The sequence below is a fragment of the Styela clava genome, chromosome 8 (assembly GCF_964204865.1).
Source record: "Styela clava chromosome 8, kaStyClav1.hap1.2, whole genome shotgun sequence".
NCBI classification, from domain to species: domain Eukaryota; kingdom Metazoa; phylum Chordata; class Ascidiacea; order Stolidobranchia; family Styelidae; genus Styela; species Styela clava.
The window spans coordinates 9409521-9675739 of record NC_135257.1 but is presented as its reverse complement, the minus strand read 5'-3'; the positions used below and the strand labels follow the sequence as shown (position 1 = coordinate 9675739).

General features: G+C 34.4%; 15 protein-coding genes, 1 long non-coding RNA gene and 1 pseudogene across 21 annotated transcripts; 11 read left to right on the top strand and 6 right to left on the bottom strand.

Moving 5' to 3' along the window:
* Positions 1-3106: 3106 nt before the first annotated feature.
* Positions 3107-8968, top strand: LOC120345762 (uncharacterized). Its single transcript, XM_078115470.1, has 5 exons — positions 3107-5106; positions 5506-5584; positions 5867-6104; positions 6992-7143; positions 7542-8968. Exons 2-5 carry the CDS (start codon positions 5568-5570, stop codon positions 8506-8508), a joined length of 1374 nt encoding a protein of 457 aa, XP_077971596.1. The 5' UTR covers positions 3107-5106; positions 5506-5567; the 3' UTR covers positions 8509-8968.
* A 10373-nt stretch (positions 8969-19341) lies between these two features.
* Positions 19342-23896, top strand: LOC120345981 (sulfotransferase 6B1-like). Its single transcript, XM_039415603.2, has 7 exons — positions 19342-19601; positions 19869-19964; positions 20278-20387; positions 21238-21370; positions 21581-21696; positions 22788-22938; positions 23166-23896. Exons 1-7 carry the CDS (start codon positions 19379-19381, stop codon positions 23276-23278), a joined length of 942 nt encoding a protein of 313 aa, XP_039271537.2. The 5' UTR covers positions 19342-19378; the 3' UTR covers positions 23279-23896.
* Positions 23897-25978: 2082 nt separating this feature from the next.
* On the top strand, positions 25979-29913 carry LOC120346495 (sulfotransferase 6B1-like). Its single transcript, XM_039416261.2, has 7 exons — positions 25979-26223; positions 26524-26619; positions 27255-27364; positions 28061-28193; positions 28497-28612; positions 28862-29012; positions 29233-29913. The coding sequence occupies exons 1-7, from the start codon at positions 26001-26003 to the stop codon at positions 29343-29345; spliced, it is 942 nt and encodes a 313-aa protein (XP_039272195.1). The 5' UTR covers positions 25979-26000; the 3' UTR covers positions 29346-29913.
* A 4184-nt stretch (positions 29914-34097) lies between these two features.
* On the top strand, positions 34098-40778 carry LOC120345957 (sulfotransferase 6B1-like). 2 transcript variants are annotated; one of them, XR_005569937.2, is made up of 7 exons: positions 34098-34511; positions 34737-34832; positions 38046-38155; positions 38673-38808; positions 39626-39779; positions 40020-40170; positions 40480-40778. XR_005569937.2 is itself a non-coding variant. In XM_039415570.2 (7 exons), exons 1-7 carry the CDS (start codon positions 34289-34291, stop codon positions 40593-40595), a joined length of 948 nt encoding a protein of 315 aa, XP_039271504.2. In that variant the 5' UTR covers positions 34103-34288; the 3' UTR covers positions 40596-40778. The 2 variants fall into 2 exon arrangements, 1 of the variants encoding a protein (XP_039271504.2); XM_039415570.2 differs by having other exon boundaries at positions 34103-34511; positions 39626-39741.
* A 5951-nt stretch (positions 40779-46729) lies between these two features.
* Positions 46730-48005, top strand: LOC120345860 (glyceraldehyde-3-phosphate dehydrogenase-like). Its single transcript, XM_039415437.2, has one exon. It carries the CDS (start codon positions 46802-46804, stop codon positions 47807-47809), a length of 1008 nt encoding a protein of 335 aa, XP_039271371.1. The 5' UTR covers positions 46730-46801; the 3' UTR covers positions 47810-48005.
* Positions 48006-52944: 4939 nt separating this feature from the next.
* Positions 52945-55507, top strand: LOC120345386 (uncharacterized). The gene is made up of 6 exons (XM_039414817.2): positions 52945-53105; positions 53452-53576; positions 53647-53723; positions 54205-54270; positions 54412-54495; positions 54582-55507. The coding sequence occupies exons 1-6, from the start codon at positions 53001-53003 to the stop codon at positions 54737-54739; spliced, it is 615 nt and encodes a 204-aa protein (XP_039270751.2). The 5' UTR covers positions 52945-53000; the 3' UTR covers positions 54740-55507.
* Positions 55508-56686: 1179 nt separating this feature from the next.
* Positions 56687-67302, bottom strand: LOC120345385 (branched-chain-amino-acid aminotransferase, cytosolic-like). 2 transcript variants are annotated; one of them, XM_039414815.2, is made up of 10 exons: positions 67176-67302; positions 65990-66019; positions 65552-65755; positions 65117-65227; positions 63493-63612; positions 63188-63351; positions 62574-62716; positions 60643-60800; positions 59844-59990; positions 56687-57823 (listed from the first exon to the last, which is right to left on the bottom strand). In XM_039414815.2, exons 1-10 carry the CDS (start codon positions 67236-67238, stop codon positions 57749-57751), a joined length of 1215 nt encoding a protein of 404 aa, XP_039270749.1. In that variant the 5' UTR covers positions 67239-67302; the 3' UTR covers positions 56687-57748. The 2 variants fall into 2 exon arrangements, with proteins under 2 accessions (XP_039270749.1, XP_039270750.1); XM_039414816.2 differs by having other exon boundaries at positions 65552-65723; positions 67176-67284.
* A 4085-nt stretch (positions 67303-71387) lies between these two features.
* LOC120346179 (stearoyl-CoA desaturase 5-like) lies at positions 71388-75357 on the top strand. Its single transcript, XM_039415847.2, has 7 exons — positions 71388-71680; positions 72491-72687; positions 72998-73123; positions 73856-73986; positions 74072-74277; positions 74500-74729; positions 74898-75357. The coding sequence occupies exons 2-7, from the start codon at positions 72510-72512 to the stop codon at positions 75104-75106; spliced, it is 1080 nt and encodes a 359-aa protein (XP_039271781.2). The 5' UTR covers positions 71388-71680; positions 72491-72509; the 3' UTR covers positions 75107-75357.
* A 2854-nt stretch (positions 75358-78211) lies between these two features.
* LOC120346039 (BTB/POZ domain-containing protein 1-like) lies at positions 78212-84353 on the top strand. The gene is made up of 9 exons (XM_039415671.2): positions 78212-78756; positions 78839-79011; positions 79228-79415; positions 79864-79957; positions 80339-80543; positions 80989-81068; positions 81760-81880; positions 82146-82292; positions 82942-84353. Exons 1-9 carry the CDS (start codon positions 78301-78303, stop codon positions 83098-83100), a joined length of 1623 nt encoding a protein of 540 aa, XP_039271605.1. The 5' UTR covers positions 78212-78300; the 3' UTR covers positions 83101-84353.
* Positions 84354-96378: 12025 nt separating this feature from the next.
* Positions 96379-101659, bottom strand: LOC120345323 (cytoplasmic FMR1-interacting protein 2-like). The gene has a single exon (XM_039414727.2). It carries the CDS (start codon positions 101581-101583, stop codon positions 97810-97812), a length of 3774 nt encoding a protein of 1257 aa, XP_039270661.1. The 5' UTR covers positions 101584-101659; the 3' UTR covers positions 96379-97809.
* A 2263-nt stretch (positions 101660-103922) lies between these two features.
* Positions 103923-106330, bottom strand: LOC144425706 (uncharacterized). Its single transcript, XR_013477597.1, has 3 exons — positions 106058-106330; positions 105656-105772; positions 103923-105229 (listed from the first exon to the last, which is right to left on the bottom strand). It is a non-coding gene; the product is annotated as an uncharacterized LOC144425706 (long non-coding RNA).
* A 4352-nt stretch (positions 106331-110682) lies between these two features.
* LOC120345499 (dynein heavy chain domain-containing protein 1-like) lies at positions 110683-188295 on the top strand. Its single transcript, XM_039414965.2, has 102 exons — positions 110683-110959; positions 111497-111650; positions 112005-112187; positions 112395-112530; positions 113034-113175; positions 113300-113437; positions 113961-114149; positions 115879-116085; positions 116970-117176; positions 117788-117899; positions 118529-118713; positions 119161-119291; positions 119895-120009; positions 121055-121323; positions 122354-122553; positions 122798-123004; positions 123443-123562; positions 123929-123991; positions 124582-124691; positions 125201-125303; positions 126309-126461; positions 126950-127164; positions 127916-128027; positions 128680-128862; positions 129651-129783; positions 130551-130642; positions 131373-131525; positions 132865-133058; positions 133643-133780; positions 134450-134635; positions 135382-135545; positions 136052-136142; positions 136464-136616; positions 137250-137423; positions 138168-138362; positions 138816-138983; positions 139318-139437; positions 139540-139612; positions 140111-140364; positions 140740-140824; positions 141195-141335; positions 141874-142142; positions 142558-142655; positions 143503-143650; positions 144434-144530; positions 144874-144928; positions 145514-145642; positions 145898-146027; positions 146577-146762; positions 147369-147576; positions 148403-148524; positions 149044-149164; positions 149569-149681; positions 150248-150392; positions 151291-151438; positions 152092-152315; positions 152787-152966; positions 153784-153885; positions 153962-154075; positions 154778-154919; positions 155442-155603; positions 156379-156563; positions 157183-157455; positions 157930-157993; positions 158444-158525; positions 158943-159082; positions 159748-159888; positions 160360-160523; positions 161349-161493; positions 162111-162239; positions 162776-162893; positions 163593-163714; positions 164195-164380; positions 165968-166061; positions 166520-166650; positions 166944-167054; positions 167664-167781; positions 168383-168635; positions 168981-169165; positions 169719-169812; positions 169910-170082; positions 170531-170645; positions 171035-171226; positions 171594-171842; positions 172402-172649; positions 173445-173594; positions 174447-174926; positions 175818-176061; positions 176488-176619; positions 177385-177591; positions 178408-178590; positions 179151-179367; positions 180240-180428; positions 180859-180928; positions 181578-182375; positions 182783-182945; positions 183496-183717; positions 184017-184187; positions 184537-184752; positions 185317-185472; positions 186209-186396; positions 187720-188295. The coding sequence occupies exons 1-102, from the start codon at positions 110853-110855 to the stop codon at positions 187892-187894; spliced, it is 16821 nt and encodes a 5606-aa protein (XP_039270899.2). The 5' UTR covers positions 110683-110852; the 3' UTR covers positions 187895-188295.
* A 2304-nt stretch (positions 188296-190599) lies between these two features.
* On the top strand, positions 190600-192343 carry LOC120346121 (poly(U)-binding-splicing factor PUF60 pseudogene; annotated as a pseudogene).
* Positions 192344-196551: 4208 nt separating this feature from the next.
* On the bottom strand, positions 196552-209852 carry LOC120345866 (chitinase-3-like protein 1). Of its 2 annotated transcripts, none has more exons than XM_039415447.2 (15): positions 209774-209851; positions 209321-209379; positions 209004-209155; positions 208734-208889; positions 207941-208069; positions 205886-206010; positions 205587-205716; positions 204905-204981; positions 204358-204466; positions 204157-204267; positions 203749-203855; positions 203214-203461; positions 202105-202217; positions 201521-201635; positions 196552-199598 (listed from the first exon to the last, which is right to left on the bottom strand). In XM_039415447.2, exons 2-15 carry the CDS (start codon positions 209376-209378, stop codon positions 199348-199350), a joined length of 1881 nt encoding a protein of 626 aa, XP_039271381.2. In that variant the 5' UTR covers position 209379; positions 209774-209851; the 3' UTR covers positions 196552-199347. The 2 variants fall into 2 exon arrangements, with proteins under 2 accessions (XP_039271381.2, XP_039271380.2); XM_039415446.2 differs by having other exon boundaries at positions 199456-201080; positions 209774-209852.
* Positions 209853-214521: 4669 nt separating this feature from the next.
* Positions 214522-226265, bottom strand: LOC120345426 (uncharacterized). 2 transcript variants are annotated; one of them, XM_039414868.2, is made up of 18 exons: positions 226119-226265; positions 225779-225860; positions 225298-225430; positions 224774-224853; positions 224021-224105; positions 223515-223597; positions 223374-223429; positions 222457-223112; positions 221843-221955; positions 221384-221428; positions 220282-220399; positions 219595-219723; positions 219172-219294; positions 218497-218718; positions 217599-217730; positions 216208-216352; positions 215410-215557; positions 214522-215011 (listed from the first exon to the last, which is right to left on the bottom strand). In XM_039414868.2, exons 1-18 carry the CDS (start codon positions 226205-226207, stop codon positions 214715-214717), a joined length of 2736 nt encoding a protein of 911 aa, XP_039270802.2. In that variant the 5' UTR covers positions 226208-226265; the 3' UTR covers positions 214522-214714. The 2 variants fall into 2 exon arrangements, with proteins under 2 accessions (XP_039270802.2, XP_039270803.2); XM_039414869.2 differs by having other exon boundaries at positions 223515-223594.
* A 145-nt stretch (positions 226266-226410) lies between these two features.
* On the bottom strand, positions 226411-228254 carry LOC120345427 (leucine-rich repeat-containing protein 57-like). Its single transcript, XM_039414870.2, has one exon. It carries the CDS (start codon positions 228066-228068, stop codon positions 227349-227351), a length of 720 nt encoding a protein of 239 aa, XP_039270804.1. The 5' UTR covers positions 228069-228254; the 3' UTR covers positions 226411-227348.
* Positions 228255-230544: 2290 nt separating this feature from the next.
* LOC120345327 (uncharacterized) lies at positions 230545-258373 on the top strand. 2 transcript variants are annotated; one of them, XM_039414737.2, is made up of 14 exons: positions 230545-230831; positions 231102-231190; positions 231409-231550; positions 248548-248697; positions 249239-249382; positions 250011-250200; positions 250668-250788; positions 251284-251385; positions 252121-252250; positions 252712-252821; positions 253294-253428; positions 254208-254365; positions 254775-255043; positions 255720-258373. In XM_039414737.2, exons 1-14 carry the CDS (start codon positions 230751-230753, stop codon positions 255807-255809), a joined length of 1911 nt encoding a protein of 636 aa, XP_039270671.2. In that variant the 5' UTR covers positions 230545-230750; the 3' UTR covers positions 255810-258373. The 2 variants fall into 2 exon arrangements, with proteins under 2 accessions (XP_039270671.2, XP_039270670.2); XM_039414736.2 differs by having other exon boundaries at positions 250629-250788.
* Positions 258374-266219: the final 7846 nt, after the last annotated feature.

Below are 266219 nucleotides of genomic sequence, written 5' to 3'. Positions count from 1 at the left end.
TGTGCTAAGCTTTATACCGTGTGACGAAGCTTCGCAAAGGAATTTTGACAAAAGAATTTTCAGAGAGATTGTCAAAAGTGTAAGGTCGGAAGGAGTGAAGTAATAAATTGGCATAAGTTCTGATTTATTTTCAGACATAAACGAAGGAAAATTAATCAGCTATAAAGCGCACGCCTATGACCAGGTTTCAAACGAATTGAAAGAAAAAAAATTCGGGCGAATTTGGTGGTCACTTTATTACATAAAAATCTCTCAATACACAGCTGGTGTTTATGTTAAGTAGCCTACATATTTTAGGGTTTGCCGTGTGTATAGCAGCGACGCACAACTCAAATGAGGATACGTGCCAACGTTTTCAAGATAATAATATAATCGCGTGCCACTCGACGTTCGAATAATACCCTGGTATTGTGAACGAACTCTTCCTCTCCCCCGGGACGAATAAGTAGGCGAAGGTTGGGACTCTTTTTTTTTCTATTGCATATTTTGAGCCCTATATTCTGCACGTTCATTTCACTTTACGGGGCTAATGCAGAGAAGGGTAAGTGTAGTTTTTATTCAGCGACTTAGCGCGACACACATCTTACCACCAAAATGCTTCGAAAAAACGTTTGTCAAGTGTCCCACTGTATCCCATTATCATTTTGGGCCATTTGTATCTAAAGATTCTGCATTTTAGACTTACTTGTTAAATATTTTAGATATATATCAGTTATTAAATCTGAAATAAATTCATTGTTTTAGTTTTGGATTATGCCTAATTTCAATCAATTGAATTGAAATGAGTTCTGAAACTGCTATTCTCGACGATGACAGTTCTTTGATAAATAGGCCACACGGGTTTTGGGTGCTGTTCAAAAAGAACAAAAAACGATGATGTGATTTTTTCATCCACCAAACTGTTCAGGTCACTCTGTCCACCCACTAAGACAAAACCAACAGTTAAATATTAACAAGTAAAATTTCTAATTCCGACAAAACGCAAATTATTTACTTTTTCGAATCTAAATCTAAAAAATATTTTCGAATCTAGAACATGTTCCATATTGGGCCATGGGTCAAAAGATACCCCAATATTACACAAAACATAACGCATCCATATTCTCTAGGCTTCTAAGCACTTAATGGATCAAACACTGTCGCATTTTGCCCAGCGGACCATGTCCCAGTGAACCCCGGTCCCTTGTTTCCCCACAGAGAACAAATATTTTCAGACTGTCCCACGTCGAGATTAGGAAGGCACACCCACTCGCCAACGTCATGAATATTTAGCAGTTGCGTCGCTCTACTCGGTCGTTGTCCGTTTGCAGGGACGTTGTAACTCACCGAAGGGGGATTCAAACATCGAACTGCATACATGATTCCGGATAATGTATGAGTGTGAGAACTGATTATCCACTGTGCCCAGTGGCCCACCTTTCCCTAGGTCTTAACTTCCGTAACACGCATAACAACAAACTTCACTTAGCATATATAAATACGGGCCACGAACTAGCAATGTGTGAATTAACATGGCGATTTAAATTTATTTCGATGTGAACATGAGTTACTAGGATTTGTTATAAATACAAGAAATACATTTGCCATTTGGACACGCGCGCCCTGTGTTGCGCACCCCTCGTCGATAGCAGATCGCAATAAACTACACAAGAATATCAATGTTCCATATATATTTACTCATTAAGGTTTAAATACCGGTAGTTCCATATTGCTTCTTTTATTGAAAATAAGCTGAAGCATTTTAATTACCAAGGGGAAGTTGTTGTCATGCCCTCTAAAATGGTCTGCCCTGATTTGTGATATAGTTCTATGGACTATCACAATTCATAGGAAAATTGAATAAATTATACATTGCTATACAAAAAAACTAGACTACGAAAACAGCAGCTCTTGTACTAAACACGGAGCGATAATTAGAATTCATCAGTCCTCCTGAGAATATGCTTCGATATGGGTCATGCGGATTTCTTCAGTCGAAACGCCAACGCTCGACTAAAAATGAACACTTGTACTGCCACCGAGCATTTACATATATATATATATATGAACTAAGTCACAGTACTAACTTTAAACACCACAAATTAAGTGCATATATATATAAATATATTTAAAATAATTAATACATTGCACTTTTTCTCGCGTCTTCTGCTAATACTAGTGCATCAATATATCTGAAGGATTTCCAGATCAGATTCTTTTATTGGAAACGCACGCGATACAATTATGGAGAAGGGAGTTTTCAAATATTGACGAGAGGACGTAAATTTACCAAGAAATCATTTTTACTTTTGCTTCATTTGTATACTATGGGTCAGATCAGGATGATGGTGCTCTTGAAGTATGCGCACCAAGATGTCGCATAACCTGAACCCTAACCTGGTACACAACCTGAGTTCAGGTTGTGTGCCATCTTGGTGCGCATATCTCAGGAGGACCAGGATGATGGTACTTTTGTAGCATATATTATTATCAATTGTGAAAGAATGGAAAAACAGCAACGACAGGCTAAAACAACCTCACGCCCTACAAATGTGTATTTTTCAAGTTTATTTCCAACCTACTTAACTTTCAGGCCTCACGACCCCCCGCGACTCTTTTGTAATTCAAACACTTTCTCTCAAACACGGAAGAACCAGTTTCAGTATATCTTCAAAATCGATCATGTATGTTTTCCATCCTATCATCCTTACCCTTTGTTAAGTTTGAGCCAATTGCATAATTTAATACTACTATAAATTCTGTTTTGATTTTTCATTCGAGGGCAATTCATATATATTACGCTTGATCAAGTGACTTTTGCAGTCATAACACCTATTTGAAGAGTCTACGTGCGGGTGGTTAACGTTTCGTATTGTGTAAATCTTGTTTACAAAGGGACTTATTTCAGGGGGAACGAGAGGTGAAAGGACCGAATTTCTATTATAACATAGCAGTTTAGGGATATTCAGTTCACCCACCAGGGGTAAACAACTATACAGGCTTCATTTGTGATATGCTTTGAGTTTTGTGAAAACACCATTTTAGTTCCGGGGTTCATTGATTATATAATTAGCAATGAGTGTTTAAATATCTAAAGATAACTATTGTGTTCGCAGAATAAACGTTGGAGGATAATAGTGAAATATTAGTGTGAAAATGTATTATTATTAAAATTATTATATAAATAATACATGGTCTGACAATATACCCTTAGTCTTGCTTATAATAACTGGACGCTGACACGTTAAAAAAATACACAACTTGCAATTATTCCAGTCACGGGCACCCGACCACCAAGTGCAGTCACGGCATCTCGATATAGTATGTGCTAATTCGTCACGCTATTGGGCATTTGAAGTGTAGTAGACGACATTATGCGACATGGAATTCTGTACTTGTACAAAAAACAGTGAGCCAAAAAATACAACCTTAAAATACTTCTTCGTAATATTTTCTTTGTTATTTTTCAGCTGGGGAAATTTTTGCGCATTGTAAGATACCTTATCAAAACTATCTGCTGGTTTATATTCACGCACAGCATGGGTGGTACACGATGGAAAAATTCTCAAGAATAGCAATATATAGCCGTTAAGTGAAGTATTTGTCGAAGACCTGAATTGCTTCACCCGTCGTGTATTTTAATGAGTCATTTGCACTGAATGAAAGTAGTAAATTTAGGAAATCTATCGTATATAGGTAAAACACACCACTATGTTTGAACACGCAGCATTCATGAGCCCAAAATGAGAACCAGTCTCCAGGAAGTAAATTGGATTCGGTCACGATTCTTTATTTTACTATTATCAATCTGATTTGATGTTAATGTTCTAGGTATTTCTAAAAGTACGGAAATGAGCAACGTTCTTTGAAAAGTTACTTTATTGATATAACTGTGTATCAATCAAGTACAAAACTGTTTTGACGTGAAACTGTGCAGGGTTAGATTGTACTCTTGGTATGTTGGTTCGGCTTACTTCGTTTCGAACAATAAATACCCCTGTGCAAGGAGAATATAGTTTAACAAAAGTTAACGGGGCAAGATAATCTTTTGAATTAGTTTCCGCATTCCATTGCAATTGGTGCTATCCAATATTATATAACATTATTATCATCGCTGACAATGAATAGATTATGTCTGGCAGGCACACTGCGTATATGCTCCATATTTGATAAACATAAATTTTTAACCATTTCGAATCGTCGGGATTGGAAAATCGTTTTATTTTAACGATTCAGACTGAGAATCTAATACTAGTTGTTTGTACAGTACGATGGGCCGTGATAAGGCACAGTGACTTTTTTAATTCGGTATTTTTTTAACTTGCCTCAGAAAAATATAAATAATATATATATTATATATGAATCCTTGTGCGCTGTTTTGTATCACCTATAGATTTTTGTGTGTGCTTGGACTTTTGTATTTACTTTTTGTCTTCTTTAATACTTTCAACCACTAATTCTCGCGATTCATGTTAAGCATAGCAAGATTAAAACTTTCATCGTCCGTGACATTTTACTATATTAAAGGCTTATGATATAGGCTACCAGTCAAAATGGATTTCAGAATTTTATTACTTCAAAATCGCAAATTTTTGATGGTGACAACAGTATGTTTACTTCAACAACGTCGTGTAATAAAATAAATTTTGAATATAAAGAAAGATTCGCAATGTTTTTGTAACTCAAGCAGGTCATTCAAATTCAATGAAGAGTTTCCATCTTTGATATAATAGACAATAAAATAATTCCTGATATCGTTTTATGAATAAGAGTATATAAATTTACCCTTTGAGAACAAAGAATATAAAACCGATGGATTACACAAGTCAACCAATATTTTCTTTCTATTGGATTTTAAAGTTAAAAACGTGTGCTGATAAAATCATTTTAAAAATCAATCACTCTCAAAAGAGGTGCTATTTTAAATAAGGGGAAGTATAATATTTGCTCCCAAATGTTTTCTCTCCTTTTATATTTCTCCATTTTGCTATTGTTAAATATATAACAATAATAAACAATTTGTTCAAATTCGATTTATATGCTTGAACATTGGGAAATCTATATAAATCAGAGATCTCAAATGCTAGTGGCCAGTATAAATCTGATAGTACAGATACATCAGCACAAGTAAGTAAGTGTCGGTCGATAGCAATATTGATATTAGATAAAATTTGTCTTTGCAACACTAGGTGATTGTAATATGTTATATCTTTAAAACAACTACTAAGGGTACTAATAATTGGCTTCATGTCGCGAATTCGAAAATTGGTTTTGCTCAAGGAAAACCTTTCTGAGGGCTTTGATTGTATAATTATTTTTTGAAAAATTATTCTGACCCCCTTATGTTATTACGAAAAATTGAATTAAAGTCTTCTTTTGACTTTACAAAGAATTTATATGGCACTTCACTATTTTAACAATATTATCCACTATAGCATATTTATACTGTATATGAAACTGTTCAAAGTCGAATGACGTGGTATATATTTTTATAAAAATGTATTGAAATGTAATTTATGATTTTAGGATCTAATATATTCTATATTACATTCTATGTAATAATAAATTCACGACATTAGAATTTGAAAATGACAAAGAGATACAAGTGAGTAAACCTCTTATACTGTGTAAGATAAAGTTTACTGTAATGGCACAATTTAATAAAGTAATAGTAAATATTGGTTGTGCACTTTTAAGTCAAACATTATTTTAGCATGTTACGATACAATGTAGTTTTTAACATTATGCATGTGTGTATTGACTTTTTTGTATATATTTTCATAAACACTGGTATTGTCCTCCAGCGTGGGGGAGGCCAGGGTTAATGGCGAATGTGCATAACTAATATTAAAAGACACACATGTACATGTATATTTGTTATAAATAGATGGCAGATGGATGTCGCCGATTCAGAGGAAGATTGGTTAAAGGCGAAAAAGGTTTTGGTAAAGTCATTCCAAAAATATCCTCTGTATGCTCATTTGGAACCGAACGAGGGGAAAAGACCAGAATTCATGCGACGGTATTTGGAAGCAAACTATGACGTAGCAGTCCGTCACGGGAAGGGAATCCTGATGGTTCTAAGATGTCAAGATACTGAAATCAAAACTCAAGAAGGACGAAAGGTAAAAAACAACAATGAAATAAGTCACCGTTAGCGCCATCGTCACATCCTTATTCGCCCAATTTCCTAAATTAAATTATCTGTCAGGCATCCGTAATCGATAAGGTTTTAGAGTGAAATGAAATATTTGTAACTTTTTCTGATGTAGGTATATATATCTATTGTATGTGTTAAAAATAATTGGTATTTTACTTAACGTTTACTGTTATTACATAAAAGACATTTTTTGCCAAGCCTAATCTAAAATTGTTCGCGACTCGACCATTTGCACTAAGTCCAGATCAAGCTTGGTCGAGGGATAATAGAAATAAATAAGGCACAGGAGTACGTAAGTAATAAAATAATAAATCTGATTTTAATACTAAAATCTCAAATTGACCCTTAACAGTGGCAAAGAGTTTTACACAGTCCATATAAAAATATTCTACTCACATCTAGACGGTGTATTTATTTAACCTCCAGATTTTACAATATTTCGAATGACTCTTTCGATTTGAGTTTGCGACAAATAGAACGCCATATCGAATTTGGAGTTAAACAAAGTTACCACAATTTCAACCACCAGCATAATTTTCGGCATTTTCTTTTCATTTTAAATTGCTCTAATTTGGTAAAAGGAAATGAGTTATCAGTCACATTGACTTTAACTGTATATCGCTTGAACTGACGAAAAGTCATTTTAAATAATCGCTTTGGGGGATAAAACAAGTCTGAGTCGAAGTTTGTTTATCAAAGTTACGGTTTATATAAAGAAACAGTGTTATTTAGCTAGAATTATTATTATCGTTTCAAATTTCTGAAAAGTAATATCGGTCACGTGATGCGATAGCATAAAATTACCAATTTTGAGATTATGTTATTAAAAATCCTTTTTTCTTTATTTTTCAGGAGGCGCTGGATATCAGAGGTGCGTTATTATTTGTTCCCCCGGCAGATGATGGGATAGCTTGGGCACTGCAGGACGACAACTTGTATTGGGAAGCTTACAAAAAGTATAAGCTGGCGGAAGTTAGTCAGGATTGTTTGCAACGCGTAATAGAGTGAGCATCGTTTAATATGATTTTTTAACGATTCAGGGATGGTTTCTATCTGGTGATTTCTATCGGTGATAGGATAGTATCGTTTCCGCGTTTTCATGAAAAAGCATATTGGTCGATGCATGAGACATTTTGTGGTGACTGGTTAAATCTAACTTTATGAGTACAGTTTTAAACATAGCATAGGTTCATAGAACGAGTGGGTTTTAGTCATCAATTAAAGCTTTTTTTGAAGACCTTATATTTACATACAAGTCAGATCTGGGTGTGCTGTTTGTCGATAAGATCTCTTTTTTTCGAGTAGAACGTTAAAAAATTCTGTTTGAAATTTTTAAATAGACTTCTTCTTCGTTTTTATTTTAGAATGTTATTGTACGAAAATATCTTGTTTTTAAAATCAGGTACGAATTGTGGGAACAAGAGACCGTCACAAAATTACTACGAAAGGCTCGTGCTCCTATGTGGAATGGTTTATTTTGTGCAATCGATCCCGATCTGTGCTTGCATGGACTAGGTAGTGTAGTTTTTCGAAAAACTGTCGAAATCATGCTTCGATATCAAACGGCAAACGACCAGCACCAGAAGGAAATTTTAATTGAAATGTCAAAGCTACAAAATGGCGAAGCTTGCAATGGCCAAAATTCACTTGTTGATATTCACCGGGATGTCGAAGAAAATCACCCGCAGTCAAATGATGTTGGAATTTTAACGCGTTTGTGGAATATTTTTTCCAGCCATTCACATGAAGATAATGATTCATCAAATATAAAACCGACATGCTCTAAAGAGTTGAAACAAACTCCACAAATAGAGAATTCTCATCGTGAATATTGGATGAAGTTTCTTCATGGACTTGCGCTACTACATCATATGCCAGTTCCAAGCCCTACAACATTACCAAAGCACGAATCGAATGGAAAATGTAGCGATACACCAAATAAAAAACAATTTCGCAGAAAAGTAAGTAATCGGAAAAAAGATATAAAAGAAGACGACGTTCTGTCACCCGAAAATCAAGCGACATCCGGCTCTTTATCAAATAAAGCAGATTGCGATGCTCAAGCAAACAGAAATAATTGCCCAGTGATAGCTGCAATCAGCCACAGTTCGGTAACCTCACATTTTTATGCCAAAAATGGATTTCATCACGTGACAGAAATTCCATATCAACCAGAAAGTTCTAGAGACGATCCCGTTCCTTTTAATGCACACGTACTCTTGATGGACCCATTAAAAACAGGCAAAATTGAAATAATATCGAGTGTTTTTTGCGAAGGTGAAACTGTTGCATTATCGAATACTCAGAATCCCCCATCTGCTTCGATGTGCTCAAGCGATGAGGTAGTGAAAAAGACAATTTCGCCATGATACCTTGTTATTCTGTTTGATTTTAACATTTAGACCTGTTTTAGCCGCGAGAGAATTATTATATATATTTTAATTGCGAATTATTGTAGTATGTGAAACGTAATTGTTATACTTCATTTTACGAACGGTCGTTGCCAAATTCATATTTTTTTTTACATATAATGATGATTATTTGTTTTCATTGGCTTTGCATCCTAACTCGGTATCAGGAAATGTGTAAAATATTGCCAAATTTTATTCACAATATGTGTAAATTCAAATTGCTTATGTTAATATTCTTTCAAATGCAGCTTTTTACTTTTCATTCATTATATTATGTTATGTTCCTAGTATATAAAGTATTCAATTCTTGATTAGGAGTAAACAGCCTGCTGCAATAATGTTGCGACCGCTAACGCGACGAAGGCTGTTTTACTTTTTACGTAACGAGGTTTTAATAAAATCAATTTATTTAGTATAATGAGCCATTAAAATAATATGCTGTATGATAGGAAGGTATGGAAGACAGAAATGTACAATTCTTAGAAAGGGGTCTGCTTCGATACAAATAAAAAACACGCACTTGTCCTTTGCCAAGTGTACCGACAATTTTAGTATCCCTTTCCTCCATTTTGCTAGGTTATAGGCAGGGTCAAAGCATTGACACGAGTTCGAAGTGTGGGGTAAACAATCACTTTGTCACGCAATGTAGTTTTTAAGAAAATCTATAATAAATATTGTCTACTTCAAGATGAAGATCTAAAGAGAGCACTCTCTTTCTGATAATAATTGTTTTGATCACGTATCTAAGTGAGTAATCGTTTGAATATGATTATTCAGAGTCAAGGCGTGAAGGGGCGTATATCGTAAACCCCCGAATGACGTCGGAATTTGTCTATTTTTCGTCTGCTTGGACTCTTGTTTTGAATTTCCAAGTCGCGATAGTTGTACAATGTTCTGGGTTCGCCTGTTTAAAATTGTGGAAGAAAGCATGCTCTATAAGTAAATACAAACAGTTTTTATAATTGTTATTTGCTTAAATACCAATTTGCAATGGCTTCAAAACTTCATGCGCAACAAATATTGCCTTCTAGTCATTATCTGCAAATCTGCATAGTTAGTTCCCTCACGATCTTCTTACCTTATTCATTATGACGCGCAAAATGATAGACGAATTTTGTCTAGTTTCATATGGAACGATCAATCAAATGTTGAATTGTTGACCGGGAACAAGGTGATAAAGAGGACAGGCATTGTTGTTATTAACGGCTCATTTTCAATTGCCATGAAATACCGCTATTCAAAACACCTTCTCCCAATAGCTTGATAACAAGCTAATACATACAACTCGAACATTCGTCTAGATAACTTCGGCATTGAAATAGTGTATCATAAAAAAATAAAATCTTGTTTGTCCATATAACTATGACTTGAAATAAAATATTAATTAATATGAACGAGAAACAAGGGTTATATTGGAAGAAAATATACTGCTCTTGCATTCAAGTACACGCTTGCTTTCAAATTCACCCTAAAAGAATTGTTAAAGATTGGCGATCATAAAGCCGTGACGCTTAGGAATGCAAGAATGCCTCATCTTTGCTCAACCACAGTATATTATTGAAAGTTAAGTATAGTAGGTCGTTGTCTTTGAAAAAATATTGAAATCAATAAGAAAATATACAAAAAAAGCAGTTTAAAAATATTGAAAATTTCTCTTTTTATCAAATATGCGTAGGAAAATTATTTTGTAATTATCATCTCCTTTCAAAAAATAGTATTAAGTGTGAGCCATGGATTGGCGCGTATTAAGGTATTTTTTGAATAAAATGGCCATATTGAAATTACCTTAATTCTTACTTGACCTGATCGTTGATAGCATTGGCCTGTTTTGACTTGTATAAATGAGGTCACAAAACGAGGAAGAAAGGCTAATAATTGTCTATCCCAGCATATAAAATGACTCACGAAGAAAATTTGATATCATTAACCTCCCGTAGATTATCTTATTACCCGGGTTGAAAGCGGTGTCGGCATTTCTATAGCTATTAGAGCTCTAATTTTATCTCTGCTATTAGGTTACAAAGGGACGACCAAATGTGCCAACCAAATCTACATACAAATATTTTATCAACAATAGAAAACTAATGGATCGATTCAATTTGCCAAAATAATTGCATCAGAACAATTTACGTATTGAAAGCTGCTTAACGTGATATTTTTATTTCCGTAAGATAATGATCGATTACAAATAAGATTAAGCACGAATGGGATAGATAGACCCTCAATGATATTTAACACTAATCTACTTGCATGATTGCGATATTAAAGCTTTATTTCACGGCAATTTGGTCCGCCGATACTATAATATAGCACAGAATTTGAATATATATTAATATTATTATTAGTTTTCTCGCGGTAAAAGTATACTATTACGGTTTATCGGAATATTGCATCGGCCCATTTCGTCACCGCATTTGGTTGTGTGGCAAAAAAATGTCCAATTTTAGTTGGAATGGAACATAATTTGAAGGGTTATAAAATGGTGACTTATGAATTCTACTTATATACGCGTTTTCACAGTTAAGGTGTCTACCACATAAAAACTAAAAAAATTAACTTTGGCGGTGTATACAGTAATTGTTGTATTCGCGGAGGACATGAGCGCAAGACGACACGCAAATATTTTCGATCATGCGTGAAACATATCGTGCGAACATTTTTGTTTATTCTGATTGGACATTGCGAAGCTGATAACATTCTCAGGGTAAGGGACACGAGTAAAAAAGTGAAGCGGGATGCGATTATCCCTGGCTGATTATACCCTCTTGGCGCAATCGTATCAGTTGAGATGGTAATTACCGGTGAAGTTTTCGAATTATAAAATAGGAGATGGGTGAATTTTAGTTTTGACTCAGTCCAATGTGTTTTCATAAATATATATGTTAAAATCACTATGACAATGTAATGTTAATGACCAACGTTTGTCTGATGACAAAAGTAAAATAAGGTATGAACCATATATTGATTTCCAAATTTTATGGGCCATGGGTACCATTTTTTATACGATTGCAACCCATGTGCACCCGTAAACCGCATTCAGGACATTTGCAATTGCACACTTTTGCAGTCATCGACATTTGCTACCACAGATTGCAGCATCCGCATATAGATTGCATATTAGAAATAAAAACAGATTACAAATTGTAAGTGTAATCTTGATCACCATCGTAACGTTCTTACATTCATTGGAAGTCATATAATACTATACCACTTTGCCCTTGTCGGTCATGTTCTTTCAAAGAAATACCGCAAACGTAGTACAATCATAAATGGCTCATCGAATTTACGGTGATGTTTGGCAAAGTGACTACAAACCAAGTGGAGACACCGAGTGCAATGATGCATATCGGACGTCATTTAGTGTTTGGCGAATCGTGGGAACGCGACAGCATCACCAATGTGAAGCTAGTAGACATTGACCTCTGTGTGCGTCGAAGCGAAACGGTTGAAATACTTGGCAGAATTGTAGGCGTGTCATTATTTACTCCTGAAAAAAATGTAGACAGGTAAAATTGACATGACAAACCAGGAAAGATATTTATCAAATAAAACTAAAATTAACATTTACAAAGCGCAGGCATGAATTGCTTGGTAGAAAAAGCATAACAAATAATTTGCAATAAATTGAATATAAATATCCCCTGTTGAATATGCCCCTATTTATGAAAACTACGTATACCGATAAACGGTTAAATTTTGCATTTTTCAAATAATATTAGCATGTCCTTTGCATAATATTTCATATCAAAGTGGAATATATGAAGTTTATCACAGCCATTGAACCAAAACTACTCGAACTCAGAAAATGAAGTTTTACCCTGTTAAAGATACACCTCCCTATTCATCAAAATTACGTAAAACGAAAAAGTGGTAAGTTTTACAATTTTCAAATATTAATTACATGTCCTTCCGCAATAGAGGCACGCGATTTTATAATTTAATATCAAAGTGCAATACATAAAGTTTGTCACACACATTGAACCTAAAAATACTCGAACTTAGAAAAGGGGGTACTCCCCTGTTGAATATGTTGAAAGTCTTGCACACGGACTAGTTTTGTGCGTATTCATTGAGGCGAATATATGACATGTTAGACAACGTACTTTGACAAATCAGTAAATAGAACCTTAGTGTAAAAATAACTGCTGTTGTGCTATCGATTCAGATTCCAAACTGCACTTGAATTTACCGCTTATTTTGATATTTCTTCCATATCTATAATCGAGAGAAATTTTGCCGTGTGGAAGTTAGAAATCGCCTACGTTTTACTCCATCATCCTTCAATAAGCACAAAACTGTAATATCACCCTTCAATGAGCACAAAAAAGATATTTAACGCATCGCTGCTCAAAATTAGAAGAACGTTTGCTACTAGCTTCACAGCGGTGGCAGCAGGGTTACCACTCTAGATGTTTTATAGCTTGATCTAGATGTTTTATCAAGATCTAGATGTAAAATGTATGAGCCGAAATAAATCTATTCTATCTAAGTCAGGTGTATGTTGAACCGTAGTAGTATATATTTACGGTTGAACTTGAAAGCTTAAAGAAATGGTCATCGTGAATCTGCGACACCAAAATTTAGTACGAGTCAAAATTTAAAAGAAAATATGCTCTAGACACAAAAAAAACTTCCAAAAAATTTAACAACAAAAAGGGAATAATATAAATTTTTACATAGGATTTGAATATGAGAAAATAACTTCGAGGGAAAGACAATTAGGACACAGTATTTTAAAAAAATGTTTCATTATATTATTCAGCTGTACTTCTGTACGATTACAGAGCTTAAATTTTTAATTCATTGACACATGCAACATCAAAATGCACAATCATTTTTATTCGAGATAAATAATACCGGTACATATGTACGTATTTACAATAGAACTGTGTGGTGGATTTTAGTCAATCAGCACAATCTTGTGAAATCGGTTCTCTGAAATTAGCAGTAACTATCCAGTTAACCGGATAGTTAAAATACGAAATACCCGGATATATCCGTTATCCGAATAGTATAAATTATAGGTATCCGAACTAACCCTACGTTTAATAGAAAGGACGACGTTGGTCCGATGAGCCAGTGTATTATTGTGCCTATTGTATCGTTGCCTATTGTATCGTTGCCAAGCGGCAGATGGGTGACAATAACTTGTGTTGTTCAAGTTGCTATTGAATTTGTTTCTTCATAAACATCAACCTTTCGAAATGCCAAAGTTTAAACACTACCAGCAAAAATTTAGAAAAAATTGGCCTACGCCTCTCTAAGGAATGGATTGCTCCTTCAGATGATAAAAACAAAGTTCTGCAGGTGGTAATTGAATTCCATGTTATGATGTTTGCTTCTTCGACATCTAATATTACTGTATTATGCAATATAATAAACTTTGTATGTTCTTGTTTGTTGTTTCGTTAATTTTTATTATATACAATGACTTCATATCTAGATGCATTTTCTAGATGTTTTGTTTTTCAATCTAGATGTGTTTTTTGAGGTTAATCTAGATATTTTTAGGCAGGCAAAAGTGGCAGCCCTGGATGACAGCTTCGGTTTGTTTCAGCTTCGTCAGTCTGCTGATAAGGTTTCGTTCGTCAAATTTTTTGGAGATTTGTTACTGTTTTGCATTTTATCCGAGTAAGTTCAGTATGTTTATTTTGCTATTTGCTATTTCTCACCATCCCGTGTGAGTAATGCAACTTCAAAACCTCATATCTCACGAACCTTACATTATATTCAGACAAGTTTTTTATATTGCTTGGAAGACAATCTAGGAGACTAATTATGAGACGGAGATAAAATATCGCGATTATCAAACAAAAATCGTCAAAATTGAAAAGCGTGGATTTTTTTGAAAAGCTTTTGAATTAAATAATAATAAAAACTACGATTTTTTCTTGTTTTATTCTAACATGATATCGACATATTTGTAGAGGTTAAAGATAGCTTCCGATTGGTATCATTAGATTGAATTTATCGTGCACCAGTAAAATTGCGTAAGCTTTTTTATTCAATGTTGTAAAATTTTCACCATGTTCACCAGTAAAATTGCATTATAAGCTATTTTATTCAATGTTCTCCAATTCTTCACATGTCCGCTGCGACAACTTGAGTTCAACAGCGACGTTCTCTAATTACTTCATTAGATTGAATTTATCGTGCACCAATAAAATTGCGTAAGCTATTTTATTCAATGTTGTAAAATTTTCACCATGTTCACCAGTAAAATTGCACAATACCCATTCACATGTCCGCTGCGCCAACTTGAGTTCAACAGCGACGTTCCGTAATTACTTCGTTACGCATTTTCGTTGCAACGTAGCGGCTCTGCGTTCCTTATGAAAAACACATACCGCTTTCCCTCGCAAGTGTGAAACGTCAAGCATGCGTTTGGAGCAAGTATTTTTTGAACTGGTATTGTGATACCTGTTCACAGTCACACCATGTCAAAACGTTTAAAGCCTGCGTTTTACATTAATCATTCCAGAAGCTGATGAAATGCCCGAATTTTATCGGGAAAATTTTCTTGATTTTAACGAGCTGTTGCAACAGTTAGTTGCTCCGAAAATTATAGAATGTAAACGATCTCATGGCTAGCAAATTTTGCGCCCTAATGAATTTCATCGAAGCGTACAAGTTGTACATTATAACGTACAAAATTTACAGACAGCTCTTAACAATTTATTGGCAGGATATTTTGATTCTTTTGCGTCGGAGAATGTAAAATATTTACTAGGTGATCTAGCAACGCCATAATGTCTTCTACGTTCTAGTTGATAAAACTTAATTGTAATTGCAATGATATTCAACAGTGAAAAATTAGCCATGATGTTTCGGGCGGAACCCTATAAAGACGCGGGGTTCAAATTGTTTGTTTGTTTCAATATAAAGTGTCAATCCCGATGAATGCCCACATTCTTTACTAACTCTATTTCGGTCTTACACACATGATAAAAATTCCAAAATTGATAATTTTACCCAATATTTATGCCACCCATCCAAAAAGAGCAATCCTATATTTCGCGCCAATAATAATGCCTTTTATAATTTATGTTCGCCAGTTACTTTTCTGACAGATAAAGTTGACTGCTTGAAATATAATTTCCCATCTTGCCACAATGTCGCTTTCAAAATTTCGAAGCATTTTCTCAATATAAGGTTAAATATTCACTCAAAAGAGGAGATCAAGTCAAATAGATAATATATTGTGTTATACACTCCAGGTTATTAGATGTTCTTGTAACCTTGATATATACCGTTATCCTTCATTCCATGCATGTAGTTTATTTTTCAATATATTTTGGCAATGTACACCTTGTTGAAAATTTGCGATACGCATATTTTAATAACATGACATGTACCGTACTAATAGTTGCAAGTTTCTGTAGTATAGTTTGTATTGTAGTTCTGCCAGTTTGTTAAAATAAGTTCTGTGTAAGTAGCAATACTTACATCAGGAATTTTTACAATAAAATGTGTATCTCTTTGTTTAATATTTTTGGGCTTATTGGGTGTTAATTTATCGAGTGAAGTTGGATGACTTTAACCCTAACTTCGTATCTGCTGACCATATTGCCGAGCCGAGTCATTTGAAAAACATCTGCGGAAAATTAATTTTTCGGAAAAATGTTTATTCGTTTTGCCGCTGCGAAAGTTTAGTCCGAATTGTTAAGCATTGTTTTTTTTTATTCAATTGTTCAACGATCGCAGGTGTAAATCACTTAGTTAGGATCATACAGCGATAGAACTCTGGACACAAAATAGCGGGTGTGACGTCGCAAAAGCGCTTATAACGTTACCAATGCGTGTCCTCACCCAATACGGTTTATAGTCACTTTGGGGTTTGGAGGCTGACATGCTATAAATTACACTTTTGAAAACTGGCAATGCATTGATTCATCGAGTTACAGTTAACTGCGCCAATAATTAAACGTGTAGAAGAGTAAACAGGGAACGAGAAACGGATCTCGATTTGTTGGAAGCAAGATTGTTTACGACACTTTTCCTTATTGTTCCCACTCGATATTTTACGTATCTGCCGTTACATGCTATTTTTACCTGTTTCGGGGTTTTTCCTAAACTAGGTTTATGAAAGGAAATCCAAATGCACTGGGGGCAAATGTCCGTGGGTGCAAATGTCTGTATGTGCGAATAATATGCGTGTGTGAATGCACGTGGGTTTAAAGATAATGGAATCTATGCATACATATAATTATTTTTTGCTCGCCCCTCCCACAGTGGGTGAACTTAAGTCCCGTTCAAATATTAATCTATTCACAAGTTGGTAATTTGGCTTCAAACTGCCACGATGTGTCGAAAGCCTTACAACACCGCGGGTTGAAAGAAAATTTTATTACACAGGTACTTCTAGCAACCAATCCGACATTGTGTTGACGAAATTCCAACGTTTACCCCATCTACCGAGCTCAAAACGTTTTGAATCCGTGTATATTCGGCTTCGGATAACAAAATTTTGGCCTTACTGAAACTGGGGTGTTGACCAAATTCTGTACGAGTCCTAGCAATGCTCAAAGGCCAAAATAAGGTAGTACCAAATATTAACAATACCGGTAGTTTATCTTCAAAAAATTCTCGACCTCGCTGAACTCCGCGTAATTTTTAATTGATCTCGTAATTAAAGAAAAGGCTATTTTTTTACAACACAAAAATAAGAATACCAGCAACAACAATTTAACAAAACGATACATAGGTCCATTCCGTGTCCAATACCATATTGTCGTTTTTGAGCCCCCAAAGTTAGTTGACAAAATCTGGGAAAAGAAGTGTTGAAAATCCCTCTGTGGACCCATGGATTGAAAATTGCGCACCTTGTGGCGGTTCCGCTTTCGCTGCTGGTACTCATGCGAAAATGTGAAGACTTAGGTACTGCTATTCTACTGTGAAAGATTGAACACCCGTACTAATTCGTCTTGGCTTTTGTGTCCATATATTCGAGCATTTCTCTCATGTTCTTGGAGTGCTAACATAGCAATTTGGTGGAACTATGTAATTCGTTTAGCACCGTGACATAGTACCATGAATCATCTTATAAATAAATAGCGTGACATGCATTTTTAAAGTGCATAAGAATGCAAAACTTCAAACGTTTTAAGAAAGTTTTTCTGATTAGGTGGTTAACTAATTTGGCAGGTATATTATTCAACAATAAAGAAGATCGTGCCTGAATTATGAATGCTAAATATATTTGTGACGGGAATCTTCTTTGAATAGTTATTCATTACGCCATTACACAAAGACCACAATTCAGGCAAAATATAATGCGGTCAAAACTACTCTGCCAGCGAGAACGGAAGTTGTGTCGGCATTGAATTTAGGTGCACTAGATAAAAATAAACAGTCGTCGTTAGGGGTCGCTCAAGAAGCGATATCAATATCAAAATACCAAGAAACTTTAAATACTAGAATTCGGTTGGAAACCGAAGACTTATCGATTGAAGGTTAGGGGATCCCCCCAAGACAGTGGCCTCACTCCATAGTGACACCGTGTGTCCCATCCCTAATTAATTAATAACTCGCTAATTATACGACATAATTCATCGAAAATCAATAGGCTTCTGATCCGAGCTATGATGATTGCACATGCAAAATTTGGAGTAGATTGAACCTCGCTTTCGTGAACAGACAAACAAACAAATACCTATCAACGATCGATAAGTAATATCACTGGAGTTTTACCTGACGATTGGTTAAACAATATTTGAAACTGTATTGATTTTAGTGTATTAAGTGACCCTGATAAGAATGTATCTCATTTTCTTTCTGAAACATTTGAAACAGAAAAAGCAAATAAAAGTATCAACGAGAATATCGGTCGGAGACCAAAGACTTATCGATCGGAGGTTAGGGGATCCACCAAAACAGCGCTCTTACTCCATAGTGACAGCGTGTGTCCCATCACTAATTAATTAATAACTCGCTAATTATACGACATAATTCATCGAAAATCAATAGGCTTCTGTTCCGAACTATGATGAATGCACATGTACATTTGGAGCAGATTCAATCTCGCTTTCGTGAGATATCGCGTGTATCTAACAGACAAACAAACAAACAGACAAATACCTATCAACATACTTACCGATCTTAAGATCGATAGTAATGAAAGGTTGAACCTGATCAAATTTATATCCCCTGATCAATGGGCAGACCCTTTTTTTAGAGAGTGATTTTAATTGGGTTATAAATTGTATATGGATATCTTTTATTGTACTATTGAAACCAAATTGCAATCTTTTCATGTAAAAATGTTCCATGGTGCCATAGTACTAAACGATAGATTGTATAAATTCACACTTGTTCATCAGAGTCATGTGATTTCTGTCATTCTAATGTTAAAACTACCAGCCACCTTTTCTGTGATTGTATAGTTGTTGCAAATTGCAAAAAAAAAAAAGAAACTTTAAATAAGTTCGATCAAATTTCAAATGCCGATTCAGGTGATCGGCCCCTTATTAGCAAATTTGAAAATTGTGGAAGTTTATATTGAAGCTGTTAAATTGAGGTTGACTATCCTTTATAAAAACTCATTTCTAATTTTTATAATTTTACGTGACATTTAGCAAATTAATATTTTAAATTTTATGTCACATATCATAATATTATTCCTTTACAAACAAGTCGTGATTTCCTGCAATAGTAGGACTTCATATTTTTGAGAAAGCGTTGTTAATCTCCTCTTATTTGATTGATGAAAGTTAGTAATCACACTAGTCAATAGAAGAGTATTTTACAAAGTAGGTACGATTAAATTGATAAAAGTTTTCTACCCACAGCATAGAAATTATTCCTATTTTTCCAATTATTCCTCTTTGAAATGGATGCCTTTATTTCTGCGATCCCGAATGAAAAACGAGGAATTTTCGAACAAACTAAGAAATATGTCAACGATCATTTTGACGGAGTTCCCAGGTGCAAAGAAACTGAATGGAAGGGACATCGTTTTCCTCCCGGGTTTGAAGCAGAAACTGCAAAATATGCATACGAAGAACTGGGAGTGGAACAAAATACAGTATTTCTAGCATCTTACCCCAAAACTGGTAATCCTTCATTTGAATATATATATATAGGCAGATTATAATGGTATATTTTATGATTTCAGACACCTGAGTTAGTAGCGCATAATTGGCAATGAAAATTTTTCCTTTCTGTTCGAAATGAATATCCAGTTCACGAAATGTTCATATATTTAACATTCTAAATTGTTCTAATACAAACCTTTCGTTAAGTTTTTTTATGTACCGTGCATTTTAGTCGAGTAGTATAATATATATATACAGGATATAACATACCGATATTTTTCATAGGCGTAAATTGGACATCAGGGATTGTAAGTCAATTATTATATGGACCGAATGGATTGAGGATGTTTCCACCTTTACAAAAGATGGAAATAGCCGAAGGTACATCAGGCCGTAACAGATTTTCCATCCTGTCACAAAATATGAAATACCACGTTTTGTTTCTATATTTAGAATCAAAAATATAAATTATTATTTATCAATACAATCAATCCTGCAAAGAAAATTGACATAGGCGTCATGAACTTTATATTCGCCAAAGCATATAAAGTTATAAACGATATGACATTGTTCTTAATTATTTTCTAATTTTAGGCTAGAAATATTAAAATTTACACATATAAATATGCCATCGATGCAAAATAACATGGTATGTTTTATGCTCAGAAAACCAATATTTTCATTTATCTTTCAGCATCGAAATTTCAGCTACTGGAATATTTGCCAGTTCATCCTAAATGTTTCGAAACTCATTTACCGGAAAATCTGGTGAACTTAAAAAAAATAAAAAAAAGTGGTGGGAAGGTGACTACATTTTATCTTTATTTCAATTATGAAAACCTGTTGCATAGACCTATTGCGATCTGAATAAATAACGATTTGAGTGAAATTTTTTTGCGCGAACAGCTGATTTGAAGCATAGTGATTCTTTTTCAATTTAGTTTTTCGACGTTCTGGGTTTCGGAATGTATACAACATCAGGCAAAAAAAATAGTAAGCTTTGGAAGTCATATTAATGGAAAAATACTTGGTTCGAAAAAGGTTCCATTGTTACGGAATTATTCTGGATTGCAAAAATATTCTTGTTTTATTTTATCACTTTTCATAACTGTATTAATTGTCATTGCTCTCATCGTCATTGTCACGACAGTCGCTGCTCATGCTTGAGTTGAATTGCCTTCGTTCTTGTTACCATTTTCAGATAATATTCATAAAAAAAAGTTTGTCTTTTGTTTGATTGATGCGTACTTAATCTTTGCCCAATACGAAGAAATGAAGCACACCAAAACGGATCGATCAGTTCCGAAAGCAAAAATAATAAATATGTTGTTTTAAAGCTTGGAAACCTAATTTGTATCCAAGGCTACGTTAAAACTTTATATATATAGTTGTTATGCCGCATAACATTCATCGACTGAAATTGACATTTAACGATGCTCAAAGTTGTTGACAAGGTATTTATTATAAAAAGTAAGTCTCAATTAATCTTCGAGTTTACAGAGAAACGTTGAAATACTTAATGGGTTTTCAGTTTTCCTTGGCATTTTATCCAAATATATCATACGACTTTTTGGCGTGGTATACAACGATAACGTTTGTCAAGCAATGACTAAGTATGTGTTTTCAACAACCAGTTTATTTCTATATTCTGCAGATTATTGTCATTCTACGCAATCCTAAAGATCAAGTTGTTTCCTGGTATCACTTTTGCAAGAATGCACCCTTCAACAGCGCCCGATACGCCTTCAGTCTGGATTGGCCACAATTTTTCTCGGACTACGTGCAGGGTTTGTCCATTTGTTGAATAACAATTGAAATTTATGAGCTAACAGGTTCGAGGAGACAGAAGAGCCAACCTCTCTGATAACATTTCTATTTTCGTCTGAATAAAAACGCGACATTATTTTAAAAAATAATCTATAGTGCGTGAAATTCATTCGAACATCGTACATTTTCCCTTCGACTCAAACCTAATTATTTCAAATGTTTTGTGGCAGGAAAGCAAATAACCTTCATGAAAGATGGAGAATGGTATCCTGATCATATACTGGGATGGTATAAACACAAGGATGAAGATAATGTCATGTTCATTTATTATGAAGATCTGAAAAGAGTAAGATTTTTACACATTCTGACACACATGAGTCAATTACAATTATTTTAAATTTAAAATACTTCATTAATAATCCACCAATCACGAGGTGTACAATTGGAAAACTTACAAGGTGTTAGACAGTGGTTCTCAACTGGGGGCCACGAAGCAGTTTAAGAGGGGCCACGGCACATGGCTAATAATTGATCATAAAAGGACTTCGATTGCATATTTTCCAGTTAAAATAAAATTCTCCATTCAAGCGTTTACCGCACTTTAATTGCCCTTAAGAGGTTATTTGCGATCGCAGGGTGTATTCGCTTTCTTGTACGTGAATTGTTTGATCATAATGGAATTTGGAATGTAACAGTCAAAATAGTTCGCCGTTAGGGCGTCTCACCTGTAGACGGGCAATTTCACTAGACCGCAAGATAACCTTAGCCATCGTATTATAGACGTGAAAACGTCTTTGTAAATACCCAATATCCTAAATACGAAAGCGGAACGACGGTTACGTTGGCTTTGGTTTTACCAAAGTAAATCGAGACGACAAAGAACGTGCTCAATGCTTGCATTGCTCGCATGTAATGAGCAATAAAACATTACGTACATCTAAACTCCAAAACCACTGCGACAAAAATCATCCCCAGGTAAAACCATCTTGGTGTTGACAGTGACATTTGTCTAGCCATATCAAAGACGGCGTCCAACATAAAGAAATCTTGTTAGACAGTACCAAGCGCAAGATTCCCATTGGTTGTATACAAAAAATCTTTTGGTTTCTTGTCTGGGGTTTGCTTTTGCCTTCTATACAAGGTAGTAAAAACATAATACAATCCAGCACGTTTAGTTTTTTTGGAATAGCGAACAGGGGGGGCCACGAGTGCAAAAAGGCGTCAGAAGGGGGCCACGAGCCATAAACGGTTGGGAACCACTGGTGTAAGAGAAGAGAACAGAGTAGTAAAGAATAATAATCAACAGGCTCTATCTTTCGTTGTACAGAATACTGATTCGGAATGGCGTTTTTGAAAAAAATTTTGTATTGTGAACACCAGACTGGATCTAAACACAAGCAATCCTGATGCAATTTTATCACCATATATGTTTCACAGAACATGAAACAAGAAATTAGGCGTTTGGCAAAGTTCTTAAACATTGAAGTTGATGATAAGAGAGTGGAGGAAATAGAAAATGCGACTACGTTTAGTGTCATGAAACAGACATCTCATTCAAATCTTTTGAAATTGAATCTATTCAGAAAAGGTAACGTGATACATTTATCGAATCGGAATAATACATACCGAAAGCCACATAATGCGCTGATCATGCCATCACAGCAAGTGGTGATACTTATCGGATCATTTTACTAAAATATTTCATTATGCAGCCTAGAGCTATGAAATAAATTACAATGATTAGCGTTGTATATTAGAATACTAGGCTCCGTACGAAGTAACTAAATACTATAAATCAAAAGATGTTTTATATAGGAGAAATCGGAAACTGGAAGGAGCTGATGACTGTTGCACAGTCGGAATTGATGGACAAATTGATTGCAGATAAATTGGGGCATACTGACATCAAATTTATTTACGAAATATAGTAACATTGTCACACTTTTATTCATAAATTGATTAATGATTTTACTAAACCTTTCATACAACATTGCAGAAAACTAAACTGCCAATACATGTTTTACGGTAGTCAAGATTAAGTTTACTAGCCCTCAGGTCGTATTACAATGACCGGCCAGTTTCAATAAAATTTATTTCAGTGTCACATTGATTGAAATCTTTTTATTCGTTTTTACTTTATTATATATATAAACCGTTTTTGCTGTTTGAAAGGCAACCACGCATATAAAGCTGTTGTTATTAAAGCATTGACATAGCGGCATCACCGTCACCTAGCACTCAAACTGTATCACTGAAGAATGTGACATAGGATTGGGGATAGGCGTTAAGGCGCTGCCGAAAAGAACCATTTTCGTTGATACAACTATACAAACAATATCAGAAGAAAAATATTGCTCAGACACTTTCTCACATTTGAAAATATCTCTCTATATATATCTTAACAGTACTGCCATTTAGTTAATTCCCAAACATTTAACCCCATACCTCTGTAATCAGCTATTCATCTCATATTATTTAGCTTTATTGTTATATCATTCAAAAATTATAACATGTACATATTTATCAATACAGAATACTATAAAGTGTGAACTGTTTTATTTTGTGTAACTAGTGGTCAACTGCCGCAAAAACAGGTGATTGGTTCATAGCGTTTGTTATATTTGATCACATTAACCAGAGGGGTTAATTGAGTAAGCTATTGGGCAGGACCCAGTGGTTTAGCAAAATACAACATACATTGCTTGATTGGATATGCCAGCTATTATCTCCCCTTATGCGAAGTCACCATTATCTGCATTTTGGACATTCATAACATTAACGATTCAATTTTGGGAAAATGCAGACTCGTTCTTACTGAGTAGCCTATGGGTCACGAGTGAGGCTGCGGATTTTTGAATACCCGATAATTTCAGAATCGAATTTAATAATCTTTTCGAATGAAATCTAGAATCCACGGGAGATAAGTAATTGTTTGTGACTCACCACATGAATTACTAAAAAATAGAACCCATCACTCAGACACATTGTCGAGCGTTCACCCACAATAAACATGTTTTTTGTCAATAACTCATTAAGAGGAAAAAGGTCATATATATGTCAAAATTGCATTGAAAAAACAGGGCTTCGATAAAAAAAAATTTGGGGAATCTGGACCTTTCGCTCTATGAAAGAACAAAATATGGGCTATTCGAAATATTTGTCTGAAGATTAATTCCGGAGTTAGCAATCGCACCATTTTGTCAATAGGACTGTCCAAAATCTTTGTGCACCTAAAATACAGGTTACCATCCGCAGGGATGTAGGGTCTTATTCGATGGTATTTTAACAGGTGTAGTGGGAGTTAGAAAATCAAAACTAATCCGTATATATGGAGTTGAATAACGGCAAAAATGACGATGTCAAGATATATCTCTTTTGTTATTCTAGTTTTTTAGAATTTAACTTTTCATTCCGATCCAAAAAAGCATTCTTTCATCTTCAAGATGAATGTTTTCCAAATATTGCTTCTCAACACTTCGAAACTTCTAATACGTCAATATCGATCAGAATATTCTCGACGTAAATGCCTATTGCGGGCGCGGATTACGTCCTGTCGATGATAACCTACTTTTTTCACATCAAATTTAAAGGAGAGAAATATATATATATATATGATACCGAATTGAGGGCGGTACAAGTTTAGTCGATTCGATTTTTGATTGAGAGGCTAACTTTAGTCAAGTATTTAGGTTGAAACGAGTGTTTTCTCTCTAATGGTAGCCCGATGTACAATAACAATCTCAATGCAAAAAGTTCAAATATAAATAAGGACAGTTACAAATCTTTTTGGGAAATTCTTCCTGTCAAATGATTTGGCAGGCGTGCAGGTTTATTATCAATAAATAAAGCTTCTTTTTACGAACGTTGCTCAAACATAGGTCACAGGAACGAGAAATAATCGAGAATGATCTATGAGCAAAGCTATGGGCGCAGTATATAAGTATTTTATACTACGCCATTCGCAATTCGTGTAAATACGAGAAGGAAAACAGCTATGAGGTATAGTGAATTCCACATTATGTTCCTGGAAAAAACTTTGGACATAGAATATTTTACGTCTGGCAGGTGAACTAAGTGAAAGTTCACAGCTAACCGAGTTTAACGGGGAACCTTTTTTTGTTTAGAGGATCAAGTTCCTACAGCATTTGTAAATTAAGCAGTATGTGAATTATAACTGTTAAATGCATTTGTGTCAAAAACATCGAATTTATCATGAGCACTCGTTACAAGTGAACAGTTGACGTTAGGGGGCACTCAAGCAGCGACATTTATCTCAAAATACAAAATTGCAATAATTTTCATCCAAGTTCCTGAAACGCCGCTTCAGGTCATTAGATAAGTCGGTCAGTTCAGGAATATGAATAGAAAAGTGCTGGTTTGGCAAAACAATAACGATTATTTGCAAAATTGATATAGTTGGTAGTTTATATTGAAGCTTGTTATAATTAAAGTTTCTAATTTTTAGTTAGTTATATTTAGCAATTGTTATATTACATTTTACATCATATAATATAATATTTTGCTCTAGCAACGAATCGTGTTATTCTGCGGAAAATATAAACCCCCTTCAGTAAGTAGCATTGAATTGATAAAAATATTTTATCCACAGCATAGAAATTATTCCTGTTTTTTCAACCCTACTTATTTAAAATGGAAGCCTTCATTTCTGCGATCCCGAATGAAAAGAGAGCAATTTTCGAACAAACTGTAAAAGATGTCAACGAATTTTTTGACGGAGTTCTCAGGTTCAAAGAAACTGAATGGAAAGGACATCGTTTTCTCCCTGGTTTTGAAGCAGAAACTGCAAAATACGCATACGAAAAACTGGAACTGGAACAAAATTCGGTCTTTCTAGTATCTTACCCCAAAACCGGTAAAGTTGGTTTTACAAAATAGGCTGATTTAGATCTAGACACTACAGTCCATGATGAATTCAGACACCACAGTTGGTAGTGCATAATAGTAATAAAAGTATTTCATTTCACTATTGAAATGCCTTTTCAGTTCGCTAATTGTTCAGATAAATCACCTGTATAAAATGCCATGAATGATCACTATTCAAAATTGCTATAAAATAACCGCTAATTCTTCTAAAGTTCTGGTAACGTTTTTCTGCATCGTGTATTTAGTTCGAAAAGTACAGGATATTATAACATGTCATTATCTTTCATAGGCGTTAATTGGACATCGGCGGTCGTAAGTGAAATATTATATGGACTGAATGGATTGAGGATGTTTCCACCATTGCAAAAGATGGATGTAGCCAAAGGTAAATTATATAACGCAACCAAGTTGTTTTCTTTATTGGCGCTACATGACAAAGGTAGGAATATACAGAACATTTTTTTTATAATGAATTATGTGAATTGTTATACCGGACCAGACTTATATTATGATGCCCTCACTGATGATCATAGTATCTTTCTTGTAATTGATAATTCAGTCATATAATTTACAGTTTCCTCGTCGATAAGTTCACACTATCAGCAGACCATCTTTTCTTTTCGTTATCACGCCATATTGGTCAAAGTCATTTTTAACTATATTTGTACCACATGTTACAAGAGCTGTAACTCATTTTTCATTGTTTCGCGGAAAATCAAGTCTAAAATGTATATTTAGAATTAGCTGCAAAATGACAAATTATGATTTATCAATACAATCAATACTGCAAAGAAAACTGGCATAAACATCACTATGAAAAGGTCACCTCTCAGACGAATCTGTTTCAACACCATTTCTTGCAAATACCTTATAATATTAAGATAAAAATATTCATGTTCACCCCTAAGGGCAATTGGCGTAGAATAATGCAGAGACGTTGGTCAGGTACGTTTTTGCTCATGGTACAACCACAAAATAGCGTTTGAAGTATTACAAACAATATCTTGGTGTTTCTTTCAGAATCAAAATTTCAGCTGTTGGAATATCTGCCCGTTCATCCGAAATGTTTTCAGACTCATTTACCAGAAAATTTGTTGAACGTCGAAAAAATAAAAAAGAATGACGGAAAGGTGACGACTACATTTTATCATGTATTTCAAATATCGTTGCAGAGAACCAATGTGATAGGCTGATTTGAAGCATGGTGTTTTTATTTACATTATATTGTACGACATTTATAGGGTTCGGATGGGCACATAAATCCCGGAAAATGGTTGTAACTCTTGAAATCATATTAATGAAAAAATGGTGAATTGCACAAAGACTTTGTTCGAAAAACGTTTTATTTTACACGCAAATAATTTAGATTGCAAGATTATTACTGTAATATTTCATAAAGTTTCATCACTTTTAAATATATATGTCAATTGTTACGCCAGTGGCCACCTGTGAGTGAGTTTACTTCATTTCCGTTCGTGTTACCATATTTTCAAATAATATTCATAAAAAATTCTTTCGCTTAATTGCTATGCACTTACCATTGCTCAGCGGAAAGAATACAGTATACCAAAACGGACCGATCAAGTTCAAATTCAAATATACCGTTAAAGCAAAAACCTTGAAACTCAATCAAACTGACATCGAAATTTAACCTAATGCCTGAGGTTGTTTATTGAGCAATACATTTATTATAAAAATCTCGATACTCTTTCGAGTTGACACAGAAACATTGAAATACCAATAGGCTGTTTATTTTCTTCCGCATTTATCCGAAAATGGCATATGAATTATTTTTTCATAATAACTGGTTTGTTGCGATTTTGCAGATAATTGTTATTCTACGCAATCCTAAAGATCAAGTTGTTTCCTGGTATCACTTTTGCAAGAATGCACCCTTCGACAACGCCCGATACGCCTTCAGTCTTGATTGGCCACAATTTTTTTCGGACTATGTGCAGGGTTTGTCCATTTGTTATATAACAATTGAAATTAATGAGCTTACGTGTCGGAGGATACATATAAGACAATTTTTTGATACCATTTTTATTTATTTCCCAATACAAACGAAACTATTCTTGTATAGAATGATCTATAGCGCGTGGCTCATTGAAGCTGACAATCTTTTGATAACAGCGCAAAAACAATTATGATTAGATATATTGGATCGTGAAGTTATGCAAACTCTGAGACCTTAAGTATCTTCAATATCGTACATTTTACCTGCGGCTCAAACCAAATTATTTTAAATGTTTTTGATGGCAGGGAAGCAAATAACATTCATGAAAGATGGAGAATGGTATCCTGATCATATACTGGGATGGTATAAACACAAGGATGAAGATAATGTCATGTTCATTCATTATGAAGATCTGAAAAGAGTAAGATTATGATGTGATCAAGACATACACACCTGAGTCAATTATATTTATTTTAAATTTAAAATACACTATTAATAATCCATCATCCACAAGGTTTACCATTAAAAAACTTAAAAAGTGTAAGAGAAGAGAATAGAGTAGTAAAAAATATTAATCAACATGTTCTATCTTTCGTTGTACAAAATACTGATTCGAAATGGCGTTTTTGACAAACTATTCGCATAATGTTTGTCCCTATATATTTTACAGGATACAAAACAAGAAATTAGACGTTTGGCAAAGTTTTTGAACACTGAAGTTGATGATAAGAGAGTGGAGGAAATAGAAAATGCGACTACGTTTAGTGTCATGAAACAGACATCTCATCCAAATCTTTTGAAATTGAATCTATTCAGAAAAGGTAACGTGATAGATTTAACGAATCGGAATAACCTATGTATACCGAAAGCCACATAATGCACTGATCATGCCATCACAGCAAGTGGTGATCATTTTACTAAAATATTTCATTATGCAGACCAGAGGGATGAAATAAATTACAAAAAATAGCGTTGTTTATCAGAATACTATGCTCCGTTCTGAGTAACTAAATACAATAGACCAAAAGATGTTTTATTTAGGGGAAGTCGGAAACTGGAAGCAGCTGATGACTGTTGCACAATCGGAATTGATGGACAAATTGATTGCAGATAAATTGGGGCATACTGACATCAAATTTATTTACGATATATAATAACATTGTCACACTTTTATTCATAAATTGATCATTTTATCAATATGTTTACTAAACCTTTCATACAACATTGCAGAAAACTAAACTGCCAATATAAATAAATGTTCAACGGTGGTCAAAATTAGGTTTAATAACCCCAGGCCGTATTACCATAACTGGCCTGATTTAATAAAATTCATTCCAGGGATAATTTTATGACTTTTATTTATTATATAAATCGTTGTTTTTTTGCTATTTGGAAGAGAATCAAGGCTCTATAGCTGTTGTCAAAAAGAAGTGACATAGCGATATCAGATCGCATAAACTGTTCCATCGAAGTATCTGACAAAAGATTGCGAATAAGTGCAGTTAGGGCGCTGCAAAACAGCACTATTTTAGGTAAAGCAACTGTACGAACAATAACAGAAGAAAACTATTGCCTATAGACACTTTCTTCTATTTAAGAATATCATAACAATACTACCATTTAGTTCCCCAAACATTCAACGCCATTATATCTCTGTAATCAGTTATTCATTTCATATTATTGAGCTTTATTGTTATATCACTCAAAAATTAAAATATGTATATATATTACAGAAAAATATCTACAATAAAGTATTCTGTATTCTTTCGTGTAACTAGCGGTCAACGACCACAAAAACACGTGATTAGGTCACACCTTTTGATATATTTGGTCGCAGTAAGCCAGAAGGGTTGATTGAGAATTTTCGTGTACGTGGGCCCAGCGGTACAGGGTAAGCCGAAAAGTTTTAAAAAGATAAAAAGCCAATGAGTGATATATATGAGTTTTCAGCAATAACCGGAATATTTGCAAAACACACCCTTGTCTGAAATTTCCAGAATACCACGTTTTGAAAACAAGAGAGCGGTGCTATAGTATAGGAACACGGAAGCTAAACGAAGCAGTAGTCTACCTTACTTTATACAGTATACGTATACCTTACCTAGCCTAATGTACGGTACGGTCGACAAATTTCGGACTTTCGCGTAGCACGAGAGAGGTTGCAAAAGAGCTACAAATAGTTTTTTATCAATTTCAAAGAAGTATCACACAAAATTTCGAAGTGAAAAACGAATCACATAGAGCACAAAGAAACTTTCGTTACAATCTTTAACCACTAAAAATGTTAAAGCAATTGGTCCAGTAGTTAATGAGTAGCGATTTTTTCATAACAATGAGAAGAAAAATACCAGCAAGAAAAACAACTTAACTAAACAACAATCGGAGACCGCAGACTTGTCGATCTGCGGTTTCGATTCCTTCGCTCTGACTCAATAGCGACACCGCGTGTCACATTCCTAATTAATTAATAACTCGTTAATTATACGACATAATTCACCCAAGATCAATAGGCTCCTGGTCCGAGATATGATGAATGCACATGTAAAATTTGGAGCAGATTCAATTTCGTGAGATATCGCGTAACGTACGAAGGTGAAACAAACAAACAGACAAATACCTATCAACATACTTACCGATCGAGATCGATGAGTAATAACACAAGAGAGCTATGCTAAAATATATTGACGCGGAGGGGGAACCGAAATATTCTATCATCAATTCCCCGAACATCATATGCGGTGACTACCGTAACTTGCTAGTATGACACCTGTATCAGGGTTACGGTAACGGTACAGGGACTGTATCAGCTTTCCCAGGTCCTGTGACCATGATCCATTCTTCATAATTCAGTTTCAACGTGAATTGAAATACCAACTGACCACTTCTGTACCGTACTGCAGGTACCGTACTGGGGTCTACCGTCCCCCATAAAAAAACTTCCCACTTTCGCTAAGCACGAAATCCGCCGACGTACGCTGAGCACGAAACCCGCTGATATGTATTCGCTGAACCGCCACAAGGTGAGCAAAATTTTGATGACGTCGTAGTTCACCGAAATATTCAAAATAAATAAAAGTACTAGCTTTCTAGCGAAAAATACAATCTTTAAACACTGAAAATCTATAGCAAATGATTCAGTAAATAATTAAAGAGAAATGCGATTTTTATAATAACGATGAGAAGAAAAATACAAACAAGAAGGATGAGAAAAAGAACAAAAACATAAGAACAAACCCATCCATAGGTCCACTCCGTGTCTAAAAACGATCCATATATATATATGTACACCTCGTGTCCAATAAAATGTCTTTACTTTGGGCACGCCACTATGCCAATATGTGCATTACCTTTTCTTTAGTAGACACTGCTTGGAAGTATAGAAGAGATTCAAATCCTGTATTATTCATCATAGAAACGTTTTATTTTAATCTACATGTATTTTAACAAACTCCGTTTTCTTCGGGTTTCACTTCTCAAACTGCCTTACTAAAGTTGCGTCTTGCATGGAAATATGTCGTTTTACCTGTTCACAATAATTTCCAAACAAGCACAAACTGTAATTTATTTAACCGCACATGGAACACAAAAAATGAGATCTTAATGCTGTCTAATAGTTTAAGATTTGCTGAGACAGCTGATAAATGGTTCAACTAATAAAATACCACGAAAATGTTTTAGGACTTACATCATGTGAATTCAGAGTGAGCTAGTTGTTGAATTAAGGAGCATGTATCTTCTATTCTGAAAATAGCAAAGATGCAGGCCATCTCAATTCCTAGCAGCTTAATTTAAGAATTTTTCAAAACAATATTTTCAAATAATTATTTTACTTTAAAGGCATGTAGATGTATAACAATTTCTCTCTAACTACTGTCCGGCGACAATATATATTTCTTGTTTTTTCGTTGACGGTAATTCAGATATGGCACATGATAATGTTACAATTTTTTACCGGTTTTGTCTTCAATTTGTAGGTGATACGGACTCGTTCTTGTTAAGTATGGATCATGACCAAATATGTCCGAATACGATCTGTTTCAACCAGATTTATATCGTATATAGTTAATAATCGGGCCAACATGTCAGTCAGATTGTCTGAAATCTCCATGTACCGTAAACAAAAGTTATGATCGGTATGTCTTTGGGGTATAAATCGGTGGTATTGGATCGGTGTAAGGGATGTAGCGGGAGTTTTAGTCAATCCAAACTAATCAGAATAATGAGTTGATGACGGCAAGAATGCCAATGCCTAGAAAAATTTAGCCTAGATAAAAAAGATTTATGTTTTCATACAAAAAAATAAATATATGTAACTGATTAAAATATTATAGCCGTGGGCGATTACGCCCATGCAGTTGGTGATAACGGAATAAAAAAACGCAAATCGTTTTTATTTTTAGACCGATGCACATCACTAATTCGACATCAAGTTTGGAAAAAGAAAGAAAGATTTATTTTATATATCGAATTAACCGGCGTTTCAACTTTAGCTGATAGACTGCTTAGGAAGTTCTCCAATTCGCAGAACGTAGTGGCCGTGGTTTTAGGATTGAATTGAGAGGCTTACAGGTCGTAAGGTTCAGGTTAAAAAGTGTTTTCATTGTAATGTGATTCCGATGTTTTTTAAATAACAATCTCCATTTTACAGAAGTCTTATTGATTACCTGGTCAAATTATTTCGCAGGCAGATCTATTATCAGAAAAAGAAAGCTCATATTTGAATTATAAATTCCAAATGTATTTTGTCAATAATCCCCGATGTATGTTTAGTAAATACGCAATTAGCACATTTAAGAAAAAATCCTTATTACGCAATTAGCACTACTAATAATTAATATTATAACTAATAATTATTCACAACCGTGGCATTGAAAGTTATGCTACTTTGATTTAATGACTAATGTAGGTACATAAATTTTTTTAGTCTATTCGCAAGCAAAATTCACTTCTAACAAGTGCAAATATCACTCCTAACAAATAATGCAAGTAATATGTGCCACCACTGTACAATTTTTTTTTATCAAGCTTTATTTATTTTCTCTTATTGGACACGTTTAGTGGACATAACGATCGTTTTGTTGTTATGTTGTTCTTTGACACCTTTTGGACACCTAGTGGAAATATTAAAAAACCATTTTTCTCTTTGATCACTGGACCAATTGCTTTGAAATTTTTAGTGGTTAAAGATGAAATTTTTCTCCAGAAGGCTATTACTTTTATTTATTTCAAATATTTCTGTTAGCTCTGTGAGATTTGTTTTTGGAGGTTACCGGTGAATGGCGGTGATGCTGAAGGTACTGTACTGCTTCGCTTGGTGTGAATATATTTGTAGACTGTGGTATCTGCTGTTATAATACCGTGATAAATTGAATAAGCTAGTTTTGCAAAGAACAGGTAGGGGGAGGAATAGGGGGGTGCGCACTTCCAATACGTCGATAATATCTTTGTCAACCAATTTGCGACCACCGTATTTTTTTGTCCGTTTGATTGCTGTGATGTGGTGCTTTGTTTATGATTTGACGAGTTTTGTTCGAAATAACCGTGTTCTTAAAATATATGACAGTCAGAAATGCAATCCGAAGCCCAATGTTTTTAAAGATAGGGAAGTTCTGGTTCCGTAACACAGCGCGGTGGCACTGAACTAACTCGTAGCTGTCAAAAGCTTGAAAATCCATAAAATATGAGAGATAAAAAGATGAAACTTGGCAGGTGGGTAAGGTTGTGTTTCTTTTAACCATCTTTGAAGCTTTCGCATTTTAACAATTAAAGGAGGGGGAATGGGGGAGGGGGGTGCGCATTTCCAATACGTCGATAATATCTTTGTCAACCAATTTGCGACCATCGTTTTTTTTTGTTTTTGTCTGTTTAGTTGCTGTGATGTGGTGCTTTGTTTATACAGGTACTGGTAAGTCAACGCCTGTGATTTTTTAGGAATTGTTCTGCGTGTCCATATATTTGAGCATTGCTCTCTTGTTTGATTGATGAAAGTATTTGGGGGAGGAACAGAGGTGCTGTTTACTGAGTTGGGGGGATTGAATCGATAAAAATATTTTATCCACTGCGTAGAAATTATTCCTACCATTATTCATTTTTTAAAATGGAAGCTTTCATTTCTGCAATCCCGAATGAAAAGCGATGGATTTTTGAACAAACTATGAATGATATCAACGATCATTTTGACGGAGTTCTCAGGTTCAAAGAAACGGAATGGAAGGGACATCGTTTTCTTCCTGGATTTGAAGCAGAAACTGCAAAATATGCATACGAAAAACTGGAAGTTGAACAAAATTCAGTTTTCCTCGCATCTTTCCCAAAGACGGGTAAATTCCGTTTGTAAACTTATTCAAATTCTAATAGAAAAGCACAGAAGAAATAAAAGTATTTCACTCTATTGCATTACATTTTCAGCCCACCATTTGCTCATATAAATCACCTATTCAACATGCTTTAAATGGGTAATACTTGAATTAACTTATATATAGTATCGTATTATATAGTATAAGTGTTGTATAGCATGAGATGTACGATACCATTATCTTTCATAGGCGTAAATTGGACATCGGCGATCGTAAGTCAATTATTATATGGACCGAATGGACTAGGGATGTTTCCACCATTGGAAAAAATGGAATTAGTCAAAGGTAAATTAGTTTAGTTTGCTTTCTGTGTTCTGTAGACTTACGGATTAACAAGTGAACTGAGATTAGAGATGATTCTTATTCTGCTTGATCTCGCAAACGATTGCACACTCACGTTTGTCAGTGAACATTTTCATCCGTATCACGATAGCATTGAAGTTGTGCAATTCGCTTACGATAAATCAGGAAGATATACATGCGGGCCCTTACAGTTACGCATTATACACACAATAATTTAGCAACACCTGCAATTTAAAAAAATGAAGAACAAATTTAGATTAATTTTTGAAGCTGTCACAGCTACAAAAATTATCCGCCGCAACCGAAAAGTTTCTCGTCAAATAAAATTTAACGCATGAGGGGTGAAATTTAACACTTGCAGCAACGTTTCCCATATATTACTAATATTATTATTATAATACTTAGTCACGAACATAAAAAAAATGCAAAAAAATACTTGATAGGGTTAAAAGGAAATATGTAAATTCAGCAAAAAACTACAACAAGGAAGTCTTAATCAACTGCAGATCAGCTGTTCCTCCTCTCATTAATTAACGGCACCGAAATTATACACTCATATAAAGACAGAGCGGAAATGTTCCTCAAATTATTTTCAACACAGTGCAGTCTTGATAAAAATTCAGACTGCTGGCAATTGCCTACCATTGTCGCTTTTGAAATGATCAGTGGTCGGACCTGGTAAATATCGTTCAATTATTCTTTTTGTCAGTCATAAAGTTTTTTTTGCGTAACAGTCACTACTGGCCACCTAGAATAACGAGGTCATTTAATTGACAAATTATATGGTTTTCGTTGAGAATGTTCTACCGCCAATTTGGTATCAGTTATAACTAAAGTATATACCGCACATTGAATTGAAGTGGTGAAGTTAAATCGATTGCTTCGGCTAAATGTTGATTGCCAGCGCTCCCGGACACACACAACCTCGCCTCCTCTGAAGTTCCTAAGGTCTCAAATCCTGGATCTGCATCGTTTGTGAAATTCATCAGTCATCTTATAGATTTATTTAGATCAGCGTTTCCTAAACTTTTTCAGCCACGGAACACTTGCACTTTTTCTCTCGCCTCGCGGAACACGAAAAAATAAAAGGGTAAAATTGATAAAGAAAACGATGTAATGTGGTGGGTTTGTCGTGACTAGTTGCCAAATGCGCCGCGAATACTAACATAATTGCGTTTAACATATATAAAATATGATTGAATATTTCACATATTTCATTTATTATAAATGTTTTAATGTTTCTTAATTTGAATGCTGTGTATGTCTATTCTATGTCGTTTACTTCCCATTACGCAGTGTTTGCCTCTAATGGAGAAATGCTAATGCTGAAGTTTAGCGACTATGAGTAATTTTTTCAGCATTTCAAAGTAAAACCGGGCAGAGATGGCGGAAGAAAAGTTAACCATCTGCCTTCCTTCTTTAGACCTACTTGTTTGCCCATAGCAAAACCAAAAGGATTGCTGCAAACTTGATAGTGAACTTAAAAGTCAAAAAGCTAGGCCGACGGTTAACGAAAATGCCACTCCCCTACCTTGGTTAGTCCGCTATAAGCCGACGGTGATGCGATATTGAACGGTTAGTTGGGCGACAACTTCACAATCCCTAGATTGCCAAGGTGACCCATATAGACATATTTTTGATTTATTCCACGGAACACTCGGAAGACGCTCGCGGAACACAGTTTGGGAAACGCTGATCTAGATAATCTCCGTAGCAATTGCTGACGTGTCTTTATCCTTGTCTTGATGTGGAGCCCAATAAACAACACCGTTTGGAATATGCTAAATCTTTGGAAACGAACTTCAGGTTTCCGAACGGATGAATCAGTGGCAGACCTCTCTAGACGCAAAAAAGTCTTGTCAATCAATATTCTTATTAATCCAATTTCCAGGTCGGAAGAAATTCTAGATAAATCATTCAAAGTTCGTCTGGTTGGGCTCACTCACTATGAGGATATGGAATGAATATTTAGCGTCTGTGACTCAAAACGTGTCAACGAAAGTTAGTTATCTTTAGTGTGTTCGGTGATATTAGTCCCGTAAGTGCACACTTCACTTTCACAAATACGTTCAGGTTTAGGGGTAAGAAGGTAGATATATATTTTGACTTGTTGTTGGTTTTGTGATAGACGACAGATTAGCATCTGTCGTTAAACGACGAACCGCAGCGGTAGTAGCTTAATGCCTAAATTTCACCAATCTCCCAAGCCTGTCATACACTTTAACGAGGCAATATCTTTATTGTCAAACCCAACATACCATCACAGTACCTCTTTGATCGCAGTACAATACGATAAAAGTACGATACGATCGCAATACGATAATCAAACAGTGAATAATGAGTAGTTTATATAGTAAATTAGCTGGCACGAAAGTGTCTCAATCAAGCGTGTAACTGAGATAAATTATATTAAAACTGATTCGTCATTGTGATATGACCTGGGGCTATTTAAATCGATTATATCTAGTGAAAAAAAAAGTTATGACGGTTTATAATTCTGAGAAAGTCTAAATTGACTTGTTTTAGTCCGCTTGATATTATTAATCTGAAAAACAACAGTAATATCTTACTAAAATGACAACATTAACCCTATAGAAGTACGAGGTATTAATATCTTATTTGGGCTAGTGCTCCTATACACGTACTAAATATCCTGGACCGGATTCAAACGAATATCACATATAATTGATTTTCAGTTGGCGACCTAACTGCAAATTCTTTCCAATCGACGAAATATTCTGATAATGTGCTTATTTTACAGATGAAGTGTCCAATCTACTTAATTTCTGAAATAATGCCTTTGCTTCGAGTGAATTTCCTAAAATTCAAGTCATTTAAAAATATTGAATGTTGCAGTCGCCGTAGGTCATTTTTATCCAGTCACAAAAATCATCATTGATTTATTTCCCTAAAGATAAATTGGCATTTATCAATACAATCAATGCTGCGAATAAAACTAGCAAAGAAGTCATTATGCATGCATGACACAAGAGCACCCCTTTCTAATATATTTATTAGTATTTTCTAATATTAGGCTAAACATATTATTCACATCCCCTGTGGTGGATTGGTATAGTATAGAATAATATTGGAACGTTAATCATGCACGATTTACGCTCAAAAACACAATTTAACAAAACATAGCGAAAGAAGTATAAGCGTAGAGAATAATATATATCTTAATTTTTCTTTCAGCGTCGAAATTTCAGTTATTGGAATATCTTCCCGTTCATCCTAAATGTTTTCAAACTCATTTACCAGAAAATTTGGTGAACGTCGAAAAAATAAAAAAGAGTGGTGGGAAGGTGACATACATTATATTCCAAATATAAAATTCACTGTATAGAATCATAGCGATTGGCTAATCTCAATATAAATAACTATGTGGGGGACAATAATTTTGTGCAAAAAATATGAGAGGGGAGCTGATTTTAATAGTAGTAATTTTATGCAGATTGGAATTAACGACATGTTTGAGTACATGCATGTATATATATATATATATATATAGATTTAAGCAAATGGTTTGGGTAAGCTTTGGCGGTCATAATAATGGGGATTAGTTAGAGAATATTTTCGAAGAAGTAATAAATAAATAATTTTATTTGCATGAATATAATTGTAACGTTTCAGTTTCAAAGTCAAAATGATAAATATGTTGCTTTAACTAAGAACTCAGAAACCCAATTTGTACGAACGGACTGAATTATTCGTCGATGCCCAATGTTGCTTACTGCATCAAGGCGGGTCTTAATACTAATAATACACATCAAGCAACTACTAAGTGTATTTTCTTGACAACCCGTTATTGGTAATTTGCAGATCATTGTCATTCTACGCAATCCTAAAGATCAAGCTGTTTCCTGGTATCATTTTTGCAGCAAAAGTGGACCTTTCGACAACGCCCGATACGCATTCAGTCTGGATTGGCCACAATTTTTCTCGGACTATATTCAGGGTTTGTCTATTTGTTAAATTTAATAGGAGCTATAAGATTGTATGGTGCAGAAGAAATAAATTGTACGTCATCCTCTCCAATATTAGCTTCTTCACCTGGGCCAACATTTTATTCCAATAAAAGCAACAATTTTTTCCGCCCGCGCGGAACAAGCAGATTTTGCACGGAACTGGCGCTTGCTTCGCATTACTTTTTGTATTCCGTGTAAAAGACAATGGAATGGGTGAATTGACAAATTTACGGCAATTCCGTAAATAATGTGTCGATAGTTGTCGTCCGGTGAATCAATTTTCTGGTCATATTAAAATAGGCATTAATGGCTGTTACCTTCGATGGCTATTTTTTACTGTTGAAGTTTGCTTGGTTGTGGAGCCTCTATAATAACTGAGTTTTCTTTATAAAGTATAGGCAACACCAAAGCAAGACTATTTCAACTTGACATTTACCATGTACCTATATACTATAAGTACAGGCCAAAATGAAACAGGCCAAAGTGATAACAAAGAAATTTTTGACCTCGTTAGCTTGTATATTGGCGAATGTCAATTTCTTGAGACCATGCGAGAAGAGTGTACTTTGCGAGACATCTCGAATATTTACGATATTTGGTGAATGCCGATTTCTCGTGGAAGTTGGTGCTTTAATAACGCGTTGAATAGTAACTATAGTATGGCGAATGAACCTCCCGATCGTGAATTTATTTGAAATTTTCACAAACTTGGATATTAGAATCACTTTCCCGCATACATCCTCATCCTTGCACGATTTTTCATGTGTCACAATAATACATGTTCAAATATGTTTTTGATGTCAACAGGAAAACAATTAACATTCATGAAAGATGGAGATTGTTATGCTGAACACATACTGGGATGGTATAAACATAAGGACGAAGATAATGTCATGTTCATTTATTATGAAGATATGAAACGAGTAAGCGTGTTATCATCAACACACAACGACATACATGAGTAAATTTGAATTAGCTCAAATTTTTTAATACTTTATCCTCAAGACCATCGTCCAGAAGGTGTACCATTAATAACTTACAGGTTGTACGACAATAGAATATTAACGTATATAGATCAACAGTCTCCCTCTTTCGTCGTAGAAAATGCTGATTTAGAATGTTTCCAAATATATTTCGCAATATGATCATCAGTCTGATCACCACTCACCGCGATTACAACTTTGCCACTATATTTTTGCAGGACACGAAACAAGAAATTAGACGTTTGGCAAAATTTTTGAACGTTGAAGTTGATGATAAGAGAGTGGAGGAAATAGAAAATGCGACTACGTTTAGTGTCATGAAACAGACATCTCATCCAAATCTTTCAAAAATAAATCTATTCAGAAAAGGTAACATGATGGGTTTCTCGAATTGGGAAAACCCATAACTAAAGCAACATAATATGCTGCGCATAACATCACAGCATTATGTGATACTTATCGGATAATCTTACTAATTTCATACTACGGCCTAAGAGGGTCAAATAAATTAAAATATATAGCGTTCCACGCCAGAATATGATGTTCGGCGCTTTCAAATAATTTTAGATATTCCCAATTTTAGTAGTAGCACATTTATATTCTGTTCGTTTTCTTGGTCTAGTCTAGCATATAACGTAAAAGACTTTAAGTGACTCGATCTAAAGATATTTTATTTAGGGGAGGTCGGAAACTGGAAGCAGCTGATGACTGTCGCACAATCGGAATTGATGGACAAATTGATTGAGTATAAATTGGGGCATACTGACATCAAATTTGTTTACGAGCTAAAATAATAACTTCGCACTTTCTAAAATTTGCGAATATCTCTATGTATCTTAACATTACTATCATTCTATTATTTACAAAATATTAAACGCTTTTGTGTATCCATAATCATCTAAAATTATTTAGATTTATTCTTTCATCAATTAATATAATGTATATATTTATTAATATGAATTGCTATCTACAATGAATTGTGAAATGTCCTATAAGTGCACATAATACTATTGCGGTTAGGGCCACAAGAAGGGAAGAGCAGAATAAGGGCGATGCATTGAAAGGGTTGATTGAGCGTAACAGCTTTGAATTTTTATTTGCGTCGGTCAGACACACCAAATTATTGAATGATAAATGCGATAGAGTATGTAAAAACAGTGCATTTAAATAATCCAAAGAATTATATAGAAGTTTTCATCAATGTTTAGAATATTAGGTAACCAAAGCACACACGCTTTCGTCTGATGTATTCAAAACCTTTTAATTACCACTTTCTACAAATAACGAAATTTTAATATCATAAGCACGCCACTATGCCAATTTTTGCGATACTTCTTAGTCAACTTGCTTGGAATATAGATTGAAATTTTCTCGGTCGGCCTTATCAAAGAAAAACTTTCAGATTCTGTTCACTCCAGGTTTCCCTCATCAAACTTCTTTAGCTCGCAATGCTTCTCGCGTGACAAGTGACCGTTTTACGCGTTCGACATAACTTTAATCAAGTCAAAACATCGTGGGTAATCAAAAATTTATTCTTCAACATGAAACTATTTATCTCAGCTGATTCAGCACTCTCTAACAAAATACAACATACACTGTTTAATCGGTCGGCCAGATTTTAAATTTGAACCTTGCATAAATTCGAATCTTCATTCCAGAATCGATTCTAATTTTAGAAAATATACGACTAAACACAAAAATGAATACATTCGATCGTGCATTACTTTCAAAATAAGTGCAGAAATCACGAATGTCTGTGATATTTGAGGCTGAATTTTAAGAGGAAGGTCGAATAATAGCCATCACCATACATTCTAGCGGAGTCTAAGAGGGAGATATATTTGGCGCCTTTTCTGAAATAATGGGACACAATGGTTTTAATATGAGCTTCCATGTTGTTCAATTGGGTTTGGGCAATTGGCAAACTTTATTGTACTTGCTAACTTCTTCTTACTCCCCCATTTATCCGCAATAGATGTACTTAAGTTTGGTCTTTTATATTTTATACTTAGTTCTTGAACTTGTGATATTTAATGTGCAGAGCAAATGCGTCGTTATTCATTCATTTTGGCGTTTTGCTTTAATTCCGCTTTTGCCACTTTTTGGTGACCGTACATTTGAACCCATACATTTGCACCCGTATATCCGCGGGTTCAATCTATATGAGGGTGCTAAAATCTATGAGTTAGGGTTAGTATGGGTTCAAATATCAGTAAAATCCCATAGGTGCAATAGTCGTGAGTTCAAATTACGGGTTCAAATGTAATGTTTCATTTTTCACAAATCAAAAATAATGACGCGAGCAATAAGCTGCTACTTGTGCACCTCTGCATTGGTTTTCTAGGATGTTTTGATGCTTCGTTTTTTTTTTAATCATCACTTAGCTTTTACATTAGGTCTTATACGAGCTCGTTTGCGGGGGTGTCAAACCTGCGAGCCCTCCAATACGGTTCTCGAGCATCCATAAGTAATTGTCATATATTGTAAGTTTTACCTACAAGTAATATATTATACCTCTTTCAGACGTGTGATCAAAATTTTATTAACCCAACCAAAAGAGTTGGTGAATAAATTATCAAAACAATATTGCATAGTTTTTTTTTAGTAAAGACACAGTTTAATATTTGAGCGTTATACACTACATCAGCGGTTCCTAAACTTCTAGTTCGTGTGGCGCAAAATTATCAGGGAAAAAACTCGGCGGCGACGGCGCACTTACACACTAAAACAAAATTGCCGCCTCCAAATAGAACTCAATTTTGTGATCGTTAATGTGTACTTTATGCCTTTCGAAGTTTGTAAGACCTGAAGAATAAAGGCGAAACGTCAATTCCTATTCCTCATTTCTGCTTGATTTTCCTACTAAATACTAAAAACTCGGTTAAGCCGTAAATGAATACTAATACGGTTAATCAAATAAATAAACTGCAGAGAGTAGTGGCCACCTTCATTGTTACATAGCAATAGGGACAGCCATAAGCAAGAGAAAGTAAACGACATAGCATGGTAAAATGAATTTATTGGTTCCATTACTTTTGAACCCATGTACATTTGGACCCACGTACATTTGAACCCACGACAATTGCACGTATGGAATTTTTTTGTTTTACGGATATTTGAACCCATACCAACCCTAACCCATGGGTTTTAGCACCCGAATATAGATTGAACCCGCGGATATACACATGGGTTCAAATGTACGCGGGTTCAAATGTTCGTGGGTTCAAATGTACATGGGTTCAAATGTCCACGGGTTCAATCTATATGCGGATGCTAAAATCCATGGGTGGAAATGTATGGGTTCAAATGTCCGAAGGTGCAGATGTCGGTGGGTGCAAACATATGGAGGTTCAAATGTCTTGGGTACAATTTACGGGTGTAAATGTATGGGTTCAAATTTAAGTTCAAAGGTTCAAATGTGCTGTCACCGTGATAACGTATTCTTTTACCGTTTGTCAACTGTGACAGAACTGTAGTGTTGTTATCAAAAATTTTCAAAAAGGCATGCCATGGTGTTTGTTTTTAAAGTATTTGAATGTAAATATAACGGTGACCGTACATTTGAAACCAAGTACATTTGAACCCATGTGTATATCCGCGGGTTCAATCTATATGCGGGTTAGGTTAGTATAGGTTCAAATATCCGTAAAACAAAAAAAAATTCTGTAGGTGCAATAGTATGCAGATGCAATCGTCGTGAGTTCAAATGTACGTAGGTTCAAATGTAATGGAACCAAATATAACAAAAGTAAACATGAAAATGGCGACAAGGATGGGAAAAAACAGTCCGTAAGTGACTGTGTGTAAGACGCATTTGAATAGGGAAAATCGGCGTTCCGATCCGCCCGCTGTTAGAAAATATGCTCACGTCGTGTTTGTACACGTGCGCTCAGTGGCATTGAATTATGCTGGTCGGTTCACCGGACTTGTAGGAACGTTCGAGCTACACGGTGGAGTCACACGTACGAGGTTGAATTCGGGATAATATAACTCAAGTATAGTATATGGTCACTGGTCAGTCTGTTTAACAGAACAGTCGCGACAACTGGGAAACAATTACAACTAAAAACTCACAGTATCCATGCGTCTTATAGCTATACATCGCAAAGAGTTAGTGGCGGTGTCTGGGCTTCGCATCATTCGGTCAAAAAATAAAGAGTGTCTGGTTTGCAACATGTTTGATTCAAAATGTTACATAATAGTATCGTCTGCGAGTAACTACGACGATGAGTAGATTCGAAATGTCGGGTACTGTTGCGAAAAATGAAAAGCCTCGGTAGATAATGTTATCTGCAAGCATTTCCTAAATATTCACATGTCGTTTTTGTTGTTATCACAGTTGCACAACGTGAATGATTAATTCGCACAGTGATACAGCCGGCACGTCATCCTTTTCATAGCGAAATGAAACTCGAAGAGTATCTGTGGGCAAGAACGCGAGGAACGACATCAGTTGCTATCTCGGGAGATAACACATGAGTAGAACTTATTGATCCAGTTACTAATGGTCCATAGGCCTCAACGAACAGGAGATGCAACTTTTGAATGGTTGTTGCTGTTGAAAGGTTTAACGGTAATAGGAAATGACGACAAGAACAGGCACGAAGTCAAGAGTATACTTCCCTGTCGCAGTAACATATTGCAGCTGCGCCGACTTCACTCCGCGCCCTCCACCGATACGTGTGATTGTGCGGAAAGTCGTGGTGGATTCACGTGCAAATTCGACGCCTCATTGGCACAAGTGAACGTGTGTGTGCGCGACGAGACTGTGAAATCCGCAACCTTCTCGACAATCGGCACGTTCCTGAGGTCACGTATCGCCATAAAACAACCGGCATCTTCGTGTATAACGCACGTACCAGTCTGATGCGAAGGTTGAAGATGGTCTTCCTATTAGATCCCCAGGTATTTGAAAATGTTTAAACCTATATTGGTGAAAGCTGAATGTGTGTTTGAATGTCTGAATGTTGAAATACGAACGATTAAATGATTTAGGACCAGTCTGACCCGCAAGTTCAGTTGAAGAGTTAACTTAACTGCATTGGTGGTAAAAGCGTTACCGACTGATAGTTTAGCCCTGGAATCCAGGTTTGCCGCAATATGATAAGAAGGAATTTATTACAACATAGGGGCATGTGCAATTAATGCAAGTTAGCAGTTTTGACCGCGTGGGCGGTTTTGGTGTAGGTAATGGATAGCCAATCGCCGAAAGAAATTCAAGGCCATAAGAAAGGGGCGTGTCAAATTAAACCGTCACTTTTTCATGTGATTAAAAGACATTATATCGTTACTTCAAACTGTCGTGTATATTTCGAATTGGCATTGCAGAACAGTTTGTAGTGTTTATTTTCCCACTAGGACTTTTTATATAAAAATTGTACAACAAGTGAAGTTGGCAGACTATATCAAAACTTTAAATTATTGAAAGTACTTGTAGATATAGTTTAGACTGTTTTCACATGTACTTTGAATATCAGTTAGCACAATATTCTATAGCTAGTTTAGATTGCTTAATTCTGCCAGAATCACTGAAAATGTTTGTGTGCCAGATGAACTTTCTTGTTAAAATAAATAATTCCCGATTAAAGTGCTTCCCTTGCAATCTATTACAGTGTTGTCGATGTATTTATACTGACGTTGCGTGCACCAAATTTGTTATACTGTGATACTTACTCCAGTTTTTAATGCTGATAGTTTGTGGATGTTTTTAAGTATGGATATTCCATACCATCTTGAACCCATTTCCTCCTTATTACTGTATTTAGTAAACATAGCTATAAGATAAGGCATTTGAAGCAATATAATCAATGGGAAGATATTTATTCCATGACTAGCTGTTTCGATGCTCAAAACCTTAACATTGTTTATATATACATCAATGTTTCAAAGACAAATAGATTGAGTTATTTTAATTAAACTTCTTGGTACATTATTTTTCAATAGCTTTCCTGTCCTTTCTTTTCGGCCCACCAAGTGTAATCAAATGATGATTACTGAATATAACTGAATCATGGCTGCCTACTGATTGCGATATTTTGTTTAGTGTCTCAACATTCATTTCGTTTAAGTATCACTGAGTACTAGTATAATGGTTGTGATCTATTCAGACTGGAATTGTCACTAAAAGGTACATAACACATAAACAACTTATGGCCTCTTGCAGTGGAATTTCAATTCATGCAGGTGGACACATTGACTTTGTTTCGAGTGTAGGAAAATCATAGTTACTTACTGCAACCATAAATCTTAGTATAATATGTTTTCCATATTCCCAATACTTTGTAGCCAGGAATATCAGTGAACATGAATGACTGTATTTTGAGCGCTCGCGAAGTATGTGCACCAAGATGGCGCACAACCTGAACCCTAACCTGGTACACAAACTATGTTCAGGTTGTGCGCCATCTTGGTGCACATACTTCTGGAGTTCCGAATTTTGTGTTCCATTCCCCAAAAGTGAATAATGAAAGCTTAAGGTTCCTTTCCTACTTTTCCTCCATACTATTTTTAGGAAATGTTTGTATAGTGCATCACTCAAAGCACTCCAGTAGTAGGTTTATGCTGAAAATTTGCCTTTTTAAAAGGCAACCAGGAAATTGCTAGCATATTTCCTCAAAATACGCCAGTGGCTATGAGTCATCATGCGCAAAGAACGTGCACCTCGAAACGTAAATGAACGATTTATGTGTGCTCTTGCGCCTGCTAGTAAACAGAGGCGTGGTATATTGACCAATGAAAACAATTAAAATCGATCGGCGATCTGCACAGAATGCTGGAGTAGAAAACAGAGGTCGTAGAATATGACACCTTATATTTTGTGCGCATTTTCATTAAAGAGTTATTGTTATCGCAGCAAAAGCGAGATTTCTATTATCTTGTGTCAATCAGATCATGTACATGTATGTATCAAATACTTACTTTTTATGTCTTGTATCAGTCAGTTTGTCGCATTTTCAGTTTTGTTACCTAATCACATTTATTCTAAATCACAAACTCAAATATGGTCATCAATATTGGCATCAATGGATTCGGTCGTATTGGACGTCTGGTAACGAGAGCGGCCCTCGGACATGATGGCGTGAAAATTGTTGCAATCAACGATCCATTCATTGATCTTGAATATATGGTTTATATGTTCAGATACGATTCAACCCACGGTCCCTTTAAAGGAGATATCAAGGTTGAGGGTGGGAAATTGATCATCAATGGAAACGCCATAAACGTATACGCCGAAAAAGATCCATCAAAAATTCCATGGGGTACAGCAGGAGCTGATTTCGTAGTCGAGTCAACTGGAGTATTCACAACTTTAGAGAAAGCCGGTATGCATTTGAAGGGTGGTGCAAAACGTGTCGTCATCTCTGCTCCATCTGCCGATGCTCCCATGTTTGTAATGGGTGTTAATGAAGAAAAATATGACTGTGCCACCATGAACATAGTGAGTAACGCGTCTTGCACAACCAATTGCTTGGCCCCTCTTGCGAAAGTCATTAACGACAACTTTGGAATAGAAGAAGGTCTCATGACCACTGTGCATTCATACACAGCAACGCAGAAAACTGTGGATGGGCCGAGTGGAAAGTCATGGCGGGACGGTCGAGGCGCAGCGCAGAATATCATCCCTGCATCCACGGGAGCGGCCAAGGCCGTAGGAAAAGTTATTCCGGAGTTGAATGGGAAATTAACTGGTATGGCGTTCCGAGTACCAACTCCAAATGTTTCGGTTGTCGATCTTACCTGTCGACTTAAGAAGGGAGCAAGCTATGATAAGATCAAAGCAGCCGTCAAAAGTGCGTCGGAATCTGGGCGTTTGAAAGGATATCTTGGATACACCGAAGACAAGGTTGTCTCTACCGATTTTAACGGCGATACTCGCAGCAGTATATTTGATGCTGGTGCTGGAATCGCTCTCAACGATAATTTCGTGAAGCTTGTTTCTTGGTATGACAACGAGTTCGGTTACAGCAACCGCGTGGTAGATCTCATCAAATACATGGCGAGCAAGTAATTTTGATTCATGGTTGAATTTATTGAAGTCATTAATCGCAGCAACATTTTCAATGTTTTTGATCTGAAAGCAAGTATTTTTGATTTCTGTACTGCAGTTCCGTTCTCCCAATATAAGTTCAGTCTTTTTTCTCGTTTAAGACCTATATTTAATTAGCGTGTTCGTATTAGCTGAAATAAACAATATTATTATTGTCTGTTGTGTTGCATAGAATGTTGTTGTTAAATATCACTGCTAGAGTAAAATATGTGTCCACAAACATACAAATTTTATTTCATCGATTTCGATCGTTGGTTTGGTCATCGAACGAAATACGTTTGGTAAAGAAGCTGTGCTATAAAAGTTGTTGGCAGGTTGAGAGCGAGGTTTTAACATTAATGCCGAACGGTGGAGAAAATAAAAAGCGAGGAAGGATCCCGACAGGGCAAATGTAGGATTTATGTGAAGCAAGTTGTATTGAGCCATAATGGTGCCCGTATATGCGTTTTATTTCTCGCCTGTTTCGAGTTTTCTTTTGATCGAAATTAATCATGAAGATCTAAATTAATCGCGTACGGCAGGGGTCTGGTCCGGCCCGCGGAGTAACATAATCCGGCCCGCGGCGGTTCACTGAATTATAGTCACAAAACAGCTGTTTTAACGATTATATTTTCACGTTACACAATTTATTGTGAGACGCGTGTAGACTAAATTATATTATGATCTAACAAGTATGAAATTCACAATTACTCGTTTAATGAGCCTATAATTTAATTATAATTAGACAAAGGGCAACAAAACGCAGAAAAGTTGATGCTAAGTGCAAAGGGTTCAATGGCGCCGAAAATGCGATGCAATGAGGTAATAAATCTATATTCTATTCGAGAGATGTATTACTGCTTCATTTTTATTATAAAAAGAATCATCCGTTGGGTTTTGAACTTTCTAAAAATATGTGCGGCCCGCCAATGACTTGCAACCCTTATTTTGGCCCGCGAGCGACAAAAGGTTGCCGACCCCTGGCGTACGTGTTTGCAGTGAGTTCGTTTTTATTTCTAACATTAGGATGGTGTAACCTGGTTGCTGAAATCTGCGGATGCAATCTGTATCTGGGTGATAAAATCTGCGGGTGTGATTGTCTATTGGTGCGTGTATAAGTATACAGGTGCACATATCCTGGGTGCAAAATGAATTTTAACCTATCGAATGTGACAATAATTTTTAGAGCTTACATGAAACTCGGCTTCCTTGAAGACGGAAATCTTAAAAATGGATGTATACGACCGATGCTTAATGTTAGTGTAACATCTGGAATGTAGTTCGAATATGGCGACCAAATTCTCCGGCAACCCAGTTTTATTAATTTCATTTTGTCTAACGGCTGGTACGGTGAAAAGTTTTTATTTTCTGTAGTTGTAGCCATGATTTTTATGCTTGTCGCTAGTTCTGTAAGTGCCATACGTGCTAACAGCATTATGTCATTGGTGAATTCTTATTATATATACCTCATTACATCCAGGGGAGATATGAATGGTTTATCTGTTCATACCGGTGAAATCGCATTTACTCTTGGAACCATACAAGTTGTAGAGAATACCTTATTTCGGACGTTGTTTTCCCCCTCCTTGTAGATCACACAAGAGACTCCAGTAAATAGACTTGTGATGCTTTGTTGGGCGTGCAGCATTCCCTTGATAATCCGCCCATTATGTCGGTGTCGGTTGCCTTTATTGTATTCAAGAATAGCCGTGTTTTCATTCGAAGATTGAATGATATTCAAGTAGTTATATAAATGTCAGTATCGCGGTGTAAATTCTATGAACTGTGCTCCCAGTCTTTATTGTTCCCGTCGAAAAAACCGTCCAACGTTCGTTGAAAACAAGGAACTGATGTGGAAGGAACCAATTTCTTAGCACAGTCGTTTGAAACCCATCCCACGAGGGAAAACTCAAAGTGGCACAAACAAAACAATTTTAATCTCAGCTTTTTGGGCAATGTGGTCATCAGATGCATTCATGTAGTTTTCTGGTTGATGTAAACGTGACCATTTTTAACGACAGGAATTTTGTTGGTGCTTTTATTTTTCACATAATAAACACAAGTTTTTTAATAATTGTTTGTTGAAACTTTAATGGGCATGGTGTTTTCATTTGTGTCTTTTTCTCTAAGTCACCTTTTCCCCCTTCTCCTTTCTAAAAGCCTGTAGTTACTTGAAGAGAGCAATGGTCTCGATATACGGACACGAAAGTTCAGTGACTAACCGCACTACTAGTATATATAGCCTATTCGACCTACACCCAAACCATAAATTTAAACCCTTATTTATTCATTGAAAAGATTAGTTTGATTCAAAATTAAGTACAACCGCCGGAGCTATTGATATGAGTACTATTGGATCCGAGCGAAAAGATGACTGATTGTTTTGAATTAATGGCGCAATATTTGTGGAGATATGAAATTTGGGGTGAAATACAAAACATTATCCAAATTTGACGTATGAAAAATTTAACAATTCTCGTTTTACATATATATATATATATATCAATTTACATTTTTACCGGCTTTTATTCCCAAAAATTCGTGAAATCACTGAACTCTTTAATATTTTGTTTCCTGTGGACGTAAAACACTGATTGGCCCGAAAATAAAAGATGGGATTGATACGTTAAGCATATCATTATTTCTCGAAAACTGAAATGATTGTATCACCTCATTGATCAGTCGAAAGAGAGCAATTGAAAGACCATTGAACGTTATTATTTACGAGACATAGAACTGCATTATTCATTGAAAGGAAACTTTGGTTTAATTCTCGATTCATAGAAAATCTTCTTTATAAAAGCTTGTAGTCTGTGAATTACATCATTTGGTGAACAGAAAGCCTCTTATTTTCAACTGATAAAACATTTCGGTGTATAGAATAAAGTGCAAATGAGTATTTGGACTACTATAGATTAATTGGCTGCAAAATGTTGGATTATATTAAGAAGTCTAGAGATTTTAATTGTTTGCACAATATGAACATTGGTTTTTGATTTTCATGATTTTTTATTCAGTACATTGTGTGAAGATACGTGCCGCTTATCGTATAAATATATATAATAGAAAATAAATTTATTGTCTGAAAAAACAACAGAGGTTTTGGAAAAAAATAAAATAAATTTACCTAATGACTTTAATTGACTGCCATAATTTTCAAATACGGTAATTATTTTTCAACTATTGAAACTAGACTGAGATCTTTTTAAATAAAATATTTTCTTGAAGTCATTGTTCTAAATAACATTTTATATGAATTTAACTTGTGGAATTCAAATCTGTGTGGATTTTGTGAAAATGTAATTGAAGACCAATTTCATTTATTTTTTGATTGTTCAATCACCCAAGATTTTTGGACACGAGTTAATAAATACGGTATATATATATATATATATATATATATACGTTATTACTGACAATTCGGCATTTACTGTGAGCAAAAAAGGGTACTCCCGTAAGGCCGTAATATGTGTACCAGGTTAGGGTTAGGCCATAATTTTATTCCGATTTTTCATATTTTAGTTCGATTACGAGTTCGGGGACTGTCTGTGTTAGCCAAATTAGCTTCACATAATAAAGAGTGGAATTTTATGTTACATTTAAAAGAGTGAAATTATGTTACGTGAATAACATACATTTGTAATTTCAATTGATTTGCTTGCCTTGGATTTTATTTTTATTTAACGAAAAAATAATATCGCGCAAGTTGGTCTACTCTAGACTAAGACCACGGGTCCAGAATTAGGAATTTGGAATAAAGTAATAGTTGTCTAACTTCTTCAACTAATGGAAATGTAAGCGATTAATTATTTCATTCTGGAAAATAGCAATTTTTCTCAGCATCGACTGCTGAAATTAGTAAAACGATCCATATATACGCTTCATGTCCAATAAATAATGTGCAACCAAGATTATTAGTGGATGATTTAGTTCGATGCTCCCAACCCGTTTCAGTCCTAACCCACTCTTATTGCCCTTTTTCTGTGCGACCCACAATCAAATGTTAATAAATGAGAAAAGAGATAATCCACATGTAGTGTACTAATGAAAAATTTGAGCTTGCATATTGTGTATTTTCAGATCAAGTCGTGGCTTGATAGGAGACAAGCTCACGCGCAACGAAGCATTGACACTCAACACATTGTGCTATTGGCTCAAAGTCATTTCCTGCCTCCATGAAACCACAGTTAATGTAATCAGGATTATATTTTCTGTTACCTTTTCTTTTTGAAAGATTATTCATTTTGTGGCTTACAAGAATCAGCACCACTATCAGCGACTCGACATTTGACGTGACAACAGGTAACTGGGCCGTACATGAGAATCGAGCTTTAAAATTTGAAGGAGCTCGGACTCACGGGGACTTGTACCAGAACTGTCTCACGCTTCTTTGTTTCGTCTCGTGCCAAATGAATCATGTATCGACAGCGAATAACAGACCCTAAAACACCATGGAAAATTACATATATATAAATATCGATAATAGTATAATATTTAAAACAGTTTCAGGAAAATAAAACGAAAGATTACGCAAATCTCAGAGACACGCTCATGAGATTAGTACCATTTCCGTAAACACCATACGTGTGTATGAACCAGATTGTGTGTTTTTTATGACTAAACTTTTCTGATATTCTTTATATATATATCCTATACATCAGTACATCATATAATATCATACTCTTGAATGTAGAGTCAGATATAATAATCTTGTGCCTGATTGATTACATGTCACGTATTGATACTAAATATTATGCAATTCTAAAACTATATCTCACCCAATATTTTAAACATTTTTTATTCCGAACAGCTTTAATATCCCTGTTTTCTATCGTAAACTCACGCAAATAACATATTGAAGTTTTCGTGAGATTATGGTAGGTCCTAGTCATTTCCGTAAACATATACATGCTTCTACTCAATATGACTATGACCCATATAAAACAGATGGCACACTACTTAAAAAAACATTGGATTAGTCTGCGATTCCAGCAATATTTTTACAAGTGTGTGGCTACTATCAGTCGTCTAAATGTCACGCAAAGGCAATTGCTTTTTACTTGCATTTTTTCATAGTAATATTTTAATGATAAAGTGTCTTTGGTATAATTATCGTCGATAGTTAATATTTGAACATTTTAGGATTGTCTGGCGGACCGAAAACATCTAAAAAATGTTGAAGTTGCTAATTTTCATTGCTGTAATTGTCCAAATATCCAATTGGGGGGTTTTGGCCTGCGAGAAGTTGAAAAAGACGGCAGCTATTGATTTCAAGCAGGTAAGGAACATAATTCCTGAATATCTATGCACAATTAAACTTACTGTATGCATTTATGATATCACATCTACCTAAAACCTTATTTAAATACACTAACTGTAAAATAAATCAGAATTTTATGTATTTATTGCATTCATATATTTGGACTTGCTACTAAAAAGCTTGTATAAGTAGGACTTATCTTGAAATATATACGCCAACGTTATGAAAATTAATAATTATCGCTGTTTCTCTTGCTCAGAATTTTTGCGCTATCGTGCTAAATGTTCGGTTATTTTACTCAAATATTCTGAAAATTTTTGATATAACTTTCAAATATTGTACTATTTATATATTCTAAATTCAGTATTCCGGAGGTTGGAATTGGGCAATGAACAGTAAGGATGAATTTACTGACTTGTATAAATGCAGTCGTTTTAGTGTTGTGCAAAGAGGAAAGAAATCTGCGATCAAAATCAGCTTAAAATACGGGTGAGAAAAAACAAAAATATGACTATTTTTATGGAAAACCTAACATAGTAAAACTATTTTTGAATTGCAGACCTAATCCACATCAAGTATATCAGATCGATGCCAAGCATATCAGTGGAAACGTATATGATCTGTCAAAAGATTTCAGTGAGTATACCATTTATTTCTGCTCTGCATGGAAATTATATCACTTTTTCTTGCAAAAATAAAATATTGCAATATGACAGTCAGTCGAAGCATAAAAATACACCTTTTTCAATTGTATCTGTCTCCTCTAGATTACGAATAATTTGCATATTCAGTTCTCGAAATTTCATGGCTTTTTTATCACTGCAAAATTATGACTTTGCGACGAGAGTAATCATACAACGCTTTTCACTCTAAATAGGGCTATGTATGAGCAGTCACTGACCTGTAATGAGCAAATAATTTCTACTATGAGATCTATATATGAAATAAGTTAGTATTCTAACATTGTCTTGCTAACGCCATTCATTTTAGTTATCTACATGTAGGCGAACTCACACTCACTCATATTAAAATATCATTGCAACTATCAAGTCCGTATTCCAAAATGTTAGGACCCTAACAACGTCTTGATGACGCCGTTTATTCTACTATATTACAGCTGCTTCCTGGAGAAACATCATACGATACAACTATCCCAAAACCAGCAAGTCAATTCTGTCAAAGGGTGAGTTGAAATTTGCATTAAAATTGCGCAAAGACATTGTTAGCACGAAGAATAAGAAACGGCGAAATTTATAATCAATTCAAATCTAACTCTCCCCATAACTGAATACTTTCACTGATTTCTTTTTCATTTTTATTACAGAGGTTAAAGGTCACCGCAACCTTGTCTCTTTTTACGCTGATAGACGACGTCGCTTTCTCATCGCTTCACTTTGCCTCCCAAATAGTAAGTGTAAATTCTTCTCGACAAATTTATTCTTCTTCTCGACAGGTAGTTTCATAAATATTTATTATATTATATCCCACGTTAAGACGAGCGAGCTGTATGGGTTTTGACCAAACTCAGGCGCAACACGCCAACATTGAGAAAGCTCATCCAGAGACAACTAAAAAAAGCAGGAATCAAGACTCATGTCGTCCGAACTTACTGCCCACTTGTGAGAAATGGAAAAGCTGGAAGAAGAGGATAGTTCTAGTTATATGAAATATTTCAAATACTTTACTGTAGGCGACTATAACATTTACTGTGTTCTCTTATTCAGCATAATACATATTAAAATGATATATTTTCGTGGCAATGACGCAACAGGGATACCTGAATCGCCTCACAATGTTTTTTCACCAAAAAAATATTTGGCTGAAATTGTAAATGTATAATTTGGGGGAAGTTTTAAATTGGATAAAAGCATTGTAACATATCTCCATGAATTATCAAATGTTCGATCCAATAATAATGAGTAAAATACACATTTCATGAATGAACAAGCGTCTTTTATTTACCAGCAAGATTACGGAAGCGCCTGTGTACAAATTTAATCTCAAAAAAAAAAATAGTGAATGCACAGAAAATTTTACTTCTCTTTCAATAACCATTATGATTTTTTGGAGGATTGAAAATGTTCTAGATTCCGGATTTTTTAATATTCCATATAATATCGTTATTTTTATTTAATGTACACGAATGAAACGATGAGTGAACATTAACAATAACGATGAAAAAATTTCAATTATATATTATTGACACGTTTTCGAAAAGAATTAGGTCGTTTAACTGAATAATAAAGCGTATTATATTAACTATAATACGCCTTGTCTCTTCACCTGTTGAAGCGGGGTAACCGAACGACAAATTGATATAAATAATCAGACTGATAACATCTTATTGATAAGTTTCGTATGGATTGTTGCCTTCTTTTATTTTTTCGTAGTTATCAATTAATTAAATGTAAGCTCAAATATCTGGTAAATAGTTTAAAAGCGAGAAGACAATGACTGTAGGGGGTGTAGGGAAATCATTGGTGCCGGTTAACACTGAATGAGGCGTGCAGGAAATTACTGGCGATTCATGAGGCGGGCCCTGATAAAAGGTTTAAAAAAACCTGCACATGACAAGCAAAATTTCATTAGGTAATAGGTAGTATAATTCAAACAGTGCAAAACATCTCCTATGTAATGACAATGAACACTGAATGAACATCTTCTCAAATCGTCGCTAGCCATCAAGAAACAGACATCTGGATTTTCGTGAACTTTTATTTTCACAAAACAACAAAATGAAACCTAATCTACATACATATTGATATCTACAAAATTTACAGCAATATCGGCGAACACAGTTTATTTTGGGCAAGGAGAAACATTTACCTTTAAGCAAGAAAACTCGAGTGTTTGCAGTTACAAATTGTAAAATGGGGTACCAAGAAAATGGGTGTTTCTGACAGTTTTAGATTATTCGTTGAAATAAGCAATTTAATTCTATATGAACATAATTTGACACTACTAAACGACATCTATAGTCCAGCTAATATCGAATTCAGTATTCTTGAATGCATATCGCAGATTTTGGAAAAATCCATATACAAAAAATTATTGTCATTTAATGCCATGAAAATACTAGAATTATTGTCTGATTCAACATACATTAACTAGCGAGACAAACAAACAATTATTAACTCTGCGAAAGAAATACAGAAAATCAGTGTCTTAAGTTGACCAGGCGATTACAGTCGAGATTGTACTCGTTTTGTAAATTAAAGAATACTATAATAAATACAAAACGCACTATCAATTATATACAGCAAACACATTATAACATTCAAAGCAAATATAATTAATATTCTTTGTGTATAAACTGGGCTTCTTTATAATAATTTTACCATAGCATAAGAAATAGCACAACGCTAGATGGCGGGCGGGAGCATTAATTTTTTGAAAATATACCAAATAGTCTATATTTTAAACACTCTGAACGCAAAGATTGAAATTTATATGTTGCTTGCGATCAAAAAAGATATACATGAAGTTGTTTGTAAATGGCGCGTCCTCTGTAATATATTCAATGTTTAATACGCTTCATAAAAATGGAACACTCCATATCGGATTTTGCTACATTTGGTGGTTATTTTCGACAGTGTATGATGTTCTTATAGCTGCATGTGTAAATGATAACAAAAGCCTGCGAACATTGATAAGAAATATCAAATGTGACAAGCCTGCGTGGAAATGGATAATCTTATAGCCGGTAAAAATAAAATCCTATGACATCCTTTATGAAGTGAAAAAAAGTATATCATTCAACAGTTGTGGCTTCAACTTTATTTGGCGATAAAGCGGATAGCTAAAACTAAAGCAACAAAATTGTGTATATGAACGTGAAAAGCATAACTTAAAAACTAAATAAATAGGCAAGCATACAAGACTTTGTGTATACGTGAGAAAATCAAATGAAATCTGTGTATATTAAAACAGGTTTAGCTGATTTCGGGACTGAATCATGACAAGCAAGGTCGGTTGAAAATTGAATTAGCTAAACAAGGGCCATTGATAGAAAAGTTTCACGAGACAGATTGACCAAATGTTGAAGAACAAAGAAAAAAGATCAAAAATATCCCACATGGAAAAATTTAGGTGTGTACTCGGTGTGATATCGTATTAGCACGGCAAACATAAGCAATCTAAAAAAATAAAGAACGAAATTTTGTAATTAAAACGAAAAGCAAAAAACAACGGCATCACGAAATCTGCCATAAAAGACAAAATGTGTCATGATGTAAAGATCAAACGCCTGTACTTAGGGAAAAAAACAAAATAAACTGAAAGCTGATAAAATCTTCAAACTTCTGTAGACGCATGAGCCAATAAATAGTGTTGCGTTCATGAGAAAAACGATTGAATTTCAAACAGGTTATGAATTGAAACAATCAGATTCTTCGTCTAGATTTCAAAATTCTAAGCCATTGATCCTGATTTTCAACAATATGTAAATAAGCAGTGAATAATATTAAATTTTCAAATGGAATACGAACACAAAATCTCCGGTGCTGCCTAAAGGCAAACTATATACGTGTTCCACAGACATTGATTTTTATATTTGAAAGCCCTCGTGTATCAAGGTTTGTCTATGTTGACTGGAGGAGGTATGGTCGTCTACAAAACGCTTATTGGTCGATAAGAGTGCCAGGTTTATCTTGTTCTCAAATTCAAATGCTATGAATACGTGCGGCTTCGGAACTATCCATGACAGTATGCGACCAGTCACTCTCCACTCTTCCGTACTGAAAATACAAAGTTGAGTTCCTGAGTAAACGGAAACTTGATATAGCTATGAATATCATATACAGACAGTAAAACAATGGGAGGCTACTCATTGTGAGACAAACGCGGAAATAACGCCATATACATACGCTGTAAAATGGTATAATACAAACTTGCCTCCGATATATATTCATAATTGCACGGTTAAAATGGCTGCGTTCATTTATACTTCACGCAAGGCTTGATGACATGATCCAGTCGCCAATGGGCAAAGATATGATCGTTACAAATAACAAATAATAAAAATATTTGTAAGGCAGCATGACTAAGCAAATTGCTAATCAGGCTGCAGTTTAAACCGGATATCAGTATATTACTACAAGTCGTTAGTCGCATCGCAAATAGCAGAAAAAATGTACTTATCAATATACTTATGAAATGCTACTTCTATCTATGATACATATCTTTATTAGTAAATTATGTTTTGTGACTATGATTATATTTTAATTTGCAAGATGTACAATTTATCCGGGCTGGTAATAAAGATTGTCGTCTGATCAATTCCAATAAAACGTATCCTACGTTTCTAAAATGCAAGTACTGAATTATTTATGGTGAAACGGTTGCTTTTAGCAATATTATTGGGTCTTTGAAAAAACAACCAATCCAACTGTTACAATATTGAACCATTTTTTTCACAAGTCATAAAAATAAAATGGGTAGAAATGAGTCTAATCTAAGACGAAATGGAAGTCTGATTTATAAATCGTTATATGACACGAGTTACTGTAAACTAAGTTACGCGATAAGAATTTGGAGTATATATAATATTACCTATTCCATGCCATGGTAATTGTAAAAAGTGTTCCATATAATTAAAATCGGCTTATCGGCTTGTTTATTTGGTCATAAAATAAGTTAAGTCAGTACATGAAATAATAAATCCACGCGCTTTGGCGCAGCATATGCAAATATCAGTATATATTGATTTTTCAGATTGGGTTAAATGAATAAAACATCATAGCATCAGCATAATGCGCAACGCAGACAATGTTTCATTTTTTTGTCTTTATCCTGATTGGCCTACAAAATGGAGGCGTTGTTAAGATGCCGATCGCTGATAGAGTCACGCCCTTAACGAGAAGAATCAATGATATAGAATCAGACTACCGCTCGCTAAACTCTTTCGCAATCGTATTTTTAGCGACACAGCTTGACAATTCACAGAGTGTGAACGTCAAGTGTGCTCCTGGGTATTATCGAAAAATATAAACATTTTGTATTTATTTTGCATCCTGATTGGTCTACAAAATGGAGGCGTTGTTAAGATGCCGATCGCGGATAAGAGTCACGCTTCCTAACGAGGAGAATCAATTATATAGAATCAGTCCACACTTAAACTCATTTGCAATCCATTTTAGCGACACAACTTGACAATGCTCAGAGTGTGTACGTCAAGTGTGCGCCTGGGTATTATCGAAAAAGATAAACCTTTTGTAGTGAAAATAGGTTTTAGGTACCGATATAAACTATGAATGTTATTCTAACTATTTAACGTCTCAACTTCAATATCCTTCTATGGAGCTATATACCTAGAACCTGCAAAGACTAATAGAAGCCCCCCACAGAGTGTAACAACGTTGGAATTAAATTTAGACTTTCAACCAACACAATCAAACAATTCGTCGAACGGTGGATGACCTAATTTTCACCAGTCATCCGAATATCGCATTTCCAATTGTTCGATTATATAAGAAACAAAACGAGCTATTCCCAACACTGGGAATTCTATACATCTTTAGAATTTCAACATTCTATTCTCGGAACAATTGTTTCGTAGTACAAGGGGGGTCTTCGCATACTGTTGCTGCGGAAGATTTTTGGCGCTCCAGAAGTATGTGCACCAAGATGGCACTCAACCTGATAAGCCTAACCTGGTACACATACTATGTTCAGGTTGTGCGCCATCTTGGTGCACAAACTTCGTTTTTTTTTTGCAATATAAGGAAACTATATCAATTTCATTAATATTCCAGTTACCTGAATATCGGTAAGAACGTTTAAAAATCGTTTTGATAATTCTGCACCGCTGTCCATTGTAGGAATAAGTAATTCTTCATCCATATATAAAATACGATTTATTGGACAAACTACGCAAGCTGTACCAGCGCCAAACATTTCTATCAACTGTAATATAAAAATGAAAACTTCTGTAAAAAAGGAAACATGTTCGACTAGTCTAGTGGAGGTTTTTATATTATCATTCCAAGCTGTGAATGGTTCATCGAATCCTTGCAAAGGCGTAAATATTTGTAACCAAACATATTCAATTCAGTAAGTAAAATTATATGTAAACGCACAGGCCGAAAACGGGTTTCTCTAAAGAACTAGTTAGAAAATTAGCCTCATTATGCTAAAATTAACGGGAGTAAGTTACGTTAGTAGTCATAGACTTTAATTTCGGAAAATAGCGCAAACAAAATAATACCGGGCACCTCTAGCGACCTTCTGATATTAGGTATACTTGAATCCCGAGGGTTACGGAATCAATATGAAGCTACATTAGCATATTGGCATAGGGGCTGATAGGTATTGTAACAATCATGTTGTGCTTTATTGTTCCAAATAAAATAAATTTAAAAAATGGCCACAGCTTCTAGCTTATGGAAAAACTGTTCACATGGACCGTAACTAAACATTATATTGTGAACATTAAATTTGATGCTAAGTGGGATACGTCGACGCCCCCTTTAATCAGGCTGTACAAAGGGTTATTACTGGAAAACTATGCCATTTCGTTTCAAAAAATTTCCACAATATTAAATTAAAAAGGTCTCACCCTGTTTTCTTTGAGAGCTTTCTTCACATCACCCATGTTGAACCTTCTTTCAGTTACTTTGAACTCACCCCAGTCACTCGCGAGTTCGATAAGACTGTTACGTGTCACACCCGGAAGAATAATTCCTGTACTCAGTGGCATGGTGACGAGTTCTTTCTCTAAAATAAAATAGATTTCATTAGTGCATTAAAGTTAGTTTTGCTGACATGCTTGCAGTTAAACTCCACAAGATCATATGGTTTCACTGGGTAAATTTTGGAAAGAAATTTCATTCAAACAAAAATGAAGATATTTAGAGTCTCACTCAAAGCGAATGGTAATCATCAAATCTGAAATTGAAAAACGAGACCATGTGATAAATAGCAATTGGAAATTTTTAATGTGGAATGCAGTCTGCCCTATCGAGGGAGGCTATCATGGCTGATGGTACCTAGCTGAAAAAAAAATAGTCCAAACTAGGTATGGCTTGTCATGTAGTTTTAGCATACCACAATTCATTGAATATATTTATTCAATATATATAATTCAATAGCACTTTGAGTTGTAAACATTATATAAAACTTCTACCGGTTCCTCGAATCACGAAATTTTGTTTGGCTGACAATTTTGGATAATACACGTGACATTACAATTCTCGTATACACGATTCATTTGCAACAATCAGACGGTACTTCATTCTATGACCGGTAATTATAGGTTACATGTGCCGGGTCGTGATGCCTTACAACACCAGTTGTTTTTTGCAGGGCATAATGTTAACGATTGTTGCAATGTGAACGCACATAACTGAATTATCATTCATTGGTCATCATACGGTTAGAAATGCTGCAAATCTGCATGTTGACCATGTAATTACGCTGCCATCCCCGAGGATCAGTTCCAAGAATTATTTAATTACATCGCTAATTTCATGAAGAAGATGTATTTTACTGTCTATTACTCTATTTTATGTCTTTGTCTTATGGCATTGAAATATGAGCATACTGCACTGGCAGCATACATACATTTTTTATGCTTTGAAGGCGAATTGATAGATTCAAATCTCAAAAGCAGATATTGAACACGAGTTTGGGCGCTATGACATAAGATGAAACACGACATGTAGCCAGATGCTTCTCTCGATTTGATTTTTATTCAAATCCAATCATAAACTACAAGTTTTTGTTAAGTTTCGTGGGAAAAAGATTTATTGCATGTACCTGTCATCAAATGTAACGAGACATGTACAATGAATCATGAATCTAATATTAACCAACGAATCATGTAGTCATTAAATCGTGATACAAAATGAATAGTTTTTTAATCTCATAGTGACAAACTAAATGACAAATTGCAGTATTAGCATATGAGTATGGCGCAGAGTACACCAAGCCTAAAATACCTTCAAATCTGTTATTCCATACAAATGGAACATACAATTGAAAGGATGTGATTAGTGGTTAGCCTCAAATACCATAATTGAGGATGTATTGCACAAGGCTCGAATTAAAAATAAATTTTCGCGTTCAGCCGACAAGTCTCGAAGCCACAATTCACCATGTCTTGTTTTAATGATAATGCCGTAAAAATCGAAACTGCAAGACCAATCACCATTCATCAACAGCGAATAGTTTCAAAATTACTAGCTAATTACTAAAACCTAGGCTACTTTTAGATTCAGAAAGTGATCCCCAAAATACAGAAACACTTCTGTAGAGTGAGGAATAAAATCTTAATATTGCGGTAGGCCGCAACGGGTACACAGCAAAGCGTTAAATTTTCACAGAAAGATGATTTTGATTTCTAACCTGATTGTTGATGAGTATTCAGAAATGGGTTTGTCAAGAATTATCCGAATAATAAATAATATTTTTGCCTAAAATATCCAAAGATGGATCACGATTCGATAGGTAATCGTAAGCATAAGCCGTAAGCATCTAAGAAGAACTCACCTCCTTCTTCATTGATCCAGTATACAAAAACATTCATTGTCCCGACTTCTGTTACCTCGTGATCATCACCGTACAACCACAAAACTTGCTGACAACCTCGAGATTGCGCTTCTTGTTGAACCTCTATCGTTGGACCGTAGTTGCTGAAAATAAGGTTGAAAATAACGTGTAATAATACAACACAGCAAGGTCACAGCCGAGTGTCGTAGGCTTTTTAAGTTCATACAATTTCATAGGTAATCACCTGAATTTATCACCATCAGCCGCCCATAAATAACAATATATTTAAATATAAGATTGGTGCGTGATTATTATATCGATTAGAGTCGAAACAAATTGATAGATTAATGGAAAAGTACTGAAAAATAACCTCGGTTTGTAAAATCGAAGATGACGTATGTATTTAAATAAAATAGCATCATAGAGTCGTTCGGGGGCGAGTGAGCTGTTTCTATATTACGCGAGCAATGCATCTAACAGGAAATGATACAGAGTCTGTTAATCCTGAATGAGGGAAATACGAACCGACCATTTGACAAACAGTTCAAGCCAGCGAGCATTTGCGGAGAAATTATAAGTGGAAATATGAAATTCGATAAAAACTACATACATACCTTCCTAATTTGTAAGCTCCAACACCGCCTGGGAAAGCTCTTATATATTTTGGATCTGCCATAAGTGAGACTGGTTCGAATGCTCCTGTTTCGAAGTAGGGGCCGACCGGGCATAAAATGCAGTATAATAAAGCTGAATTTGGTACGTTAACTCCAAGCGTTTGCTGCAAAATAGTGATATGTTTTGATTATCAAATGAAAGTAACAGTTCAGTTGTAAAGAGTGATAACGCCACATAAACCGAATCAAAACTTTAAATCATGCTTGAAGGAGATCAAATTTTAGCAAAGATAAGTGTACTTTACCTCTGTGCTTATGAAGGTTGGTCTTATGTACAGAGAAGCTTTGGTTGAAAATGGGACCCATTCGTTGTCGACTCTAATTAATTCGGAAATGCATTTCAAAAATTCTTCTTTATCAAATTCCTAGAAAAGGAAAAACGAGCATTTAACTAAGAACAAGCCGTCTCGCAACTGAAATTATATTCTGATTAAAGATCATCGAAAAACTACAATATGAACAATACTCAAAACACTGATCATATTTGTGACAACAATAAATTAATTAGTCATTCATAAGTTCCACTGAATTCGTTGCGTTTCTTCAGTATTCCCCGAAAAAGGTACACTTTTGTAAGGAAATAAATAACATTTCAAACAAGCAAATGGAGTTTTCCTATTTCTAATTCCGCTATTTAGCTTTGCCTTCATATATGAAATATACATAGTCATTTTCTCACGAGAGATGATGTACTGCGGGCTTCTAAATGGGATTCATACTTCACAAGAATAATTCAGTCAAAATTTGTTTTTCGCTCATGTACGTAAAACTAATTTCGGAATTGCAGGGTAGCAAATGATTTATTTAGATATAAGTCAACGCAACGGAAATAAATGGAATTAAAAGCTGTGTATATATCGTATTACTACAATGATCGCATACATTAAAGGTTTTCATCCAGTCACGATAGAGGAAAATCAAATATTATAGTCCATCAGAGTTGATAATGCGCTTAGAATGGAAGCAAATGTTTTTCGACCTCTATTTTTGGTGTAATTTATCATCCGAGACTCGTATAACAATATATGACATCATAGACCGATCATCATAGCAAGTTAGTGAGTAATCGTTGCATCATACGCTGGCCTGAAGGCGAAGCTCCATTCCGGTTACGCTTTTGAAAACGCCGGAAGAAAAATACCACTGAATGTGTAAACAACCGAAATATGATGCAACGATGACATAGGATGTACCAATATTGAATGAGTGTTATTTGTGATTTTTATTCTTGTAATATTTTGATAACTTCGTATGGAAAACTAGCTTTTACAAGCCAGTACGAAAATATTACAAACATAATATTGCGAAAGTATACCTTGTCATATGGCAAAGCGAAAAGAACTTTCAATGATGTATTATGTTGCCAGCCTTCATCGTGCGTTGAGTGTCCTTCAAAATTTGACCTAATTCATTCTAAACAAATGTAGCTTTCGCTCAAAGCGGCAATCATTGTTCTCAACTTCTCAAGCTTTTATGAGAACTACTTTTCTGATTTGCAGAAAGACGACATGTCTGTTGCCCGCGCTCATTATGAATTACTGTTTTTGACAAAAATTCAATACAAGTAAATTGGATAAATTTAAACAAGAGTTGACGTCCTAATTCACAGAGTGGATTTGGTCGAAATTAGAAATAGGAAAACAAAGAGCTTAATTCGATTAATTTTGTTGCAACAAAGGTGTTTTGGTTTTGAAATAAAAAATGCACCTGCATATTTGAGCAGCACGAAATGTTACGTATCACGTGGATAAGCAAACGTGCATACATATGCCGATTGGCGGCAATCGATTTCTTCTTATGTCACAATGAAAACTACAAGTTAACGACATCTGGATACATCACTTTCAAATGGTTCAAATTGTCACTTACCGGTAGTGCTGCTCTTTGAGCTGTCCTTAGCATTCTGTCCATATTATGCATGGGGCGAAACATGGCGATTCGATTATCGACCGTGCGATATGCTTTCATACCTTCGAACAGCTGTTTGTTAATTGTATTGAAAATAGGATTAGTAATTATCGAGTGTAATAGGGTAAACACTGAACGGACTTACGAAACAGACCGGTAAAAGCTAAGAAAGAATAGGTATTGATCCACCTTCCAAATCCAATTTTTTTGAATAACAAAAATCACCTGTTACTGTGGCATACCAAGATTGACGCATGAAGAAAATGACGAATTGAGTTAATCCAATAACCTATTGTAAACTAACATCTGTCAATATTTGACAACAAGATCCAGTCTGTAGTCATCGGTCAATATTTGACAACATGACACTCTTATTTGCACATAAAAGTTAACAACCTGGATGGCATAGTGAAGTGCTGAAGTAGCGGGATGCATGCTCAGATTTTGAAGCGGCTTGATCTGTGGAATTCCCCATCCTTTCTTTCTCGTCCATTCAACGGCAAACATGTGATCCGTGAATTGTTTTCCAAAAAGACATTGTTCTGGATTGGTCGGCTTTTCATTCAGCCTGTTGGATAGGTCGACTATCAAATCTGAGGCCTGCGCCGGACGAAAATAGGGCCATAAATTCAGAAAGTGTTCGAAAGGTTTTTCAATTTGAAAATTGTTTCCAAGGGTAATTCAACTTTTTTTTGGTCTATCCAGGCTATGTTTAGCAAAGTATTTAAAACAAATAAAACAAAAAGGTATTAAAAACAATCAATTCTATATGAGTCAAGTCGGGGCAATACAATTACAGCTTTGGGCGGCAAAACAATAAAACATAAGACTCACGTTAAATGAAGCACCGGAAGCACATCTTTTCTGAAACAGAAAAAACAAGGATTAAATACACCAAAACAGAAAACACCAATGGCATCTAACCTCTTTTGCTCACATTGCAAAATATCTGAAACAGATGGTGATGAAGTGACTGAACCCATTTCATAAATATTTTCTTCCAAGCATGGGATTTTTAATTTTCCAAAATTCAATAAAAATGTCAATAAAAATGATATCATTTGATTTGGAGTTGGTTCAAGAGTCTTATGAAACTGGTACAATTTATTGCGCGACATATAATGGAAATTGCTACTAATTGTACTTTGGGTACATACCACAAGTGATTGTTATTAATGAGTAGGAGCATGTTCATAATAATTCTTTCACTTCGGGCAGCATGCGCACGTATTATATCCCACAGGAAAGCAGCACGATACATGCGAACAAAATGTCATTTGAAAGACAACTCGGTTCAATGACCTCGTTCGATTACGCGAAGCTTAGGTTACATTCGGACGGTCAAAAAGCCACGTTTGTATCACGATGAAAGCTAAAAATCGTTTTATGTAAAGCTATCAGGGATCGAGAAGTGAACCAAATTGTGTTTGAATGTGCCGAACCGACTGGCCTGACACCCGACAAATAGCATCATTTCGCGTGGTTGGAGCCTACGCCGTATAAGATGATTATTACTATTTTTCAGATCTCAGGCCAGTCGGTTTGGCACGAATGTACTATTTTATCATTTCATATTTACTTAAAACGGCGTATATTTCAACGACGCGCATGAAGATCGACAAAATGGAGTGCCAATCGTCTACTGGAATAATGAACTATATAACTACGTGGAAAAGTACTGGGAACATTTCCACTGCTAGTGTTGACAAGTTGAATCGATGATAAAATAAGTTTGGGGAGAGTTTTTCGTGATTGAGCTTTGACTGATATTATTTTATCCAAGTATACATGTTTAGGTATACATACGAGCTAACTAAATTAGTGCATTTTTCTTGATGGTATACCAAACTATGAGATCAGGAAAAGAGTTAAGCACAACAAACAAACGAAAAAACGATTGCTCGTCCCATATTCATTTCCGTTAATTTAGTTATAATATTTAGTGCAGTTGCTATATAACAGTATTAGGCTGTAGTATATTGAAAATGCAATAATATAACTATCACTATCGAATACACACCTGTGTTGTACGCAGTATCTCCACGAAACGAGCCCCCAGCTTCGGACGTAACGTTAAAGCCATTTCAGTGTACCGCTGCTAATACCTAAATTATACTACGCTACTGTTTATCAATTATAAAACGAAATTAGTAAAAACGACGGATTGACTAATTAGGTAATTAGTTTTACGCGGTGTTTCGCCGCTCTCAGACGGTCCCTTAAAATCACTTCCATATATAATATATAGCTGCTTGTATAAAAGGAATGGCTATCAATTGCGATAAGCAACAGTAGACTAAAAACGTGAAGTAACCCTACATTGTAAACAATGAATAATGACGTAACAATGACGTAAATTATAGCCGGTACATGGTACATGTGTCTAACTGCTTTCTGTAGTTTTCTCACTATGTGAACTATCTTGAATTTTGTTATAAAAGTACTGAATTCATTCCTTGCGATTCACACTATTAAACATATAGTCAGAACTATATCTCGCACAGAACGAGCGGCCAACATGCGTGAATAAAGGAATGATGACATGCTTGAAATTGTCGCTTTAATAAAGACGTAGGTGTGTTTTCGTTCTCACATGCCATTGGCCAGAATGATTGGCGGCGTGTAAATCATGGCTTTGACCAAATCGTGATTACTCCACATCATCACCTGGCGGTGGTGAAGATTGCTAATCGTGGACAACAACGATATTACTTTTTTTTAAGTTCAACCTAACGTCTGCTGTTCTTTCGTCCTTGTTTTCACAACTATTCAGTCTAAGTTATTAACAGTTACGATTTATTTTAACCGTTAACTGACATCCCAGGTACAAATCATCTTTATAATGTACAGTTTCTTCAAAAATGATTACGTCATCGCAAATTTCTCTCCTGTGTCGTTTAATTCAAAAGAATAGCACCAACTGCATTGGTAAGGACATAATACATGTGTAAAACAATTGAAGTACCAAGATTGCCGATTATGAAGATTTGACAATGATATATTGAGAATCAGTTTACGGTAAGAACTTATTGTTCACGATTTTATTGCAAAATCGTTTATTCAATGTTCGCAGTTGATGTTGTTTTTCTGTATGATATTTCACATATTGAATTGATCATTACTGCAATGGCTTGGGTGTTTCAAAAGTATAACAGCCGGGAAGTTCCTAAACATTTGAGTCTCTTTTATTTATATATTTCTGGCCCAAGCCTTGCGTTTAACTAGGTTTGTGTTTTTTGTATTGTATTGGTGTATGTGTGCTGGTGGGCGAGCACATGATATTTCTCATGTTTTAAACTTTTTTAAAGGTTTTGCTCGCCCTGCAGAATTCTCCATTTTAAATTTGTGTATATTATGGAGTATTCGAATACTATCTATCTAAGTAAAGTGAACTACAACACACTAAAAATATGAAACGAAAAAATTCAGCGTAAAATTTGCTTGAAATTTCCGCAACAGATAAAAATGCTATATTTAGCGCTATTCTCGATAATCTGCATCCCAAAAATTTTGCGTTCTGTTTGGTACCAACGGAAACGATACCGTACGCACTGAAGATGAAAAACACTCCTTTCTCCGCAATGTGCCCTCTGATCCATTGTCCGCTTCAGACGTGTTCTACTCAAAGTGACTATATTCACTTTGATTCTACTAAACGAGAGAGCAATGCTTGAATATATGGACACGACGACCGAAACGAAGTAGTACGGGTATCTGGTCCCCTGCATTACTCGTACAGTTTTCCCGACGTCGACTGACCACCAGTTCGCAACGATTGCGAACGCAGAGCCGCTACAGGGTGCCCAATATTTATTCTGATGGCGTCATCACATACACAAAAATCCCATAGAGGCCACAGAAATTTTCGAAATAGCCCCGTAGGGAAAAGTACAATCTTTAACCACTGCAAATTTCAAAGCAATTAGCCCAGTTGGTAAAAATAAAGGCGATTTTTTTCACAACAACAATAGCAACAACACTATCATAATAACAAAACGATCCATAGGTCTATTTCGTGTCCTATTATCGCTAGGAATTTATTCCGAAGCACGATGAAATAAAATGTTAGGAATGTTCAATAGATTTTGTATTCTACATGAATATATATATTAAAATTCTTCGGGACTGTATTTGGGATGGAAGCGTTATTAATTAATGTAGTCGCTCGTTGAAGTTAAATGCAATGGCTATGGTATTTACTATTTAGCGATTAGATTACCGGACGTGGATTAATCAATACCAGTTGAAAATATCAGCTCTTTTAACAAGGAAATTTTCTACCACCCTCCATTTTGGGTAAGAGCATGAGTGGATTTCGTCAATTGAACTTTCATAATCGAAAGCGAAGTGCGGATGAGTTATCTCCATATTTGGCCATAGTTTGGTGATCCATGGTCTACTCTTTATGGTTATTTGAAACACTTATTATTATCATATTTTGTTGTTCATCATGTCAGTGCGTAGCTATAGGATGTGTGCCACCTGGAAGATCCATGAATTTGAAAAATGGTTCCGATTCAGAAATACTCAGTTGAGCTGCGTTATGCAATAATGCGTGTCAGGGACCCGCCATTTCGGGTTGTAATATTCGAGATTTTAATAGTTGTTGGGAATTTTGAAATGTCTTCTATTCATTGTATTATAAAAATAAGTAGTCAATATGCTAAATAGCCTGTAGGTGTATTTTAATGCAAATTAGGCAAATTTTCAAATGAGACAATTTGTAGTTTTGCAGTTCTTTCGGTACTCCCGAAGTATGTGAACCCGTCCTATATGATGGACACCGGAACGTAGTATGTGTATCAGGTTAGCGTTAGAACATAATTTAATTCCAATTTTCCATATTTTTAGTTCTATTACGAGTTCGGGAACTAGCCAAGTGACTCCCGTAGTATTTGTAACTGAAATTATGGCCTAACCCGAACCTGGTACACATATATACTACGTTCCGGTGTCCGCCACTTTGGTTCACATACTACGGGAGTACCATTGTTTCAATACTTCCATTCCTGCAAGTTTTTCAAAAATTTATCAGCATTATACTGTTCATGCCTTAAGTAATATTGATGATGTGCAGTGGGTTTGGTGGATTTTTAAGGGAAATAAACTGTGTTCAGCCAATTGATTGTAACATTAATTTTCTAATCTACAATTTCTATAACTATTTTCTGTCGATTACCTTTATACGGGTCTATTGCTTCAAAACAATGGGATCACTGACTAATTTTTCCAAGCTTTTTTTCATCAAGCATCGATGCAGGTAAGCAGGTCGAGTAAATTCAATTAGGAAGTCGCAATCTAAAAATAATAATGCCACACAACAGCAGAGCAGATAATCATTTCATGCCATGAGGGATACGATAAAGCAGCAATAATAGTGGAATTCTTTTATGAATAAACTTTTGTTTGTCCATCAGATTAAAGTATAGCGCAAATTCACGTTATACTTTGTATAATTTTTAAAAAGCTTCGCTATCGCCCTGCACAAATAATCTGGTGATAACGTTGGACATTACTAACCTCACTCGTTTAGAATTCAAGTTTTAAGTCTAAGATTCTATACAATATGACTTTTATTCAGGAAACTGAGCCAATAGTCCCCTCTGCACAAATAACCGAAATGTGAGTAAAAAAAGTGCGCCCTATTTTAACTGCGTACAATCATAGTTTCAAAGGCCATTTTGCGTGAGAAAAATCTTAAAAACAGCTAATATTTTCTCCGACGAGCATCAGACATCGCCATTTCTTGCAGTATTTACGGTGCCAAGCAAGACTTAGTTACAGCCCCCTTTTTAACAGCTTTCAAAAACCATATTTTTTAAACGCTTTCCTACATATTTGACGTCAAAATCGAAACAGTATATTGTAATAGTCTATTTCCCGATAATGCATTGATACCACTACATCATTTAAAAAGTCGCGGATTTTACCGATTACTATAAAACGCTTTTTTGAACACTATCCCGAGTCCGAACGCGTGTCCCGAGGTCAGACAAAGCGGGATCACGTGGCCCCCGCTTTCAGATGACGAGTAAATTCTGGTAAATTATTGGTGGACTTTGGTCTAGTCCTCTAGTGACTTGTCGCCTTCGAATAATTTCGATATCACAATTCGCAAGTAACTGTAAATTCAAATGGAATTAAGGAATGGTATATCACCTCATAAAACTCATAAAATGTCACAAAATCACGACGTGTTTACATAGGCTTCAGATGAGAGGGACGTTTTTGATCGTTATATTATAAAGCTAAAATTAGTTTCTGAAATTAATAAATATGTATGTTTTGATTAGTGCTTATAGAATATACTTCCAGAACCGCATCGGAATGATGGATGATTCAGCAATCTCAAATATTCACAGAGTTCAAACGTCTACCCTAACGTTGTGTTTGAAGTTCCTCGAAGCTGATTAACTGGAATCTCTGTGCAATCACCAACGCTTCAGAATTTACTGGAATAGTGACACAACTTCGACTGCAGTTATTGTAATTGTCGTTCGTTACAAGAATTGTGTGTCGTGCAAGGTCGGTTACAGGTCATTACAATTATTACAACGCTATTCTTTTTAAAGTGGTCGAAGTAGCAAAAGAAGGCATGTTCCACTAATTATTTGTTCAAAAATAGTAAAAAGTAAAAAAACTTCTCTCGTTTTTATAGTCTTCTCCATATTCAGGCCACAGATAAGCGGTTACTGACACAAGCAATGTCGTGACAGGCGCGTTGTTTGATAAAATATACTCTCGTATCTTACATGATGAGTTATTAATTTTGTGACCTTGAATCCTCTATAACTGCAAGCATAAAATTTCTCATAATTTCGATATTCGTAATGAACATATAACGTATTGAAAAACAAATAAGTTGGAATCTATAAAACACTGTCTACTTTTCAGATAATCTCTATTTTCACCAAGTAAGCATTTACAGGTGACGCTGGAAAGTTCTAGATAATACAGATAGATCAGTTCATCATCTTATTACCAGAAGATTTTTCGTTGACGCTGAAAAATTTGCGTTGTTACTATCAGCGCCAATTTCAGCGTTAGGCCAAGTTACGGAGCCGCAATTTGCAAACTCAAGTTAAAAATTGGCCGATTACAACTTTTTCAGTACATCATTGCAAATTTTGAGATTGTGGGACTATTACAAAACTTAATATTAATAAATAGGATTTAACGTTTTATATCAAACGTGCCACTCTAGTTTATACACTGACACACTGAAGCAGATAACACTTAAAATTCACAAATGTGAATGTGACCACAATTCACAGTGCCTTTTAGTAGCTTTTAAATTTACTTTTAATATAATTTCGTTCCTGGACCTATTTTTAGAGCTTCTACAGCGCCAAACATGAATATCTTAACTTCTGAACTGTCGAACCAAGCCTGTCAACAGGAGTCGTTCATTGACTTCACGTTTCCGTCATCAAAATGCGAAACATCAGATACTATTGCTAATCAAAGAGAAAAAATTAAGCAAGAACCAGCAACAGAAAATTCTTCTGAAGAAGTACATCAATCGGAAAAAGGTAAAGATATTTGTCCTATAAATGTTGAACTAAAGCAAGATTGATTCTATTTTCATTTAGGATATGTAAATAAATGTGGCGTATTCATGACAAAACATAAACACAATCTCATCTATATAAAAAAGAACATTTCCTATGATACCATTGTTTCAACCGAAATTTTTAATTGGTTACGGGTCATATATCTTAATAGGACCAATAGATTAAAAAGGTTTTGCGTCAGCGGGGAGTTTTAACTTCGTTGTATGGGTTTTCAGCATTTCATTATAGCGGATATGTTTTTATTTAAATTGTTACTATACATCTTCAGCTCCACAGAAGAAATACGTTTGGAAATTTATATTGAAAAACGTAATTCTGATGTCTGGACTTCATATTATCAGCATATATGCGATCTTTCGGCTTCCTCACATGAAAATGTTCACAATCTTAAGTGGTATGTATATCTATTTTTTTTTATTTAGGTTTACGTCACTAAAATGTAAGATGTCACACTAATATTTTTCGGTAAATAAATTATAGCTGAAGGTTGATAAAAAAGATTTTCGACCAAGTTATACTAGAAATTTTTTTGGGAATTTTTCAATTAGTAAATCCAATGGGAAATTACTCTTTCCGATTTGAAAAATACCATATGGTTGCTAATATACTGCGGAGTTCATTGAAGATAATTTTCAAACATAGATATTTCCCGAAAATTGCAAGCTAAAATCTTTTCTTGTCTAATGGTGTTCTTATCTATTATTTTTCTGAAAATTCGTAATACAAATACCAAGAAATTACCAGTAAATTTCACACTTCAGTGGTATTGTGAAAACAAACTTTGGTATCTATTGTGGACTTCCTATAATAATCTTTCGAACCAAGGCTTTCCTATAATTCCAGCGAAACCAAGGTCAGTCGGCATATTGTTTGCATTCTCGTTGATCAAGGGTTCAACATTGATTTATTACTGTAAAACAAACAATGTCGTGGGTTTGTTTGGAGAAGGAAGTGCATTACAATATGTGCAAATATATAGGGAATGTGTTTTCAAACAAGTATTCTTTTAATCCAGAAATTTAATTTAGTGGACTGAAATTTTTTAAATTGCACATATATAATATACGGCAGATATATTGATAATACCACGCGGATAGAAGATCATTTATCGAAATTTCCATTTCAGCCATTGTATCTCATGTACTGGCTCTACTCGGAGTAACTGCGGGAGCACATCGCTTGTGGACGCACAGAGCATACAAAGCAAAACTTCCGCTGCGGATCTTTTTGATGATTTTGGATTGCTTGGCTCTTCAGGTATAATTTGCAAAACAATTTTAAATGCGCTTATATATTATAACCTATGGCCATACAGATCAACACTTCATAACTTTATTTTCAGAATTCATTATTTGATTGGTGCCGAGATCATCGAACTCATCACAAATATTCAGAGACGGACGCAGACCCACATAACGCATGCCGTGGATTTTTCTTCAGTCATATGGGTTGGTTGCTCATTCGAAAACATCCAGACGTTGCAAAGAAAGGACGAACTATTCAAATAGATGATTTGATGAAGGATCCAGTGGTTCGATTTCAACACAGGTGGGATCAATAATAATGTTTATATGAATTTATTCGATCACAAAAAACCGTATTGAGACTCTATATATATATATGTTGCGCACAGCTAAGTTTCATATGACATTTTCGGATAGGTTTCATATTTAGTCCGAGAGAGTGGAAAGGTGACAATTCTGACAAGGTTAGAATTCTGTAATACGAACTACAGTAAAATTAACCTAAAGTTTATATTTTTGTATTCAGATTTTACGTTCCCTTGGCTATCTCGATTTGCTTTGTGTTGCCGTCGGTGATACCGTGGTATTTTGGTGGAGAGACCATTTGGAATGCATATTGTATGGCTGCATTGCGCTACTGCGTTTCATTGCACCTAGCATGGTGCGTTAACAGCGTTGCACATATGTATGGAAATCGTCCTTACGACAGAAGCATACACCCTGTTGAAAATTTATTTTTGACGTGGATCGTGTTAGGTGAGTGGGCATATGCAAGCATCATATACGCTACTTCATTTTATTTTTGACTAACCTCATCTTTGAATTGCATTTGGTTAAATAGTAATAAGCCTATGAGATTCACATTGGAGAATTAAGTGACAAGAAGTACTAGGCCAGGCAGTTCAACTTGATATTTTTTCGCAGGTGAGGGATTTCACAATTATCATCATACATTTCCTCACGACTATGCAGCAAGTGAATACGGAATGAAACTTAATCTGGCAACAATTTTTATCGATTTCATGGCCCTTATTGGTCAAGCTTATGACCGTCGATCGATGAGCAAAGAAGTTATTGAAGCCCGTAAACGAAGAACGGGAATGTATTCTGACGTTCAAGAAATAGGATGGTGAAAAAGACATTTCCTGTCTTTTGGTGATTTTGTACATGCAATAATTTTGTTTAGTAGTTTTACAATGAGAACATTCCTACATATATATATATATATATTGTGATATATTGCGTTGTTAGACTGTTCCAAGGGTGCCGCGCTCGATAACCCGAATTGGTTTTCGGCGTCTCCTTTCATCCTGAAGTGCGATTTTTTATTTTCTCTGAATTTGTGTATGTATAGTTTGTATTTTCAGTATGGTGAAGAAATGAATTAATGAATATCCTACTTATTTCTGCGTCATTTGGTAATAAAGCTTCAGTGAGCACCGGGTCCATTCAGTGAGTTCGTAGATGAGGATACATTTAAAAAAAATCTATCTCGAATACATTGATACCACGTATTGCATCGGTTCTGAACCCTTTTTTGGAGGGGGGTGTTTTTTTAATAACATAATCTACGTGTTTGTTCTATTTATCATACCTATTCAGAGCGTCATGTCAGTTGTATCTACATCCCCTTCCCAGTGTCTGGTCCGGGTAATACATATTGATTTTGGTAGTGACGCAAATACATGGATGTATTACAAAGTCAACAAACTACCGCACATCGATCCATTAAACAGAGCTTTCCCTTAGCTTCCCTGGGCTGCAAGTCACTGTCCTTCACTCAATATTATTGCAACTCCTCACATTGTTGGAGCGCGAGGAGTCATATTAGCTTGCCAAGCATTGAGGTTTACCGTATACACGATAAATATACAATGTTGTCAAGAATAAATCACTATAGGATATTTCCACGACTTTCTTGTTCTCGATGTCATTACGCATTCAACAGTAGCGTAAGATTTTCAAGCATGATTATAACATGGACTCGTTTTTTTGTAGTTTGTTTTCATAATTGAAGATATCAAAAAATTTATATTGACATTTGTTTGAGCATTTGATAAAATGAAAGTTTCCAATATGTGACACCAAAGCCCATATATACCCAAGTTGCGCAACAATGGAAAATGGCCGCCATTTTCGATCAACATCGCCTGCATGGCTACGGCGGTTCTGCGTGATCCGCGGCTAGGCTGGTAGAGGCTGTGTGACACCCCGACACCGACACAGTTTACAAGCGCCATCTAGTGAAAAAGGGAAAGAGATTTGTGATGGTCGAGTGTCAATTACAGGTACCGGTATGCCATTATAGGCCTACATAGAATTTTTACGAAGTTAAGATAGGGGTCAGCGAAACATTAAATGTAACTGATTGTCCTTAGTCCGCTAGTAAAATTGCACTGTCCATAATGGGACCGTTGCCCCCACTGCCCGATGCGATTCCTATCACTGTGTCGGCAATATATTAGTCTATATCAGTAGGAATATATACGGTACTGATATATGCGATGATAGTGATAACCACAACAATACTGCAATAGACCAATGTTACCCCAGCCCACTCTCGGCTCTCGCTCAGCCCACACGCAATAGGCTAACTGTCTTAAATTTTAGAGAGTTCAAAATAGGATAACGATTACAAAATTAGGCTTATATTATGGTATATCTGTAGTCTAAATAATACTGTAATAGTGTAGAGCAGAGGTCGGCAACCTGCGGGCCGGATCCGGCCCGCGGAGGAATATAATCCGGCCCATGACGCTTCACTGAATTATAGTAACAAATTATAGCTGTTTTGTCGATTATATTCTTTACACAAAAATTCTTTTATTACTAAATTATATTATAACCTAAAAAGTAGTCTATATAATTCACAATTACTCGTTTCATGAGCCTATAATTTAATTATAATTTAGACAAATGGCAACAAAACGCAGAAAAGTTGATGCTAAGTGCAGATGGTTTAATGGCGCAAAAAATATTAGAACAGTAAAATGGTCAGTCTTCGCGCACTGCTTAAAATTTTACTTCTGATCTGTGTGATAAAATGTGATTCATCGGTCATCCATTCGATTTTTAACTTTCCAAAAATATGTGCGACCCGCCAATGACTTGCAACCTTTAATTTCGGCCCACGAGCGACAAAAGGTTGCCGACCCCCGGTGTAGAGCATAGGCCATACGGTAGTCTACAAACTCGTGAGTATTATAAAGTTATCATAGAATTCATGAAATTGAAAAAAATTACTTTGCAAGACGCTAGGCAAGAAAAGCAAATGATAAAATAGTCAACTCGATGAGGAGTAACAATACTTCGAAATGTGGAAATAAAATTGAACAACTTACGAAATTTCCTAATTTTGCAAGAGAGCTAAATTTATTGTGTAACTCTGTCTAAAGCCAGTTATCTATATAATATATAGAAGTATGTATCCAAATGTATATATAGGTGTATGTGTATATCGTAATAGGTAGATAAATGTTAATTGGAAAAACTTGTTAATACATGCTTTATCTAAAAATACTACTATTGTAATCATATAAATGATGGTGACCTATGGAAATCATAAAAAAAAGGATAATGACGGTGACGAGTTTTTCCTTGGATTTATAATAACCATGTATATCATATTATTAATGTACTGTTGGTCATATTTTTTGATAATATTTTATTTATGTTTTTTATCATCATTAAAAAAAAAAATTAAAAAAAACTACTAATTTGTACAACAAAATCAACAAATAAAACTAGGAATAACAGGGAAATAATGCCCCTGATAAAAATATTCTGATGTTATTGGCGTATATGATTGTTTACTTTTATGTCTATAATTCTTTATTTAATATTTACTGGTAAATATCTATCCCAGCTCAGTCAGCTATATCTCTATATTGTGATGTCTGGATATGGCATGTTGTGGTGAATTTTTTGACCTAATTTTTAAAAATATTCAAGAAATTATGTTTTTGGCATTGTGCTTGCTAATGATGTTTTTTTTTATTTAGCAAAATATAATATACAATAGAACCTTTCACTTTGCCCAGTACTGTACCAGCTTACTGCATTGTGGTATCCTCGATTCCCACACAGTTATACACTATTACCAGCATACAGTAACTATAATAAATAATGAGTTTATTAGTAAGGTTTAAAACATACAGAATATAGTATGTGTTCACTTCACCTAAAATTAATGAATTATTTCACACACACACACACATACTGTCCGACTGTATAACAATATAACTAAATATTTCTGTATTTAGGTGTTGATACCTGGTACCTATAATGTTTCTATCAATACTGTGGTGATTTGTTATATTAATGAGGCATGGCACAAAATAATGCAGCTCCACAAAATCTGGTTTTGGCTGGGCCAATGCAAATTGAAGAAAATGAACAAAATAATATAAATGATGTTGGTGAAAATGAGATAGAAGGCAATCCAGCGAATGGTAATAATGGTGCAGGAAATGGAAACAATTCAAATCATAGACCACCTGTAGGTGCTGTTGCTGGAATTCCGAATAGAAACCTGATGGCAAATGCTGCTCCTAGGGCGGAGGGTGCTGCTGCCCAAGGAATTATAGTGAGAGATAGAGAGCCACGACCACAGCCAGTGGTTGGTGTGCGCCCGGTGGCATCATCGAGACCACTTTATAACTGGCAAGCTACAAAAGCTACCTTGAAAGAAAGATTCCAATATCTTCATAACAATGAAATCTTATCAGATGTTCGGTTCATTGTTGGAAGAGGAATACAGACACAGCGAATACCAGCTCATAAGGTGGGAAATTTTTGTGATCAGTACACTTTATTTATTTACAAGAAGTTTTTTGGTAACAATATTTGTATGTTTTTTCTTACAGTTTGTGTTGTCTGCTGGAAGTGCAGTTTTTGATGCAATGTTCAATGGAATACTTGCTACACAATCAAATGAGGTTGAATTGCCTGATGTTGAAGCTGCTGCATTTTTAGAATTATTGCGATTTTTATACACCGATGAAGTGAACATTGGGCCTGAAACAGTCATGACAACTTTGTAAGTTACAGTCATATTTTCCGGATTTGATGATGTAACAGTCTATTTGAAGCATGAAGTGTCTTGACCTCCATATTTTGTTCATTTCGAATAACGCTGATAGAACACTTGCTTTATTCCTTATCAAGACCAATATATTATTCCTAATGCTTGATTCACTTGAATACCTCATTATTTTTTCTATTGATTGAGATTAATTAATTTATTTGTTATCAGATATACAGCAAAAAAGTATGCAGTACCTGCGCTTGAATCTCATTGTGTCGATTTTCTGAAGAAAAATCTAGGACCACATAATGCTTTCATGCTCTTGACTCAAGCAAGATTATTTGATGAACCACAACTTGCATCGCTTTGTCTTGAAAGCATCGATCAAAACACTGCTGAAGCATTGAGTGCAGATGGTATTTTATTATATTGCCACTTTATCATTTATAAATTTAAATGGATGAGTATCATCGTTTTGTCCAGTATCCTGTATATAAGCTTGTTATTCAGTAGAATATTTTCATTGTGAATACTTTAATGTCTACGCTAAGTCGCTAAAACAATTTAGTGACTAGCACATACCCGAACAGGATCGTTAACTATATGCTGTACTTTCTATATGATTACATCATCTTTTCCATTTCTCTTTCATCGATAATAGCTATGAAAATTTTTTGAAATATTTCTACATTCAAATATTTTAAGATATTACCAACTTTATTAATTGTAAGGGAAGAAAGATCTATAATTCATAATTGAATAATTCTGACCTTTGTATAAGAACACTTGTTTTGTACACATTTAAAGGCTACCATTGAGGTAATATTAATGCTCTCATCGCTTCATTATTTCTTTGTTTCTCAGGTTTTACTGACATAGACTATGAAACTTTAAAATCAGTGTTGGAGCGGGATACACTCGGAATCCGGGAAAGCAAACTATTTGTTGCAGCTGAAAAGTGAGGGTTTACACACTTTGTTTGCAAGGATAATTCATGAACTTATTATTTACTCACTGTGTTTAATGTTTTTTTTTTCTTAAAGAATTGAGATTCTAACTCTATGACTTGACTCTCAAGTCGTTTTCAAGCGGGGAATTATGGCTATATGACAGACCAACTTTACTTCTAGGTCAAGCTTCAAATGATGCTGCATACTATATGCAATTTCTTACTCAATTATGGTATATCTGTAATATTACTGATAGGCAATATAACTAAGATAAATATGTAATAATAGTCATATAATTTAGGAAGCAGAAACCATTGATTTTAATTTAGACCTGTTTGTTGGCAGTTGCAACATTATTATTCATTATAATATATTTTGTTAATTTGTAGTTGGGCAGAAGCCGAATGTGAGAGGCAAGAACTTGAAGTTACAAAGGACAATAAAAGAAAAGTTTTGGGAAATGCAATCAATTGGATACGATTTCCAATAATGTCAATAGAAGAGTTTGCACAAGGACCTGCACAATCGGGAATATTAACAGAGAGAGAAGTCGTCGAACTCTTTTTGTATTTTCATCTAAATCCTAAACCAAGAGTGAGTTATAATTTTGCATTTGAAACCTGATTCATTCCATGGTTAAACATATTGAAAAATAGGACTAGGACTTGTTATTTTGGTATCTTTGTTATTAACAAGATTTCATTTAAATTTTATCATCAATAAGATTGGAGAAATCCATATAATAGATATAGGAATCAGCTTTTAATTTAGGCAAACTATCTTGTTTGAAACGTTCATTGTATCTATTATTATAATTGTTATTCAAATAGTATGATGGTCTAAAATTTGATAATTACAATATCTTTATTCAACAACAATTTTTTCTTCGCAGAGATGGAATATAAAATAGTAATTTTCACTCTGTGTGAAGTATTGGTAATAAATAAACATTTTTGGTCTATTATTAACTGTAGTATTGCTTGTGTAACTTGCTATGACATGTCTATTTTTAAAAAAATTTCTATTGTGTTATCTCCAGGTCCGTTTCTCGGATCGACCTCGTTGTTGTCTGACAGGAAAGGAACAGTGTGTTCATCGCTTCATGGAGGTTGCGCAGAGGTACAAACTTTAATATTGTATGATTAAAATAAATCAGTTCTTGTTCAGAAAATATTATCGATCTTAGTTGAGCTGGCACATCGAACATTATTTTTTGTTTCTCTTTCCATTTTATTGATCCTGAATTCCTAACTTTTTCAAATCAAAATATTTAGCACAGATTACGGTAAATGTAAACTTGTGTTAAAGTGGCCAGAACACAGAATCAACTTCAAGAATGTGCTGTTGCGCTTATTTAATTCCATTCAAAGGAAAGTAGGATATTGCTGTATATCAGAATATGGATGTCTAAACAAGAATCACATACTTGGATGATCATTTCTTGAATAATCATTTAGAGTGATAAATTTGGCATCAGTCGATGCACCACACAAGATAGCTTTTTTAATGTTATGTGCATTTCAGTATCTATTTCATGAATTTGAAATAACCAAAATATCATGAATTTTATAATGCAAAATCAAAATCATTCAATATGGAAACTCTTTTTACTACAATAGATTGAATTAAAGAACAAGTCTGACTAATGCGACAAATGCATATCCAGTATTGTTCAATATCGCTGAATTTGCTATAATCAGTTGGAATTTAATTATTCTTTCTCAGAATAAAAATCATTTTATTTTGCCTCTCCATGCAAAGCAATAGATTGATAAACTGACAGAACAGTCCAACATTTTTTCGAATATAGATGGGGTTATTCAGGCACCAGTGATCGAATAAGATTTAGAATCAACAGAAAAATATATATTGTTGGTTTTGGTTTATATGGAGCAATACATGGACCTGCTGATTATCAAGTTAATTTACAAGTAAGTAATAGTACTATAACATCATACAAAATTCCTATACATCACGAAATTACCATATCTTTATAGTGATTTCACCAAGGCTCAAGCCCTTCAGGAAAATTCAAATTTGAGGCGAATAGGAAGAAAACCGTTTTCTCATGGTTAAGTATTTACATATAGAATATGTGTTTATGAACAAATATGAAACTTGATGGTCAATAATTCAATAGACTGATGGATTTGCAGTATTCATGATTTCTGCTAATTTTGTATTTATTATATGCAGATTGTTGTCACAGACACTGGTGTTGTTATTGGGCAAAATGATACTGGATTCAGTTCAGATGGTTCAGATAAAAAGTTTCGCGTAATGTTTAAAGAACCTGTCGAGATTTTACCAAATGTAACATATGCTGCTTGTGCTACATTGAATGTGAGTTGCTGCACCATGATATGAATATTTTATTAGTTTCAAATGTCACGGGAGGGTTATCACTGTGAATTTGTGTTTTGCCGTGGAATTTGTTTTTTGCTCTATGTTTTTTGATTGGCAAGTGGGGTTTTGGTTACACTGTACATTAATATCAAAAAAATTATTCTAGTTGAATTAGTCAACTTTGTATGCATGTAAGATGTAATCATAGTTTTTCCAATTTAAGCATTTTTTAATTTCACTCACTTGACATTTCAATCTATAGCTTTGTAGTATGAGGGCTGTGTATGCAAACATGTAATAATGAGATTTTCATAAATTCTGACCTAAACTAAAATGAACTAAAAATTCAAATGCATTGCATATTTTCCACTTTTAATCATAAACCGTAGTCTATTTTGAAGGACATCATCTGGCGTTCAGACATTCAGTGTCTCTCTGCATTTTGTGTGCTCTCTATTAGAGTCAAATTCTTCATGTTGGCAGCACCAAAGTTCACTATTATGGCGGCCTAGTTACATTCTATTATCAAACTTTTCCTTCCTAGCTTGTGCTATTTATTAGGAGTGCCAAACATTTGAATTACATGTTGAATTAGGCAACAATGTTCTTTGTTTCATTTTGTAATACACATCTTTGTTTGTCTTAGGGTCCTGATAGTTACTATGGGACAAGAGGACATCGAAAGGTTACTCATGAATCACCAAATGGAACTAAAACTCAATTTTGCTTCACATATGCGTCTGGAAATAACAATGGTACTTCACCGGATGATGGACAGATTCCTGAAATAATATTTTATACATGACCTATATATTGGGCTTGTTTCATATTTCATACATGAAAGGAAAGGCAATGCTCAAGGGACAACACCACCTGCAATGGCACTTATTCTACTCGTTTTATTATTTTCACCAACTTCCGTATTTCGCAGAAATTCTATATTCTGTAAATTGCTCATCATTCCATTCAAAATAAATCTGTGATTATATAAATCCACAATTTATAGCACGTTGTTTTTTTGCTGGTCTCAACTGAAATCTTTTTCAAAAATTATCGGGTATCTTTTTTGTTTATTATTACTTATACTTATGTATTATTACTTACGCTGTATGAAGCAATACGTATGTTTGGCACGTCACGTTTTTCCTATGTTTGGTTAAAATATTGCATATTCTTTATCAAATAGGGCCAGAAGGTTTGGATTAACCTCTTTATTTTGGCATACATGGCCACATTGTATCATGGTTAAACCAGAACCATGGGCTTATTATTTTCAAGCATATGCAACTTGTTCTACCAGTAAAAAGACACTAGACTATATTGGGGTTACTGGATTTTATCTGTTAAAAGTTCTGATTTATGAACAGCCATGTTCAACTTCTTGCAGAATTATTTTTTAGTCCGATAAGCAACAGTTTTACTGTTGCTTCCTAAGAGTTTCAAATTTAGCTTTATCATAAAGTTCCACATGATTTTGTTGCCAATGCTGAACATGATGTATTTTGTGTTTTCAATTTTTCATCACATGACAGTTACAGCTGATGTAATAGATTAAAAAAAATAAAGCTGACAACTGATCGCAAACCTTTCAATGGTCGCTAACAATGTGAACCTATGAGCCTTTTTGATAGTAATAACTAGTTACTGGAGATGGGACTTTCTAGGAAGCAGATGTAAATCCTATTTGAGTTTCTAATACTTGTCCCAGGTGTATGGGAAATGCAATCATTGCTCATGAGAAAAGTGTGCTATGTCTGTGTAGCCACGTCAAATAAGGCACAGAAAACGGACGTCTCTGCCTACTCGACCGCATTAAATTAAATAAATTGGGTTTTCACTGGTAATATATGATTTGGGTGTAACGACTAGAAGATTTTTTGTCCACCTTTATTCACTACCAAATACTTCAACCCTCCCTTCTTGTTTTTGCATGGTGTATTTTTAATCCTGATTTACTTGTGTACCGTATATAATGTTCTTCCAACCTTATTTGTGTTCACTCTGCTTCGTACAATTATATATATATATATGGCCGAACTGCAGTTCAGCCTTTGTAAATCAATGTGTGATAGATGCTTATTGGTGTTTGTGAGGGACCTTGACTAGTGTTTCATTTTGTCTGATGGGTAATATGCTGTAGAACGCCTTTACAGTATCATGTTTGGCACAATCAACATTTTTGGCATCTACCTCAGATTTCCCATTGTGGTGTTCAGGTTCATCTCCATGAATATGTGCAAAAGTCTGATAAAGAGATGTTTGATTTTCGCAGGATAGTTCAATCACTCATTGTTCATGTACCGTAAAGCCTGTGCGTTTGGATGGAACAGCTGGTTGACCATTTTCATAATCGTTATGTAACTGGAAAAGTGACTGCTTTATTATATGATTTCCGCATCAATTAATGGCTTCTCTGTCCTAGGCGATGATAGGAAAAATCCTAAGTTCGATTGAGTCCAGATTGAGAAACACCGGCATAAAAGTGTTCATATCGTCCATTCAATGACCCAACTAGAATCAATTTCTTGTTAAGATCGTGTTACTACGAAACTAAAATATTGTTATGCAATATGCATCATCACTTATTCTGATATTTCAGAAGCTATATATATATATAGGCTTACCATACGTCCCGGTTTTGACGAGCTGTCCCGGCCGGTCGACTCAAATGTCCCGGTTTGTCAGCACGGCTGTCATGGGTGAAAAATTCATATTCCTTATTGTTACAATTTTTTAACGGTGGCAGCCCATTTACCACTGTTTTGCGACACACTTCGCTAATTCAGAGAGTAAAAAATTGCTCTATTGTTATGTCACAATCGGTATATGTTTTAATGCGTTTTCTGGCGTTAACTACAATGCCGTTAAGTTGTCGAAATGCCATAAGAAAAAGTACAAATTTTCTAATGAGTTGAAAGGAGATTTTCCTTATTTTGCGCAAACTGAAGGAGGAAAGGTCACTGTACGCATTGCAGATCTGTTTTTCTATTAGTCAAGAATAAGATGGTCGTTCTGATGTCAACGATCTTATCCAAAGCAGGAAGCACAAAACATTAATTGAGGCATCGACTCGACTGACCAATTTTTTGCGATAACAAATTCGGATGATTGTTTGTCGTTGGCAGCCGACATTTGCTTATCACACAAAGTTTTGACTGCACCTCTGAATTAATTTTGATTTTTTTAGCCTAAATTTGCATTAACTTGTAAATATACACAGTTAGAATTTCTGATGTCCGCTGTCTGATAAGCGGATTCGCTGATTTTGCACGTTTAGCCAGAAATAAATGAGAGTCGGTGATTTTTAATTGAATTGCTCCGCTGTTCTCCTCTGAACCTAATGATGATTTACTTTAAACCAGTTTCGTATCAGTAACCTTCGATGCATCAAACAGAAAGAATTTAAAGCTTGTTCCAGTTGTGGTTCGTTATTTTTTTACCTGATGTTGGTGTGAAGATAAAACTATTAGAATTCAAATCTTTACCCAGGGAAACCGCCAAAACTTTTACTGAATACTTGCTCTCTTTTCTCGGAAAAGTTGTTGGATTCTGTGCGGATAATTGCAACATCAACTTTGGAGGCGTAAAAAGACGAAAAACAAATAATGCTTTTTTCAAACTAAAAGAAATATAACCGGTATAGATTGTGCATACCATGTAGTTCAACTGTGCACTGCGATGCCATTTTCAACATGTCGTAGATACTTTGCCTGTTTGTGTTGTTGTCAAAATGTATAAATATTATTACATATACACTGTCCGAGTAACAGAGGAGAAATCATTCTGCGATTTTGTTGATAGTATCAACGGCGGTTCCATTATCTTTGAACCCGCGTACATTTGAACCCGTACATCTGAACCCGTAATTTGAACCCAGGACAATTGCACCTGTATACTATTGCACCTATGGACATTTGCACCTACGGACATTTGAACCCATACATTTCCACCCATGGATTTTAGCACCCGCATATAGATTGAACCCGCGGACATTTGAACCCGTGTACGTTTGCACCCGCGTACATTTGAACCCATGTACATTTGCACCCGCGGACATTTGAACCCGTGTACGTTTGCACCCGCGTACATTTGAACCCATGTACATTTGCACCCGCGGACATTTGAACCCACGAACATTTGCACCCGCGGACATTTGAACCCATGTATATTTCCACCCACAGACATTTGAACCCACGTATATTTGAACCCGCGTACATTTGAACCCACGGACATTTGAACCCGGGTATATTTGAACCAACGTATATTATATTTGAACTCGCTTAATTTGAACCCGCGTACATTTGAACACACGTACATTTTCACAAAAAATGTTTGCCCCAACGGCAATTTCCAGTCGCAAATAATTTTCATGTTACAGGCGCAAGCTCAATATTCTAAATTTCAACACTGTTTCACTTGTAGTTAGTTTTGGTGTATATGCATTTATCCGCTTCTACGAAGCAAGCATTTTTGAGTGTCATTGTAGTTCGAGGGATAAACGTCTCTTAACGATATAAACAACATTGTTCTGCCAAAGTCTTTTTTCTTTTGCTGTTTTTTTACATTGACATTTGTAAAACCTTATTTCATTCGTTAGCCGCGATCTCCAAAACAGACGATGACCTAGAAAGCGGTATTTCGTTGAAATACCTGAAACCAGGGCTAATACGGAACAAATATCTCACAGACCAATGAAGTCTTAAATGAGGGTCTTACTAAAACTAGCTTTACAGTAATATTTTTAGTGGTCAACTCCTATAAATTTGTTCTGAAATTATTGCACCGAAAACGCCTACTATGATATCCCGCCCAGCATGAGATTTGGGAGCTCTGTGGCCACTTCATGTTTTCTTGCTAGCATGTTTACAAAATTGTTATATGTATGCATACACGACCACGCTTTACTGTTGAAAATGAGTGTTGTCTCAAATCAGGTTCTGACATTTTTCCTAAAATCAATCTATAAATTGAATACTATTGTCTGTATATAAATAAATAAACTCACAGATTCTTCGTTTCTAAGAAAATATGAAATTAAGATAATGAAACTATGCCATTTTTGTAACAACATGTTCATAGCCAAATGCCAGTTTTATTGAAGTATTGTTTCATTAGAATGTCAGAACAAAACTATACATAGAAATCGTAAGTCATGTAAATATGTTGAATATTCGAAAGTGAAGAAGTTTTAAAATCATTATCGTGGCCAAAAATGTTTTTTGCTGTTTACACTATTTAGAGTGAATCGAACATATTCAGCATATAGGGTCTGTTAAATATGATATTGCAATTTACAAACGACGTCATAGGTTACGGATTACATTTATTTTAATATCTCAATAAAGTTATCACTCACAAATTTGTGTCGAATGGGCGATCAATTTTGAGATAGAGTAGCTATGGACGTTTTACAAAATAGGAATTTATCAATTATGATACAATAGTTAAACAACAAATCAAAGTAATGACGATAAACGAAATTTTACGATATCACGATCAAAATCAAATAGACTGCATTTGAGCTATTGAGTGGAGATACCTCAGCTTGTCGGTTTCAGTTCCATATGAAAAAACTCAACTGTCAACCTAACGGCAAGTTGTACATACTTTGATCTTTGGTGGGCCGTAACTCCTACATGAGCATTTGCCGCAGTCAGTTTGTGGACCGCAATGTCTTTTCGTAGGCCATTCAGCAAACCCCATATATATACTCGGATGTTTGCATCGGAACATTCCTTGTAAGACGTTGTGAAATCCTTCTACAGCGTTTGTTGTTCTTGGGGCCGAAGGCACCATTTCAATCTCTTTGGCATAGTTCCACAATCGAGGGGGAAATCTTGTTTCTCTTGGACGTGAACCCACTTGAGGTCCACGAATGTAGGTAGATTCAAAATATTGCAAAAGTTGATTGCATTCGGGCAAATCTTCAAAGGTGTCGCAAAGCAAGGGGAAGACTTCGGCAACCTCGTTAATGGGAACAAAAGCCAGAGCTGCCAAACTTCTAATTTTCAGATTGAAAGAAGGTAAACATTCAAACTTCTCTTTTAATCCGATAGAACCAACTTTTCGAAATAGCTTGTGACAGGTGAAAATAACATTCTTTAAAATCGGCCAGAGGAAAATGTGCATGGAATGCATTGATAGCTGCTATTTCAAAATCAACAATGATTTTGGTGGGGTTAGCATTTGGGAAAATGATTTTCAACGCTTCCAACATCTGAACGTATGTTTCTTGTCGCTTGTCTCGTAATAGGAAATATACGCATGGTGGATAGGATGCGCCCACTTTACAGTGAATTGTATACAACTGGAAGAAAATATCGGGCACCACATCAAATGTACCGTCGCCAAGATATGGGTCACTATCTAGATGTGCAAGTAGTGATCGATCTCCAATGGCCATTATCCGATGACGATCCTCCGAGCCAGTGTCATGCAAAATGATATCTAAATATTCGCTCGGAATATCAAAGCTTGCACTTGTAGGATTCGTACGTGAACAAATTTTCTGTCGCCTTACTCTGCGTATATTGGCCTCCAGAGTCGACTTGCCTGGCAAGCGCATTACTACATCTGTTGATCTATTATTCAATACTTCACCTAAAATATATCTTGTCGATGTATTTGATGGTGTTGATGCTGCTTCTTTTAATGTTGCACGGATGATCCCAACTTCAGCCTTAATGCTGTCGCCAGAATGACTGTGATATCCTAGTTCTTTTATTACATTTTCACCGATTGTAACAACAGTCGATTTACATCGAAATTTCCTAAACTGACGGCAGCGCCAATGAGTAGCATCTGAAACCCGATCATTTCGCTTACAATATTCGTGGCCTTTGTAAATCAGTAAGTCGTTTCCTCTTGTGGTCTTGGAAAATGTAGGCGCCATGTTTCCAACTTATTTTCGCAAAGGGACTTGTCATCTTCGCAGCTGCAACGTCCTAAAGAAACAGTTTGGAATTGTCTGCGAGGGGAAAAGGGCATTGATGCGAGGAAAAACTTTGCGCGGGATCGAACTAACACATCAATTAAAATCCTTGCTCGCGCTCTTCAAGAGTCGTCGACCGTTCAAAGCACAAATCATACTCCCCAATTTTGGCTCGCATTCTACAGCGGAACATTTTGTCCATTGAGTCTTATGATATCGACAATTGCGATGACAATGACAGACGGAGTATAATATAAATATATAATATAATTTAAATATATAGAAAATAGTTGTAATAAAGCCTTCGAGTATATAATCGAGAATTCCATGGTGTTTTCGCAACGTATGCATTTGGACAAAAAATCCTAAGTGTACCTTCCAATCCTATATACTATAGTATATAGCATGGAAGGATAAGGGTGTATATATAAAGACGCATATATCCGTAAATGCAAATGCCCATGGGTGTAGATGTTCATGGGTGCAAATGTCTGTGGGTACAATTGTACGCGGGTGTAAATGTATGTAGGTTCAAATGTACGCGGGTTCAAATGTACGTGGGTTCAAATGTCCGTGGGTGCAATTGTACATGGGTTCAAATGTCCGCGGGTGCAAATGTTCGTGGGTTCAAATGTACATGGGTTCAAATGTCCGCGGGTGCAAATGTACATGGGTTCAAATGTACGCGGGTGCAAACGTCCACGGGTTCAAATGTCCGCGGGTGCAAATGTACATGGGTTCAAATGTACGCGGGTGCAAACGTACACGGGTTCAAATGTCCGCGGGTTCAATCTATATGCGGGTGCTAAAATCCATGGGTGGAAATGTATGGGTTCAAATGTCCGTAGGTGCAAATGTCCATAGGTGCAATAGTATACAGGTGCAATTGTCCTGGGTTCAAATTACGGGTTCAGATGTACGGGTTCAAATGTACGTAGGTTCAAATGTGCTGTCACCATCAACGGCTATTACAGCATGGCAACACTCGGGTTTTCCCTTTATTACCTGCTTTGCAAAGGATTACGGAACTGTTTGAAAGCTTGATAAGTTATTCAAATTCTCAAGAAGGATGTCCTACTCTTATGCTTAAATGTTCCAGCGTACGAACTTCACTTTAAATTTGTCCTTTGCCAGCTCACCTACTTCAACAAAATTATTTTAATTTTGAAAAAAGATAATACTAATGCCGTAGATCAGGGGTCGGCAACTTACGGTTCCAGGGTCGGATCCGGCCCGCAGAATATTATAATCCGGCTCGTGACGCTTCACTAAATTATAGTAACAAAACAGCCGTTTTGACGATTATATTTTTTAAACTAAATTATATTATAACCTAACAAGTATATAATTCACAACTACTCGTTTAATGAGCCTATAATTTAATTATAATTAGACAAATGGCAACAAAACGCAGAAAAACGAAGTGCAAAGGGTTCAATGGCGCTGAAAATATTCAAATGCAATTTTTTGCGATGCAATGAGGAAATAAATCTATATTCTATTCGAAAGATGTATTACTGCTTGATTTTTATTATAAAAAGTATCATTCGTTCGGTTTCAGCTTTCTAAAAATATGTACGGCCCGCCAATGACTCGCAGCCCTTAATTTTGTCCCGCGAGCGACAAAAGGTTGCCAAGCCCTGCCGTAGATGTCAGAGGTGAAGCTAAATTTGAAGGAAAAAGGGTGAAGACTGTTAATTCCGTCGCAATCACTTGTACTTCTGGAATCCTTGGAACGCTCTGGCGAAATCGATGTAACTGTATTTAAAAAGAATGTTTGCGGTATATAGAGCTGCATGATGAAGCCTAAAATGCTCCCCAGGCCCCACATATGGACAAATTATGGGTGATTTAAACTGGACTAAAGTGTTTGGTTTGCAAAATTGATAAATGATATGTTCGGTTAGCTAGTCAGGTTTTGAATAGAGATGCACTTTTCGACGAATACTGATAAGGAGATATTTATCTGAGCATGGTTCAAATGCAATTTGGCTTACTTTGCGGTTGAATTTAAGTGGACAGAGATGTTTAACGTTTTTTCTAACAGAAATATTAGCATTTCGAATTTGCAGAAACTCGTTGATTTTGTTTGCCGGAACATCGGCATCTGTTGAACAGATTTTTTCTCCATTGTTAAAACTTTCTGGTCTGGAAGCAGGTTCAGAATGCCAGAAGAAAATATAAAAGCACTCGTAACCTGCAAATTTAATGGTGATGTCTCTTGTTATCAGTTTTATGACAAAATCAAAACAAGAATTTTTGAGAAGGGTTCCATCTGCGAACAAATACTTTTGGTCTAAATAAATAATACAAACTATTTTTTTGTGTTTTTTCTAATTCAATGATCAGTATAGAGATTTAGAGCCGTATATACCCGCAATGGCTTGGTAGACGTTTCAATATTACAAAGACTGGCAATCAACCGAATGTTTGCCAAATCGCACCGTCCCGGTTTTTTGTTTCAGATTTATGGTAAGCCTATATATATATAGAATCAGAATTCCAGCAACATGGACATTAAATAATTAACATAGTTGATGTAGCAGCCCTTTTCTTAAAAATCCTCATAATATAAATATAATGTCAACTTATTTCGCTTCGTTGCGGTTTGGTGATTTAACATGTTTCTATGTGTAATTCCTCTACTTTTAACTACAATTGCACACCTGCATACTATTACCGTAGTTTGTGTTTCCACTTTCCCTCCATCAACGTTTTTAGGCAAAACCTAGGAACATTTGAACACATCCCGCAATGGTATACGCCAGGGGTGGCCAACACCACGATCGACCGGTCGATCGCCACGTCTCGAGAAGTCGATCGCGTCTGATGTTAAGTGAATTTAATAAAATACCCCAAAAAATTGCCTTGAACCAGTTGTGTGTTTTAAAGAGGAAGAATACAGTACTATACATGCGCTAAATACAATATACACATACAGTATGCGAGCCCGATGAAGCCTAATACAATATAATAAATACATGTAGTAGGCGAGCCCGATGGAGCCTAGTTACGTAACAAATGCAAGTTTTGTCTCTGTCAAGATTTGAAAATGAATTGCCGAATATATCGTGTCTTGACTAACCAACGATCCTACAATAACTTCTGCAGTATGCGAAAGTTATTGTCTCACTCCAAGAGTAGTGTTATAAATTGTATTCGCAATAATAGCAGTGTCATACAAATGCCCATTTTTTTGCGAGCGAAGAATCGCACTTGGAGGAAATTATAAATTAGATACTGAAGTTTGAGCAGTCATGTAACATTCATGTTTTTAGTATATTTATTTTTCGCTGTTTAAATAAAACATGAATACATAGCAAGGTTTTTTGAAGAATTTTCAACACTCGCCACTGAAAATTAGGCACGCATAATATCTGAATTGACTAAATGTTAGATAAATGTTGAATCATTTACTCCGGGTACAATAGAATAATCAAATCAAGAACCAAAATGGAACATAAAAATATAAATTTTTGTCGATTGTGTTAAGAATCCGCCCACAAAGCCTCCTTATTGGCAGCGGCAGATTTTTTTGTTGAAAGCAGGTTGGTTACGCTAATATGAAATAACATTATGAAATTGGCACAAGTGACGTAAACACATGGTTGTATTTTTAGGTACAACAAATGACTGCTCGACTTAAATTTTGCTTTCCTAAATTTCAGCGCGTTTACGTGTGCAATAAGTAACCCTACGCATGGAGTTGATGTAGTTTTCATAAGGTGCTATTGCTACAGTGTTCCATTAAACAATTTGGTGGAGAGGATATACGATTCAACTTTGTGGTAGAATTTCGTTGTAAAGATGATTGTCACAAAGGTGAATGTGGGATAGGAATTAGGATTATTACTTTTAAGTAGGGTTGCGTTCATTTTAAAGAACAGTCCCTTTAAGCTCTTCTGTCCTTGTGCTTTAATGGAGTTGAATGGACGCAAATTGTTTTTTATGTATAGCATTTGCTACAAAAGATGCAAAACAGTAAATGAAATATTGAATATATATACTAGTTTCGTTTTCTGTTGGCGAGGAGTCAACCAGGACGACAAATCACAAGTTGAAGTTACCATACTCCGGGAGCACCGATTCAGATTCAGATTCAGATTCAGATATTTTATTTCGTCGTGCATGAAACATTGTCAACAAATAATAATAAATTTAAATAAATCAAAAATACACAATGTTTCGCAATTGACGAGGAGTCGCGAAAGACTATTAAGTCATCGTGTCAGCGACACCTATATGCGATAAAGCTCTAGAAGTATGTGCACCAATATGGCGCACATCCTGAACATAGTATGTGCACCAGATTAGGGTTCAGGTTGTGCGCCATCTTGATGCACATACCAAGGGAGCACCGACAGAAGTGCGCGTGCCCGCCGTGTTAAGATGATATGAACTGGAGAATGAAACCTCGGCGCTCCCGAAGTATGTGCATTTGGATATAGTGTACATCAACTTTTTACAAATACCGATAGCCTTATGAGTTGTGAGTCGCGAAACTGACGAATTTAGATCGTTTCTCAATTCAGCAATATATTTGAAAAAAAGTTCGATTGACGAAAATTGGTAATACTATGAAGTCTAAGTATTGCAGGTAAAACTTTTTAAAAATACGAACAATTTGCGTGAATTGTAGAAAAATATAAACTAAACGGCAGACTTGCTTTAAACATGGATGACCTCTTTCATGGAATCCTACAAATCTAAAAAAAATACAGCATGATTTAAAGCGCTTGCAGAATGTAAAACAGCAAGTGGCACACAATCCTAATAAGTTTCAATCATAAGTGCGCTAATATATTCATAATGCTTTCATGCGTCGCAGGAATATTAGAGCATACAAAGCTTGATCAACAGTTGCTGAAGAGGCATAGGAAATAGTTGTTTCATTTTTTGATATTTCGAGCATAACAGTTAATTTATTTAAAACTTATGGACGTGTGACACAATGTTCTTTATTGAAGTACTGATATCTTTGAATGCAAATGTTCACGAGCGTGCGATTGTCCGTGGGTGCAAATGTGCTCTCACCAGGACTGAATGGTTATCAAATGCAACCTTTTGTTTTTTTGACTAAATGTTAGATAAATGTTGAATCATTTACTCCGGGTACAATAGAATAATCAAATCAAGAACCAAAATGGAACATAAAAATATAAATTTTTGTCGATTGTGTTAAGAATCCGCCCACAAAGCCTCCTTATTGGCAGCGGCAGATTTTTTTGTTGAAAGCAGGTTGGTTACGCTAATATGAAATAACATTATGAAATTGGCACAAGTGACGTAAACACATGGTTGTATTTTTAGGTACAACAAATGACTGCTCGACTTAAATTTTGCTTTCCTAAATTTCAGCGCGTTTACGTGTGCAATAAGTAACCCTACGCATGGAGTTGATGTAGTTTTCATAAGGTGCTATTGCTACAGTGTTCCATTAAACAATTTGGTGGAGAGGATATACGATTCAACTTTGTGGTAGAATTTCGTTGTAAAGATGATTGTCACAAAGGTGAATGTGGGATAGGAATTAGGATTATTACTTTTAAGTAGGGTTGCGTTCATTTTAAAGAACAGTCCCTTTAAGCTCTTCTGTCCTTGTGCTTTAATGGAGTTGAATGGACGCAAATTGTTTTTTATGTATAGCATTTGCTACAAAAGATGCAAAACAGTAAATGAAATATTGAATATATATACTAGTTTCGTTTTCTGTTGGCCAGGAGTCAACCAGGACGACAAATCACAAGTTGAAGTTACCATACTCCGGGAGCACCGATAAAGCTCTAGAAGTATGTGCACCAATATGGCGCACATCCTGAACATAGTATGTGCACCAGATTAGGGTTCAGGTTGTGCGCCATCTTGATGCACATACCAAGGGAGCACCGACAGAAGTGCGCGTGCCCGCCGTGTTAAGATGATATGAACTGGAGAATGAAACCTCGGCGCTCCCGAAGTATGTGCATTTGGATATAGTGTACATCAACTTTTTACAAATACCGATAGCCTTATGAGTTGTGAGTCGCGAAACTGACGAATTTAGATCGTTTCTCAATTCAGCAATATATTTGAAAAAAAGTTCGATTGACGAAAATTGGTAATACTATGAAGTCTAAGTATTGCAGGTAAAACTTTTTGAAAATACGAACAATTTGCGTGAATTGTAGAAAAATATAAACTAAACGGCAGACTTGCTTTAAACATGGATGACCTCTTTCATGAAATCCTACAAATCTAAAAAAATACAGCATGTTTTAAAGCGCTTGCAGAATGTAAAACAGCAAGTGGCACACAATCCTAATAAGTTTCAATCATAAGTGCGCTAATATATTCATAATTCTTTCATGCGTCGCAGGAATATTAGAGCATACAAAGCTTGATCAACAGTTGCTGAAGAGGCATAGGAAATAGTTGTTTCATTTTTTGATATTTCGAGCATAACAGTTAATTTATTTAAAACTTATGGACGTGTGACACAATGTTCTTTATTGAAGTACTGATATCTTTGAATGCAAATGTTCACGAGCGTGCGATTGTCCGTGGGTGCAAATGTGCTCTAACCAGGACTGAATGGTTATCAAATGCAACCTTTTGTTTTTTTGGGGCAAACGTTTTTTTCCTTACGACTGGAACATGATATATAGACTCTATAGAGGCTTTCCCAACTATTGAAACGGACTTTGACAAACAACATCTTATTCTGAGCAAAATCCTTTTTTTTTTTCAATTGTTATCAGAATAGCCGATTTCACTAATGATCCAGCTAGGATGGCAAATCCGAATAATTTGACATCTACAAAAATTTATTTCAATACAACGCAGAATTCATTTTAATGGCAGCATTCATTTTGAAAGGCTAAAATTTCTCCATGTGTCAACGAGGCTTAATGTATACATACTATTAAATCAGAACACCTTTGTTTTGAACCCAGTCAGCAATTATGGCATCTCAATTGTGGTGGCACAGAAAGATCAATATTTCCTGTTTGCCACGCAATTCTTCGATTAGACAGGAAGTTGACTATAACATAGAAACACTGGGAGCATCAGGCCTTACACAACTGATGCATAGCATATATTAATAAGCATCATTTTATTGCTATAAAGCTGCTATTGCTTCAAGGTCTCCTTAAATAATCCATTCAAACAATGTAAAAGCAGCAAAATTTAATAACAATGATTATTATTATTATTATCAATAACGTAGTAAGACTGGGCATGGTACAATTCAGTATAAAATAAATACAATAAGAGGAACAAAATTCTCGATTATACAGACAAAAAGTACAGCGTTAAAATAAAACTACAATTTTGGAGCACATGGATTGCTTTGATTCGGGTAGCAGAGTGTAAATAGAGAGTTTAATTTCTCATCCCGCAGCAATTTGAGGTTCGGATAGGCAAATTACTCGTCCAGTTGCGGTTAGAAAATCACAAGTGAATTGCATGAATATAAATATTGAATCTTTTTCCCAATAAATTTGCATCGTGATCTAATAGAATTAAACAATTGAAAAATAGTTCAACAATCAAAGCATGATACATGCACTTAGTAGACAAATGGAAATTCTGGTTGAATAGAAAAACAAATAGTCAGAAAAACATGTAGCAATCACTATAGCAGAAGTTTACATCAAATATTAACTTATTCTACTTGGCCCAAATTGACTATTGTCTAAGTAAATGGGGAAATTTCACATAAAAATGTATTGAAATGACCCCATTTGCAATAACCATAAAATTCAAATATATTCAATCAAAATATTTTTAAACTGAAAAATGAATGATATTAATTATATTGTGATTACAATTGATATCCCAAATTAGGATTTACATGTTTATCTCGGGGGAGAGGAAAACCAATTATGTGGCTTAATCATTTGCCGAACTATGACCTTTTGTGCAGTGACCAGTCCATGCATGTGTGGGATTAGTTAGCAAGTTGTTTGTTTTCAGATGCATTGACTTGAGTTGGTCATAAATAAACTCCTTGATGAAAGTAATTTCAATCATTCTTATGTTATGCAAAACATTTCTTCTTCCTCATAAGCTTTAATATGTATATATTTAGCTTGTGGTAACTTATTCGAAGTATATAAGGGGTACAGCATGAAATATTATGCAGTTGGTTTAATTAGATGCCAGTGAATAATTACAGTATGGTTGTGTGTTTTGGGCCATTCAGTCCAGTTAAGATGTGGTATTTTCAGCACAAATGCGTCAAATATTGAATCCACTTCTGCAGCTGTACACAATTCACTATATTAATACTATGTTACACATTAAGGATATGAACGGTGATTAAACTTTCTTGAATATATATGTACAAATGAGAATGAAATCTCTTTAGTCATAACTGTCTTTACATCAATAATTGCGTGACAATGTCCATCCAACAAAATATATGCACGGAGTGAAATAACTCTTTTTTCAATACTTGAATGTCTTTGAAAACCCTTGACTTTGATCAATCATTGTTCTATGAGCATGCATTTCAGCCATCAGACGAGATATAAACCGTGAGCTTCCTGTTTACTTCAAATTCATACGTCAAACACAGATAGAAAAGGAATTGTTGGAAAATCACTTATGCATAGAGCTATGGATTGGAGGTTGAAAACAGCGTACATTCTCAACTGGTATGTGTCCACTTTGGCCTGATTTCAAATATTTATCCAAGATACCAAATACTTCGTTGTTCAAGATTTGAAATTTTCTCACTCGTTCAACAAATTTTCTCAATGGCACTTGTTTTATTACTTCATCCTTCATGTCATATTTTTGCACCTTCATGATGTGATAGGAAAAATCTAAAACTTCGAATCTCTTGTGTTGACGTAATAATATCAGAATAGCACATGCTGCCCAATGTAAACCATCGCCAAAGAGTTGTTCTGTTGTAAACTCATTCTCTCGAACTGGAATACAATAAACAAACTGTATTGCGCTCCACAATCTATAAAACTCGTCACATTCATCAATGTGCATTACACCGTTCGAAGGAGGTTTACCTTGCCATACAGGATCATCAAGAAATGACTTGATTTTGGTCAATAAAACTTCAAACATAGACAAACCACAGCATAACCTTTCTTGTGCCAGCAAATCACTTTCTCTGGCAATGGCAATTTGTTGTGGTGTTCCAAACTTTTCTATGATTGGAATAAGGTGCAAGGAGTTGTATTTTTTCTCTAACTTTTTGACCTTTTCTTCCAGTTTTTCTCCTTCTTTAGCAAATGGTCGAGGAATTATATTCTGGAATGGAGCTGCATGGAGAAGATCTCTGATTTCCTCTAAATTGAGGTTCTGCTCGATCATTAGGCAGAATAGAATTGCATTTCCAACTTCTCTGAAATTTTGAAATACCAATGTTTTCAATTCGGAATATTCTATGATATCTTTAAGTTGATGCTGATAATACTCCAGCACTCCAGGAGATCCATAATCGTATCTTGGCAACTTCAATATTGGAGGCATAACTCCCATCAAAGTTGTAACATACTGTAATATTGTTCCCTGAAGCAGGCCTTTTACAATTTTCAGCAGCTCTTCAATAACCACTGCAATGCCTTGATATCCCAACAAAACGCACATGGTTGTGAAATGTTCTGCTCCAACATATCCTGTATACAAACCAGCCATTTCACGATAAGCAGCATTCAACTGTTTGCTGCCAAAAAGATAGTGATGCCCAGCATTTGGTGGTCTGTCCCTTTGAAGATCTTGGGAAAATGTAATTGGCGTTCGAACGAATCTGTTAGTAGAACCATTGAAGCAATAATTTGGTAGAAAATCATAGTTGAGTTCCCAGAAGACATGGAGAGTGATGCGTCCATACGGAGCCGAAACATTATGATTCGCTTCTCTCACCATTGCATCAAAGCCATCAAGGGTCAAATGCTTGCTCAGAAGCTTATGGGTATGCCTGTTGACATCCAGCAGCATTCGTAATTCCATAATACCTGTAATATCTCCACTTTCAAACTTACTTATTGCGAGATCAATGGATTTATGCAAAGCCACCTGAACACGCTGAGTTATTAATCGATTCAGGTCAATGGATCGTCCAAGAAGTTGGACATGACGTTGCTTGAGAAGAGTCTCATATCTGTTAGCAGGTGGGTATGGTATTTTAGCAGAGCAGTGATCCCGGAAACCAATATTCAATAATTGTGAAGCAGCCAATTGCTTAAAATAAGTGAAAATTTGATCAGAAAGTTTGTAGACAAATTGATCGAAACATAAATTGACTTCGGCTTCTACCTCATCATACAGAAATTGCTTCTTGAATTTTGTCAAGGCATAATAAGCACTGTCATTGTATAAATCTAAAGAATAGAGGACATATTCCATCATTGAAGGTTCTTTTGTTTCCAATATATGATCAGTCAAGATCCAAGGTAAAGACATTTCAATGGGAAATTGAATTCTTTTTCCCATAGTGAGCTCCAAGAAAAATTCTCTGTACCAAAGCTGAGATAAATCACAACACTCAAGAAGAGTTTCACTCAGCCTAAGCAGAGATGAGAAGAAAAATGATTCTTTGTGAAACTGTTCAATTGCTTCAATAGTATGAGAATCAAGAACGGTTCGCAATGCTTTTTTTGTTCCACTTTTTTCAGCGACTAAGGATTCCAGCATTGTACGAACCATGTATAATTGAGTACTTGAAGGTCCAACATTTCTACGAGGTACATCAATATGAAAACCGGTCTTTGGATCTTTTTCTCCTTTCAGGGCAGGATCATTTGGAGGCTCAAATCCTCTTATCCAATCAGCGCATGTTTCTCTAACAGAGCTTACAATGCTCCGAACATGATTCTTTTTCTTTTTTATAGCTTGCCGTAAACATTCTCTTAATCGAAGCTGAACAAAATCTTGCATTTGCGAATAAATATAACTGCGTATGGCATCTGCGAAAACACTTTCCATTCGAACCATCAATACTTGAAGACCTTTTATCATAGCAATGACTTCAACAAGAGCATATTTCTCTTGGCTTGAATAATTATAACGAGTTGCTCTCTCGTACTCCTCTGCCTCATCTTTACACTCAGGATTGGTGTATTTATCAGTCGGATGTACAAGTTTCCAAGAATAGACTTCCATGACATGAGAGCTCCATTTTGAGAGCAATTGTAAACCTCTGAGCGCTAATTTATACAAAACATAATTTTCTTCATCCGTTCGAGGCTGATCTCTCTGCGTCGTAGTAACGACTTCATTGTTGCTGTATTTAGCAAGTTCGCTTGTATATTTTATATGATCCTCACGAATAGCAACAAGCTGTTCTGCCAAGTTGTATTGCGCACTCGAACTTCCAGTGCTTACTGTTGATGAAGCACAAGACCACTTTGATTTATTATCTTCAAAATCGGACATATTTTGTATGTAGCTCGCTAAAGGTATTTGCATGTCACCATAAAGCGGCACAACTTGAAGCTGTTTAAAAAATTTATCTATTTTGGTGAGGTGAAGTTTCTTTTTGTCCTGTAATTTATATATGTTGACATCTTTATGAATATCCCTGTTATCGAGGAGGCACAATCCAAATCCCATAACTTTAAGCAGCATGTGTTTTTCACTTGGGAGAACATAGCGTTTGTTTTCATAATAATTCATACTTATGTTAATAATATCACACAACAGTTCCTCAGAGTTAGGGATGCCAGACAAAGATAGTTTAAGCGTCCCGGTTATTTTATCATGGTTGGCCAAGAACATGGATAAGTTCTGTGACTCTTGGATTGACTGTGGGTCTGACATTTTTTTCAGAAATTGTGCTGCTCTTCTATAAGAAGAGTAATCATTTTTTACACTGCTTTTCATATTTTTGAGGGCATCAAGAACAGCAAACATATTGATAAATTTACCAAGTGTAAGAAGATATGCCTCGGAAACAAAATCTTTTCTTCTTTCTTGATGGCATAAACGCTTTACTTCTGCACAAAATTTTTCTACAGCTCTTTTTTGAAAGAGCATGAAATTCATCAACTTTCTTACTTCAGGCTCCAAAACCTGAACAGTCTTTTCATAAATTTCTACTCGGTTTGCTTGTTCATTGGACCTTACCTGAGGAATAGCGCGCGAGCAACTACGCCATGTATAAAGCATTACTGCATATGTCTCTCCCTCTTCCAACATGGCATTCATATCTGAATGCACAGTAGCCTCTTCAATATATTTTGCAACACCAGTCACAAATGCATTTCTGTCTTCAAAATTAGTGTCAAAGTTGGCTTGATAAAGTAATGTTGACGGCATCGGCTCGATGCATGGTTGCTGATCAGGAAGCTGAAGATCTTCGAGTAAGTCCACATTGGACAAAGCATCTTCAAGAGACACATTAGCTGTCATTTTGTTATAAAATAGGCCTCGAAATACTTCGAAAATTTTCAACCCATCTGCATTAAATATTATTAATAACCACAAGCAGCCTGTAAATTGAAGATTTTCATATTACTGTATTTTCTACAGTTATCATAAGCCAGGCTTTTTTTAGGCAGATAAATGTAAATGCGCCTGTTCATTTATAAAAATCTAGATGAATTCTATTCAAATGTATCGAATATACGGTATTTGAATTGCGTTGAATCATTCATTCATATTATAAATTACTGACGCATTCACCAAATTCATTCTTTCCACACATTTATACAAAAAAGAATAATTGCAGAAAATTTATCAAACACATATTACTAAATTGGGCAAATATGAATTTTCCTTGCTAAATGCTATATCAGTATTAAATATGGGGTTTTAAGACAAAATGGAAAGTTGAAGTTTTATTTGAAAATATTACAAAGATATACCAAAGTGCATAGTTGAATGAATCAATAGTCAGCAAAATTTTCAATAAAAAGTTACAGAAGTTTAAAAATCAAAAATATATTTTCACTCATTTTTTGCGAAGAAGCTTTTCAAGCTTCGCCTTTTTGGGTTGAAGCCCTCGATTTGCTAATTTTAACAAACGCTTTTAGTGGATACTACTCCAGTAATCTGCAAGTGCAGTTTTAATGGCGACTGACTTTTTAACTGCCACAAACCAATGAGCTGCTATTACCGCGGCAGCAAATTGATAACCAATGGCAGGTAAAATTTTGCTCCCATAACCACGGAAGGTGGGCCGTAACGACAGGGCTGTCCCTTATGGTGATAAATATTGGGTGTGTTGGAACATTTTTCCTATGGATACAGTTTTGATGGATTTGGGGTTAGGGTATAAGTAGATATAATTCCTCATGATAAATTAAAATCTGGTGCATTGTTTTGTGAATATACCGTTAATACTGATTACTGGATAGCGCTATAAAACCATGGCGAGAGCTGCCGCGGTTCGTTCGTGGCAGGAGCTGCCATGAAGTGGTAAGAACTGCGCCTCGTAATCTGGGAATCAGATTGATAAACTATTGAGTTGTGTATTAAATTAGTCTTACAACTAATGAAAAGAGTTAGGTCTCACAAATGGGCGGCAACGAACTTGCTTAATGTTGAAAAAGCCAATGGACACCATGTTGTGGCAACTTTGGATAACAGGAATTTTTTTGTGTTGTTGCACCGGATCAAATAAGTCAGCTGTTATAGGGACTATTAGAATAACAGAATAAAACCAAAGGAAGGAATTTGAATGGCCTACCATACGGCCATATGTCAGTACAGCAGTATGTAGTATAGCGAAAGTAGAATGTAAAACTATCTAATGACTGAATGACATAAATTTGGTTGCAAAGACAACGTTACACCATTTTTCTGTTTTTAGAAGATTTCATAGCAATAATCCGATTCGACGCTGTGCAATGCCGGTGCAACCATTTTCTTCTAGCACAGCTTGGAGCTAAACAGTTGGGCATTATGAAGCTCAACAGTCGAAAAACATCAATTTGAAAAAAGAAAGGGACCTTGAAATGAAGTTGAGTCTGCCCTCAATTTCGTTATGTCAGTGTTAAGATCACTTCCTAGCTGAATATGAGTCAATTACCCATACTATTTGCAATTTACACCATTTCTGTTTTCACCCAAGTGAACTGATAGACTGACGAATTGCTAGATCCAGTAATCTGTATATTGCATAACGATATCACCTGGCAACAGCCGCTCATAATTCGGTTTTGAAGTTATAGATTTCACGTTTAATGGTTTTCCTGGACTCATAAAATACATACGCCTAAAAGTAGGAATTAAATACCTGCACCCTAACAGCGGAAACAGTGATAAATGGGTTAAAATACCTATGTATGGCGCAGCAAATAAACAAGGGGCGTGGCGCCACCAAATCTAGAAACGGCATCGCGGGTTTACCCTTTGCAATCGTTTCGTAATATATGAGGTCACCACCGCATGATGTCACTAGCAAGTCATCATCAAAATCAAAGCCTAGGATCAAAATCAAAGTGAATTTGATCAAAATGATGTGAACATATGCTTTTCTTTTGAATTATTTGACTAAATAATTTTTTTTTTATGAGCTGCTAAATTACTTGTTTTATTTTTTAATTTTATAATCAGTTTTAATTTAATTTCACCAACTATTTCATTGCTCTAATAGTTAAATTCGAAATAAAATTTTCAGTGTACTGGCTAACCAACCCGATACCGATATGGACTGGTGACCGGAGGATAGGCCGTGGTTCGCCACGTTGTTGAACCGCCTTATCGGATTTCCCCATAGGAAGAGATATGTTGATCCTACCCTATTAGGCCGCGAGCCGAGGCCCTGAAAAACGCCTAGAAAGTGAGTTTCGTAGCGCACATCAGGTAACTACCTGAAAATGATTTTAAAATGTTCCTTAAAAATTTAGTAACAAATATTGCCTTGTTCCCACTTCCAAAAGTTGCACGTTTTACGGAAAAGACGCTTTTACTACAAGAAATATGTGCTACGATCTGTCCTATATTCTCTACATTTTCGGCACTGAACAATGACTTCTGCATGACGTAACAATTGAATTAAACCAGCTGTTAGCGAGCGGATGAATATTAGTTATTTCTGCTCGACCTTGCGCTGAGTTGGACAGGCTTTCCATAGCCCTGTTTAGTTATTATTAGTTAAGTTATGCTAAGACGTTGTTGAAAAATGTATAAGTAAATTATTAAACACTTGTAGATCCTTACCACGGATATGGGCCGTGAGACGAAACCATGAAAACGCCCAGAAAATGAGTTTCGTAGCGCACATCTGGTAACTAAATAAATTCTTCAGTTTTGTGTGAAAACGAACATAATGAACGCATTACAGCTTGTTCCACAATCCTGGTGCGAAATTGAATATAAGAGGTTCCCGGAAATTCAATAACCATAAGTTTACAACGCATACATAAGAACTATACAATTCGAGAGCCCTACAGCACACTAACACAAATGTATTCCTGTAATGTTTTGCCTGACCAAAATCGGACTTCCTCAGTCAATCATAATTTATTAGGTAGATTACGAAAAATATGGCATACATGTAACCAACAACAAAAAATACTTTAATTGTGTGACAGGAGTCGGGAGTGACCTCGAAAGCAGCGACACCAACAACGCCGATTCACATTTGAGAATAAATTTTATGTAATAACCACAAGCAGTTTACAACAAGAACAGCATAAAAAGCTACATCCATTTTATGGAAGCTATCAAGTATCAAACGTATTTATTTTTAAGCAATGAAGTCACAAATTAACATCGTGAGCACGAAAACACAAATAAATCAGTTATTTCTCACTTAGAAATTTACCGCAAAAGTCAAGAAAATTAAATGAATGTACAATATGTACATAACACAGTGAACAGAAATATTACAACTTACAATTAATCTTTTTTTAGTTTATGTGGTTATGTATTTGAACAAAGGCAATAATATTTCTAGAAACAGGACTACGACACTAACAAATGTCCGAAAAAAAACAAATGTATGATACTTATTAAATCAACTGTAATATCTAATTCACTTTCTTCTGAATTGTTTTCGAAATCCACTATCTCAAAAATCGACTTTTCCTCTATAGGTGTACTGTGATTTCTGCAGTCAATACAAAAACAAAAATCTGTGCAATTTAAGTTGATTTTGGCACACTTTCATAAATTATTTTGACTATTTTTCTTTGCAGTTTGCCAACTCAAGAACTGATTTGAGGGCCACATGCTTCTTCAGTGAATCATTGTTGGGTGGAGAGTATAATCCTTATGTTTGACAGTGTTAAATAGACGTGCCCTGGTACCGTATCATTTACATTCTTCATATCTTCTTCAAATTCCTCAGCTTTATTTATTAATACCTCGTTAACCTCAAAAGATCTTCATAGTCGAGGGAAAAAAATGAATTGAAAATCTCAATGAAGTCTCCAACATGAATTTGATGGGCAGTTCCAATTGCAGAAAAGTGCTAAAGTATTTCAATATGAATAGCCCATCTAAGCTGTTTGCAACTATTATGATTCTCATATACCTTTAAGCTTCAAGACTTCTTGTTTAATCCATTTTATAGCACTGATAGCAGCAGGGATCAGAGCCTGCGTTAGGTCGGATTGGTGGAACATTGCCGTTTTCTTTTGTAGTACAGTATCTAAAATAAGGAAGAAAATAATATTTGGAGCAGCATGATTTTAAAAATACCCCTAAATACTAACTAATACCTTGAATACATAATGCATTTTATCTGATGTACTAAATGAGCGTATATATGCTCATTGCATGTTCTACAGTCCAGCAGTGTTTGCATACCATTACTAGACTATATCTACACTAAATTTTGATATATCACAGTCTGAAATGTCCTATGACAGTATGAGTATGGACTATAGACTATATTTTGAAACATCAACTGTTTGTCTACAACTTCATTTCTCACCTCTCAATCATTTCCAATGCTACCTTTCTTTCCACTCCGGCATAACTTATCATTGCTTCCCAGGTTCTTGTCGACTCTATGAATTTAGATTTAGACCAACCGACATTAGTAAAATTGATTAATTTCTTCTCTTTCACACAACCATGCATTACAGAAACAGCCATTCATTTCTATTTCCAAATATGCTGTGGCCTATATAGTAGTATAAGTCTGCTGAATAGTCAAGAAGAGTCATTAAATTAATCATAAACATTTCATGCAAGCCAGAAAATATCGTTGTTTGTGACATATTACAGTATTATTCTAGGTCTGTAGGTCTAGCCTTCCTTGGAGTTACCGCACCGTACCTATTTAACAACGTCTTATGAGCTAGTGCTCAACTAAAATTGCTATTTATGGCAAGGATATACAAGTGTTTAATATCTTACCTATACTTTTCAACACCTCCTTAGAATAACTGGACTAATATAACCGGTAACTGAAAAAAACTATGGAAAGGCTACCCAACGCAAAAGCGATCAGTTGAGTACATCTGATATTCATCCGACCACTGGGGATCCACCTACAGCTGACTAACTTGACTGTTACGTCGTGCAGAAGTCTGCGTTCATTGGCCCATGATACCGGAAAAGCAGAGAAAATAGGACAGATGGTAACACATATTTATTGTAGTAAAAGCGTCTTTTCTGTAAAACGTGCAACTTTTGGAAGTGGGAACAAGGCAATATTTGTTACTAAATTTCTAAGGAACATTTTAAAATCATTTTCAGGTAGTTACCTGATGTGCGCTACGAAACTGAAAGATAAATGGCCTCGGCTCGCGGCCTATATGTTTTGAGAGTAGCCTTTGGTTGAAGATAGAGGAAAACACTAAAAGTTTATACTTGTGCTAATAGTTTTAAGTCGGAAATTGACTGATACCATAAGAAAAAATATTTCCACGGTTTCAACAATTTCTCCGTTTGGTCAGTGTTTATAGATTTATATATATATATATATATAACATACAAAGACATCAAATCAGAGTGTACATTTACTGAAATGCCAAAACTGTATTACATTTAATTTTTTTGTTTTTTCAATTTTGTAAATAATTAAATCAATTCTAGGAAGTCTATAGATTATGACTTAAATGTTTGGCTCCAACTTTAATCATCTTGGTCATATCTTCTTTAATATATTTTTTTCTTTTTTGTTCACTCTTGTTTACAAAATTAAATTTGGCAACCCTTATTTTTTCGTTTACTATGGAGTTTTCTTTTAGTCTTTCGCGGTTTTCTTACTTCATTCAATGAGGATATATCCAGTGGTGGGATTCAGCCGGTTTGCACCGGTTCTATAGAACCGTCTCACGGAATTTTATGACATTAGCGAACCGGTTAGCATTACTTTTGACTTTTTGTGACAGAACCGGCTTAAAAATATGGCTTTTGTGATGGAACCGGCTGACAAAAAATTTGAATCCCACCACCGAATATATCTATATTATTATTGCTTTATTGTATTTCTGTGGTCATGTATGTAAACAATAAGGATGTAAACATTCTGATTGATATGAATTAATTTATTACTTTTAGGTTAGTGAACACGTACCACTTCTATTAGAAAACCTTCCAAAATAAACTGTGTACGATATAAAACTTACTTACAATTTTGCTTGCTCTCCTGATTCTATAATTAGTTTTTATTTACTTGTTTTTATCAATAATTTTATCGTTTTATATGCTGATTATGCAGTCGAATGAATTTATACTAAACTTACTTATATATAGATAAATTATACTCATACCTTACGAGCTGAGTTGCTATATTATTCGCTGTATAATTAAGACATTCTGATAAAATATCTTACATGTGACATTCCGTTCCGACCGTCGTCGGGTGCGGACGTGTCAGCTTGAAAAGACTAGTGAATGCTACGCGTTGTATGTTTCGGTATCTGTGATCTGTATCGCGCAATATCAACATGAGCAAAGCCCATCCACTGGAATTAAAGAAGTTATGGATTGGATTGGATTTAAAGTTAAATGGTGGACGATTTGTCACGGGTGTATTGCAAGGTTTCGATCCTTTTATGAATCCAGTCGCGTATGATGGAACAGAGCGTAGAAAAGATGGGATCACTGCACCTGTTGGAATGGCTGAATGGTGGTCGTTCGTGGAAATTCGAAATTAATGTTGGAAGCATTGGAACGGATACAATGATTTTAAAGTGAACAAATCGAAAACGACAAAAGAACCCAATACCCCAATCCATGATTTGTGCATAGACTGCTATGGAACATTCAATCCATTTACCAAGCTTGTTTTTTAGTAAAAAAAAATTTGTCATTATGTTATTTTTGCAATATAATTGAAGTAGGCCCACAACATCACCATTTTTCGTCAGCGAGTGTTTTTTAATCCATATATATGTATATGAAAAGCACATACACGTCTCACATTTTAATTTGAATTATAAGATATTGCCCGATGTCACATCGTGTTTTTGTTTTATTGTGTTTTGCCTGTTTTGGGGGGACGGGCACGTACTTGTACGTATTTAACTTTTTTATTAAGTTATGCCCGTCCTCCAGGTCCTCTGTATTTTGTTTGTCCCTTTGTTGTTGTTTTGTGTTTTGTTTGTATCAGAGTGACCGAATAAAATTGATTGATTGATTGATTGATGTTGTGACCGGGTAAAATACCATAGAAGCGTTTCATTATAAATTTGGATTCGTGGTCCGATATATTCAAACAAGAGAGCAACGCTCAAATATATGGACACGTGGACTAGAGCGAAGCAGGGTTTACCTTTGACGTTACCGGTACCGTACCCTCAGGAAGTTCCGGGTTTTCAGTCGCAAGAATTTTCACAGTCAGCCGTCACGATTGGCGGATTAAAAACCGTGTTCCCATAATTAAAAATTAATACAGCGCAATTTTGGATGAAATATTAGATCTTATAAGATTCATAGAAAATTCACGAATAAATGAAAGTAATAGCCTTCTGGGAAAAAATCAATCTTGAACCACTGAAAATTCCAAAGCAATTGGTCCAGTATTCGAAGAGAAAAGCGATTTTTTAATGATAATAATGACGAAAGAAAATAACATCAAAATTTTGAAACGATCGTTATTGCCACTAAACGTGTCCAATAAATCAAGTGAACCGAATGGAGTAACCATTATGTAGTCGTTAGTCGTTGGGAGTAACGGAATAAATTGAGGAAATTAGAATTTTTTTCGCCAGGCTGCGCCAATGATCACACAGGCACTCAGGCAGTCGTAGCCATAGCGACTAAACACGCGCTGCGCGCTTTACATGCTCAGTAGTTCCCAAAGTGACTATAAAGTTCTATATTTATAGTCACTTTGGTAGTTCCCAGCAGTACGAGGTTCTGGGTTTACAGTAGAACAGTAAGAGTCGCACAATAATTTCGGCCGTCTATACAGGATTTTTTTTTTCAATTCTTTCATTTCCCATTTCATTTTTGCAAAAGTCACCCATCCTGGTGCTTGACTATGTTTGAAGAATGCACATCATCCAGCTTTGCAGCTTTCCTAATTTAGCAATTATAAAATTATTTTTATAGTCCATTAGTTAGTTTATTCTGCAATCACCGAGCACAAAAACTATTTTTCATGAATATGTTAGGGCCAGCTAAGTCAACGCGTACCGTATCTGCTTAAATTCCGCGTGTACGCCAAAGAATGTAATGTGAAACTAAGTGCCGTAAATGATCAAATGAGACCAAACAGAAATGTTGTGAAAATACACTGTCTGTCTCGCATTGAACGCTATCCCATATTTAGCATTGAACATACCTGCTTACTTAGTAAATTGAGTTGATCTAGGTTTGATTTCTGTCAAGAATTTCCTTCCACGTCAAACAGACTTTTTTAGAAAAACATAAAGATTTACATGACCGAGGAAGTCTGACTCTGGTCGGACAAAACGTTACAGGGATACACTTGTGTTAGTCTGCATCTGGACTCTTTAATTGAATAGAACATTTTTGTTTGGCGGTATTTATGCAATTGCCGTACGACGTTCATTCCACACCCCCTTTTTCTATGAATCTCTCGGAATATTTGTATACTTTGATACTGCACTAAGTTGTATCTCAATTTTCAGATTTTAATGTTTATATCTTGCAAGAAACTTAGCCGGGATCAGAGAATCACATAAAGGATTAGAACATAACACAAAGAGTTAAAGGATTTTTTGTTATACCAAATCACTTTAAATTGTGGGTTACTGTCATCAACGTCAAACAAATCAAATGAACTGTATAAGTAATATTCATCATTACAAGTTAGAAATTATTGAGAATATTACTCGTTTGAAAAGTTGTCAAATCATATTTTGTTTGTTCACATTTGAATACATATTACAATTTATTTGTCAAACATAGGTTAGCCCTGAATATATATTTGATATATTTCAAGGAATGTAACCCCAGATTATGTTCAGCTTTGACCAACCATATATTTATTCTAGATGGGACGCTAATCAACGCATTTCGAGATTTATACTTAGCATATCAATCTATACCTTATTGTCTGCTCATTCCAACATGTTTGTTCAAATTGTGTGATAGACATTATGCCCAAAAATGCTTAATTGTGTACAAATTTTATATTTTTCTAGATAATAATTGATATGATATATTTCTCATCTACAGTATTTTATTCATTTGTCAAATAAAACCCACTAAACATGAATTCTATGTTGCTTAACTCAAAGAGAATCGATGGGACAACATAACTTGTAAAGTATGTACTGGATGAACAGGTGACAAGACTCACAACAATGGCTTTTTATCAAGATAATATACCTTTTATTCCATCATCACCGAAGTTACCTGCTATTTCATCTGGTGGACTTGTCACTGGACCTGATAGTTTTGTTTTTAAAAGGTGAAATTTTTTGGAATACAGGGAAGCTTTCTGCTATTCAGGGAACCATATACAATTTTATGCCTATTTCAAGCTATAATTAATGTACATAATAATATTATTTAATTACTAAAATATTGAAATCATTAGATTTGCATATTATCTTTTTTATAGCCTTGTTTAAAAGGAAATATGGAACTCTTTTTATAGGATCAGTTGGTATATTTAGGTAGTTTTTGACTGGCATACAACTTCAGAAAAACATTTATTTTTATAAATATTGGAAAGTATGAATATAGTGAAGTTTGTTTGGTAGTTTTAAGTTTGAATAAATTATTGGTATTCCCGTAGTGTGTGTACCAGGTTAGATTTATTTCGATTTTCCTTATTTTAGGTTGGGGACTTTCTGTGTTAGCCAAGTGAATATACCCTCCCCATAGGTTTCAGTCCCTTTACACATCTTGATGTAAAATAGGCGAACAAAATTTGTTAGGTCCATATTGGTACACACACTTCTGAAGTGCCTTATTTTTTTATATAAAAATATTATTTATACAGGCCTTCACATGATGACTGGACAAGTGCTTTGCGGAGACAAATTGACCATTCAATTCATACATCTGGTCGATCTCATCCAGAAGATATTGCTCAATTACACAAAGAACTTGTCAAACTCATTATTATGGCTTTGCAGCCAAAATCATCGAAAGAGGTAGGCAGTGATAATATTTTATTTATGATTATGATATTCATAGCTGTGTTATATTTAAAGGATAACTTTATTTAGGTAATTCCAAGGAGAGCTTTTAACTTATCTAGAGAATTGAGCAATTTTAGTGCTCTTAGTTCAAATCTTGAAGTTATGATAGTTTGAAAGGAAAAAGTTTCCATAATTATTTTAAAACATATATTCTTGATCTTTGAGCCATGGAGAAATGGTGGCCATATGGATTATTGTGTATTTTGTTGCTTCCTTCAAGAACTTCAAGTATAAATATTCTAATTTTTCTATCAATAATTATTGACATTGCGAGTATGTGTCGTGTATTTATATTTTTTTTATCAGGTTTGGCTTGATCTGAATCATGCATTGGGATTGATCAAACCGTACGCAAACTTTCTATCTTCTGGTCATGGTCGAGTGGGATTGTCATTTCAAACTCAGCATTATGTTGAAAGAGTGTTTGTCGCATATCACAAAGATATAGCAGAATATTATGATATTCCTATATTGGAATCACTGAGGAAGGTTTGCACTTTCTTAATTGTTTCATTCATGTGTTTAGTCTGTGTGCATTATTGTTTGATTGTACTTCCGTTATGGTCTTTTATTTTTTGAATTATTGGCTTTTCTATTAATGTCTTGTCTACAATATTCCTGATGTACCTGACAGCTGTTCGAATATTACTTGACTTCTTTCATCATAATTGTTCTTAATTGATGTTCTTGTTTAAGGTATTTCCAAATGAACTGTCTGCAGTTGAAGCAAAATTTGCTCGAATAACAACAGATGGATCTCCGTCTCCTGATTTTGTAATCAGTGGTGGAGGTTATTTACCAAAAAGAGGAAAAACACCACAGCCAGAAAAAGGTAACAAAGAATATGGAAATATGTATACCTGCTTTTTTTTCTATAAATACCAATTGATGTAACGTTGAGGGATCCAATGAAAAAAGATCAAAATTGACATTGAAATACATTGTAATTTTGATACCTTATGAATATCATTTAAACTATATGATTATCATTGCACTTAATTTTGGATGCTAGCTCTTACAATTATTCCCAATCATTTTTGTAAAATATATGGCTTATATCAAGACGCACGAGGACTTGTTATTGGCTTCCTTCAAAAAGTCATTAGAACACTAATCTGCTCAATAATTTGAAAGTTTTTGTGTAAAGTTTCCTTGTGTCATTCAAATTTTCAAACTATTTATGGATAACTAGTTTACAATGGCATATTATTTCCAAGTAGAGTTAGTTTAATTTCAGTTTTATTGTTTTTATCTGTACAGATATTTTGAGGTGTTTATATAAAATTCATTTTCATCTCCTAATTTATCACCCAATGATTAAACACTTTATTTTAGTTAAACATGAACCTATTACATCTATAAAACGATCTTTAACAATGGATTTACCGGATGGAAGACATCCTTATACTCTTATGCGACGAGGAGATGAACCAGAACTTTACTTCAGACCAAGACCTTTAACATTTGGAGATGTCAAGTAATTGGATAGTTTAATGAATTTTTGAGTTCAGCTGTAATTTTAGTTTGCATGTATTGAATCTCCAGAACGCTATTAATATTTTTTAAGTCCTTCAACTTATCTGTGTGTAATCGTTTTTCAGTCAGTCTATTCATGTTGTAGCTGGTGAAGCAGCTATGAAAGAATCACTGTGGAAAGATAACCAGAGTGCTACAGTTGCTGCTCTTCAAGTTAATCTTCTACCTGCTGGTCCAACAATTCCAATAAAAGACCCTAAAAAGTACAAAATATAGACTATTTTATAATTATTTTATAATGGGATCCTACACAACATTGAATTCTTCCAAATTAGATTTTTATTATTGGTCACAACTTCACTAATATCTCATTCATTTCTTGAACTCAATATCAAGATTTTGTATATTTTGCATAATACATTTTTTGGACTTTTACTGTTTGATAGTCAGATAGGTTTTAGTAAACAATTTTAAATTAATTATTTTAACTTGATAAAATTTTTTACAGTGAAAAAATCATTTATACCCCTCTTAAAAATCCTAATTTTGCAGTTTTTACTAGGAAAGTGAACATTTCACATTTTTCCTGGAAGAGAGGAAGGCTGTTAAAATGGTCAAATCATATGACAAACCACATTCTCATGTTCGTTTGAGAACCTCCAAACGCTGAGTGAAACTATGGTTGTCATGATCAATGATTGGGTTATTCTTATCCAATAAACTTTTACTGTTTAGCCATCAATGGTAATTGTATTTATTTTTGTTACCTCTGCCTGATTTTTTCAGATGGGTCCCTTTGGCCACGAGTAGCTTAGAAGATGATGAACCTGTTAAGTCAGTTCCAACATCACCAAGAAAGCAAAGAGAATTCAAATCAATGACTGGGCGTGAAGCTGTGGAATATTTTATGACTGAAAAACATTTGAACAAAGTCAAATTTATGTATTTTAATATTGCTGGTAGCAGACATTACAGGTTGGATTTTTAACAGTTAGGTCAAGAAAATGTGTTTTTCATGAACGTCTTGCACTTGTTATGTCTGGGATTTTTTTTATTAAGAATCAATTCAATAATATCTGGACATTTTTTCTTAAACCTGATTCGAAATCACAAAACTAACATGATCTGTTCATTCTTTATTATACAGCTGTAAGTGCTGTTAAAATTAGAATTAGAACAAGGTGAAAGCTAGGAATTAATGGATCAACGTATAGGCCAGTGGATCTCAACCGGGGGCCCCCCAAGGGGGCCACAAAGCAGTTCAAGGGGGGCCTTGACACAAGGCTAATAATTGATCATAAAAAGACTTTGTTTGCATACTTTCCTTTTAAAATAAAATTCCATGTCTACCTTAGTTTCATTACCTGAATAGGTTACTAGCGATCACATGGTGTATTCACTTTCTTGAGCGTGAATTGTTTGATTATAATAAAATTTGGACTGTACCAATCAAACTAGTTCGCCGGTAGGCCGCCTTACTTGCAGACGGGCAGTTGCACTCGACTGCGAGATAACCTTCGCTAGCGTATCATAGACGCAAAAACCCATTTGTATATGCCTAAAGCCCAAAATGGAACAACAATTACGTTGGCTTTGACTTCATCAAAGTAAATCGGGATGACGGAGAATGTGATCAATAGTTGCATTGCTCATACGTAATGAGCAATAAATCATCACGTCCATCTAAACTCCAAAACCTCCGTGACAAAATTCATCCCCATGTGAAAGACGTTGACATCAGTTTCTTTGCTGCCAAAGCGAGTTAGATTTGACAAGAAAGCAACATTGTTTGGGCCTCTGTCGAAGCAAAAACCTGGTTCTTCTGATCTTATTACAATCAAAACTAAATCTAGAAACAGTTTTGATGTTGACAGTGGCACTTGTCTGGTTATATCAAAGACAGTCTCTGATAAAATAAACCTTGTCAGACAGTCCCAAGCGCAAGATTTCCATTGATTGTATACTAAAAAGCTTTAACTTTATTACCTGCTGTTTGTTTTTGAATTCCACAAAAGGTCGTAAATACATAATACAATCCAACAAATTTAGTTTTTTTTAAATCTCAAACAGGGGGGCCACGAGTGCAGAAAGGCGCTGGAAGGAGGGCCACGAGCCATAAAAGGTTGAGAACCACTGGTATAGGCTATTTTTAAATGTCTCACTTACTCTCACATTCATTTGTCTTGTTTTCTTACATAGCTGTATACTTGAAGTCAACATATGTGATCTTACTCATTATTAAATAGTTACAATTCATGTCTTGTGCTTTCAATTCTTTTGCCATTTGTTGTATCAACAGATACTTCAATTTGTTTAAAATCTAATTAATTTATTTGTATTTTATTTCCCTCACTAAATTTTTGACTGTAATACTAATAGGTGGTGGCTGGCATTGATGACTTTTGGTTGTACCTCAATCTCATATTTTATGCTGAATCTATCTCATATCGTACTTCATTGTATGGTTAAGTGCAGTGAGTAATTGACTCAACTCGAGTTGGACTCAAGTCACTATTTATCTAATACTTGAAGCAACTCAAGTCATCAGAATAGGATTCTGTCTCATCTTCAACTGTCTCTCCACTTAAGAATTGGGTGACCCATTACTTGACACAGGGTCCATTAAAGACCTTATCCAACACTGCTACATTGTACTACAAAATAACAAACTCTTTAATATACTTTATGAAACAAATCTTTTTAGACCCTATGATTTGATATCCGTACCGGAAGACAAAGTAAAACAAGAACATTACATATTTTCAACATTTGGTGTTCTGCATGTTTATCCTGATGGTTCAACATCTGAAACAATGACTCTGGCAGATTGGAACAGAATGTCAGTTTTGTGGGGAGTGGTTTCAAAGCTTGGGTTTTTCAAGAACTTTCTGCTTTGCAAATCATTACGACAGTAAGTGGGTTTATTTACGTAGATACTATTCACAATTTGTTTTTTGCTGAGCATTATATAGGATAGGGGTACCCAAGCTTGCGACCCCAGGTCAATATATATACTTTTCATGAAACTTTGGAGCTTCTTTCACTGGACTTTTGAGTTTGGTCATGTGGTAGTATTAAGTTAAATAAGCTAAAACCAAACAGTGATGTCACAATAAGCACCTGAACTAAGCATGGGCCTGTTTTACAGTAAGCCATGGTACGAACTGCTGAATTTAACATGGTTTGTCAAATCTTAGATGATTTGTACATCCATCCACTACCATACCTCAGCGACCCCATGACCTGTTTGCGACCCTACCTACTTATCACTCCGCCCCAATTTGGGGTCACTACCCCTGGTTAGGGAACCCCTGATATAGGATTTGGTGAGTATTCAGGAGAGAAGAAATCTAATAAGACAAATATCATTCATGATCTGGCCTGCGACCTATCTCAGTATAATTAATCTAACAATGACAAGATTGTTTTTACCCATGCCAAGAATCAGGCATAAATTTGTTATAGTTTCACAAAGGTCTAAAAAGTAATGCTTGTTCAATTATTATAAAAATTTATTAGTAATAACTCGAATTAGGTCGTTTGATGTTGACGTTGTCAATAAACGAATCTTGGTGTCATCTCACCCATATTTATTTCACTTTTATTTATGAAATTCGCTATGACTCGAATTTAACTAGGGATTTGAGGTTTAGGGACTTGTACCCAACACTTCTGTACTTTACTATGGTGCTAAATCGATACCTTCAATATGAAAATAGTGTTTTTCTGTATTTCTTTTGTTTGTAATAAATGAATATACAGCCATGATTTTTTCAATTATGGGTTCTTTTTCAGCTGGAGAAGAACAGTTCGTCGTCAACGTCTTATAAGAATGAGAACATATCTACAGTTGAATCTTCTTCACACTATACCTGAATTTGGTGCTGCGTTACTTCACATATTTCGATTAGTTGGGGAACTGATGGAAGTAAAAATGCTTCCTAATAAATCCTCTGGAATTAAACAATTACCACTTGTTTCTTTTTCCGCTGATGCTTCTCAGTAAGTATACTAATAGTTCTCAATTGTTTTTTTTTTCTAACTAAAAAGCATAGAAATCTTCTGTCATTAAATTAGTCTGTTTTTGAATAATTTGAGTGAATTTTCACCAATCTTGTTTTTATTGCAAAAATTGCAAATATTTTTAATAAATCAGTTTTATAAGTTATTCTTATTAACTCATCTGGCATTTATAGCTATATTATTTGTTTTTTTTGGATCTTTCATTTTAGAATATCATGCTGTATTCCAAATTGCATTGAATTAATTTTCTGACATTGAAATATTCTGATGTGACTCACAAGATCGATTGAAAATGACAAAAACACATGCTCTACGCACAAATTGCAATGCTTTAGAAATACAGATACAGAAATACACAGTAACATTGTTCGGAACCTAAAACTATATATAATTGTATCACAGAACAAATTTTGATAGCAGATGATTTGCAAATGGTATTATCGAAGATATTCATTGGTAATAGATTCCAAATGATGAAACCATTTTTATAAACTTGCCAGGGCGTATCTTAATTAGTGTTTTTTGTTGCAATATTTGACTTGAGCTTTTGTATTTTTTTTGATAAATATGTGTTCCTTATTGTTTTGTAGAAAAAGAAATGATGTTGAACACATGCTTGATGTTTTCTTCCGTTATTGTAAAAAAGTTGTTGATGTGACGAGACAAGAATGTTTTGATCAGTTGAAACATTATGAATATCAGGTATTCTTTACTAATAGTTATAGTTATATGTAGAATTATTCATCTTCAGAGTAACAGTTGATTGATTGATATTGAAATTCAAGGTTTGAGTTCTGATTTTTTCATCATACAAGTTATTCCTACCATCTCAGCAAGGTGTAAGAAATTAAATGTCATCAACCTGAAGTCCTTTCACATTGGCTTGGATTTATTTCTTATTGACTGACTGCTTGTTTTAAGTATTTAAGCTTATATCTTACTAGTTACATGGAGCATTCTGAATATAACCAAATTCCAATTTCCCCGATGAAACATTAATTTTAATAATCCATTATTTTGAAATAGACTTTTCTGAATATAGAGGAAAATTTATTTAAGATTAATTTTTGGGTTATTTCCATTCGTCCGTTTAGACTGAAAATTTCAAACCGGACATTAATATATTTTTAACTGGCCCAGCCTGGGTAAACAATAAATAACAACTTTTAGGACTGTGTTAATTATTCAGAGCAAACATGAGGCGTTTTAATATGTTGTCTCATCACTTGCTCCTTTTTTAATTCAGAGTTGGTTAATTAGTATTAAGTTGCTTGTTTTTTTATTTTCCAACTATTTCTTAGTTAGTCACTGACAGAAATGTTATTATTTAGGCTCGCCACATGAAGTCACTTTTCAGCAAAGAATCATTATATATTCAACGCAAGAAAAAACAAGCTAGACTAATGAATCTTGAAAAAGCGAGACAAGCAATCAGACAACTTGCAACGTTTATTACTCTCGTCGATCAAGTTATTTCTGTACATCTGCTGCAGGCTTTGAGAACTTCAGTTCAGAGGTTGGTGTGTAATTGTTTTATTTTAAGGGATACTTCAATTTACTTTTCCAATTTTGTAATTTATCATTTCAACAAAGAATGTGCACTCAGGTTGATAAATTAATATAACAATACCATAAAATACAATTTTTCGAGCATAATTGTAAATTAGGGATGATTAAAATAGTGTAGCTCAGCAATCTTAATCAATTCTGAAAAAAAAATTGAATATTGAAATATTTAATTTTTTTAATATTTGCAGCTTCAGGAACACACTCGTGATACCGAAGTGTCTGCATACTCGTTTTCATTTTGTTATCCCAACAAAATTTGAAATAGTTTCATATTGTTGATCTCTGTATCTATATTTAATACGAATTGTGATAATATTATATTTGTTACATCGTCAAAATGTTGTTTAAAACTGTCTCTGCTATTCATATAATTAAAATTTTATATTTCTTAAAGGTTTGTGTACGGGGTTTTGTGTTTCCAAGAGTATGAAAGCGGAGAGAGAGAGGAAGAAGGAATCTTAGATGATTCACATTCAACATCAACAAGCCCATCTAAGGGACTTCCTTCTACATATTCTACCAAAGGTAAATAAGTCAGAAATTTTGATTTTATTAAATTTAATTCATTTGTTTAAGATATTGGTATAGTATGTTGATGAGATGATGTTTGGTTTTTATGGTTTTGGACTAATGGAATAATGATTTAAAGTATTGTGGCATATTTTTTAAATTTTGTCCTGCTTGGTCCACGGGTGCCAGTTCAATACATCGGTTCAGTACTCTCAATCGTCGTTTACCTCAGGCACATCTAGCAACGCACATCTTTTTTTTAACAGAATGCTAGCAAAACATTTTTCCAAATGGTAAACCAGCGTGGCGGTGTGAGTTGTTAAAGCAATAGACTTTTTTATGATGGCAACGCAGGTTAAAATATCGGGTTCAAATTCTATACCCACCACCTCAACCAGTGTGTAATAAAATGGGCGGGCAAAAGATTCAGATCCTCCCGAAAGTGGCTGTTTATGCATGCCTTGTCCGAAACAAAGGGTGTACAATACAAAGAAAATAGCTTCCTGTCTCTTGTATGGTACAATGATATAACACATTTTCGTTGTTTTTTTTCAAACAATTATCCTTATTACTCTAGTATTAGAAATGGAGAAATATTCAGTAACACATTCATTGCAGGGGACTCTACCACTAAAACGAATGAATCCCTCAAGTCAAAAGCATCTGTTTTCATCACAAAACTCGTATTCAATCCAAAGACATGTGAACTGGAGATGCAGCCTTCACCAGCAAAGTATGATATTGAGAAACTAAATTCCTATCTTTTTATCTTTGTGTTAGACCTTTTGTTTTAATTGCAAGTATACTGTAATAAGAATCAAAATGTTTTTTTTTGCGTACAAAGCGTCCTAGATTTCTGAAACTTTTGACCACAATCATACACAAAGTTCAAGTGTTAAAAAATTTTTCATCATTTTCATGAGAGTAATAGAGAAATTTATGGGTTCTGTTTTTGGGGTCACCCAAATTTTTAAACAATTGCAATTTTTTGTTGTTGTATGGCATTCAAAGAAAAACAAAATGTAATTCGACATTGTTTAAGTTTCTATTCAGAAGACTGTGTGACATGAACAATAAAAACATTTTCAATGATGAAATACCCACTCTGTTCCCACCCATACCTATTCATGTTTTAAAAGTGATCACTATGATATTTGTTTTTCCTTTTTGTGATGGTTAACTCAATGAGTATACAACCCTTTGTTTTGCATTTCATTCCAAGGATCATCCTTTGTTTTTTTGACCCATCATGTAAGGTAGATAGCTCTATGGTTATTTAGGTTTTGTCTTTTATGTTTAAATGAAGCTACAAATCGTGCTTTTATAAATTTATTTTCACCGACTATATGCATTCAATATATTTCGTTTATATTTTATGGCATCATTGCCTTCTGATATACATTTGGTGTGTTTAAATTATGTGGGATAAGATGTAATTATTAGGAATATATATGAACCATTGAACATAAAAAATATTAAAGTACCTGGATATTTCCACTACTATCGAAATGTATGATGGGCCTTAGTCTGGTACAGAGTAATTATGATTACCAGTAATAATAATTTATTATTTTCTTTTTCATATTAGAATTTAAAACTTCATTTTTCAACAAATTCGAAAACTTCTTAAAATCCAAAGCAATTTACTTGCATATTCACTGCAATCCATGACATGGTATATAAAAATGTTTTATGACACTCATTTGATACTACTAAGGTATATAAAAACTTCATTTTTTTAAGCTTAATTTAATCATTGATTCATATCTTCTTTTTAGGTTTAAAGAGGGAATTTGTTCATGTATCAGCACCGTTATATCAACAGTTTGTGATGAAGCTCATTCTATGAATATATCTGGTAAACCAAGTAAGAAAGATGTCACTGATCAGCAAGGATCTGATAAAGCATCAGTGGATAGTGCTCCATCCACTAGTTCGGAAAGATCGTCGATTGATTCACTCTCTTCTGATCTTGATGGACAAAATATGTATGACGAGGTGGATCCAGCAGAAGATATGGCAGATTTGAATGAAGATGGAAGTCAAGGTAAAGTTTGATGCTAGACAGGTATAGACAAAATCAAATATTTGACATTACAGAATATCTGAATGCAAGTAATTTTTTGGGTGTGGAATATTGAATTCATTCCAACTGTATTATACAGTCCATGAGGCGCAATATATCTCAAGGCGCACTGTCAATAAACTGGACAAGTTTTTTATTCATTAATAAGGCGCACTGGGTTATAGGACGCAACAGATTTCAAAGCAATACCAGTATTGTTTTTTAGGCAATAAAGCATGAATTGATGATACCTGTTTCATACATTAGGCATGTGCCGGCTTGTAAGGCACACGATCGATTTTTGAGAAAAAGGGATTTAAAGTGCGCCTTATGGTCCCTAAAATACGATGATTTGATCATGCACATGTATAATCAAACAGGTTGAATTTTAAAATACCGGAAGACTGAAATAAATAGTGGTTTTATTAGTTCTCTATTTTTACAGTTTCAGACATTTCGATTTTTACCCAAGTGCCTAATTTGATAATGCTACAACTTGAATTCTACGTTTCTTAGTTATTTCTCAGCTTTGATACTTTATTTCAATTACGAAGTTGATACACATGCATGCTCAAATTTTTTACAAAATCGCCTCTATCATGATATTGTAACCTATTTATCATATAGAAGGATTTTTCATTCTAAAACCTTTAATTATGGGAACCATGGCCTTATGGTTACCATTTTCGCCCAACTATGTTTGCAAAAAGCAAAAAAAAAGGTTCTAACTTCGATTAGACAATGTTATGTTCAACCTATGCTCACCATATCTCTTCCGGTGCAAGGAATGGCTAGCCAATTTTGAAAATAAAATTTTTTCAAACCTCAAGACAGTCAAGTATTTCAAAGTGACTAGACTGTTAAATATTGAAGTATAAAGCACCTTTTCAAAAATGCTTTTCATATGTAATATTGAAAGTTCATTATCAATTATGGAAAATAATTTATATCACTATAAAAATTGTGGTCAAAATATTCTACTGTTCTTGAAGTATTGTCATAATTTATCTAGGATTTGGTGATCCAGATCTTCCTTCAAAGAAAATGCCAACTAAAGCAGAAGATAGCTTGGGAGTTGCTACTCCTAATCTTGTGCTCTCTCCTGAACCTAAAACTAGATTTGGTCTGATGGTCGATGGAGAAGGAGTCATGGGTCAATTCAATCCTCTTGACCAATCAAAATTGAGAAATAAACTAACCAATGACAGTGAGGTAGTAATTTCCTACACATATTATATATTTTAATGTTCAATGCTAGAATGATAATACTTCAGAAGAATTAATCTATATTGAAATTATTTCTTCATTCTCTCATAATCTTTCGGCTACTTTTTTCAGCTGTTTTCTGATATTTAACATCCATATTGAGGTAGTCAACCAAATTACTCACTCCATCAACCACCATATTTGTATTCAATATTTACTAAATATTATCATATTCGATCATATTTCACAGATTTTAGAAGCAATGAAAGTACAAAATAATATTGTTGATGATGCTCTGCTAGATGTTGAGGCATTCTGTGTTGAGCATAATCTGTGGTTGGTGCCGATACGAAAATTCACTTCGAAATGGTCACAAAAGAATTTAGATGAATGGAAAGGAAAACCAGCAAGAGAAATTGAAATTTTGTTGAATCAGATAAAAGCCTGGAATGATCAAGTATTTTTTATTAATTAATATAATTTTTATTCATTGTTTTATGGCTGTTAATGAAATTTTTTTATTTGGGAAATTTTTCTCACTGACGTATTTAGTCGAAGAAAATTGAAAATTATAAACAAAGCTGATCTTCCAATATTTCTAATGGATCTAAAAAACTAATTTTATCTTTCGTAGTATATGTATCAGTTGGACCTCAATTAATAATGTTACAACAATATACAGAAATTGTTCATGCAATCAACAAACCATGATGTTTTTGTTATATATTTTGATTGCAATTTTTTTGAGTTGGAAAAACAAGGCCAAATTAAAATGATATTTGCAGTATTTTTTTGCATTGTTTTCAATGATCTTAAGGGCTTTTTAAAATCAAGCTCTGTTCCTGTGTACCAGACAATTCCAGTACCTTATTCTGTATCTTCTATTTTGTGACAGGTGAAAAACATGGACCGATCAATATTAAGCAATAATCGTTTGCTACTTGTGGATTGTAGATGTCCACAAACTGATGTTGTTCCAGTTTTATCATCCATATTCAAACAATTGATTGGATTGGTAATGGAGCATTTTCTGTTTAAATATTCTTATGTTTTCTATATCATCCTATATTTAAGCTGTATCTTTTTTTGAAGAATATGAATATTTCTCATGTGTTTGTTAATTTAGTGATTGGTTGGTTCTATTGGTGTTCCAATTATAATTGATATTTTGAAACACTTGTCAACATTTTTGACTTTTTTGTGTGAATCTTTACACTTAAAACAGTCTCTTACATTCTAGCTATCCTATCTATGCGATTAGACATATTGACTTCATAATATCGTGTTAGGATAAGTAATTCAGTTTTCTTGAAATCAATGCTTCAGAGCAATGTTATTTTCAATCTTCACCAATTTTAAAAGAATTTGTAATTTTGTACAGGTAGCAGCTGATGCCAAAAATCTTTCTCTTGAAATAACAACAAGTTCAAAAGAAGCAGTCAAGGTTTGCAATGCTTTTTTCGTTGCTCAGTTTTCTTGTCAATGATTCATATATTCTACGTATAGTACTTTAAAATACAAGCACTTGTCGATGTATTTTTCTTGTATAAGTATTTTTAAAATCTCTGATGTAATCGTATTAAACCGTACGTAACTATTGATAGCAATATGAATTGCAATTTTTTTCATCGTTTCTCAGTGAAGCTATCTCTAAGCTGTTAAAATATTTTCAATTTTGTTTTAAACACTTATTTATATAGTGCGTATGCACACATTTTGCTCCGAACAAGGCCCTGTACACACCATGCCACTGATAACTCACAGTATGTATGGAGGTACTATTTTTGGAAAGACTGATATCTTTGCGGTTGGGCATGGAATTTTGAATTGAGATGTGTAACCTGCAAAAAAGTTTAACACTTTAAATCCTAAGCCATCTTGCCCAAATAATAATCTTCCCAGACTCATTTTTATTTATGAAATATAAATAATAATTAGATATTAATGATTAATTAGTTAGAATAAAGTTATAAATAGGAATACTTCTAGTTATGACTTAAGTTACGGAATAACCATTTTAATCGGGATTGACAGGTTTTGGAAAACAAAGATTTGAACATGAAGTCATTTGCTGCATATGCTCGTAAAGTTACAGAATGTCAACAGATGAAAGATAGTATGTCTGGAAAGGTTACCTACATAAGGTTTGTTTTTCTGTGTGTGGATTTACCTGCCTGTATTTATTGCAATTGCACAGTTGTTTATGATACTCCACCTCCACCTATTCCATTTTGATTCATTTATTTTGGGAAATCCCTAAATTTTTTTTTTATATATCTTTATATATGATGAATAGTATCAAGTAGTGCTATATAAAAAATTTATTGCAAACTTAAGATTGTTAAAGGTTATTTTTTTCAGAAATTAAGGTTTACTATTCTCCTTTTAAAAATTATGAAATCGTTATGAATTTTATGCAGAAAAAGATGTACTGGTATTCAAATTTTTTGAAATCGAAATTATTGCAAATTCAGAATTATTTTTTACTAAATATGTTGTTATTGAATTTCTATTGTAGCATTGTTTTGACATGTTTTTAGGTATCATTATGTTCTTGTTGCATGGGGTAAATTATTGCAGAATAAACTTTTTGAGGAGCATATATCTTGAGTCATATTTTCTTCTTAATTACATTGTTTATTGTTTTCATCAGACAATTGTATGAAGTGGTGAGAATGACTTACAGACAACTCACACACGAAGAAGAAAAACTAGACGAAAAGGTTAAAACTGCATGGGAAGCATTTGTTTTCCAGGTCTGAATAGCTTATACTGTATTTTTCTGTGTTTATCACACAATACACACTATTATAATAAGTTTTCAATTTGATTTTCTAATTCTATTGTTGTGAGTCATACTTGAAAGTTGCGTGTTTATAACATGAAAATTCTGTGATATCCAGCGTTAGGTTTGGAATATATTGTCTATAACAGTGGTTCTCAAAAGGTTGGGCGTGCCCAACAAGGGGGGCATAAACAATTTTTTGATGGGGCGTCAAGCTAATTAAAAATAAAAATATTTGTTAGATTTGATCTTGCCTGCCTTATTTTGGATATTTACATTTCTTTATTGTTTAGAGATTGCAGAGAGATGTTGTGCTTATATCTTTATTATCCTTAGCGTGGAGCATGTTTAAGAGTTCAACTTCATGCATGTTCATCATAGCTTATTGTTAGCTAATTATTTTTGTGGTGGGGCCGCGAGACAAATTCTAAAAAGGGGACGCGACTTTAAAAGTTTGAGAACCTCTGGTCTATAAATATATTTTATTCACTGATGAACTATTTACTCTTCATTTGACGTTTATTCTACTTAAAATCATAGCTGACCTACGCGGCTACGCCACAAGAATGCTTGAACAGAAGTTTATAACTGCAAAAATACATAGTACTGCTTCATATACTACAAGTTTTACTATGCTTTATCTGGAACATCGACATGGTTAGATTATGATTAAGAAGGAAACCTAGTAAAATTGTGTTTTACTTTTACACAATAAAAACTTTGCTTTAAAATTCATGTGTTATATTCACAATTTTTTATACACCTTAACCTTTCAAATATTTCAGCAGACACAAGTGGGCCAGATGAAGCACTTCATTGGGCCCGTGGGCCGTAAATTGCCCACCCCTGGACTAACCTTGGGTGACATGGGGTTTGAATGTAACCTGTCGTGCCAACATAATTTAGGTCCAACCACTAGGCCATGCTATTATAGTTTAAAATATGTGAATACTTGACTATGTTTGTGTTATTTCAGTTGAAAGATGCAACTAACTTTGTTTCCAATCAACGTCCAATAATACTGAAACAACTGGATGAAATGTTTCAAGAAAAATATTCTTATATTGTAAAATTAAGTCAGCAATCTTCTTCGGGATCAATGGTGGATCCAACTAAAAGTTCTTCAGAGGTATTATTATAATATTGAACATGGCACACTTAATTTGATTCAGAAAATTCAAAACTTTTAGTCTGGATTTACCTAAACCCAAAAGACATAGCTAGATATGGATCTAATCTTAATCTGTATATATGAATAATATTTTCGAATATGAAATATCGAATATATTCATTTTCAATATAAAATTATAAATAAGCCATTAGAAATACAGAGCAATTAAACAATCAAGAAATTGTTATGTCTGATTAATAATATTTATTAATGAATGTTTGTGATTTATTTTGGACATCCCTGTATACAGGCACACCAATTGAAAAAAGTTGCTGTTGATATGCCTTTACTTATTTCACACTAATATAAATACTGTTCTAAAAATATTTGGTGGTATCGATATATGATCGAGTAGGCTACATCTCAATTAGATATGAGTACTGTATATTCATAATTGGTTGAACGAAATACTTCAATATAATTGCTCTTTGTCATTCATGGTTTAGGTCATTACTGAATTGAAAAATATAATATCCAAATTTTTTGTGACCCGACGACAACTTCAAGATTTAAGTTCATGTCGTGAATCAGTCGAAGGAAAGAAATATGAGTTAGGAGAGTTGGATGGTATGTCAAAAGTAATGGAAGATAGACTCGAATTATGGAAATATATTAATATCTCTACTCAAACTATAAAGGAATGGAAAAACACACTTTTCAGGTATTGTAAAAAATGGAACATAAATTAAAAAAATGGCCTAGCTGACTCCTCCATATAATTTAGCCTCCTTTAAAAAAAGGGAAACCTACGGTACTTTTAGTAATATGCTTTTTTCTATTTTTCTATTTGGCCATAGTCAGAGATAGTCAAAAATATTTGGTCTACTGTAGTAGAGGAATATGAAAATATTGATATAAGCAAACATGTAAGAATTTTTCATCTATCGCAGGAGAGAGAAAAACAAAAAATTGAGAACTTAGTTTCAAAACTTTAAAATTTCAATTTTTTTAATTATATATTTGTACCTGGGTGTTGTCATTGCTCAATAACCAGCTAACTTTCCGCGACTTCCCTTCCTTAGTAAAACCATATGATTATCATTTTTTTTTAATTTGTATTCAATTGATTTTACTGGTTGGAAAAAATATACCTGACGTGTCGAATGGATATGAAATCACAGCTCTTTTGTATGGTTATCTGTCTTGGTTGAATATGGGATAGACTTACCAGTTGCTTGTTCCAGATTAAACTGACGTCGATGAATTTGATTGATACTATGTGAAATTTGATATCAAATCAACTTTATTGTATAATATAAACTAATCTCACCAACTAAATTGTAATTTTGAAAATTATAAATGCCTTTACTTTTATATGTTATAGAGATCGCAGGAGAAAATTAGCAGTATTGTGAGATGCACCAACTTGAACATTAGTTTTCTTTATTGATTCTGTTTTTAACATCTTGCAGGAGGTTTGATGTACAAGTTGCATTAGATAAAATTCAAGATTGGCAGAGAGCAGCTCTAAAATTGCAAAAAAATCTTACTGAAGATGATCCAGTACTCCAAAACTGGTTGAAGGTATTTTATTATTTTGTCTAGTTTTCTTTCGACTGTTGTATTGGTGCTACTAATCTTATATGTACATTCATTCTTTTATGGGCACTGTGGCTTAGTAGTTACCACACTGAGCTAAATTTGATGTTGTCTGGTTGGGCACTACTTTAACCTGGTTAGCTTAGCAATGATTATTTGCATTGTTTTTGCCCTCTTGTATGAAATAGGCCAGCAGTACTGGAAACTGTACCTCATTTATCAAATACAAGTAATAATAGAGAAAAGAAATTTGCCAGGATAGGCTGAATTGAAAATTTTGCATCTTTTGGCTACATGGTACAGGCTTACGTGGAAATGCGTAACATCATAGATTATCATCAAATTATCTGCTGACTCATTTTCTGCCCTCTTATGTATTTTTATATAGTAGCAACCAATTCTGACAGTTTGATTACAGTGTAAAAATAGGTCGGGAGCCTCAATGACCTTCAACCTTTGTAGCTACTCAAGTAATAAAGCCTTGTCGGTAGTGTGGGGCTAATTCGGGTTTATTGGATGATCAAATTTAAATTGACTGCGTATGAATCATTTCAGCATGGTTGTCTGTTGCAATTAGAGGAGACAACATGCTAACTTACTTTTTAATTTATAATTTTGTTCTTCATAATTTTTACAGATGTTATCAGACTATGCATGTGAGTTACCACTCCTACAAATCATGTCGGATGAAGCTATCAAATCTCGACATTGGAAACAAATATTTACTGGGATGGGAGAATCATTTGAACCAGGATGGGCTTTTACTGTGAATGACTTGTTGTCTTACAAGCTATCGGAACATACAAATCTAATAAATCAGGTATTTATTGTTTCATTTGCTAGATGGAGAGAGATTTATTGGTATTTGTCAACCAGAAAATGCACATATATCAGTGATCATTGTGTGGACTGGAAGACAGTCATATGACATGACTGGTCTACAAAGTCAACTGCCACTCAATTTATATTCATTATCTAATCTAAACCTAGGAGTAATAATGCCAAAATGTAGTACATAAAATTGAATGAATTACTTGATCATGCTTTTCAGGGTATATTTTTCTATTGTGCACATTCCTATTGTGGAAAATGTATCAATTATTTAGAAATGTCTGTGTTGATTTTTTTTTGATCTGGTTTTTATTTGTTCCATCTAAGGACTCGACTCAAATTAGTCTTGTGTCACATATTTTTAAAAATAAATATTCAAAATTTGATTAGTCTTTATTTTGATATCTGAGGTAGTATGGCACAATCAGGACTCACATGGGTGTTGATTTTGTCACAGTGCCTTGGTAGGACTGCTTTTTACCTGGACATATATGTGATTTGAAATTAATTTGACTTGAGTCTGTTGTTTTCAAGCAATACAAACTCTTTGAAATTTTACAATTTGTTCTCGGAGTAGCAAGATCTCGATTTCTTGATTTCTTCATGAATAAAGCTAAATTTAAAATAAATTTAAAAATCAACTAAATTTGAACTTCAAAACTTCAGAATTTATTTAAACTACGATAACTTATCTGTAAATACCGATTATAAGCACATCTCCCCATAAGCTCTGAATGGAAATAATTAAATAGAATTTCCGTTTTTATATCTTTGCAGGTTTATCACAGTGCAATGGCTGAATTTACACTGGAACAAATGTTGAGGAAGATCAAGAACGAATGGGAAAACAGACAATTTCATCTTGCTAAACATATTCATGTTATTACAACTACTGTACAAGAAGAACCAAGTGATTTGTTTGATACTTCATTCTTGCCCAACAGACTATTCTGAATGACAAGTACATATAAGAAAGGATAAAAAGATGTATTCACCATGAATGCTAGAAAAAGATAAAATTTTCCACTCTCAACCCAAAAAGTTCGAAGATGATAAGAAGGCTCAATCATAAGATAGACCAATAAATACTCTTGGTCTGGTAACCATTCTAGTTCAGAAAAAGAGAATGGGAACTAGTTGATTGTTTTAGATGTAGAGAATTGACTTATGTAGAAAAGTTACCACCGACTAGTGACTGCACAAACCACTGTAGGTTGTTGCATATATGGTGGGCTTGCAGCGGCCTGCGTATCTACATAAAATTGAGTCATGGCAAAGTTTAAAAATGCGCCTCCTTGGCCGTTGACTGACAATACTGTTGTTGAAATAAGATACTTGTTTGGGTAAAAAAACGAGTTTCAATTATTCCCAATTTTAAATTATTTTATTGAAGCATTTTATATTTATGACTTTTTGCCTTTTTTGCGCCCTGTCCAAACGGCGCCCATGGCACTTGCCATGTAGCTCTTTATTGAATCATTTGATGAATAAAACTTTTTGCCCTTCTTGTGCCCTGTCCAAACGGCGCCCATGGCACTAGCCATGTAACTCATTATATATTAGTGTACATGCTTTATTTTACACTAAAACACAGTTGATTTTATTTACAATCAAGTTAAAAATTTAATTTCTGTAGACATTTTGTATCATCTCATTTTTTATTTTATATTTTTCTAGAGCCAGTAAACACAAAACCTCCTGGTAGCAGAGGCAGCAGAAATCGTGATACCAAACTAAACGCTAAGCTTCTGACAAAAGTTGTTACACAGGTAATTTTGCCCATTTGAAGACATACCGTATTTCCCGGCGAATAGGTCGCCTTTCTAGACCCAAATTTTTGACCCGATTTTTGGGGGGGGGGCCGTCTTGTTAGGTGAGTATGATAATTTCATTTTTTTGGTGTCGCCTTAATATTCAATGCGGACCATAAAATACCTTCGACGATAGCATCCCCCACGTAATCATCAGATTACCTAGTTTAAATAAATCGGCATTGTTATTTTAGATCGGTAATGTTCTTATATGGTGGACGCAATTGCGAGTTATTTTGAACACAATTACATTGAAATTGAAAAACAGTTTGAATTCCGTTATTGTTATGGATTGAATATTACGCTACAAGAAAAAGTCATTATAGGCTGACCAATACGCAAACGCGGCGACTGCTCAAAAGCCTTGGCTGGTAATTTGAGATTCCAATGTTGATGCCATTTTACTCTGTTGTCTTATTGTCAGATTATATGCAAAAAAACATTTTTTCAGGCTTAAAAACAGGCCTCGTCTTATTTACCAGGTGGACTTATTCGCCGGGAAATACGGTATCTAAGTTTCATATCTAAAATAGTATGTGCTGCGTTTTGTGCCATGAAATTGAAAACTACACGAATAAAAAATAAATTTGATAGTATATTGGATTAAATAGTACCGGTATATTTAATTGCGAGTTATTTTCTATTTTTAGTTTCTTAAAGCTTTTTCTTTTTACTTTTTCAACTGTAGGAAAAAGACAGCGAAACCTATGTATTGGTGGGAGCTGCCAAATTATTAAATGAATTATCAGATAGTCATGTTGCATTGCAAGGAATGTTGCAATCTCGACATGCAGCTGAAGTACAAGCAGAAGCAGAAATCTGGAGTGATACGTTACAACAGGTTTAGCACTGAAGTTATTTTTATTTATTCTATTTTTTGCAAACAAAATTTTTTTATTGTAGAATATTATTCATATTACTGGTGTTACTACAAATGTGTAAGATGAATTTTAACCTGCTGGTGCATTGACTAATCATGCAGAATGACCCCAAAACAACAGAACCCATAAATTAAATTTGGAATATGTACCAAATAACCTGGGTTCGAATTTTGGGATGACCTTGATGAGTCTTTATGTGATGAAAAATATTGTATTCTAAACAATGCTCCTTTTTATAAAATATTAGCCTCAATTAAATAGTAATTTTATACATTTATTTTCTTCTGGCAAAAATGCAATCATGACAGGTTTTGTTGGAATGCTTTTCATTGAGTTTATTTTTCCTTTAATTCTTACCACATTCGGATTTGAAGAATTTGACACACGAACTGAAGTATTTCACCAAAATTTGTATGGTTCACATTTTTGCTGAAATAGATATATTCTATTAAAGACTCTAATAGCACCCTTGAGTGACGCTTACCATAAAGGCATCGCAAATTTATCTCTCATACTTCGCCCATTCTTATTATATGGTCTCACCACTCAGAGGTGCTGTATTTGCGCCTAAATTTTGATTTATTTGTTATGTATATGTATATTTGATGTTGTGTTGTCTCTATTTATATATATTGTCTTGTCTTATAAACTTCCCTGTATATACAGTTTGTATACTCCACCCTTACCACTTTCACCACACGACCCATTGCCCCACCTTGCACAACTGTCTATATAAGGAAGCATATTATATTATACATATTTAATCTAATGTTTTTTGTTTCATATTTGTCAAAAGGGGTGCATGCCGAACATTTGTGTTTTGAGCCAGTACGGTCTTGTGCGTGCATCCCGTCTTAAATAATAATAATTGTTCATTTATTTATGTATCACTATTACGAGACGAATAAACATACATACATACAACATTATACCCAGCAAGCAATTCTGAAATTCTGATGTTGTAATATTTCAGAGAAATCTTTCTTTAGCAAAATCACAGTATATGTTAGGCCATTTCATACTTATACTGGTAAATTCTACAGTAAATGCAGTAATTCCAATTGTCTGAGTTTCTGAAATATGTCTTTTCACATACTTCGAAAATTTTCTGTTTTCATATTTTATTTAAGCTTTAGCCATTCCAAATTGGTTATTCACAATTTTGTTCAACAGAACCATTATTGGTAGTAAATCAAATTGTTTTTCCAAATTACTGTCTTATTCTCTATTTTTGTCTCCCCTGTCGATTCAATTTGTACATTTAATTGCAATTAATTGAATATTTTTGACCTAATTTAGATTGGGGAAATTGTCAACCTGTGGACATCTTGTCAAGATAAATGGATGTATCTGAATCGTGTGTTTTCTAGTGAGTCTCATCTTTCTCGAAGATTTCCAGCACAAATATTATTGTTTGAAAATATTGACAGAAAATACAGAGATTATGTGAGAGCAATGATAAATGATCCAAAAGTTCTCTCTGTGCTTTCAAGGTTTGTTTTTTTCAGATTTGTACACACAGAAATTGTACATAGAATTTGAATGTAAAATTTATCAGTTTTTCTATGCCATCCTATTTGCTTTTATTTATTTTGATTTATTTCAATTTACACTTTTAATTGACATATGGGAACACTTTAAAATGACATTTGTGTTCATTTTCTTGTGTCCATATTTAAGCATTACTCTCTTGTTTATATAAATATAATCATACATTACTTTTTCGAATTGAGGTCACTCACTATTGTGAAAAAGTTATTCTAGACAATTTAGTTCAGGCACCATTCAAAATTATTTTTATTTAAGTAAGTGTTTGGTAAAAAATTCAAATTACCCTTATTTGTAAGAAATGTTTTTACCTCCATATTTATTCATGAACTGTATCAAATTTTGCATAGACGTCCTCCATAGAATAGAACTTGAATTATTCAAAATTAAATCAAACTCTCAAACAAAACCTTATATGATCAAGTGTTTGGATAAAGACAGACAACTTTTGCAGTCATTACACATCTCATAAAAACTGATGATTTTTTATTTACAATATTACCAGGCTTATATTGTTGTGAATTTTCAGGCGACATGGACAGAAAGGTTGGAGAGAACTGCAAGGTGAAAATTTGCGAAAACATATTTTGTCTTGCATACAAATGCAAGAAGAATTGTTGTCAAATATTTCATACTTGTTGGAGGAATTCCGCTCTGAATTTACAAGGTATTTAAAAACGCTTTGTTTATTTTTCTATTTCTGTAAATTTGAAATGCAATTAGTATGATTATTTATATGACGTGGTTCATTTCTCTCTTAACAAAGCACTGTACAAACAACCATTGCTATGTGAGGAGCTACTATATTTTGTAAGGTCCCTAATCGTTCTGGTTCGGCATTGTCTTCCCAATTTATCACATATTAGTTGAAGTGGTAGTATTTGAACCCAAGCTCATTCATTGAACTGTGATGCCAACATACTTAGGTCCAACACTCTAATCACTTGGCTAATGCTGTTGGTTTATTTTTTAAATTTTTTGTTATTTTATCATTTAATTTCAACTTTGTTTATTGAGAAACACTCTGTCTCTGTCCAATATAACTGTAGAAAACTCACTAATTAATAAATGCAACATACTGATATAGGACAATTTCCAAATGTTTGAAATAGTCTGGCAGACTATTGTGGTGAAAATCATATTTGAAGCGTTGCTGCCAATGCTTAGGTTTTATCTCTCCATTTTAATCATCGTTTTCCAATTTGAATTTTTTCCGTGACTTTGTTAGTAATGCCTATTAATTCTTCAAATTCTTTTTGTGTTCATACAGCATTGACTGATTTCTAGCCCAATGTATGAGTTAATACATTCATTATTTAATATCGCTCTTTTTCAGGATGTACTTTCTCTGTGATGAAGACTGTATTCGACTTCTTGCAGTTGCTAGGCAACCAAAGAAATTCTTGCCATATGTTCGTAAATGTTTTACCGGAGTATCATCTATTACTTACAAACTACCATCATTTGGATCAATAGTTAATTTAATGATGAATACATTGGATCAAGAACTACATTCACATGAGTAAGTTCACAATCGATTTTTTTAGACTGTATATGCTATTAATATTTTGTCTTATTCCAAATGATCTCGAAAGCTCTGTTCCTGTTTTCAGTAACCTATTTGACTCATAAATAAATGAGGAATCTAGATTAATAAAATTTCGAATCTATTTCAAATTATTTTGAAATTGAGTTGAATGTGCACACTTGTTAAATTAAAAATTTCATCACAGATATAATATATACAGTTTTACATTGAAATATACTGCATGCTATTTTACTACCTATTTTTACTGGCCAACTACCTCTGATTAATTCACACATTGATGTTTTGTTCACACTTTCTATTTGAACCACCTTGACAGGTATCTGGTATATAAATAGCGATAGTTTTTAGTCATATTAAAATGATGATATGATTATGATTGCGGATGTTTTAGTAACAATATAATAAAGATACTTCAAAGAACAATGTATCATTACTGATACAACCAATATCATCATGGTTTAATAAATAGCTGAGATACGTCTAGCTAGCAAAGTTGATCGAACATTGATTTAAGGAGGTTGGCCTTGTCATTTGATAAATCAATATAGCTCACAAGCACAGCATATTTAAGCAGATCTCTGTATAGAGCTTTGTTTGATGCAATGTCGTGATACACCATGTACAAATTCTCTATGTTAATTTTGAAATTTGCACCTGCTCTACTTCTGCAATCTCAAATTTTTTGAATGTAAAGTAATGAGATTGTACTCCTGTTACAGGCTCCAAGTTACTCAGATTCAAGGCAAAAACAAAGAAGTGATTGAATTTCAAAGTCCTTTATCTATACAAGATGATGCTACAACATGGATGAAACTATTTGAAGAAAAATTAACAGTTTCCTTGACCTCTGCATTGCATTGTATCATGCATCAACGAATATTTGGTATGAAAAAAATATATTGTTATAACAGTAATGGAGTGAGGGTGCAGTGTTAAATATAACAATATTGATTGCCTTACTGTACAGCCTCGTGAAATTGTTAGAGAATAAGCAGGTATTAGATATGATATCATGATGCTTGAATGTACTATAGATAGACTGTTTTGTATAAACGTACAACACTTGCAGAGCATATAATCAGATTTAGCCACCTGCATGTTGACACCGATGTCCTTGAGGAATAACAGACTTTTACATTATCTGCTAAGAATTTTTTAATTTAAGGCTCCAGTCACTTGAGTGTATGGAATTATTTGTTTGGTAGGATTGTAATTTTTCTGGTTTGTCTTACACAATATAGTCTATACATAATATACTGCAATATATTGCAATCGAGATGTATTGGTGGAGATGGAATCTGAAGTCTGGTTTTCTTACTTGCAGTACCCTATAAGTACTAAGAACCAGGCTATTGATCATTCATTCATATAAAATATAACTTTGAACAGGTGAACAACAATCACCATTGGAAGCATTGGAAGAACTGACAAGAAGTGAGATGGTATTTCACACTGATGATGAAAAAGATGAGACCTTCAAGTATTCTTATTTTCTTTTTTCAAAGTATAACACTGTTAAATAATTAACAAATATTCTGAACTCAATTGGCTCACTTAGAATAATGCTAATGGATTGTCTTGAATTCTGAAACTATGTTCACCAAAGAAAAGTCTTCTAATTATGAGAGGAAGCATTTTAGACACTCACAGCGTCTGTTCACTCCAGCGTCTGTTCACTCCGTCTGTTCACTCCACGCAGAATGGGAATACAGTGTGCTGTTTTCTATAAGAAATTTTATTCGTTGAATCCATAATGTCTATATAATTTATTAAAAATGTTTTTATAATTTTCTTTATCCAGGCATTGGCTGCTTCGATATCCAAGTCAGGTTATTCTACTTTCTGATTCAATATTATGGAGCACAAATGTTGATAAATTATTGAAGTCTGGTAGAAAGAAAGAAAAATATAAAAACCTGATTAAAGATTTGTGTCTGAAAATTAAGCATTACAGGTATATGTATACATTTATTGTGAAAATCTTTTTCTGGTCTCTATATTCAAATAATAGTTAACAAATAATAAATTAAAAATCATAATGTGAGCTGCAATATTCTAATCAATTACATTGTATATAAACGATAAAAGAGTGGTTTTCAAAATTTCATGATCTATGAGTCCCAACACCCCTGATTATTCTATAAAAATATCATCTTTGCTTCAAATTTGATAATTTATTTTGTTTACTATGTTTAATAATAAATACATTGCAGTCAAAGAATTAAAAGCTTCATAGTCAATTTATATCAAATTAATGTGAACCACGAATGGTACCTTGAGAAGACCTTGCTCTTGGCTCCTAAAAACCTTCCCGTGCCCCCCCTTGGATTAGTCGAGTACCCAGTTTGAGAAACACTGGTCTAAAATGTCACTTTTATAATGAGTGTGATAGAAAAACTCATTGCTCTAAAAATGATCTGCAAATAAATTATTGCATCTGTGTGTTCACAAATTTTCTTTGCAATCACTCTCAAAAGATATATTTTGAACAATGATATAGCATACAAAATTCAAATTCCATTTCATCTACTTCTGAAATGCATTTTGACCAACAATTTTAACCAGTAGACTTTTTGGTTGACTTTAGCAACATTGTCAAAGACAATGCAAAACCTGCACAAGGTAACGATACTCGGGGAAGACTTCAATCTACACTTTCATCAGCAATATCACAAGCTATATATCATAGAGATGTTGTTCAATCACTTGAACGAGATAATGTTTGTGACAACAAGTCATTTGAATGGAAAAGAATTATAAGGTATAAAAATTATTGTATTTCAGCCAACATATAATATTCAATTTGATATAAATAATAGTTGATCAACCCACATTCAATTGTACCAATTCATTCAACACCTATCTGCATGTGAGGGTCAGTTGTCATGGAAAATTTACGGTCTTGGTTGAAAAATGTGAGTTAGAAAAACGAATAATTTCACATTTATTTTTTATATGACTTATTTATATGCCTCTCGCTCAGAACAAGGCTCTGCACAAGTGGCTACTACTAGGTAAGAGGCTACTATAATTTTGGAATGACTAAACTCCTTCCGCTACGGTATTTTCTGCCCAATTTTTTACACCCAATTGATTCATTACACATCATTTCTTGGCATGTTTCTTCAAAAGAAAATTCATCGAAATTATTATTTGTAGTACATTGCATATACTTAACTTAATTATCTATTAATTTTTTTATGGTTCTTTGACTGGTGTTTATTTACGTAAAATCGATACACACGTTCATTCTCATTATTCTTGCACTTCTCAAAAGAGCTGCCTTTTGTGAAGATTCCAATTTATTCGGCAAATCCATATCTTTTAAATAACCTCCTATCTTGTTTAATACTGCACCTAATGCTCTAACAACAACAGTTATAATTTTAATCATCACATTCCGAATTTTTTTAATCTCTCTTTTTAATCTTGATATTTTTTAATTTTCTTTATTATTATTATTATCATTTTTTTCTTGCGACTCCATATTCTTCTTTTTCATCAGACACACAATGGATATTCCAGATCATGAGTTTGATATGAAAATGTCAATAAAATCCTCACAATTCATCAAATGTTTTGTTGAACATATGGGAAATCGTGTTGCTGAATATGGAATGGAATATGACAGTTCACCAACTGATCAAAAAACGAAATCACATCCCGGAACTCCATTTGTAATGACACCATTAACTGAGAGGTATTGTATAATTTTGAATGTTTACTTCAATCCGACATTTCCCAATCGTGGAGGAATTTTGCTTTATCACTGCTGTAGTATTACTAATATTCTTTACTTCTTATTTTACTATAATACTCATTTATAAACACATTATATACTACCGGTACTTAAAATGTACAAAGGCTGGAGTTGACTTGCGCATAACACCAGATAAGTAGTATTTCTTAAAAATTAAAAACAAATAAATTAGTTTTATGCATAGTGAGGAAGGATAAAGAGTTCCAAAAAAGAAATTTAACGTAAAAGTTTGGGAACCACTGCTCTGGATAGACATCAACTTCATGACTTTGATTGATTGTTTTTTACACTGGTGTGATATGGATTCAAGTGTTGATGACTTATTCTCGACCCCATTCGAAGGAGTAGATATCTAATTCAAATTCTGACTATCAATACTGTTCATCATTACAGGAGCATGTTTTCTCTATCTCTTGCAATGCAACTTGGTAAATGTGGGACTCTTGTAGGACCAACTGCTACTGGGAAGTCAAACTTATTAAAGCAACTTTCTCGAATGTTTGGTCGTCCTCTCATCAATCTCAATTGTTCAGAAGAAATTACGATATCTGTGCTTCTCAGGTTCAATTTTTGTACTTTTATATTATAATATCTAACCAGTTTGAGATACAGTGACCAATGATAATTAACCATATGTCAGGGGCTATTATTTTAAAAAAAAATGTGATTTGAACATGATACATGTAGCTTGCTATGCCAGTCTAACACTTGAACCATTAGGCCATCGTGTGCACACTGTTTTGTCTCAGTATTCTCAAGTCAATATAACAAAGATCATTTATTTAATATTAACTATGAATTACAATTCACTCCCTATTGATATTAGTTGTTAACCTAGTTGATTCAAGTTAATTCTGTTGTTATTTGATTAGTAATAATTTTCTCTTATTTTCAGATCTTTATGTGGAATGGTTGAATCTGGTTCTTGGTTATGCTTTGACCAAGTTCATAGACTTCCAATTCATGTTTTATCCGTCCTTGCCCAACAAATCCGTCATATACAACTAGCCTACAGGTATATAAATTTTCTTCTGTGGTGGTTCATGTTATCTGTAATAATTTTGGGTCATATTGCTATTGAGAAACATGTTACAGCATCAATATTACATTTTTTCAGCACATTATATTCATCCACAAGAAGCCAATATTCTATTCGAGGAAACTCACAAAAAGAGCCAACAACATTAATGGTTAGAAATTTTTTTGTTGCAACGTTTCCACCCCTTTAAACAACCAGCAACTAACAAGGAATTATTATTTTCTGAGAAAGAAAATGAATTTGGAAACTCATGTTCTCTTCTTTTTTTTGATTATGAAATTCAATCTGGTACATTTTATTCCATGAAATAGTGGTTGTGTGAACTATTCATTGGGCAATGTCAGCAAACTCTTCTTGATGATTAACCCACGCTTGTCCTACTGTGATTAATTTTTGAAATATGGATATGAAGTGGAATTCATGCTATGCTCTGGGTTACGATATCTATCATAATTTGACAGAGGGTTTAATATTCTTAAGAAGTGAGATTCATATAGTTGAGACAATTGGAACAAGACGAACAAGTGGAGAATCCTTCAATTACACCATATATACTTTCTTGTATAAGCGTTGGGATTTTTTATAATATCACTAATTTTTTTTCCATAATGAGGACGGATTTACCTATTTTTCAATTGAATATTCACAGAGAAGCAACTCTATTCCAAGCTTGCACTGTGATATTGATGAAACGCCCAATAAAACACCAATGAATCAAACAAACAAATGGAAACCAAAGATCAGTGATTTTCACTTGTCACATTTATCAAGACATAAAGAAGATAATTTATATGTTTCTAAATTTGATAAATCCAACACGCTCGGAAGTATAATGTTTAATGGGAGACTTCTTCAAGCAAAACCAAATTACGGATTGTTTATGATGTTGACTCATAACACAAGGTGATTAGGAAATGTGAATCTAAAATTGTGATATTCAAATACATTGAAATTTAATATGTGGTTTGTGATTTTCTTCATTCTCTGCTTCTTATATCACTTTACAGCAATGAGCCAAATAAATTCATATTGTGTAATTGCCGAAATATTGTCATTTTGCTTTGCTTGCTAATGCTTGAACAACATGGAGTTTAGTTAAAAAAATAAGTCTAGTACCATCCGCTATGTGCTGATATCTCTGCCCTAAGGATAGTTTTTTGCAATATTTCATTAGTGGTTGTTTGTTTGCATCTCTTCCGATAGTACTTCATCTACTTAGTGGAGCACATTCTCTGAGAAAATTTTCTAAAATTAATAATTATTGTTTTGTTCTTTTAGCTCTACTTCATATATTCCACATAATATGAAACTTTTATATCGACCAATTGCACTGATTCAACCTGACACAGAGAAGATTATCGATGTAAGAATTGAATATCTGAGATATACAAACGGCCAGTTGTTTGCGCATGGGCCTAACTAAGTCGTCATCAAAATAATTTGAGAAAAATGAAAGCTTCTGACCGCTATTGTTGTATTGATAACAAGACTTTACACAGATCTCTCACATTTTTCGCAACTTTTAATTTAGATATCATTTAGAGACATTTTAATACATAAAAAGTACAAGTCTTCAGATAATACATTGTACTTGGTTGGCAAAATCGCCTTCTGTAGCCTCCCTAAATATCAATCCTGGTATATTATAACATATTGTTCTCTCCATAGAGAAGATATTTCAGACTGTGATTGGGACCCTATATCCATCCCTAATTATTCATTGCTAATTCTAGGTGTGGTTGACTGCAAGTGGATTTTCTAATTCTTCAACTTTAGCTGGAAAAATATCGATGGCTATGAAAATGTTGAAAGGTGTAACTGGTAATATTAACAAAATGCCTCATCATCTATCTGACGAAGCAGGATTGATCAAGGTAAGGCGTAGTGTTTAATAATAATATTTTATCTTACAGCAATGTACATAGATAGTTTCTTCCGAAAAATGAAAACAATTTTACTAGGTGATTTATGGGAAGGTTGCGAACCGCTTTCTGTTATGTACAAGGGATCGCTACCAAATACAATGTTTTTGCCAAATCTGCACCAGAAACTGTTTCGAATTTTATGGAATAAAGTGAGATGTGCTCGTTCAAAAGTTTTCATGCATATGAGTTTTAATTTTTTCATTGAACTTACCAAATGGCAACTTTGAAATGTACGATAGGTGAATGGTTTTTTGAAATGAATAAAATCATTCTTTTATATGAACAAGATCTTGTAATACCTTGTAGTCTGGTTTATACAGTTGTCCTTGTTTGTCGTCTTATTCTAGCTAGACCACAATGACAAATATTTTTTTCTTACTTTGATTTGATATTATGCATTCAAAGCTCATGAATCCCCAGTCGGAAACCATGAACTGAGTTGTTTGTTTTGATATGATTTTTCACTCTAATCAACTATTTACTTTAGATTGCCGATGTTTCACTCAATGATATCAGATGCATTATTACAATGGCATCTTTACAACGACAAACGTCTTCTTCATCATTACCTCAAAGCAGATCTGATTCAGTGACTAGCTCGAACAGCAGTGCTAAAAGCAGTGTATCTGGATCAGTGACGAGCAGTACTGGTCGACGAGCTGCTTCAACAAATTCTGAAACCTTGTTGACTCATCACAATGAAGAACTTTCAATAGTTAATGCTATTGTCCAAATATTGTCAGCTAAAGTGAACAGGTTGGATTTTCTGTTCTTGACCCTTCAATGGATTTCAAAATTTTCGCAGTTTTTCTGATTTATTTATCAAGGAATATGTATTGGCTTCAGTGAAAAAATTTAATAAGCTTTTGGAGGAGCAATTTATTGTCTCGTAAATTGTTCTACTCAGTCTATCGAGGTATCACTGTATATGCATAAGGACTGGTGGTATCCTCGCCATTGTGGGTTATTTCATGTAACCACTTGTCATTTTCAGCTTCGTTCATTTTTAAACTGATAAATCATCCCCATATCCAACTTTAAATTATAGCTGAACAAAGCCATGTGGTTCGTCATATGATTATGCCATATTACAGCTTTTTGACACTTCCAGTTGATTATGAAAATCTCATCCGATTCCTATCTTCTATATTGGTATGCATATTTATTTTAGTTCACATGCAACACTTAAGTTGAAAGATGTTTTGAGAAGTGTATTTCCACTTGTATCAAGACCTATTTCTGCAACTGAGTTGGATCAATTATTACCAGGTAAGTTATAGGGTAGAATATTGTATGTTTGTTTACCTTTAAATTCATTGATTAAACAGTGCAAGATACCAAACATAAACGATAAATAATGATATTGGCCGAATTGGACAGTGTGTAATCTTTAAGTAGCTGACAATTTCATATAAATATTAAACACAAATTTAATCTTGTACAATCTTTACAATTTAATCTTGTAAGATAAGATTTACATATTTATTCAGGGGGTGAGAAAAGAGGTGTGACGGCGGTAAATAAACCACCCTATAGCAACGAGGAGTCCAGCAATCCTCTCGCACATAATTTTTTCCCCACGGGATTCGAACATGCGAAACCACGTAGGGTAATTGGAGGTGCGGTGGTGAGCATATTTCTAACGCTTAGTACGATGCACCACACCGTCCGTAATCACTACAAGACTAATATTTGAGAATGCAGCAAGTTCATGAAACTCACATGATGCAATTCCAGAATCATTTCTAAATGTTGTTTGGCGTTTATTTGGTTAGTTATGCATTTAAATGACATATAGTACAACTCTTTAACTGCCTCAGACATAATTACAGTAAGCTGAACTAGAAAATTTAAAATAATGTTATTAGTATATGGAGTCCTAATGAGTATTTGATTTGGGTTTCTATTTTTATATTGTATGATTCACTGATCCTGTAGCTATTTGCTATTTTTGCAAAAAAATCTTGATTTATTTCACTTTCACAACTGTCATATTTGTGAAGAATATTACATTTCTTGCAATAGACAATCGTCTTGATGTTGACCTTATTCCCGACCCGAATCGTCTTGATGTTATTTTAGATTTTTGATAATGGTGATTATTTTTCCCTGACAGAAGCCATCAATCACCAATTGCAAATTGATGGACTTCAAGCAACAAGTGAAATGGTGGATAAAACTACTCAACTATACAATGCACTCAAATTGAACAAAGCAGTAATAATTGTAGGACCAGCTGGATGTGGAAAAACAACTATTTACAAGTAGGAATATACCTATATTATTAATATATAAATTAATGTACTGACCTTATGAATAAAAATAAAAAGCTAATAAAAAGCTAAGTTATTTTTTGCGCTATAACTTTCAATAACTTTACAATATTCAAATCAATTCCATCTTATACTCAGTGGTTCCCAACCTTTTTTCCAAGCGACCCAAATTTGTTAAAAAGTACTTTTATGGTCGCAAAGTTAGATAGCTGCGCTAGTTTGCCCTCAGCGAGGTTTTAAAATCGTGGCATGGTTTTACTCAAGCAAAACAATATAAATGCTGCAAAGTTTTTATGCTGTGATACTTCTCATATAAACATTTACTGTTGAGCAACATTTCAATACCAAATATAAATGAAACAATAAAATTTACTGAGAAAAAACAAACAATATATTTAGGGTTTTTGTTGAAAAAAACAAGCAACCCAAGGAAAGTTTCACAACCCGTAGATTGGGAAACACTGGCATACCATATCACATATAATTTCATTTTCGCATTTCACACCTAAAATCATAGCAGTATGTGGACTGGAAAACTTGAAAAAAAACTTTTGTTTATTGCACTGCGTGTCTTTTTTACCTATTTATTCTTTTATATTTATGGTACTTCACTGTTCTATTTGTCTGTAGCAGTGTTTACGAATGACTCACTCTTGTAAATTGGTCAGATGTAGCGCATATTTCAGTACTAAATGTATTTATCACTAGGTATTTGACTTTATGGAACACTGGTCTAATGTCAGTAAAACATTTTATTATTTTTTCATTATTCAGAACTCTAGCACAAACAATCAATAAAATTTCATCAGATCGTAGAAAAAAATTTTTGGACATGTTTCAAGAACGAATTGCTTCGTCTGATTTTGAGCTGGTAATTATTAGCAGGCTTGCAGAAATTTATTGCATAATATACACTTTCTTTTTGTTTTAAATAATGTCATATATAAGCACTACTTTAACTTTGAGAACTATTGTGTTTTTTCAATAATTGCCAGCCTATCGTTTATATACCTTTTCAACATGCAAGCCTAGATAACTTGCTTAGCATATATATCAGAAGGAGATAGTGTTGATCACATATAATTTTTTTAATACTAGGTTAGCTTTAAATGATTTCAGTCTTATGTTTTCATCAAATAGTTAACTAATGGAGTCTTTTGTTTTTATCTTATGCGTCTTTCATATCTGGTGGTTTTCACTTGTCTATGTTTCAGAAACAAAGCAGAGATGAACTGTTGTCTTCTGGGTCAGAGGTACAAACTGCTCGGAGTATGTTTTTTTATGGTTCTGTTTTATTCTTTTCTCTGCTTTATTGGTTGTTTTTACTGCGTTCTCAATTTTTCAATGTTATATTCTGTAATATAGAAACTTTACTCTAGCCACTGACTTTATTTCGGAATTTCTCTTCAAGATAACAACTTCAATTTTATGTTAGCCAATGCCTCTGTATGCATAGCATATAATGTTCACATAACATGTAATCTATATTAAAAATCAAAAAAGAATAATTTTTTGTTGAACACACATAACAAATAAAGAAACGTGCTTGCTAACAGCATTTCATTATGATATTTGATCCATAACCTGGTAGTTAAGAACCACTAGTGCACAATATAGCCACTCACCACTATGCCTAGAGTTTTTCTTCATATATCATTATAACTGAAGCAAATTCGTATTTCTCGAAAGTTTAAAAATTATTCAAATATGAAAAATGAATGAAATCTTAGATTTTTGATGACTTTAACGCAGTATGTTATCTTATATTATTTAGGTTGTTACGGTTATCAATTTTTTTGTAAATAAAACCAGTGGTCCGTCTTCTTAGTGTTTTAATCTTAATATTTTTTAAAGGTGGACGATTTTCTGTCATGGATTCTGAAATTGATGAAAAAATAGATCTGACTGTATTATTCCCAAACACATTATCTGTTGAAGATTTGTTTGGCTACCATGATGAAACAACAAACAATTGGAATCAAGGTGAAAATTTGTAGATTTTCTCTGAAGGATACAAAACTTGACTTCAGTATTTCACTACATGTGTCTCAATCGACAGAGTGTCGGGACTGTGTCTTAGCTTGAACAATACTTTAGCTGTCACCAAGTCAAATATCTTTCCTGCGCTATGGTAGCCAGAAAATATAGTTTTACATACATTTAGATAGCAATATTTTAGCATTCTATTATATGTTCAGTTCTCAGTAAGCTAATATCGTATATATTTTTTATTTAAAGGCATGATTGCTAAGATACTGAAAGATTATGGTATATTGAATAAAGAAGATTCATCTGTGGGTGACAGTCAGGAAAAAGTTCAAAAACAGGATCAAGTTTTTGAAGGCCTGAATATGAAAGCCAAAGACAGGTGACTTAAATATTTTCAGATTCTCATTCTTGTTGTTTATGATGGTCATAAATATATATTGTGTTTCATACTCTCCTGTTTTAATACTCTTCATTTGCAAATACTTTAAAGGTGGAAGCGTAAATGAACCTCATAGCTTTATTGTAGTTTTTGTTTGATTCTATTTTTATTTCTAAAAAATTGCTTCTAAGATTCCAAAATTTAATTTCATCCATTTACATAGAATATGACTCAGTACTTGTTTTGTGATTATCTATCAATGATGCCTAATGAATGTAATTCCTCAATATATACCTACAATTATTGATACTCAAACTGCGATTTTCTTAATTCAAATAGTGTGTATTTTACCCTTATTCCATGAAATTTGTAAAAAAATCCAATGGTTTTTCAATGCATTTGCTCAAAATATTCTAAATCAAAAAGAACTGTAAGAATGAATACTAAAGGTTGGATTTTTATTAGAAATTTTAATCCTACCTGACTTTCCGATATCAGTCTTCATTTGATGTTGTGGAAATAATTTTACTTACGGTACTTTATTTTTAGCCTCAAGAAATGGATCGTTTTGGATGGTGAAATTAATGCACCTTGGATTGAAAATATGAGTTGTTTGTTGGATGTTCATAAATCAACAAGACTCACAAACATGGATGATCTTACATTGAATGATTCGACTAACCTTATATTTGAAGTTAATAATTTCGCTACTGCTTCTCCAGCAATGATTACTAGGTATACTGTATAAATATCTTTATAAATTTCATGGACCATTTAGTTTAAGACTTGGATGTAGGTTGCATACTTTGTGATGCTTTTAAGAAGGAATGGGTATTTATTTATTGTACGTTTGTATATAAATATTTTCACAAAGCAATGCCATAAGAAAATACTCATAAGTGCAAGAATATCGCTCAAAAATCAACTTGCCGACATGCTAAGAGCCAAAAAAAGGCTGTTGACAATAAGACAAAGATTTTTGCCCTTCACGATTCTGCTTTTTCCAAGTTAGTGTTCAAGTTTCTGTTCAGATAATATTATTTGATGTGAAATTTGAAATTCAGCGTGGTTAGTGAAATAGCTTCCAGTTCATAAATTTTTTTAGACTAGAAGTTTTCACAAAAGATTTTGTGCACAACGTTATTTCTGTTGTGTTAATCTTTTGAAAAGAATCATAGTATTAAAACCACGTTTATTACATCAAATTTCATCCTTCTATTGATGGTAAATAGCTATTCACATTATTCTAATTATTCATGCTCTATGGCACTACTATTCTCAGTATATACAATTGTGGTAATAACCAATGAATCAATGACACCAAACGCCATATTCTTCCAGATGTGGTATCATCCATTGTGATGCAATGAATCAATGGCAGTTGATGATGACAACATGGTTAGATACTGCGTATGGTGAATATGTGATCACACAACGTACTATTAAAATATGGAAGGAATTGATACATGAGCTTGTTCCTCAAACTCTAGCTTTTCTTCAGCATATTGGACAAAATATTACAAACTATGGAATTACATATGAACAAAAGGTAAACAATATGATATTCAAATAGGATAACAAAGTGGGGACGTTATTAAACTTTGTTCAAACAAGTCAAAGATAAAGGAAATAATCAAAATACTGCTTTTTTAAAATGATTTGTATTGAATTTTGTTGTATAAATTTTGCATCATTTCATCCTTTTCACAAAATGTATGGACTTTATGACTATTCGGAATTGAAATTATTGAATAGGTAGATTTATAGAATATTGCATCATTTCATCCTTTTCACAAAATGTATGGACTTTATGACTATTCGGAATTGAAATTATTGGACAGGTAGATTTATAGAATGTAGGATTATATCTATAAAAGCATCCAAAAACATAAACATTGTCACAGACATACACATGCCTGAAGATTAACCTAGTAATTCAAAATACCCAATTCATTATCACAAATGCAATTCAACTTATGCATTTAGCTATACTCCTATAAACATTGTTATTCGTTCATATCATCTGGAAGTACTAAATTGTAATTTGAGACCACTTTCACAATAAATCAAGCTTAATCTATTTTTCCATATTCATCTTGTCTTGGTTTATTTTCATCCTTGGAAAAAGCTTAAAAAATAAAAGTAATGATTTTCCAGCGACTTTTTAGTCTTATTGAAGTACTGAATTCCATTGGTCTAAAAATTACAGAGACAAGCGATTTATTTACAGCAATAAGAACAATGCCAACAATCTGGCAAAATGTTCTCTATGTACACTTTCGTGTCTAATAAAGGCCAATCATATTACCACTGATTATTTTTGTGTGATAAAATGGCTTGGAAGTTCTAGTCATTTTGTTTTTGGTTTCTATCAGGTGCAACAATCTTCATCCTATGGCGTAGCTGAATCTTCTTCATTTCTTCATCTTCTTGGATCTTTGTTGAATCTACATTTAAAAAGAGATTTCAGCAATAGGGAAGTAGAGGATGGAGATAGGTGATTAGTTATTACTTCACTATTAGTTTTTCTTCAGGTTTTGTTAAGGTTGGACAGGGGTTTAATTGAGATTAATTACAATGTTTTAATATGCTTTATAGGAGGTGATTATTAAGTTGCATTATAGATTTATAAATGAACACAAAGAATATTAATTGCAGTCATTAGAGAGACTGGAATTTAATAGGAAAATTGTTATTACCGTATATCAGCCACAAACTGCAATCAAAATCTATCACTGTGGGGTATAACAAGACAAAAGTCAGGCTTTGTATACTAATATTTGTGGTGCCATAACAACATCACAGTGAAGTTCTGACTGGTAAATCTGATTACAGTAATTCAATTAGTTGGTGCAACAGCCTAGCGGTTAGTTGTTAGCCTTAACTGTGTTAGCATCACTGGGTATTTTCGAATTTCTGATGATGGTTCCAACTACATGGCTATGGACTGTATTTCATAGATTAGACAGAGGCCGCCATTGAATTAGATTGAAGTTCAGAATTTTTTTCAATTTAGAGCTGACATATTTAATGAACCTCGATCCCGTTTGACATCAATTGCTGGTGAAACAGAAGTTAGTTATGCAAGTAGCAACAGATCAAGGCTTGATGACAATGTTCCTGACTTTAATCACCAGGTATATTTGAATAAAAGATTTAATATTTTTATCAAGTAGGATTAGTTTAACTAATCTTAGCCCACTATGCTCTATTACACTCTGCAACCAATTCTTATATATAGGTTTCAGTGATTATACTTTTAGAATTTTTTTTGCTTTGAACACTAATTTAACAGATAAGAGACTGAATTTCTGTTTTGAATCTATATTTTATACGCTTTAATATGAAAACAAATCTAGAGATGTAAAATTTAAATTTGTTTATCATTAAATGCAAGTAAAATATTGGCAGTTTAATTGCATTTCAAATAAAAAATTGATGACGATTTGATTAGCAATGTCTAATCCCCATATTAATTTGCAAGAAGTAGTCATGATGAGTTCAACTTCGATAGTGATGTCTGAATTTGTTTCATTTCCAGGTTGCAATGAACTTGTTTGGATTTGCATTTGTATGGGCATTTGGTGGAACATTACTTGAAAAAGATATGCCTGGGTTTGACGCATTCTTCAGAAATATACTGGCGAATTCAAGGTATGCGTGATTCATTTCTTTGATTGCTTGGCTAAGTTGAAATGCTAAGGTTGTTCAATCAAATGATGAATCATAGTTTTTTTCTCAGAATTGCAATGCAAATTGGGTGTGGTGTTGGCATATACTCTATATATAATGTTTTCAGGGCCTTGACTTTCCTGTTAGAGCTGTATTTCACATTTGATTATATGAGCCATGATATGAGAACAATAAGTTTATCAATACTCTGTGACATAATATTTTCCAGAAGATTTCGATTTACATATGCAAGGCCGTCAACTATATGATGGTGAACGTCGTCTACTTGGCACACAAATGAATTAGTCACTGAACACTCTTCAAATTTAATCCTTTAGATCGCAGTATTGAAGGGTGTTCATGAAGTCTTTCAACAATTCAAAAATTGACTACAAAATTTAATAATGAATTTTCAAAATGAAAAAAAAAGACTTTCTGGACTATGTATTATGAATCATCTCATAATTATGATAAAACCTATTTCATTACTTGTGAAATATTTCAAAATTAAAAATATTTTTTCCTTTCAAATCATTTTTTTGCAACAGGCATGAGATACAATTTCCACTCTACGAAAGTGTATTTGAGTATTTTGTTGAGGAGGAAACAGGTCAATTCACAGTGTGGGAAGATAAAATTGATTTACGACCACATGCTCCAGCAAGTGGGAGTTATTATGCTTTCATTCATCCAGTAAGTATCGTATACAGGATTTAAAAACTTTTTGTAATGTTTTTTTTTATTGAAATGATCAAATTAAGCACCTGGAACATGAATAAAAATTGGAATAGGTGTGAATATATATTTTGCGTTTTGTTATGAGTGCTGAATATTGACATGAGTTTACATTAGTTAGGTACTAGTATTGACCACAAATTAGAGCATTTCCTTGTAAAAATTTTTCTTCAAAGTTTTTTTTAAAATGAGAGGCTTTCGTGTTATCTAGGATTCAGTATTATTCAGGTAGGTTCTGGGTTGAAAAGCAAATTTAAAATTTTGTTACTTGATCAGAGTAGACATGTTTGTATAATTCACTACCAAATTCGTTCATCGTGTATAAATTTTTGTCAACGAAATCCAATTTTTATTAATAGATGTAATCTTCATACCGTTTTCAACTATGCTTAATGCTTTTCATTTTCAGAATTTCGTATACAGGATTTAAAAACTTTTTGTAATGTTTTTTTTTATTGAAATGATCAAATTAAGCACCTGGAACATGAATAAAAATTGGAATAGGTGTGAATATATATTTTGCGTTTTGTTATGAGTGCTGAATATTGACATGAGTTTACATTAGTTAGGTACTAGTATTGACCACAAATTAGAGCATTTCCTTGTAAAAATTTTTCTTCAAAGTTTTTTTTAAAATGAGAGGCTTTCGTGTTATCTAGGATTCAGTATTATTCAGGTAGGTTCTGGGTTGAAAAGCAAATTTAAAATTTTGTTACTTGATCAGAGTAGACATGTTTGTATAATTCACTACCAAATTCGTTCATCGTGTATAAATTTTGTCAACGAAATCCAATTTTTATTAATAGATGTAATCTTCATACCGTTTTCAACTATGCTTAATGCTTTTCATTTTCAGATTGAACGTTATGCATACATAGCCAATACCTTGTTAAAGTCCAAATATCCTGTACTCATAATGGGTGAAAATGGATGCGGAAAATCAACAATGGTTTCTAATATATTGCAAATAGAACATGAGATGACAAGAGTGCCAGTTTGTCCTGGTATGTATTAAATAAATTAAGTTATACCGGTAATTATAATAATGTAATAAAGTAGTTTATTTTGGATATATTTTGGCATATTATATTTGGGTCATTTCAATAATTAATTTTGGCGCTCCAGAAGTGTGTGTACAAATATGGAGTTAACTAATTTTGTTCGCCTACTTTACATCAAGTTGTGTAAAGGGACCTACGCGCAGGGGTTATATTCACTTGGCTAACACAGACAGTCCCCAAACTCGTAAGAGAACTAAAATAAGGGAAATCGGAGTAAAATTATGGTCTAACAGTGCCCGGCCCTAACCCCAATCTGGTACACACACTACGGGAGTACCTTGATAATTTTCGTTTGTCAGTTTCAATTTATTGTAAACGGCTTGAAGCAACATTTGTGTCAAAATAAAATAAAAATTATTTAAATATCCAAATATATAAGCATGAAATATCCTACTGTAATAATTCCATTTTACTGAGACCTTTTTCTCCTTTCAAGTACCCTTTTTTACACGTTTACAATTTTTTTCTGCTTTTCTATTGTTTTGAATCAATAAATAAGCATTATCTTCAACAGCATCTGACATACTAGTTAGCATGCTGGCTTAATCAATATAATGCGCTTTTGTATGAAAACCTAATGAAGAATACTTTTTCAGGTTTGACTTCGCGTCATCTTCAAAAACTTATTGAAAGTCGATCTTCATCCATGTTGAAGCAACATAATCTTGGACTCATGGCTCATCCGAATGCAGTGATTGACACTCGTTCTGAAGGGAAACACAGCATTTTATTTTTCCTTGATGATCTATCTTGTGCTTCTGGAATTACGTCAAAAACTTGTGGATCTGTTATTCAACCAACTCACGAACTCATGAGACAGGTAACAAGGATTTCATTTTATTTGCCATTTGAGGAATTTGTAATAAGTCAACTTTCTCATTGTTTCTCCTTTGACTTAAAATGTCCATAGTTTGTATAGGATTGTAGTTTGGATATTTGGTAAAATTTCCAATTTATAATAATTCACAAATATTTTGTACAAAAGTCATATACAAGGCCTTGTTTGCTATATGATTAAGTTTTCTTATTGGTTTAATCAGATTCATTTTATATTTCATTGTTATAGTATATAATTGCAACATAGTTCTGGATTTTTTGTATGGAAAAAGGGAAATTACCAGTGAGTGTAATATACACATACTTAATTTACATTCATCTTGTCTCCCAGACGAACTAGCTTATATGCAGCAAGATCATAAAATATGCCATTTTTCCCCTTGTAACAAAACTTAAAATAAATTTCAACTTCATTTCTTAAGAAAGACCTTTTGTCTTCATTGCATATATACAGGTAATGTCATCGGGTGCTGTGTATGAGAGGGAACGGCAGATGACGAAAGCTTTGGAAGGTGATGTGAATTTCTTGGCATCCTCATCAATACCTGGCAACACTGGATCTGGGCTTGGACAATCTTCTTATCTAATCTCATCCAGACTGACTCGATTGTTCACTGTTATTCACTTCTTACAGGTGTTCTATGTGCTCAATATTTGATCTTTATTTTCAAACTTTTTGCTTTTAATAATGTTTGGGATTCATATTTTTTGTAAAAAAAGAAATACTGTATGTGTTTAACTATTAGTATCTGAATAGATCGAGTATTTTATTGAAATTTTATGTTAATGTTTTTGGTTTGTGTGTTCTTTCATTTGAGGCTTATTCATGCTCTAGCTCTGAACAAAGCTCTGTACAAGTAGGTACTGATATCTAAGGAGCCACTATTCTTGAAGGAATCAGAATCCTTCCAGTTTGACATTGCCTACCTAATTTATTACACTCTGTGGATGATGTAAGCACGGGATTTGAACTCCGGATTATAACCTATGCTGCCAACTTACCGTAGTTTCATTGGGCTAACTGTTAGGAATAAACTTGCCATTGCACCTCCGATTACCCTGCATGGGTTTTATGTGGGGTGGTTTATGTAACAGTCGGTTACAACTTCCTCCGCCAACAAGTCCATGCATTTGAAACTAAATGATTGGTTAACTATTCCCATACCCGACATGGACTGGTAACCAGATTAGAGGCTGTGGTTCACCATATGATTTGGCCATCTTACTGGTATTTATATCCCATGGGATAAACATAAAATATCATATACTATCCTGAGAAATATTATTTCAGTATGATTGCTCAGTTTAAATGTATGGTTGCAAGTTACTTAAAATCTGAATCTGCTTAGTATTTATTGTAATGGATTTAGTGTGACAATATATCACAGTCTTTGTGTACAAGTGTACAATTGCAATGTTAAGTTAATTAATGATGTGTTTTATATTTACAGCCCTCTAAAGAAACTATTCTAAGCATTTATCACAATGCAGTCCAGTCATGGCTTGAAGAATTTCCTGCATATTCGTTGACAAGGCATTATGATTTATCCCAGGTTAGTTTCATTCAATGCTTTCTCAATAGATTCAATCAGGATTTATCTAGATTTCAAATTCCTAACATTTTCACAGGCAATTATTTCTGGAGCAGTTGATCTTTATGCATCAGTTCGAACTCATTTGAAAGCAACACCTCGTCAACCTCACTATATTTTCTCTCTTCATGATATATCACACATTATGCAGGTATGACAAAATCAGATATATTGGTTTTCGTTTTGTATGCTTGTGAAATATCAATTTTCAAATATGTGGACAAAATGTACAATGACTAAACGCAGAACCGGTAGCCGATGAGACTTACACTGAAATTTGTTATCCGATAATTCAAAGGCTTCAAATCAAAATTGCATTTTTTGTTATCTTTTTGTATGTTTGTGGAAAACAAGAGACCAATTTTTAAATAACTGGTCATGAAGCTCCAATGACTAACCACAGTACCGGTAGCCTATGTGACTCACACAGATATTTGTTCTTTGATCATTTGAAGGCTTTGACTGAAAATTACAAATTAAGTCCCATTGCTAGAGCAATTTACCAATTAGGTATCAATAAGACCACAGATGAGCAGTAAGGACCAACATGGTCAAAAAGATGTCGGGTTTGTCTGATTTGATGCCACATGGTGGTACAATATTTATGGAAATAGCAAATTTGTGAAAATTGGAAAATATCAATTCTATTCCTAGAATTCAAAGAACATTTGTAATAGCGTCTTCTATCATCTTCAATTACTGAAATAGGAAAACATCTGATCCACTAGTTACAATACCAAGGGATTTTTTCCTAGCTATAAATGCTACCCCAAAGACAGCAGCAACAATTTAGTAAAATTATACATATGTACATTTCATATCAAATAACTATTCCCAATGAATTTATGTACAGGGACTTTTCCTGTTAGCTCCTAGAACAAGAGGCAGGCCTCGACCAATGAGAAGAAGAGGTAGAGATGATGGTGGTGGAAATATTCAACTTCAAAGACCTGGTGGAGGAAGAGCAGGCGGAAGACTAAGAGCAAGGGGATGGGGTATGGACAGATCATTTATTTTTAAATGCACAATTCGTTGAGAAGGGTGTCCATACCTAATTATACTGTCAGTATTCTAAGATTATCTTTTGTAATCACTTCGATTTTCATTATTCTAAATTCAATCAGTAAACAGCATACTCATCATTTTACTCATACAAAAGAGTAGTGCTCAAATATATAGGCATGGAGGTCCAAAAACTGCACTAGTACCACAGTACTGGTAGCATATAGCATTTACACTAAAGTGATCAAGGCACATCGGTGCTGATGGTGAGCTACGATTTTGTGTGGAAGATATCATTCTTTTTGACAACAAATTTGGTCCCAACAACAACAACAATAGCAATTTAGCAAGATGATCCATATATACTTTGTGTCCAATGGACACTTTGTGTTCAATAATTGCAAATTTCATAACATGGTATTTTTGCTCATTCCTATTTCTGAAATAATGTCTCCTTCTAGTTTTTTTGTAGTGTTATTGAACAAAGATGTCATCTTCTATTGAATTTGTTTCAGGTGATAATGCTGTTGGAGGAATTCAACCTATGCTCAGGACTGTTATTAGATTATGGTTACATGAATGTTGTAGAACCTTCTATGATCGATTGACAACAGAAGATGATCGTTCATGGTTTTCCAAATCATTGCAAGGAACCATGAAGAAACATTTTTGTACTGGTGAGTCACCTATGACTATGACATTAAGAATGAATTATCATTGGAAAAATATTATTAGAAACACAGTACAACTCATGATTTTATTCCTTTTCAATCTGGAAAGGGTTCTTCACTAGCAATCACTCAGATCATAGGTTCTCAAAGTGTTCCAAACAAAGCCGCAGGGCTCAGCGAGAGAAACCTAGGGGCTCCACAAGCTATTCGTTTACCTATTAAATAAATAATGACTTGTCTAGTTTTGTAACTGTCCAAAGAAGCAATAATGGCATTAATAATGTTTGACAACGGTAGCGTTAATTCAAATATGACATTATCCATAAGTTCCAATAGATAATGCCATATTTCAATTACCGCCTTGTTGCCACATTTCGACTCTACACCATTGGTCAATTGTCTAATTTGTGGGGTAAATTTATTTTGGGGCTTTGTAAATAATAGTCAAATTTTTGACGGGCTCCATAATGCTAAAAGTTTGAGAACCCCTGATTTTATAACTTGAGAATACCCAAATCGTTCTAGTTTGCCATTACGCTAATTATTCCTGGTGGATTTTGGGTGTCCTTGACAGTTCCATAACCAAGTTCTTTGAGCTGCTGTCCAATATTATGTTAAGCAGTCTTTCAAAACAATCACTTTGTCACTTTTTGCAGGCATGATTACTTCCGATAAGTAAATAAATATTAAATATTCTATCATAACAAGTTCCATCATAATATTTATGGTTTCTTCGTGTTCAATTTTGTTCTGTATTATAACGAAATATATATTTCCCCAGACAAAGAAAATCGTATGGTTTCACCAGGGATGGAGAGAGTAAAGGTTATCAAAACTCCAATTCCCTCTGTTAGTGGAAGTCCTCTTCCTTCCAGAACAAGCACTTCAACATTCGGAACAACAACTACAACTGATGAATTTGCAAGCACAACTGAAAATGAAGGAAAAAGTGGAAGATCAACACAAGTAATGGCTTTATTATCGGAATTAATTATGTGAAGAGCAATACTGGTGCTCTGTAACAGGTTTCGTACCATTAATTACACTACTGCTCAAGAGGTAGAATACTTCTCTTCATTCAGTACCAAAATCACTTGGTTGAATTGCTCCAATTACATTTGTAAGACCATTAATTTGACTTCTTTCCTGCTGTACTTGGGACATTCTCTAATGCTAAAACACATTTGTACATGAAGTAGACAATAGACGTTTGGATCGGTTTGCTAAATTCTTGTTGTTGCTTCTCTTCACAACTTAAGAATCAATCGATTTGTAATTTTTAGTACATAAAGATAAATGAAGTTGATAGATTTGTATTTATTACTTTTCATTTTTTTTTAAATTTCAATGTTTTATTAGTTCTATGAGACCTGATATTTCACCCATAGTTTTGTGCTTTGTTTTACTTGAAGGGGAGCACTTTTTTGTTCCATCATGCTTATCTGTTGATCATTTCCAGCACTAAGGCCTTTTCTTACCAGTATCAATGTGCGACCTTCATGTTCGTATATTCTAGCATTGCTGCCTTCTTGTTGTTAGAAAAGCTACATATTCAGTAACAATAAATATCGGTATTTTTATTCAGCTTGAAGGCTTTCAAAGATCAGAAGGTTCATCTTTTGAAAACATGGAAGGATCACCTGTAGGCAGACTAACTGAACAGGCTGTTTCTCAATTGGCTGGTGGAGAAGGAGACAAAATGGATGATAGCCATTTTAGTACAACTGGTACAAGCTCAAGAATGCCTCCCAACTTAGCTATGTCTCCTCGAATGTCAGAACATACTCAAGAATATGAGGATAATGGTAGTGAAGATATGAACACTGATGGAAGAATGGCAGTTTCACAGATGACAACAGTGTGTATTTCTCGTATTTTGCTTTGTTGTTACTCTGAGAAATTCTTAATTTAGTTGGTGAGCTGGCACAAACACAAGCTTCTGTGCATGGTCGCTTAGCCATTGCTAAATTACATTAAAAAATGCTTTTTCTTGTGTTTTTTTCTTCTATTTCATCTGTATTTTTATGAGGAAAAACAATTCAAACACAACTCAAAACAAGTGGTCGCTGATACTTTGTGAGCTACTATGTTTTCGGGAGAATAGAAATCTTCTTGGATTGACAGCCTACCAATTTTTCTACACACTTTGATTTGAGATAATTTTCAGAAGGAGAGAGAGATGAGCATTTTGTAAACTCAAGAATGAAGTCTGTTATTGCTATTCTATTCTGTCATATTCAGATGAATAAATATCAAAACATAAATATGTGAATGGCCAGATAAATCTGTTTTAGCATTCGTGATTTCTAAACATAACTGCATTATTTTCTAGGACGAATCTTATGTTGATTCAACCAGCAAATCAGACTCTGGATCTCGATCGACAAGTGTAAAAGGTTAGTATCACTAGAGATATCTTTATATGAATAGTATAATTTTAAATTTTAATATGCTAGAATATGTAATGAATTCTTGAAGCAAAAGTAAAACTTATATCAGATATTCTGAAATAAGAAAAAAAAAGGTCTCGAAAATAATAGTGATTTGAAACAAATGGCTGTTTGCTCTGTTTTTTTTTTCAATGTATTTACTTTTTGTATTCAACAATAAACTTTATTTCTACAACTTGCTGCAACTATCAATTTGACGATAACTGTTTATATTCAAGTATTTTGTGGTATTTTGTTTGAATCGTGATATCTTGTTTAGTCTTAATTAAACTAATCATAACCAGAAAATAAAAATAGGCCGACCATTTTTGAGCAAGCGATACTTAATGTGCTGATGATCTCATTTATCATGTTTACTCATTGCTGTGCATTTTACATTTGGTATTTTTGCAACAGAAGGATCTGCAGAATTGGCAGGGATTGGTGAAAGTTCATCGGAAAGGAATGGTGAACAGTCTGCTTTCGCAAGTACTTCAAGGTAAGGAAATGAAAGCTCCAATATAAAAAAACTCAACTCTAGCAACAAAACAGAGTTGCCATAAGTGAACGGTGTAATAAGTCTAAGACCTAACTATGTTTGGGTAGATTTAAGTCCAATGTTCATGGCACCACACAGGGCACTCCAGAAGTATGTGCACCAATATGGAGGTAACTAATTTTGTTTGCCTATTTTACGTCAAGTTGTGTAAATGGACTGAAACCTATGGGCAGGGAGTATATTCACTTGACTAACACATACAGTTCCTGAACAAACTCGTAATAGAACTAAAATAAGGAAATGCCCTAATCCTAACCTGGTACACTCACTATCGAGAGTACCCCTCCCAGAGTGTATAAATTGGTAAAAGTCCTTACACAGATTCTTTTGTGAACCACTTTGATTCTTTTTTCTAAGTGAAACACTGACAATTGCTGATGACAATGGTACGGAATATGATTCACGTCCAACTACAAATGCTGATACTAAAACTGATTTTGATGAAGATGATGAAAGTAGATCAATGACAACTGCAATGGCTACTGAGCTAGAAACTGGTTAGTGCGTAGCATAATATAGTGCAGGGAAAGATTCAGTTTTAGTTCTTCTAAAGAAAAAAAATTAACGTGGCAAACTTGATATTCATTCACTGGTTATGTCAAGTCTCAAAGGCTGGCGCACCATGATAAGGATTACTCTGTATAGGCAATCTGGTTTGAATTCTGTGAGAAATGATTATATTTGCAAATCTGATTGCTGAATTCCTTACTGTAGCAAAGTGGTTTGGCTACCCGCTGGTTGGTATTAGATTCCCCACTACTCCAATACCCAACATTGATTTGGAATCACAAGAGAAGCTGTGGTTCACCACATGATTGGGTTGCCTGATCGCCTTCCATTGACAAAATATAGGATAGGATTTACCACCCTACGGCAGTGAGGAGTCCAGCAATCCTTTCGCACAAAACTATCCCCACATGGGATTCGAACCTGCGAACCCACACAGGGTAATCAGAGATGCTGTGGGGAGCGTATTTCTAACGCTTAGCACGGTGCGCCACACCGTCGAGCCAAATAAAAAATTGAAATTATACTTCTGGCCCATGTTGAGTTTGAGATTCACTAGTTGGTCCTATCTTATTGATGAAGCTGTAACTGGGCAGCTTTTTGTAGTCAAATATATTCCTACTAAGAATAAACAAAATGATTTTTCATATTTTAGATGATTCAAATGCATCAGATAATGAATCAGAAGAAGGTGAAGAAACAACATCTGCAACAACAGAAAGTCGATCAACAAAATCAAAATCTACTCAAGATAAAACTCTAGATCAGGGAAAGTCGAGTACTTCTGCGGATATGGGTGTGTAGTCTTCTTCTTAAAACTTATTTTTATAGGGTACTTTGATAGTGTGTATCAAACTGCATGTCCCTTTTTCTCGTCTAATTTCTTCTCCATATCCATATGTGGCCATTGCCACAATGATGCTTGAATGTGGCTTTGGTTAGATTACAGTCTGAGATATAACTATGTAAAGACAAACGTCATGGTAGTTGTAGAGTCAAGTTAATAAAGTTTGATAAATGGTGGGAGGAAGAAGTTGGTCTATCTTGTCTGGGTTGGTCAAGTTTAATAGTTTTCATTGTTTACTTTTTTAGCTATTCCTTGTTTTGTTCAGAGAAGTTAGACTATGATCTGACAAAAACTCACAAATATACCTGCTATTTGGTGGAGGGAGAACATTTTATTATTTTTTTTCTGATAGAATTGTAGTCCAATTTGAGTCTGTATGTTTTGTTTGTTGTTTTGTAAACCTATTGCATCCTCTTTTAGATGCTTTACTACCATCCAGTGGTCCAGTGCCAAGAAGAAAATCACAGCGTGCAGCTCATGCAAGACCAGGGGGTGCAAAACTTGGTGTAACATTTGTCCCTGGACTTATTGATGACCCTGAACGAACAGCAAATACAGCAGGACCACTTGCACAGTTTCATCAGGTCTGTTAGTTTGTTTTACTTTTGTCAGTCAGTCAGTAGTTTATTTTTCACTAAAATGAAAATACTCTTGATACAAACAAAATCAAGGAAAAATCATGAAAATGGCATATCACGGTGAAGGGTGACACGAAAAATACAATGTTGGTTTCCGAACAACGACACCTGGGATAACTTTAAGACAGTCGAAGTCGAAGAATATATATTATTAAAAAGATTAATGTTGAAAAACCAAATTCGTTACAAAAAAGAGACTCCAGGCACCGTGCTTATAAACTCATTTCTATACATTTTTTTGTGTTTATTTTTTACTTGTATGCTATTCCTAAATGGACAACTGACATACAATTCTTGAATATTGCGATTTTTATAACCCTCGGTAGTTACTTATCGATCTTAAGATCGGTAAGTATATTGATAGGTATTTGTATGTATGTCTGTCTGTCTGTCTGTGTGTGTGTGTGTGTCTGTTAGATGCACGCGATATCTCACGAAAGCGGGATTGAATCTGCTCCAGATTTTGCATGTGCATTCATCTTATCTCGGACCAGAATCCTATTGATTTTGGGCGAATTATGTCGTATAATTAGCGAGTTATCAATCAATTATTGATATAGTGATCTAGATTTTTGTAAAGCGAGAGAATTTTGAAACCCGCCGAGTGTGTGTGTGCGATGCGCAGTGCGCAAGTTACAAGAGCGGATGAATCGAAACTGCAGTTTCTGTTTTGGGGGATCCCCTAACTATCGATCGATAAGTCTTCGGTTTCCAACCGATATTCTCGTTTTATTTTGTATCAAAAATTGAATGTGATATTCTTTTTTCTAGGTTCTTTCACAGAATGAAGATCCCACTTCAATTTTATTCAGCAAGAACATCTTATCTGCAGTGCAAGGTGGTGCAGAAGGATACAGTGAAAGTACTGAGGGACAACTTGCTAGTGCATTACAAATTGCTCTAGCTGCTTACAATGGTAATATTTATAATCAGGATATTTTAATAGGAAATAGTTATGCAATAAATTCCTTTATACACTGAATGAGTTGAAAAAATATTAGTATAACTTTTTGATAACCATCAGTCTCTGGTTAAATCTTTACTGGCTGTCCAAGGCTGTTAGTTTTGGCTGTCAAAATATTTTAAATTACTATGTAAATTATTACTTCAAAATTATTTATTACTAAATTGAAACTTATAAATTTGTTATATTCATAAACTATTATGCTTAATTATACGCTCAGCAAATTAGAATGATTTAAAAAATTTTATCTTTGTGACATTATTAAAGATATCATTACCGGAATTCAACTTTAGTTAGCAGTTTTAGTATAATTTCCTACAGTACTGAACATCTTGGTTTATTGAAATCATATTGTTTAGTTGATTACATCGTGCCTGAGCTTTAAGTCAGTATTACTGACATTTCTTAGATATTTTTGCAAATTTTTCACGTAATTCTTGTTAACCTTTAAAGTCATCAGTTACTTCCAATAATAGTTAGTGTTTTGATATTTTGCAGGAATAAACTTGCGGTAGACTTATATTGAAAATATCGAAAAATTTATAAAAATTTATTTTTTAATCTACTAGGAGAATCAACCAATCCTCTTGATCTTGTTTTCTTTCAACAAGCTGTTCATCATATTGCAAGATTATCTCGTGTTCTATCATTGAATCAAGGAGGACATGCTTTGTGCTTTTCATCAACTCGTTTCGCAGGTTAGATTTCACTGTATTGAATGTTTGTATATTTCAACTAAGACACTAAATCATGACAATATCTAAATCACTTGTTTTCTTCAATGTGGGTCATCTCAGTTGATAATACTGTACATTATGGTTTTTATGGTAAGTTTTCAAATTTGCTGATAAATCATTTTCCATAGATTTGAATTAAAAAAGGGTGACCTCTGTATTGCTCAAAATTCATTTAAAGATTTGATGTCCCTATCGATCAGTTTGAATCTTTGTATATCGGGTAATCGGGTAGATGGAAAAACTCTTTGCTACATAGTGCTAAGGTTCCTCTTCCTCCACATATGATACTCATGCATCGGAAGAAAATTATGTAAATAATTTCATACTCAACATAGACTGGTAACAATATTAATGACTTTGGATTACTATATGGTTGAGCTGGCTCATTTCTCTCCCTTAAATACGTAAGAAATAATTATTTTGCTCTGCGTCTTTTTTTCCATCTTTGAGTCTCAATTTTTGATTTTATTGATTACTTCAGTGATTTTATTTTACAGGAAGACGATCTCTCACGAAGTTAGCTGCTTATTTATGTAAAGCTAATATATTCAATGCAAAAGCAGAGCAAAGTAAAAATTCTGATAAAATCTTGAATAGGAGAGAGACTTTGAGAAGGTGTGTGTTTCCATTACAAGTTTTGGGAATTCATGACAATTCATATTATCTAAAATTGTTAAATTCGAACATTGGAACGCCCTTTTAAAGAATTTCAAACTTCCATATTTATAACTGCTTCATTTTGTTTGTTAGTTTTTTAAATTAGAGATGAGCTATTGTTCTTTTTCAGACTCATCTATGTATATCAATTCAATTTTTATTTGTTTAAATTATTCTATTTCATATCTAAGTTTACAAGTAAAAATTTCTGTGTTCAAAATTTTTGAAATGAATCTTGACCCTTTCACACTAAAAAGAGTAAAATTTTGGATCATCTCAATTTACGAAATACAATTTGGTAAGTAAAAAAATGTACAGACTGTTCTTGAGCAAGACCTTCTAAGGAAACCAGGAGTTTCCAATGCCAGCATCCTTTTCATTGAGTCACACACAGACCAACTTGGGTTTGTCAGAAGGGACTATAAGTTTTCAGACTGTTTCTATCAGTGAAACATTCGATGGAGTCACCCAGGAGTAAGAAGAGAATTAAAGTTTTTACTAACAATATTGCTGGACTTAATTTTTTCAACATCGGTTTTTAAAAAACTTAAAATCTGTAACTGATATTTATCATTATGGGTAAATTCCCAGTGTTACATTATGATAACTAATAGTATACACTTGTCATTAAATTATGTTATGTACACTGTTCTACAGGTTCATAATTGAAGCTAGTATGTCTGCTGGTATTAAAAATGAAAGTACAATATTACTTGTTGATGATGATTTTTCATCTGATGTCAACTGTATTGAAGATATATGTGCACTTGTGAAAGATGGTGAGACACATTAGTATTGTTCCTTTATGAGCTTAATCGTTTATGTTTTCTATTCTGATGTTTGCTGCTCTGTGATGTATTTGACTTTTGAAGATTCTCAACTGGTCCATTACACACACGAAAGCACAAATTAAAATGTATTTTTGAGTCTCTGATGAAGATCATAGGTTAAACCCCCATATTCGCTGCCTCGTCTGGCTTTAATAAAATTGTGTTGGTAATGTTGAATTCAGAAGATTTTAGCGTTTTCAAAACAGGGTAGATTATGTGCTGGTGCGTGCTTGTTTAGAGCCTTGTACAAAGTGAAAATAGAAGAATCTTTTGGATAGTTGGGATAAACTTTTTACAAAAAAAATAGTGATTTTGACTATCTGTGTTCCTGAGACTCTAACTTTTGATTGAATTTTAAAAAATATAATTTTTGTTATATTATGACTCACTCATCTCTATATCAACTTTAACCACTTCCTGGTTCATTAGGTCAAAGCCCATCCCTCTACACTCATGAGGAACTGGTAAATGTAGCAGCAGAGATATTACCTGGTACAGGATCTGTTCGAGGTGGAACATCTTCTGAGAAATTAGATCGATGCTTAGAAGATTATTTCAATCGTGTTTTGTTGAATTTACATGTTGTATTATTGATGCCATATTCTTCTTTTGACGGTAAGTGCTTAAAATATGGACATGGTTTGTATTGTGAAAATTGGGTTATGAAAACCTATCATCAATTTAAAATGTAAGCTACACTTTGTGTATTGTACACTTTCCTTACTTTGCCCTTTAGTTTAGCACTTGACTATGATAGCATCGCAGTTAAAACTCCGGGTTCAAATCCCAAGCCCACCACTTCATTAATAATGTAATGAATTGGGTTGGCAATGCCAATGATGTAATAGAGTGGTTCCCAAGCCGCGGTAACAATTTAAAATGACCCGCCGAACTTATTTTAAACAGTTTACCACTTTATGTTTTTATAGTTTTGCGTTCTAGATACCGCCAATTGTGACTCCAGTATCATAGTTTGAGCATGTGTATATTCAATTAACAACAATGCAGTTATACCGATATTTCAATTTTATGTACCGATATTAAGATTACATACAGGTGTGTCCTTGAGGGTGCTCCCATCTCCCGGGCAGCAAATATCTTCCCTATACTAATTTTGTCCCCCCTCAATTAACCTTGGGTACCACTGATGTATTAAATTGGCAACCGGAAAAATTACATTCCTTTCAAATCATGTAACAATGATTATGTCTTACATTAAACAGTTATCTGTAATTTTCCACAGTCAATAAAATAATATCAACATTTTTATTTCGGAGAAAGAAGTTCAATAATACCTTATATTATAATATATATGGGCCATTCCAAGCAAAAGTTGAATTCCATCAATTTTTTAAAAAGTGTAGTGAAAGTAATTTTTTTTAATTTTTGATATCAAAAGACATTGGAATTTAATTGGACTGCATTCATTTCATCGAACAATTTAAAATTTCACCCAGGTTTTTGATGGTTTTTGAAAAATGGCCTGAAATGTAGAAATTTTGGTATAATTGACATATTTTGTGATGATTCCTGACACAAAGTGTTTGATTGTGTGGTACAGTTATTTCATATGGAATTGACGCACTGGATTTAAATTAATAAAGTTTAAATGTTTGCAGTGCTGTAGAACATTTCTTCACCCATTTAACGATTTATTACCAGAATTTTAAGAGATGATAGATGCCGCTATTCCGAAGTGGAAAAATGTCCTGTAGTGTCACGTCCTGTAGTGTCACATACAATATGCACATTATTGGCATGGATTTACAGTGTTACATTAAGTAACTTGAGCAGCACATAGAGGGGTAGTTCAGCTACTGCACCAGAAAATATTATGGGCTCCTACTGTACCATCGCAAAAATTTCCAGCACAACACAACGTACTGTTAGTGCATGGTGGATTTGCTGTCCTGTAGTGTCACGCTATATTTTACTATATTTTTTTTATCTACTAAGTAAGGTTGGGTGTAACTTTTGTGCAATTTTTTACATATTCAATAAAGCAACTGATTGGACAATGAAACAAAACATGTAGCTGAAAATGTGAAAATATATTGAATCTAACAACATGCAAAATTTCTGGAATTGTCCCGTAGTGTCACTTGGAATAGCCCATATATTATCTTCCCAATAGGTTTCAGATGTCGCACTTTGATGCTGTTTTTTTATTGTATTCACATTTAGAACAAAATGTTTATTTAGGTCCACATGATTTATCTGACATTATGAATACATCAAGAAGTCGTTATTTCCATCAGAAGGGAGAATACGAATCACTTCATAAACTTTTAAAGAGGTTGGTGTACCATATATACTCATTTAGAAGAAGATCCAGCAAGTTTAAAGTAGACAAAATATACCAACATGCTTTATTTGTTACTTATTTATCGATATGCTTATAAGCTTCTAGGACAAAAAGTGCACTTAAAGTTTGGTTGCTGAATTTTTGTTATTGTTGCTTGGGAAAAATCTTTTTTTTTGAATCAATTTCTTTCGAATTTTCAGTACTTAAAAATGGTTAAAACTATTGCTTTTATTTGTTTTATTTATTTTTTTTAAACATCCTTTCAGTCCTGGGACTCTATATTTTGCTAAAAAAAATCTTATGGGAACGCTTTTTTCATTAAATATGGTAACACTTGCCCTTTTCTACCTATATTGATCCACAGACTTTGTGTCCTTTGCTGTCTTATTTTTCACATATTGTTTTTTGCTTCTTGATTGATCCTATCTTCTGATTGCCAACTTTTTTAGATGTCCTGAGCTATTGACAAGGTTTTCATCTGTTGATTTATATGAAGCATGGAATCATGTAGCATGGATGAAAGTTGCTGAAAATTATCTTGAAGAATTTACTGGGATTTCTTCAGACTTCGGATCACCTGGTAATTATCAAGATTGCTATTTATATGAATGTGCATCTTCTACAAAAATTTTCTCCACATTATTTTATGGTATCTTTTTTTTTTTATTCTTTCTTTTCATCAATTGTCAAAATTTTTGATACAGTATACCACAAGGTGTAAGACTACATTTAACTGTGACAACACTGAGGAATATTTTGAAATTTTATAGTCAATTTTACTTCGACAAACAGACATTTTATATCTATTGCGAGTATTTGATACTTTTTGTGAGTTTATATCAAATACATAATTTCCCATTTTTCTTTATCTAGGAGGCAAAATACCTATTCCGTGGCCTTCAGATATATCAGCTGAACAACAAATTGTCAATCTATGTCATGTTATGGCTTTCATACATCGGGATGTTGTCAGAAGAATAAAAGGTGAAAATAGAGAGTGTCAATTTGAACATAATAAAATATTGTCATCCCAACTGATCTCTTGTTGGAGAACTAGTCCATTGCTCTATCCAACTTTTTTCAAAAAGCGGAAATCCTATGAGATGATATCTTGAATCTTGGGGGTTTGGGGCCTTCTGTACATACATGAAAGCTTGTAAATGGTTGTTCTATAAGAGCACTGAATTCACTTCAGATCGGTGGTTCTCAAACTGTGGCACATGGGCCAATAACGACCCGTGTGACGACTTAATATGCTCCTCTCAACCTAAGTGAAAATGTTTACCACTTCATGTTTTTTTTTTGTGTTCTAGATACCGCCAATTGTTACGCCATTATCACAGTTTAGGCACATGTATAGTCGTAACAATTCAGTTCGGTATCTTAACAATTCTGTATCTTATTTATACATACCGGTATCGGCCTCTTGCTGGGGGCTCCCCTCTTCTGGCGGGCGAATATCCTTCAGCTTCTAATTTTGGCCCGCAGTCAATCAACTTTGGGCACCACTGCTTTAGATGAACATTTACATTTATCTTTTAATGTCTAACAGCCTGTATTTAATGTTACCAGAAAATTTTATGTTTTTCGCAGCTATTTCACCAAACTATGCGAATAAACTGATTACACCGACTACGTTCCGCACACTGTCAGAACTACTCGTCAATATTTCTATAAAAGTTGGAAGAGATGAGAAAAAATTACTCAGAAGGTAACTGAAATAATTTTAGCATTGCCATTGTGTATTTTTTGACACTACAATTGTCCTACTACAGGAATACTCAAACATTATTGCTTTTACGGTATGCAACGATTTTTTTCATTTTTTTTTTTATAAATTATAGTTGTTCCATAATTTTTCTAGGTAAATCTTAAGATAGAACGTTTTTGATTTAAAGGAAAGATGTTCATTACAGTTTCTATACTTTACTTTACACTATACAAACTTACGGAAATGAAAAAGTTTCCAAAAAAAAACAGTAATCTAGATTAAAACTGACATGTAATTTCAATAATTGCATTTAAATTAAATTGGTAAATTGTTTCATCACACCAAATATTAGTAACACAATCACTTTGTCTTTTTTGATTCACAAAAAAGATTGCTCATTCTCACTGAAGGGCGGTTGACGTAACCGCTGGCAGACTTGGCTTCACTCACCAACTAAAATCTAAGTACTTGAACATTTAAATAGTCAACTATTCTTATATACAACATGGTCTTGTAATTGGGTATATGCATTGCACGTTAATAACTATCTTGCAACCTTTGTTCGCGGCATGAAATTAAAAATTCTATATTTGTTTTTTAGATATGAGCGGGTTTTAAAGAAGATTCATGATGCAGAAGCTAGTGTTGAGCGTTATTCTCTTGGTAAAGAAGGTTTACTTCCTCTGCTAGAAGCTGCTCGAGACACAGAAAGATCTTGGAAACGACATGTTGAACAAGAACGAAGAGAATATATTGAAGCAAGACAAAGATGTGATCTAGAAGAAGACATCATAGAAAAACTGGAAGAAGAAGTGGTTTTTCTAAAACAAGATGCTAAATTAGCATTTGATAAGGTTAGTTCATATTTCAAATGTGCTAATGATTACATGTTCTTGCTCCTTTCGATCAAAGTTTCCTGTTGAACTGAGTGCTAAGATTTACTGAAACCAAGTTCATTTGTGGTGGTGTATTACTGTCAACGATTGTAGTCAACCAGTCAGGGAATCAGTTCAAATAATACCATCAGGAAAACATAAAAACAAATGAATTATTCATAAAAACAACATTTATACATCAGCTTGGTTATGATGATATTAGAAGTTCAAGTGTTTTACTTTTGCTAAGAAGCACTATGAGTGTGACTGCTTTTGAGTGCTAAGCTGTGTTGCATCAGTCAAATTTTTTTTATTCTGTTTCAGGTCAATCCTCTTTACAGTTCTGCTGTGGCTGCAATGCGAGCTTTGACAGTGCAAGGTTTAGATGAACTGAAGAGATATAAGCAACCTCCTGAACATGCTGTTACTGTTGTAAAAGCTTTATGTGATATGTTTGATGTGAAACCTGCTAACTGGGATAATGGAAAAGCACTTATCATGCAAGACAAGTATGTTGGTGCTATAACAGAATATCTTCCGCATTTTATATAAAGTGTTACACATTTTTGTATAAGACTCCTTGCTTAGCACATATTAAATGTTGAAGTTACTTGGAGGGCCTGTTTCGTTTCGAAATTTACAATTTACAATTCTAGCATAATAGGTCGGCCAACATGCTAAAGCCCACTGTGGTAATGTTTGAGCACCTTCAAATATTATCATTCTTTAATTTTTTAATTATGGTAACAGTACTGTTCTATGATTTTCCTTTTCCTATAAAATATTCTTTTTCCTTGCCCAATATTTGAGAAATTGGCGAAGATGTCATGCCAAGTCAAAAAAAATTGGGACTTCCTGAAGTATGCGCACCAAGATGGCGTACAACCTGAAATCAGGTTGTGTACCAGGTTAGGGTTAAGGTTATGTGACATCTTGGTGCGCATACTTCAGGAGTACCAAAATTTGATTAAAAACTTCGTATCATTTCTGCAACTAGATTATTGCTTGACCTGTTTTCTTTCTAATTTCCATGCAATTTGATGCAATTCATTTTTGTTTCAGCTTTTATGAAGAATTGGAATTTTTTGACAAAGACAATATTCCAGAGAATATTTATCAAGCACTCAGCAAGAATGTCAGAGATCCAGAGTTCCAGGTGAGAATCATGTTAATAACCTTCCAATAGTTCAACAGTTTAACAGTTTAATTATCATTTCTGTACAATTTCAACTATAAAAATTATTTACTCCCAGCCTGCTCAAATAGCGAAAGGAAGCAAGGCAGCAGAGTCATTATGTACTTGGATGCATGCTGTACACAGCTATGCTAAATTGTCCAGATACCTCAATCCGAAAATTGCTAAACTCAAACAAGCAGAAACGAAGATGAAAAAAGCACAAGCGACTCTTGGAGCTAAACGTGTGAGGTAAGTATATTCAAACTATATTCCCAGATATAAAAAATATCGAAAACTAAACTTTTATTTTATTCCCACAACTATTTCATTAATTTTCCCTGTAATCGGTTTATTTTATGCTAAATAATCAGCTACTATCAAAATATACAGTAGTCTTCAAAATAAGATGGAAAATCTCACTTCGTTATTTTACAGTTAATCCTCATGCCAGCCATTCAATTTTCTTAATATTATGGTAAAATCTGGACAAATACCCTGGTTTTTTAATATGGATATTTATATGACAATTCCATATTAATCTCACTTATAAATCCAATTCTGATATTCCTGAAATATAGACTAATTTTCGAGAGAGATCATGTTTTGTTTAATCACAGATATTTTTAAAATTAGATTTATTAGAATTGTTCAATTGATCTTGAATTTACCTCATTAATATTCAAATTGATATTTTCAGATGTAACCAAATCAAAGAAGAACTTGATTCCAAAATACAACAACATAAAAATGCAAGTCGAGCCGTCAGAAGATATGAGAGAGATTTAATAGATCTTGAATCGAAAATGGCAAAGGTCTGAAAGTGTATAATTTAGTAGAGCATGGCAATGTATTGCATAACATTAATTTTATATTGGTGCCACAACTTAAGAATCTGTGGCACAAGCCTTATGTCTACCACTTCATCCAGGTCGAAGTTAATTGACTGGGCTATGCTAAATTTACTGATTATGTTTCCTCTATTTTTTTAAATTTAGTACTTTCAGTTCTATTATCAATTAGAAATTATTTGCAAATTTTATATTTATATGCTTTTTACTTCAAACCAATGCTAGCCAAGGAACTACTATTGCTTTGAAGGACCGGATTTTGTCTGATTCTGAGTTGGCTTGCGGCACAGGATTTGAACAACAAAATACAATAAGAATAAACTAATTGAATGGTCATTTTATTTTTACTCCAGGCTCAGATGTTGATGGGAAATCTCGCAGAATATGTCTTGAGATGGAGACATGAACGGCATTCTACTATTTCAAGATTGGAATCAGCAGTTGGTGATAGTCTTCTTACTGCTGCATGTTTAACATACCATAGTGTTCTGTGTAAAGAACAAAGAGAAATAGCACTGGAAGAATGGAAAAAAGCCTGCACACATGTCAGTATTTGTAAAATATTTTATTTATCACAGAAGTTTTTACATCTGAGATAAATCATTTCATTTTAAGAATGGTATAAACATAATGTTCTACTGTCAATTTCATAGTTTTAACTAGTTAACTTGTCATAGCTTCATAATTGAAGTCATAGTTTCATAATTGAAGACAAAATTTCTGGAGAAAACTGAAGAAAAATTTCTTAACCTCATCCCAGGTTTTAAGGTTGTAACTGAAGTTTGTTGATGAACAAATCAATAATACACAAATTTAGACTTGAATTGCCAAGTTTAGCTTTACTATTTTTTTTATATGATATCAAATATCTTCTATGTTGATTCAACTTTTCAATCTGTCATATTTCAACAGGATCGAATAGATGAAAAGTCTGGTACATTCGAGTCATCTCGTCAACATTCAGCAACACAAAAGCACAGAGATTTACATTCAACTCCAAGTCCCACTAGACAAGTTCAATCTACCACTCCTTCTGGATTCAGTGAGGCTGATACCTGGGGAGATATAGATGATGAAAGTTCAATAATGACTTCAAAATATCGTCCCCTTGTTATTGTGAGAGAAGAATTTGATTCATCCAATCTTCTCATCTCTGAAGCAGTAAGTTGACTTTAATCAATATACAATATATCCTTGCATTTCAATCTCAATTCTGAACTGTTGAAAAACAGTCAGCAATCCTTTAAATCTGTCACCCTCAATCTTTTTGGCATGTCCTATTTCAGAGTGATCCAGGAATCTTATTGCACACTAACACATATATTTCTGTCACATTTCATCTGACCAAGGTTAAACTTCCTCAGACATACATAATTTAATGTTGTAGATAAAATATTACATTAATTAGACATTGAATCATGTAGAATAGTTATCTTCACTCTTGCTACACCATTCTCGTATTATGTGCATACATTTACCAACGCAAAAGCATGGAAGAAGAATAAGTATTTGGTCCCACAGAAACCAAACAAGGGACAAAATCTTATTCCATTTGTACAAGAAACAGTATTGGATCAGTTTTGAAAGGATAATAACAATTTTCTCAACAATTTATGAACACGATTCACGGGATATCAGTATTTTGTGTCCAATAATCATAAAATTTTTCATGCAAGGTGCTTAATACTCTCATCAACTTTGCTTGTTACTTTTTTCACAGATTCACAGAGAATGGCATCGTGGTGGTTTACCAAGAGATCCTCGAATTCGATCTAACATTGTATCGATACTTGCGAGTTCTTTATATCAACAATCTTCTTGGCCTTTGATATTTGATCCAGATAATCAATTACGTTTATGGATGAAAACAATCGTCAAAAACTTCTGTTTAATGAGATCGAAAGAAAAATTATCAATTGCTGAAGATGAACAAGAGTCACCTTATCCTTCTAGCGGAGATCCATCAAGGTATTATACAGTAGATATAAACTGGGCAATATTTCGTTGAAATTCGAAGTACACGCTTATCTGAGCTATCGAGGGTTTGAATTACGATACATAATAGTTAATTAATTCAACACTTTGAATCAGTGTTTTCTTGTTTACTATTAAGTCTCCTAAAAACTGCATTACTGGATCATGGCTTGTACTATTATTACTTTTTGATTTATTTCTCATTTCATTTAAACATATTCTCCGAATAGAAAGAAGTTAATGTAATATTGCAGAGGTAATATTTATTAACAAGGTGAAAAGGATTGTGGCACTCTTTATTGTTGCATGGTGATTCACATAACCACACCCATGTAAATAGACAGCATGTACTCATATATGACCTGAACTAGTAACTGGCAGGATTTCTTATTGACTTTTCTCTTCTCTGATAAATAGATAGAAGAAATCATGTTCTGTTTTAAATAAGTTATGCAAAATATGACTTGTTGAGGGTGTGACTATTTAACAGCTCATCCCTGGGTACTCCTGTAGTGTGTGTACCAGGTTAGGGTTAGGTCATAATTTTATTCCGATTTTCTTTATTTTAGTTCTATTACGAGTTCGGGGACTCTCTGTTTTAGCCAAGTTAATATATCCCCTGCCCATAGGTTTCAGTTCCTTTACACAACTTGATGTAAAGTAGGCAAACAAAATTAGTTAGCTCTATATTGGTACACACACTCCTGGAGCGCCCATTCGTGTTATTTTTGTAAAGCAAAATAATTATTTCCGCCTCAAAATTGGAATCATGTATTTGAAATTTTACAGCACAAGTCAAAGTGAGGGAGTAGATATATATGATGATACTGAAAGTACTATGGAATCGAGTAGTCATGATTATGATGATTCTTCTTCTGCTTATTATGATGATTTTGAAAGTACTGTCATAAGTGTTACAAGTACTGCTCAAACAATGAGGTTTGTTGATATATTTAATATAATTACAGAAATTATTGAAATAGTTTTGAAATAACTTCTTTTAAAAAAATGATAAATAATTAATTTTTTTAATCTATCTATCTATTTTTTGGAAATTTTAGTCTGGAATTTTAGATTGTAACATGAAATTTTAATCCCTACGATTCTACTTAAGACTACCAACAGGTTTGAATTTTAATTTTTTCAAATATCCTTTTTAACTATGGTTTTCCTGGTGCAGGTTTATCTTATGTTATGGTATATTTTCTTGCACATGCAGGCTTTACTCTGTATTGTTCAGAGCAGCGGGGTGTAAACTGTGGCCTGCGGGCCAAATGCGACCCACAAAGAAAAATTGTGTGGCCCGCAAAAAGGTGCCAATTTAGAATGGTGTGCAGCCCGAAAACGAGTTATTAATTTAGTTTAATCTGGCACATGCGAATAATTCCAACCCCTTCACGTTTCGAAGCCTATACCTGAGTGCAAATATTATCTATGCCTATGATGTTACAATGTCCCAAATTCATGTGTCTGCTAGAAACTACTAGAAATCATGTGTTGAATAAAGGTGCGGCTTGCGGTTGCACCAAGTTATTTGTATCTGGCCCTCCTGTATCAAAGGGCTGCACAGCCCTGGTTTAGATGGATTCCCTAAATTACATTCTTACCCATGCTTGATTATAAGATCTTATGATTTGAATTCTTTGGACATGCTAAATTTATTTGTGAATTTATTGTAATACTATGTGATACTTTACTCTTTTCTGTTTGTGTTTGACTATTTTCCAAATCTATCTTCTCATGTTGTGACTCATATCTAGTTTTATAAAATTTAAATTAATCTTTTTTCAGAAGTGGAGGTACATCTCGTAAATCAAACAAAAATAAAGGAGTTAGATTTGCTGATGAAAAGAAGACAGAACCACAGCCTACCATCGGCACAACATCTCAGAAAGAATCTGAAGTAACACCTGAAACGAAACCTGTTAGTCAAGAGGATATTACTCAAATTGAAGATGTGTATAAAGAACCAAAAACGCTTTTAAACATCATTATCTGCGAAGCTGACAATCCAGCATTGAAAAACAAAATTGTGGAAGCGGTACAGAACGGGCTTATACTGTTTGTCACCAATCTTGAAAAAGCATCGTTTTCTGCTGCTCACGAGTTATTGCTTTTACGACATCAGCTTCGATATCGAGATGAACTTTCAACATCTTCTCTTGGAATATCATCATCTTCTCGAATTTCCCTCTCTCTCACTGGTACGGGAAGTCGCAAGATTCAAAGTCATCATATTGTGTATCACCATCATGTGCATAGTAACTTCAGGTTGGTTTATAATATATATATTTTTTTCTTCGCTTGACACATTCATGTGTTGCTTAGAGAGGAAGGTTAGGAGATGATGGAATTTTTGACCAACCTCGCCCCTACCTGTTTCCCCATCTTAATTAGATATATATGGATATCTAACTGTTTGAATATTCATAATACATTAACATAACTAAGTATATACATTAAATAGATAGTAAGCAGTAAAAAGTTGTTTGCTCTAATACATATTATCGTTTTTCTTCTCCCATGATTATGAAATTCCAAGCTTTCCAAAACATACAGGTAGTAGTGGGAACAATGGCTTAGCGGTTAGGACGTTGGACTTTAACTATGCTCAGCAGTGTGGTACATCGAGCTAAGCATTCGGAATACACTCGCCACCGCACCTCTAATAATTATGTGCAAGAGGATTGTTGAACTCATCGGCGCCGTAGGGTGGTTCACGTAATTGTTGATTGGTTACGGCTTCTCCGCGATCGAGTCCATGCATCTAAAACTAAATAACTTCCTAACTAATCCCATATGACATGGATTGGTAACCGGACGAGAGGCCGTGGTTCGCCATATAAATAAGCCATCTTGTCGACTTTCCTCTCTCCTAAAATAAATATGTAAATCCTATCCTATGTCAGCATCACAGGTTAAATCTCTTAGATTCAAACCCCGTGCTCACAACCTCACCCTGGGTGCAATAGAATCAGGCAGACATTGCCGTACTATAAAGATCTTCCAATCTTTTCAAAAAATAGGGGTTCTTCACATATCCATGTTTGATTGTGCAGAGTCTTGTTCAGAGAGAAAGTATAGAAAGTAGTTCACATTACCAACATAATTTAATTGAAATTTTTAAGAAGATTTAATATGGAATATAATCAATTTTTTTAGACTATATTTGAGCTGCAGTGTTGATATGAACTTCCTTGGAGGTCATGGGTTCCCAAATCTACCAATGCATATCTGTAGCTGTGTTGATTTTTCTCTTGATGGAGATGGTCTTGAAGAAAAATTGACTCAAATTGTTATGGCTCAGGAAAGACCAGAATTTGAAAGTCACCGTAGGTTACTGGAAGCCGATATTTTTCATCTTGAAGAACAGAAAGAACGTCTTCAATCTGATTTACTTTTAAAAGTAAGCTTCGTTTTTAATTTCATTTGCAGTTTTAAGAGCTCAATTGTGATTAATCGTTCTAATTTTCAAATCTATGAAAGTTTGGTAAACTTGTCATCTTCACATTGATTTTAGCATTTTAATGGAGCCTGCTGTGTCTCTTGCAGATAAGATGTTTGGTTTTCATAAAAATTTAGGCATTGACATGTTCAATCCTTGATAAATTTTTGGAGACGTTTGACATCTTTCACCTCAATTGAGCAATTGCTTACCGATACCGATGCAGGAAGAAACGGTTTTTTCTTCTACCATATCTACCAACTTCATTGCATTCCAAATATGGTCTGCTATTTTCATTAGCCCCCATAGTCACTAGGCTTGTGCACTGGTTTCTATATCATTATGTAAAACTTTGAGTATTATAATCAAATTTAATATTTTATGTAGGTTTCCGGTATTGAAGGTCCTATTCTTTCTGATCCCACATTACTAGATGCAATTCGTGATTGTAAACGGGAAACTATTGGAACAGATACAACTTTAGCTGAAACTAAAGTTATGGAATCAAACCTTTTACAGGTAAAAGCAAAAAGGAATTGCAAAATTAATCTTAAAATGTATTGAATCATTTGCAAAATCAGCTTGTTTTAGTTTTTCTTAGTGTATGAAACATTTATTTTTCATAATCTATGTCTTCAAGTTTGATCTGTTGACATATCAACTTAATGTATATAGATTAAATTGCTATTACTGTTTTTGGTATGGGAATTTTGGCACCTCGGATGGGGGTTTTGGTCAAGGCAGGCGGTATTTCTCAATTCGGGAAGAATTCCATTCCCTTGATGGATTTTGTTGTTTTTGCAGAGGAAATACAGGAATATTGTTTTGTATTTAGTGAAGTTTCACTAATAATACTTTTGATTTGTAATACATAGTTATGCTCACATTATAAGCTGTTAAAACCGTGCAAAGGCTACAGTGCAAGTTGAGCATATCACCAGTTTGGGATCCTTAGAAATTGAACAAATAATAAAAACATAGTTTTATGCATAGTCAGAAAAAAATGAAGAGATTCAGAATAGGCAAAGAGAAGAATATATCAAAAAAGGTCGGGTCTGGGTAAAGGGGGTAACCCTTTGGGGGTCATGAAATCTCCAACAGATGAAACTAAGATGATTAATAACAAATATGTTCTGGATCCTGATAAACAGCCAAGAAACATATACTTGTGGCTTTAAAAGCTCAAGATTTTTATCGAAAAGCTTGCTTTTCACATATTTTCTGATTTTTTTTTAAAGTTTCTAAAACTAACTATCGGTATATAATTATATCTCTTTATTGTAGAAAAAGATCGATTTAGAGAATGTTGCCAAACAAGGAAAAATCGTTTATGAAGCTTTATCGCAAACAACAATTCTTAAACCTAATATATATTACTGGACTGCAAACAAGTTCATCCATCTATTTACAAGTACATTGAAGTCAAGAATGAGAGGAAAAGCAAGTGTTAATGCAAATGCTAATTCTACAAGTGGTGGATCATTGATCAAGGTAAAATAAAAAATCAATTCTATGCCTTCACAAAAAAACTAAATTAGCTTTTGTCCCATTTTTCAGAAATGGACTTTTTTAGATTTTTGGTTATTATGGAACAAAGGCCATCATTTTGTCTGGGTTTCGTTGATGTACCTGTTTTAGTTTTGACTTTAGGTTAGTGTTTCTCAAACTGTGCTCCGCGGAACACTGCTGTTCTGCGAGCTTCTTTGGAGTGTTCCGCGGGACAGGGATCAAAATTGCAACTAAATTGGTTGCCATGGTGGTCTCGGTCGTACCTTCCCCCCTCTATTCGTAAATTTGTCTTCCAACTGGCAACAAACATGCGGACATGCATTGCTATCTAAACAGGCCCCGTACCAGTTTGGAAAGCATGACGTTTTAGTTTTACTATGGGCTAAATTTTTTGGAAACCACCCTTGTCAATGGATTGTTGGCTTAAAACCGGAAGCCTCCAAAGACGGCGTAATAAGCTGGTTGTGCAAGATGATGCACACTGTAAATCCGTTACACAATTTTTTTGTTATCAATTTTACCTTCTAATTTCTTAGTGTTCCGCGAGGCGAGATTAAATGCATCAAAATAATGCTGACTAACAAGACCATGCACATCAAAAACTGCATTGGTGTGGGGGTCTACAGTATTTGATAGTAATTTTGTGTGCAAGGGCGAAGATAGTGGACGGAAAGTTAGGCCACGTGATAATTCCTGTTTTGCAATTCAGCCTGTTTCTGTCACCTAGTTGTGGGCATTTAAAATACCTACTGAAATTTCAAAGTAATTTTATTTATCTGCCATCATTTTCATTTTCAGTCTCGAGTTGCAGAATTGAATCAAAGTGTTCTGGAGTCGATCTTACGTCAATGCAAGAAAACTATGTTCAAGAATGATTCTCTTGTTTTCATGACACTGATGGCACTTTCAAAACTACAACAACAAAATAACATGACTAGTGATGAAGTTGGTAGTCTACTGTTGGGGGTTGAAGATTGCAAGGTAATGTGGTGGTTTTATAAGGTTCGGTTGTTATTATGAAATCTTAGTATCACTGTTGAAAATGCTTGTTTTTGAGACTTTTTGATTGATTAGGGTTGAATCGTATTTCAAATATTTATATTCAATGATTATGCCGTCACAATACAAATTATCAGAAATTCTAATTTGATTAAAATTGTAATTACCGGTAAATATGAAATTATTGATAAATTGAAAATCTTCATTTTAGGACTACATAGATCTTAATCTATCTATTTCTATGAGAGCTATGCCAATACTGTTAAGCCTAATCATCAGTTGTATTAAATTTTATGAATTCATTTTTGCTCATTATTTGGATTCTCTATATAACATCGATCGAAAAAAAAAATTGAAATTGAAATCAATTATGGAGAAAAAGTTTTTTTGAATATGGTCATATTTAGCCCCTAACATAAATTATAGCTTTTTACAATTTTTGTTTTGTTATCTGATACTCCAAAATGCTCAAAGAGAATAGATTTTTGATGAAGACTTTTTTGATAATCCGTATACCTACTCAAAATTTTAATTTCATGCAGCTGCCACCATCAGCACACCGAGTCACGATGATGAATCTTGTCAAACCAAAATGGATTAAAGATGACGTTTGGGAAGCAGCCAAAAATCTTGAACAGAAACATCGACAAACATTTGGAGGATTGGTCAGTTCTATTTCTACAAAACAAAAAAGATGGCAAGAATATTTACATTCAACACCTGTATTGTTGTCTAATGTACCATCTGACAATCTGCTTCGTAAGTATTGGCTTCTTAAATATTGCTCGCTAGTTGCTGCTTAACTCGTCGTTGAAAAGTTCTGACTTAGAGCACGGGTGTGCAACCTTCAATACAAGAGGGCCAAATATAAATAACTAGGTGAACCCCCGGGTCGCAACCTTTATTTAACAAAGGCTTTCTAGTAATTGCAAGCACTAAAATTTTGGTGATTGATTTCATGACATGCTTTGTTTGCTTCGCACAATCCAGCTGTTAAGGCATTGTAAACTCATAGGCATAGATAATAAATTAACAAAGGTATAGGCTTTGCAATGCTGAGGGATTGGAATTACTCACACATACCACATTAGAATAAATTAAAAACTCATTTTGTGGGCCCGCACATCATTCAAGATTGGCACTCCTTTGCAGGCTGCACAACTTTTCCTTGTAGGCTGCATTTGGCCGCAGGTTGCACACCCCTGGTTTAAAGCCATCCAGAGTTCCTGAAGTTGAAAAATATAATGTAGTGCATTTGTGTGTACAATATTGGTATCATTGTAAGATACTTTTTCATACATTTTGATTTTTCGTATTCAAGACTTGCTCTTGAAATCAGAAATGTAAGAATAAAACTTGTCATTGTAGGTACTGATGACTTTTCTATTCATTTGCAACATGATCTTGATCAGTATAAATTAGGATATCTATAATTTTCCATCCAGATGAAATTTGTAATATTTCTTTTAAAGACTTGATGTCATAATCTGATTGCTTCGTTCAAACCAATTTCATTGGAATCCTTGCTGATAACAGCTATTGTCTATTTTTTCTTGCAACAATTTGCGTTTGCATCAACGTGCCACTTTACCTCAGCCATTTGTTTTGATGATTTTCATGATTTTGTTCAGATCTCAGTGTCGGACAAAAAGCATTGTTGTGGAAAACTCTTCGACCTGACATTGCTGGTCTGATAATATCAGAATTATGTTCGAGTGTGTTGGGAAGTATCACTACTGAAACTCTAGTGTGGAATATAAATGATATAACAGCTCAAGTACAACAAACAAATCCTGTATTATTCCTAATTCCTGAAAAAGGTATTTTCTCTAGAAGCATAAACTGATAACTTTGATTGCAGATTGATTTTAAAATAAGAACAGGCTTATTATTGCAACCCTGACAAATTACACCAAGTTCACAAGTTAGTTTTAAGTGGGGAATGATTATTATGCTATATCAGTGGTTCCACTCCTTTCAATATATACCGGCCTCTGCCTATTTTATATCTCTTCATTTATCCTTGACTTTGCATAAAGCAAAGTAAAATTTCTATATTTCCTCCCCCAAGAAAATACATTTCTCTCAGTCCTAATTCTTCCCGGTTGTATTAAAAAATTTTTTTACTGTTATAGTGTTCATGTAAACACAGTTTTAGTATAGCTTCTCATAATCAAATTGATGCATAGAGATTTCTTGTTTAAAAACACTTCATTATGCTTAGCTCACTGCCTTATGTTTTTATTTTAGGTTCAAGTTATCAACCGACGGTTGAAATATCTCAGGAAGCAAAAATAAAAAAGATTCAGACAATTGAGCGGTTGGTTTAGAGTTTTTCTCTCATATTTAAGTATTTTTACATTATTCTTTGGTAATATAAGCAAAGGTATTGCATGCATGCGATGAGTGATCTTAATTGAGTATAATCGAATATAAATTCTAAATTATCCAAAAAATACCTTGATTGTTTATTTTTGTTGATTTTTTCATAATGCACACAAAATTACTTGTATACACACAAGATATTTCCTGTAATCATACAATACAAAATTATAAGAAAGTGAATTTTGGTGGTCGATCTATATACGTAATACATGACTTAACTATTAATAATTTTTTACTAGAAACATGATATTGAAAAACTTATCATAATAATGTATGCACAACTAGTAAGAAATGAACAATATGGTTTGGGCAATCTTTCGAATGTCTGTACAGGCAAACTCCTTCAGGGCAATGCAAAGAAAATATTTCCTTTAATTTTATTATTCATTGCTATGATGAAATCGTCTGTATTGACATTTGAAAAGTTGGCCAAACTATATTGTTTGCTTATAACCGGCATGTATTACTATCATTAAACTGTAAACTGCAATATACTTATTTTAAAAATGGAAATTAAATTGAAGCCACTTGCCTCCATTCTAAACTTATGTTGAGGCTTGATCATCATCTTTAATTTATTTCAGAGCTGCGCCATTTTCTGACGACCTCGGAGAAGTTTTATTGGAATGCATGAGTGAAGGACATTGGCTTATTCTCCATAACTGTGAATTGGCTGACAGCTGGCCTGACAAGTTTTTAAATTTACTGTACTCTCTGTCAGCATTGCATGATGTGGACATTAGTTTTCCTTCCAAAAATATGGATGACAACAGTGTCAAAGGAGTCGGTGAAGAAATCACAACTCGTTCAATTTCAACGATAACAACAGAAGATGGAGACTTGGATTCAGAAAGATTAAGCAAACAGTCTGAATCCATATCAATGGAAGAAATACTGACCCATCGTCTACCAGTGAACGAAAATTTCCGCTTGTGGCTGATTTTACGACCAACCCATGGCTTCTACTCAAGAACTATCATTCCTAGTGTTCTTTTACAAAATGCAGCCATTATAAATCTGGAACTACCATGCACACACCAAGGTCTTGTCAAGCTGAAATTCAATCAATTAACAGCGGGAGACCCACACCCAGAACATGTTTTAAATTTACAGTCAAAGCCGTCTAAAAAAGAGCCTCCAATGTCTCAAGAACAGAATAATACAATTTCAAATGATAACCACGTTCTCAAGATTCAACTCTCTTTATTGCATGCAATACTTCTTCAGAGACAGATGTATGATAGGGTAAATGCGCCTCAACATACAGATGAAGATATACTTGATGTTTATAAATGGAGCCAAACGTTTGTTCATGATGGAAATACAGATGGTGTTATACCAATATGCAAAGCACTATTATCTGACTCAATTACAGATGAAAAGTAAGTGAAATACCAGAAATTGTACAAAATTAATTACATATTTAATGTTGATAAAAGGGCGCTCCAGAAGTGTGTGTACAAATATGGAGGTAACTAATTTTGTTCGTCTACTTTACATCAAGTTGTGTAAAGGGACTGAAACCTATATATATAAAGAACGATTGCATAATTCTCACTAAATCATAGATTCTAAAATAAATTCATATTATAATGATAGTTTTTTTACCTCTGCATATAAATAACTATAACATGTTCAAAAAAGGTTTCTCTTCACAAATTACAACAGTATATTTTCGAATAATTTTGATGGCAAATTTCTAGTATGTACCGTAATTTGTTTTATTTATTTCACTTCTATTATTATAAAATTGTTCAGGAATTCTTCAATATGCTTTTTCTATATATAGAAAACTGAATGAACGGAAATACTTCATTGAAGAATGTTTGTTGTCACCAGAAAAAGTATTTGATATCAGGTATCAAACAAGGAACAAAGGAATTCATCATGAATTACAAACATTGTTGAGAGCTCCTAAAAAATCTGATCAAGGATTCAATTCGTTAATGCCAGTATGTTCATTATTTGTTCACTACTGTTTTGCCTGTTTTTCAATAGTTTCAGATCTCATATTACAGCTTGGCCAATGATACAAACATTAGGGTCCTACCTAATCTTTATTAAATTACGATGATAGATGCAGGTTTGAGGTTTATGAAAAATGAGATTTACTGGCTCCATCATCAACAGTCTTTTGCACCAACTTTGTACATGAGAAAAATGTTTATTTTTGTCAACCAGTCATCTCAATACCATATTAGAATAGGATTTTCCTATTCGGTCAGTGGTTTCATTTTTTTACATTCTGAAAATACAAACTTGTCATACAGAGTGAAAAAAAATGTGAAAGGAGAGACGCGATAAACCAGTAAGGGTCACCCAGAGCCTGATGTATGAGGGAGTCTAACATTAAGTCATACTGATGTAAAAGTTCCTGAATTGCTATGTGATATTATGAGCTAAATTGCTAAAAACTCAAGATTTATTTGAGAATCTGGCAATATGAAATAATGGGTTTGGTAAATCATTTCCAAATGTTAACTTGATTTATATTTTCTGCAGAAAGCTGATCTGGTCAAGTTAAACCTTCCCAACTCTGCAGAGCGTTCTTCAATTTATGATAACAATGAAAGGTTGTTGAGTGGTGTCAAAGCAAGTGCAAAATTTGAAATAAATCGTGCTGGTGTAACTGAAGAGAACAATGATTATAGGGCTTATAATCTAAACATATTAACAATCAAAGAAATGGAAGTTCAGCAACAACTCGAGAATATTCTCACGCAGGTACAGTTGCAAGACTTTAAATCTTGTCCTACATTATCATAAGCAATTATGGTTTGAATACTACATTTTTTGTAATGTCATACAAAGAGAAATTCAGAATTTATGCTTTGAAACTTGCCATTTTTCTGATCAGGGACTAAGAGAAAATGGGAAATGTGTCCCTTGTCATAAATTAAATTGGGCTGGTACCTGTAAATCAAATGTTAAACCATGGTTTTGCTATTATGTTGACCATAGAAATTGATTTCCAATGTAATATTCAAGATCAAGCTTTTTCTAATGCATATTGGTTTTTATAGGTTCAAAATATCTCAATTCCAAGCCTTAATGAGGATGAAGAAAATATGCTGTCAAAATCTGGGCCATTGTATGACTTTTATCATAGAGAATATGCTCGTATCAGCACTGCTGTTCATTTATTGAAAACAGATATTCAGGCTTGTATAGCAGCTTCGAAAGGTCAAATTGAGGTAAAGCTAATTACAATGTTAAGTGATAGAATTTTTTTTATTATTAATATATCCTGATGCTGAGGAAAGCCAACGGTACGACTCGATCATGTTGTGAACCAAAGCTTTCCATCTGGTTAGCAGTTCAGGTATACGAATAGCTAATAAATTAATCATTCCAGATGCATGTCCCTGGATATGGTCCATCTTGTATGTAATAAAAATAGTTCATTTTAATGTGATTCAAAAGTATCTTGTTGACTCAAAAGGCAATGGATTGCTGAGATTTTTAAGGAGAGGAATTTTGGTAAGATGGTAAAAATCAATCTAGTCATCAAATTTCGTTAAATAATGTTTCATATCTCTTTAGGTAAATCCAACTGTACTGAACGTAATCAATGCTGTATTAACTAACAAACTTCCTACGTTTTGGATTGAGAAACACTCAGAAATATTTTTATTCTTTACTGAGTATTCAATAATAAAATGGATAAAATATTTACAAAACATTGGGAACGTCTTGCCAAAATATGAACGGTTGTCACTTACTTCTCACTTATCAGCGGAATCCTTCACTGTGAATATGGTATGTTTAAATTTAACAAGCTATTTGATCCCTAAAAATTTTGCTATCTTTTGAATAGTAGTTGTTAGTATTTTGTTCCTTATGTTGACACAATTAAACAAAAATTAGTAATCAATATAAAAATTTTAAAATTTAATCGCAAGTGATCGAGAATATTTAGAGCTATCTTTTATAACAAGGGGCCGTTAGAATGTATTCATAACAGATAATGCACTCTGATCGATGAAAATTGAACTTTATTATTTGTATGCGTGAAATATGTCCAAATACTAGATTTTAAATGGAAGTTGAAAAATTACTAATGGCAGAAAATAGTTGATTGACTCTTTTAAATAAATCCTATAAGTTTACCAGTGATGACGTTAGCTGTCTATTTATAGAAAAAGTTTATTGTTAAATGCAACCCTTACGTAAAAATTATATAGTCAAATAATTACAGAATGAAATAAATATTCAATATTTTGCTAAATCTGCAAAGGTCTAAATAATGAAATACTTATTTCCCATACTTCCTGGCAACGCAGCAATCGTATCATTCATACATCTGCTAATCAAATATTACAGATTGGACAAACGAGAAGAAAGTCATCAGCGACACAAACACTTTCATGTTACAATCTTGCCACTTTTATGAGGCCAGACATGTTTTTGAAGTCATTCTTAGCTGAAGTTGCTAAAAACATGTTGCAAGACATACAAAGACTTCAATTTAAAGTGGAGGTAAACAATGTTCATTGAATATGTATGCTTATTTCTGCTTAGCTACCCTGAAAAAATATTTACTTGTTCACATTAAATTTCTGGTTTCAACTCAATGTTAGTTTATTGGATTCTTATCAGATTTCTTGGTAAATAGGCCTGATGTTGAAAAATTGCAGTTATTTGCGATGATTTGGCTAATCGTTACTAATTCTTCAATCTATCAAACCTTATTAACACAGTAGCCACCTCCTTTTCCAACCTGTTATTCTAAGTCATATTCGTTCATGAAGCACTGTACAATTAAACAACAACAACATTTGAGAAAATAAAAACTGGAAATATTGTGACTGCAATTGACTAGTTAGTTAATTTTGCAATATACATGAGAGCTTAGAACTCTTACTGTTTTGGTTGTATCTTCTTCTCAAATAAAAAAAATTTGCATAATTTATGATATTTTAATTTTCATCTTTGAAGTGTGCATAGAACAGAAATATATCCTTTTTCATTCAAGATGTTAGGGTTAAGGTCTGAAGTAGTGAAAACTGTGTTCTTCTGTTTTCAACTTGAAATATATAGTCGTTACACTGTTTCATGGGAGCTAAATCTTTGTGTATTTTTATGGGACAATTCTTCAATCTTAAACTAGAACAAGGGGGCAATGCTGTCTTTCACAAAAAAAATAATAATAATCGGACATGTTTTTGCCTGATACTTGACTATTAATAATATTATTTATACAAACTTATTTCAGGTGATTTCAAAACACCTTCCTGCATCTTCATCTGACCTAATGCAAGATTCGATAATGTTGGAAGGAATTTGGTTGCAACATGCTGTGTATGATGATAGATTTAATACAATTCAAGAAACAGCCTCTGACAAATGCCATAAGTTGCCTAATGTGTGCTTGTCAGTAGAAAAGAGGCCCAGATACAATAGGTAAATTATCTTTCCTTGAATCATTAGTACCCGCAAGTTTATATATTTTATTTGTAAAAATATTGAATCACTATTCACTACATTCCTCAGGATTTGTTAGATCAGGGTGGTCCAATATTGTCGTCTTCGCGGGCCACAAAATTATTTTTGCATTGTTCGCAGGCCACAAGAGCGTCAGAAATATGTAAACAACAAACACTTTTATTGTGCAAACGATTGATCATTGTTTGTCATTTATCAAAATAAATCATACAAAATACGCCAAAAAAATGACCGAAACATTCAAAAGTTTTGCTATAACTACATTTAATGTAAGATTTCAAACTTTTCATAAGGGAGAAAGTGCTCCAGCAAATGTAAGTGATCTCGAACATCGATAGGGTTCTCAAAGCAAAATTCCTCAAATTTTGGAAATGCTCATTGCTAACATGATAGCAAAATGCCGTTAGAGATTATATTTGCCATAACTGCTGAATGATTGATTATCATATTTTAACAAATGTAAGGTATAGGAGAGTAAGTATGGTACTAATTTTTATAACATATTAGAAGCATTTTTTGTAATACTGTTCAGGCTGGCTGCAACACATCATCGAAACGAATTATATACTCAGGCCATAACATTATTATTTAGTTATTATAACTGTTGGGATATATTCGCAACCAAATAGATCAAAGCCATTGAACAATTTGGACTACCCAATCACACCCAATTCAACTTCGTTGGTTGCTTCAGCTAGCCGAGACACTAGTCAATACAGTGACATTAGTGATGTAACAAAAAGTCGAAAAGATTTTCTGTTTTTTTTTTATGACGAAACAACACCAAATGCGATTTTTTGATTATCCTTCAGTAAAGGCGACGCGGGCCATAGATAATGACGCTGCGGGCCACATGTGGCCCGCGGGCCTGGGTTTGGATCACCCTGAGTTGGATCACTTTTCATTTGCATCTGTGTGACCATTTGTATAGGATGGGAATTAAAATTTAATTATGAGGCGGATGTTGTATCCAAAATGCAGTCATCTCCTGCATCACCAAAGTGTTTTTTTATACTTGTACTCCTTCAACATTTAGTTGAGCCCAATAAAACTTGCTTTGAGTAAATTTATGTAAAAAAGTTGGGAGTTTAATCACCTCATGTTTCTGATTTTGCAAAACATTATTAGTATTGTCCATATTTCATTTTCAGCCTTATTGTGTACACTGGAAATACATTTTGACCTATTGTGAATTGTTAGGTTAAACAAGTAAATCTTGTATATAAAATATAAAACTCAGTGTGAATGTGTCTTATAATAATTTATAAATTGTTCATCCAGGCCTGATATATCATCAGAAGTAAGAAACATATTCAAATGTCCGGTCTATCACCATAAAATGAATCAAGGTGGCAACATTTTATTTACTATTCCAATGAAATGTGATGTTGATCCTTTAATTTATGACGTAAAGGGTATTCACGCATTCTTAGCTATTAACAGTCGTGGAATTTGAATGATATAAAGTATTATAGTATAAACCGTTCCGCTAGTGCAACTTTATATATATATATATGTTATTGTTAATAAATAAGAGAGTGTTTATTTTTATTTTGTTTTACTATATAGTTTGAAAAGTGTTTATTTGACATAACTTAGTATAGCGTAATGGAAATATACTGTGAAAACAAACGAAATAATTTATAGTCTTTAGTGTTTCAGATTATATTTCATATGATTTATATCTATATCTCGCCCACTGTTTAGTTATGTTTTGTATATTTGCAAAGATATTCGAGAATTTATAATATTTTTCAATTTGTTACCTAATCCAAAACATCTCTTCAATATGATTTTTCGTGTGTTTTGTGTTCCCACGTTATGTGAGTTGCATATTAATAATAAATTTTTAAAATAGAGTTTCATTTGTGAAGGTCACGGGGCAAAGGCCTGGCTTGGAGTTGGAATAATTTGACTACAATAAAACTGGTTTACGTTTTGGTTAGTTACTGTAGATTAGAGTAGGACTACCGTAGGTCGTTTAGTCATCTTCACTCGAGAAACTTATGCGCGATATTTTTCTAAAGATTAAATCCACAGAACTCGCAGATATTTTCGAAATACTGTACTGAGAAATAAAAGTAATAGCCTCCTAGCCACAACATCAATCTTGAACCACTGAAAATTACAAAGCAATTCGTCCAGTACTCTAATTAAAGAGAAAGGCGATTTCTCACAACACGAAAAACAACATAACAAGAGATTAATGCTCAAATATATGGACACGAAATACCGTACCTAGTAGGTAACCGCTGCAATGGACTTTGACCCCCGGAAAATTCTTCCTATTTTTTACCATTGCAAAATTTTCAGTGCTATTTTAGGAGTGCTTTTGCGAGTTGGCGCATGTAAAATGGGGTATATGTTTCAAACCATTATTATGATTCATCGCACACAACAATCTGTTTTTTAAAAGTACCGGTAAAGAATTTCAGGATAGTCTATCACAGCTATTTCTACGCTAATTTTTATCACTGCAATTAAATTATAAAACTCCTGGGAAGACAGAGTGATCATTGAATTATCTGATTTTTATTTAAGTTTCCGAAACACAACTGAAAACTAACGAATAGAGTTTAAAAACGAGGTAATGTTTACAACCACGTTTGAAAATCTGTCTGAGTGAGAAAACTGTCTGAGCGGATGCGAAAAGGGGGCATTGTTACGTCACTTTTTGCATCTTGCTGATTGGCCAATGTCACGAAGTAAACAAGGAAGTCGATGCTCGGGGAAAGGTCCATTGCAAAAAATATAATCTTTAACCGAAATTGGTCTAATAACTAAAGAGAATGATTTTTTCATAACGATTGGAAGAAATACACTAACAACAACATAATAACGAAACGATTCAGTTCATTTCGTGTCTGCTTCCACCACTTAGGTCTTACCTACCCGAACTTTGACCTCGACAAATTAACTCATTCAATCGACAGAGCAATAAATGAGTGGTCAGTGAACACTAAATTCAGGGGGTGGCCAAGCCAAATAGGCAGCCATCGTGATAATGCAGTAATGAACAAATGCATAAACCACATTGTGGAATCATAAAAAAAAAACAAAAAAAAAAAAATGCTGCATAGTTTCAGCATTGTTCAGATGTTTAAGTGTCTGAAATAAGCTATGCTTCAAATCTGACATCTCCTGTCCCAACAAAATGCCACATAAGTATTGCTGTATGGTGGCCAGCAGAAACGTAAACGTGACGGGGACTCCTGTCTTTTGCCAGTTCTGAATCCTGTTTGTGCTTAATACTACTGCACATGTGTAAAACCTGCTGTTCACTTAAAGTCTTTGGAGTTAAGTTCAGAGTAAGAGTTAATTGACAATCAGATGACAATGAAAAAAGTTTTTTATTTTTGTTTTCAACTCGTGCTATACCGTAATTCCCTGTGCAGATGTGAGTAATTCTCAGTACCGTACCTGTATTAGTTGATTTTTATTAAATATTGTAATCTTTAGTCGGGCCATGAGCATGATATAGCCTAGTGCAGTAGTGATTTTCAACAGGTGTTTCGCGTCAAATTGTTGTTCCCCATTTTTTTAAATAATTTTATCATATTTTTTGATAACAGAAGGAAATTCAAATCCACCGATCATGTATTTAGTTTTTAAAAAGATTCTGCATAACAAACGTTTCTCTAGGAACAGACTTCCTAGTTTATTTCCGAAACGGTGGCTAAACACTAAAACGTTAACGAAAACGTACCGTACCAAATTAAATTAAGCCACTCACAGACTCAGATGCTATTTACAATTTACTCCTTAAAGAAACACTAAAATTAGTCAATGATAGAAGTACAGGGAGAATTTTAAATAATTTTCATTGGTATTTCAACGTACTCTTGTTCTGTGTAGGTAGTCAGGAATCTAAACTTGTTGCTTCTATTTACAACTCAAGTCAATTAGTCTTATTGTAATTTCATTTGTACGCTAAATCTGATGGAAGTTATTGATAATTCGGATAGTTTCAACAAAATCAGATATTTTTGTTCTGTGTTCCTCGAAAAATTCATGATCTAGAAGTGTTCCGCGGTTTGAAAAGGTTGGAAATCAATGATATATCTTGAGTAATCTTATTATTTTATATTTCATTGATCAGACTATTCAACTTGGGCTGAAAATGTGAGCAATTAATTTTATCATTTGCTTATAACAGTTATTTATGGAATCAAATCAGATACTTGTTTGATTCTATTTTTTCTTCAGCACTTCAAAACAGTAAATAATAGTTGGGAAATATAATTTTACTCAAAAATCAAGGTAAATTTTGTCAATATGGCTGCTGGAATTGGAACTGTACAGTATTCAGCAATTGCTGCAAAAAAGTCACTTCCACAGTTATCACCTGAACAACAAGGAGCTCTCATGAAAGCTAAGCAATATGCTATGCAGGAAAGTGTAAAGCATGTTTTGAAAAAGCAACAAATTGAAGCTGGACTATTGCCAAAGCCTGGAGAGGATGGCACAATGACTCAAGCAATGCAATTACAGAGACAACAAGCCCTCGTACTAATGTGTCGAGTATATGTTGGTTCTATATTCTATGACCTAAGAGAAGAGATCGTCCGTACTGCTTTCGGACAATTTGGAGTGATAAAAACTATTAACATGTCATTTGATCCAATAACTGGCAAACATAAAGGATTCGCATTTATTGAATATGAAACACCGGATGCTGCTCAACTTGCGATGGAACAGATGTCTGGTATGTTGTTGGGTGGCAGGCCAATTAAAGTTGGTCGACCATCAAATATGCCACAAAGTCATCCGATTATTGACCAAATTTTAGAGGAATCAAAAACTTCAAAAAGGGTATATGTGTCTTCTGTTCACGAAGATTTGTCAATCGAAGATTTGAAATCTGTGTTTTCTGCATTTGGTAACATTACATCATGCACGCTTGCTCCAGATCCAACATCTGGGAAACATAAAGGATATGGATCCATAGAATATGAGACCCTACAGTCAGCTAAAGACGCTATTACATCAATGAACTTGTTTGATCTAGGAGGACAGAATCTTAGAGTTGGCAGAGGTATTGGTCCACCTCCCCCAACGTTGAAAGGAAACTCATTAGCCAGTAATTTGATGGGTGTTCCCAGTCTTCTTGACACACCTGCAGTTCAGTCCCCTGCCGATAATTTGCCAATCACAGTGCCACTATCCGCACTGCCTGGAACTATAATACGCCCAACAGTTGCCCCACCAAAAGTAGTGATCCCTAATATATTACCAACCCAGCCTCAACAAGTAGCATCTGTGCCTCCACCTGGGGTAATTACTCCCACTCTCGGTATAACTCATCAAAATTTCCAAGGAAACTTGGCGGAACTGCCTGGTGTAATAACAATACCAGTTGAAAACACTTCAGTGACATCAAAAATAATGAAACTTTGCAATATGGTGAGTGTGGAAGAAATCGATGAAGATTTAGAAGCGGAGGTAACGGAAGAATGTGGAAAGTTTGGTGTGGTTAAAAAAGTTATTATTTACAAAGAAAAACAAGGTGAAGAAGATGATGCACCGTGTATTGTCAAGATTTTCGTTGAATTTGAATTGAGTTCATCAACAGCCACTGCTGTAGAAAGTTTAAATAACCGCTGGTTTGGAGGACGGCAGATTGAAGCAACTTTATTTTCAGAGTCAAACTACAGTAATGGAGATTTCAGTGGATAGTGTTATTTTTATGTGAAGGACATATGCTCAGCCAGTGGCCCGCATATGTAGTTTTGCTAAAGGTTTACTTATTACTGGCTTCATTAAAACGTGAAAACTGGTCTCACTTTCACCATTAGTTTAATTTAAACTATATAAACTTCATTTTACTGAAGTGCCTTTACATTCAATGTTCGCATATCGAATCACCTTCCTCTGAAACTTGGAATAAACAGCCTCTCACAAGCAATTCTCATCATTGTTTTTTATTTAGTTCAAACCACTGCTGGTTTTTCGAAACTGAGCTCACTTCAGCAGTTTGAAGAAATTATTGGTGGATTTGTATCATTAGTTTCTGTAATCTGTGATGAAGTTAATGGGATGTCTCGAATCCTGTTTTTGCAACATTTCTACCTCTCTCTCTGAGTGAGCATACATGACCTTGCTTTGAGCAAATTCTTTTGAAAATAAAATAAACAGTATCTGATGTCGACTTCGGTCACTTTTTCCCAATGCAGTTTAATATGTTTGGCATTAAAATACAGTGATTTCAATATTCTCAAATGTCAAATTCTCAAAGAAATTTAGTAAAAAAAATTGGAAACTTGGGACCAGAATAATTTGGCAATTATTAGTGATTGCTGAAATTTCAAGCATGCCGTGATTATATTTTGCAGGTTATCATGCTGAACAAAATTATTCGTCAACCTCGACAAGCTATAAATTTTATCTTTGAATATTGTATATGAAATTATTCTCTTGGCTGCTCTTTGTTGTATTCATAAATCGTCTTTGTTGTTTCTCCTTTAATGTGAATTTGGATGGCCCTAAAAATTTGCTATAACATCTCCCTGGCGAAATGTATTGCTACAATACATAGCGAGGGTGTGTAAATCGCCATAATAATTTGGAAGATATTGAAAGTCTTAAATGGTTGGCGTACTTTGCAGACATATTATTATATGATTGTGTAGATCAGTGGTTTTCAAACTTTTTGAAAAATTATGCATAACGGTCCCTTTTCGATTTTGCTGATGACTAGCGGTCCACTATAGCAATGAAAGCAAATAGCAACGCGGTATATCAAGCATTCATCTATTGAATGACATTAAAACAGTTCAATGAGAAGCGAGAAAATGTACAATCTGTTGCACACGCCTTCGCTCGCTCGCTCGGATTTACGGTACTTGCTACGTAAACCAACGTTTGTTACGTAATAATGTCTTCGGAGAGCGTGTCGTGCATGGGAGAAACGCTGTAAAAGCATGACATCTAAATTTTTCTTCAAATCCCACTACTTCTGTGCCGAGGTTTCAATTGTCTCGCGGCCCCCCTAAAATTGCTTCGCGGTCCCCAGTTTGCGAACCAGTGATGTAGATCAAGGCTGCCCAACATTCGGCCCGCTGAAGTGTTTTTTGCGGCCCGCCCTATAAAGTTGGTAAGCAGACTTTTCACATACATTTTACTATACATAAGTATCTTTGGTGATTTTGGTGTGATTATTCCTGCCATCTATCTACGTTCAAATCAAATGCCGGTTTTTATTATTAGGTATGTGTCAAGTCTTGCACCCTGGTGGACATCAACGTCATTTTTTTTTTCATTTCTCGCAAAACTGTGCACTCTTTTCGACTAACTATAAAGATATTGTGCGATCATTGGGAACAAACGCTGAGCGCAAATATAGGAGTGAACTTGGAGCCTAAGTTTGCAAATTAATTCCATTCTGATTGCTTTCTTTCGTGTCGGCTTTGATCGTCTTTATCGCCAACGTAAAATGAAAAGTCAACAATATCCTGGGTACTGGTCCCGGACTCGTTGTCTTTTTATGTTTGTACTTTTGTTCATGTTATGTTCGCGTTAAATAAGATTTTGGAAATGTCGTCACTGCATATTCGTCAATAATTCTGATGAAATTGACGTAATGACATTGCTACGAATTAGTCACAAATCAGTATATATCGACTATTTGTTCAGAAATCTTCGTTATTTTACTTCATTAAATACTTGTATTGATGTTTCAAATTTTACGAAACGGCCCACTAAAACTTGATATTGCCGCGACATTGACGCACATTATGCTCATTTGAACATTAAAGCAGTATCGTAGCTACTGAAAATAAATGAATAAAAACAGTGGCGGCGCGTCAATAGGGCCGGTATAATAAAAAATATTCGAAAAATACCTCAATATCGGTTGCACAGACTGTCTACACTAGCCATATTCTCCCGACATGGTTCATTTTTCGCTCGCAAAGCCTTCGCCGAACGTCGACGGGGCGACGTCGATTTTGCCCCGGTTGCTCATTGTATATCGTATTCTCTCTTTTATCTTCCACTCGCCGCGTTTGTCTCGTTTGTTTTCTGTTTCTTTTACTAAATCATCATGCTAGCCCCGAAATTATGACGACACAATGCCGACGTTTCTTACAACAACGTGTTTGAGAGATCATCTTGATGCCGCAACTGTTTCGAAAGGGACATCTAAGGATATCCAAAATGATTTGCTCGACTCAATGTATAAAATTTATTTACAACATTTGGCTCTGGAAATTGAGAATTGCCAGTTCCTTTCGATTCAGTCTGACGAGACAACTGACATCACGTGCGTTTCCCAACTGGCTGTGATTTTTCGGTTTGTGAAAGATGGTAAACCTACCGAGAGATTTCACAGCTTTGTACCAATCGTTGATCGCACGTCTTGCGGGATATCGGCTGTACTGAAAGAAGTGTTACAGCCTTACAACGCGAAGTCAAAATTGATAGCTCAAACTTATGACGGCGCGGCAGTCATGAGTGGGTCGAAACATGGTGTTCAAGTTTATATAAAAGAAGATTTTCCTCATGCGCATTTTTTACATTGTTATGCACACCAATTTAATCTCGTTATTAAAAATATGTGTCTTGATAACCCTCTCGTCCGTATATTTTTTGCAAATGTTTCGGGGTTTTCTTCATTTTTTTCCGTTTCGCCGAAGCGCTCTGACCTCCTTCGCCAGATATGTAGCCGCCGTCTCCCAGCTTGTGCACCAACACGTTGGAACTTCCAATCACGCGTGGTGCAGGGCGTGTCCAAAATTAGGTCTGAGCTCGGTTCCAATGGCATTCAGAGCTCTCCGGTTTGGGACGAACTTTCTGTGAGGGAGGCGGCAGGTCTAAAGCGTCTGCTAGAAGATGGTGAGTTTTCATTTTTTCTCGCTTTTTTCTCCACAATATTCTATCACGTGGATGTATTATACGGCGCATTGCAGTCAAGGCTAATGGATGGAGCGTCTGTGCAGTCGTGTATTTCAGACTTTTGCGATGCTGTATCTCGTATCCGGGAAACAATAAAATACGACGACACATGGAGTGCTTCTTTACGCCGCGGGCAAACAACGCAGCGTTTGATTTTGTCTGCAAAGGAATGCTGTGACATTCTGGTGAATCAAATAGGCGATCGTCTGCGCACTGAACACCTTGCCGCGTTCTCTTTGATGAACCCCAAAAATTTTTCAAAATTTGCACGTCAATTTCCCATCCATTTGTTGGCTACTGTCTCCAAATTTTACCCCATGATAAACGTGGGTAAATTGGAAAATGAATTGCAATGTATATACACCAATCAAACTTTTTTGAACATCACATCAACTTGCGCGCTCTATGGGTTCCTCATAGATAACACACTAGTAACTACCTTTGCGGCGTCTGCAAAATTTCTGGACCTCATTTTGACGACGCCTATTTCTTCCGCCGACGCAGAGCGAACATTCAGCACGCTGAAGCGTATTAAAGCGTATCTCAGAAACACAATGAAGCAAGATAGATTAAATTCCTTGGCTGTTTTATCCATTCACAGAGACGTTATTTCTGGGATGCATGACTTTAATCAGCGCGTTATTGAGCATTTTGCTTCCAAGAAACCGCGGCGTGTTGCCTATATGTTCAAGCAGTAGAAGTCTAGCAGCATATATATCTATGAGTGAGCGACGCATGTCCTTATCTTTGCATAACTTTCCTTTCTTCATAGTAACGTTTTAAACCTTATTTTAGGTTTTGTCTGCTTTCCCGAAGTTTCTGTTAATATGTCATTGTATTTATCTGGGTAAATATTGCCTTTCCTTTTGAAAGAGGTTTCAAAATAAACTATGTCTATATTTATTAATCCCTTGACTTGGACCGGTTTTAAAGACACTTTCTTATCGTTAAAAATTGTCGCTTTTGCCGATTCGTTGTTACCGATGGAATGGTTTTTATACTCATAAAATGATGGGAGAACTTACAGCGCTCATCCTGTCCCCGTAGAAGGTGGTGACTTGGTCCCGCAGTAGCTTGCCCCGGTTGTCAAAATGACCACGCGCCGCCACTGAAAAACACTATATATACTGCAATAAAACACTCAACTTTGACGTGATGTGTGTGTTTCTTGCGTCGTCGCAAAAAACCGCAAGTGTGTTGTGCGATGATTGATTTTTTGATTCGGTCGCCCGAGAGTGTTATGTCCACGCCCCGTTTACCAGATATTCGGATAGTAAACCGCTATTCTAATATCCGAATAATTTGCCAGCCCTACCCAGTAAGCAATTATTAATTTGATTGATTTTATGTTAATGAACTCGCCTTTTATGTATTTTGTGATTACCTACACCAAAATCGGGACTTATCTGGTATTAATGTTTGGTACAAAGGTTTGCTGCCCGCGACCGATTTCGTCACGTGAAAGTGGCCGAAAAAGGTTGGGCAGGCCTGATGTAGATGATTACCTGGTAGGCATCTTGTCGCCGACTTGATTCATGCAAACGCTGATCGCTATTTTCTCTGTCACCCACGCCTATCTGAAACGATCAGGTTTATTCTACAGCCAGTATATGCAGAGAAATACGTCATTTAATTTAAAAATTTGGGCCATTGGCACAGCCGGTCGAATGGAGCGGTAAAAGAAGCGCAGTTTCGGATTTTCTGGTCAATCCTTCCATGTACCGTTAACTGAAAAGACTTAGTAGCAAAAAGTTCGGATGGGATTTAATATTTATCCCGGGAAGAGAAAATCCCACGAGTCGGCTCAATCACCTGGCGAACCACGGCCTCTTGTCCGGTTACCAGTGCATGTTGGGTATAGGATTAGTTGACCTGTTATTTATTTTCAGATGCATGAACTTAATGGTGCAGGAAGCCTTGACCGACCCGCGGTTACGTGAACCACTACGGCGGCGAGAGTCCAGCAATACTCGCACATATTCGTCACTACATGGGCTGCGAACCTACGCAGGGTAATCGGAGGTGCGTTGGTGAGCGTATTCCTAACGCTGAGCACGATGCGCCACACTCCACAGTCTGTTCTATTCTTGTTGGGCATACATCCATTTTAAATTTGACGATGTGAGTTATTTACCCCAGTGTTCTTGCTGTATATGTTAGTATTCAACACTCAACCCATATATTCAATTCCTGGTACATTTATTGACATATATATATTGCCATTATCCCCGGCCATATAGTAAACATGAAAAGGGTGTATGCACGCCCATCAGATAATTTTAAAACATTCAACCAAAGAAATTTTTACAGCAATAAACAATTATATGTGGTGAGGTCAAATTTCAATCATTATATATATATAATGAATGTAGAATTTCTTTTAGAGATATTAAACAGTAGTAACTGCGATTTTTATCTTAAAGTAAAATCAAGAATGTTACCATCGCTATTGTATTATATGACCGAGTCCACACTATTTTAATCTGACACAAATTGAAGCGACATTGAGAATCAAACAAATACAAAACTACACAAGACAACATCACGATTATAATCTAATAAAAGACATGTGCCCGTCTGCAATGACTCCCCGTCCCGACGTGGAAAAAGTGTTATTTCAGACAGACTGAGACAACAAAACAAACAACACGAAGATCGTCATTTACACAATCAGCATCGTAATACATAACGGGACATGTGCTGTCTGTTATGACTCCGTCCCGCCTGTAGGAAAAGCTTTTCCTAAAACACTGAGACTAATTGTTGTATTGCAAATTAGTTAAATTCCCTGGCATGTAATTTCTGGACGAAAAAGTGAAAATTTATTCAATGTCCGCAAAACGCTGTAGGGCATAAGACCCCTGCTTGAATATGAACAATTTGATTAGTAGAAAAATAGCAAAATTTGAAATTCCATAATATTTGTAGCTGATCGAGTGATTGTCTCTTTTAGCGTTACGATGCTGACGACAAATATATATGACAAACAGAATAATTACAGACATAAGTAACGATAACGAAAATACTGTACATACATAAAACCTTGAACAGGCCGTGAAACACCGGGGTGTCTTGAATATTTTTCGTAGATAAGTTTCTCCAAGATGAAAGCAAAACCATGACAATATTCGTAAACACACGGAATTTTGAGGTCAACAAAGATAGACAGGACAACTAACACAAATACGCAGGACAGATAATATGTGCACAAGCATGCAGATTAACAGAACTATTTTACGTACAGAACGAAATTGTAGGAATTGTATTTTCCCGGTCAAATGTTACTATAAACATACACAATAAAATGCTTTGTATGAGTAGGCTTCAAGTCACACAATTTTCATATTTGTACGGAGTTGTTTAAATATAATTACACTGTTTTTATTATGTTGAATTAAATAACTGAAGATTGCAATAAAAAAAACACTAACATTCACCAGCAAGCTTATGTATTTCGCTGACATAAAACACATTTAAACATTGAGAAGCAATAAGGTAGCGGAAGAAGACGGGCAGAAGAGCCACCAACAATGAGAAATGAAAACAAAGCGGTTGGCAACATAGTTATGCACATTTATTAGCATCAATTACTCAACTAACGATTCTTTTATTCGCCTTCGAATCTATCGAGTTAACCTCGCCGAGGAAGCACACCGCAAGCGAGCACACAGACGCAGCAACAGCAGAGTGAAAACAGTGATAGCGTATTATTCAAAGCCCATATTCTTGTACTTTGTTTAAAGGAGCCAAATAAATTATCTGAGCAAATTGCTTCGGGTTCTCATTCCAACTCTGTTTAAACGTATATTTCAGAATCTAGGCCTAATACTTTTTCAAGAAAAATTCTTATGATAAATTGAAATCAATTTTACGTGGGTATTTTGAAACATTCAACAATTTTCAAGCGGCATGTCACATAAAATTTAGCAGTGTTTTTGTTCAATTTATGCATTTTCATAGAGGCCCTAACAGCGAAGCGCAACAAGCATAAGCAGCAGCATTTTCATGAATTAGGAATTAGGCCCAGTCACAAATCGCTCCGTTGAATGCAGTACCCGGAGGACATTGTTGGATGGTAGTCAAACCGCCGGAGCATTGGTAGAAAAATGTGTCGTCATATGGATCGGCATAGTTACCGTCTGGTTTGCCTTCACAAGTAAAAACTGAAGTGGCAGCTGTTGTGGTTGTCGCCGAAGTGGTGGTAGTGGTAGCTGCAGCACCGGTGGTGGTAGTAATACCCGCAGTGGTTGTAGTGGTGACACCAGAGGCTGGGATTCGAATAGTAAGAACAATATGTATAAGTTAATAATTTGCGTGTTGATTCCACTTGTTCAAACTACGAAAGGACAATTTGTTCTAATAAAACGTTAAACTGATTGTTGTGCTCATTTTTGGAATTGAAGCAATTGTCCTCAATGCGACACGATGATTGTTTGCGATGCGCTTCGCCGACGTCCACCTACTGTTTAATTTGGAGGTAATTTCGGAAACATGGTTTTCAATTTTTTACGCTTGGTCTATAATTACTCTTACTCTAATTACTGACTGAAAATTACCGTAACTGGAATTTTTTCATGTTCATGTTATAGTTTTAATTAAACAAAACGTGTATACCGGTACTTGGTTCGATAGTTAAAAAACGAGGTAGCTTAAATCGGTTCATATTTGAGAGGAGTAAAAGTTGAATGGGTGCTCCAGAAGTATGCGCACCAAGATGTCGTACAACCTGAATCCTAACCGGTACACATATACCATATTCTGGTTGCGCGCCATCTTGGTGCGCATACTTCTGGAGGTCCGTTAAATGTAATGGGGGAAATTTTTAATACTGAACGTAAAAATATAATCAGTATCTGTTTGTTACTCATCGATTTTAATCGGTAAGTATGTTGGTAGGTATTTGTCTAAGCGAGATTGAATCTGCTCAAGATTTTGCATGTGCATTCATCATATCTCGGATATTATACGACATAATTCCAAAATCAATCGGCTTCTGGTTAGAGATATGATGAATGCACACGCAAAGTTTGGAGCAGATTCAACCTCGCTTTCGTGAGATATTGCGTAACATACGAAAGTCTCTAACATACAGACAGACAGACAAATACCTATCAACATACTTACCGATCAAGATCGATAAGTACTGTAACAAGACAACAATATTTAACATACATTTTGACGATTGGATAGTGTTTTTAAGCGGTTTTATGGCCATGTACAAACATTTCCGTCATACACTAAACCTGCAGGACAGTTACGCACAATTATCACTCCGTGTACGCACTGCAGATATACCGTGTTGTCATTTGGATCAGGGAAGGTTGTGCCATTCGCCTTTCCTTCGCAAGTAGGATTTTCGTCATTATTGGCTGGCGTGGTAGAAGTAGTGCTTGGTGCGGAATGCTCGGGGACGTTCGTAGTTTTAGTAGTGGGACCAGGACTTCCATAAATTCCCTCTGTTGTCGTGATAGCTGACGGCCAGTTGCAGACATTTCCATCATACACGAGACCATTTTGACAATGGAAAACGTTATCATTGCCGTGGTCGCATTTGTGAAATATTGTGTTATCATTCGGATCAGCATAATCACCGTCAGGCTTCCCGTCGCACGTAAACTTATCCGTTCCGCCTGAGGTCGTTGGGGTTAACGGGGATTTTGTAGTAGTAGCGGAGTCCGCTGTAGTCGTGCTTATGATAATATTGCCTTTTGTTGTTGTACTAAGAGGGGTCGTTGGTACTGGAGGTGAGTCTGGTTAGTGTATAAGCGATTTCGAATTTAGTTTAGAACTTGTTTCAAATCTATTTGCGTACATACAAATATATATACCAATTTTTGAGTCTACTTACATATATATACAAGCTGCCATCTGCGAGATAAAATTATATCGCATCCTATCACTCGCATAGTTCAGAAATATAGTTCATTGCTAACAGACAGCTATACATTTGACGATGATTCTATAGGATATTGGCACACATTTACATAGCAGCAACGTGCATTCACATTATCGTGCATATTATACAGCAAATGCCAAAGCGAATTACTTGTCTGAATGTCTGTATACGCACAATATTAGATATTGAAAATCTACACAAGTCTGCCGCGGATACTGGTGGTCATCAGTATGAATGTAGGCAGTTGAACAGCGCTTACTGACTGCTAAATCCTATGATTACTCAAAAACTCACCAGCTGTTGTGGTTGTTTCAGCAGCTAACGTTGTTGTTGAAGTGCCGTCCAGGGGACAGTAAACGTTATCTTTCCAATCACATAAAAGATTTTCTTCGTCGAAATATAATTCTGGCTGTAAGTAATGTTGATTAAGTATGGATCAGCGTCTCAACGAGACAAATGAGCATGTTATTCACCAGGGTATTTATTTTATTAGCAGCCATATAGAGGTGTATACTATATATATATATATTTTGTCTTACGTCCAAAACATATGAAAACATCTTTCGTATTTTACATGCTGGAGACATGAAGTGGGCAAAAGATTAAATGTCATATGATCCTTTATTCTCAATTTCAGTACTTGACTTGATATTAATCAAGTTATCTTGGAAAATTATACAAGAGGAACATTGTTTTTGCACGCAAGAAAATGAAAGCAAAAAGAATTTATACGTTTCATTTAGTTATAGGTAAAAGTTTCATGTTCAATCACTATAATGGGCTGATTTTATAGATCCGAAAGCCTAACTATATATTAAATATATATATTGACTTGGCATATTAATAACCAGAAGTCAACAGTGCGGTTATTGACTCACATCACAGCATCTGTGAACACTGACGTCGTTGTTACATTGATAAAAACAACTACAATCACTTTCATCGCGATAAAAGCCGTTTCCCCCTAGACACTGTGGTCCACAATCAGCACCTATCAAAAATGTTTCAATCAAAATTTAAGAATATATGCGTATAAAGATTTGTCTCATCGCCTCACCTATCTCACGACAGGTTCAGTCCAGGACCAGATTTCGAGTTTAGACAATGGGAAGAAGCCCTAGGCTTTGTCATTTATGGGGCCCTCTTTAACGAACACGTCATAGGGCTCTATACAAATCATTATTACGTCATATTAAGACCTGAAGTATAATATCCGTCTCTAGTTGTGAGAGGTGGGGCTGGGGAGCATGGTCCATTAGCCTATTGATGAATAAAGCCTTGTTGGTGAATTTTCGTTCCATTTTTAATGTGAACGATTCTGCGATAAAAAAAAATCCGGAAATAATGGAAAATATATTAATCTTAGAATCATTGTTGCTTAAATGAATTGGTATACTTATATATATATCGACATTTTTTTATTTTCTAAAAATGAAGGCATTACAGTATTACATTAAAACTGCTCAATTAACTTGAATTGCTATATCTTTTTTATTGTTGAGGAGTAAAGTTTTCAAATTTACACAAACTGAAGTAAGTTAAATATTTATGTCAAGAAATATTACCACGATTGAACAAATATCAGTTTTATGAAATTTCAAATCGGTTTAAATCTGAAACAAGCTTTCAAAATTTGAAATCGACTTAAAAATGAATAATAATTTGAATGTCGAAGCTGCTAAGGTTGGGTCTACCTTGTATTATGGTAAATCCGGCCCTCAGGTAGGCTATACCATTTGTGAGGCCTCTGCCCCTCTCAAACAATTACTTCATAAGGCCTATAGAATTTATTATGGTGCCATAACAGTCTTTTCGTGTTCACGACATGCAAAATGTATTGTTATGTCATATATATGTAAATTTTTAAATTGCATGAAATGCGAACTATTAGTTACAGGCAAGTTTTTAATAAGTCACTTTTTAATGAGTGCAAAGAAAAATCTATAGTTATTTTGCAATATAAGTGATATATATTAGTGGAGCTTACCTTCGCATGGTGCGTGAGTTGTTGTGGTGAACATTGTCGTGGTTCCTCCATTTGGTTGCGTTGGTGGTACATGTGTACTACTCGCATAAAGACAATTGCATGGCGCGTCCGGGTAGAAACACTCGTATTGGATAGGGGGACTAGTGGGTGGAACTGCAGGTGGCCACCATGTTACCGCGGTCGTTGTTACCATAGGGTAACACGCATTATCATCCGCTGCTCCATTATGTAGTTTCGATTTAATTTCTCTGTTTGTAACAAGTAAAAGAACACACAGGGGCATTATATACTAGAGTGGAAGAGTAGAAAATACAGTACATTTCGTTTCATGCTAGGTTCAAAGTTGTTTAAATACACTATACTAGTTTGGACTTTTTTCAAATCTTAAAAAATACCTCTTTCATTACTTTGGTCCGCAAGTAGACAAAGTTAAATTCTTAGCGAGCAGATTAAATGTTTGTTCACTTTTTTACATGGCGGAAAATTGATTTTATAAATTTGTTTCTTGGTCTACTCATACGGTGATAATATTTACCGGGACAGTATATACTTCTTCGCAGTTGGGCAAATACCATCAAAGTCATCAAGGTCCAAACTCCAGATCATAGCACCGGCAAGATTGTATGATTTCAAGTAGTCGACCTTTTGAAGAATTTGACAATGCAATCAAGGTTGATAATACATGAAAAAGCGTCTTTATGTTATCATACTCGTGATATAGGCTATGTAACATTTCAGTGTGTCAGTGAAAATAAATGGATGCAAATCGAGGTGTATATTTTTAATTCGTTGTGTAACATAACAGTTGTTGTAACATGCAAAAAAGTTGTCGCAGTAGCGTTTTTGTTTGTGTATACATAATATGTGTATAAATAGTTATGTATATCTGATCAGTAATAAAAATTATGACAGTTACATTCCACAAACGTTAAATTATACATACTTTTTTGCCGACTGATAATACATTTTCATAACCAATCCATTGATCTCCGGTGACAATATTAGGTGCTTCTGCGTCAGAATTGACACTTATTGTACCCGTCTTCGCGCAAATCTAAAAAACAAGCATATGAAGCTTTTTGTCATATTCTAGTCCTAGCGCATTATAAAAAATATTGCACAATTCAAGATACGTAATAATTACCTCATAGTAGGCCAGAAAACCAGCTTCTCTTGTATACGTTCCGGCTGTACATGCACCACTAGCGGGAGCTCCATATCCGCCTTTGCTGGGATCAGCCAATGTGTAACCCCTAAAATGGTATTGACAAATGTTAGATTTTATATTTATAAGTTATACTCGCTCAGCCATTCAGATTTCGGGGAATATGCGACTTGGTACGCATATTATGTTCTTCAACACGTATTACCTGATTTATTTTCCCATTTTATAAACTCAATGTCGAAGGTCGATTAACAAACGACTCGATTGTAAGTATTTACCATGGCGAGAAAAAGAAGACCCCATTTGAACAGAGACGCCTGAAGCTTACAAAGCGGTAAAGTCACCATCCGCCTGGTCATACCACAAATAAACTCATTTTGATCGTTTGGAGATTCGCACCCCGATTCTAAGGCATTTTACCGCCTATTTTGTGGCCATTATTTATGATGTCATCAGACTTTTTTTCGATGCAAAACAAAATGTTATTTCTAGTTATTAGATGACCTAAAACTAGAAATTTTCAAACCTTCCATATAAAGGTATGCCAAGTACCATCTTTTCTGGTGAACATCCATTACCCAGCCAATGATTGAGTGCGTCATCCTATAAAATTCAAAAAATATAAAATTTTGTGAAATTACCAAACGATATTATAAACGTTCTGTCAGCTATTTTATGTTTGGGCATACTGATAGTAGTTATCGCAGCTGAGAATTCTGATTTATCTGCATGGACAGCTCAGGAGCTCAATTTCAGCCTTCACGCCCGTAGTCTAATCACTCTAATGAATTAATATAGGTATATATACAGGAATCGGTGGTGAATACGTAAACGGGAAAAATTGATAAATATGTGATAAATATTTTGCAAAACGTATCAGAAACTGAAGTCATGAGAAAACTGGTGATTGAGCAACGACAATACCCGAAATGAGGATTTCAGTCATAATTCTTCAGTTCCGGTATAAACTCTTCAGGGTGTATAGTTGCCTAGAAAGGAGCTAATTTGCCGTAAGGTTGTAGTTGTTACTATTTGCTAATTTCAATCCAAAATGTCTAACTTTGCGATATTCATACATTCATAATCCTACTCATGTACCATTGAGCCGATATGATACGTTGCTATTCTCTTTGTAACCAGGATTAATAGCATCGGTCTTTACCGGAAAAGTGAAAATTGAATAATGACCAAACAGCTTGATATCATACCACATTGAAATTCCGTCTGTCGTCGCTACCGTAATCCACTGTTCCTGGATAAAGTGCACTGTGATGATCAGTTGTATTTTCCCAGGCTCCGTGCAAATCATAAGACATTAAATGAACGAGATCCAAAATTCTATAAAAAATTGAATAACTTGAGTAATAAAGTATTTTTGTGGTTATTTATTCTCACTGTCTGACCAAATGTTCTAATGACCATCATAAATAAAATGCCTCGCTGCTGTGGTTGGATTCCACTATGAATTTGATTATGAAGAAAATAATGGTGATTTGTATTTCCTCACTCGCAAACTTTGGATATTTCATATCCGGCATCTACAGTTGGTACTCCAGCAGCAACAGCTGCAGTCAAGAGAAGCCGCGGTTCCCCCGTAGTAGAAGCCTCATACACATACTCTTCCATCAGTATCTGTAAAAGTAAAAAAAAAGTGATAAAAATATGCTGACGGTAGCATGAATCATATATATATATATGCAGATAACAGTTAGCGGACTTTCAATTCTATTTTTATTCTCTGAAGAAAATGTACAAATTATAACTTTCATTAGTAATGTCTTTTTAAAATTAATAATTCAACAATATGGTTTTAAAATATTATCATTTTATAAAGTTCATTGTATGTCAGTGCAGTGTTTCAATATATTTAATTTTAAAACTTCCATTCCGATCCGTTTTCACAATTAACAGAGGTCGTTCGCAAAAAAAATTCCGTAAATGAACTAACGAGAAGGACTGCTGATCAAAGTATTATTTTCAAGTTTAGATTGTTTAAATACAAGGCTTGTTGGACACGTAGTGGACATAACGATCGTTTCAATATTATGTTGTTGTTGTTGTTCTTGTTCTTTGACACGTTTTTAAAAAGTCGCTTTTCTCTTCGAATACTGGACCAATTGCTTTGAAATTTTCAGTGGTTAAAGATAAAATTTTTCTCCAGAAGGCTATTACTTTTTTTTTTGCTATGACGTCATCAAAATTATTGCCATTGGGTTATTGCCATTATTGCGCTACGTGTCCATATATTTGAGCATAGCTCTCTTGTTTACCATGCGATCGCACTTTAAAAAAAGCGGCAATATTACGACCAATTCTAAGCTATATAAGTCAAAATATCACCAGAGATGGCCAAATTACTTTCCAGTTTTATTTCAGGACAATACGGGGTCAGAGTCAAGCCGTCGAGTTTGGATCTTCATGTGGGAATATTACGGCATTTCTTTGTTTTGTTTGTTATAATGGTCTGACGTATGATGATGGGAACAGGCAGATGATAGATAACATGTGGTATATGTACACATGATTGTCTCAAAATATCGCACGAGAAAAATAAAATGAAAATGCACTTGTCAAAGACTTTCTTTGTCAAAAACCACAATTCCGCGTTTGAATGTAAATATCAAGAAAATGAGAATAAAAAGAACAATAATCTACCCCAAAGCGTTTGAGTTTCAGGTTGCAAACATGAATTTAAAAATCAGAGTTAAATTTGTGACTGAAAGGGGAATTTTGCAACGCAATGACTTTTCTTCTGTCTTATGTTGTAGTAGCCTATTACTCAAATCGATTCACCATCTATAAAACTAAGAGACTCGAAGTCAACTAGCCGGGATGCGTGACTCAGGACTCGACATACACTTTGAGCCAGTCTTTGAAATAGCAAATATATATGATCGATGAAATACGATTTACCAAGTACGTTATGGCTGCATTGGGAATCGAAAAGGGGCGTTGTAGCAACAAGAGAGCAACGCTCAAATATATGCACGTGGACCAGAGCGAAGCAGTCCTTACCGGTACCGTACCCTCAAAAAACTTTCGAGTTTCCAGTCGCAAGAATCTTCACAGTCAGCCGTCACGCTTGGCGGATTAAAAACCGTGTTCCCATAATTAAAAAATAAAACAGCGCAATTTTGGATGAAATAATAGATCTCATAAGATTCATAGGAAATTTAGGAATAAATAAATAGCCTTCTGGCAAAAAAAAAAATCTTTCACCACTGAAAATTTCAAAGCAATTGGTTCAGTGTTCAAAAAGAAAAGCGATTTTATCATGACGAAGAAGAATAATATCAACAAGAACAACAACATAATATCGAAAAGATTCATAGGTCCACTCACGTTTCCAATAACTCAAAGCACATTGCTCCGATGTCTATGTGAATGTTGTCAATAAATTATTAAATCCTGGTTTACCTTTCAAAATAGCTTAAGATGAAAGACTCTAGTGAGCGACTGAGCTCATCAATTATTGTGGTTTTTGGTTCGTATTAAAAAAAATCTATATTTATTTACAAATATTTATTTTCAATTTCAATCAATTAATCGTTTAGAAACTTACTTCTAGGAGACGTGTGAATCTTTGTTTGTCTGCAGGTGGAGATCCTCTACTTCCTGGATATTCCCAGTCCATATCAAGGCCATCAAAACCCCATTCTCTCAAAAACGAAACTGATGTGATGGCAAAATGCTGAAAAAATATTTTGTGTAAGCTCAGCAGTTATAACGACTGTTACTTCTGGCACTAAATTGGCTGGAACAGGAATATATACATTTACGCGTTATTCTCTGTTGGATTTTGACTAATCCAGGGGTGGGCAATTATTTCACGAGTGGGCCTGTTTCAGACATTAGACTCGCTTTCTGGGCCGGAGGCTCTCCTCTCTCTCTTTCGCCGTTTGGGAACCGCTGAATTACTGAATTATTACCTGAGTTATTAAACCGCTGAATTTCGTTAGTTTCATTGGAATTTTCAACTGAAATTTATATCCTTAAAAACTATAGTCGTAATTCTAGCAGGTACAAGTAGGCCGGATGAAACACTTCGGTGGGCCTTATCCGGCCCGCGGGCCGTAATTTTCCCATCCCTGGACTAGCCTTTAAGACATCGACTGGGACAGGTATCTCGATCTCGACTTAGGATTGCGACTTGTCGATATTATAAAAAAAAAGACGATAACTAAGTAAATTTCAATAAGTTTTGTATAGATTCGAACATATCAGTGCATAATCAAAGATAAAGTTTTTCTACAAGATTTTGTTGATTTGTAATTAAGACAATGAAAACTCTCAAATCCAGGACGTCGTAATAAAACGATGAGCGGTATTTTTGTCGATACAGAAAAAAAATTTACCCGCATGTTTGCTTCGCTCTGACAAACAATGCTGAATTGCTTTGTACCGAAGTTCCATCCTCCAACAGCTGCCGTAATTTTCAATTCAGGATTTGATTGTTTAAGAGACGTTAATTGTCTTATCAACTGATCCCCATTCCATTCACGGAGTTTGAGCTGACAAAAAAGTTTTTAAACGGTCATTTAGTATCATTCAAAATTATAGAAGAGTAAATCACAAAAATAAATTTTAAGTAAAAATATTATATGAAAATCAGTGAGCCAATTCACCTCGTTATTGCTGCCAATTTCAACGAATGAATACACGATGTGGGTACATAGATTCGGATCTACATCATCATCAGCTTTAAACTTTCCGGTGCCGGGGCGATATTGTGACCAATTGGTGAAATAGCAGACAAAATATTTTCCATGTTCAACGCCTAAAAAATATTATATGAAATGATTCATTGTCGAGTAGTAGCTTAATTAAATAACGCTTAATATAATATGTTAATAACTTAAATATACGCTATTTGTATTAACTCTTGATTGGAAAAGACTTTCCTAAACATGCACGAATTTTATAGTTTACATAAGTATTCTACCTTCTATACACGTAGCAGCAATCATGCAGCAAAGGATTGAGAATAGCAAGAGCTTCATCCTGGAAAAATTTACAAGGGTTAAGAACAGTCTTGATAATGATATTATGATTCTATCAGATAGGAAAAAACTACTTTTTTCTGGTAGGGGAATTCAACTTTTTGCTTAACCGCGGATATGGACATTCTAACATTCGGAATCATCGCATTGGCACAAATGAGTCATTCTAGGCAGGGTGAGTAAAAACGGTTCATTCTTTCTTGAATAATTAAAATACAAAGCCATAAATCTAATTTACAAAAGAGACCAAATCGCGATTGGGTTGGGGCGTATGAGCAAACCCTCATCAAATCACTCTATTACAGCTCCAATTTGCTCTGGATGCATAGTTATTTTCAGAAACTAGCAGATATTTTCATCTTTTTTAATTGCCCCATACAAATTATCATGCCTACCTGGTATCTCTGCCTACTGTTTTGTCAGTATGATGTCTGGCAATCGATCACTTCCTATTATATTGACCTTATCTCTAACTCTATTAGGGTAGGGGAGAAAAAATGCGATAAAAGTTACTCGCATTTATAGGTTTAAAGAAGAAATATCTGTTTGAAAAATCTTGTTGCGCATTTATTGTAGTTTTGCATAGTAGTGACATCAGGCGCGTGTACGGAAATTATCTCATATATGATCATTACTTATCTTAGTCACGAAAGGGATACTGTATTAAGTTATAAATAATCTCACATTTCGTACGTGACAAGCCCTTCATAACAGCTCACTTCCTCGTCTTTGAATATAAAATTAATAAAAGAATGCAAAAGTCTTCACGTGAAATAGTTTTTTGGTTTTAAAATATTTAAAGAAGTTACAACCTATACTTCAAAGAATTAGCGGCATTTTTATTTTGAAAGTGATTATTAACATCTTCACACTTTGAGTTGTTATTTTCTGCCAATTTTGAAATTGAACTAACTATTAACCATTGTTGAATCCATGCCCTCATATTTCAATCAGTTTTTATGCTGTGAGCAAACATTTCGACCAAGTGTAATGTATTTGACCTAGGTGATGTTTAGGTTGAAAGTAAAACATCACTTCCTGCATATTGTTACCAACTATTTTATTCCCCGAACATTTTGTGTATTCAATAGATATGACCTCTTGCCGGAAAAGAATAAACTGAGCGCAGGCTTTAAGACTGGTACAAATTCAAACTCAGTGTGCATCAAAGGAAGGAAGTTCAAAAACAGAGAACCCGCGCTGCAAACAAGGGCAGCGCAGCGTCGTCAAGAAAGGATCCTATTATAAATCACGGTCAAATGGAGTCACTGAACACATGAGCCCTCAAAATTAGATGACCATATTTTTTATGTTGACAGAATGTATCCGAACGGAAATATTATAATACAATAAAGCTCGACTTCATTAGAAACAGCGTTAGCCACTATATGATACATTCATGATTTAATAGATCTTCAATTCGGGTGAGTAAGAATAGTTAATATATATATACATATTATTTTAACTTATTTCTATCATTTTGTTATACAGTGTACCCAAATAATGACGAATCGCGCTTTCGTCATGAGAAAAAGACACCTGGCCGCATTGCACGCAAACGTTGCTATACTTAGCTGATACCAAGAAAACACCCATAATTAGTTGAAAATACGGCGTACTATTTGTCTTCAATTGAACTCACTGGGACAACAAGGTGCAATGACGTTGAGTATGAATGATATTTTGTCAGCGTTTCAAGAATTCTCGTAATTCGGCATATGTTGGAAAGTAGTATATTATCTGATTTTTTTCTTTCAATAAGGATCGTTCAAGTTCATTCAAAACACAAACAGAAGGGTTTAGATAAAAAAAAACGGATTGAACATACGTGAAATGTTTCTTCTATATGCTGAAAATTCAAAGACTTCCATACTATATCACCTTTCCTCAAAAATAGTTTACGGGAAAAAAATATTCTTCTGATATAAGTTAACAAAAACGAAAAAAAAAATAGAATGTTTTTTTGTGTGCAAGCCCTATATACAGGGTTACCATCTACCTAGAGCGGGTCGCGGTTACAAGTATATTCATTACAGATGCTCATTGTTGGTAGTTGTATTCTGCTGGCCAACTCGCTTATACTCGTCGCAAAAAAAGCAAATCTGCATTCGAGCCATCGCATAAGTTCCTATATTCATTGTTTGTATTGAGAAACATTTTCAATGGGTATGATGTAAAAAAGAAAAAACCCTAATAGTTTTATTAACAGTTCATAGAATCCGTTTTTTTTTGAATTTTATGTAATCTGCAAAATTCTGTTGATTGATATATTTTTGGCGTTACAAGAGTCTAGTCTTCAATTTTATAAACTGCACGTTTTGCAATTATCAAACATGAAGCCCATCGGTTGAAATTTGTAGGTGACTCCTGTGACCCACACTCAAGCAATCCACAAAGTTTCAGGAAGGCGGATGACGAACAGTGAACTAGAATAAATATGAAAAAACTAAATAAGGAAGCATGTTGCTCACTATTATCGTAGCTGTGTTTGTTCAGATCTATGTTCCCTCGGAATCCAATGATAAATTCACGTTGATATTTGTGCAATATGTAACCAATAAGAATAACTTAAATTAATAGGTCAAATATCAAATTTGAAACTCATCTTATTCACTTTGGGTTTGATCTGGTATACAGTATTTCGATTGAATAGCATCGATCAAACAATGATATCTAGTCGCTTTTAAAATTGAATTTCAAATTTTTTTTAGAACAGATATCTAACTTCATAGACCGAATATTCAATTAACGTTGGGCTACAACATGTTCATTCTGAAGAATTATGATTCTGCTTGACTCAAAATTAATATTTTCTATATTCAGCATTATTTCATATATTTATATATTTGTTGTATACATATATTTCATAAACGGTGACGTGTCATACCACCCTCGAGATGAGAGTCAAATTTCGACTTAACCGGATGTTTGTTATAATGTCTCGACCAAAACTATTGTATGGTTTTGCAATAAAATATAAACATTCAAATATATATACGAGTAATCAAAATTCGTCTTTACAGTTTCTATTGTCGGAACTAATTTGGGCAAGGACGTTATATGCGTCATGGATATCAAAATGACGCATCTCAAAACAAAATTCCCAAACATTACGTCAGCATATGTTTGACTAATCGTGAATCGTACACACTACATAATCTCCTTACAATATCTATATCTTCTTCCTGTCTTGAAGTTTGTTGATTTTGTCAGACGTCCAGAAGCCTCGAAGAATTAGTTATAGTATAAATTGCTACCGTAATTAATTTATTAACACATTTTATGTACAAAAAAACAGAACAAGATTATAATACAAATGGATCGATCAATGGAAAAAGATTATTTTATTTTATAGTTATGATTACCCACTGTGATCATTCACGTGATAGATTTCGCATCTTTTTTCTTTTGCTGGTAAACTCAAAGGTAAAAGCCTATGTCTCCAATCGGTAAAAGAAAATAATATGCCAAATATATTAATTAAAACATTAATGTAATATACAAAGGAAAATATTTCAACTTCTTGGCGAGGATGTAACATTGAAAATAATGCACTTATTGCTTCACTCACAACACATACAACAGTCGCAATTGTAGCCCTCCTCACTACTCCTGTTATCGTATTTAACTCGGTCTCTCTCCGGTGTTTGATAAGGGGGTAAGCAAAAAGAAACACAAGACCGACCTGGAAAGTAACAGAAAGCGATATGACAAATCCATATTCAACATCAGTCATCCTAGGAGTCGAAACACATCCGTGCATTGTTGCCTCATAATGATGAAATACGGTCACTAAAATTATTGCCAAGAATAGACAAGCAATCATTACTATGAGAACAAACCAACTACAAAAGCGAATGAATTTCGACGACAAATGCCTCAATATAGGTTCGGAGTATAGCGTTCTTTGCTTGATCCAAAGCACAAGATACGTTAAAGTTTCACAAGCATAAAATAAGAACATCATTGCTTTTCTTTGAGAATTGCAGGTACGGTCATCTGTTGCTTCCGGTAAAAAAGACACGATTCCTCTTCCACACGCAGCAAGACAAGCCAAAAACAAACAAACGTTCATAGCATTTTTCGTTCGAAGTTTTGTTCTATGGTTGGGTGCAGCAGTCTCTTTCCATTTCTTCTCATCAACACGTTTTTGTAAAACGAAGTATGTCAGCTGAGCAACAAATAAAACGAAGCAGAGTAACGCAAATATGCACTCTATTATCTTTATCGTCAAATACTCGGCATGCCAGTCATATACAAAATCAATATGTTCCGAAAAGTTAACAATGAAAATCGTTGCATTTTTGTCCCCATATTTATCGGATGCTGGCATATTCTGGCACGCTGTCCTTTCAACTGACTCGTTGGTACTGACATCGCTTCGCAAACTTGCGCAATTGGTACGCATCAAGAGGAATAGTCATTTCACGCTCAAGACAAAATCAACTACTAGTAATCACCTAATATATCAGCAGCATGTTCCATTTTAAAAGTAAGCGTTGGTTTTATTTCTTTAAGCGTGCAAGCGAGAAGTCCCGCGCATAAATCAAATTACAGGGCATAGTGCCGTATTCGTTCAGCTAGTAATGTAGTAGCCAATGCATCAAGTGCAGATGTCACCTTCTCTTGGCCCACTTTTATTAGAGATTGATACACTCATTATAGTAACCCAGCGTTGGATGGGGCTCGTGGGCCAGAGTCACGAATTATAGAAGCTCACAAGAGACTCGACTAACTAAATGAAATGACTGGGGCCAAGCTAACCGTCAGTAAGATTTAATTCAGAAATTGATTATACTTCGGAGTCGACGCGGATGACACGCGCGGTTTAGGGAGTTTCTAACGCTGTGTTGACGTACAATACAGTAGTATCCAGTGTGTTCAAGTGTTGAGAAGTGCAGAAAGTCAAATATGGTTCTTATATTCATTTCATTTAAAATTTTATTCTCAGACTCTCAAATTAAAATGGCGCACAAATGGATCAAAGACGCAAGTTCTACTTATCCTTTGGCGAGTTGAAACGATGACAAATAAAAATGGACTTGCATATGGTACAATTGACAGACGTCGGGACTTTGCTGTTTCATTTCATAATTTTTACAACCATTTGCAAACCAAAGCATATCTAAAATAGCTGCATATCTCTATGTAATGCATATTATGTTTTTATTAATATTGGTTAAGACTAATTCCAGCAATGTATCATTATAGTGATATGAACAATGTAAAACAAGAAGGTAACTATGATTGTTCTTAAAATCATTGCAAGACTTGCAAAAATCGTGTGCAAAAATACATCATCATATAAATATCCACAAGAGTTTCAATTTCATCTGCTATCCAAAAGTCTCCGCTCCACTTTCTTCATAGACACCGAAATCCATGGTATCACCATCTCCAATTTTACCTTGGGTTATTTTATTCCTTTTTATAGATTCGAAATTGTCAGTTTCCTCGCCTATATCATCATCAAGAAGAGAGCAGGTGGTCTCACTTCGGACATACATATCATTCTCTTGTCCACCCCATTCAATGAGTTCTGTGCCAAAATAAGCTGTAACAGTCTTTACTTTGTTATTTAACATATTTTGTTCAATTTCAACTTTATTTCCCGGCCCAGCCAATCTCATCAACTGAAATGAAATAAAGACGATGATAAAATATTGGGTCAAATTAAACACAGACTCGATAACAAAGAACTAAAAGTTATGTAATCATGAAACGGTAGTTGAAGCCCAAAAACAGAGCACTTTTGCGAAAGTTTTACTTAGTCTTTACCTAACAACCTTATTACAAAAAATGGAGATTTTATTGCTGTTTTTGGCACACGAGGGTTATGAATTGCGGTATATCATGTTTATTTTATAAATTATGTCATTTTCTCAAATGCATCTTATTTGTGTGAAATTTTTTAGGATCAAATCACCTTACCTGCCTTCAGAATTTCAAATTGGGATTTTTCTATACTATTCAATATATTAAACTTTAATAGTCAAATAGTCAAAAGTTCACAAATTACAATACAATTTACCTGTTCAACTGCTGTGTTTCGGGGTAAGAAATAAGCAACATTTTCGGTAATACTTTTTGCAATTCTAAATGCTTTCAATCCAAAAATACCCATATCCTCTAAATTGTATGATTCTTTCGACAAATATCCTGGACCTCCCCAAGGTGGACTAAAGGGTAATATAATTTAAAAAAATGAATATTAAAAGTAAATAAACTATTTATAGTTTATTTTTTTCATCATGCTGAAAGAACGCATCAAACATACACAAATTATTATTAATCGAGAAAAAAAATCGCACAGCAGGTAGAAGGAGACGTGGACAGACACCCTTTTTGCTCTCACAGATAATATGCATTCAGGCTACAGTTATGGATAAAATATAATACATCGCGAATAGTGGATGTTTCCCCGGACATCGATTTCCTTGTTTATTTCTGTAACAATGACCAATCAGCAGTAAGTAAACAATGACATTATAATTGCAAATTATTTGGTCGCTCAGTCACTTTTTTGCTCAGACAGATATTCAAGCAGGGTTGTAAATATTGCCTTGTTTTCATAGTTTTACGTGTTATTTGTCAGTTTTCTGTTGTATCATTTCCATGGCTCAAAGGTTGGGAAAACATCCATAGGGCTAAAAAATTAGGCAAATCAGACTATGCTCAAGAGAAATACAATGATCAATATGGTAAAGAAGCAATAATATTTTTCCTAAAGGTGATTCTTAGAATTGCATTTCGATTTTTCCAAGATATTATAAGGCATTTATAATCTACAAAACCCTCATTCTATACAAACAACAATATAGTTTTGTACCTTAAAAACACTACATCAGCTTTGAGACTTTGTGCAACCTTGAAAAAATCTCCCAAAATGAATTCAATTCTGTCATCAACACCATAAATCTTTGCATTATGTTTAGCATTTTCAATCTTTACAGAGTCAATGTCAATTGCTATAACTGCAACAAATAGAATAATTAAACAAGGTTCAGATCCAGGGTGTGTAGACTTGAACCAAAGCAGGCAACACAATATAATCAGGAGTCAAACACAAAATTGCAAAATAAATTGAATTGTATATCTATGTTCTATAGCAGTGTTTCTCAAACTTTTCAAGTCGCGCTCCCTTTTTAGAATTTGTCAAGTCTCGTGCCCCATCTCAAAAATCACTAGCTACACATTAGTTAAAAGTAGCAAAAATAGTAAGACGAAAGTACGGTTTATTTAAAAAACGCGTTTAAAGTACATGGATGGAAAGTAATATATCCAAAGTAAAAAATGTAAATATCCAAAGTAAGGCGGGCAATAAAAAATCTAACAAATATTTTTATTTTTAGCTCTACGCCCCCTCAAAAAATTGTCTACCCCTCCGGGCCCCATCGTTTGAGAACCACTGTTCTATAGTAACCCATCCCCCCTAATATTAACCTAATGATTTTGATTGGGATCAGAAAATCGAGAAGTAATTTCGTTTTCAAGAAAGTGAAACTTAAGGTATCAAATCGTTCAAATATCATTGCTACATTAATGTTAGATGAAACATGAGGAATATTTTGAATCAAAATATAAAAAATGTAATAGAGGAAAGAAAATTAGACTATCTGCAAAAAGCAATATATTTAAAGCAAAAGAATGAGTTATGGGCTAATCCGCTAATGATTGAATTGTTTGACTTAACTACGTTGAACATCACAGGTTCACATCTATGTCATGCCTACCGCCTACACACAGGATGTAATAAATCATCGGTACTCCAATAGTATGTGAACCAAGATGGCAAACACATGATAGTATGTGTACCAGGTTAGAGTTAAGCTATAATTTCAGGTACAAATTCTACGGGAGTCACTTGGCTAGTCCCCGAACTCGTAATAGAACTAGAATAAGGAACATTTAAATAAAATTATGGCCTAACCCTAACCTGAAAGACATACTACGTTCCGGTGTCCGCCATCTTGGTGCACATACTATAAGAGTACCAAATAGTGTGGTTAAAACCAGGAGTATTCCAGTCCCGTATTATATCATTAGATAAAAGTAGCGGTTTGTATAAGCTTGTATACAGCTGAGGCTATGGATGAGCGGCATATAAAAAATATTATTATATTCAAAAAATATAAAATATGGATTTCAATATCAAATTCTTGTCAACAAGATTGGTCTTCTGAATGTATCAAAATATAAGTTGAAACCACTCTTGCTCACCTCTTTCACAAGTAAATGCAAACTGAATTGCATTCCCACCACATCCACAAAATGCATCAATAATCAATTCACATCTACATCTTTCAGCAATATGTTCTGCTATCTTCTCTGGTGTTACAGAATACCAGGATTCTTAAAAGTATAATTGGAAAAATATTTAGACTTGGTTGATGACAGCTAAGACAAAGAAAGATATATTATTGATTTGAAAACCTTAGAAATAGCAATAGTGAGTATTGAAGCTGAAGCGCAGATCTTTATCAATTACTTGTGCGCATTGAACAACCATATTCATGAAAAACCATCATTGCATGATATCAAACAGAAAACTCAAAATAAGCCAATAACATTGAATATGTTATATCGTTTCCCATCTGGGGACGAATTGAGATTTATTCATTTTTAGAATAAAATTTTACTTCGTATTTTATTAGCAGGTAGTATTACTAAGATTTTTGACTTACGGTATACTATTATTGTAATACATACTGCAGGTACTCCGGAAGTGTGGTTACCAGGTTAGGGTTAGGCCATGATTTTTTTTTGATTTACCTTATTTTAGTTCTATTACAAGTTCAGGGTCTGTCTATCTTAGCCAAATGAATATAACCCCTGCTTATAGGTTTCAGTCCCTTTACACAACTCGATGTAAAGTAGGCGAACAAAATTAGTTACCTCCATATTGTCACACATACTTCTGGAGCGCCCCTATGCATATATTAGGAACTACTGAAATTATACAAAATTCAGTGTGTTATTTCCGCTTATCATAAGCTAATGAACTGTTAAAAATTGAGTAATGAATTTACTTTCAATGCAGAGCGGGAGAGGAATGAGAGTTTCAAAATAGGTCAAGGAAGGTACGTATCAAAAGTTGTTGTGATTTGCTGCTTTGTACCTTTATCAAGCTTTATTCCATCATCGAACTTTGAGAATAGCTTATACCGCTGAGCCCAATATTTGACCATTGATCTGTCGGAAGCAATTTCATCAGGAATACCTGGACGCTTTCTCTTCCGTTTTTTATTCTCACTCGCAGAATTTCTTTGTTTTCTCGATTTTTTATGTTTGTGTTTGGCAGATTCCTTCTCATGATTCTTTGAATCCATAATCATACTTTCTATAGAATCAAAAAAGGAAAAAAAAATAACAATATTATTTGTATTATCATTATCTCTGTTCTGCTGTAATGTAGAAGAGATATAGGGGGAGTCGAAAACAATTTAAACATTTCAAAATGTCAAATGATAGATTAAAACTTCAAATCTTAAAGTGTGATGTATACTAGTCGGCATGTTCACATACATATTCCTATTGCAATGCTTGCCTGATCACTGATACTTCAAACTTACCAATGCCTTTGATACTGTATTTAAAAATCAGGACATCATATTCTAAGGACGACAGGTGGTAGATAATTGCTCAAAAATAGAAAGAGTCACAAAAAATATCAGTTGGAACTTGAAACAGGATATGATCAATTTTTCGAGGTAAATCAAAATTGGGGCTAATATGATGATATTAGAATTTTTTTCTTTATTTAATGGTTGAAAATATATAATGAGAAAACCACCTTCTGCATCACCAAAAAATCCAGTCTCCAGCTCACTTCCAGATTTTGGTATGCATTGCCGATTCACTAAGTTTGAGTTTGTGTCTTCAATTATGCTGTTTTCAGATTTGGAGGCAGGAAGCACTGAATGAATACAAATATAAATGTGATTCAATTTCATTAGATAGAATGCTTGAATTCTGGAACAAACTCTCTAACAATCAGACAAGAACCATAAGGGAGATTTATTTTACTGTTAATCTCGTCCAAGCATCCAAAACTATCTATTTCTATATCGGGATGACACTGGTAACCAGGCAAGTTAATATGCTTGTCATATATCTAAGTCTTATCAGCTCTCTTCTTTATCAAGATAAAAGAATGGTCAGATTTTATTTTAAATTTGTATGCAGTATTGAAAACAATACATGTTACCAGTATTACCTTTAATATCATATTTTTCAGCAGTTACTGACGACTCCTTCTCTGAATTTTCAGTTACATCAATTTTATTATCAGCTGATTGTAATTCTGAAAAGTCATCAGTGTCAGATGACGAATCAGCAATGTTTCCTGAAAGAAGATAATACAATGAATATACAACTTTATAATAGAGTCATATTTGGTATCAAGTATCTGACATTTTTAATTTAATAAGGACAAATATATGAAAATATTTTGTGCTGAAAATTAACAGAACTGTGCTCGCTCAGCATAAATTTGCTCATGTTCCTAAACTGTTCCTGTATTGCATGTACATGTATGTATGTAATCTGTTCGTGATTTTAGTTTCAACAAATCCAAGATCACAAATATCCGATACTTTTTAAAACATAGTTTAATAAAATTACCTATGGCTGCATATCTATTGCAATCACATGGTTAATATTATTCATTGCAAAGAGAATCAAACAATTTCTAGAAAATGAACATCCCAGAGGCATCTGCCACCTATTGGCCTTACAAATCAGGTGATGAGGTTAAAGTACCAAATTTTCCACACTAGTATGGTTCAGAGTGCAGTAACATTCAGTATAATTCGTCAATTGAAATAACCATAGTAATTCTTGCTACAGAAATCTTCTGAAAACTAAATCTGGGCCTGAGTAAAAAATATAAATAAAAGCCAACCTGAACTTCCTTTACCGCTTGATTCATTGTTTTTGATTTTTTCAAGAAATAATTGGGCTTTGGACAAGGTTGTTGGACCTTTTTTGTCATTATATTCGGTACTCAACATTTTAGATTCCTAAAATATTTAAAGAGATTATTTATTAAAAATTATCGATTCCTCAGCTAACACTAGTAATAAAGTGTATATCATAAGACAGGGTTGTGGTTGTGCAACATTTTTCAATGGTGGGCCATATAACCAACTTCAGACATCTAGCTGGACCACACAAAAAAATTAGTTTTTACATGTACACAACAAATTGAAAAATTTTCGCAATGCAAAATTTCATTTATTTAACATTTTTGTTAATTAGCGGGCCGGCAGGCCACCTGTTGTACACCCCTGACAAGGATTATGTAAAATCATTGATATATTTTATAAAATGTTGTTCAAAAACATGTGCGACATAATTATTATCTGGAAGTTTTCAATAACAGTATTGACTCAATGCATTCTTAAAAATTCAGTAAATTGCTGGAACCATATTGAATAATTTATACATAGATGCATACTAAATTACATGGCTGCTTCAGCTTGCATTTTTGCAGCATTAGTGTCAAACTATCATCTAGTTTGTACGAACCAACTACCAACTACTCAAATAATTTGAAAACAGAAGGAAAATGAGGAATGAAGTGCAATTATGTTCTGAAGCAAGATTACTTACAATGAAATAATTCAAATTACTTTTTATGAAATGCAATTTTGTGAATTTGAACAGCAGAGCAACATATTGAATTGGGACAAATTTTACTTCATGAATAATAAATATTATAAATATAGCCTGCTTTTAGGAAACTTCTGTTATAATACCAAAGTACAAAACCAAGAATTTCACAAATCAAATAAGAATGCAATTCCAGTAGCGCCATTGCTCTCATGAAACAGGAAAGGTTGGAGGTCATCTGAATAGGAAAGGTTAGGGCTCCTGCACACTACAGAGCTTCACAAACACACTTTGAATGTGTATATTCCCAGAAATAACAAACAGGTCAGGTATTTCAAGTTAAATTTATCAAGCAAACTTATTAAGACATTGAAAAGAATGAAGTACTCAACCAATTCTTCTTTTCTTAATCTTGCTATTCTCTTCTTCACTTTATCCTGTTCATAAAAATAAATATACAGAGATGAACATGAATATAAAATATGTTTGAATGAAAATAATTTGTATAGGAATACGGAAACTGTTGACCATGCTTAATTTAAAATAAATAAATGGTATTTTCTTCACCAAATCAATTTTTATTAAAGCAATCATAAGATTTTTTGCAAAAAAAAACCTAATCTCATAAGGTGGGGCTGATCTGACCAAAACAAGGGCTATATCCAATTTCATTGGATGTTGTATGCGAGAATGAGTATTCTGGAGTACATTAGTACTAGATTAGAATGAGGCTACACAGAGTTTATGCAAAATTGATAATAATAGGATTATATTATCATTACAAAGCCAAAATTTCAGGATTCTGCAATTTTATCAAAAAAAATTAAAACAAGAGCAAATAAATAACTAACCTGAACATATGTCACAGTTGTTTCAGTATCACTGGTTGTTGTACAAGTCTCTGAAAACTTGAACCCCATGGTGTCACATATTGTAGTCAAGTCATACGTTATTGAGCCATCACCTGTAGCAAAAAATACTTCTATAATAGATATTTAATGAAAATTTTTTTTTTTACATACAAACGAAAACATGGGATAGCACTGTTTATGTGGCAGAAAATAATCTCGAAAATGTAAAATAGAAAATCTGAACTATCAAACTTCTATAAATCTAACATATCATATAACTATAAATCATTCCAGTTGCATGACATCAAGTATACAAGAGAAAAGCTTTGCATGTTTGAATTCTCAATACATATTACATAAGGACTAGATTATAATGCATACAATGTAAAAACTTTAAAATAGACCATAAATATTTACATCATAAAATTAAAAAGCATAATATTTCTGCTATTTCCCATGAACCTTAGACAGGTTCGAGTTGAAATAACTACCCAGGTCTGTTTAGCTAGCTAAAATGTATACGAATTCCTTTGAAGACGCGTTGCAACACTTAACATCATCAAGTTCACTACCATTTTTGAAGAAACAAAACAAAGATTTATATTTTCACAAACCTTCATCTTCCTTAGATATTTGGGCAACCTCTTCAGAATCTATTTCATGACTAGATTTCATTTTCTCTGTCATTTCTTCATCCTCTGGTGGATCATTTCCATTCCCGGCTACAGATTTCGAGTTGTGATAATGAGTACAAGAAGCGCCAATACCATTACTTTGCCCAGTTCTGTTATTGGTTGATACTGTACCAGCATCACCGGATCCTTGTTTCGTTGTTTGTGAATCACTTTTTCCACAAGCTTTACAGTTTAATTTCTCTCTTTTATTATTCAAATTAAGTTTTCCAAAGTTTGATGCAACATAATCAACATCATTTATATGGTTGGAATTAGTGTTATCTGTTTTATCTATATTTCCTTCATTATGTACACTAGGTCTCTGGATTGTGGACGCCAAATTGTTTTGGTCACCTGCACCTGCTTGCAATTCTCTCATCCAGTCCATGTACCAAATATAATAATACCAGTATTGAGCTGTGCAATGTTCTTCCCATAAGCTCGATAACTCAGACTGGTTATTGAAACTTTTAGGTGGTGGTGTTAGTTCAAGCGATGCCTTTAAACTTTGCTCTTTATTAAGTGTGGAATTATCTCTATCTCCTAATTTATTTTTATCAGATCTCTGACAAGGGTCATTTTCTTCACCTTCAAGTCTAAATACAAGAACAAGAGATCTTAATATGGTAATATTCAATATAAAAAAAATCTGGTAATATAAGAAAGAGCAGTGCACAAAAATAAATAATCATTTAAATATAATAGGATAACAAATGTGAAAACTTGTTTATCATATTTCATTGACTGAAAGCCAAAACAGCAAAAAAATAATACAAATAAATCATTATTACAATTCTAGAAACTTGTTTAAATAGTAGCTCAAGTAGGTCTTCCAATATATAATCCTAAATTCTCACCCGAGCTTAGAACTTTTTCGTGAAATATTCCAGCTTTCTATAACTAAATTTGGGCCCTGAAAAAATAAAAAATAAAAATTTATCAATAGCATCCAAAGAGACATTGTGGATTGTTAAACAATTATATCACCATCACATTACCTGAACAGACCAGTATTCCAACCATTCTGAATATATTTTATTGTCACTGCTATCTCCATGATTGGATTTTTCACTGTCATCTACTAACGATAAAAATGAAATAATTGCATCTAATTTTGTAATTGTATGTGTGTTTGTAGTTGAAATAATGGGCAAAACCTTAATCACACCCTGGATGCAGGTGGAGGCATGAGATTTAGGACAGAGGCATGTGCTCTGCAATACAGACACAGTTAAGTCTAACACTTTCCACACTAAGCCATCACACTGATCTAATGGTAATAAAACTTGCCCATATCGCACATTAGTTATTTCAGGCAAGTCTAGTCATATTCAAGCATCAGGTCTCCAACATAAATAATTGTCAGCTTATTTATATTCCTCACCAGCACAAGATGAATGAACATGCATACATTTGTTATATTCAGTTGTTCAGGCTTTTAATACCAAGTTCCTCCCAGTTTTTGAAAAAATTACATATATTGGTGAAATGTGAACTGACGTACCTTCAAAATGCTCTTCTTCGTCTTTGAGTCTATTTTTTAACCAATTATCAAGATATTCTGGTGATGTCTTGTCAATTTTATGTGACTGTTTATAAAAAAAAACATAAAAATAGATGAAAAATTATTTCATTCGTATTACCGTTTTACACGGGGCTGGGGGCGGAGTCGAAGCTTGGAGGCATGAAGCCGTGACATTCTGGTGGAGCTGGAGCCAGAGCTGCCAGATATGTTAGTGGCTTCAGCTCTTAATCAACTAATTATAATTATTTTTTTACATTTATAATTTTGTAATAAGCTATATAAATAATAAAATCTATTCTTTTCAGCCTCTAAATTCAATCTATAATATTAATTTCAAGTTGAATTTGTATATCTAAAACTTTGAAGACATAGATTTCACAACTTGGGCTGATGTTTCATTGTGGTGGTAACACTAAAAACATTGATGGTATGAAGACCAAAACGAAGCTGGAGCCTAGCATTACGGCTGAAAAATAGAGCTCCGTGCCAGAGCTGAAGCCACAAGTTAAATATACTGGCGCCACAGATCTGGATCTGACCGAGTCATTACTATTCCTAACCAGATTCCCGCCGCTGGTTCCCTATTTGTTCCCCAAGGCAAAGTAATGAAAAGATAAATGATACATTATTAAAGCAAAGTTCTTGATAACTCGCTAAAAACTACTAATAAACTAACAATTCTTTACAGAATATGGACAAGTAGAAATTTTTAAAAACTTTCTCCATGAGTACCTTTGGTTCCAGACGAGTTTCATAAAATGAGACAGGCAGTCCCAAATTTTTCATTAATTCCGCATCATCCTTGAATTCACCTGAATGTACCCAATAGCAAACAATTTTTTTAGTTTTTTAAAAAACAAAGTAGGCTACATGATGACATACAAATAAGAGCATATTTGTTCTAGACATAATAAGCAAAATTGAAGTTTAAATTAAGTTATAAAATGTCGAACATACATTTTTATATTCGACAGTAAGTACATACACAATTACACAGTCAGGCTTGATTCGAAACAACTTGAAAAAATAAAGTTTGAATAACGACTGGGTATTCAAATAGGGATATTTTCCAAGTATTAGATTCAAGAATAATATGTTGTAATAGTTGAAATACAAAAGTACTGGTAATTGAAACTTATAAAGCATTTGAAAATCAATACTGTAATTTTTTTATAGATAATAGGCAAATGAGGTTAAAAAAGTACTGATAGTAATACTTTTTATACTGACATAAAAACTTGAACAAATTTTTTTACCTTCAAAATTTGTCCAAGGTTGTGAATCTTCAGTTTGAGAATCATTTTTCACCGGTACAAGATCTTTGACTTCAATCTCACAATCAGATGAAGACAGATTCTCTTCAAAGGATGTATCACTTTCCGAATTGCGCTACAAAGAAAGATGCATAATCAGAAATACATTTTTATGGTCTTAACTTGAGGGTTCTGACCAAGAATCCATTGAAATGAGTTTCTTAGTAAGCTTTCCTGTTCAACAAAATTTATTACACATGAGGCAGTGGCAATGGGGTTTTATAACCACACTGCAATGCCAAAGTTAAGTCCAACCACTATGAGAACAGGAAGAATTTATTATATCATTCATAAGGTTTTCCAACTCAGTTGTTAATGATAATTATGACATGAATTTATGAAAGAGGTTAGTGAAATCTGCATCTATTATCACTATCATATAAAATATTCTATAATATAGAAAGGGATAAAATATTCTTCATACTTTGGAGTCAACAAACTGTAGATATTTTCCATTCTTTCTGGCTAAATTAAGCTTTCGTTCATAGACAAGAGCATTGATGTCTCTGAAATTAGAAAGCATTCAAAGAATTATTGCAATCATCAGTGCTTTGTGGATTTTACATGTTTAACATATCATATCACATCTAAGCATCAAAGAAACTAGAAGATAGGGGCATAGGGCTATTGAATTTCAATCGAGCATTGAAAACCTCAACATTCCAATTTGTCTGCAGAACAAGAAAAGTGATCCAAAGTAGGCATAAGTTTGTATACTATGATTTATACTGTTACTGTGGAGTAAATACTACATCAAATATTACCTCAAATAACATCGGGATAAAATGCACATAGATTTTTCCGATAAATCCAACATTTCAGCTTCTGCCAACTTTGTCCAATGGTAACACATTTTGCATATTTCCGACAGTGCCACGGTCGAAGTTGTAAATTATTTAAAGCTATGTCTTCCTCTCCCTTTTTCTTGTTACAAAGAAGTGCTTGACTATCTTCCTTGTTGGAATTTCTGGGTATTATCTGAATACTTTCACACATATGACCCCATTTCAAGCTTACATATGATTTTTGTCATTTTAGCAAAAATAGTCTCAACTCTTTTCAGCTGATAAAAAAAAACATTTATTATACACAACACATTTACTCTTACACAAAAGTACCTAAAACAAATTAAAAAGGAGCATTTTCAACAATAAAAATTTACTCTCACTGTCATGTAATGGGCATTGGGAGTTTATAAATTATGGCAAACTATATGTAATGTTTTCCTTGAGATCAAATACAGGCATTTTTAAATTACTCAACAGATTAATCCTATCTTAAATGTATTATGTAAATCAATTCAATAATTGTAGGATTATTTCAGCAGCAAATTGTTACATGAGAGAATATAAATCTCTATAGAGCACAAAAATATGACAAAATAATAAAAATAAGTTTGCAGTCCTTGTTGACAGAGCCATCATATAAAGTTTAATCTTTGCAGTATTCCAGGTCACCTAAAAAACTCAGCTAGTTACGATTCTAAATTGGACATAATATATAGAGATACTTATCAGGTAATTGTTGCTATGTACGAACTTTGAAAGTAGAGTAAGTCAGTTACATGCATGAATCATCCCGCAACAGAGAGGAATCCAAAAATCCTCCATGCACGAGCTGTCTCATTATTGAATAGATACTAAAGGAGAAATTGAAGATAATTTCATGTTTTGTCATCCTCTCATTTTAATCTTGTAGAAATTCGAATTTGTTAGTTTCATATTTCATCAAATCGATTCTCTATATAAATTTTATTTTCAGTTTTGAATCGGGGTTCGGTAACATTCGTAAATTAAATGATTGATTATATTAAATTATTAATACTTAAAAACATTCTACATAAATTAACATGAGATAATAAACATTCTGACTTGATAACAAATGAATGATAAATTTTATATAAACAACAGCCTCCTACAAGACTCAATTGCTCAATCCATAATCTGAATCAATGAACAGTCATATAGAGACTATGATATTGCATTTCATCTTTTTCAGTCAAATTTCTTTTTAGTTGCAGTATATCTTTCCATATATTTGCCATAACCAGGAGCATCTTGAAATGTTTTTTGATCAAACAAATTACCATCAAAAGCGAGAAGAGAAATTTTGGATTCTGTTAATAGTTTTTCAGGAACTGCATTCAGGGGCACACAATTTTCTTCGAATCTCAAAACTTTTAATCTCGGACATTGATGCAAACATTCTGGTATTGAAGAGATCTGATTTTGATTAAGATTGAGTTCGACAGCTTGAAGATCTTTCATTTCATCGGGTATTCTTTTGATTGAATTATGTGATAAATTAAGAGAATCAAGGTGTTTTAGTTGAGTCAAACCAACGGGAATGTCCCCAAGTTTATTCCCTTGTAAATTTATAACTTTCAAGCTTGTTATTTTTCCTATATCAGGAGGAAGTGATACAAGTCGATTGTGTGAAATGGAAAGACTTTCCAACTTTCGTAACTTGCATATGCCATCACATAAGATGCTCAGTGAATTGGAATTCAAGATGATGCTTTTCAGCACTGCAAAATTCCCAATTGCTTCTGGTAGTCCACGGAGTTTATTACTTGATAAATCCAAAGTTCTCAATTTACTTGATAACCCCAGGAGTTGAGCAGGAAATTCATCCAATCCCATGCTACTGAGTTGACATACTCCAGTCCTTTCAGCATGTTCGATGTGTTTTTTTACTGAATTTTGATTGCCCATGACCAAGATTACATATGAATAAATTACTGAGATAGGCAAAACAGTAAAAGCTAAAATATTAATGAGTTAGTAAGCTTAGAAATTTTATTTTGACCTCCAATTTCAACCTTTATTATGAATCTCTTCCCAATACTGTAATTCGGTCACTGAAAACAGCTTTATTTAAACCAGGCCTTAATCTTTTTCGATTGGGCTCACTCTTCTGCTCTTTCTATAAATTGCAAACTTTCATTCATCCCTGTAATAAAACTCATTTCAGTATCCATGGCACCAAGTTACCATCGGGTAAAGACAATAAACTCGAAATAATTCGCAAAACAATAACAAGTCTGTTTGAAACAGCTAATGCAGCAATGTCTAAACGCAGAAATGTGTAATGACTGTACTGTTCCCGACTACTAGGCCTACCGGTATCAGCTAAAATAATTCCTCCTACCTGTCCGCGTTCCCAATCAACACGCAGACCTACCTGTATCACTGAATATCAATGCATTTCCTTTCATAGTTTTCATGACGCCCGATACTCCTGTCTAATTATCGCGTTTCAATTGTAGAATCTAAGTACATGGAGTAGAAATGATATGAAAAGCATTTTTCGAAGTCCAGCTATTAATTAAAATCAGTAAATTTAACTACAATACACTACATCAGGTATAATGGGAAAATACACATGTTAGAGTTAGAGCGAGATTCCGCATGGATGATAACATACTCGACGGCTCGATTTTCTTAAAATAAAAATAAAAAAATAAAATTCCACTATTCAAAATCTAATGCATTCAAATTAACATTTAATTGTTTCACATTTTCAATGTAGAATACTCAAAAAAATTAATAAAAAAGGCATTCGAAACCTTTTATTCGCACCGATGAGAAAAATCATGAATATAGTTTTTCATGTCTAGACTGATTCAAAAAGACGAGAGACATAACCCCAAAAATCAATTACCACCACTGTTCAATGGCATTGATATGTTAATGTAATGTAATTGGATCTTTGACTAATGCAAGTTGGAGCAGCACATATATACGTAACGGCATTGATTGTAATCTCAGATATTTGTTGCTATAAGCTTTTTCAGGTCGTTCGATATATGCCTAAATTTTGAAAACATAACCAAAAACTGTCAAATAGAACCCAAATCGAAACGGGCCAATGTTTACACCCATGCTTAGATGATCGAAGAAACATCCATTGTAGTATTGTCAAGGCATATTTTAACTTTTTAAACTTGGTAATATCATCTTCCCCTTCACAAAACAGCATAACAATTTTTTTGAAAGTGTCACCGGGAATTCATAAATGAGAAAAACTTGCCATGTTATTTGCTGCAGATATATTTATTTTGAAATAGGTTCAGGATCAAATTAAAGTAATACTGGCTTCGGGTAGCACAAATGGCAATTGCTTCGGAAATCTTTTATCGCAAATTTTTATCATGAATTCGTTACCGGTATGCCAATGGTTCAACGATTTGAATTCACCTTTTATCGGCATATTTTTGATTACAAGACATAATGGTTCTTACTGAGAATGATTCTGATAACATGTGCCTTCAAATTGCAATATATTAGGTCCCGAAAATATAATTACATATGAATTTATTTCAAATAATCATTTGTCCAAATCAGCGACTAAGGAAGGTATGGGTTTATTTTTGTCAACCGGGTAACACATGCATAGCCATGGTACACAATTACGGTACCTACGCAGTGGAGAGATATCTGGGTATTGTTCTATTTTAGTTTTTGTGAAACTAGCCAATTGTTGAATCGTCATATTTGAAATGTTCATTAGCTTTTGTCAATGCTTTGTGCTGACTGCGGACGGCCATAGTCAATGCCGATGAAAATATTACCGAAAGCGGCGATACAGAGCTAGAATACTACATGTTTACGTTTGGGTTTACTGACCCGTGTTAGATCTGCAAATCTCAATAATCCTCGACCAGACGAGACCGCCTGAGCCTAAATTTACGCGCAGGGTGAAACGAGCAGGGTGCGCGTTCGTTATCGCGTTGGCCGTGCGAACGTTCAGCTCCGAGCTAAGTAGGGTAATAGATGTGAAATGACAACACGATCGATAACGGGATGATTATGGGTAGGCCTATGACAATTTAGAGAATGTTGTGTACATGCAGAGGTTTGGGTACATCGTACATCCATTACAGAAATAGAAGTTTTCTAAGATTTGACTTCTTCCTAACTCGGGAATTAGGCTATAACAATATTTTAGGGGATGTGTTCTGGTATTTAAAGTTGAATGATTGTGCATCCGTGATGACAATAGATACAATGCTCCTAAAATACAGCGTTATAAAGATATTTTCAGTATGAAGGGACAATAACTAATAACTTTTTGAAGACCCCATCATAGATAGATAGCGTTTAAAATGATAAATACTGAAATAACAGAAGAATTTTAAACATTTGTACATATTACTGTATTAAGGTTTCATTGCTGTTTATGAGTAACCAATACCAAAAGCATTAATATTTAGATAATTTGATAAAAAAAATTGGTGTGTAGATAGCTTATATCAGTATAAAGACATGCATGATACGTGATAGTTGGAACCTCTGAGCAAATATTTGTGCATACCAACAAAGAAGTTGATTGAATAGTCTGCATTCTTTATATTTCTACAATTCGCAGTGGGAAAGATTGAGAAGGAAACAAAAATGGCAACCCGAATGTACGTTTGTGAATCAGTTGAGCATCCTTCAAGTTTGTTAATGGGATTAAATGAACAAAGGCTGCAGGTGATTTATTTAATATATGTTTTGTATATAATTTTTTTATTGCATAGTTTCAGAGTTTAGTCATTGCTCTTCTCGTTGCTCCAACATTAATTAATTTCCTACTGGTTTTCTTTAATTCTGTTTATCTATCATAAATCAGGACAAGGCGGGACAGTAACCTAACCCGACCTAAGCACTTGATTGGTGTTGATTTTCTGTGATAATTGCTGACTTCAATACACCGGGTATAATTTATTTCACATTGAGTCTTTTAATATTTTAATATTTCAGGGTCAATTATGCGATATCACAGTTCGAGTACAAGGCCATTTGTTCAAAGCTCATACAAATGTACTGGCATCTGCAATGGGTTATTTCAGGTACTTAATATTTATGTATTTAAAATTATAGTGTCTAATGATATGGGAATATAGTTTTCATTTTCGTGGAAGACTATATGAATTTGGGGTCAGTAAATCAAGCCGAACCTGATGTGTCCAAGTGCTTACTATCAAGTAATTGAAGTACATATATTTATATATATTTTATCACCTCAATTTATTCTTAGCACAATGGGTTAATCTTTATACGTTTTTAGGGATCTGTTTCTGAACCCTAACAAACAAGTGAAGAAAGATGTCATTGAAATTCCGATGATTGTCAATAGTGTCGGCTTTGCAAAAGTTCTTGATTTCATCTACACATCACAGTTATGTCTCAGCCAAAGTTCTGTCATGCAGGTTTGTTTTCATATTTTTTATATACTGATAAATCAAATAAATTCAATTTAGAGGATGCCTGCCTTATTTTTAAAAAGAACTCTATTTTAGCAAAGGATGGTGTTGTTATTATGATTTTAAATGTGTCATTTGTCAAGTTTTTAATAATCATCAACATTTTGTATTATGGATGTTGAACACTGGGTTTACTAACCCTAACTTTTTGTTGTAAAGAAGGAAAAAGAGAAGAGGCTCCAAAAATGCTATGCTTTAAATTTGCCACACGGGCAATATGATATTTTGATATATTTTATCAATGACTGATTATTTGTGGCCTCCTGACATTAATTGGATTTTTATTGTTTATTAATCTTTGTCAAGTCAGAACTATAAGTGAAGCGCCATGCTTTGCATCGATGCTATATTATTTGCTGCACCACACAGCAGTTTTTAGCAAGCTGAATCCAATTTGGGAAAGACCTGAATTTATGCTGTGGCAATCAGTAGTGATTGGGACTGGCTTTGCATAATTATACAGTTATCCTAAATCTTAAAGTTTTCGACATCGTTAAGTGTTCCCTTGCGGCGATTTGTGTTTTTGTTATTTTGTGTGATTTGTTACTAGTATCATACTTTTGCACTTGGAAGCATAGGTTCGTGACGTGATCGCTTTTAAATAGCTCTTTACCTGATATTAAAAGGCGTACATAAAAACACCTATAGTTTGGAAAACAACTCCGTACTTGAAACTTAATTTATCGTGTTTTACTGCCGCCCGAGGCATTGTGGTTCTTGAGGGTCACTTTGATTGCCTCTATTACCGGGGAAATAACGATAAAAAATTTCGCCCCGTAACCGTTGAAATGATCCCGAAGGGAAGAGTAATGGCCAAGACAAAAAAAAAACAGAAATTTATTTGCTTTTTCGAGTAAATTACTTTTTCGATATGTATCACAGGAATTGTCAAATTTAATAACATAGTCCTTTTAACAGTTCGTATTTAGCTGCAAAAGCTGATAGATGATTGAGGATTTTTGCGGGACAAAGTTTATGCTTCGACTTTCCACGGTTCTTTTTTCGCGATAATATCATTTTATGTCCCCGGGAAAGCACTTCAAAAGCACTGTCTAACGTGTTTTAAATACGGATCATTTTTTAGAGCTAAAACCGCAATCTGAGCGAAAATAGATTTCACGTTTAAGTTCTAATTCCAAGTGCAACTATAGTTCAAAAACTTTTCATACTCGAATACTCATAATACCTAGAATACCGATCGTTGCAAATGTGTCATGGTACATACACGATTATTATTCACCCCTGTCTAAAAATTTAACTTTGACATGCGTGGGAAGTGACTATATGATGGCAGTTTTTATTTGTTATATTTAAACGCAAACAGACGGATGCCGTTTACAATTTCCTCAATCTTACAAGTTAGTTTAATTTTAATTCAACTAAGTTTTGTTTAATTTTAAATGTAATTTATGTAAATGAATAAAATGAAAATCGGATACAATCGTGTGTATGATAGCTAACAAGACCGTTTGCGGTTAACCGGTAATGTATAAATAAAAACAAGTGTTGTATTCATATATATCTGAAAAAGAAGTGTTGGCTATTTTTGGGGGATAGATTTTACCAATTTGCCCTAAAACGACAGTGGTCGCCGGCTTCGTGCTCCGATTGTTTTGCTAATTACCGCATGTCCTGCATTTAAATATCTTGAGCCGTTTTTTAATTTGGTAATTTTCAATGTAGCCATGTTTCTCAGAATAACTCTAACCAAACAGGCATGACCATGTCTCAAAATCTTGAAATCATGAATTACTTGGAAATGAAATATTTCGTAATCATATACACATTATAATTTTTTTTTTCCAAATGAGAGTATATGGCTGTTGTTGAATGATTAATTAACCTTGAAGGTTATATATTTTGTATTCTTTCTGTAAGGCTATAACCGCAAGTACCAAAATTAAATGACGGTATTGCGAATTCCTTATGCGGTAAGATATTACGAATGTATTTCTATTCCCGATTAATGTATTTCCAGCGATTCCCTCCAAGGTTGAAAAGGTAGGGAGAAATTTATGCCAAAATGTAGTAACAGACGTATTTATTGTTAGCTGAACACATAGTATACCTCTCTACCAGGGGTGTAGTGTGTTTGCCAATATCGTTTCTAACCCCATTTCGCAAATATTCTTTACATTACAAATAGTTCTAACGCCCATTGAGTGGGTCGTTTCGTCGTTCAACAAATATGGCGCAACTCATGTTTTCGCTAGCCAATCGGTACTATCACCCTCACGAGGTAATAAAAAATTTATGGGCCTTAAAAACGCGTTGACGAGTCGTGAAACCCGTACCCACCACGATTCGTTCGTTTGTAAACGTCCCGAAATGGTTTTTGTATTAGAATTACGACTACAAAAGGCCCGCTGTGACCCCAGCGCAAAAACAAAATTGATCGCCCGCGGCGCTGATGAAATTCGTTCGTGAAATGTATAAACACGTAAAGCTTTCGACCCCGAGTCTTCCTTAGACCCATTTATGTACGGCCCATATGTGAATCATGATATTCGGTCTTGATTCATGCATTGTCATTCCTGGGAAGGTTTAGAACTTCTATTGATCTTAAGCATGAAGCAGCTGACCCTGCAGGGCGTGCGCATAGATCGATACAAGCCTCTATCACGAATTCTTATGGAACAAGCGTTGACGCAGCCTGTGGGGGCGGAAATCATGATCTATGCTTTGTACGCTACAACTATGACGCCCTCTCCTGTTTCAATACCAGTGCTGTTAATATTATTTTGATATGTTGAAGAATTACATTAAACCATGTGGTATCGTGCGTTCTCATAGTTGGTACTTTTCACGAAATTACAATAAAATGTGATGAAAAAACATTTCTAAAAAAAAAATGCGAAAATTTTAAATAATGGTGTGACCAAATTTTCTTCGTTTATTCTTTGTGTTTGCTAGAACCTGTTAGAATGTCCACCTGGCTATCCATAACGATGCAAAATTGTACCGCAGTTCATTTGTTGAATTGCGCGTTCGAAGTCGCACCAAGGAACTGGATTAATTGAACGAAGTTCGATATATATTTTCGACGCTAACTTGTTACTGCCCCACCTCTAATTATCTTAGTTGTCACCTTTCATCGTGTTTATCTTAAGTCAAGTCAGGATAAGTGAAAAGGTAGTCGAGTAACCTCACATATCCTAACTTCAGATAAATAGAATCATAGAAAACATATAAATAAATCAGATATGGGGTAATTACGAGATGGTATACAGTAAATCCCTGTCGTAATCAAACGTTTTCTGATGCCACCACATTTTCATTTTCTGATGCAGGACTGCTTAAATCAAGGTCTCGAGTTCTTTGCTAAAGGTAGAAAGATTAATGAATGAGAAACTTTTTCAAAACATGGGCCAGTCGCTGGTGATTGAAAGTTTCTGCATTTTGACAAGTCGTGATTAATTTTACCCTACAGATTTTACGTGAAGGTTATTCATTTTCTTTGTAAGCCTTTGAAAATAATCTCAGCTTTGCTATATATGAAATTTTTGTGTATAAATTCAAAATTTTGGATACACTTATAAGAATGGAAAAACTATTAAACATCAAATTGGATAAAATCGCAATTGCGAATTTTACCACCAACTAATTACCTCAATATGCCGCTGACACAGCTGATTTTTCTGTTATAAAATGTTAATGAGCAACTGTCGCATTTGGTACATATCCCCAAACGACCCTGGTTCCACTTGGAAACTGTTATTTATGACTTAACGACATTTCCCATGGGATTTGGAAGACCCGATCCATACTCTTCGTGGAAGCTCATTTTGGCGCCAGATGTCTCATAGGCGGGTAATGGCCCTTCCTTTCTCGGTATTTCTTACGCTTGGTTTTATAGCGATTCCATTTCAAGGGACCTCCCCACGGGAGCTTTTACGTACTATTCAAAAGGTTTGTAGGCCGATATAAGCGGATAGACGACTGTTTTTATATAATACTTGAAAGCGCTCTTTTCAGTCGCTTCCATTCGGGTATAAATTTTCTGTTCCAACCTCTGTATGAAAATATTGTTGTTCGTTATTGTTTGTTTTATATTAAGATGCAATATTTCTATTCGCCGACGACGTGTATCGGACTCGGTGCGGAGTTTACATTTGTTACCTCAAATTGCCATTAGCGTCTCTAAAACATTTTCGCTTAGTATTTTATTTATATCATCAACCAATATAGCTTTTTGGTATAATCTGTGAACTGGAGACTTTTTAGTGTGGTGATTGAAACATACATAATTATAACATTGATGAATTACCGCATTGTCACGTGACAAATGACAGGCAATATCGACCTTTGAATTTTCGTGATTACCCAACGAGACAAACTCTTGCGAAATATTGCACCCTTGTCTCCTGTAGTGATAGGTCACCTTTTCAGAAAATGGTAAAATTTCCACATTTCTTTTTGAATTACCTGACGTTTTTATCAATCACCTACCTACTAGTCAAATTGGATAAAACGGAAATAACTGGCGTTCCTTTTATTTGTTGATCCTGTGTACTTTAATAGGAAAGGTTCAAAATTTAACCTTTTCATTTCGCGACATGAATAGTCCATACCCCATACTATTGTATATGAACAAGCATTTTTATGGTGACGCCATTCTTGCTCGCACACTTATACTTGTGGTGTTTCGCTATCAGTTTTTTTTTTTAGTTTTTTTCATATGAATTAACTCAGAAATATGAAATTTGCTTTTGTTTTTAAATATGACTGCAGGTTTATAATATGCAAATTTAATCTTCTGGGAAATGACGCTTCACCCCAACTGTTCGTGCAGTCATGCCTTCCATCAGATATTGTTGGAATATGGATAATGGATTTTGCCAAAATGCCATCACGTAGTTTCATATCGCGTATCGGTGAATTTTCAAAAACGTGTGCAGTATTTTAGTTTGTTTTTTAATCCCGTGTTGCTGTTTGTTTATCGGACTTGTTAATTTAAAAGATAGCATAATTCCTAAATATAGTGTCTCTAATGATCATTCAAAATAACCACCATTTTGCATTGATGATTTTTTTAAACGATTGTAGTACCAAATTTTACGTATGATTCCTTTTTTATGCGAAATTTACTCCTGGTTATGGACGTGTTAATTCGAAAAAAAAATCCGTTCTCCTTAAACTCCATTTCATTATATTTTTACAGGAAAAAAACGTCCACTTAATCGACGATTCAATGTATATTTTAGGTAGTTAGATATTTTCGAACGCGGAAGCCATTTATTTATGAAAAATGAATAAACGGATGAGGTTGATTTGGGACATTTAGGTTCGAGGTCTGGGGTTCATAACCCTGCGCGACCTCGGTCATACTAATGAAAGGCCCTTTCCGAGGTTGAAATGTTTTCCACATATGGTATTATGCATTGTATTGGCGTTGAATGAGTCAATCTGAATGGGCGCGTACCCGATTTTGTTAGCTTCCGTGGATTGTTTCCATAATGGGGTATTTCCGCTGGTATTTCTGGTGGATTTTTCCTATGCTAGACAATCATGCGATATATTAAAAATATAAAAAATTAATACCCTCAAATTTGGAACCCTTTTTGTGACTTTTCCACTATATCTAGTTTAATATCTATAGTTAAGGATATTTATACTTGACTGTATGCGTTTAACCAAACATTTAATTTTCTATCTCAGATTTGTAAGTTAATTAAGTCTGCGGTTCGTTTTGAGTTCAAAATAGAGTCAATCGATTTGGGTCGGAAAACAGACACTGCTGTTGACAACAACATTTCACGTTATTCTTTTTGTGGAGCAGATAATCCAATCTTCAGTTTAGAAGATATTACTTATTAAATAGATCGGTTAATTGAACTTACCTCTCGAAGTGAATAATTTGTCTTGTATGTTACAATACGTATTACAGATTCGAACTTTAACGGATCCTTGAAACACTGTTCATATATTATAACGTTTATGTGGATAGACATAAGTTTACCAAAACCTTAGAAAGGCAATCCTGTTACGATATAAAACTATTTGCATGCTATCAAGGGAAGTAGTCCGAATTAAAAAACAATAAAATTTTCCAAGTACCTCACCGAAGTTCTCGATTGTTCTAACCATAGCTGGTCACGTGGTTATTGATTCGATTGCAACGAATTCGTTGATTCTTCGCCCATGGGCGTAATGTCGTTTTGCTTTTTACCTAATAAGTGGGCATTCAAATTTATTACTCTGCGTATCATTTTTACCCTTTCTCCATCTCTGTGCTGTTTTTGTTCGGTTTTTGATTCACGGTCAAATAGCATACAGAAATACGTGAGTTTGGATGAATTCAATTTGTAAATTCTTTGTGATAAGTACTCACTCCTTATCCTCTCCAGGAAAATGTCCTGTTCGGTTATTTTCTAACGCTTTACATGGTATGATTTATTTCGATGAACTACTAAGTAAAGTTATTAATTGTAATTTGCAAATTGTAAAATATTACTTTGCAACTGTCGCCGCAATACGAAACTTTATATTTATATCGATGTAAATTATCCCGTTTATAACATTCCCAGAACTGTAATCGATATGGATTACAATAGTTACAGCATTTTATTTTAATTACCGTAATAAATTTTAATCAGAAAATTATAATTTTATGTCTCTCTGACACGCGAATGGAAAATATGACGCAAAGCTTTCACCCAACTTAATAAAACACGATAAATTTAGATCGGGTCAGTCACAAACCGAAACTTCATATCGCGTGCAAAATTGCTATCCCAAAACACTTGAAATATCGGGTCAAAATGACAAAGCAAATTTTTGAACTTAATGGATTGAGGATTAATTTAATGATCGGAAGTGAAAAATATGTGTTGTCGTGCCTCCAAGTTATAACTGGTTTAGTTGGAGCATGCGGGAGAAAGGCAAAATTTTCCAATCAAGAGAAAAATTTCGCCTATTTTGGCACTGCCGAATATGGGCTGTAGCTGGAAGTATCTTTATGTAACTCGATTTTCTTCAAAATATGTGGGCCATCTCGTGTATCTAAGAAATTGAAATATTGCCATTTGTTGGAAAGGACATTTCCGGGTTGTCAGTTTACCATTCAGATCAACTTTTTGGTAGATGGTAACGATTTTCACAAAGATTGATAACCCATGTTCATCGGGCCAACTAACTTACAGAATTTCCCGTTTTCGTTGTGACAATAAGTACCTCATGTATGGTATATCCCAATATGGTATTTGAACCATATTCGGTGACTCATTCATCTTAATGTCGCCCAACAAGCAGTCTTTTCGTTCTTGGTAAAGTATCCCCGAAATGTAAAATGAAATCAGAAATCGTGTTTTAATTTTAATGCGCCACACGCAACATTAATATTGTGCAATAGGAGATATTTTGCGTAACTGATAACTTTACTGGTCGCAGTTTCGTCATTCCAGTAATACAACAGTCAATTATAATTTAAATGAAAATAGTCACTGTCAGACTTTTCATCGAACACATATATTCAAATTTCGATAAACCGTGGCATTGTCGCGTTACGTTATTGTTAGATCTCCCATTGTTGGTAGGCAGTACCATAATGCATATACAGTATGTACAAGGTTAAGCGCCTATTTTGAACGTTCTAAATCGCGTTTCACTTGCGTAACCCCGATTTCCGGTAGACCAAAGGCGAGCACGATAAAACGCTACACTCGATGTAGTGTTATGTGTACACCCCGGTTTAGCCGTTGCACGGAAACGGGCAACTATAACTAACGCCAACTAAGTTTGATCAATATCTAAACTACGCATCTGTGTTTTAAATCCATCTTTTTACGATTAAAATTAGGTTTGATGAACATAAAGTTACATATTTGTATATATAAGAGGTGTAAATCGATAAAAATGATTCTTCGAAATGATTATATTCGGGACAGGTGTAAAATAACCGGGGCCTCCTGTCTAGTTGAATGTTACATGTTTATGATGATCTGTTGTAATTTCTCACATTTGATCGATACCTTTATTTATCATTGTATTATGCAATACTTTGTGATACAGGGGAAACGCTTATTCAACCACATCTTCAATTTTGCGTCATTGCATTTGGCAGTGCTATGGTCACTTCGAGGAATTCAATCGATCTTTCCATTCTGTTTTTCACCACCCCGGGGAATGTGCAGGGTCAATAAAACGAATCCAATATGAAAACAAGGGCAAAAGGACGCTCGTCAGTTTTTATTGCTGAAAGTCGATCAAAACTGGGTTTCGTAGTATAATTAACTTTAAGTACCTGATGCCACACGGCGCAATATAAATAAGCGTAATAGGCGAAGGGTGTAGTGTTATTGCAGACCAGGCCCCAAGTGGCTTCAATTTCCGCCAATTAAGGAAAGGTCTGCGAAGCGCGTAGCGGAAAGAGGGTGGATATTGGTGAATGTTAAGTATACAGATCCGAAATTCCAGGCCACTTGAAAAATCGAACCCGCTGTGGGGTTGGTTATAACAAAGCACATCTGCGGCCAACTTTGATAGCCTTTTCATTTCACGCAAGCTGTGTTCATTACGGGCTTTGGGTATTGCACAGATGTACACATTTGCGGTAATTTAGCCAGTTGGTTTAGTATGAGTGAATAATTAAAATACATAGTTCGGCTAACTATTTCACATTTATATTTTCAGTGGAATTACTTGGTATATCGGTACATATCCCGGTGTATTGGACTTTACCACTCTTTTCAATAGTCATTTTTTTAGTTGCTGAAATTCGAAATACCTTTGCATTGGGTGTTGTCGGGTATGTGCGCCTCGTGCGATGGGATAGCGCAGCGCGGTTCCCACTTAAGTACGGAACGGGGGTTGTTGAACCTCAGAAAAGGGCTTCATCAATAATTAACGTGAGCATAGAAAAAGGGAACGGACTGTATAGGAGCACTCCCGCGTTGCGTTTGTTATTTATATTCCAATCGACCTCCCATGGGGAGTGGAGGACACCCACTAAATCCTATTTTCCTCATTCTTTACTTCACTCTTTAGTAATTGCGACCAAGCATGGGGTTTGCATGTCATAATGATGTTACATTTCACGCGCGCAAGTTGTTTTCAATCAAGTACATGCAAAGGTTGAATGGAACCGTAGTAAAGGCATCTTCATTTACAGCAATATTTGAGAATATGGTTTTGTTCAAAATTTGCCTAAATCTGAATAAGTTCAAGAAGTGTGAAATTTGACCTAATCTATGATTTTTACGTATTTAAAACTGTCCCACAAAAATTATCGGCCTTCCAAAAATGCCTTCCAAAGTCCAAAATAATTTGTTTTACCACTTGCTAACACACCCACGACGCGAATCGAAACAGGGAGCAAAGTATTCATTTGGCGCCGATGTTCGTGTGTGCTCTAATGATTTCCTGCTGTATGGGAGTTCGCTGTACGTTTTATGATATGATTCATATATCCCACGCCGCTCACTACCCATCCCATATGTACAGAGATATGGCACTGGGTCATTTCCGTTTTATGTCATTTGTATTTTATAAGAGACAATCGGGCGATGACTGTTATATTTATGCACTGGATTTTAGTATTGATTTATCGCATATTATTCCATATTGAGACATAAGATAGAGGACACTAATCTTGAAAGTACAGCCCAATCTGACGAAATCAACCAAGAACACCTATTAACGCTTAGCTCTGCGATTGTAATATATAAACGAGGCCTCTAAAAATATCGTCATAATATTATTCAAATATCAAAATTGACTTGTCCCTCAAATGGGGATTCCATCATTGACTCAATGGTATTCACATTTTTCAATTCTAGCTTTCTAGATAAATCTGTATGCGCCAGTGTTGTGTGCTCATTTCTCTACATAATTTATATGTTGAAAATGTAAGAGGCGTCTGATCATGACATTTCGATTCCGTTTTTCCTTTGAACAAAAATTATTAATACTATGCGGTGAACACCTTGTCGGGTAATTTATATAGAACAACGCGAGTAGAATTTTTATAAGTAAACGTGATTTCCCAATCATTCTATGTTCTTTTTTCTTATACAGTAATTTAAATCAGTCAGTCACCAAAAACTCCCCAAAACTCTTATCTCGACGATGACCAAGTACGATGAACATTTAAGTCCATCTTCAAATTGGATTTCATCATACCAAATGACGTATATATATATATGTATATGCTGATGAAATGAACACATTCTTACAAGGATAGGATTTACCCTAAGGCAACCAACCAGTCGGAGTCATGTGCCACAGCACGTAGGGAGGTTTATTTGGCTGCGTTATTCAACCTTTTTACCGCGCCACCCGACATATATTCAATTTATTGTCAGTAATTTAGTCTTCCTATTGGAATGGATACTTTTGAATTCCGAAGTATGGGTAAACCCTCTATCAAAAGCTATTCGTGTCGATGTTACTCCCGGCAATTAAAAAGAAAAGAATTCCGTTTCAGTGTGAATCAAAGGCCACTCTATGAATATCCCATTGTGCCAAAACGCGTATGGCACAACCCCACGGGTAGCACAATGGCGTGTCCGACTACACAATAGGCACCCAAGCGAGGGAGGAACGACTGCTGCGCCATTGTTTGCCTTCTGCTCGACCTCACCCTCATTGTAAAACTGCGTAAGTAGAATAGAAAATATGGTCGAAATGGACCCCGCTACACCTGGGCCAATGATGCACTGTTAGTATATGCCATATGTTATATATTTATATATTCCTAATACAACACCGGCATCGTCCCATATTTTCTGGCGATGAATAGTTCATTTTAATCCATGTTGTCTATTCGGCCATGCCTTGTCGATATTCTTTGATACGCCATTCATAGCTAATCTTGCTTGTTATTTCAATCGTGCCGGCGTACTCTACAGGGTATTCAACTTTTATCTAGGAGTGGGACGCTGTTAGCTCGCTCCGTATATCTTTCAAGTGTTTGAGAACAACCAGTCCGTTTAGTTACCAGTCAATCGTACAATAAAAACCCCACTTTGTCGATGTGTTGTTGTTCCCATGATAGTGTATCACACTCCCTAGGGTGTAGTGAGATATTCCTAGCTGGCAACGCAATTGATATTATGTTCTTACAACATACATACCCAATTGAACGCTTTATGGTGATTTCGAAATTTGAAATTCGAGGGGAAATGTGTGTGAATTTATTTCTATTATGGTCGTTATTATTTATGCTGCGTTGTGATGAATTAGGAGAATTTAGCCTCTTTGACGCAGGAATTTTCATCTTCGAACTTAGTAACACAATTAAAATTATTTCGGACCAAGCTCATGGCTAATAATGGGGCCGTTTACCACTTACCACTTAACATTTGGTACATTTTGTTTAACCAATTTAACAAAAAAAATATTTCGTATGAAAATCTGCAACCTCGCACTGGTAGAGAATTTGTTTATTTTAGTCTCAAATTTTTATGTCGATTACATTCAATAATACAAAATTATGGTTTTGTAAATACAAATAATGATAGATTATCGTGTGTAGTATAATTACAATATTGAATGCATTTTACTCCTCTAACAGGCCAAAATTAATATAGTAGATAGGCCAACGGGTGTCGTCGGCAGCTAATTTAACACTCCCACGCTAAAACGTCTCCATTTCGCGCGCGGTTGTTATTCACACAGCGTTTCCTGCAGTTAATGGTATGTGGGGCGGCATAATATTGATATATTTATTGTGGGAGCTTTTGGTACCGCGGAGGAAACGTCATATTGCTTTTAAAACATTAGTCGGGTGTTATAGTTGCGCCTAACATAAAATATTCACACGTAGGACCATTTCTAAACGAAGTACCGTTAATCGATAACTATTTCCAAGTTGTCACAATTAGTTCACACCTATATATGCGGCCAATCATAGATTGGATGTGAAAAAGTTGGCTAATCTTACAATTTTGGCAATTTGTAAACGTTTGGCCAAGGATGGCCTTTGCGATATTGGCATTATTTTCGCATCTACTCAAACCGTTCCGTGAACAATGTTTTATCCTCATGGGTCGAAAAATCTCTTGTGGCCGACAGGGGACAAACTAATTGTATGGGAAACGGGGGAGAGGTCCTTAGCGTCTCATGTTTCAAACAAGCATCGCTAATATGGAGTGAGTGAATATGATATTCTTTATTATATTTTACCATTGTTATAATAATATTGAGCAGGCTATTCGCGGTAAATAAAATAAGGATACTGCGCGGATGCGTGAAGTGGTTGGATCGTATTGGCTTGCCGCAGGGTTCGATTTATATGAAGGGTCAAACGAAGATGCCGTTGTGATTAATTGTAACGGGCATACCGCGCGGATAAATCTTATATGGATGCACTCGGATTAACTCTAAACGGGCATTGAACGAGTATTTGGTCGTTTATATAGTATAATAATATAAACGAATAGTCTCAGACTTAAATTATGTGATGTTTGCCAAATTTAAAATCGAAACTTCACTTTTCGTTATATTCTATTCACAATCTAAAACGTCATTAATTTAATTTTTACTTTTCAGCTGAAACTTTTTCATTGGGTCACGGAAATGTTCTGGCCCCGGGCTATCGCAAAGTAAAATTTTTATAGGAAGACAGGCCAAGGATCGCGAATTATCTACATTTTTCTCCGAATTGTAATTATTACCGCCAGTCACCCAATTGAAAATCAAAATTACTGGGTTGGTCTTGACATGAAGTCGGCGGATTAAAGTGCACACCTTGCACACGTGCCCAGTAAAATATGAAATGCGTCTTTGGTTGTGGATTGTAGGAGAAAGGTTTCTCAAATAGCGATCCCACGAAAAAATGAATCGACATTTTTTTACTTGTCGGTTATCACCATTTGTTTAACATATCCGAGGTAATAAATATTTTTTCCCCTTATTTAATTTTCAAATTTTGAAAAGTGGAATGTTTGTTGGAACTCAGAACTTAAGGTGGGCACAGACAGAATACGGAAAACAATTTCAGAATCACTGCTCTAGGGCATCGTATATGCTGTTAGTGTTGTTTTCCGCAGAAACCTTTGTTAAGCACCCAGACCGACGTCAGTTATTTTTTCTTACCACCCAAAAACATGACAACCCCTCTGGCTATTCTTACTCTTAAGTTATGAGAAGCGCGTGCGTGTTCCTCATGTAGAAAAATCGCCCCGAGTGAGCCTAAATTACTTCTAGAAATCACGAGAATAAGGCTAACAGGAACACTTTGTAATCCCCACCAATTAAGGCATTTTTGTGCTACTGAAATCGTGTCCTGTTAATATTAAAAGCGTTTGTTATCGATGTAATGGTTTCGTTTGTCTAATTATGCCCAAACTACTGAAGCACCCAGCTATTTTAATTTTCTGTGATTGGCCTCATCACGCGCCGGACCAAAATATTCGTTGTATTGAATATAATCGGAACATGATTGGAAATATATTAATTAACCATCACGGCAATATTTTCACTCGTCGTCACAAATGCGTTATTCATAATTAAACAGTAAATTTTTGAATATGCTGTTTTCATTTACGATAAAAATGAAATACTACATATTCTTGTGTGTTTTCACTGTTTGAATTGAAAAATGAATAATTGAAAAAGAAGCATTATGAAAACTTGCTTTTCATGATAACCTGTGTTTTCAAGATTGTAATGGTTTACCATCTCTACATTGCACCGATTACTTGTAAAAAAAATATTTATAACCAAAATGAATTTTAAATACAGTTTTTGATCATTTTATGCCCCAAGGACCATTCCCATAACACGACTTCGGCGACTTTTTCCACAGACCGGCCCGAATAGATTTTCATTTTACCATCATCATTTCCGTCACCCAGTCGCAGACTCGCGGTCTTTTCTGAGATGAAATTAATTTTACAAACGCTGTCTAATTCCTAATTAGGAGTTGTTTTTCTGTTTTCAGAATTTTATGACGTTTCGTCATATGGCATTGGTGTGGGTGATCAAGGCCACGCGTAAGTGGCGGTTAGGCCCCGGGGCGGTTCTATGAAATTTTAGTGCGAAAAACAGGAACATTGTGCTAAAAACATTTGCCACTGTGTTAGTACATCGACTCACTCGCATCATCAAAAAACTAGACTTTGGCATCGTCTATCATATTTATTTTTTATCCCATTTGTTCTGGTACATAGCCATGTACAATCGCAGTTGGTGATGACAAAATATCCTTAATAATTAATTTACGAATCGAAGTAGACAAGGCCGCGATTACCGTTTAAGTTAACTTTCTTAGTTCAAATAAATCGGCTGCGATCGAATTAACGAATTTAATTCGGAATTTTTTGTATCCTTACATTTCTACGACAAAACAGGCTTTGATAATACAGTAATATAAATTATCTTGGTCAATGATCAGAATAGTCAAAGATAAAAACTCGTGTTTATACATTTTACGTTTTCAACTATACCCCATGGGCAATGTCTGGAGCTACACGCAATAATATTTGAAAAACATCGATATAAAGTGGACTGCTTTAGTTATACCCATTATTTTTCTAACCTTTTTTCGACAAAGTTATATGAATCAAACTGAATTAACATGATGATTGTGTCCAGGTCACGAGAGAGCATTGCCGGAATTTGACGTCCGGAAACCCGCAAAACAAACGTCACGATTTTTGGCGTTCTTCCCCGTCGAAAAAACATTCAGAACAAGATTTAATATTAAATATTTTGTACTGTTAAAAATATCGTATCGTTTGCCATCATTTATGATATACCATACATTGTGTGGTTAATATAATTTTGTTATTGTACTGTGCAGAGCAGCGGTGTCGCCCTACATCAATGGCCGGTCATACAGGTATGAGAGCGCGACCATCTTGGTTTGGCGGGAAAATGTAAATGCAAGCATTGATAGCTAAATTCATGTTAATTCGCTGTTCATCAATTTATATTATTTCAGTGAGGTCGTTTGAGGTTTTTAGGTCATTAAGTTGGTTAAACCAGGACGGAGTATTATGTATTGTAACTGGTTAACAGCGCTTTGGACACCCACGACAATGCAGTTAGGTTGAATAAATCGTTTAACGTTCTTTCGCCAATAATAATGCCAACGCTTTCGATTGAATAATAAACATGTTTTAACAAGTCTTGACTTCGCTATGTTTGACCTCGATTTTCCTGTAAAATTTTTGTCAGGGATTGATGATTCGTATGACCTACTACTATGCAAATTGCATGACACATATGGTCAATTATAACCTTTATTTAATACATTCAATTTTGGGAGCAATTTGGCTTCAGGCATGTAAATTTCACGATATTGTTCATGTGTTTCGTCATGTAATACTGTGAAAAGCAATATTAATAGGGCGTTAGAATTGGGGCTTATTAATAGTTTTTTTAATACTTCATAAGGTAGAATCATTCTAGAATATGTAAAATCGTCTCAAAAAAGTTCAGAATGACATTTCATGCTGTTGTGCGTGAAATGGGTACGCTTCCCTGCTAGTCGATTCAAATAAAAATTCTTGTGATACTAATTTCTGCTCTATCCATTGTCCATACATAGCAGGAGGAAATTTTAAAACATGTCTTTTCATGTCATAATGCAATCATTTAGATTGGGGAAATATAGATAATTTTCCAGTAGTGCCTATATATAGCATTCTGGTTTGCATATACTTGGCATTAATGATGTTGCGTCTACCAAGTTGTATCCAAATGGAATATCTCTAAATTTATATTAAACTAATTTGATGATAAGTTGGTTGGTGTTGAAAATATGTGAGAAATTCAGGAGATATCATGCCCAAGGGACAATGGGAAATATGGGAACATTTTTGTGTCATTCAGTGTATCATTCTTTTTTGTTCAAGCACACCTAGGGGATTTCATTAATTTTGGTAACTCCAAGCTCAAAAAAGTTTATAGTTTACTTTTATCCGGTTTGTTTCAGGTTTACCCCATCCTATTTCTGCTATGCTGATGATAGATTGTGAATTACATGATCCCCCGTAAATGAACAAATTTGTTAAGTAGTAACTAGTAACCGCTTTCGCTTTAGAGAAGATCCCCAGAGATGTTAAAACATTTCTTGTACATTTACTTGAATTTGCTATGATCTATATTCGATAAGTGGTGTTTCATGGTCTAATAATAAAGCAAGGTGGTTGATGAGTTGTTATTTCAATAGATAAAAAAATATGACAAAGTCTGTTTCTATGTTAGCTATATTTTACTTTGCATGAGGTAATTTCAATATGACACGGAATTCACGCATGCATATAACCCTTATTTCCGTTATCCTTAAGCAGTAAGTGCAGTGCCTACACAAATGCGTCAATTGTGCCTATTGTCTTTTTCATCTCAAATTTGTTAATGTAAATTTGTATGTACCATACAAACCCCTCGTGATTCATGACTAATTGGCTGATCTTGGTTGGCATTTCCCTATGATTTCTTGGAACTTTGTACCTTTTGTCTTATGATTTGAATATGTCAATACAAAAAGCTTAAACTTTGTAAAATATAGTTACATAAATTGTAGATTTGATGCAATTTTCAATCATAACTCAAACATAATCAGTATATCGGGTAGTTCTATATTGTTGTTACTTCTGCAAAAAGTTGGCTGTCCCCCAATTTTTGAAGGCGATATCTTGATTGATTAATAATATGCTTGGTCCACATATATACGGACGGACGATAAAGTTAGCTTACGTCACATCAAATTTCACAATTTTGACAGAGAAAACTTATGATTCCATTCATTTGTATTGTTACACATTGTTGTAATGCATAGAATATAAATATCGAAGATGTAATAGTTTTCCCAATTTGGGGAAATTCTCTGGTTTTAGTCATTCAATGAAATTGCTTTATATGACGAAAGCATGTGTGATATAATGTTTAAGCATTCGATTCACTCTTTATACATGATTTGTCACTCAAAAAAAAGTATTTACTGAGAAACGCTACTTACACATTTAATTTAAATAAGTTATTATTTTGTATTTCAGGTATTATGTTCAGCTTGCTACCTACAGATTCCATATGTTGTTGACAAATGCCAAGAATTTATTGTAACTCATGGCCATGTATCACCTCAGAATACATTTCCTGCAATACCTGATCAGAGATATCTTCCTAACAAAGACTCTGACAATCAGGTAAATTTAATAGAAACCTTATTAAACTACAGAAAATCCAATTTCGCAAATGGAATTTTCAATTTGCAAAGTTGTCATTTTTCACTTTCTTACTTATGTTACTTTTCACTGTCTCAAATTGCTCTTATAAAGGGTATTTTTTATCAAATGTCTTGTGGCCTCTTGTGGTAAATTTGTTGCTTTCATATTTTTATTTATAAGAGTTCATTAAAACCTGAGAATATCCAACAGAAAGGGTCTCAAATTTTTTTTTTAATTTTCAACAAGGCACATTGGTTAGCACTCTTTGACATGATTACATTAACCATATAAGATTATGAGGGACAAATTTATCCATTGGTCAGCACAAATGCACCAAAGGATTCATGTATGAAGTAGGCTCAAACGGTAGAGATTTCCAAACTTTCCTGTAGTTTCTGCCTTTTACATTACATAGGAACTACAAAACTGTCATCATATCAAATCACCATCATCTACTTTAAGACTGGTTATGTTGATAAATATATATATAATATAATATCCTATATAATTCTTTCTATAGGAATGCGAGCTAATAAACACACCTCCATCACCTGGTAATCAATCAGGAACAAACAGTAATCGAGGTGAAGATGTAACTGGTGTTGGATCACCTATCGTCAATGATGAACCTCATGATTTGAGTCCTGAAGGAAAATCAGACAATGTGAGTTTTTCTTCGCAGTGTGGATGAATATTTTGTATTATAAATAATTCCTAAAATACCCAAATTTCACAAGTTCTTAAACATCAGTTGGTCAGATGCTGAAAGCAATTTAAGAGTCCCTTTACATTATTTTGGATGAATAAGTTTAAGACATCAAGTTGGCTAGTGATGTTGACTCGAATGGGAATGGTCCTCAAACTCTCATGAAATGAAGCCCCCGTCAAACACCTTCAGTACTTTGTCAACACATTTTCGTCAGTTATTTTATGTGTCACAATTACAGTAATAATAAAAAACGCCAGCAAATGAAAGCAATAAAGTACATGCATGCAGTCAAATACTTAATTAAACAAATCACAGCCATTACTTTAAATTAATATAGTCATCGAAATGGGCGATGTCATTTGCTTGTGGCTCCTAGAGAACTGCTCCTTGGGGGACTGAGGGCCATTTCGAAAAATTCTTTACTAGATGCTTCGAACGTTTCGAAAAATTTTTATGTGAGCTTCTCTACAATACCAAGTCAATTCATCCAAGAGCTCAGTGTAATGTGATAGAACTTTATATTTAAAAATAGGCACATATAGATGATATAATGACCAAATATATCTTCTCATTTTTCGATCAGCTTTTGATCAAACAAGAAAATGCAGAAAATTCATCTGGCAATGGAGAGCAAGCGAACTCAGATAGTAACCCAGCAACAAGAGCACTTATTGAATTTTCTAACCAAAGCAGACTAAATCATATCCTGGGTGAAGGAAATCCTCACAGAAATGGAGCTTTGAAAATGCTTTTGCAGAATGGTGAAGGGCAAGGTTAGTAGGCTATACATGTAAACCAGAGAAATTATTTATATGACATATTTATATGCTTTTTTGCTCTGCACAAGCCACTACTGATACGGTAGGAGCTACCTTATTTTGAATAGAATGGAATCTTTATGATTTGGCATGGCCTACGCTATTTGTTACATCTTGAGTAAACTGGTGGGCATGGTATCTGAATCTGATATTTCAGCCTGCGATGCCATCATGGTTGAGTATAACGCTTCAACCATTACGACACCACGCTTCTAAATATGTAGAAAATTTTGAATAAAAAAGTTTAATATAATAAGAAATTGGTTATTTTTGAAGTTTTGCAAACATTGTTATTTAATTTTCCAACAAGTAATTCCAAATATTTACCATTTTGGTAAATACAATCCTTAAATCCTATATCAAGCCAAATGTGTTTTCCTCAGGACCTGATGGTGATTTAATTGACCATGAATCACTTGCAGAATATTTCGCAAGAAATGGACATCCAGCTGGGGAAAATCCATACGGTTCAATTATACTCGGAAGATCATCGCCATCCACTTCTGTTGAACAACATTTGTATTCCATGACAAAAAATATAAGGTCAGTTTAATTGAGATTCATTAATACCAATGTTTATCTGATCAGAGCGACTAGTATTTTCAGAAGGACAAAATCTTTCTGATTTGATCTACGAGCTCAATTTACCTGGGTGATATTGTGAATCTGGGGTTTGAAACCTGATATCTTTACCTGCGAAACCAACATAGTTGCGTCTTTTAGGTCTTGTGCAGTTTCGAACCTCAAGTACTCCTAATGGGCGTAATTTTTGAATGGTGGGGTTAGGATTGACATGTGCTAAAATTGTTATGCTACGCCCACTAGAAGTACTTGAGATGCGAAATTATACGAGACCCAGGCTTTCCTTGGCCATGCACCTTTAATGAGTGTGCCTCATTCTTATATCAAAATCAATATTTATTTCCATCAGGGAAGTGCTTAAATAATATGAAACTTAATTTTTATTATTCCTTTTTTAGTTGTTTTTGTTTTTATAATTCATATGTAATATTTGATCATGTCTATTTTGCTTCTCAGCTCTAACAGCCCCAGCAAAGAAACAATGACATCATCACCAACCAGTTCAGTTTCGCAATATTTGCTTGCAATGAAGAAAGAAAAACCTAAGAAAGAATACAGGTATGAATCATATTGGAATATTTCATGTGACAGAATGCAGTTATGAATGGGTTGGGTTGCTTAAAATTGACATTTTGTTCAATTAAATTTTTTTGTTGTTTAGTTATAGTTGAGTCGCTTATTTAAGTTTAATTTAAGTTCAAGGCCATCTGGCATATATATATGCATATATGTCCTGATTTGAGTCTATTTAGTCAGGCAACGGCAATACATTGTGGGGCTGTACGAGTCATCCAACCTGAGGCTTTTTGTGATTTCAGTGAAAATCTAGTTTTGCTGAAGTGACCTGAGCCAAGTCATTCTGAATGTTTTCAAAAAAAAAATAGTCAAATCTATAAAAAAAAGTATGCCTTTAGTCAAGTGGCTGGCTGAGTCATCCAAACTGTCTTGAATTATCAGTATATCTCTTGGACCTCCTGAAGTATGCGCACCAAGATGGCGCACAACTTGAACTCAATTGTGTACCAGATTAGGGTTCAGGTTGTGCGACATCTTGATGCGCATACTTCAGGAGTACCTATCTGGCTATCTTAGTATATTCAAATACAGCCTAAGATATACACAAAATCAGAAAATGTATGAAATTAAGGAAAAAATGAATCCTGATCTCTTAGGATTGCGAGCTGTGTTGTTCGTGTTTAAAATTGTTTTGTAATGTGTTGCATATAACATATATTTATCTAATCCATCTAAAATGAAATATATTCATTTTATATTTATTCATATTTTTTTCAGATGTGAATACTGCAACAAGTTATTTGGACGACAACAACATTTGAAACGCCATATTTTAACCCATACTGGTGAACGTCCATATCCATGCAATTTATGTGAAAAAAGGTTTCGTCGATCAGAACATCTAAAGGTATGTATGTATAATGTACAAATAGCCTGTTTACTAATTGTCAACAGATGAATTCAATATACGACTTCATGGTTCGTCATGCAGCTCTCCAGAAGTGTGTGTACCAATTTGGAGGTAACTAATTTTGTTCGCCTGCTTTACATCAAGTTGTGTGAAGTGACTGAAGCCTATGGGCAGATGGTATATTCATGTGGCTAACACACACAGTCCCTGAACTTGTAATAGAAATAAAATAAGGAAAATCAGAATAAAATTTTACTCAAATTATTCTGACAATTTAGTATGTTCCAAGAATAACATGATCCTTATTTAAAGTAATTTAATGACATAACAACGTAGTCAGATTGATTTGCAGATATTCGATTCATAGCCATTAGTTGGTCACTATATAAAGAATGCTTTTTTGGGCATTATATTTACGGGTGGGATGCGTTTTTTAATCTAATTATTTCTGTTTTCAGCATCATCTCGTGAAGCATCAACAGGAAGCCAATATAGCTGGCAACGGTACAACAAACCAATTTGTAGATTTCAATTCGACTTCATCTGCAACATCAACTGGAAGAAAAAGGTAGGGAAGATTTTTTTAAATTTTCCCTATATTTCTAAGAATCGTAAAAAGTACAGTACAGTAGTAAATGTATATGAATTCCTTGTAGGTGACATCTCCTGCTACCTTTGATAAAAGTGACGGCACATCCATTTGATTAAGGATATACTCACCTTAATGGGCAATTGAGCATTAAGCAACTCTCCATTCTGGAACATGATCATTAGTGAATGTTTAGTTATGATGAAACATAAGTAATATAGTAAAAGATCGAATATGATGTATTTATTTTAGAAACTTGATGTGAAAAAGCTATTCTTCCAGAAAAAATATGTCTATTATATTTTATTAATATTAATAACCTTACCAGATATTGAGAACTGGTACAACTTTTATCTCTCTACGAAAAGTCATAGAACCGAAATTACAATAATGGATCATATTCAAGTCATTTCCAACCCAGTTTAACTCAAGCCGAAATTGTTTTCTGTAGGCCTAGAAAAGCAGCACCATCCGATGCATACAGTATGTCGAAGATGATGTTGGTGTCTTACAATCAACAACAACAAGCAAATGAATCAAATTCAGTCCAAGATAATAAAGTTGCAGAAAGAGATCTCATTGGAAGGTAAATAGCTACACAGCATTTAATGTTCTTTTTAAGCGGATCCCAAACTTTTATTCGTGTGGCGCCAAATTATCAGGGAAAAACTCACGGCGAACTTACATGAAAAAAAAAAATTGCTGCCTTTAAATAAAACTTAATTTTTTGATTGTAACAGAAAATAAACGACATAGAAAGGTTAGACTACATAGAATTTATTTATTCATACACGTAGCCTTTAAAATAAGAAACAATAAAACATTCATAATACTTACAATATGGGAATTATTCAATCATATATTAGTTATGTTTAACACAATTGTGTTAATTTTTGTGGTGCACTTAGCAAATCGTCGGTGGAGCACTGTTTTATTGTATTACCATCGCTTCAAATTATTGTCAATGCCACTTGCATACGGTATGGCATTTAGGTTGCTCAAAGCTAGTTAGCAGGAATCAAGAGACTAGACTGTGTTAGATGCTAAGATATCAGAATGAAAATACCATAAATTTTTTTCCATATGCTTTATGTATCGATTAATCTTACATATAATCTATGGTTATGTATTTGGCTACGTTTGCATTTGAAATCTGAATCTATATACTATTGTGCTTGATGTCATTTGATAATGCAAAACTTTTTACTCTCAACTTAGTATATATACATTGCATAAGTATATTTACATATAGCTAAACTTTCACCAGTTGGATTCTTTCTTTATTGTTTGTTCACTCTGGCAATAACCACTTTGCAAAGAGCATTTTATTTTTAATTTTATGATAATTTACATTCTTTTTTACAGTAATCCAATACTTTTGAACAAACTGAATAGTGGGAGTGCATTGGATTCTATAAGTGAAAGACTGGCATTTGCTGCTTCCCAACGCGGTGAAAATGAGCAAGATAATTCGTACTCAAATGCAGCTGGTTCACCTGTTGCACTTAATCTTTCCAGCAAAGGTAAGTCATTTTTTGAAAAATGAGCTAAATATACAGGGTGAACCCCTAAAATACGAAACCCATCAATTTCTTCATTACTTCTATGAAAATGAAGAAAATTTATTGACACTTGAACTTCTGTGTATGATGGTATCCAAAAGTTTCAGTAATCTAGGACACTTTGCACAAAAGTTCTCTCTAGAATATATTCCATTTCCATGACATTAGCTCTGTCTTTTATTGTTCACCCTGTATCTGAAAATTCTAAGTGGTCTTTCGTCGGTCGGCATATTCATGCATTTTTTTGATGTAGCGTTTCTGCTTTTCAAACAGTGTAATGATAATTCCCATCATAATAAAACCAAACTTAGTTTCAACAGATATTTAATATGTCGTTGAAATATCCTTTTTAATAATATTTTTTACACAGACATGACACAAACGGTTACAAAAGTGCAGGAAGTTTTTAACGAACCAAGAGAATCACCATCTCATAATGCAGCAATCGATAGTTCACCATCGGAAAATCAGCAACTAGAGCATGGTAATTCACCACAGAATGGTCTAGATATGTCAGTTACTAGCAGTAATACCGGTAATGGTGAAGGAAATACAGAAGAATTAAACAACAGTGTTGATGATGAAGGAATGACAAACAGCGAAGATTCTAAACAGAGTTCTAGCCCGGCAGATGCTCAGGTTAGTTTCAAGATGGCCTGATGGTAATTCCTCATATTTAGAATATTTGAAATTTTTAGAAAAAATTAAACAACCCTGGTTTGATTTATCATACTCACTGTCTAATTTTTCTAACCTCTGCTGTTATGCTTAGAAGTGCTTAATGATTAGGCCTACTTAGAAACTGGTTTCTAATTCATATTGTGAATGTTTTGGTTTACCACACACTTGTAATCATTGTTTCATTACTTGTTATTAATTTGTAATTATTACTTGTTTACAAGTAATAAGATTTGGTGGTGATGCTTTATAGTTTGTAACAAAGCCACAGGAGGGGCGGTAAATTTGTGTTTCCTCTAAGGGCAAATAAATTTTTCACATGTTGTGTGTGAATCTACTGTACCGTACTTAAAATATTCCACGAGTTTTAAATCCTTCGGAAACGGTATTATAATTTTACTATTATTCTGCATTTATTGACTCATTGTATTTTTTGCAATATATCTGGAATATGATGTACAATGCTCTTTCCGGAGATTTTCAAAAGATTCTTATATAATCTGATTAACATATTGATATTTAATCGTTTATGATTGAGTTGGTCCTACAATATTAGTTTATTGTAGTTTTTTTGGTTTCTGGAAAAACGTATCCATCCCAATTCTTTTCATTGCAATTAAATTTATTAATTTTTCAGAATGCTCCCAATGCAATGTCCATAGAAAACTTTACAAGTGAAGTTGTCACTCCAGAATTGAAACGACTGTTTGCTGCTATGGATGGCTGAAAATGAAGAAACAAAAACTGAAATTTCAAATAAAACAATGTTATGCATATAATTTCGAATTGACTTTAATCGGTGTGACTTTATTATTTCTGCTTAATACTGAATAGTCCTTCCAACCATGAAATATTATTGACTGGACGCTCATAACGCTTTCACTCAGAAATGGTATTGTTTTATACCAACCCAACACCATCAGTGCAGATGGTGTATATTATATTCGATAGTGTATTTGCATTTTGATTTTACTATCTTTTTGAATTCTTGCAAACGAGTGTTCAGTTTAAAATGAATTGACGGGTAACACAATCTGAGAAGACCTCATAATGATTTGGATAGTGAAAATCACTACTTCTCTTCTCAAAATCACCACAAACTCTTGAATTAAATTTTCGATAATTTGACATATACAATTCATTCTATGTGAATTAGATCTGTTGAAGGGCATTCCAAACAGAAATTTCCACATATGAGCTAACTAATTCCCAGAAATACATGGCGTCAATAAAGTCACTTTAGGGTGAAAATGAATTTTTGAGACGAAATAAATTTATTGATTTTCGCAAAACTTGCATGCATTGGTGGGTAAAATGTGAATATTATTATCAATACTATATTTACTTCATAGGTGAAACACGAGCAAAATTTGCCATTTTTATTGATTTTATCTATCCTTGCTATTTTATTATTGTTTTGGGAAGGATTTATACTTTTTTGTCATTGTAAAGAAAATTTTGGTTGTAATTGGTAAGACTAGTAAAAGATGCAATTGTGACATAAAAATATAACATTTCAATTACAGGGCTGTGGTTTCATTCTATAGCAATTCTTCGATTCATGTAATGTATAATATTTTCGGAATTCTCACCCACTAACTTACAACGTATGATTATGGATTTACTTATTCACATTTTTTCTATTTAACGGATGGTGCAATTTCCAACATTTGAGATATTTGTTAATATTTTTCGGACACAATACGTACTACATTGCAAATACTGTTTCAATGCATGAAAAGTGGATTGATCAGCTTTATTTAAAAGTTGTATCATTTCATTTTTGATGCAAAAAATGTCTTTTTAACAAACTATTTTCGCTGTGATAACAACATATTTATCAATGAAAGCATTATCATGACATTACCATTCCGAATTTAGCATATTATTGCTCAGTTTTTTTTTTTGGCTTCAATCTTTTTTTGTTTTTGTCTGTCTTGATGAACTTGATCGCCACTTTATTATCGCCATTTACCACATATGGCGTTTAGAGATGTATCATACATATAAGACATAATATATATGGATGGATCATCTATTAAATATTTTATGTGATGATTGATTGCTATATTGATTTGATATAGCTAGATTGCAGCTGAATCTTGCCAATTTAGTTTATATTGTATTTATATTTATTTCTCTACAAATAAGAAGAGGTTATATTTTTGGCTTTTCCAAAATTTTGATTTTCTTTGTTAAAGTCAGTGAATCCAGTCAATAAAATATAAGCGCTCTTTATGTATGTTTTTATTTATTCATAGCTTGTCTTTATTAGGTTCACACAAATTTGGGTCAAAACAAAGGTATTCTGGTTAAAAGTTTCATTTGGCACATAAATTATAAAAAATTAAATGGTTTTGTGACTTAAATGTCCACGTATTCAGAGAATCTTGAATTTTGGAATCTGTTTAAAAAGTTAGAAAACTGAACTTCTTCGTTATAAATTTGCTTCCTCTCATGTTGCTGTAGCTGTGTTTTTCATTGAGTAAAGAAAAAATATGATGACATATTATAGTTGTTGTGGCTTTTGGTTGACATCTTTTTATTCGCAATTTCACACACTTTGGAGTTTAACTTGCAATATTTTATCTTGTTATACGTACTAAATTATTTCTAAGTATTATTAAATCCATGCTGGAAATATTGTGCATTATATGGACTAAATTGCTTACCGGTTCATTGAAATGTATCTGACATGGAGTAATATATTGAACGCACTTTTTGACACAATTGTTGGTTGACTCATAGTTGGTCACGGCTAATTTATACGTACTATAAAAATTTTGGAGCAATATTTATATCTTGGTATTTTGTTATCTGCGGCGCTGGTATCCTAACATCTAAGATCCATGTACTGTAATATCTTATATCATATCTGGGGCATATTGACTGAAATTTCAGATATGATGCTCAAATAATTTAACTTATCAAGATATAGCCATTTGAGATTATTCCATGTATTGCGTATTTTGTTATTACTTTACTATTCCATGTAATATTTTTGTTAAATCAAACAGGGTCATGTATAAATATCCTACTTGATGTACTTTTTGCAGGGCACATCTTTGGTTAGCTGTTATGTCTAGTATAATAATCACTATTCAGACAATATTAAGCTGTACTTTGGTGTTGAACCTTGTAATAATTCATTTTTCACCTACTGAATATGGCCGAGTTATATGAGATGATATAGAAGTGTTGATGAAAAAATTTGTCAAGGCAAATTCTGTGAATATTTTCTTTGATTTTACCAATGTCGCCTTTTTGTGAAATACAAAATACAAAAAGCTACCTATGGGATTTTATTTCAAAGAGTACTGACGGGAATGAAAATGGCGTATATGTAGGAAAATGTAAGCTATGAACTGACCTCCTACTAACTATCAACAATGCTGGTTGCGGATTGGACAATGGCAAAAAAGAATGAAAACCGGTACTCTGACTTAAAAATGACTGACCCTCTACTAACTATCAACAATGCTGGTTGCGGATTGGACAATGGCAAAAAAAGCAACGAATTTTCTGACTTAAAAATGACAATGGTTGGTTCTATGAGAATATACGCACCCTTTCAAGTGATTGAACAGTCTCGTTATGTGCTGTCGCTCAAGTGCAGCAGCAGTGGGATTCCGAGGGTTCTTGGGCTTTCGTGATATCGACAGTCAGACGACAATCCGTTTTTTGCCTTCCTGTTTCAGACGCTTGTCGACCGCGGAAAATTGGTAACGTGCACCGCGGCTGATGATCAGCGTTCAGAAATTCATGAAAAGTGTGTCAAGTTAAGATAGTCGTGGGTCAATAGTATCCTGATAGCATCATGGGTATTGTTTTTAAGGGTAGTGGCTTCACAGCAGCACAGATTATATGCGAGAGCATTACCGAACTCATCGTCGTCGTAGGGTAGTTCACGTGACCGCTGGTCGGTTACGGCTTCCTCCACCATAAAGCCTTTGCATCTGAATACAAATAACTGGCTAACTAATCCCATTCCCGACATAGACTGATAACCGGACGAGAGGCCGTGGTTCGCCATATAATTATTCCGTCTCATCGGCTTACCTTTTCAGGGAATGAATATGAAAATCCTATCCTAACTGGACATAATGCAAATTAATACGCATCCGGGGATTATTCGCAAAATATATGAGGGTTTTTATATGGATTCTTTGTAACACTTTGAACTTAGGGTTTGAGGTATGATTCATAACATTTACTATAGTAGAGATAGAGTTTAGAGCAACTTTTTTGTTCGAGGTGGACTAATTGAATAAAGGAAAATATGTTTTATTTCGGTCAAAGCAGGAAATCTGCGTTCACTGAGCCCTGAAGATGCAAATGGCGAGATTATTTTCATGGATTATGCATTGATGATTAAATAGAATTTATAAGCAAATAAACAAAACTCATCCAAACTTGCTTTCCTGTTAGCCTAAAGCTCACATGTCCGCATGTTGAAAGGTGGACGTCTTGATTACAAATATATTATAACGTACATGCAATTATGACGTAACAATCACACTTACTACAAAGATAGGGTAATTCCTACTACATTCGGCTTCAATTTAATAAATACAACAAGTGACCTAAATTTTGATGAGTAAAATGCAAAAAAGGAAAAACCCTAATTTATTAACATTTCATAAAATTCGTTGTTCATTACGAATTTTATGTAAAGTGCAAAATTCTGTTGATTGATGTATTTTTGGCGTTACATGAGTCTAATCGTCATTTTTTCAAACTGCACGTTTTGCAACTATCAAAAATGAAATTTTACGTGGACTTTGAAATTTGGCTTTGGTTGAAATTTGTAGATATCTTCCTTGACTTACACTCCAGCAACCCACAAAGTTTTAGGAAGGCGGATGACGAAGAGTGAATTAGAGTAAATGTGAAAAACTAAATAGGGAAGCTTGGTGCTAATTATTGTAGCCAGTCTGTGTTCTCTCGGAATCCAATATTAAATTCATGTTGATGTTTGTGCAATATGTAACCAATAAGAAAAAGAATAACTCAAATTAGTGGATAGATATCAATTTTAAAATACAAAACATTCTGGTTTTGATCTGGTATACAGTTTTCCGAATAAATAGTACCGATCAAACAACGATCTCTAGTCATAATTCAGCTTGACTCAAAATTAATATTTTCCTTATTCATCATTATATATATATATATATATATTTGTTATATACATATATTTCATAAACACTGACGTGTAATACACCATCGAGATGAGAGGAAATTATTTTTTTGACAGGAAAAACTATTGTATGGTTTTGCAATAAAATATAATTATTCAAATGTAATCAAAATTCGTCTCCACAGTCTCTATTGACGGAACTATTTTGGGCAAGAACGATATATGCGTCATGGTTGGCTAAATGACCATCTTAAAACAAAATTTCAAACATAACATCAGCATATGTTTGATCAGTCGTGAATCGCACATACTACAAAATCTCCTTAGCGCAATATATATATCTTCTTCCTGTCTTGAATTTTGTTGGTTTTGTCGGACGTCCAAGAGCCTCGAAGAATTAGTTTTAGTATGGATTATTTTCGTAATTTATTAACACATTTCATGAACGAAAAAATCACAACCAAGTATGTAATACAGATAGATCGATCACTGAAAAATGAATATTTATATTTATGATGACCCACTGTGATCATTCACGTGATAGATTTCGCATCTTTTTTCTTTTGCTGGTAAACTCAAAGGTAAAAGCCTATGTCTCCAATCGGTAAAAGAAAATAATATGCCAAATATATTAATTAAAACATTAATGTAATATACAAAGGAAAATATTTCAACTTCTTGGCGAGGATGTAACATTGAAAATAATGCACTTATTGCTTCACTCACAACACATACAACAGTCGCAATTGTAGCCCTCCTCACTACTCCTGTTATCGTATTTAACTCGGTCTCTCTCCTGTGTTTGATAAGGGGTAAGCAAAAAGAAACACAAGACCAACCTGGAAAGTAACAGAAACGATATGACGAATCCATATTCAACTACATTCATCCAAGGAGCCGCAACACATCCGTGCATTGTTGCCTCATAATGATGAAATACGGTCACTAAAATTATTGCCAAGAATAGACAAGCAATCATTACTATGAGAACAAACCAACTACAAAAGCGAATGAATTTCGGCGACAAATGCTTCAGTATAGGTTCGGAGTATAGCGTTCTTTGCTTGATCCAAAGCACAAGATACGTTAAAGTTTCACAAGCATAAAATAATAACATCATTGCTTTTCTTTGAGTATTGCAGGTATGGTCATCTGTTGCTTTCGGTAAAAAAGATACGATTCCCCTTCCACATGCAGCAAGACAAGCCAAAAACAAACAAACGTTCATAGCATTTTTCGTTCGACATTTTGTTCTATGGTTTGGCGCGGCGGTCTCTTTCCCTTTCCTCTCATCAATACGTTTTTGTAAAACGAAATATGTCAGCTGAGCAACAAATAAAACGAAGCAGAGTAACGCAAAGATGCATTCTATTATCTTCATCGTCAAATAATCGACATGCCAGTCATATGCAGAATCAATAGGTTCCGAAAAGTTACCAATGAAAATCGTTGCATTTTTGTCCTCATATTTATTGGATGCAGGCATATTCTCAACGCTGTCTTTTCAATTGACTTGCCGGTACTAACACCGCTTCAGAAGCGGTGCTTCTCAAACTTGCGCAATTAGTAGGCATCAAGATCAATGGTTCCATCGCTCCCTTTATTGCTTTCAATTTCAGTCATAGCAGGAAATCCGGGTTTACTGAGCCATGAAGATGCAAATGGCTAGATTATTTTGAAGGATTTTGCACCGATGAATAAATAGAATTTGTAACCAAATAGACAAAACTCGCTTTCTTTTTAGCCTAACTAAGCGCAGACGTTGACAGTTAGAAGGTGGTAGTATTGTTTACAAATACATTATGACATGCAATACAATTACAACGTAACAATCACACTTACTACAAGGATAAGCCAAATGCAGAAATATTGCCAGTTTAACCCTGGATACTCAAATCTTACAAGCTTGCCCGTTGCACGCGTGCCTATGTGTAATACGAAGACCGTATTTTCATTTTCTAAAATTCCAAAAGGCTCCGTGGCACACCTGAGATTCTCTTGCGCACACTAGTGTGCCGCGGAAGACAGTTTAGGAAACGCTAGTTTAGAGTATAGAAGTGAACCTATGGATCGTTTTATTAAATTGTTGGTGTTGTTATTCCCTTATTCATCTTGTTGTTATTGCAGTAGTGGTAAAAATCACTCTTCTCTTGCCCTTATAAGACCAATTGATTTGAAGAGTGTTGTTACCACTAGAAGGCTATTACTTTTATTTCATTTCAAAAAGTTCGGTGGACTCTGGCCTCTATTTGATTTGTTTCCTAACTTTGAAGTTGTGTGAAGACGTAATCAAAAGTGAACAATGCGAACCCCGTGACGTCACCGCGATAGCATTTCAGAGATCCGGTGCTAAAGCTAGTAGGCTACTGGTAGTGGCAATGTAATCCATTCTTTTCCACAGTTCCAGCATCATTGAGAATGAGATTTTTGTGGAAAAAAATTGTTTTGACTTTCGTGGTATATATTTGATCATTGCTTTATTGTTTCTGGTCATTGAAGCATGTTATTTAATCGCTGCGATTCTTTGTCACCCTGGGAATAGACTTTTTGTTTTTCAAAAATATTTTAAGTATAAGTATAAGTATAAGTTTATTTCGACTCCATAATCAGCAATAGACGATAAAAAAAAATAGATAAAAGTAAAAGTAACTGATTATAGAATCGGGAAAGCGAACAAAACCTAGAGTAAGGTTTGAAACGTACAGATTTTAGATGGAAAGGTATTGATAAAAAAAGTAGTACGTGTTCGCTCACCCAAAAGTAAAAAAAAACTAAATAAGGCACGCACGCACACACACACACACACACAATCATCGAGACATGATACTGTCGGAAGCGAAAAAAGCGAGACTTGAAAGTAAAAAGGAAGGAAAATATACAAACAAATAAAAAAAAATGAATAAATTCTTTTGCCACACCAAATTAATAATTTTATGAGGATTGCTAAATTGGATACCGAATTAGTCAACAAGAGTAATGTATTGTGGATAGAAAAGTATTCCTCAAAAGGTATCGTCAAGCTGATTATAATTGGAGTCACCTAATGCCAAATTGCCCAATCAGAATTGCCAAGTTGGATTTATGAAGAGGTGGGCTAGACCTGCTTCACTCATCAAATAGAAGCCACAACAAGCCAAATCATTTTAAATACTATTAATCAATAACAGTACCGGTAATCATAATTAAAATTAATTAGGGCGGTATGATACAGAGGTAGGAAAATTGGTTAAGGGAATATATATGGTGTTTAAGGTTCAAGTAAGGTTCCTAGGGTCATGGATTATAGGCAAGTAACTTTAATTGAGGTTGTTGATCCCTGCGGTCAGTTCAAATTCATCACAGATGATTCATCAGTCTGCAAGTTTTGTTGATGTATACACCTTTCATGCTGACATAGATAGCATATAAATTGATCATCATGACGTCCTGAAAAACGAAAAATATATCTGCGAGTACAATATTCAATGATTGAAAATAAGGAATCAATAGAAAACTACCCTACACCTTCGAGTGGAAGTTGTTGAATTGTGTAAATATTGATTAATATTAATTAAATATCATTAGACTGCTAGTTGACTGAGAAAGAAGAGATTGTGGTTGGGACACATTTTCGTTTGTTCCGTTCGATCGTTTTGCTTGATCGTTATTGTTGCTTGGTTGATTGTAGTTGTTATGAAAAACGCCGCCTTTCTCTCCAGCTGCCAGACCAATCCATCTCAGAAAAGTTTCATTTCCTAAAGATAGTTTAGGTTTTATTCACTTGCAAAAATACTCACTCACTACTAAATATCAAAATAATATGTGTTCGTGTTCTATTTGCTATTTTGATATACATTTAAATCTATCTTTCGATAAATTATAATTGCGCATGAAATTTGACAATTGTATTCAATCAAGTATTGGGTAAACGGTAAAGAATCGTGGTTTTGAGTTTGGACAGTGATTATTCGTGAAAATATATAGATTACCTGATGCTCTGATTAAATGAACCAACCAATGAAAGAATCAAAGTCATAGTATAATTTTACAGTACAGCCGCTATCATCTTAGCAGTTACCATGGAAAGATTCTAAAGTCCTTCGTTCTGTTAAGTCGGTGATGAGCTTTGCTCCGAACAAAATTTCTTTTCAGGAGAAAAATTAATTAAAATAAAATGACTCCTTGAGTCGATCGAATATATATGTACTTTATATTTAATAAATCGATATGAATGTGACTGTTTATGCCCTTTATCAGGCACTTTTATCGCGGCTGTAATATAATTATATCTTGGAATTTAAGGCGCACGAGATTTGCTCATGGATGCGTGTATATAGTTATCTTATTGGTTCATCTTTTCACAACAAACAGATACGGTGCCTTTTGGAAATTCCCCTGCATGTAGATAGAAAGATACACGCAAGATAGTGATTCCAAGAAAAATATGTTGTCCGGTATTTTACATACTCGTCCGCTTACGTAACGATAGATTTGATCAATGCCTATGCCTGTAATATGATTGGAGCTCGTTTGTGGTTTTATTTTATACGTAATCTATTAGATCTCCTTATTTATTTACCCGAGTAAAGAGAGAATGTTTTTGGACGGCACATGACAGAATCTTTATGTTCGACAAGTAGAATACTTAAATTGAGTTTTTCAACGCGAGGTTTTGTGCCCCATGCCTCCCAAAACTGACACTGGTTCTGCATAGTTTGGGAACCACAATGCGTGCGATTTCAAATGTCAGTGGATCGAATCATCGGCCGACGTCACATATGTCCAGACCTCACACAGATATATTCGGCCGTGAAATTTTTGGTTACTTAATTTCATGAATTCTAAAGTCAAATGGTTGTTCGTACACAGATTTGTTGCCGGCATTAGTATGACCCCTTAAACACATGCAACCCTAGATTCTTCCAAACTATTCACTTTTTTGGCAAATGAATGTTTTTCAATAAAGTAAGAACATCAACGATTAATACTTCACTGATGTTGTGTTAAGAATGTTACAAACCACAGAAGTCGTTAGAATATCAATTCAACAGAAAACCGACCAAGTTTGGTGCTGATCGAATAACAATTGCAGTGTCAAGTTGACTTTAATTGATTCACGAAATTTTATACAAATAGGATTGGTGTATATTGAGCTAAGTAATTTTTGTTGACCTCGTGCATGCATATGTAATGAGCTTGATTTGCGAGAATTTTATGTACAATAGAAGATCATAAACCAGCAGGTCATCTTTGTTGGCATATTTTATCACAGGAAGCCCGACTTTCGATTTAATCTTCCCACCAACTGAAGAGAGGAATATTTTATTTCGTTTGCAGTTCGATGAACTCGTTACCATGCTAAGTAATCCGGTACGTAATTTAATTCAGCTAATTTAATTCTGCATGCTATATGCCAAATGAAAGTCGATAGGGCGACAATCACAATGTACTTTATCGCGATATTTCAATGTTTCACGAAATCAAACTTATAGCGTAAGCGTCCAATTTTCGCGACGATATTTGTAATGTATGATTTATATATGACGAGAGCACTTGATCATCGATTTTCTACGTGTCTTTTTCGCTATAGCGTGACATTTCGAGGGTATTGTCGCCAAAGATATGGTTCCACGTCGCCAACAGTACAAAAGAATATTGAATAAACTTTCTCGAGCCCAACCAAAAAGGTAGCAAAGTAAACAATATCTCATTACTACATAGTATAGACGGACTTGGTTTTTAGCACATAACATACACGTTATTGTGTAACAGGATATTTGATTTAAAGATGTTTCAGTAAATACGGATAACTCTGTTGAATAATATATAAAAAGTTAGTAACAACAGGTTATGACATTTTGGCGAATGGTCAGAAATATTGAAAGCATTTTACGATTAATGCTGAGATTCCAGAAGTAGGCAACATTGGGTATTCTACAAATTAATCGGAGGTTAAGATCACAGTATAAAGTATTGAAGCAATGATCCCATGTAGGCGGGTTCAACACTGGAAAGAGC

Bases quoted from the DNA above. Each gene is read 5' to 3' on its own strand.
- LOC120345386 (XM_039414817.2), top strand. From the start codon at position 53,001: ATGTTGAAGTTGCTAATTTTCATTGCTGTAATTGTCCAAATATCCAAT. The intron at 53,106-53,451 runs GTAAGGAACATA...TTCTAAATTCAG, and splicing joins CAGCTATTGATTTCAAGCAG to TATTCCGGAGGTTGGAATTG. The intron at 53,724-54,204 runs GTGAGTATACCA...ACTATATTACAG, and splicing joins TGATCTGTCAAAAGATTTCA to CTGCTTCCTGGAGAAACATC.
- LOC120345957 (XM_039415570.2), top strand. From the start codon at position 34,289: ATGGAAGCTTTCATTTCTGCAATCCCGAATGAAAAGCGATGGATTTTT. The intron at 34,512-34,736 runs GTAAATTCCGTT...TATCTTTCATAG, and splicing joins CGCATCTTTCCCAAAGACGG to GCGTAAATTGGACATCGGCG. The intron at 38,809-39,625 runs GTTTGTCTATTT...TGATGTCAACAG, and splicing joins TTTCTCGGACTATATTCAGG to GAAAACAATTAACATTCATG.
- LOC120345427 (XM_039414870.2), bottom strand. From the start codon at position 228,068: ATGGGCAATCAAAATTCAGTAAAAAAACACATCGAACATGCTGAAAGG.
- LOC120345323 (XM_039414727.2), bottom strand. From the start codon at position 101,583: ATGACAGCTAATGTGTCTCTTGAAGATGCTTTGTCCAATGTGGACTTA.
- LOC120345981 (XM_039415603.2), top strand. From the start codon at position 19,379: ATGGATGCCTTTATTTCTGCGATCCCGAATGAAAAACGAGGAATTTTC. The intron at 21,371-21,580 runs GTTTGTCCATTT...GTTTTGTGGCAG, and splicing joins TTTCTCGGACTACGTGCAGG to GAAAGCAAATAACCTTCATG. The intron at 22,939-23,165 runs GTAACGTGATAC...TGTTTTATATAG, and splicing joins ATTGAATCTATTCAGAAAAG to GAGAAATCGGAAACTGGAAG.
- LOC120346495 (XM_039416261.2), top strand. From the start codon at position 26,001: ATGGAAGCCTTCATTTCTGCGATCCCGAATGAAAAGAGAGCAATTTTC. The intron at 28,194-28,496 runs GTTTGTCCATTT...TTTTGATGGCAG, and splicing joins TTTTTCGGACTATGTGCAGG to GGAAGCAAATAACATTCATG. The intron at 28,613-28,861 runs GTAAGATTATGA...TATATTTTACAG, and splicing joins ATTATGAAGATCTGAAAAGA to GATACAAAACAAGAAATTAG.
- LOC120346179 (XM_039415847.2), top strand. From the start codon at position 72,510: ATGAATATCTTAACTTCTGAACTGTCGAACCAAGCCTGTCAACAGGAG. The intron at 73,124-73,855 runs GTATGTATATCT...TTTCCATTTCAG, and splicing joins AATGTTCACAATCTTAAGTG to CCATTGTATCTCATGTACTG. The intron at 74,278-74,499 runs GTGGGATCAATA...TTTTGTATTCAG, and splicing joins GTGGTTCGATTTCAACACAG to ATTTTACGTTCCCTTGGCTA.
- LOC120345385 (XM_039414815.2), bottom strand. From the start codon at position 67,238: ATGGCTTTAACGTTACGTCCGAAGCTGGGGGCTCGTTTCGTGGAGATA. The intron at 65,228-65,551 runs GTTGTTAACTTT...ATTAACAAACAG, and splicing joins CACTTCACTATGCCATCCAG to CTGTTCGAAGGTATGAAAGC. The intron at 57,824-59,843 runs GTAACTGGAATA...TTGTATTTTCAG, and splicing joins ACGTTCTTACCGATATTCAG to TACGGAAGAGTGGAGAGTGA.
- LOC120345499 (XM_039414965.2), top strand. From the start codon at position 110,853: ATGGCTTTTTATCAAGATAATATACCTTTTATTCCATCATCACCGAAG. The intron at 127,165-127,915 runs GTATTGTAAAAA...AACATCTTGCAG, and splicing joins TGGAAAAACACACTTTTCAG to GAGGTTTGATGTACAAGTTG. The intron at 146,763-147,368 runs GTATACTGTATA...ATATTCTTCCAG, and splicing joins TCTCCAGCAATGATTACTAG to ATGTGGTATCATCCATTGTG.
- LOC120345762 (XM_078115470.1), top strand. The intron at 6,105-6,991 runs GTAAAAAACAAC...TTTATTTTTCAG, and splicing joins AAACTCAAGAAGGACGAAAG to GAGGCGCTGGATATCAGAGG. The intron at 7,144-7,541 runs GTGAGCATCGTT...TTTTAAAATCAG, and splicing joins TGTTTGCAACGCGTAATAGA to GTACGAATTGTGGGAACAAG.
- LOC120345426 (XM_039414868.2), bottom strand. From the start codon at position 226,207: ATGTGTTACCATTGGACAAAGTTGGCAGAAGCTGAAATGTTGGATTTA. The intron at 225,431-225,778 runs GTATGAAGAATA...CTTTCTTTGTAG, and splicing joins TACAGTTTGTTGACTCCAAA to CGCAATTCGGAAAGTGATAC. The intron at 215,558-216,207 runs GTACAAAACTAT...ATTACCCTTTAG, and splicing joins GCTGATGTAGTGTTTTTAAG to TCCACCTTGGGGAGGTCCAG.
- LOC120345860 (XM_039415437.2), top strand. From the start codon at position 46,802: ATGGTCATCAATATTGGCATCAATGGATTCGGTCGTATTGGACGTCTG.
- LOC120346039 (XM_039415671.2), top strand. From the start codon at position 78,301: ATGGCACAAAATAATGCAGCTCCACAAAATCTGGTTTTGGCTGGGCCA. The intron at 80,544-80,988 runs GTGAGTTATAAT...TGTTATCTCCAG, and splicing joins ATCTAAATCCTAAACCAAGA to GTCCGTTTCTCGGATCGACC. The intron at 81,881-82,145 runs GTAAGTAATAGT...TATTATATGCAG, and splicing joins ATTATCAAGTTAATTTACAA to ATTGTTGTCACAGACACTGG.
- LOC120345327 (XM_039414736.2), top strand. From the start codon at position 230,751: ATGGCAACCCGAATGTACGTTTGTGAATCAGTTGAGCATCCTTCAAGT. The intron at 231,551-248,547 runs GTTTGTTTTCAT...TTTGTATTTCAG, and splicing joins GCCAAAGTTCTGTCATGCAG to GTATTATGTTCAGCTTGCTA. The intron at 253,429-254,207 runs GTAAATAGCTAC...TCTTTTTTACAG, and splicing joins GAAAGAGATCTCATTGGAAG to TAATCCAATACTTTTGAACA.
- LOC120345866 (XM_039415446.2), bottom strand. From the start codon at position 209,378: ATGAAGCTCTTGCTATTCTCAATCCTTTGCTGCATGATTGCTGCTACG. The intron at 205,717-205,885 runs GTGAGGAAATAC...AATTTTTTATAG, and splicing joins GAAATATCCAAAGTTTGCGA to AATTTTGGATCTCGTTCATT. The intron at 201,636-202,104 runs GTGAGTCAATAA...CATTACTTACAG, and splicing joins GTGTTCACAGATGCTGTGAT to CCAGAATTATATTTCGACGA.